The 223,804-nt window shown below is 43.8% G+C and overlaps 8 protein-coding genes, 1 long non-coding RNA gene and 1 other non-coding gene across 19 annotated transcripts in view; 3 read left to right on the forward strand and 7 right to left on the reverse strand.

The window, feature by feature from the left end:
* Positions 1 to 29,685, reverse strand: part of NT5DC3 (5'-nucleotidase domain containing 3) — a 67,183-nt gene extending 37,498 nt beyond the window's left edge. For both annotated transcript variants that reach the window (XM_040637382.1, XM_008705767.2), the window contains exons 1-4: positions 29,478 to 29,685; positions 10,025 to 10,209; positions 1,431 to 1,505; positions 701 to 756 (exon numbers count right to left, since the gene is read on the reverse strand). In XM_040637382.1, the coding sequence (XP_040493316.1) occupies positions 701 to 756; positions 1,431 to 1,505; positions 10,025 to 10,209; positions 29,478 to 29,685 (524 nt within the window). The remainder of the gene's footprint in view (positions 1 to 700; positions 757 to 1,430; positions 1,506 to 10,024; positions 10,210 to 29,477) is intronic.
* Positions 29,686 to 31,319: 1,634 nt separating this feature from the next.
* Positions 31,320 to 53,604, reverse strand: LOC121104416 (putative tetratricopeptide repeat protein 41; the record flags this gene model as incomplete). Its single annotated transcript, XM_040637387.1, has 3 exons — positions 31,320 to 32,013; positions 32,107 to 32,236; positions 53,439 to 53,604. Coding segments are annotated over 3 exons (957 nt in total), but the record flags the coding sequence as incomplete, so codon positions are not given.
* LOC121104495 lies at positions 32,339 to 32,446 on the forward strand. The gene has a single exon (XR_005836820.1). It is a non-coding gene; the product is annotated as a U6 spliceosomal RNA (small nuclear RNA).
* A 5,666-nt stretch (positions 53,605 to 59,270) lies between the features above and the next one.
* Positions 59,271 to 62,866, reverse strand: LOC121104363 (putative tetratricopeptide repeat protein 41). The gene is made up of 2 exons (XM_040637075.1): positions 62,677 to 62,866; positions 59,271 to 59,422 (listed from the first exon to the last, which is right to left on the reverse strand). Exons 1-2 carry the CDS (start codon positions 62,828 to 62,830, stop codon positions 59,271 to 59,273), a joined length of 306 nt encoding a protein of 101 aa, XP_040493009.1. The 5' UTR covers positions 62,831 to 62,866.
* Positions 62,867 to 69,564: 6,698 nt separating this feature from the next.
* Positions 69,565 to 118,628, reverse strand: LOC103676488 (calmodulin-1-like). Of its 4 annotated transcripts, XM_040637384.1 has the most exons (7): positions 107,007 to 107,468; positions 106,160 to 106,340; positions 91,351 to 91,792; positions 88,383 to 88,622; positions 82,042 to 82,240; positions 81,019 to 81,197; positions 70,755 to 70,923 (listed from the first exon to the last, which is right to left on the reverse strand). In XM_040637384.1, the coding sequence occupies exons 3-7, from the start codon at positions 91,736 to 91,738 to the stop codon at positions 70,904 to 70,906; spliced, it is 1,026 nt and encodes a 341-aa protein (XP_040493318.1). In that variant the 5' UTR covers positions 91,739 to 91,792; positions 106,160 to 106,340; positions 107,007 to 107,468; the 3' UTR covers positions 70,755 to 70,903. The 4 variants fall into 4 exon arrangements, with proteins under 4 accessions (XP_040493320.1, XP_040493318.1, XP_040493317.1 ...); XM_040637383.1 differs by lacking the exon at positions 70,755 to 70,923 and having other exon boundaries at positions 80,048 to 81,197; XM_040637385.1 differs by lacking the exons at positions 70,755 to 70,923; positions 81,019 to 81,197; positions 82,042 to 82,240; positions 88,383 to 88,622; positions 107,007 to 107,468 and adding exons at positions 109,502 to 109,734; positions 118,396 to 118,628 and having other exon boundaries at positions 91,657 to 91,792.
* Positions 118,629 to 118,762: 134 nt separating this feature from the next.
* HSP90B1 (heat shock protein 90 beta family member 1) lies at positions 118,763 to 136,415 on the forward strand. Its single transcript, XM_008705688.2, has 18 exons — positions 118,763 to 118,946; positions 119,931 to 120,033; positions 120,874 to 121,015; positions 121,542 to 121,658; positions 122,723 to 123,054; positions 127,277 to 127,388; positions 127,604 to 127,723; positions 128,482 to 128,598; positions 130,641 to 130,778; positions 130,863 to 130,940; positions 131,065 to 131,130; positions 131,612 to 131,881; positions 132,105 to 132,350; positions 133,130 to 133,266; positions 134,869 to 134,947; positions 135,039 to 135,194; positions 135,460 to 135,582; positions 136,123 to 136,415. Exons 1-18 carry the CDS (start codon positions 118,898 to 118,900, stop codon positions 136,150 to 136,152), a joined length of 2,415 nt encoding a protein of 804 aa, XP_008703910.1. The 5' UTR covers positions 118,763 to 118,897; the 3' UTR covers positions 136,153 to 136,415.
* LOC103676490 lies at positions 134,161 to 135,127 on the reverse strand. The gene is made up of 2 exons (XR_572147.2): positions 135,001 to 135,127; positions 134,161 to 134,571 (listed from the first exon to the last, which is right to left on the reverse strand). It is a non-coding gene; the product is annotated as an uncharacterized LOC103676490 (long non-coding RNA).
* A 2,240-nt stretch (positions 136,416 to 138,655) lies between the features above and the next one.
* On the reverse strand, positions 138,656 to 147,227 carry CUNH12orf73 (chromosome unknown C12orf73 homolog). Of its 2 annotated transcripts, none has more exons than XM_008705685.2 (3): positions 146,307 to 147,227; positions 145,937 to 146,054; positions 138,656 to 139,128 (listed from the first exon to the last, which is right to left on the reverse strand). In XM_008705685.2, exons 2-3 carry the CDS (start codon positions 146,042 to 146,044, stop codon positions 139,033 to 139,035), a joined length of 204 nt encoding a protein of 67 aa, XP_008703907.1. In that variant the 5' UTR covers positions 146,045 to 146,054; positions 146,307 to 147,227; the 3' UTR covers positions 138,656 to 139,032. The 2 variants fall into 2 exon arrangements, with proteins under 2 accessions (XP_008703907.1, XP_008703906.1); XM_008705684.2 differs by having other exon boundaries at positions 146,432 to 147,222.
* Positions 147,228 to 153,309: 6,082 nt separating this feature from the next.
* Positions 153,310 to 174,374, forward strand: TDG (thymine DNA glycosylase). Of its 2 annotated transcripts, none has more exons than XM_040637388.1 (10): positions 153,310 to 153,545; positions 162,771 to 162,913; positions 164,972 to 165,213; positions 166,841 to 166,910; positions 168,046 to 168,181; positions 168,376 to 168,458; positions 168,538 to 168,632; positions 171,274 to 171,445; positions 171,868 to 172,011; positions 172,416 to 174,374. In XM_040637388.1, exons 1-10 carry the CDS (start codon positions 153,523 to 153,525, stop codon positions 172,544 to 172,546), a joined length of 1,239 nt encoding a protein of 412 aa, XP_040493322.1. In that variant the 5' UTR covers positions 153,310 to 153,522; the 3' UTR covers positions 172,547 to 174,374. The 2 variants fall into 2 exon arrangements, with proteins under 2 accessions (XP_040493322.1, XP_040493323.1); XM_040637389.1 differs by having other exon boundaries at positions 153,312 to 153,545; positions 171,868 to 171,993.
* Positions 174,375 to 174,493: 119 nt separating this feature from the next.
* GLT8D2 (glycosyltransferase 8 domain containing 2) lies at positions 174,494 to 218,034 on the reverse strand. 4 transcript variants are annotated; one of them, XM_008705679.2, is made up of 14 exons: positions 217,888 to 218,034; positions 214,386 to 214,519; positions 213,899 to 214,262; positions 213,461 to 213,622; positions 209,769 to 210,275; positions 198,222 to 198,268; positions 196,017 to 196,109; positions 189,066 to 189,237; positions 183,696 to 183,813; positions 182,390 to 182,474; positions 181,661 to 181,773; positions 179,389 to 179,555; positions 178,073 to 178,185; positions 174,494 to 175,100 (listed from the first exon to the last, which is right to left on the reverse strand). In XM_008705679.2, exons 6-14 carry the CDS (start codon positions 198,238 to 198,240, stop codon positions 174,928 to 174,930), a joined length of 1,053 nt encoding a protein of 350 aa, XP_008703901.1. In that variant the 5' UTR covers positions 198,241 to 198,268; positions 209,769 to 210,275; positions 213,461 to 213,622; positions 213,899 to 214,262; positions 214,386 to 214,519; positions 217,888 to 218,034; the 3' UTR covers positions 174,494 to 174,927. The 4 variants fall into 4 exon arrangements, with proteins under 4 accessions (XP_008703901.1, XP_040493325.1, XP_008703902.1 ...); XM_040637391.1 differs by having other exon boundaries at positions 214,386 to 214,495; positions 217,888 to 218,027; XM_008705680.2 differs by lacking the exon at positions 213,899 to 214,262.
* Between the last annotated feature and the right edge of the window lie 5,770 nt (positions 218,035 to 223,804).

A 223,804-nucleotide genomic window follows, 5' to 3' on the forward strand; every position in this document is an offset into this window, starting at 1 on the left:
GCTCTCGGCACTATCTCTTCGGAACTGTGCGCGTGTTTAACTTGGATAAAAAACATTAATTTTAATAAAGAGTTTGTGAGGGAAGAACGTAAGACAGGCACCTTTTTTTTTTAAAGTACAAGGACCATACTCCTAAATCCTCCCCCAAATTCAAGAATTAGAAAAGGCAAAAGCCTTCATTTTCAAAGTGACAGATTTTGGACTCAGTGCTTCTACTAATTCTAATAAATGGGGGGCAGGTCTTAATATCCAAACTACTCAGTTGCTGTGGTAGGAACAAGAACCCGCTGCTTCACCCCAGCATCCCTACCCCTACCCAAAACCTCGGCTCTAGGACCCCCACTCAGCTGGCAGATGGGCACCCCTAGAGAGCCCATCCTTCTCCAAAATTCCCCCCCCCAAAGCACCCCCTAATGGTCTAAACACCATCATCACCCTGGTCACCATGGACTGTAATCACTGGTTTATTTACGTGCCTTCCAACTTACACTCCGAGCTCCTCGGGGCATCCTTGAAAGCCAAGCCCTTCGGATCTGGATGATAACAGGCCCCAATAAATGTTCTTGAATGAATGAGTGAATAAATCATAAATACACACACTACAACCCTCTTCATCACCAAGCAGTCAATGGGTCTTAGATGTCTAACCCAAAGTCACTTGGTTACTATGAGTGAATAATTCACCTCCTCTTACTCTTACCTGTAGACGGTTCCCAACTGGATGTAATGAAAAGCATCAATCTTCATCAATACTGCCTTCAAAAACATAAACACATGTGTGGGTGAATACTGCACAGCAAGCTGCACATTGAAGAACTGCAGGTGTCATTACAAACCCTATCAACACCAGGCTGACACGGAGAAGCAGCACACTGTATGTGTCTGACAGGCTTGCTTGTTGGTTAAAGCACTGTGGGGGCGCCTGGGGGGGCTTAGTCGGTTAAGCATCTGCCTTAGACTCAGGTCATGATCTCAGGGTCCTGGGACTGAGTCCCATGTCAGGCTCCCTGCTCAGTGGAGAGTCTGCTTCTCCCTCTGCCCTTCCCCCACCCCCCACTCCTGCTCACCCTCTCTCGCTCACTTGCTCTAATAAATAAAATCTTCAGGAAAAAAAAAAAGCAAAAAGCACTGTGCAGTCTGTTAAGGAAAGGACTGATCTGCAAAAACAATATGACAACTGGCTCCTCCTCAAAACACCAAAAACGACTTCTAGAAATAAAGAGTCCTTCCAAATAGCTAAATGCATTCATTTTTTTCTAATACAGTCTTTTGCAAAAGACTTTACCCAAAGATGTTTTTTAATAATTCAGTTCTGCAGCCCCAAGGAACGGAATTTAAAATCAATTTCTGTGTCCAGCAAAGAAAAGCACCAAGAGTACGTTATTCCCAAACACCATTAAACTGCAGAAAAACGTGGCGATGAGACCTACCCGCTGCACGTCATAATGAAGTCCACGAATTGCAAAATTTGGGTCATACTCATACTTCCTGATTTCCATCGGGTACTAAGAAAGAAGAAAGGAATCAGTTTTAGCGAACAATGTTCTAAGTTCAACAGTGTCCAGATTTGGTCCCTTCACAAAAGCTGAAGTGGCTGACGCACTTTGGTGGGAAGATGGGGTCAGGACAGACCACAGCTTGGCCCTCTGCTTCTGGACAAAGGACCTCTTGGTCACAGAGCCCTCCCTCCACCCCACTCCTGTTCATCCGCCCAAGCACAGGTAAGGCCTCACCCCCGACCCCAGATTCTTTCGTCTGAACTCCCCCCGCCCATCCCTTCCCTCTGCCCCTGGACCCCTAGATCCCCTAGGAGCCCAGAAAAACATCTGCTTCCACCTCCAAGACTTCACCTCCTCCTACTGTATTTAAGGCGGTGGATGAAGAACTGGAACGTCCCCTCTATGAGAAGCACGACTTTTTCCGACACGTTATCAACCACCCATTCAGCTCCTATCTGAGCACCTCAATGTATCAGCCCCCTGCACGGCCCCACTGCCAGGTTTCACGAAGAGACCAAGCTGAAAACTTTTCAAAGGGGGGCCCCCTCCATATAGCTTGCACTGCTTGTCTCATCCAGACAGTGGGCCGCTGCTCGCTCCCCAAGGGCTGGAAGGACCTCCCTGTTGTCAGGTACGGCCTCCCTCCCCCTCTGGCCTCCCTCCCCCTCTGGCCGAGAGGGCCCTTTCTCAGCATGTGGTAGCCAGCACATGCTCCAACACTCTGACTCAGAACGTGCATGACTTCTGGAGGCAGCTAGGCTCCCCTTGTAATTCCTATTAGCAAACCACTCCTCAAACTGCAAAAATCTGTTCTTATCTGCTAGACCAGGCATCCAAGCCCTTCCCTCCCTCCCCAAATCTCAGAATTAGAACACCAGCTACCCCCTGGCAGCACCAAGGTACTGAGCACAGAGTCTGCTGCTACGGCACACAGGCCCTCCCGTTCCCATTTTACAGACGGGGCACCAGAGGCACTGAGAGAAACAGTGTGGCCAGGCCACACAGCTGGGGTGTGGTGGGGCAGGGAATCAGGCTCGGCCCCTTACCCTGCTCTCCCCACTCCCCCTGCCCTTGGAGTATAGACCTGTAGGACAGAAGAGTATTCCTGAATCTAGAGAGGCTGTGGCACCAGGATCTTCCTTCCAAACACCATGTAAACTGCGTAAGTAAAAATCTAGATCGCTAAAGGCACCTCGGTCAGTTAAGCTCAGGTTTCAGCTCAGGTCATGATCTTGGGGTTGTGAGATCGAGCCCCACGCTGGGCTCCGTGCTGGGTGTGGAGCCTGCTTAAGGTTCTCTCCCTCTCCTTCTGCCCCTCCCCCACTTAAAAAAAAACCCTGACAGCTATCAAGATGCGCAGTACTTTGCATGACAGTACTAACTTCTCACGGCCAGGGTCACGCTTGTGTGGGAACACTTCCTGCTCCCACCAGGCAGAACGGCACGCAGCACGTGTTCAGGCTGCATAGAGCGCTGACTCAAATGTCACATCCGAGCTCGTTTATCTAACACCTGCCACGGATGCCAAGAAATCACCAAATGCTATTTCCACTCAGGGGCGTTTCCAAGAATTCTGAACACTGTGTACGGTTCTGCATTTTCATGAACAGACTTCACACACACGTCCCCAGAACCCCGCACACGGCACCTCGGTCCCACCTCCCGAAGCAAGGCCGAGGGTCTGCACACCTGTGATGGGCGGGACTTGGGGGGGATACTTAAATGTTCCTGAGAGGGGTGCTTTTACTGAACCACGGGCTGCACACTGTTCGGACACTTTCTGTGTCTTTATTCTATGTACTCCTCCCTGTCCCAGCACGGAGGAGGCAGGGCATCTCACGTCCCCTTGACTGTTGGATAAACAGTACTTGAATCCAGGTCCACCCCAACCCCCTGCAATCAACTCTGAACAATCCCAGAGCCACCATACTAGCGGCTCCTCTCCCCCCGGGAGGGCGGGACCTGCCGCCTCAGAGGGCCCAGTGAGTTTGTTCAGGGGATTCATGGTGAGGAGGGCAGGGCTGGCTGCTGTAGCTGAGAGACAGCGTGGGAATAAGAGAGTGCACACCCTCTGAACTCGGACTGCCAGAAAGTCTGGCGGCTCCTTCTTTGAACGGCCTATCCGGACTCCCCGGCAGGACACAGACGGCACAGTGAGACACGGCCACGCACCTACCCATGGGCCCCAGAGCTGTGTGGTCTGGGGAAGCCACTCCTGATAGACACACAGCGTTTTCCCAGGGGTCCAGGGACTATGGCAGACGTGGAGAATGGACATCTTTGTCATCACAAAGAATAGGCCCCAGGGTTGCAGGACCGGGCATCGAATCCCAGTCCTACTATGTGCTAGCTGGGTGACCTTGGCAAAGTCGCTGTCTCTCTGAGCATCGGTTTTCTCATCTCCAAAGTAAATGCAACTCCTGATCTCAGGGTTGTAAGTTCGAGCCCCACGTTGGTGTACCCATTATTTAAAATAAAATCTTCAGGGGCGCCTGGGTGGCACAGCGATTAAGCGTCTGCCTTCGGCTCGGGGCGTGATCCCGGCATTATGGGATCGAGCCCCACATCAGGCTCTTCGGCTATGAGCCTGCTTCTTCCTCTCCCACTCCCCCTGCTTGTGTTCCCTCTCTCGCTGGCTGTCTCTGTCCTGTCGAATAAATAAATAAATAAAATCTTTTAAAAAAAATAAATAAAAATAAAAAAATAAAATCTTCAAAAAATTAAAAAAAAAAAAAAGGATGCATGCGGGCAGCGGGGCAGTCTCTGGCACATAGCAAGTGCACAATGACATGGAGCTGTGTTGCTGGACTGGGAACTGGGGGGCCTGGACTTTTAGACCCATTCTTCTAGCCTTTGTTACTCTCCCAGGGGACTTCAGTCCACTCACTTAACCCCTCCAGGCCTCTTCCTTTGTATGGAAAATGATATGGTTGGACTGGGGTGATTTCTATGTTCCACTCTTGCCCCTAAATTATGTTTCCCTATACAACCAATTGAGTCAAAACTGTCCTCATGGTGGGTCCCTTTCCAACACAGACAGAGAGACAGACACACAGAAACACACACACACACTCAGGCACACACGCGCACACACGCGTGCAGGCACACGTACAGGTGTGCGGCATCCATCTCCGGGAATAACCATCAAGGGTCCTCTCCCGTCGAGGAAGCCAGAGCTGCTCCCATCAGCCAGGAGGTTACACTCCTCTCCAGGGGCCCATGGCTAGATTTTCTGGACTCATCAGAGTTGATAAACTTTCCACCAGCCTGAAAAACATGACTCACTCCATGTGTCATGAAGATTACTGGTGTCTCTAAAAGCAGAACAAAGAGTATGAAAAGATAAAAGACCTGCACTGGGGATTTTTATTAAAAATCTTACTTAGGCCCAGTCTAGTTTCCTTCACTACCTGGATTTGTTCTCATTCCAAACACAATCCGAGCAGGCTAGTGTGTGGGGACGAAGGAAGAGCAAGGTGCTACAGAAATGTCCCTCACAGCTCCAAGCAGAGCTCACAGCGTGAAGAACCTGGGAGCTCCCGGTGCGGGGGTCACTCCTTCTGCTCTGCGGCAGGCCAGCATGCCCCCTTTCTGGCAAGTTACAGAGCTCTCGAGACAGCTAGTAACCTCAACATCACAACACTGCCCATGAGTTCCTGAGGTCCAGACGCCTAGAAATAGATGCTTTTCAGAGGTCTCAGGTTGATATTTTAAGTAGCCTAAATTATGAGTCTTACCAGAGGCAGGGCAGAAGCGCACAGCAACAAAGTTCTCTAAAGTCTTCCCAAAATGTGAAGTGAGGGCAGGGCGCCCTGCATCTGACTGGTGATTTGACACCAAGCACAACACTCTCACTTAACTGTGTACTTTGTGCCAGGGCCCGGGAATACGGCAGTGAACAGAACGGACAGCCTCTGCCCCTAAGGAGTTTACACTCTACCATGGGGACGTGGACCACAGACAAACACCCAGCAGAATGCCTCCCGGTGGTAAGCACTACAGAGCAAATGCAGTGTGAGAGCTCAGAGATCTGGGGTGGGGGGAGGGGGTGGAGATGAGGAGCCAGGCCTCAGACTGCCTGGGGCCAGGAGGGATGTTCCAAAGCCAAGGAAATGCACGTGCCGAGGCCCAAGGCAGGAGTGGGTGGCAGTTCAAGGAGCAGCGAGAACACCAGTGTGGCTGCAGCAGAGGTGAGGGCAGGTGGGGAGGAAACGGGGGGCCTGGGAGCACCGGAAGGCCTTCTCTGTCGTTCCAAGTGTGCTGGGAGGGCTCGAGGGCATTTTGGGTCCTGGAGCCACATGGTCGGAAGGTGATGGTGCCTGGACCAGAGCGGTGGCCGTGGGGAAGAAGGGGATAGAGTTAGGACACGTTCTGAATTGAGTGAAAAGAGAGCTCACAGCTGCCCAGTGACCTCCTCCCAAAGAGGAGAGCATGGAAAGGGGAAGCATAACTTCACGCTGCAGAGACCCTAGACACAGACATCAGGCACAGGATCAAGGCCAATGCCATCAGTGGGAAGTCATGCAGACAACATGCACCCTTGACATGACGTGGTGAGAACCCCCAGTCTAACCACAGGAAAAATGTCAGACAAATCCCAAGAGAGGGCATCCTAAAAAGATACCTGACTGGTACTCCTCACAAGTGTCAAGGTCATCACAAACCAGGGAATTGTGAGAAACTGCCAAAGCGAGTCTAAGGAGAAGTGACAACTAAATGTAACGCAGCATCCTGGACGGGACCCTGGAACAGGAGAACGTCGGGTAAAAACTACGGGAATCTGAATCCAGTACGGACATTAGTTAATAAAGATGGACCAATGTGGTTCTTTTGGAAGAATAAATGGACCATAGTAACATCAACTGGGCACAAGAGGGGAAACCAGGCATGGGATACAGACACAGGAATTCTCCGTATTCGCTTCGCAACTTGTCCGTAAGCCTAAAACCCTCCAAAAATTAACAATTTATTTTCACCAAGAAGACGAGAGCGCGAGAACCCATAGCGTTTGCGGACAGATCAGACATGGCATACAGGAGAACGGGATGGGTCACGGCTGATGCTGGGCTCTGGATTTGGAAAACCGGCGAACGTCAACGCCACTGAATGATGAGGGCATGGATCCAGGCGGTGAAATCAAGAACTCTTAACACCCCCTTTATATGTCTTGGTGCACCCATGAAAGAGAAATGCAGATACAATCATTAACCTATATTTTATTCTATTTTTGTAAAAACTTATTTTTCTAAAAAAAAAGCGTAATTAAGAAGGGGCTAGAACTTTTGCGTTTGTTTTTTGGGAAGCCGCGCAATTGCAAACTTACTATTCTATTACTGTACCTCTCAAAAGCAGATGTCTTCCCATCTCTACAAGTACATTTAGTCTTTGGCAGGAAAAATGGCACCAAATTAAATGCATCTTGGAAGAATTATTTTGTTTCATCAGAGCAAGAGAAAAATCTGCATAAGCATAATTGACTCTATTAATATGCCTGATATAATTAGTGTTATGACTGATCTCTTTTATCAAAGCAACAAACAGACATAATGGGAGTGAAATTTCAGTGATCTTAAATCCAGAAGCTTTTCTAATCAGAATGACTGCACCTTCTTTTCCCCACCTATGTCATCTCTCTTTTCCCCCAAATTTCATACATTTTTTTATCTTCACAAATTTTTTACCTTCATGAATATTTTATTTTCATATGAACAAAAGGGTGGAAATGAAAGGTGTTATTAACCCCACAAGGGACAACAAGGAATAAAGGAGAGAACATTTATGCCTTGGAAACAGATTTAAGTTCAAATCCTAGTTCTGCCTCCTACTGATCTCGTGGCTTTGAGTACTCTCTCATTTCCATTAGCCTCAGTGTCCTCACCTATAAAACAAAGACTATTTGTAGGGTCGTCACGCGTCTGAGAGAAAAATGCTAGTCACAGCTAACATTTAGTGAGTGTTCTCTACCTGCCAGACACTTTAGATATATTAACTCATTTCATTATGACCATGACATTGTGAGCAAAGTACTGTTACTGTGCCCATTTCACAGACGAGGAAACTGAGGCTCAGAGAAATGAGGTGAGTTTCTCAAGATTCCCTGAGAAGTTAGTAGTGAAATTCAGGATTTGGACACCAGCAGTCAGGCTCTAGAATCTGGGCTTTCAGCATCTAGCAGAAAATCAACAGGGCTGTTAATAAAAAGACCTTCATTTTATAAGTGATACCAAAGTAACAGCAAAGGCCACAGATGACCGAGGACTAGAATGTCAGCACCCCTTCAGTTCCATCTCCTGGTGGGGTGGGGGAGAGACGGTGCAGGCTGGCAGACAAGGCAGCAAGGGCAGGACTGCCTCATTCTTATTCTGCTTTCACTCCCACAGTGAAGGGCAAAGAGAGTCTCTTGAACAAATAGAGAAGTGCAGCTGGATGGCAAGTGGCTACATGGGTCTACAAGTGGTAAAGTGGCCATAACTAAAGAAAGCTGGCTGCTGGCTGCTGGCTTAGTGGCAAAAGGGAAGGTTATTTTTGGCAAATGCCATTTCTGCATTTTGAACGAGTAGAAACTGAGTTGCTTATTAAATCCACTGATAACCAAAAGCTGAGGGGATCAGGAAATATACTGCATCAAATGGCGAGGATCCAAAACTAATGGAAACTTTGGTAGCATTAATAAAGGTATGGAATCCAGAACCAGGGAGGTGATAATCGCCCTCTATTCCACACTAGTCAGACCCCACCAGCAGTAATCTCTTCAGTTCAGGGCCTCACATATGAGAGGGATAAACCAGAGCACACACACAAAGAATGGTAACTAAGATGATAAAAGACCAGAAAGGAGGCCAAATGAGAATGGTTGAAAAACCACAAACAATCGGCCTGGGAAAAGAGACGTCTTGGACAGCACAAAGGCTAGACTACACGACATGTAGCCCAGTAGTATAAAACATTATTCTCATGGGTAAGTCAGGGATAAAACATTAGTTCTCCCAGACCTACCTATCTGCCCGCCCCCAGCCCACCTCTGCGGACAAACTCCTTCTGAACCGTCTCTGCTGAACCGTCACCTTCTTTGTTGTTTTCCCAATTCCCTCTACACATCCCTGACTCTTCGTTCAGACGTGTGGAGAGGCCTCCAGCAGGTGGCCACATAATTCCTGTGCTCACACGACTGACTCCACCGGGGACCATGTGGGGACTACACCGTTGGTACCCGGGTGCTACTCACCCTCTTGCTCCCTGCTTCTACGACAGGGCCTGGCACGAGGGGGGGACTTCGGAAAAGCTGAAGGAATGTGTGAAGGAAGAAATGACAAGAGACGAGACGGATGGTGAAAGCTGTAGGAGGGCCAGCTGTCCCACCCCAGTCGGAAGGGCCTCCCTCCTGCAGTAACGCTCTCTGGCCTGAGACAGACATTGAGCTGCACCTCTCGGGATACTGTGGGCTCTCAAAGGGCACCAGTGCAGGCGACCTCTGAGGCGGCGTCTCACCCTGGCTCCTGAAACGTGAACTCAAACTTCAGTATGGGAAGGCACATAGGTTCTGCGTGTTTCTTTCTTCCTTCCTTACCATAAGCCTTTAACAATACCATGCAATAGAAGACATTCAAATGTCCTTTAGGTAAGAACAACTCAAGTCAGGGATGAGGGTAAAATGCTGCCTATCATTGGAAGGATTTCTTCTACCCAGAACTCAACAGGCTGCCAAGCTCATCAGCTCCAGGAGAAACTGTATCCCTGAGCAGTGAGAAATGAGAGCACAAAGCCTGTAACCCCGTCACCACAAACGCGTAACTTGAGAGTCTTTTGTCAAAGAGACATCTAAAGATTTTTTTAAAAAAACAACTATCTTCCAGGGGCGCTTGGGTGGCTCAGTCAGTTACGCGTCTGCCTTTGGCTCACGTCATGATCTTGGGGTCCTGGGCTCAAGCCCCAGCAGGGAGGGAGTCTGCTTCCCCCTCTCCCTCTGCCGCTCCCCCTGCTTATGCTCGCTCGATCTCTCTCTCTCAAATAAATAAATAAAATCTTAAAAAAAAAAAAAAAAACTATCTTCCAGTACAAAGTTCCACTTATGTGAGTTAAACAAGTTCCAGAAATCTATTATACGGCAAGCACCTATAGCATACAATACTGTATTACCAAAAATCTGCTGAGAGGGTAGATCTTATGTTAAGTGTTCTTACCACAAACACACACACACACACACACACACACACACAAATAATAATAATGGGGCAGGTAGAAACTTCAAGAGGTGACAGTTTATACACTTATCTCCAGACTCATCAAATTATATCCATTAAGTATGTACAGCTTTCTGTATGTCAACCATACCTCAAAAAAGAGTAGTTAAAAAAAAAAAATCTTCCAGATAGAATCATCTGGAATGGAACAAAATCTACCCGTTCATTTCACAACACTTTACTAAGTGACGTCTGTGTGCCAGGCACAAGGCCAGGTCTGCTCAACGCTGTTCTTCAATGTCTGAGGGAAGGAGGAGGAAGACCACAATGTCCCCGTGCTCTTACCCGGTGTTCATTGATGAGAAGGTCCCGAGCAGCATTAAAGATCAGCGTGTGGAGGTGCTTTGAATAAAACACCAAAGTGTAATCATAATCGAAGCCATAGATTTCAATGTCCGACAGGCTCATCTCGTTGTTTGAGAAAATGGCATCTGGATTCAACAAGTTGTTCATAATTGAAGGAACCAAGTCTAGAAGTAAAGAAAAAAATATATTTTACCCTGTGATTAATAAGGGTGAGGATGATTCCTAGGAGTCACCAAAGTGCAAGCATGATGAGCTTTACCTTGACAACCTGACGCTGAGTGAGAGCAGCCAGCCACAAAGGCCTACACGTGGTATGAGGCCATTTGTCTGAAACGTCCAGAGTAGACAAATCCATAGAGGCAGAAGGCATATTAGTGGTTGCCAGGGGCTGGGGGTGTGGGGAGAAACGGAGAGACGGCTAAATGCGTATAGAATCTCCCCTTGGGGTGATGACAATGTTCTCAAATTGGTGATGAGTGCCAGCTGAACGGCTGTTGTGAATATACTGAACGCCACTGAATGGGAGACCTTAAGTGGGTGAATGGTACCGTATGTAAATAGTATCTCAATAAAACTTACTAAAAAAGAATCTTTGCTTCAATGCCACAAAATGATGTGTTTGGTTTAAAAAATAATACATGCTAGTTACAGATTTCAGAAATTGAGAAACATAGATAATTACACTTAAGTATCACACAACATCGCCTCACCCAGAAAAACAACATTAACATACTGGCTGCAATATTGTTTATGTAAGTTTTACACAGCTGGCCTCACGGTGTATACCCAGCTTCCTGAGCTCTCCGGAGCCGTGTCATGTTCTATCATGACGGCATTCTCCTACCACCACAGACAGGTGCAGGAGTGAAATCGATCACCACTACATCACCCTTCCGATTCCTCGGCGCGCTGCCCAAAGAATCACAGCATTTTCAGGAAGGTATAAAAGAAGTCTGAAGACACCATCTTTGCAGTCTTTTTTTTTTTTTTTTTTTACTTTCGTGGAATACAGTGAAGAATTCATAATTTTTCATTTCCCACCCACAATGACAAAAAGAATAAAACTACAGAGGGAGACATTTCCCAGTTATTAGAGGAGCCAGAAGATGACTGCAAAGGACAGGCAGCAGCCCCTGGAGCCTAATGAGGCTGGGCGAACGGATCACAGAGGAGAAGTCTCAGACTGTGGGTCTTCAGCCACCACACCCTCGATGAAATCAGCATTAGAGACTGTACAGTATATTTCCAAAGACGAAAAGGAAATATGATATTTGCATTCAGTTAGTCCTCACAGCAAGAACCTCATCGGGCAACATCTTATGACAAGAACACTGACCACTCTATTTTACTAAAAGCATATGTGACTGTATTAATTCATCTTTTATGATGTTTGTGCACTAAAATTTATTTGAAACAGCCCATAAGTGCAAATGCTAAAAGCAGGTGACTTTTAGGGAGATGAGTAAAAAATATCTAACACATGCACACAAAAATCAAACCGTCCATATCTGACTACTCTCTCAAGACGAAGGACCACCTCCGGGCCCCACTACAGGAGTTAACATTTATTAAGCACCTACCACGCGCTACATGCTATCATAGCACTTTACAGCCTCTCATTTCATCCTTACAGCAGTCTTAGGATGCAAATACTCTATTATCCCAGTTTGATATACGAGGACATCTGGGACAACACCGAAATTACATCATTTGCTGAAGTACACACAACTACTAAATGGCAGAGCTGAGATTGAAACCTGGCAAGTCCAGAACCCGTGCTCTGAACTCTCCTCCCCAAGACTGTAGGACTCAACAGGCACCTGAGAAGGGTGCATCTTACCCTCAGCAAAATGAAGTCAACCCTTCATCATTTCGGCGCTCGCCAGACAGCCAACGCTGCTTTTCCCTTCCCCTCTGCTCACTTCTTTTGGCTAGGAATGGCCCAGGTGACCCACTTCCATTCTAAGGGGCCACGTGAAATACTCAAAAGGTACTGCTTTCACAGGTGACAGCCCCAATCAGGAGCTATGTCAGCCACAACGAGGTGTTCTGAGCATTTGAGAAGGCACCTTGCAGCTTTAAGGCTTAGATCCCTTTGAGAACTGAACGAAAGCCATAGAATCCTCTCCCCAGAAAAATGCCCTTCCAGATTTTGCAGGCAATTTCAGGGCGACTGACCCCCTGAAGCCCATTCACAGTCATCAGGTAAGTTGCTGTAGCACACTAACTTAAAACTAAGCCTTTCCATCCCCACACAGAATGCCCAGGCCAGCGAAGACAAATGTATGAATAAATGAATGACTTTATAAATGCATGCACGTATTTCTCTCCCCTCCCACCAGACAACCTAGATAGGGCTGAGCGTGCTGAAAATCCAAACAGTTAAGATGCACCAACAATTCCATTTCATTAGTTCTCTTTGGTCAACATCAGTGAGATGATTACTTTGGCATTTTTTTTCTTTTGCAAATAAGACACATGGGAGGACAGTAAACAAGACAGTAGCATTTTTAAAAACTTGAAGGCAGATAGTTCACCAGACTCGTTCTGGGGAAGGGAGAGGCTAGTAGCTCCAAGCCATTTGGCATCTGCCACCAGGCCTCCCGGCCTTACATAATCCATGGGCCCCTGTGGAGATGCTATTTTCTGCATATGACCACACGGCATCCTCCTCCAGATGAAGTAAGGGAAGCAGGACTGCTTACAGAGTGACCAACAGCTCTGCTTTCACAAACGCTCTTTTCAGGGGAAGCTTGAACAGCCTGTTGAAATCAGAAGTGTATGTTTAGGAATAGTGTTGGCAATAGTCTCCCTCCCTTTCTACACCCTGAGAAGAGTCTGCAAAGTCCTCAAGGAACGCTGCTATGATGGAAAATGGCTAACAGCCCATCTCCGATGGCTGCCCGGGAATCCCCTGCTGGGGTGAAAGCCCAAGGTGTATTAATCACATGAACATCACCACTGAAAAGCTGGGATGTTTAATGTGTCATCACTCAAAATAAACACGAGGAGCATGGGAAGCTTAAAAGGGATTTCAATGCTCCATAAAACCACTTCAAAAAAGTGCTGAGAACAAACACGAATAATTACAAGGCAAAAGGAAAGAATGCCAAACACTCACAAAAAGACAAACAGTCTGTCTAAACTGTAGACGCTAACGTATAAATGGAAGAAGGGCCCCTGACTGATCAGTTATGCACTTCTTCCCCAAGCAGAAACAAGAGTGGGTACCGATTTAGAAAGTGAATTCCTTTTGTACCTAATGGATGATGACAGCAAGACTATACGGTTAGCACAGAGAAATGGAGAGCCAGCTGTCTTACTCTGGCCAAAGCTCTGACGAGAGCCTGGTCCCAACGCAGCCACCCGGGCTAGAACACGAAGAGCAGCTCTCAGAGTCGCCCGAGGCCCCCGCAGACTTCGAGCGAACGAGCGAGAATGTGGTGATAGCTGTCTACAGTAAGCACGAGACTTCGGTGCTGCTGGTCACCACAGCATAACGTAGCCGAAGCGGACTAACACGTACTCCTCCTCCAGCAGGCTGCGGGGCTCTGGGAGATCGCTGCTCCCCGACGTCCAGACTCCATGGCCTCAGTGAGGTTCCATTCCTGACGCCAGGAGGAGAGCACATGACCCAGGCCTGGCCAACAAGAGCACCTGAATTCCCTCGCCAACATTAATTCGTTTAGAGAAGGCTCAGGGGCCCCTCTGGCCAATCATCATCACACTCGCCCTGCAGCCAAAACGAACCAAGGAGTCCAGTCAGGAAATGTCTGGATTTGTAAGGGAACTTCATGGAAGAGGCCTTCTTTTCTTCCAAACTTGGATCTAAAAGGTTATAAAACTGGAGATGTGAGGGGCCATCTCTAAGAACCTTTAAAAAGGCCAGTATGGAAGAAAGCAAGGGCACGAGACAGAGAAGCCACCCAGTGACATACTTGGATCAACGTATATTTGAAGCTAATACTCCCTATTGAGTTTTTAATGACACAAGCCCATAAAATTTCTTCCTAAAAAAATGTTCTTTGCTTAAGTTAAACCAGGTTGAGCTGGATGTTCTATTGCTTGCAGCCAAAAAGGTCCTAGTAACTAAAAGTTCATTTCAAGCATATTCAGCCACTCAAAATTCTTACTGCCTACAAATTTTAATGGTCTAACCTGGCATTAAAGGCATTCTTCATTTATACTTTAAACCATCTTTCCGGGTCACCTGGGTGGCTCAGCCAGTTAAGCATCTGCCTTCAGCTCAGGCCATGATCTCAAGGGCCCGGGATCGAGCCCCTCATTGAGCTCCCTGCTCAGGGGGGAGTCTGCTTCTCTCTCTGTCTCTCCCCTTCCCCTGCTTGCGCTCTCTCTCCCTCTCAAATAAAATCTTTAAAAAAATAAACCATCTTTCCAATCTTAAATTCTCTTTCATATGCCCTACTTTCAGCAAGATGGGTACTCTACTTACTACTCTCTATTCTCCAGAATATGCTATAGTTGAGTACCATCTTGAATTAAATTCACATAGAATACTCAAGTCTCCCTTTGTCTAACTACATAAACACTGTTAGCTATATGAAAAGAAGGTCAGGGAAAATTTCCCTTTCTACTATGCTGCAAAACAAACACCATGTGAATCAAAGAACTAAATTTTTTTTAAATATTAAAAAGTTGGCAAAACTATATAGATTATTATTTATCTCATCACTCCAAATGTGAAAGCAACGACAATAAATCACAAATGGAAAACATCAACAGACTTACAATACAAAAATTTTTTTAAAGAGACAGGGGGTAGAGAGGGGCAGAAGGAGAGGGAGAGAATCTTAAGCAGGCTCCACACCCAGCACAGAGCCCCTTGCCGGGCTCGATCTCACAACCCCAAGATCATGACCTAAGCCAAAATCAAGAGTCGGAAGCTCAACTGACTAAGCCGCCCAGGCGCCCCTACAATATAAAAACTTTAAACATCTGTGTATCAAAAATATCAAAAACAATAATCTGAGGGGAAAGGTTATATTAGACAGAAGTTTAAAGCTAAAAACCAAAGGACCAATATCCTAAATATAAAAAAAAAATCCAAAATCCAAAAAATATAAAGGATATATCTCATAAGAGAGAAACTTAAATGGCTAACAACTGTAAATGTTTAACCATTGTAATCACAAAAAAATTAAAACAATTAGACAGTTCACTCTCTCTGAAAGATGAATTACAAATGGTTTTACTGTATTTCATTCACTTTTTTTTAGTGTTACTTGGCTAAGGATTAAAAGATGCCGTTCTTCTCCCATCAGATTGCAGTAGTGATTATGTTGCTTTTGTTACTTGTGTGTATTCTTGGGGGGGGGGGCCTTTCCATTCTTGTTTTGTTTTTAATATTAGAACACAGAGTTGGTGCTGGTACTGAGACTGGACGGCCTCACTCCTTGGTATTTCGGAGAAGTCAGTTCAAACTTTCTAGAAAGCAGGTTGGCAATAAGTACCAAGAGTCTTCTTAAAATATTCATACCCTTTGACCTAGTAATTCTCCTTCTAGGAATCAATGCTAAGGAAATGTTCAGAAATGTGGATAAAGATTTATATACTAAGATTTCATTACAGTGATATTAATAAAGGAAAACCTGGGGGGAAATTATGCTCCACATAGAAGGCCAACCATACATCTGAAATACCCGAACTCAAGAACTCAAAACACATTAATGAGAATATGATCGAACAGAAAAGCGGAAATGCACCTGAAAATCCTTGAAGTTCAATTTCTGGGTAATGCAAACCACAATCCCAGAGACATAGAGATGATATTTTTCTCTAATTAATTAGGATTTTTCTTTTTGGTATATGCTCTAGATTTCAAACTGTTCTCCCAGGAAAAAAAGAACATTCAGATCTGATATATATATAGGCACCTGCATGGTTCAGTTGGTTAAGCATCGACTCTTGATTTCAGCTCTGGTCATGACCTCAGGGTTGTGAGACTGAGCCCCACAGCTATCTCCAAGCTCAGCAGGCAATGTGCCTGAGATTCTCTCTCCCTCTCCCTCTGCCCTTCCCCCCATTCGTGCGTGCACTCTTTCTAAAATAAATAAATAAATCTTTTTTTAAAATGTGTGTGTAAAGAGAGAGAGACTGAAAATATACGAAAAAAAGGTATAGGGATTTTTTGTGTCTAAGTTGAAACCACACTTACATGACCTTCACTGCCTCCACCACAAGTGAGCTCAAAGTTCTGTGCCCAAATTGTAAAGATTTAACTCCTCAACTGTAATTGCCAAGTATGATAAGGAAAAGACAATCACCTTAGATGATTTTCTCTTAGCAAACTTCACCAGTTACAACTTCCTTCTGTCAAGCAAGTCTTGGACAAAGACAGTCAGTTCTATTGACATCTGTCTGAAAACTGTGAATTTGTCCTAATGCAATCGATGTGATTTGACCATAATACAAATTTCATGTTAACATTTAGAATGTTATATTTAGTGCCAACAAACGTGATGAGTAGTTACAGTAAGGGAAATAAGAGTAGAGCAAAGAGTGTGACTTGAGATAGCTGATTCAAAGGAGTGCTACTATTAGACCTTAGAGATTTGAATCCAACTATTTTTAGCCAGAAAATATTTTCTCCAGTATCCCCAGTTTACTTCTGTACTCTAATAGATACAGAGACAAAACCAAGTGACCAAGGTATCTTTTTCACTATGAAGGTGAACATTATGGGGTTACCTACCCAGCACAACCCAACCTTTAGATAAGAAATGACCCTTCCCCACCTCTAAACACACAAATGCTGCGTTCTTCTAGGACCCTGCACCACCCCCCTCCAGCCTCAGTTGGTGGTCCAGGCTAGAGCACCAGATTCACCCTGGGCCACACTGTTCCCACCCCTGCAGTACGAACTTGCCTCAAGCCAGGCTAACCCAGAGCCCTTCCCTTATTTCTTTGTCTTTACTAGATAGCTTTATTGAGGTACGATGATGTATAAGAAATCACACATAAAGTATGCAGTTTGATGAGTTCCGACACATGTATTCACCTACGAAGCCATCACCCCAATAAAGATAATAAGTGTATCTAACATTCCCAAACATTTCCTCACGCCCCTCTGAATTCCACCCACCCTCTCCCCTCCACCCCTGACCATCCCCAGGTAACTGCTGTTCTACTTTTGATCAGATTTGTTTGCATTTTCTAGAGTTTTCTATAAATGAGATCACATGGCACATAGTATTTTGGTAAACTGGTTTTCCCCAGGAACTTTTTCAGTAAGTACTTCCTGCACACCTACTATGTGCCAGGCACAGAGAACTGTGCAGGGGTTATAAGTGAGTAAATAATAAAGCACTAGCTTTGTACTGAACGACAGCACAGGCAGCAGGGGAGGCAAGAAATGGCATGATGACAAGTGGAGAAGAAACTCAGCACACTTGCCCTCTCCAGGGGAGGTGGCAATTCAGAAGTCACTTTTATTGTATCTATAAATCTAAAAAGCAGCTTTCATTTTTCCTTTACTTTAGACATTTTGCATCATCTCCAGGGAAAAAGCAATCCATGACAAATACAATTACTCATCTGAATAATTAACAATGCATATGACATTTACACTACTCCTACCAAAAGTTAAAATCACATGTTATTCTGTAAATAATATCTGTAATTTTGACTGCTCTGTAGAAATCCATCCTGCTTCCTAAAGTTCCAAAAATAAAACCACATGTGACTACATTTGAAATACAATTACATATAATAATGGTTTAATGACAACCTAATCTGAAGTCATTTAATAAAAAAACTTAGGAGCGCTTGGCGGCTCAGTCATTAGAGCATGCGACTCTCTAGCTCGGGGTCATGAGTTCAAGCCCCACATTGAGTGTGGAGCCTACTTAAAGAAACAAAAACAAAACTTAACTGCTCAAAAGAAAAGTACATTTGTTTCATGGGAGAAACTTCTTAGAAAAATAAAATTTAGCCATATCAAAAGATCAACTACTAGGCAAGCTATCAAGAATCTTCATTAAAGTATGGAAGAAGTAGGAAAGGAATAATTGTCAATGTCTTCCACATACCATCCACCCTGGGTACTTCTTGTTATCTTGATTAACCGTCAGAACTCTCTAAAGTAAACACTGCTACCCCCCGTTTGCAGATAAGAACAAGGCTGCAAAGTTAAGTGAGTCCAAGTGGCACGGTTATCAAACAACACAATGTAGGTCGAATGCTTGGCAGAGCACTTGGCACACAGCAGGTGCTTCATAAATGTCAGTCCCCCCTCCTTTTCTCATCCATTCAACTAATAGTTTTCCTAGATTGGCATAAACCAGGAAACCACATCCTCAGACTCTTTCATGGGATCTCTGAGGGTAGAACTATTTTTACAAGAATGCTTACACATGACAGGCAGAATACTGTGGATTAGGACATCCACATTCCCAATCCCTAGACTGTATGAATATGTTACCTTTACATGGCAGAGGGGAATTAAGGTTGCAGACTTTAAATAGCTGACTTTAAAACAGAGATGAGTTTATCCAGGGGGGCCCTACGCACAAGGGCTAAGTGTAAAAAAGGAAGGCAGGAGATTCAGCCTCAGAGTGATGTGATGTAAAAAAGGCTCCAACTTCATTTTTAAATTGCTGGCTTTGGGAGCGCCTGGGTGGCGCAGTGGTTAAGCGTCTGCCTTCGGCTCAGGGCGTGATCCCGGCGTTCTGGGATCGAGCCCCACATCAGGCTCCTCTGCTGGGAGCCTGCTTCTTCCTCTCCCCCTGCTTGTGTTCCCTCTCTCTCTGGCTGTCTCTGTCTGTCAAATAAATAAATAAATAAATAGTCTTTAAAAAAATAAATAAATAAAATAAATAAATAAATTGCTGGCTTTGAAAATGAAAGGGGCCATGAACCAAAGAATGCAGGAAGCTTCTAGAAACTGGAAAAGGCAAGAAAACATTCTCCACTAGAGCTTCCAGAAAGGCACAGAATCCTGCCAACGCCCTGATGTTACCCCGGCAAGAACCATCTCAGACTTGTGACCTCCAAAACTGTAACTGATCTGTGCAGTTTTATTTATTTTTTATTTTTTTATTTTTTTAAGATTTTATTTATTTATTTGACAGAGATAGAGACAGCCAGCGAGAGAGGGAACACAAGCAGGGGGAGTGGGAGAGGAAGAAGCAGGCTCATAGCGGAGGAGCCTGATATGGGGCTCGATCCCATAACGCCGGGATCACGCCCTGAGCCGAAGGCAGACGCTTAACCGCTGTGCCACCCAGGCGCCCCGATCTGTGCAGTTTTAAATCACTACATTTGCAGTAATTTGTCAAAATAGCAATAAGAATTTAATAGAGTATTTGCCTCTTTCACTCTTATTCTCTCACCAATTTACATTGGAGTTTTCCAGAGGCTACATGATGTCTGACAACTCAATGGTGTGAATGCAGAATCAAATCTGAGACTCCAGCCATCTCCTGTGAATCAAGACATTGCAGAAATTTGCAAAAGCATGAAACCATGATGTTCTTCTAAAGTTCTTTTATTTTAGAAAATAGTGACCTAAGAAGTGTGTCATTTATGCTAGCAGGTAACAGATTGTTATTTTAAATGAGTGGGGAATACCTATGTTTTAAGTCTTTCATTTTTAAATTTCGAATACAGTCACTATTGGTGTGAACTATACAAAAAGAAAAACTTTGGGATATTCGAGAATTTTAAGTGTGTAAAAGAGTCCTGAGAGCAAAACGCCGGAAAACTGCTGCTCCAGCTACGCCTGTCTTGCTCACTGTTACAGTTACCCACACATAGAAGATACTCAAAAAATACTGTTAATAAATAAAATGGATACTCAAACAACATTCTGATACTGACAGTAATCGTGTTTCTCAAGTAGGTTTTCCTGCTCAAAAGAGAACAAAAGAAACATTCCAGATGAGCCCAATATAATCACCAGAGTTACATCTTGAAGAGCTACAGCTCTAAATACAAACTAAAATTTTATTCAGGTTTATATATCAGTATCTTATAAATACACTTACTATAAAACAATTCCTCAAAACCCTAGTAACTGAAAAAGAGGAGTTTGTCAAAGTTAACGACCAACCCACAGAAGTACAAAAATTTCCTACCCAGCTGATTAATCAGCTAGCCTCTCTTTCTCACTTGACTAAAACATGCAGTAACTTAAAAAATAAAAGAAAAAGAAAATACTACCTTTTTTCTCCTAAGCACTTGCTAACAACGTATGACAGGCACACAAAGAAGTTCTGGAGGAAAGTCGTGGGTGGCTCAGTCGATTAAGTGTGTGCCTCCGGCTCAGGTCGTGATCTCGGAGTCCTGGGATCAAGCCCCACATCAGGCTCCCAGCTCAGTGGAGGGAGGGGGAGTCTGCTTCTCCCTCTCTCTCTGCCCACCTCCCTTGTGCTCTCTCTCTCTCTCTTTCTCACTCCCTCTCTCTGTCAAATAAATAAATAAAATCTTCAAAAACAGAATTGGAGGGGAGGCTTTTTTTCCTTCTTTTTCCCTTCATCTAAAACATATCTTGTCAATACAGGAAATGACAAAGTCAGGACCTCATTGAAAGGGAACTGCACACAGATTAACCCAGCCCTGGATTCTAGGTGTTCCAACAGAAGTACCAGGCTCAGCAGGGCAGGGCAGGTGGCATCCCTCGCTCTGAACCTGTCAGACCACAAGCAGCTTCCTGTCCTCAGTACCAAACAGTTCGCTTTCAAAGGGGTATCAACAAACAAGACTGAATGCAAAGGCGAGCTTCCAAAGTAATGAAGTCAAAGGGGAGGGGCAGTGATGATGCATGATCACCATTTAAACAGCTATCATATGGGAAAGGAATTAGAATTACTCCCTGTGACTCAAGCCATCCAAAATAAAATTGGCAGCCCTGTGCTCATATGGCAAACTCCAGCAGGTGCCAGAGGGCCACTAATAAGAGCCATGGAAAAAGGGATTCCTTCTTCCCAGCAAAGGACTGAATTTTATGACTTCCAAGGGGTCCTCTGGTTCTCTCCCTATTTTAGGAATTTCTTTCCTACCTGGAAATGTGAAAATTATTATGTGGCATGTCTCTCCCTGAAATCTTTTTGCTACTTTTTCCTATGGCCACAGGATCATCCATATCACACACCTAAACAAAAGAAGACATGTAAAGAACACGTCTTGAGATTTTTAAGACACACAGAAAGGTATAAAGATAAATGCAAAGGACACCTACATCCCCACCATCCAGTTTAGGAAATAAACCTCATAATGCTTCGCCTGCATTCTCCTCCCACCAAGAGGTGACCACTACCCTGACTTTGGTGTGTCTCCTTCTCCTACATTTTAGACTTTTAGCACAAACATAAGTATCCCTACAAGTGATCGATAGTATCTTTCATGTGTTTTCAAACCTTTGAAAATTGGTACACATCTGCTCTGTTTGTTGTCTTTACACACACACACACACACACACACACACATTCAGTATTGTTTTCGAGAGAGTCATCCATGTTGACAGACAGGCAGAGCTGTTATTCAGGAGACAACATACATTTTCTGCAAAGATTCTGAGCTGTGCCCATGGACCATACATTCTGTTGCAACTACTCAACTTTGGCGTCATAGCACAAAAGGAGCCCCACAAAACATGGAAATGAATGGGTGTGGCTATGTTCCAATAAAATTTAATATACAAAAACAGCAAGCAAGATCTGGCCCATGAACTATAGTTTGCAGCTCTCCCTACAGTAAACATTATTTTCTTTCAATGTCATTTCAGTATTTGTCTGATATTAACACCTGTTGGGTTTCTTTGGTTAGCACTGGCCCAAAATCTCTTCTCATTCTGTTAATTCCAACCTTTCTACATCTTCGTTTTGGGTGTGGATCTCTTACAACAGCGTCCGGCTAGATTTTGCCTTATATCTGAACTGACACTCTGTCTTTTAATCTGAGTTTTCATGATTACTGATATATCTGGGATTATTTCCACCACCACATTTTATATTTCCTGCTTTTTCTCTGTTTCTTTTACCTCCCCTCTCCTACTCTTTTGACTGATTCCTATATTGTCAATATTCATTTGGACTTCCTCACATGGCTACCAATATCTTTGCTCTCCATTTGCGCCCAGGTTGACGGTCTAGCCATACAGGGAGAGTTTACATTGGCTTCTATCAAGAATCCCAGGACATTATCACCTTGGGACCACTTTTAGTTAACTTTGCACTTTGAGATAACCAGACCAGGCAAGCAGACTAAATTCAAACCCAAACCTATGTGAGAACTAGTCTGTGATTACAAGGTCACAGGGAGACTTCCACAACCTTCCCCTCCGCCTCTCCTGTCCACGGAAAAATGTAGAGCAGAGACCAAGACAGACAAGTTACCCTATTGTTTTCCTGCATGGAAGGCAGCTCTCTGTGGGTCTGGATTTGTAAGAGATTCGGAGAGAGACACAGAGACAAAAACAGACAGACAGGGAGCAGACAGACAGGGAAACAGAGACACAGAGACACAGAGTGCGTGTGTCTGTGTCCCTCCCAGCAGGCACAGCCAATAAAACCCAACAAATGCTCCCGGGTTGGTAACACCTTCAGGGCTGCTCACCATCCTTCATTTTTAGTCCCTGCCATTTCACTTCAGTTTTTCAAAGCTCAGCTACACAAAGAATGTTCTTTGTCATTTTTTCAGCACGTATGCATTCTATACAAAAAAGATTTTTAAACTATCCATCTAGTCTACCAGATTGCTGGAAACCAAAATCCAGAAGAACAACTCTAAAATACAGAAGATATGTGTGCTTTCACATTTCCTCAAGAGCTCAACAAAAGACTGGTTTCTAAGCCCAGGAAAAATACAGATTCCTGGGCCCTTGCCCCACACCTGATGACTCAGAATCCCCAGGGTCAGGGCCTCAGAGTCTCCATGTTAAAACAAGCTCCCCAGGTGATTCTGATGTGCCTCACAGTTGCAGAACTATGGAAATTTTTAAAATTCTACTTTCCTTCAAAAGCTGGCAACATAATTATCATTTAATCTCCTTTTTACATTTTATCTCCTTTTGCTTCCTCTTTATGCTACTATCCAGGATGCCCTAATGAAAGAGGACAATGAATTCTGGATTTCAACCCCCCACTCTTTGCTGGTAGATCACCCGGCCACCTTCACAACAGTTACAGAAAACCTCAATCATTCAAACAAAAGTCAGGCCAAAAACATGCCCTTGTTCCAGTCAGACTTCCTGATCTTATATGCAAATTTTAATTCAGAAAACAATCCCTGCTGAGTTCCGTCTCCATCAGCATCCCACCCATGGCGTCCTTCACACCCTCATCAGATAACAGAGGATTCAATGAGCAGTAGGCTCACCAGATGGAGCCGAGATGTTCCAGAAACCCCCTGAAACCATTCACAAAATAGTCCAGTGTGCTTGTGTTGTGTAATTGTCAAATCTGCATATTTTTCTAAAGACAGAATACACAGCTTTCTCCAGACTGTCAGAGACCCATTATTCTATATCCCTGTTACAAAGAAGCATAAGGTTGTACAATTAAGCATCTTTGGGTATTATTAATACACATATACTCTTGTTATACATATTGTTTGAACCTCCCAACTATAGTCCTCAGAACCTCTATTGTGAGCTATTATCTCAAAAAAGGGGTTCCACAGTCAAACTTATTTGGGGAGTGCTACACCTATACCTACTTTTTGGAGATTCATGCATTTTAAAGACTCTGATAAGCCTACCAGTAAAAAAGCTTTTTTAATACATATATTTTCAGGGGCGCCTGGGTGGCGCAGTCGTTAAGCATCTGCCTTCGGCTCAGGGCGTGATGCAGGCGTTATGGGATCGAGCCCCACGTCAGGCTCCTCCGCTAGGAGCCTGCTTCTTCCTCTCCCACTCCCCCTGCTTGTGTTCCCTCTCTCGCTGGCTGTCTCTCTCTCTGTCGAATAAATAAATAAAATCTTTAAAAAAAAAATACATATATTTTCAACATTTCCTTAACCACATCTCTCAGAAGAGGGTGGAACACAGTGTGAGAAACACTAGTCTCATCTTAAAATTACCTCATTATTATTAAGGCATTTCCTTAACCCGCTGCAGTTCCTTGAGGGAAGGGTTTGCATTTTATGTGTATTCTCCATAAACTAAGCTTATATCACTGTCCTACACACAGTCCTTGCTAAATACATAATTTTTGAATAAGAATTAAATGCTCTCAACCGAGAACTCTGAATAAATCCTTCAACACCCTGTAAAAGCTTCTAACACTTCACACTAATCCCCATACTTCTTTCCACACGTTAATACACTGCACAGCCCCAGCTAAGCAGCCAAACGTGCTAAACAGACCAGGCTATGAGATGATGTTGGGGGGGGGGGATGCACTAGGCATCCGAATGCATGGCTGGAGCACCGCCCCCACCCTTGGACGAGCAGCAATGCTTCCGTTCTGTACCTAACAGGGCAGATTCTCTGACGAGCACACACCGCAGGCCAAGGATTAAGATCAAAGAAGATGCATACGACGTGCAACATAACCAGTGATAACGGACCATATGCAATGATATTCACCCCTTTAAATTATAACCGCATGGTGATTTCTTAGAATTCCCATCTTAGGACAAGGTTTCTTTTCTTTTTTTTTTTTTTAAGATTTTATTTATTTATTCGATAGAGATAGAGACAGCCAGCGAGAGAGGGAACACAAGCAGGGGGAGTGGGAGAGGAAGAAGCAGGCTCCTAGCAGAGAAGCCTGATGTGGGGCTCGATCCCAGAACGCCGGGATCACGCCCTGAGCCGAAGGCAGACGCTTAACGACTGCGCCACCCTGGCGCCCCTAGGACAAGGTCTCTTAAACTTGGCATTAGTGACATTTGGGTCTGGATTATTCTTTGTTGTGAGGAGGCTGGTCTGTGCATTACAGACTGTCTAGCAGCATCCCTGACCTCCACACGTTAGAGGTCAGCTGCACCCCCCGGCCCCCAGGTGTGACAATCAAACAGGTCTCCAGACGTTGCCAAAGACCCCCCCCTTCCCCGACTTCAGTTGAGAACAACGGTTCTACAGGAAATTTTTGCTAGAGGTTATAAACCAATATTTCTTTTCCTAAAATATGTGAAGACTCTTCCCTTTGAGCTGAGTTGGACACAGAATGCATAAATATGGTACTTCCAAAAATCTCAAGTTAAAAAAAAAAGGAAGACATTCCAAAGGAAGACATTCCAAATGAGGGACGTTCTACAAAGTACGTGACCACGTCTCCTCAAAATTGTCAAGGTAATCGAAAACAGGGACACTCAGAGACACCGTCACAGCCAAGAGGAGCCCGAGGAGACACAAGGACTAAATGTAGGGTGCTATTCTGGGTGCGATCCTAGAGCAGAAAGGACATTAGGTTAAAAACTAGTGAAATCTGAATCAAATATGGATTTTAGTTAACAATGACACATATGGACCAATGTATTGATATTGGTTCACTAACAGTGACAAATGTGCCCCAGTCATAGAAGAGGTTAACTATAGGGGAAACGGGGATAAAGTTTAGAGAAATGTAAATCTAAATCTAAAATTGATCTAAAAAATAAAGTTTATTAAAAAAAAATTTTTTTTTTAATGGAGTTGGGGCACCTGGGCGGCTCAGTGCATTAAGTGTCCATCTTGATTTCAGCTCAGGTTATGATCTCGGGGTCATGAGATTAAGTCTCGTGTCAGGCTCCCTGCTGAGCATGGAGCCTGCTTGGGATTCTCTCTCTCCCTCTGCCCCTCCACCTTCACCCCACTCATGCATGCTCTCTCTCACTCTTAAAAAAAAAAAAAAAAAAAAACCTTAAAAAAATAAATAAAATAGAAATGGAGGGAAAAAAAAAAAAAAAGAAGTGCAGGAGAGAAAGGATAAAACAAGGAGTAAAAATCACCTCTTCCCTGAGCAGGCTTATTTCTGAGAAACCCTTCAAAGGGAAGACACCTGAGCAGATTGTTTGGATTAGGCAAGAGATCCAATGACCAGAAAGCAATAACCAGAAAATGAGAAAAAACAATTCTTTTTCTCCTCTTGTAAGCTGAAAAAAAATAAAATAAAACTATATGCTTTTGTCTGATTATCAATATTTTTTCTGACCTCTCATTCCTACAGACAGTTCAAGTATCAGTCCTAGCAAGTATTTTTCTGCATCCCCTGCACACCTGAGCAGCTAACCGCCCCGGTGCCAAACCCCCTGGCGTCTATTGTTTATTTCCCCCAAGCTGGCTGTCACTTACCTGTTACCAGTCTCCCCAACCATGTGACAGTGGTCCCACACTTGGTGTAGGCAGGGACTCACCCACTGTGGGCCCCTCACTCTCAGACCTGCCCATCTGTGAATCAACAGCCTTTAAGTCCACGGCTAGGTGCTTAATAAATTCTTGGTGAGTGAACTCACGCAAGCGGGGCATGTATATACTCTTACAGTCTTTGGCTAAGGGCCGATAGGGATGGTGCAGCCCCAGACAGGGTGAAAAAGGAAAAGTCAAGTGAAAGTCCCTGTGTTCTCAGGGGCGAGACAGGGACCACGTGGATATGGGCTGGGGCACACCGCATACCTGATTCACAGACCCGTAACACCTGAAAAGGCTTACACAATATTTAGTCCAGTGGCCTCATTCTACGGAGAGAGACACCAAAGCTAGAGAGATCAGGTGGCGTGGTAGAGGCCACACAGCTAGTCTGGCACTCCCCTAAGCTGAAGGGGACCTAGTCCCTAGAGCTAACTAACCCACATCCACCCCTCACTAAGCGTTTGTCTGAAACTGGAAGTTATTTAGTAACTAATAATAATAGCTACTAACTACTGGGCATTTGCTGGGTGCCAAGCCCGTGCTGAAAATCCTGACATCATCCCTGGGCTACTATGAGAAGACTGAGGTCACAGAGGAAAGTAACCTGCATCTAAGATCACAAAAGTAATTAGGTCTGAAAAAATCTCCTCTGAGCTCTCATACTCCAAAATTTCACTCTGATTATCATACCCCAAAACCCAAACTCGGGCCCAATGCTCATCTTTCTCACCCAACACTTCAACTGTCTCATTCACCTTCTACACACCTTACATGGATGGACTCTCTCATTCCCCACCAAACCTACAATGAGGTACTTACCAGCATCCCATCTTACAGATGATGAAACTGAAGCTTCACGAAGAATGGAGACAATACTGCCTGTAGTTCCTTATAAAACTAAACGTACAATTACCATTCAACCAAACAATGGCATTTAGAGAAATGAAAACATATGTTCACACAAAAACCAATACACAAACAGTTACAGCAGATTTATAATAGTCAAAAACTGGGAGCAACCCAGATATTCTTCCGGGAATAAAGTATAGTTAAATGGTTCATCATGGTTAAAAAAAAAAAAAATGGTTTAACTGTGGTACATGCACTCCATGGGTCACTACCCAGCAATAAAAAACACACTATGGATGGATACAATATACACAACCACCTGGACAACTCTCCAGAGAATTATGATCAGTTTAAAAAGCCAATTCCAAAAGGTCACATACTCTGTGACTCCTTCTATAGGACGCTTTTGAAATGGAGAACAGATGATACCCCACAGAATAGAGAAAGCATCGGGAGGGAAGTGGGTATGGCTATAAAGATACTATGAGAGATCCTGGTAAAGAACTGTTCTGTATCTTGACTGCAGAGCTGGATTCTTAAACCTACATGTGATAAAATTGTATAGAACTAAATAGGCAAACACAAGTAAAGCAGAAAGAGAGGACTCTGAATAAGATCTGTGAAATGTATCAGTATCAATATACTGCTCGAGATACTGTATCATTGTTTGGCAAAATGTTACCACTGGGAGAAACTAGGTAAAGGGTATCCCAGATGGCCCTGTATTAATTTTTACAACTGTATGTAAACATACAATTATCTCCATTAAAAATTTCAATATTAAAAAAAGTCTTGCCAGGTGCCTGGGTGGCTCAGTCAGTTGAGTGTCTGCCTTTGGCTCAGGTCCTGATCCCAGAGTCCTGGGATCAAGCCCCACATCTGGCTCCCTGCTCAGCGGTGAGCCTGCTTTTCCCTCTTCCTCTGCCATGCTCATGCATGTGCTCTCTCAAATAAATCTTTTTTAAAAAAATGTTTTTTAAGTCTTGCAAGTCTTAAAGCTGAGCTAGATGATCTATATTTCTTTCATCAAGATCTGCAATTTCCAGCATCTGCAAAGCTAGTCTTCTTTCCACCATACCACACAACCACTTCAAAAAATGGTGCAAATTTTAACTCTCAGCAAAGGAAAACTAAGAAGCCCTATTTCACACAAGTCTGCATTGCTAGCCTCTTTGAGTTCCCTCAGAAAATTATTCCAGTCGGTGAAAAGAAGCCCCTTGCTTTGTTTCATTAAAATGACTTCTGGCCAGAAGACTGAAAATGTGATCCTACCAAATGTTCTCTCCCACCAAATACTCTTCTTATCTCCACTTGCTACCTCCATCCCACCTCACTCCCAACCACAGTACAAATATTTCAATTCTAAATATTTCTTGAAAGAAACAGCACCAGTGACTTATCACCGGCCCTTCACACCAGTTCCCAAATGGTCAGCTGCTACAGGAAGATAGGGCAGCACAGGAAATAGGACAGAGGGTTAGGGGCTGAGACAGACCCCAGGTCAAGGTGTGACCTTGGCCAGGTTCCTTAAACTTAAGTCTCACTTTTCCTATCTATAGGATGGGGATGTGGCACATTCCCTGTAGGCATGAGAAGAATTCAAGGAGACAATCGATGTGCCTGGCGCTAGTATTCAGGCCTCTTTCTGCCTCTGCCCATTTCCCTTACTAACAACAGAATCAAGCTGATTTTATGTGCACCTGGCAACCAAGGAGTCACTCCCTGGAATCCCCTCCTCACTTAGGTTAGTAGATAACCCAGAACACTCTCAACTCGGGATCTCTTCTATTTCAGACATAGAAAAAGAAAAAAAAGAAAGAAAGAAAAAAGAAACCTCACAAGAAAAAAAAACAAAACAAAAAAAGGAAAATCAACTCTGGCCACTGCCACCTGCCTAGCAGCTCAGCTCCAGAGGAACTCGCCGCCTGCCGGACTCCGGCTGTTACTATTATTACTGTTTGTTACTAACAATACCCAACGGCGCGTGGGGGTGACTGTCTCCCAAGCGATGCCCATGGAGACCAAAGCGCTTCCGATGCAAATTTCTGGTTAAAAATCGCAAGAATTTATAAAACTGCTTTCCCGACAGGAGAAAGGCAAGAGTTGTAAAGTTTTTGGAGGCGCATTTTTCCGCGTTTCCCGGAATCGCACTGCAGAGATGTCGCCGCAGCTGGGGTTGAGGGCGGCCGACGGTCACGATTAGAGTGCCCTGGAGGTCAGCAGCGGGACCGGCGCGAGTCGGAGGGTGCCCGCTGACCCGCTGACTGGAGGTTCTGGGGGCGCCGCCGCACTCACCGTCCGTGCTCCTCTTCGCCTCCCGGTAGCGCTCCCACAGGTAGCCTTTCATGTCCGGGGCCGTCCCAGGTGCTGTGCACAAGGGCCGTGCGGGGCCCGCACGCTGCCGCCCCCGGGCCGCACTCCCGCGACCGCCCAGCAGGGCCGCCGCCGCTCTCGCCCCGGCCCCACGGGCCACCGCCGCCGCCGCCGCCGCCGCCGTGGCCATGCTTGCCGCCGCCCTGCTGCGAGTGGCAACCGGAGCAGGACACCAGTGCTGTGCCCGCGCTCAGCCTGCTGGCGGGCGGCTCCCTGCGTCGGAGCACGTGGCGGCGGCGCGGCCCGCCCCTTTGGCCGCCGCGGGGGCGGGGCCACCGTGGGGGCGGGGTCTGGTGCTGTCCGGCAGGGGCGGGGCCTGGGGCGGGGCCCAGTCTTGCCGGGCAGGGGGCGGGCCGGAGAGGGATTCTGCCTGGCAGGGGGCGGGACGGGGTCCTGCCTGGCAGGGGGCGGGGGCGGGTCTGGGAAGTCCCTGATTCCCGGGTTGGATCTTTGCGGGGCCTCCCGTGAGGGGGCAACTGGGTCGAGGTCCCACATGTGGCCTGATGTGTTTGAAGGTCATCTTCTTCCCCCGCCCCCGCCTACTGCAGAGCCTAAAAGGCCAGTGCCCCTCCAGGGATTCCTGGCTCGAGAAGGAGGCCCTCAGGACACCGCCACCCTGTTCTTGCTCCGGCTCCTGCCTACGCTCACAGGGGCGGTGCACCTGTCTGCCCTCAGATCTGCGAGGCTGCACCTGTGCATTGTGGTTCCACCAAAAACATATAAACAGTAACCCCCGCATGCGACATTTCTGTGTGGCTGAGGCAGTCTTGGCTGCTGCAGGCAAGACTGACGCGGTCCGCCCAGAACCCGGCTGAGAATCACTGAACTCAGGGGACTTCCCAAGCTGTTGGTTACTGTGGTTACCGATGAGTAGGGTGTTCAGTGGAGTACAGGGAATAACTCTCAAGGCTGGCACACTGCCTGGGAGACCACACCAACGTGTGTGAAATAGGGCACGATTGAAGACCACCCAGGCATTCTCGCACGCTTAAGTTGTTGGCTGGAGGGGTCGGAAGAGGCTTTCTGGAACAAGGTGGCCTCTGAGTTTGGCCGTTACAGAGAACAACTGCTGTTCATTAAAGGCTTGCTGTGTGCATTATCTCATGCAATCCTCTCAGCAATCTTGAGAAGCAGGCGCTGGGATTTCTGCCATTTTATAACTAATGAAACTGAGGCTAAGAGAGGTGAAATAATTTTCCTGAAGTCACACAGCTGAGCCCATTCTTCCATTTGGCTTCCTAACATAGTATGTAGGATTTAGTTGGGTGATAAGGTAGCCAATAAGTAATCCTGAACAGTTAATGGGTAACAAATCACTGGTGAGAGACAATTGAAATGTTTAAAATAGATATCGAATCCATGGACTCTGGGACATTAAACTTACTTTTTGGTTTTGGTTTATTCCAATTTATCTTTTCTTATTTGTGTTTCATAAAAGAAGTTTTGGTGATAGCAATTATAAAATTTGTTTACATGGAAAATCAATTCATAAATCCAAAATGAACTATAGCAACATAACTGTAACCCAATTAGAACTATATTAACACTGGCTTCAGCACATTTTTAGATATGGAACCCTGTGAGAGCAACTTTCTTCTACCTACCACACAAATGTGAATCACTTCAAAATTGTTCTTTTTAGCTACAATCTGTTACAACATTTTAAAGAGCTAAAAAATCAAAACCCTAGACTTTATCATCACCTCTAAGAGTTATAAGAGAAGATACCTCATCAAGGAGTTCTAAATAAGGACAGCTAGAAAGAAATTACAGACACAAAAAAGCCCATGGTAATTTTTATACTTTATTAGTATCATTTGAGGTCTTCAACAATTTGGTTTCAAACTGAGGTCGTCCCTCAAAAAAACTCTTCTGGGAAATTGAACTGTAATCTGGGCTATGAAAAAGCCACTTTTCTGATACGAAGAAGGGATTATTTGTACTAAGAGATCCTATTACCAAGGGATGCGGGTAAATTGTGGTGATTTGGCCTTTTTCACTCTTGCCTTTAGCTGACAAAATCCTTTGCCGTGAAAGCTTGACTACACCATCCATTTTACCCAAAGATAAGATCTTAGAGGAATAATCTTGCTTTTTCAGTGAAGCTTCTTTCTCTGGGCCATTCCATAGCTCAACATTATTTTGTGTCTTCCGTGGGGTCTTCTCAATAGAAACAGAAATAATGGGTCTCAAGACCTTTTTCCCTTTCCCAGAGGCACATTTGGATTTATCTGAAATTGTGTGAGATGCCAAGTCCATGCTTTTAGCTCTCTGTAGCTTATCTGCATTCATGCATATTACAGAGCTCACTGTATTAGCACTCTGAGCACTGTGGTAGTTTAATTTAAGCAAGTGTTCCCATAACGAGGTGCCATTCCTAGAACCCTCAGAATGCTGCCGGCTCTTGCCTTGAGGCCAACATCTCCTACTCCTGATCCACTCAATTTCCCTCAGAAGCCTGCAAAAGATCAAAAATTGTCAAGAGGTCACATATCTAAGGTGAACAGCCTTAGAAGCATGTTTCTTTTTGAGACACAGAACAGAAACTCACTGCAAGATTCCATGGATTGATGAATGAGAAGATCCCAGGTAGGTCGCCCTTAAATCAAGTGATCTGTACAAATAGGCCACTGCTTCAGTCATGACGTGGTGACCAGAGTCACTTATCAATAACTGACCTGCTGGATATGTGAAAATACAAATATTAGAATTTTTATAAATTACTCCTAGTTTCACATATTTAAAAGGGAAGGGTGAAAAAAATTTATAAAAGATGGCATTGGGCGCTCACTTTGGCAGCATATATATCAAAATCGGAGTGATACAGAGAAGATTTAGCATGGCCCCTACACAAGGATGACATGCAAATTCATGAAGCATTCCATATTTTTAAAAAGTGGCATTGGAGTATCATCTATTGTAGCATTCCTGCCAAAAACATTCAACCTACATCTAATTATAAGGAAACAATCAGATACAAATTGAAGGACTCTGAGGCGGGGAGGGTAGAGCAGAACCCCACCTAGACTCTTCAAAAATGTCAATGCCATGAAAGATAAAACAAGCCTACTTAGAGGTTCTAGGCTAAGAGGAAGACAAATACAATGGAAGATCTTACACAGGTTTCTGGATCAAAAAACAAACAACTGTAGAAAGGGGGGGTAATCAGAAGGGGGAATGAAGCATGAGAGACTATGGACTCTGAAAAACAAACCAAGGGCCTCAGAGGGGAGGGGGTGGGGGAATGGGATAGACTGGTGATGGGTAGTAAGGAGGGCACGTATTGCATGGTGCACTGGGTGTTATACACAACTAATGAATCATCGAGCCTTACATCGGAAACCAGGGATGTACTGTATGGTGACTAACATAATATAATAAAAAAATCATTAAAAAAATAAATAATAAATAAAAAAATAAAGGCAACACATGCTGAAAAAAAAAAACAACTGTAAGGAACATTTACTAGAACACTCGGGGACATTGGAATATAAACTGCACATTAGATAAATTGCCTTATGCCATGGTTAAAGTTTCTAGGTTTGATTGTTGTATTGCAGTCATGTAGGGGAATGTCCTTGTACTTGGAAAACACAAGCTGAAGTATTTACAGATGTAAGTGTCGTATCAGCAGTTAATGTTCAAATAGTTCAGAAAAAAAATATATGGTGTGTGTGTGTATGAAAGAATGCAAACGTGGTCAAAATGTAACTGGTGAATATAGGTGAAGGGTCTATAGGTGTTCATTATACAATGCCAGGTGCCACTGTCAATAATTTAATATAATTCTCTAAAAGGTGTTAAAAGTAAAAATATATACATATGTATTTTATAATCTAATTTGCTAGTGATACTCATTTACTCAGTTTACCCACTTACAAAGCTGCTCTTAAGGAGCTGAATTTATACCCCTGGCTATCAACATAATGGAAGGCCAGGGCATATAGGGCGTCACTCTGGATATGTGGCAAAGAGCCTGCCAACAATGTCAGCGTGAAAACCACTGGCAGATGGCCCAGCCAGCGTCCATATATTAATAATAATAACAACAACCATAAATTATGTGAGTGATTGTCATCTGTCAGGCCTGTGTAATCCTGTAAGGCATAAACTATCATCACTTGCCTTTTTTTTCCCTCTCATTTAGGTTTTTAATAGGACACACATCCACATGGTTCAAAATGAAAATGTATAAAGATATGAAGTAAAAAATTGTCTCTCTCATCTCGGTCCCCATCTGTGCAGCTTTCTCCTAAAACATGTGTCCTTCCAGAGAATTTATGGTGCATATCCATTGTCTTTTCAAGAGAAGAAAACTGACAGAAGTTAAGCAACTTGCTATCCAGGGTCTGCCTCATCCCCAAACCCGTGTCCCCGACTGCTATACTAAACCACCCCTTCCTTCATACTGGAATGTTCTTCTTCTGAGGACCAGCTGTGGCTTCTGCTTGCAGAAATGTTCTCTCTCTGTATCTCTGCTTCATGAGTCATAACCCAGGTCTCAAAATCTGGTAGGCAGTTGTAGCTCTTGGCTCTGTTTGGCCATCTGTGGCTATTTTGCTTCTTTTTAAATTATTTTCATAACTCCCTATGATGTTCCCAGCTGGCCCAATCTAGCACAGCAGAATGCACTTGTGAATTACTCTGCTCAGGATGGCCACACTGCATTGGCCTGAACTGGCCTTACAAGGTAAAGGGGAGAAGAAGCAAGCCAGAAGGTCTCCTGTGGTGGCTGAGCAGGAACTCATTCTTAGAGATCCTCTGGATGCCAATAGCCAGACCCCACAGAATGTTCATTCTGCCCCAGGCCCTTTAAGAGGCTCTAACTTGTCACACAGACCGCTGTCCTCAGCCCAATTTCAGGCTTCTGTTCCTCAGACTCCCTCTTGGCCACACATCTTGGCTCCCCAGGCCCGTTTACCCTCAGGATCCATTCTGGACCTGTATCTATAGATTTGACCTCAGACACGATCTAATTACTTCTTTCTGGCAACAAGCATTGTAGGTGCCAGAAAAGGACATCCTTGCCTCAGGCCCAGCCGCGGTCCACCCCATCCTCCCTTGGGGTCAGTACCAGCCTGGTCAGTCCTCCCAATCCAGTGAAGAAGACAGACCAGGATGGGTTCACTAAAATTGGAGAGAAATTACTGAACCTCTTGTCACTTCAACTCCTCATTCTGGGGGGGAAGGGAACCTAACATTAATTGGGCATTGTTGGTTGTTCTGCATACCACATCTCATTAAATCCTCAGAATAACCCTACAGACAGACATTATTTTCCCCTTTCGGCCAGTAAGACAATTGAGACTCAGAGAGGTTATGTCCAAAAAACAGCAGAACTGGGATTCAAAGCCAGTTTGCTGGGATCCAAGCACTTCCATAACTTCTAGAAGTGGGTAAAAGAAAACACCATTCTCCCTGTTGCATCGGTTCCCTATTAGATTTTTCCAAAAAATATAGGTCAGAAGGAACCATCAGTCATCTTTTCTATTTTGTACTTGTGGACAGAATGTGAATCAGAGGTGGGAATAGGGGGGACAGTCCCACCCACTACCTTGAAAATCTGTTCTCAGATTTTAAGTGGTAAGTTTTCCTAGTCCTCCCCCATGCACACACTTTTTTACTGCTTAATATTTTTTTTAAAAAAAAGGGTGTCTTTACTATTTCCTCTGGAAAAAGAAAGCAAGATATTTTATCTGAAGACAATCCTCAGTCCTTTTAAGTATTCTTCTAAAGTACAACCTTGTCTAGTCTTTATTCTACTGAAATTTAAGCCTGTTCCTCATGCTTACTCTAATATGTGCTGTCACCTAATAAGCGGGATTTTGCAAGGCCAGGCCAGTGTTTGCTTTCTCCTCAGCCCATATTTGCAGTGCAGGTGGTTGTCACCAGGTGACAAGGAAGATCTCAGGTGTTGGTGGTGGTTCTCAGGAAGTCTCCCTGAATGGCTCTGTGGACCCTGCCCAACAGTGAACTCCCTTCCCTCCCCACCCCCCACCCCCCCACACCCCATTCCCCCACCCCACCAACCCCACCCCCACCCCCACCCTGCTGTGTTGGGAGTAAATGGCTAAGAAGTGGAGACAATCACTATCTCTATTCTCCGCCCAGAAGACGTGCCGCAAATGTGTAATGAGGAAGGAGGATTATGCAATATCTAGAAGTTCTTTGTTGAAAGCCTTTTTTTGTTCGATAAGTATGCCAAGGCTAAAGTTTCTTTGTCAGAAGCCCTTCAGTTTGAGAAACTAAGCTTGTTTTCTCATTCTTTTCAATAAATGTGGCCTTCAAACGTATTAGGGAGGGAGAAAGTCATCATTGTCTCAAATAAAGTAAAAAGTTGCCATTGGATGTCTCCATGGCCCTTCAATTTCTGCCCAAAACAAAATAATAAAAGAGGGTGGGTGTGCATTTGGGGGTGGAGGGGTCCTACGCCCCACCCCTCGCCACTGAGACCACTGACGAGTCTTCTCACAGGGACCTCGCCCGTCCGCCTCAGTACTGCATGAGTTCATTCCACCCATTCGAGGGCCTGTGCAGAGCCCACCTTTGGGTAGATGGAACAAATTCATTGTTCTCTCCTTCACAGGCTTTTGTCCCTACCACTCCACCAAAACTGAAGGTTCCCTGTGACCTCTGTGTTGCAGTGGTCTGCTCTCAACCTGGTGGTCAGCTGTCAGGTCTCTCCTATCTCAGCTTCTATGACTTCACTGATTCTCAGCTTACCTCTAGAGCCCTTCCTCAGCTTTGGTACAACTCTTTACTCTGCCCACCCTTTAAATACTGGCATTCTTCCAAGTCTTATCTCCTGCCATCGTCTTGACTTATATTCTTCTTAGCTCTTTCAACCATTCTACGAGGTTGAGTTACCAAGCATATGCCAGAGACTTCAAAATATGTTTCTCCAGCTCGGTCTTCTAGCTCCTAAGCCCCAGACTCATATATTCCACTGCCTACTGAATGTCTCCATGTGGATAAGAGATTCAAACTCAACATGCCCTGAATTAGCTCATCATGGCTCCCACCCTAATTCTCAGCCTGTGCTTCCTATCTTGGAATGGCAACAACCTCATCTACCAAGATGCAATGACCTACGGGATAGCCATAAACTGGGGAATACCTTTGTTCCTTCCTTCACCTCTCACATCCAATCAATTCTCAAATACAACTCTTTCTCCCCATTTCTACTGTCCTTTACTAACATAAGAGACTCTCCAGTTTCCTCTCACCAATCCCATCCTCTATTCAGCCATGAGAATATTATATCTAAAATACAAATCTGTTCATGACCCTTCATGCTGGAAATCTTACAGCAGCTCCCCTGACAAACCCTTTAATATGGTAGATAGGATTTTTCCATGCCGCGAACCTTGCTTTGTTCATGTGGATCCACCTTGATTGAAATGCTCTTCCTCACCTTCTTTGCCAGATAAGCACCTGTCAGGACTCATAGCCAAGTCACTTTCTCTGGAAAGTCTTACTTGTTGCTTCTTTTATGTGCTTCCCCATACCTTCTACCAACGTCTGTCACAGCACATATCACATTGATGTCAGTTAATTTTTTTTTAAAGATTTTATTTATTTATTTGACAAAGATAGAGACAGCCAGCGAGAGAGGGAACACAAGCAGGGGGAGTGGGAGAGGAAGAAGCAGGCTCATAGCAGAAGAGCCTGATGTGGGGCTCGATCCCATAATGCCGGGATCACGCCCTGAGCCGAAGGCAGACGCTTAACCGCTGTGCCACCCAGGCACCCCTGATGTCAGTTAATTTTATGTGCTTATCTTCCCAACAAGGCTACAACCTCCAAGAGCTCACAAACAGTAAAGAGAGCATGGGATTTAGGGTCAGAGGACAGGGCTCCAAGTCTTCAGTCTACAACTTACTAGCTGCAAGGTTCAGAATGTCAATAGGTCTTTCTGAGCCTCGATGATTTTATTATCTAATCAATAGGATTCTCTGATCAATTGTACCAGGGTAAGTATATAACATATCTGCTATTTTCTCAGCTTTAAAATTAGCTGAGTAATCTCTAGAGTCCTTTCCAGGTTAAAACGTGTTCTGAGCAGGGCACCTGGGTGGCTCAGTCGGTTAGTGTCTGACTCTTGATTTCAACCCAGGTCATGATCTCAGGGTTGGGAGGTTTTCTCTCTCCCTCTCCCTCTGCCTCTCCCCACCCACCCCGGCTTGTATGCTCTCTCTCTACAAAAAAAGTAATCTAAACTTGTGAGGGCTATTTGACATTCTCCTGCAACCAAAAGTATCTACAAATTTATAATCCATTAAAGATGATGAAACCTGGGGCACGTGGGTGGCTCAGTCAGTTAAGCATCTGCCTTCTGCTGAGGTCATGATCTCAGAGTCCTGGGATCAAGCCCCAGGTCAGATTCTGTGCTCAGCAGGAAGTCTGCTTCTCCTTCTCCCTCTGACCCTCCCACTACTCATTCTCTCTATCTCAAATAAATAAAATCTTTAAAAATAAATTAATTAAAATAAATAAATAGATAAAAATGATGAAATCTACACAAGTAGAAAGGAAGCCCTGTTAACAGACATGCCTCAGACTGCTGGATTCACCAGGGCCCTCTAATTCCTCTGTAAAACATGCTAGCTGATGCCCAGGACACACTCAGTGCCTGCAGCTAGTAGGCTCATCTCTGCTGTGCTGACAGCCTTCCGCTCCTCACTATTGGGTTCTAGCGTGACCAAGAGTCAACTGGGTTGTTAGTCTCATTTTGGTAACTAAATTAAGTACGGTACAAACTGATGAGATATTTAATGTGAAATGAAGGAGAGTTGTTTTCTCTGAAAAACAGGCTGAATGCTTTGGAATTCTTTGAAATTCCAGGGCAAGGCAACAGTAGAAGCATGAGGGAAGAAAGAGGTAGCAATCTAGAAGGATCCAGCACAGACTGCATCACTATTGTCTAAGGTCTCACCTTACAGAAGCCAAAACTGGAAATTGTGGGTGATGCATTTTGAGAAAGATGACATCTAATTGCAATCAGAGGATCCAATTATTTAAAAAAAAAAAAAAACAGTCTGTCTATATCACTTGCCTGACCTTTTGGATTAAGGGACCTACTGCTGTAGTGAAAAGGACCATGGCTGAGCCGAGCATTTAAAAATCATATGAAGAGAGAGGACTGACTCACCCTACTGAAAGTCACCCACTAGAGCTTTTGTTTAATTTCTTCCTTCTAAATTTGACTGCGATGGTTGGCATTTCTTTTTTAAAAGAATCCCAGGGAGAGGGAAGTAACATAAAGTTCATCTACCATACTTCTTCCAAAATAAACAATTCAGTACAGAACACTCAGCTTGATATAATGGAATATGAAAAGCCACGTTCCCACTGAAATCATTTCTCAAAAGGCGGATTTAAAGCACTTATCAGAGAAGGAGAACAGGAGGGTGGCTCTGTGTCAGAAGTAGCTTGGGGGGCGCCTGGGGGGCGCAGTTAGGAAGCGTCTGGCTTTGGCTCAGGGCGTGATCCCGGTGTTCTGGGATCGAGCCCCACATCAGGCTCCTCCGCTGGGAGCCTGCTTCTTCCTCTCCCACTCCCCCTGCTTGTGTTCCCTCTCTCGCTGGCTGTCTCTATCTCTGTCAAATAAATAAATAAATAAAATCTTAAAAAAAAAGAAGTAGCTTGGGACACAAATCACAAAAATCCTCTTTTCAAAGTCAGGATTAGTATTAAAATCTCTAGAATTAACCAGATTAGTAGGCTCAGATTTGTTTTGAAACTGGATTGAAATTGAGGGGAGACAAGCTGTAAAGGATAAATGATGCAGAAAGATTTCAGTTTTGAATAAGTGTCTCACAAAACTATAATCAGAAGAAGAAACAAAATGTAGAATGTATTGCTCCTCACAAACCCATCATCTTAATATGTGTTTACTCTAACTTCATGCATAAAAACGCTATAATTAAAATCTGAATTATCCTTGCTGGAAGCCCACTATCTTCCAGCTTGCAAGATTACACTGGATTTTACACGTTGATCAAATGGAATAATAAAAGACTAAGAAGGTGCCAAAAAACTTTCAAGCTAGTAATTTATCGTTGTTCATCTATAATCTAAACCAAAATATGGAAAGTCTACTAAAGACGATTGTTTTCAATAGGTTAAAATGCAATTGGGGTCATTTCTTTCAATGTTGTTGGCCGGGAGCACAGTGACTGCTTTTGCTGGATGCTCGGGGAACTGTGTAAATACCTGAACAGAACCTGTTGATGCCCTTCCACACCCTTCCTGCAGTGCCAGAGCACTTCCTATGGCTAGCACTCTTTCTCATGCTTTGACAAGGCCACTGTCCCCTGGGAGTTCATAGTCTGTTTGAGAGGTCAAAATACTCACACTGGAAAGAAATAGAAAATGAATGTCAAAAAAGGATCCTTTTGGGGGTGCCTGGGTGGCTCAGTGGTTATGCATCAGACTCTTGACTTTGGCTCAGGTCATGATCTCAGGGTCGTGAGATTAAGCCTCGCATAGGGCTCTGAGCTGGGCATGGAGCCTGCTTAAGATTCTTTCTCTCTTTCTGACCCCCCCCTCCCAACTTAAAAAGAAAAAAAAAACGGATCCTTTGAGGTTCTTAATGACTCTGGCTCACTGAATTATTCTGGCATGGCATATTGTGTTAGAAATCTCTCATGAAGGCTACATTAAAGGGATGATGACCCCAGGTCTCCCACAGTCCCTCTGCTTTGCAAAAACCTCGCACTGGCTTCCAACTGCTCATACAGTGACATCCCAAATCCTTGACCAGGCCTTGGGGACTGTGATCGGCCCAACACCTCTCTGACATCCTCCTCGGGCACCCTCTTCCTATCATTGCTCTCTGCATTCTAGCTACATTGGCCTTTTTAGCTCCTTCCAGCTCTGCAAATTCTGTTCCCAGTGCCTGGATGACTCTCCCCCACCCTACCCCTCTTTACTTAGCAAGTGATTTCTCATCCTTCAGATTCAGTATCAGCATCACTTCCAGAGAAGCATCCCCAATGTATCCCCTCCCTCCAACAGATCAAGGTCCTGTTAGTGGTTGTATTTTGCCATGAGAGCATTTTCCACAGTTAGAGTGAAGCTCCTGTGGACCCAGTTGTCTAAGCACCGTGTCCATAGGACTACACAGCTACACTGTTTTGTATTTAGTTGTCTGACAGCCATCTGCCTCAGTGTGAGCTCAGTAATGGCAGGGTTGGTCTCTCTCCGTCCAGCTCACTGCTATAGCTCCAGGAACTAACACACAGATTGTCACCTAAGATTCTCCAACTGACCAAACTCTACTCAGGCTCTTCGAGCTCTTTTTCAACTAGGTCTCACTTCGGGCTTCCATGTTCATCTCTGCATTGCCCAGGTTCATCCAGAATCCTGCTAAGTCAATTTAGCCACCCTCAATGTCTGATCACCCTGGACGTTGGGTTCCTCATTCCCCATCACACCCCAGATGAGGCCCGCCTTCAGCAAGAACCCTGTTAGGTTCATTGAGCCAGAGTTTCTTACCCCTTATGTTTCCTCTCAGTAATTTTCTATCCACTGACCCCCTCCCTGCTCCTTAGCTATACATTCCCACTTGCCCATGCTGTGTTCAGAGTTGAGCCCACTTCTGTACTGAGGTCCCTTTTCCCCTATTGCAACAGTCCTAAATAAAATCTGTTTTTACTGCTTTAGGGTGCAGTAAATACTTGTTAAATGAATGAATGATAACACAAGTAATTAACATTTAAAATGCCCTTGGGGCACCTGGGTGGCACAGCTGGTTAAGCGTCTGAGTCTTAGTTTCAGCTCAGGTCATGGTCTCAGGATCATGAGATCGAGCCCCGTGTCTGGCTCCCTGCTCAGCAGGGAGTCCACTAAGATTCTCTCTCTCCCTCTTCCTCTGCCCCCTCCCAAGTAAATAAATCTTTAAAAATAAAATACCTTTAATAATCAGTGCTTGCTTTCCAAATGGGGAAGGGGAAATCTGAATTAGCAAAGGCCTTTACTCCATCACACACCCATTCACTCAGCAAACACATACTGGGCAACTACTAGGGCCCTCCACTGTTCTAAGAGTTAGGTATACACTGTAAGGAAGACGGATCAAATCTCTTCTTTTTAGGAAGGGAGGCAAATTTAAAAAACAAACAAACAAGCAAATAAATACATAACTGTAGTCATACTAAGTACCATGAAGAAAAATAGAGCTGGGTGAGTGGATGTGAAGAGGTAATGAGCATCGGGGTTGATTTACCAAAGATGGTGGAGGCCTGAGGCAGGCCACCCCAAGAAGAGCCACTTTGAAATGAAGATTATTTTGAACTCAAGGCAGTGGAGACCATGCAGTCTCCAGAGAAACTTCTGCCCTTCCCTCAACTACACAGAAGAATCTAAACAGGGGTCGTACCCAGAATAAGGGTTGTTAGCAGAGACTTTTATCCGAGTGACCCTTGGGCACAGCAGGGCAACCACCCAATTACCAAACACTTCTCTTTACTGTCCCTGTGAATTGTCTTCCTTTCCGCCAAAGTCCCAGTTCTCCTTAGTTCAGGGTGACATATATACCTCATTTTGCCTGTCTTTGGAATGTCTATGTCTGTGTGGATTCCCCAATTGTGAGCTATTAAATCTGATTTTCTCCTGTTAATTTGTCTTGTGTCGACTTGATTCTTAGTCCAGCTACAAGGACCTCTGAGGGGACAGGGAATTTGCTTCACTCTGAACTTGTAGACAGACTTTAGACAGTCTTAATGAGCTCTAGATAATTGTAAATAGTTTCTAAAACAATCTCCTAAGGAGAATGAGCCCATGAGAGAATCACGGGCCCCCCAGTCTTCTTCAGACTTAACCTTCAGACGCACAAGCACATGCCGCCGCCTCCCACCACTGCCTGCTCTCCTGCTTCTTCACATCCTGTCCCACCCTTTCTCATGGCTCCTCATGACAGCCCCCAATTTTTCCCCTCCACATCTTTCTTTATTCCTACGTTGGTTCATGCAGGTCTTCTGCCTAGAAGTGCCCCCTCCTCTGCCAGCTCACACCCTCCACTTCCTTTTTTTTTTTTTAAGATTTTATTTATCTATTTGACAGAGAGAGAGAGACAGCCAGGGAGAAAGGGAACACAAGCAGGGGGAGTGGGAGAGGAAGAAGCAGGCTCCCAGCGGAGAAGCCCGATGCTGGGCTCGATCCCAGAACGCTGGGATCATGCCCTAAGCCGAAGGCTTAACCGCTGTGCCACCCAGGCGCCCCACACCCTCCACTTCCTTAAGGGTTCCTCCCCAGAGGTTTTCCCTGAAAAACCTCCCGCGACTGATCATTGTCTTCCTTTACGTTTAAGCGCGAACTACTAACTCTGTAGAGGGCCTCAAAGAACTCAACCCCCTTATTTTATAGATAGGGCCAGAGACGGACCTAGGCCAGAGAGCCTGTGACTTGCTGGGACCCCAAGCCTGATTGTAGCCACGCTAGAACTCAAACCCAGTTCAGCCTCCTCCAGCCAGGCCATGTTCTAAACCTTCCACATGTTACATCTTTTATTAGAGGCTTGTTTTGCCTCCTAACAAAGTAAGCATTTAGTGAAAGGTGAAAGTTGTCTTCTGCTTTCGTATCTCGGGTACACTGAGGACAGTCCTTCGAGCACAGGGAACCTTGTTTCCACCTGTTTGTCTGTTACTGCATCCAGAAAAGACCGAGACAGATTGTTCCCAAATTTAGAAGGTATGCGTAGGATGATCTGAATTGAAATACAGGCCATATGGCATTCATAAAATTTATGTTGAAGGACCTAAGGGACAACTTCGAAGTGATAGGCAGCCCACTGCAGAGCACCCAAGGAACTGGCCCCACAAGGGAGACAAGCTGGAGACAAAGGGAACAAACAGTTTCATACAGGAGCCTCCAGTCCATAGTCACAAGGACAGATGCAAGCAACGACTTGTGTTAGCCACCACTTGGACCTGCTCATCCGCGAGGACAGCTCCGGGCTGAGTGAGTGCTCCCAGGAGGATGGGGGACAGTAGGAGGCTTGTTTATCTTTATAGGGTGCATAATTCTCCCAAAGCACCCCAGATCTACAAACTAGTCGGGCAAGATAAAACATCCTTACAATTCCATCCTGCACTGCAATATATAAAGCGATTAAAATAAATGTGTGCTGAATAAATAACTGGTAATTGCCAGTATATCATGGTTCTTCTTCTTCTCAATGCAAAATTACTTAGCGTCGAAGGAGTGCTCTGATGACTGACATTAGGTAACACTTTTACTACAGAGGGCCTAAGGCTTGGTTTACAACGGCAAATAGTGAGGAGTCGGGAGTATATGTGGCTCTGGCTTGCTTCTTACTTTATGGAGTCCACTCAAGCACATTCCATTCAGATGGACATTCTCCGTTAAAGGTAGGCAAAGGGGATCCGGATATACTACCCCAAAGCATGCCACATTCCTAATGACATAAGAATTATTTTGAGCTTAAGGCATTTGAGTTCTTGAAATCCTGTATGTGCCTAAAAGCAGAGTCCCCCAAAAGGACTCAAGCATTATAAATTCCCTCCCCAAGGCAACTCACATCTTCTCTCCAGGACATAAGAAACTGGCACCACACTTAGAAATTGTTACAAACTACACATCATTTATTCTCCTAAGGGTGCATTTATCTTTCCAAAAAATAATTTGCTTTTCCCTTAAGAGCCCTTATCCTTTCTCTCCTTCCCTTTCCCCTGCTGAGTCAGGTACATAGACCCCAAGTCCTAACCACCCCTTGGAGTTACTCGTTGCTGAGTGCTCCCACGTGTAAGTGGAATGCACGCGCTCATGAACTTCTTACCTGAGAGTAAATGAGTGTGTTATATTCCGGCATAGACCAGACACCAAGTCTGGTAACAAACTCGTAATACAAAGCAATCCGATTAAGTGTATGGTTCCTTTTATATAGATTTGCATCTGTATTTTCTGGTTGCAAACAAAATCCTTCATGCACTCAGCCTAGAAACCTCTATTACTGAAAAAATATTGTACACACACACACACACACACACACACACGAACGCACTCCTAAATCTATGGACTGAAAATAGTCTTTCTCTGCAGATAGCAAGTATTAAAGCCTTCTTCCTCCTTAGCAAATGACCAGGCTGAAAGCAGTCGTGTTTTATTGCAAAACAGACAACAGACATGCACGCTGGGGAAAGTGGCTGATTAACTCACGGTTCCCTGATCTTGGCACTTTGACATTTGGCCTGGATCATTCTTTGCTGTTGGGGGCTGTCCTGAGCACGGTAGGTGTTTAGCAGCACCCGAGGCCTCCACCCACTAAATGACAGTAGTGCTCCCTGCGCCCCCTCCCCACCCCCCCAACCTTCCTCCCCCCATGACAGTCTAGGTTTCTCCAGACTTCTATCCCGAGAGATAAAATCACACTGGGCTGAAAACCTGTTTAGGTGGAAGTTGGCCATGCCTGTGGCAATGAGATTTTCTGACCCCTGACAGTATTCCAAAATTTTTCTAGTCACGGCACTTGAGATGTCTGGTCTAATCGACTGGAAGAAATAAAGCAGCCCAAGGGCTGAGAGGTCTCTACCTGGCACACTGAGAACTCACTCACTGGAGGCACCTCCCCCCCCCCACCAGCTGCAGCCGGCCTCCAGCCTGCTGTCCGAGCATTATTTGCAGCCCCCAATTCAACTCTCCAATCTCCTCAATTCCCAAGTTTGGCAGCGACACTCCAGGCAAAGGACAGAACTCACCGTGTGGCCCCTATCTGCAGAACAAGCTAATGGGGTCCTGGGCCAAATAAGTAGTGAGGCAGGGAAGGACAGGCCCGGTCACTCTGGTCCCTGACTATAGCAGAGCCTGGCGAGGAGGACCCCTCTCTCATGAGGTCTGGCAGACTGCCCGTCAAATGTGAATCAATTCCACCTGACCGGGGCATATGTTTCTTTATCTCTGTGAACTGTCACTAGGCCCTTCCTCCACTGTAACCTCACGGGCTGCACGGAAGCACATTCCTCTAGGCCTTGCAAGAATCATTAACCTTGTCCCTGTTTTCTTTTCCCAGCACTCACTACAGGAACCAAGGAGGGAAGCTACCTGATAACGCTTGTTTTCAGACACGAAGCCAACAGGGAACCCTCTGAGACCGTTGGATGGAGCCCAGATGTCCCCATAGCACAATATCTCAGAAGTTGAGCCTTTCCTTGCGAAGTTTTGAGGCCCATCCGGTCTCTACCCCAACCCCCACATACCTTGTTAGCCTCACATAAACTGTCCCTAGGCTCAGCAAAGACAAGGCAGATTTGAGACCGATACCTTCCTTTCCATCCGGCTGCCCTTCAGATAAGAAAGCTTTCTCTGCTCCTAACCCGGTGGCTCAGACTGGCTAACTGGGCATCAGACCCACGAAACTGACTTTAGGGTTCAGTAACAGCAGTGCGAGTGAAGAAGAAACTCAGCATTCACCAGAAACCGCAGGCAATAATAACATTCTGGTGGAAGAAACTCAAAGAAAGGATCGGAACTTCTCCCATGAAGGGAAGCAAAACGGTAATAACAGAAACAACAAGTAGCAAGAGGAGGGAATGCGCCCAACCCCTCCCTTCCTAGGCAGGTTTAAGAGCAAATTTTTTTGTCAGTTTTTAATTTTCATTTCATTTTAAGTTTTTCATTTTTATCTTTAATCAGAAAGTGCCTTCAAATCTCCGGGCCAGGTCTGAGGCACTGCGTCCTACGTGCTGTATGTAAAATCAAAGGTGGGCCCATGCAAAGAGCCGCTTGTGATTTTCGGCCACGTGTTAACTTTAGCATCACAGGAATAAGCTCGAACAGGCTATTCCTATACAAACAGTGTCTTAAAACAGAATCGGGAGGAAGAAGGGAACCTACCCTAACAGGAGAGGGGTGTGGTTGGGCATGGTACCCCACCTACAAGAGTGAGAGCTGGGATGGAAAGACTTCTAGAAGATCTCTTTCTGGGGCCCCTGGGTGGCTCAGTCAGTTAAGTGTCTGCCTTCGGCTCAGGTCTTGATCTCAGAGTCCTGGGATCCAGGCCTGCCTCAGGCTCCTCACGCAGTGGGGAGCCTGCTTCTCCCTCTTCCTCTGCCCCTCCCCCTGTTGTGCTCTCTCTCTGTCTCTCTCTCAAAAAAATGAAATCCTGAAAAAAGAAAAGATCTTTTTCTGTTATGGACCGTTTGTGCCCACCCCCAAAATCCTTATGTTGAAGTTCTAACCCCCAAATGACGGTATTTGGAGATGAGGCCCTTGGGAGGTGATCAGGTCATGTGGGTGAATCCCTCAGGAATGGGATTAGTGCCCTCATAAAAGAAGTGCCCTTCCTTCCACCACGTGAGGACACAGTGAGAAAACAGCTGTCTATGGACCAGCATGCAGGCTCTCACCAGACACCAAGTCTACTAGAGCCTGGATCTTAGACTCCCCAGGCTCCAGAACTTTGAGAAATACATCTCTGTTGTTCGGGCCTGCCAGTCTATGGCATTCTGTTCTAGCAGCCCAAGGAGACTAAGACACGCTCCTAATGAGGGGAGGTAAACAAGTTGAAAGTCTGTGGGACAGGAGCCGCCTGCTTCAAAAATGAAGACATTTTAGACTGAGGAGTTAAGATGGCGGAGGAGTAGGAGACACCGTTTTCAGCCGGTCCTCCGAGTCGAGCTGGATAGGTACCAGACCAGCCTAAACAACCACGGAACCAGCCTGAGACGCAGGAAGACGCATCTGGATCTCTACAAATGAACATCTCCAGCGCTGAGTATTGAGGTACGAAGCGGGGAGCCATGAAACTGTGCACAGATATCGAAGATAAACGGAAGGGGAGGGAGCCCGGCAGCGTTTCGGCGCCGGAAGCGGTAGCCACTTGCAGGAGAGCAGGCTCGCGCGACGGCACCCGCAAAACAGCAGACAGAGACCGTGAGCCGGTGCGCCGACGCCACCAGGCATCTCGCTAGAACACCGGAATCCCGGTGCGCTCACTGGATCCAGACTGAGACCGGAGATCCGGGAGCGGGACGGGCGGCTGGCGGCTGGCGGCATTAGAAACACAGGACAGGAGACAGCGCCGGCCCTGGAAGTGAGGGCTGGGACGCCGGGTGTGGGGCGCACATCCCGGGACGCTGCAGGGTTGAGCAGCACCAACAGAAACAGAGTTAAAGTGGCCAGAACATTAGTAGAGAACGGGCCGCAATCCCTCTGTTCTGTGACAGAGGCTGAAATTTGGCCGCTGCTGCTCTGACTCTCAGAAGAGGCACAGCAAACCGCCAGGGAAAGCCGCCAGAGAACAAAAGCCTGGAAATACCGGCTCAGAGAGTGCCCATCCCCATCCTCCCTCGCAGGGGACACGGAGACTCTACCCAAACAGGGTTGCCTGAGTATTGGCGCGGCAGGCCCCTCCCCCAGAACACAGAAGGCAGGCTGAAAAATCAAGAAGCCCACAACCCGGGCGCCTGGGTGGCGCAGTCATTGAGCGCCTGCCTTCGGCTTAGGGCGTGATCCCGGCGTTCCGGAAAGGAGTCCCTCATCGGGCTCCTCCGCTGGGAGCCTGCTTCTTCCTCTCCCACTCCCCTGCTTCTGTTCCCTCTCTCGCTGGTTGGCTGCCACATAAATAAATAAATAAAATCTTTAAAGAAGAAGCCCACATCCCTAAGATCCCTATAAAACAAGGGGCACGGCCTGGGACCCAGTCAATAATTTGGGCTCTGGAAACCCCGCAACCTCTCTTCATCAGAATGACAAGAAGGAGAAGCCCCCCCCAGCAAAGAAAAGACAGTGATTCTGTGGCCTCTGCCACAGAAATAATGGATATGGATGTAACCAAATTATCAGAAATGGAATTCAGAGTAACGATGGTCAAAATGATGAGTAGAATTGAAAAAACTATTAACGAAAAGGTTACTGAGAATATAGAATCCCTAAGGACAGAAATGAGAGCGAATCTGACAGAAATTAAAAATTCTATGAGCCAAATGCAGGCAAAACTAGAGGCTCTGACGGCCAGGGTCGCAGAAGCAGAGGAACGGGTTAGTGAATTGGAGGATGGGTTAATAGAGGAAAAAATGAAAATAGAAGATGGTCTTAAAAAAATCCACGCCCACGAATGTAGGTTACGGGAGATTACTGACTCAATGAAACGATCCAATGTTAGAATCATCGGCATCCCCGAGGGGGTGGAGAAAAACAGAGGTCTAGAAGAGATATTTGAACAAATTGTAGCTGAAAACTTCCCTAATCTAGCAAGGGAAACAAACATTCGTGTCCAAGAGGCAGAGAGGACCCCTCCCAAGCTCAACCACGACAAACCTACGCCACGTCACGTCATAGTGCAATTCGCAAATATTAGATGCAAGGATACAGTATTGAAAGCGGCCAGGGCAAAGAAATTTCTCACGTACCAAGGCAAAAGCATCAGAATTACGTCAGACCTGTCTACACAGACCTGGAATGAGAGAAAGGGTTGGGGGAGCATATTTAAAGCTCTTTCAGAGAAAAACATGCAGCCAAGGATCCTTTATCCAGCAAGGCTGTCATTCAGAATTGATGGAGAAATAAAGACATTTCAGAATCGCCAGTCACTAACCAATTTTGTAACCACGAAACCAGCCCTACAGGAGATATTACGGGGGGTTCTATAAAAGTAAAAAGGCCCCAAGAGTGATACAGAACAGAAAGTCACAGCCAATACAAACAAAGACTTTACTGGCAACATGGCAACATTAAAATCATATCTCTCAGTAATCAGTCTTAATGTAAATGGTTTGAACCATCCCATAAAACGCCACAGGGTTGCAGATTGGATAAAAAGAAATGACCCATCCATTTGCTGTCTACAAGAGACTCATTTCGAACCCAAAGATGCATTCAGACTGAGAGTAAGGGGATGGAGTACCATCTTTCACGCAAATGGACCTCAAAAGAAAGCTGGGGTAGCAATTCTCATATCAGATAAATTGGATTTTAAACTACAGACTATAGTTAGAGATGCAGAAGGGCACTATATTATTCTTAAGGGAAGTATTCAACAAGTGGATATGACAATTATAAATATATATGCCCCCAACAGGGGAGCAGCAAGATACACAAGCCAACTCTTAACCAGAATAAAGAGACATATAAATAAAAATACATTAATAGTAGGGGACCTCAACACTCCACTCTCAGAAATAGACAGAACACCCTGGCAAAAACTAAGCAAAGAATCAAAGGCTTTGAATGCCATACTCGACGAGTTGGACCTCATAGATATATATAGAACACTACACCCCAGAACCAAAGAATACTCATTCTATTCTAATGCCCATGGAACATTCTCAAGAATAGACCATGTTCTGGGACACAAAACAGGTCTCAACCGATACCAAAAGATTGAAATTATCCCCTGCATATTCTCAGACCACAACGCTCTGAAATTGGAACTCAACCACAAGGAAAAATTTGGAAGAAACTCAAACACTTGGAGACTAAGAACCATCCTGCTCAGGAATGACTCGATAAACCAGGAAATCAAAAATCAAATTAAACAATTTATGGAGACCAATGAGAATGAAAATACAACAGTCCAAAACCTATGGGATACTGCAAAGGCAGTCCTAAGGGGGAAATACATAGCCATCCAAGCCTCACTCAAAAGAATAGAAAAATCTAAAATGCAGTTTTTATATTCTCACCTCAAGAAGCTGGAACAGCAACAGAGGGACAGGCCTAATCCACGCACGAGGAAGCAGTTGACCAAAATTAGAGCTGAAATCAATCAAGCAGAAACCAGAAGTACAGTAGAGCAGATCAACAGGACTAGAAGCTGGTTCTTTGAGAGAATCAATAAAATTGACAGACCACTGGCAAGACTTATCCAAAAGAAAAGAGAAAGGACCCAGATTATTAAAATTATGAATGAAAAAGGAGAGGTCACGACGAACACCATTGAAATTGGAAGGATTATTAGAAATTTTTATCAACAGCTATATGCCAATAAACTAAGCAATCTGGAAGAGATGGAATCCTTCCTGGAAACCTATAAACTACCAAGATTGAAACCGGAAGAAATTGATTCCTTAAACAGGCCAATTAATTATGAAGAAATTGAGTCAGTGATAAACAACCTTCCAAATAACAAAACTCCAGGCCCGGACGGTTTTCCTGGGGAATTCTACCAAACATTCAAAGAAGAAATAATACCTATTCTCCTAAAGCTATTTCAAAAAATAGAAACAGAAGGAAAGCTACCAAACTCATTCTATGAGGCCAATATTACCTTGATCCCCAAACCAGGCAAAGACCCCCTCAAAAAGGAGAATTACAGACCGATTTCCCTAATGAATATGGACGCCAAAATCCTCAACAAGATACTTGCTAATAGAATCCAACAGTACATTAAAAGGATTATCCATCACGATCAAGTGGGATTCATACCTGGGATGCAAGCGTGGTTCAATATTCGCAAATCAATCAGCGTGATACATCATATCAACAAGAAAAGACTCAGGAACCATATGATCCTCTCAATCGATGCCGAAAAAGCATTTGACAAAATACAGCATCCTTTCCTGATTAAAACCCTTCAGAGTGTAGGAATAGAAGGTACATTTCTCAATCTCATAAAAGCCATCTATGAAAAGCCTACTGCAAATATTATTCTCAATGGGGAAAAGCTGGAAGCCTTTCCCTTAAGATCAGGAACTCGACAAGGATGCCCACTCTCGCCACTATTATTCAACATAGTACTAGAAGTCCTTGCAACAGCAATCAGACGACAAAAAGGGATCAAAGGTATTCAAATTGGCAAAGAAGAAGTCAAAATGTCTCTCTTTGCAGATGACATGATACTCTATATGGAAAACCCAAAAGAAGCCACTCCCAAACTATTAGAAGTTATAGAGCAATTCAGTAACGTGGCGGGATACAAAATCAATGCTCAGAAATCAGTTGCATTTCTATACACGAATAACGAGACCGAAGAAAGAGAAATTAGGGAATCCATCCCATTTACAATAGCACCAAAAACCATACGTTACCTTGGAATTAACTTAACCAGAGACGTAAAGGACCTATATTCTAGAAACTATAAATCACTCTTGAAAGACATTGAGGAAGACATAAAAAGATGGAAAGATATTCCATGCTCATGGATTGGAAGAATTAACATAGTTAAAATGTCCATGCTACCCAGAGCAATCTACACTTTCAATGCTATCCCGATCAAAATACCGAGGACATTTTTCAAAGAACTGGAACAAATAGTCCTTAAATTTGTATGGAAACAGAAAAGGCCCCGAATCTCCAAGGAACTGTTGAAAAGGAAAAACAAAGCTGGGGGCATCACAATGCCGGATTTCGAGCTGTACTACAAAGCTGTGATCACAAAGACAGCATGGTACTGGCACAAAAACAGACACATAGACCAATGGAACAGAATAGAGAGCCCAGAAATGGACCCTCGGCTCTTTGGGCAACTAATATTTGATAAAGCAGGAAAAAACATCCGGTGGGAAAAAGACAGTCTCTTCAATAAATGGTGCTGGGAAAATTGGACAGCTACATGCAAAAGAATGAAACTTGACCACTCTCTCACACCATACACAAAAATAAACTCCAAATGGATGAAAGACCTCGATGTGAGACAGGAATCCATCAAAATTCTAGAGGAGAACATAGGCAGCAACCTCTACGACATCGGCCAAAGCAACCTTTTTCATGACACATCCCCAAAGGCAAGAGAAACAAAAGATAAAATGAATTTATGGGACTTCATCAAGATTAAAAGTTTCTGCACAGCCAAGGAAACAGTCAGAAAAACTAAGAGGCAGCCCACGGAATGGGAGAATATATTTGCAAATGACACTACAGATAAAGGACTGGTATCCAAGATCTACAAAGAACTTCTCAAACTCAATACACGAGAAACAAATAAACAAATCAAAAAATGGGCAGAAGATATGAACAGACACTTTTCCAATGAAGACATACAAATGGCTAACAGACACATGAAAAAATGTTCAAAATCATTAGCCATCAAGGAAATTCAAATCAAAACCACACTGAGATACCACCTTACGCCAGTTAGAATGGCAAAAATAGACAAGGCAAGAAACAACAATTGTTGGAGAGGATGTGGAGAAAGGGGATCCCTCCTACATTGTTGGTGGGAATGCAAGTTGGTACAGCCACTCTGGAAAACAGTGTGGAGGTCCCTTAAAAAGTTAAAAATTGAGCTACCCTATGATCCAGCCATTGCACTACTGGGTATTTACCCCAAAGATACAGACGTAGTGAAGAGAAGGGCCATATGCACCCCAATGTTCATAGCAGCAATGTCCACAATAGCTAAATCGTGGAAGGAGCCGAGATGCCCTTCAACAGATGACTGGATTAAGAAGTTGTGGTCCATATATACAATGGAATATTACTCAGCTATCAGAAAGAATGAGTTCTCAACATTTGCTACAACATGGACGGCACTGGAGGAGATAATGCTAAGTGAAATAAGTCAAGCAGAGAAAGACAACTATCATATGATTTCTCTCATCTATGGAACATAAGAACTAGGATGATCAGTAGGGGAAGAAAGGGATAAAGAAAGGGGGGGTAATCAGAAGGGGGAATGAAACATGAGAGACTATGGACTATGAGAAACAAACTGAGGACTTCAGAGGGGAGGGGGGTGGGGGAATGGGATAAGCTGGGGATGGGTAGTAAGGAGGGCACGTATTGCATGGTGCACTGGGTGTTATACACAACTAATGAATCATCGAGCCTTACATCGGAAACCGGGGATGTACTGTATGGTGACTAACATAATATAATAAAAAATCATTAAAAAAAAAAAAAATGAAGACATTTTAAAATATAACCAAGGTATGCAGGTCAAAGGGAAAAGTCACCCACTTCTAATAGAAACACATCAGCAATTACCTAATTTACACAAGGTGTCACTGAGGCTAATGCTTAGCTGCTTCCTGACGAGTGAGGAGTTGGCGAAAGTCCCCGCATTTTCCTTTATTTGTATCACTTGTTTATAATATTCAATTGCTTGCTTCCTTTGGAATCTAGAAGAGAGAAATTTAATTAAAGTTTTGCATCAAAGAAGCACTGCATTCATTCATTCAACAAACATTCAGGGCTGGGGCTCAGGATGAGTAAGACCAATCATTGCCCTCGGAGAACTTCTCAAGGTTGGAGCAGAGGCTGAAGAGTGAAACAAAGGACCAGCCACTCATGAAGGGCACTGCTTGTGAACCGAAGGGCTTTGGACTTGAATAGTGCCGTTTTCATTAAGAGAATGATGGGATCCAACGTGCACCTTAAAAAATGCTCCTGGCTGGAAGTGTGGAGGGGAAGCTGAAGCAGGTGGGGCTACAGGCAGGGAGGCCAGTTAGTCCATGGGAAGCACGAGGGTCTGAGCTGATGCCGCGGGCCTGGATGAGACAGGAGACCTGCTAAGGCTGGGCGCCACACTGAATGTTGTGGCCCTGGTGCTGGGATCACCGGGTTATTGTCGTGCTCGCAGTAGAGTGACGTGGTTAGGAGCGTGAGCTCTCAAGTCAGGCAGCCCTGGTAGTGGTTAGTGAGGCCCAGACTCCCTGGGTGCTGATCCTGGCTCTACCACTTAAAAGCTGGGCAAGCATTCTAATCTCCTGAACCTCAGCTTTCTCACGTTCAAAATGAGAATAACAAATTGTTTTGAGGATTCAGTGAGAAAAAGGCATGTAATGTCTTTAGCATAGTGACTGATCATAAATATAATTAAGATGACACCATGCTGTCCACACTGGGTGAAACAGGAGAAGGAAGATGCATTTCATCAGGAAGAGGGGGTGAATGGGTTCAGTCTTGAGAATGTAGACTCGGAAATGCCCAAATACTTTGGAATACTCCAGTGGAGACGTCCAATAGATGACAGAGGTCTGAGAGGGAAGGACATGGAGACGAGAAGCCAGCACCTCAGGGCTGAAGCCCTAGGCACAGGTGAGGCTGGGGTGCTAAGACTGAGACCAGTATCCAAGCACAACATCCATGAACTGAACCCAAGACAGTGCCACCATTTGGACAAGAGTCGGGGCGGGGGAGGAAAGCCACAGAAGAAACTGAGCAGGGATCGTCGGAAAAGAGAGCCAGGAGGGAGGGTATCTCAGGAACCAGGAGAGCGTTGCTTTGGGAAGGGAGTCATCAACACCATTCTTCAGCAGAAGGCCAACAAGATCAAAAAGTACCAAGGGACACATTTAACATGTTCCTGATGACTTTCGCTGGAGTAGACAAAATGGAGCTGGGTAGCGGTAGAAGTTAAATGATAGGAAATGGGGAGGGAGGAAGAAGCCTGACCTTGCCGAGGTGGCCGATGAATGCATACAAAGTCAAGATGGCTTTCATTTTACTGAGAACATACTACTGTTCCTCTCAAGACAGTTTATTCGTTCCTCTCTGTCCCGTTTCTTTTTAATTTGACCTCATTTATCCAGCCCTATCATCCCATGCCACAGGCCCTCAGGATCCCACGCATCATTTCTGTAGTGCATGGCAGCTGTCACCAGGGCCCCCAGCCACAAAGACAAAGGGTCTACACCTGTCTGAGAGGTGAGTCGAGCTGCACAGCAAAATAGCTCCTGGTGTTAACTACTGTTAAAAAAGATGTGGTCACCTAAGGGCAACCTTCAACAAGGAGAAAGACCTTCTGCTGTTTCAGAAGGTTGACTGTTGCCAGTGACGGCTGGGCAAAAGGCATCCAAGTATGGTCAGGTCGTCTGCCACAGAGGCCATCCCTGTGGAATGGACGAGCAATATTAAGTGTCTGTGATTCACACCCCACCAGCTCTGGATTTGCAGTGGGGCAGCCCGGGCAGCACAGATGACTCAGACAGTAAGCTACGTGTTTAGATTTTTCTTTCACGAGGCAATGGTTCTACTGTCACGCTTTTTGCTTCTGCAAAGAAGAGTCCTGTCTCTGTTCTCCATGCTGGTGTTAAGAGGAACAGAAGGAGGCTTATCTTGTATCCAGTGTCTAAAAAATTACCCTGTGGGGAGCAAAATAGTAATACTAAGAACTCAATTTAATGAACTCTTTCGGTACGTGCCAGGCATTCTGCTAATCACTTTCCAAACAGGATCGCTTAGTCCTCACAACCATCCTGTGAGCAAGGTACTATCCCCACTTCCATTTTACCAATGAAGAAATGAATGAGATAGCAAGATGTTAAGTTCTTACTGTTACTAATTTGAACCCAGGCACTCAGACCCCAAAGCCCGACACTTCCCCACTACTATATGGCACCTATAATGTACCCGTACACATTCCCTTATTTGGGCTACTTTTTTACAGGTAAATACTCTGAGAATGGCTAAATATGGATTTGCACTTAAGTGTTAGAAATTAGCAACATCGGGGCGCCTGGGCAGCGCAGTCGTTAAGCGTCTGCCTTCGGCTCAGGGCGTGATCCTGGCGTTCCGGGATCGAGTCCCACATCGGGCTCCTTGGCTGGGAGCCTGCTTCTTCCTCTCCCTCTCCCCTGCTGTGTTCCCTCTCTCACTGGCTGTCTCTCTGTCACATAAATAAATATAATCTTTAAAAAAAAAATTAGCAACATCATATCCTCCTGGGAGCAAATGCAGGAAGAGGTTACCTTCCTGGGGAGAGGTAAGAGGGAAATTATCTCCAGGCAAGTGGAAAGCTGAAAGTGAAAAGCAAGACAGGGAACAGAGAGCCGAGGGACAGAAACTACAAAAACAAAACTTCACAACTTCATAACTTAACCTTTCGGTCAGCTGACTCGGCTGGGAAAGGGTATAAGCCAGAGCCAAAGGAAGGGTGTGGTGTGTTTGTCTCTCTGGACTCACAAAGACCCTTCTCTCCTCCAACCTGTCAAGAGAAGTGGTCATACCCTGCAGATGCTAACACTGATGGCATCCACAAGATAATACCTACACCCCTCTCCTAAACACAGAAACCGACAAAGATCTCCCCTTGACCAAACCCTGCTCAGGCTTTTCTCACTCTTTCTCAAGTAGGCCTCAACTTTTAGACTTCTGTGTTCATCTCTGCATTGTCCCATCTTAGCAAGACTCCTGCTAAGTCAGTTTAAGGAGACCCCCACCCCTGATGTCTGATCGCCCTCAATATCAGACTGGGTTCCTCATTCCCCATCATACTCCAGGTGAGGTGTGATCCCCCTGGCCTGCCTTCAGCAAGAATCCTGTTAGGTCCATTGAGCCAGAATCCCCTCCCCTCAACGCTTCCTCTCGGTAATTTTCCATCCACCGACACCCCTCTGCCTAACTTCTGTTTGTATTTGGGGTTGGGTCCAATCTCTCTTCCCCTCTGCGAACTCCTACTGTAGGACCTGAGTGAAGTTCGCCTTACCCTTAACAACTGTTGTTGAGACAGAGAAAACGAAGGGACCCTGTGAAAGAAGTTGCTTTTTCCTTAACTTTTTTCTGGCTTCTACTCTTGCTAGGACCTGCACCCCACACCCCACTCCACACATGCTACATAATGCAAATAGCCTATGTCCTCCTTGTAAGGGTCAAGGAATTAATGATTTCTCTAGAACAGATAACATCTAAGAAAAGACCAGGTGAGAAATGACTGGATGAAGCCATCACACGTGTATTCCAGACCACCAGTACCAAACATCTCAATGCCAAGGCCCCCTGCCTCCAAGAAATAACACCTGAGCCCTCATCTTGGTTCTAACCAGTTCCTGGATGCCTAAGGAGACATGTACACCACAATACCACCCTCCATAAAAACCCCCAGACCGAAAGCAAAAATGAGACTCATGATTTTCCTTTCCGAGTCTCCTGGACGCTCTGTCTGTATCTCCCGCATACACACACCTCTCACTCTCTCTATATGTATCTTCAATAAACTGTGCTGTCACCTCCTGCTGGCTCGTGTTCAATTTCCATCCTGCCTGAAGCCAAGGACCTCTTGGCTGGTCCTGCAGGACCCCCTCTGGGTCCCTGGCCCTGGCCTGTCTACATCATTATGAATAATTTTTTCTCTAACAGCTTTAACAATGCTTTGTGGGGGAAGCTGAAGAAAGCCCCCAACATCGCAGGAGAGCAAGGGGACTTGCTGACCAGGGAGAGAAGAGTTAGCAGGAAAGCAGAGAGGGAATGTCCGAGACACCGCAGGCTCTGGCCTGGGGCTGCAGGAGGCAGACGGATGGATGTGGCCCCACAGACAGTGGAGCTGAGGTCTGCAGAGAGGCGGGAAGTGAATACAGCTGACCTTTGAACAATGCGGGGTTAGGGCACTGCCCCCTGTGCAGTTGAAAATCCGGTATCTTTTGACTCCCCCGAGACTTAACTACTAATAGCCTACTGTTGACCGGAAGGGTTACTGATAACATAAGCAGTCAATTAGCACAGATCTGTATGCTCTATGTGTTACATACTGTACTCTTACAATAAAGTAAGCTAGGGAAAGAAAATGTTAGGAAGAAAATCATATGGAAGAGAAAAGTGCATTTATAGTCCTGTACTGTATTTATGGAAACAAGTCCATATACAAGGGGGGCCACGCAGTGCAAACCTGTGTGGTTCAAGGGTCAGTTGTCCATCTTCCTCACGAGGCCTGGGAATGATGCAGAAAAACACAACGACATCATACTCCTTTGTACTTTTCCTGCTGCCAAAACCTCTACGCACTTTGTGGGCTAAGAGCTCCTTTCAAATACATTACAGTCAGTCTCCTGACACATAGGGACACAATTCTCAGGCACGGTGAGCCCCTCAGGTTTCTGAACAAGGCTACAGCCAAAGAAGTGAGACACCCCTGATGGCTCAACCCCAGACCTCCCTGCCACTGGTGTTTTGCGGGGGGAAAGAAGACACACTATTTGAAATATTTTATAAAAACTTGCCTTGGGGCACCTGGGTGGCTCAGTCGGTTGAGCATCTGACTCTTGGTTTTGGCTCAGGTCATGAGCTCAGGGTTGCGCTTGAGATTCTCTCTCTCTGCCCCTCCCCACCCCACTCATGTGCGCGCTCTCTCTCTCTCTCTCTCTCTCGCTCTCTCTCAAATAAATAGTTTTTAATATTTTTTTAAAAAACTTGCCTTTCACTATCTTCTGATAGAAAAAATTGTAAATCTGCTAAAAATTCCATAATTTCTCCAACTAGGATGCTTTTCTCGCCAAATAAACTTCTCCTGATATTTAAGCATTCTTGAAATCTCATTTTTGCAAGAGAAGTGTTTCCAGCCACAAATCTGAAAATAAAACGCATGTGTGTATTTACTGGGCATGACAATGTTGGCTACTTCATTGTGCTATCAAAAGTAATTCTTATAAACACCCTTTGTTTTATACAGGAAGATACAGAACAGCAGAGCAGTTTATAATGGTAGAGATTCAAAATCTTCAAAGTGATATAATAAGGAACATGTGAAGAAACTAGGCACTATTCCCAGGACAGTTGACATTCGGGCTGGCGGCATGTTGTGGGGCCGTCCCGTGTACTGTATCCTGTCTAGCATCATCCTGGCCTCTACCCACTAGATGTCAATAACAACCCCTCCAGTCATAACAATCTAAAATGCCTCCGGACCCTGCCCAAGGCCCCCTGATGGGCAGAATCACCCCTGGCTGAGAAGCACTGAAGCAGAGGATGGAAATGCTAACATTTGGCATGCCTTCACCTAGTCAGTCAGGTGGGAAATGGATTAACAAGTGGGGGTTAAGAACATCGATCTTAACAATAAAAGCTAGTACAGAAAACAATAATTTTTCAAGAAAAAACACGTGTTTACATCAGAACACCTTCGGTGTATTTCATGGTAGCCCGATCCCGGGGGTTGTTGTCCAGTAAGCTGGAAATTTCAGCAGCACATTCCAAAATGTGATTTTCTTTTAAGTACTTCTCAGTTGCTGACTTTGCCAGGTTGTTCAGCACTCTGCCTGCAGGGAATACATGTTGGCAAAGAAGATGATGCTTACGGTTTTTTGTTCTGCGAAAGAGTTAAGATGTCAACAGGCAGAGCACTTAATATCATTGCTTCATCACCGCCAATAGCCAGGTTTTCTCTTAATAAATCAGTGACTGGCCTGCATTGCATGGGGATTGGTTTTCATACAATGATTTTGTGTGCACAGCAATTACGAAGGCCAAAGAGCTAAGACAATGGATTGAAACTGAATTCTGAGACTGCTGTGCAAATGAATAGATCGGAAATTAAGTAAGAGTGTGGATGTTGTAAAACCAGTCGTCACTGTGGTAACCGAGTCCTACCGAAGGCTGCCAGTACAGCCTTGCAATAAGAAATAATAAAATAATACAGCCTTACAATAAGAAGCACATGAATAAGCCCCATAAACCCAATTAATAATTAATGAGCTATCCCTAGATCCATACCGCCTTGGGAATGTACCCGCTGCAAAGGCCCACCGTTTTGCTCCTTTATTGAGAGTTCTCTATTCTGACACTAATACAGACTCCTAAAATGCTGAAAAGTGTCTTCTAAGCCATACTCTGTTAGGAAGAGAAAAAGCCATAACAATGTTCCCAGAAGGTGTTAGAACACCACTGGTAGCAGGAAAGAACAGCAGATTTCACTTCCTGCGCTATGAATTCAGTCTAAGTATAAAGAATTACCATGACATTGTCAAGAAGCATCTTTCCCATCATCGCTGGTATCTCATTCACTGCCCTGTGCCCACTGCACTCCACCCCACCTCCATTCAGGACCTCACGTCTTACACTCGGGCATCAGACATGTACCTGGTCTCCCTATGTCCCCTCTTACCCACCATGTAGTCCATGCAACAAAAGTAATCTCAAAATAGAAATCAAATGACATCATGCCTACCCTAACTCCCTGTAGTAGCTTCCTTTCACTGAGAATAAAATCCAAATGCTAACCCAAGGCCCTAAATAATTTGGGTCCAGCTGCCTCCTGCCCTTTGCTCAGGGAGGCTCTTTCCATCGCTAACACAGGCCGAGTCCCTCCCACCTCAGGGCCCTGCACAGGCTGTTCCCTCTTCCAGGACCATATGTCTCAGCCAGACAGGCCTGTGGACCTTTCAGAAGTGGACCCTCCCCCAGCTTACGCTCTATCCACATGTCGTTTGTATCTTTCATTGCATTTATTCTAACCTGCGATTATTGTGTGTTATGTGTTGCCTCCTTCAGAGGACAGAGTTGGTGACTGTCCTGTCCAGCAGAGCACCTGGCACACAGCAGGTGCTCAGGAAACAGTTCTTGCATGTGTCAGCTCTGGCCAGCCTGGAATCCTCACCCCTCCCCCTTCATCTGCTTGCTTGGGCCCTGAATCCCGGCCTGACTCTGGTCAGATGCTGGAACTACAGGGGGTTCCCACCAAAGTTGCCGCTAAGGATGCTGGTCTACCCCAAGCATCCTTTGCCCGCAGGACCCCACCCCTCCTGCTGATTTGGACTCCTTAGGGAGCCACATTTGTCTGCACCAAGCCAAGGTCTGCTCAACTCCTCGGAGCTCTGCACTTTAGACTGCCCAGTTGGCTTTGGAAGGCCAGTCCCAGAACCCACCTGAGTGTCCCTGGTTCCCACCCTGGTTTCCTCTGCTCACCAAGGTCCCAGCATACCTGTGACCAGCTCTGCCTGCATTAGGGTACGTTAGAAGCTATAATCTGTATATCGAGGACTACAGCTTCATAAATGTCAATGTTAGACGAGATTCTGTACGGTGAAGAGTTATTGCAGATAGGCTTTAGGGCCTGATCTGTCCAGCTCGGACTCCTAGCTCCAGACCTGCTGGCTGTGAGAGCTGACGTAGTTTAAGTTATTCTATCTCTCTGACCTTCAGTTTCCTCGTCTGTAAAATGGGGGTAGCAATACATACCACATGAGGTGCATTCAAGGATAAAAGGTCTTGAGCATAAAGAGCCTTATGCATAGCAAGCATTCCACGAACAAGAACTATTACTATAAACATGGACTTACACATGAGATCTAGCGAGGGGTATGTAGCTTGCCCAAGGTGACCTTTGATCTTCTAGCCATGGTGGTAGATTGCAGAAACAGCAGCAGCCCCCCTTCCCAATCTGTACCCCATTCCCCTCAGCACTGCCACTCCGCACCTCCTCCCATCAAGTGGAGTGTCTTGCTCTCCCTTTGAATGAAGCCTGGTGACTCGCTTTGACCAGGTGAATGCCGCAGAAGAGGGTGGTGCCTCCACTCAGGCTTGTGCCCCCCCCCTTTTGGAATCCTGCGAGCCGCCAAGCGAACAGGCCCTGGCCATCCTCCTGGAGGATGAGACACGTGTGGGCATGATAATGTTGGCTATGTCATTGTGCTATCAAAAGTCATTCTTATAAACATCCTTTGTTTTATATAGGAAGATATATATATCTTGTCACCTCAGCCAGACATCTAAGGGAAGCCCTCGTAGACCAGCCAGCGCCGATGGCCCTGCCAGCAGATCTCGGACACTGGCACGAGCCCAGCCTTAATCTGCTGAGCCCACCCTGGACCTGTGGAATCCCCCAGGCAACCCACAAGCCTGTGGGCAATAGTAAGTAGCTGCTGTTCAAATGGCTGCCTTTCGGGCTGGCTTGTTATACCACAAAAGTGAATTAACGGAGCCATTGAAATATGGTATAAGCCTAGAATCCTTTAGTCGAAACTGACTGTAAATCAGTGGGACAGAAATGCTTAAATTCTTTGTCTCTGCTCTATCAGTGGTACCACAGAGCCTCAGGCATCAAATGCGGGAGAATGCAAGGAGCGGGCTCCCGGGAGCACGGGACTGCACGCCAGGCGGCATCCTGCGTGCGCCACGGTCTCCTACGAACACCTGCCGTCTCACACGTGCACAACACATACTCCTCTCATCCCTCCCTTCTGCACACGAAAAACGTGACCCAGAAAGGTCGAGTCATTGGTCTAAAGGCAAAGAGCCGGGGAGTGGAGAGGTGAGATTTAAACCCAGAACAGCAGGCTTCAGGGTCATGTGCACGGCCCCTGCCTTGCTCACGGCCTCCCTTTCTAACGCGTGTCTCCATCCGCCTTCAACAGCCCCAAAGGCTGCACTGTCGCAAGAGGAGCACTTACTGGTCAACCCTCACATGCCCACCACAAAACTCCCAGCCACCTCCCCTTTCTTGGTGGCTGGGATGAGCCCAGGAGCCCGACTCCGAAACACAAAGGGTTACCCACTCCACACCTGTCTGCCATACCTTTCTGCTTCACGAAGTCCTGGCTGTCTTTTATGGCGCTGGGTGAGAACTCCATCAGGTTGGACCACGCTTTCTGGAAATAGTGGAAGCCCTCCTCAGTCATCCCTATTTCAAGGTAGAGTTCTCCAGTAGTGTTCTGTACTTCGAGAAGCATCCCTGTCAAGGACTGACTCTGCACAAAGTGAAAAGGACACCACTGCTGAGGGAACACAGGAGCCGGACGGCCACCCAGGAAAGGCCATTTCATAAGGTACTTGCAGAAGATGGCATGCTTTATGTCATTTCTTCTCTTAGGGAATTGAAGTTTTCATAAAATGATGTGAAATATTTATTGGGAAACGTGGTAAACTAAAAATAAGTTTGGGGATATGTTTTCAGAGGTTGTTATCGTTTGCAGCAATAAATATTTTGGGGGCACCTGAGGGGCTCAGTCGGGGTGAAGCATCTGCCTTCAACTCCGGTCATGATCCTGGGGTCCAGGGATCCAGCCCCACATCGGGGAGCCTGCTCAGCGAGGAGCCTGCTTCCCCCTCTCCCTCTGCAGCTCCCCTCACCAGCTCATTCTCTCCCTCTCAGATGAATAAATAAAATCTTTTAAAAATAATAATAGTAAATAAATATTTTTGAAGGTAAGAATAACATGACAATGTGTTGCATATATTAAAGTTCCCAGGGGAGGGTATTATCTAGAATTCAAATGAACACCTAAAAAGACTATCTATGTGGCCCTTGAATTCAAAAGTGACCAGACATCTGTTAATATTACGTTTGGCACATTTTTGCTTGGCGACTTGAATTTAAATTCCCTTTACTGGTTCAGCATTATTTGGTTCAGGGGCACAGAAACTTCACTACTTTAAATCACTCTTCTACCAAAACTGTTTCAACACATAAGAATCTACCAGTTGGTTATAATCTTTTAAATGTCCAGTGCAAGAAATGAGAGTTAATGACACATTATCTTACTACTACCACCTCATTTCAAAAAAAATGTAATATTAATAATATGAATGTGAGTAATAAAGCCCTGTTCAAATGAACAATCGTCCTCATTGACTCTGTAATACTTTCTGCTATACCACAGTGTGAGCCCAGGAAAGGACCGACCGAGCCTGGCTGTGTGGCACGAATTCTTTCTGCTCTGCACCTGCTGAAAGTGCTCACCCATGCCCACTGGCCTTCTGCGGCTTGACACAAGAGCTTCCCAATAGGTGTCTTGGAAACAGGTGACCTCTACTCAGAGATACGGATCTCCTCAGCCCTGGAGGCAGCCAGGTGTAGTAAGGAATCCCTGGGGCAGAGGCCTGCAGCTCTTTCTTGCCTTCCTCATGTGTATCTTTAAAAGTGCCCCCTTCTCAGCAGCTATCCTAGATCTCATCCTTACTGATCACTCTTCCTATCCACCACTTCAAAGATGGCCTCCATGCTGACTATATTGACAAACCTGAAAGATCTACCCTCAGATATTGGTTCAGATCATGACTGGCTGCAGGTAACAGAAAACCCAAATTAAAAGTGGCTTGATTTCTTTCTCCTGCCTACCTCAGAGGAAAAGATGCCCAACCTCCTTTTCAAGGACCCACTCCTCCCTGAACTCTCAGAGTCCTGTCCCCCGCACAGAGTTCCCACTGGCATCTCCAATCTGCCCATCTCCCTGGCTCCTTTCCTGCTCCACACAAACACACATATCCTGGATCAAACCTCACCTGAAGCTGATAATATCCTGACTTTTCATCTTTCTCCTATTACTGACAAGCTTCTCAAACTAGTATCAATATGTGCTCGTTCTCCATTTCCTTATCACACACTCGCCTCTTAAAGCCCTGCAGTTCGGCTCCTCCCATATCCACCCCCTTCCATCTCTGGGGTTACCACTGACCTCCACTCACCAGACCTAGGGGCCTTCTTTTGGTCTTCATTTGTCTAGCCCCCTCAGCAGCACTCCTTCCTTGGCTCTGGGGAAACCATGATCCCCCAACCCTCCTCCAATCCCTCACTCCTTCACAAGCTCTTCTTTCCTTGTCTCCTTTTAGGTATAAATAACTTCCCAGGAACAAATTCCTATCGTCCCTCAGAGGCCTTTTTTCACTGCGTGTTTCAGCATTCACATGTAAGTAGATGTCCCCCACCACGTCTCTCTCCAGATTTCCAACCCTACCTCTCCTCCAGCTGGCTGGAGACTCCACTGGGATCTTTCCCCAACTGCAAACTCAGTGGTTGAAACATTTAAAATTTAACATCTTCCTCTCCAAATCAGCTTCCTCTCTGGATTTCTCCATGCCTGTGAACCAGACTCAAGTCCTCGGAGTCTCCTTGAGTCCTCCCCATGTCCTGGCCACGTTTCCAGTCAGACTGAGTAGGGCAGGACCCTCAGGGAGGGGGACAGCTCCCCAGCATCCGCCAGGTCACCGGGTCCTGCCACCCTTGAGTCTCACTGCCCCCGTTGCCAGAAGTACTCATCGGCAAATGCGGTGGTATGTTGTCAACCTTCCTCCTTCTGAAAACAGGTCTTTCATTCTCCTCTAATTCCAGACCATCTACTTCTTGAGGGCAGACTAAGCACCTGCTGTGCATGACTTCAACGGATATTTACAGAAACGCTACGAAATAGGGATTATTGCTCCTCTATCGCAGGTGGGGAAACGAGGCTCCTTGAGGTTCTATAAATCACCCAAGCCAACATGGCTAGCAAGGAGACCCAGACCTATCTCCAAAGCTCTGCTCTGTACGTTTCTTTAATAAGTGAGTTTCTGACACATAACCAGAGGCCCCTTCGCAAAAGTATCGCTTGGTTTTCCAGCTGCCTGCCCCACCGATATGAAACTGGAGCGGGGACAGCAATGAGACCTACTTTTTCAACAGACGTACCAATTAAATGAGCTTCTCAACCAGAGCACCCCTGACATTTGGGGCAGGCTAGCTCTGTGCTGCATGGGTCTAGCGGAGGGAGGGGGTGTCCTACACATGCCAGATGTGTAGCGAGCAGTTCACCTTGCTTCTACCCACCTGACGCCCGGGGCAACACCCCCTCCCAAGCTGTGACAACCGAAAATGGCTCCGGTGTTGCCCAATATGCCCTGGGGGACAAAACTGCCCCCCAGTTGAAAACCACTGCCCTAAAATTCTTAAATGACCTAAGCTGAAGAAATTACGACTGGTACATATACAGAACACACACATCACTAATAACAAGATCTTTCCCCTGGAGAATGTTAGGCACCTATTTCAAAGAAGTTGTTATTGCCAAAATAGTTTTAGAACTTCTCTTTTGGAAGTGCCTTCAGAGCTTAAAGAAAATTCTTTCAACAGTCTCCATGGTGGCTAGTCCCAAAGCACTGCTGCAAAAATATTTTGAGAACAGAATCATAAGATTGATGCCTCCCAAAGCAGTGCTCTGAAGAGGGAAATTTTCTTTGACTGTCCAAGCTCTGACAAGCCTCCTGGGAAGCTGTCTTATCCTTTCATGACCAGGTACCTGACGGCCTCTGCTTCATCGCTGTTGTGTATGTTGCCAGCGACTTCCAGCTAGACGGGGAGCTCCCTGGGGCCAGAAACTGTGCCTGCCTCACTCACTGCTACCATCCCAACTCCTGGCACAGTGCTCGGGGGAGGCAAGGCCCTCAGTGTCAGCCGAGTGGATGAACGACTGAATGACTAAGTGAATGATTGGAACCAGGCACTCAGTGATTACCTAATAAAATAACTGGTACTCTCCAGACAGACACCTGGTGAACATCTGGACCTCATGGGGAAAAAAAATGGGGGGCTAGGGGAAATTCCACAGTGACAGCAAGATAGCAGAGAATCACTGGACTCCACTCCCAGGAAGATGAAAGAGTGGCCAAGATAGCTTAAATCGAGCTGTCTTGTTATGTCTAACCGAGGCCTCAGGGACTTTTTAAACCACAGACAGAAATAACAAAATAGCTACCCGTTCTTAAGGTCCCACTGTGGGCCACACAGTGCCTGAAGTGCTTTGTGTACTCTCTTATGTGACCCTGTTAGAACCCCTTGAGACAGATCCTTGGATCCTCAACGGAGTCAGAGAGGTTAAAATTCTCACCGAGGTCACAGAGCCGTGAGTGCCAAAGCACTTTAAATCTGGGTCAGCCCGAACACACCCCACGGTCTATTCACTACTCTGTGCTGCCTTCTTAGGACATGAAGTATTTGCAAATTCAGATTGATTCACTGATTCACTTATTAGGCACCTGTAGGTTGTAACAGGCTGCGGAGGATACAGAAATTGGTAAATAAGTATGGTCTCCACCATGAGGAGACTTGCCATGTTAAGTCTTATTAATCTCTTTAAATAGAATTCTTTCTTTTAAGGTGTGTGTTGGTGGAGGCAGAGGCAGTGTTTTATAAAAATGTGAAGATCTTTGTTTTAAAATATAAACAGCTTTGTCTTGGGTTATACTATCTTTGGTCTACAAATGCTACTGAAATCAGTGAAAATTTATAATTTTTAAAGGCCAGTTAAATGTCCTCATACACACAGTTATAGTTATATATTATGAGGAAAACTTGCATTGTATTCAACAAAGCCAAAACTTAATATTTCAGAAAAAGTAAATCCATATAGAGACAAGATAATCAACCTTCCCCAACATTTTTGTGAAAATTATAACCAATTAAAACCATAACCAAGTCCTTAACCTGTCGTTTATTAGTTCATTTCAACCCACTACTCTATTCCTTTTTTTTTTTTTTTTTTTTTGCTTTATCAACGTTCTTTTTTTCCCCAAAATTGCACCTCTTGGTATTCATTCCTTCAAAACTGGTTCCCATCTGTCTACTACTTGTTGGCACTAACTAAGGTTTGGGGTATGGGTTAAAGTCAGCTTCCTCTCTGATTAACATAATTAATTTATTATTTGTTATTTATTATTAATTCCTCCCTTTGTGGGTGAAATGATAAAGGAACAAAGGTAAATGATATCTGAAAATATCTAACATGAAAGCAATAGCATTTGAAGGATTTTAAGTGATTCCCCGCTGCACCTGCATTAACGTGTTCTCGACACTCAAGAATAACTCTTCTGCTTCGCTGGTCTTGCCCATAAGCTTCAGAAATTTCGCAATAAAGAACATTAATCGGCATCTGTCAATGGTCGTAACCTCAAAAAGCCTGCATTCCAGCACTAGATTGGAAAGAAAGGTAAATAATCCTAAATAAAGCATATCTGGAAAGGAACAAAACGTACCCATCACTCACTCTTGATACAGGAGTTATAAATACATTGCCCTCATTTCAGTATTTCTCTCTCAAGGGATTAGCACTTTGCTTTTATTGGCGCTTACATACGTTACCAAGTATTTCAAACAATGACCTGAAAAATCACTCTAATGCTTTTAAATAATCTTGATACGTAAGTGCTGAAAACCAGAGTCAAAGGAGCATTTCTATAGCACAGTCCACATATTGCTGTAATTTGTATTTGGGGGTGATTTTCAGGCAAGAATAAAAAGATGTTTAAATTACTTACACAATTCTGCCCTCTGTTGCAACTATCTTGAATTACTTGCTTTACAAGAAGGAACAAAATGGTAAAAGAACCAAATAAGGAACATGCCCTGTGTGTGTGTGTGTGTGTGTGTGTGTGTGAGTATGTGTGTTTTATACCCTATTACACACAAATGAAAATATATAAATTTTTGAACTTGAAGAACCAATTAAATGGTTCTACATGGTACTACGAAGTCATCGTTTCCAGAATTTTCCCCAGCATTCCAGCATCTGAACTTCTACATTTGACCATTGTTTCATTTCAAAGTATTGCATCTAACGTATTTGACACAAACAAATCCCGTGTTCTTCATCTGTTCCATTGCCCCTGTCAGTAGGCCACCCAGACACTGAATACACTCCTGCTTTCTTTCTGCCAATTTTTCCGGGGATCACCCTTTGCGCACAGAATAAATATTGAGCATCTACTGTCTGTCAGGCAGCATTCTAGGCTCTCGTCACCAAGCATAGCAGATGAGGCTGTAGCTCTCAGCACGGGACAATGAGGCCAAGAGGCTTTGAACCATAGCTATAGGGCTTCAAGTCCAAGAGCAAAAACCAAATGAAAGCCAAGGGAAAGAGAGCGCCAAAGAGAGTCCAAGACTCTCATCCACACTGGCCATCCAAGCAAAGAGACCTAAGGTGGGCATAAGAACTGAGGGGTCAGGGACCTGGGTGGCTCAGTTAAACATCTGCCTTTGGCTCAAGTCATGATCCTGGGGTCCTGGGATTGAGCCCCACAAGGGGCTCTCTGCTCAGCGGGGAGCCTGCTTCTCCCTCCCCCTCTGCTGCTCCCCCTGCTTGTGTTCTCCTGCTCTCTCTCAAATAAATAAATAAAATCTAAAAAAAAGAAAAAAAAAACTGAGGGGTCAATCCAAGCAACAAAGGAATCTAAGAACTAGAAGTAGCTGCTTAGAGCAGACAGGCCGAGGGTGGTCTCGACAAAGAACTGAGAGATGGGCCCCTGATTGGGGGGAGGGGCAGGGGGAGGAGTTGCAAATTCCACAAGGATTATTGGGTCCGGATTCCTGTCAAGGGCTCACGCTGGAATGGACAATGTCCATTCACTATGTTTAATACTCAATTCAACAATCTCATGTGCTCAGGAAAACTTCACTCATGAATCCTTCCTGCCACTGACCACATCCCTCATGTTCATTCACTTAGCACCAACATATAGTTTGAACAGACAAGAAAATAATTTTTCTTATTATAAAGCGAGGATGTGTGCATTACAGAAAAATTGAAAAATACGGAGAAGTACAAAGAAAAATAAAAACCACTCATCATTGCCTCAAAGATCATCTGCATTAACATATTGCTGTATGTTCCTCTGACTTTTGCATGTACCCACATTCATTTCTTTTAATAAAATTGGGATCATCCTATATAATGCTTATTTTTTTTAAGTTAATGGTCTTTTTATTGGAAGGAAAAAAAAAAAGACTAGCATTTACAACGTGGAATGGCCGTGAACTGCAATTTCTCGAACAGCAGCGTTGACGGTTGTGCTGAGGTCCGCGGCCACAGACTACTCTGCTGGCTCCAAGTCATGCTTCGGAAAGTTTTAGAAACAGTCCGCAGATGCTCCCTTGATAAAGGTTTCTTTCTAAACATTCGTGTGAATGGTGACAGCCTGACACCCATTTTGCTCTAGTACAACACGGACAATGCTAAACCAACACACACAGCATGCCACGAGGGCGCGTGTCATTGTCACCAGAGGTGGGGGCACACGGAAGTACGAGCAGGATGTCCTGCTAAGGGGAGGCTACACTTAGACAGTTTATCCTCCACCCATTTTTCTGCACAGCATCCTGAGGTAAACCAATTTTAAATGTTTTCAGTAAACCAGCTATGGCAATTTTTGCTAACAAATTGAACTAGAACCCATTTGAATGGGGTTAAAATTCGTTTTTTCATTTTGTGTTTTTAATAGAAATGCTTGACAGTGCTCCATCATCAAGCCGCATGCATGAAAAACTGGCCAGCCCAGTGCACTCGTCACTAGCGAATGGGACTGCAAGGAGTCCACTTAATGCTTCCTTATCTCAAGGTAGCACAAGTGTTTCTGTCATAAAACTGATGCGTAGTGTGGTCTTCAGGGGACGGGAACACCAACACATACATGTAGATTTCGTGCACGTGAACGGAAGGTATTTTGACATTCAGTTTTGCTATACAGAAACAGAACGAGTAAATGAACTTTTTTTTTTTTTTTTGCAAGGGGTAAGTAAAAGATGCAATTTGATTCTTCTGGGGAGGGGGGAAAGGAGTTGAAAGTAGGTCTTCATTCTGTAGTCATCATCTGTACGAATTCTTCATAGCTGACTTGTCCAACTCCATCAGTTGCTGCTTCTCTGATCATTTCATCTCCTTCTTCATTTGTTTTTCTCCTAAGTTGGTCACGAGTGATGTAGCCTGCCGCACGGATGTAACCAGTGCCATCCTTGCCAAAGACTCGGAATGCCTCGCGAATTTCTTCTTCGCTGTCTGTGCCTTTCATTTTTCTCGCCACCATAGTCAGAACTTCTGGGAAGTCAGTGGTGCCATTACCATCAGCATCCACCTCGCTGATCATATCCTGCAATGCGGCTCCTGTTGGGCTCTGACCCAGTGACCTCGTGACAGTTCCAAGTTCCTTTGTTGTGATGGTGCCATCACCATCTTTGTCAAACAGGGAGAAAGCCTCCGTGAATTCTGCAGTCTGTTCGTCAGTCAGCTGATCAGCCATGGTGCTAATCAAGGGAGGAAGCACAGAGGAAGTATGGGCGGGTGGGGGGCTGCAGGAGCACAGGGGCTGTGTGGGCAGGGGTGTCCCCTCAGCGTTGTGACCCCACCACCAACCTACTGAGTAAGGGCGCCCTGCCACCAGGCTCCCAGCACCACTCCGCGTTATGCTTAATACCTGCTTTTTCACTTCCATATTCAACAAATATTTATGTGTCAGCACTGTGCTAGATATCGAATATATACTGAACACAATATTCATGGTTCCTGCCCTCGTGGAGCTTATAGCCTATAGAAAAATATATTGTATTACAAATATTTTTCCATATCTTTAAAAATTGAGAACACATGTACTTACCATTGGACTGTATTTTATTTTACAAATTAAATGTTATTTAGTGAGAATCTTTGGCAGAAATCTTTTTAAACATCCCTGATTATTTTCTTAGAGCAACTGTTAAATTGAGCAAGCCATAGGATATTAATATTTCTAAGACTTTGAATATATATTGCCAAATTGCTCCCCAGAAAGATTGTCCCAATATAAACTCTTACTGTAGCAGGTAAAAGTACCTATTTCTTCACACCTTTACCAACATTATTATTGTTTTTTATTTTTATGTTATTTTATTTTTTTAGATTTTTTTTATTTTTAAGTAATTTCTACACCCAACGTGGGGCTCAAACTTCCAACCCTGAAAGCAAGAGTCACATGCTCTACCAAATGAACCAGCTAGATGCCCCCATTACTGTTTTTAAAATTCACTACAAAAAAAAGTCATTGCCCATCTGGTATCTGAAAAATAGTATCTTGTTTTAATTTCCATTTCTTTGGTTACTAGTGAAACAGAATATTATAATGTATTTATTAAAAACATCTAATGTGCCATCTACTGCAAGATGCACCCCCATTTCAGAAATGTTAGGTTTGGGGTGAGCCTACTTCTTAGAGCCAATGAAATCCAGCATTTATTCTTAAGTGAACTCATTCCTTCAACAACCACTTCCAAGGCGCTTAGTACCTGCTGTGGGCCAGGCACTGTCCTGAGTGCAGAAGATAAAGGATGAGCCCAAACAGATCTGGGCCCCGCCAGCTAGGCTGTCAGAATGGTGGGGAAGATAGATTATCACAGAATCATACAAATGAATATAAATTCAAACTATGAAAAGAACCATGAAAGAGTTGGTGATATGAACTATGGAAGGTTTCTCCATAGAAATGACATTGAGCTCAGTTTAAAAAAGAGTAGAAGGTATGGAGGCAAAATGAGGGAGAGACAGTGTGGGAATTATGGGCAGAGGAAGAGCATGTGCAAAGGCTCTGGGCAAGAAAAAGCAAGGTGCTTAGAGGACTCAAAGTTGGGGACTGAAGAGCAGACAGAGTGAGGTGTTTGGTTCCAGATCAGGGTGGAGACAGAGGAAGGGGCCATTCAGCAGCCACACCATGCCTGGTGCTGCTGCAGGCACTGGGAATATAGCAATGAACATGAGAGGCAGAGTCCTTCTTTCATGGAGCTTACATTCCAGCAGGTGGGAGAGTCAGAGACAGAGCAGCAGGGAACAGAGATAGCCAGGAGAGGAGAGGAGAGGAGAGGAGAGGAGAGGAGAGGAGGAGAGGAGGAGGGAGGAGGGGAGGGAGAGGGGGAGGGGAGGGGGAGGGAGAGGGGGAGGGAGGGGGAGGAGGGGGAGAGGAGGGGAGGGAGGAGGGAGGAGGGAGGGGGAGGGGGAGGGGGGGAGGGAGGAGGAAGAAAAGAGAGAAAGAGAGGGGAGGGGAGGAGGGGAGGGGGAGGGGGAGAGAGAGGAGGGGGAGAGGAGGAGGGGGAGGGGGAGGAGGGAGGGGAGGGGAGGGAGGGAGAGAGGGGAGAGGAGGGGGAGGGGGAGGAGGGAGGGAGGAGGAGGGGAGGAGGGGGAGGGGAGGGGAGGGGAGGGGAGGAAGAAAGAGAGAAAGAAACTAGACAAAATCAGGTAGCCAGAATGTACTCGAAGGACAGAAAGAAAGCCAAAGCGGTTTCCATCTAGAGGACAAGAGGAAGAATCTTGTAAGATGATGCTACTTAGGCTTGTAGGGGTCAGATTATACAAAGGATGGTAAATTAAGCTGAAGAGTTCAGATTTTAGTATAAGGGCGACAGCAAGTCTCTGGAATCTTAATCTGGAAAGTGATGTGATCTGGTTTACATTCTTAACAGCTCATTCTGGCTATTAAACAGACAATGGACTTTATTGGAACAAAAATGAAAGTAGGAAGACCAGTTAGGAGGCTGTGACGATGGGCCAGGTGAGAGGTGATGGTGGTGGGGCTCACTAGAGTGATGCCAGTGACAAGGTGAGGTTAAGATATTCCCTCTCACCACTCCTATTCAACTTAACACTGGGAGTCCTAGCTAGTGCAATAAGACAAGAAAAGGGAATAAAAGATATACATATTGGGAAGGAAGAAATAAAACTGTTTCTGTTAACAAATGATAGGCTTATCTATGTAAAAAATCCCAAAGAATCAACAAAAAAACTCCTAGAACTAATAAGCAATTATAACAAGGTTACAGGATACAAGGTCAATATACAAAAGCCAATTGCTTTCCTATACAGTGGCAATGAACAATCGGAATTGGAAATTTAAAACACAATACCATTTATAATAGCACCCCAGAAATGAGAAGCTTAGGTATGAATCTAACAGAATACACACTTGATCTATGTGCAGAAAACCATAAAACTCTGATGAAAGATATCAAAGAACATCTAAGTAAACTGAGAGAGGTTCTGTGTTGGTGGACTGGAAAACTCAACATTGTTAAGATGCTTGACCTATAGAGTCACTGCAATCCCAATAAAAATCTTCCGGAGATGTCCAACAGATCTTTGTCAAAGTAGCAAAGACAGCTCAATGGAGAAAGTCTTATTAGATAAGTTGTTCCGGAACAACTGAACATTCATATGCAAAAAAATGAATCTAGACATTACACCTTTCACAAAACAGTCAAAATGGATCGTAGCCCTAAATATAAAATGAAATACTATAAAAGTTTTAGAGGGAAACAGAAAAACCTAAGTGATCTTGGTTTTGGTGATGATTTATTAAATACAACATAAAAAGCACAACCCACGAAAGAAAATACTAAGTTAGACGTTATTAAAATTAAAAACTTGTGGGGCGCCTGGGTGGCCCAGTCGTTAAGTGTCTGCCTTCGGCTCAGGGCGTGATCCCAGGGTTCTGGGATTGAGCCCCGCATCGGGCTCCCTGCTCCACTGGGAGCCTGCTTCTTCCTCTCCCACTCCCCCTGCTTGTGTTCCCTCTCCCCCCGCTTGTGTTCCCTCTCTTGCTGGCTGTCTCTCTGTCAAATAAATAAATAAAATATTTAAAAAAAATTTTTTTAATTGTGCTCTATGAAAGATACCATTAAGAGAATGGAAAGACAAGCCACAGATTGGGAGAAAATATTTGTAAAATATACATCTGATAAAGGACTTCTATCCAAAATGTACAAAGAACTCTAAAAATTCAACAATGCGATATGTAAAGATATTCAATATTATTTGTCATTAGGGAATTGCAAATTAACACAAGAAGATACCACTGCAACCTGTTAGAATGGCTAATATAAAAAAAAAAAACTAGCAATACCAAATGCCAGTGAAGACAGAGAACAACAGAAACTTTCATGCATTGTTGGCGGGAATGCAAAATGGTACGGTCCCGTTGGAAGGCAGCTTGGCAGTTTCTTAACAAAGTTAAATAAACATGGTCTTTCCACACATTCCGGCAATCATGCTTCTAGGTATTTACCCAGCTGATTTTAAAACTTGTGTGCAAATGTTTACAGCAGCTTTACTCATAATCATCAAAAGCTGGAAGTAACCAAAATGTCCTTCAGTAAACAAGGAGATACACTGTGGCATATTCATACACTGGAATATTCTTCAGCAATAAAGAGAAATGAAATATCAAGCTATAAAAAGATATGGAGGCAGCTTAAATTCGTATTACTGATCTTCGCAACCGCATGCAGCAGCTCTGACAGCTTGGAGAAGGGCAGTGGTGGTGGAGGTGGACAAGTGGACAAGTTTGGGAAAAATTTAGGAAGTAAAAAACATCAGGACTCAGTGATGAAATGTATTTGGGGAGGGGATATAGGACAGAAAAGTGTCAAGGGTTACTCCAATGAGGTAAATTGAGAGACGGTTCCTGGAAGAGAACCTGATTTGGGGGGTATGCTTGTGAGTTCAGTTTTAGAGGCGCTGGGTCTCAGGAGCTTTGGAGACATCATCCAAGTGGACAGTTAAGTTGGCAGTTGATATATGGATCTTTGGCTTGGAGGATAAATGCGGTTAGAGACATAAACGTGGGAATCGTGTGCACATGGACAATCACTGAAGCCACGAACAGAGGTAATGTGCTTAGGGTGAAATTAGGCATGAGAAGAAAAGAACCTTAAGAAACTCACTTAGAAGTCAGGTAGAAGAAGGGGAACTAACAAAAGAGACAGAAAGGGGGGCACCTGCATGACTCAGTCAGTTAAGCATCTGTCTTTGGCTCAGGTCAGGATTTCAGGGTCCTGGGATCGAGCCCAGTGCCAGGAGCCTGCTTCTCCCTCTCCCTCTGCTTCTCCTCCCTGCCCCCTCCCCCGAGCTTGTGCTCTCTCTCTCTTTTGCTCACTCTCTCTCTCTCAAATAAATAAGTAAAATCTTTCTTAAAAAGAGAGAGACAGAAAGAGAGGAGCCAGATAGATGGAAGATGAAACGGGAATGTGTGTCGGCAGAGTCAAGAGACCAAAATGTTCGGAAGAGAAGGGCACCATCAAAAATATCCATGGATGCTAAGAAGGGAAGTCAGACAAGAACTGAAGATGTTCTTTGGATGGCCTGCTCATGATCTTGCCTATTTTTATTGATGTGCTCATTATTTTATTTAAGAGCAGTTTACTTATTAAAAATATCAATTCTTGGCCAGCCATGTATGTTACAAATATTTTTCCCAGTTATCACTAGTCTTATAGCTATGTTTCTAATTTTCTGAGCCGTGTTATGTTTTTACATGTAGTAATCTCACATGTTTAGACAGATTTATCAGTTATTTTCTTTGTGATTTATTCTTTTGCTTTCTTGCTTAGACTCATCGACATTTTCTTATAGTTTTTTAATATAAAATCTCATTTCTTTACATTTAACTCTAATCATTCTGGAATTTATTTTGGTGTAATGGTTCAGGTAACTTAACTTTACCAAACAGTGATCCGTTATCACAGCACTATTTATTCCACGATCCTCCTTATCTGAAAAGCTTCTATCACTTATTTATTTATTTATTTGTTTATTTATTTATGCGGGGGAGTGAGCATGAGCCAGGGGAGGGGCAGAGGGAGAAATGGGCTCCCCATCAAGCAGGGACTCAATCCCAGGACCCCGGGGATCATGACCTGGGCCGAAAGTAGACGCTTAACCAACTGAGCCCCTCAGGTGCCCCTAATTTTTTATCTTTATACCTGAGTCTGTACCTGAGCTTTCTACTTCGCTCCACTGAGCTATTTTTGCTCCCAGTAGTATTTTTTAAATTATTATAGCTTCATAACATGTTCAAATAAGTTGATATTCAAATTGCTCTCATTATTTTAAACTCTTACTCTCAAATTTTCTCCAAGAACTTTAAAATCATTTTGAAAATTTAGAAATGTTTTAATCCCACTGAGATTTCAATTAGAATTGTTTTATATATATAAGTCAATTGTGGAAGAACTGATAGGTTTATAACCTTGAATTGTCCCATCCAGGAATATGGTATGTCTCCCTATATAGTAAAATTTTATTTTCTATAATTCTGAAACTGTTTTATGAAATAAAGAGCCTACACATTTCTTGTTACATTTATTCTTAGATATGTCATATTTTCTGTAGCCATTGAAAATTGCATTTTTCGTTCTTTTAATTTTTCTGTAGAGCTATTTTTAAAATTGTTTTTAATAGGGGCACCTGGGTGGCTCAGTCAGTTAAGCATCTGCCTTTGGCTCAGATCATGATCCTGGGATCCTGGGATCGAGCCCTGAGTTGGGCTCCCTGCTCAGCAGGGAGACTGCTTCTCCCTCTCCCTCTGTTGCTCCCCCTGCTTGTTCTCTCTCTCTTCCTCTCTCTCCAAATAAATAAAATCTTTTTTTAAAACTTTAAAAATAAAATTGTTTTTATTAAACCATTTTGTTCCATTTATCTAAAATATTTAGAAGCTTTCAAAGGTATCAAGGGCAAAACATCATATGTTAGTCATGAAAAGCTGACATCATCCCATTTACTACAGCCTTCAGACAAGATCCTGTACTGTAATGCGTTTACCCTTTGCTCTAGTTAGAAAGGCTGCCCCTTGAAAGCAAAATGATTCTCCCCAACCTACCACATCTGCCACCTGGAGGGTAGCCAGCCATCTGTCAAGATGGAGCCATGCTGGGACCCATCCTTCTGCCACATCTGTTTTTAGTCTGTTTCTTCTGGTGTTTGACTTTGTCTAAAATGCAACTGCAGCCAGCAATGGATTTTCTCCACTTTGATGTGACCCAGGACTACCACCCAAACCAAGCTTATCATGTCACAGATAATCTATAAAAATTGACCCGACCGTCAAAGTTGTCCTGTAGGCTCAAAGACCTCCCTACTGGCCATCAGTCGGGGATGTAACTTGCCTAGATGCATCCCACCAGGAGGGGCAGAACCCAGGGGCAAGTGGGCAGGAAGCACCTGCGGAGAAGCGATTTCCAGACTCAGAACCCTGCATCTTTTCCACCAATCTAACAAGTTAGGGCGCTGGTTCTCGTCACAGCCACGAGGGGGAGCCAAACCACAGAGTCCGGCGGCAGGTGCCCTAAGCCGGGCGGGGCGTGCGTTCGGTCCTGAGCTGGAACCACAGCCTCCCGGAGCAGGAGGAGACATCACACACTCCTCCACTCCCCCGTCCGGCTGATGAGCCTGCCCACTCTCCCCTGTATCTATACTGGATTTGCTCAGTTCTTCGGGTTCGTCACTCTCCCTCTGGACTCAGGGTCCTCAAACATGCTGTCCCCTCGGCCCTTTGTCCCACGAGCTCTCATCTTCCAAGTCTCAAATCAGGTGTCACTTATTCAAGGCGGCTTCCGCTGTTCCGAAGACGAGGCCACGCCTCCTGCTCCAAGTTCCGTGCCACCACGGTGTCCCGCTCCTTCAGGCTGAACTTCTCGGTAGTGTCTGTTTTACACTCCCCGGAAAGCTCCACCAAGGCAGGAACCCCGTCTGTCCTGCGGGCTGCGGCACCCCTGGCATCTAGCACCAGGCTCACTGCAACCCAGGCACTCAGCAAACACGGCTGGATTGATTCAGAGCCTTAGCCCGTAATCACGGCCAGCCCACCTGCCCAGACCTCTTTATTAGAGGGGAGGGCGGGGCTGAATTGGCAAGCAACCCCTCAGACTGCCGACGATAAAACAGGACTTCTCAAAAACCCCTTTGAAAGAACATTCCAGTTTAAGGGCCTTGCCTCCAGCAGCACCCTAGGAGGACCGATTGTCTCAGGGCTGTGTGTGGCTACCAACCACAGCAGGAAAAACAATGTTGGGGGGGGGGGGCAGCCAACCAGACCACTGGAATGCTCCCTGGGACTATTATACAGGATTCCTGCTATAATTACTTTTTTTTTTTAAGATTTTATTTATTTATGTGACAGAGAGACAGCCAGCGAGAGAGGGAACACAGCAGGGGAGTGGGAGAGGAAGAAGCAGGATCCCAGCAGAGGAGCCCGATGTGGGACTCGATCCCACAACGCCGAGATCACACCCTGAGCCGAAGGCAGACGCTCAACGATTGCGCTACCCAGGCGCCCCTCCTGCTATAATTAAACCCGTTCCAATGAATCTTCTATTGCTTTGGTGACAAGTCATTGGTCTTGTGACTTCTACATTCAGCAATCCAAAAGGGGAGAAAGTGAACTTACACAGTCCCGGGGGAACTTCAGGAAGCCCCTCAAATGGCCATGGGCTGACTCTGCCAGCCAAGGTAGAGATAAGACACGAAGGCGGACAGCAGCAACGTACAGGGTGACTTGATCACAGCTTTGCTTTATGAAGACTGAGAAGACAGAGGGCATGAGGGCCTGGAGGGCAGGACAGACAGGATGTGAGGGGCTGGATGGAAGTAAAATCTGCAGGATTGGGCTGGGACGGGACATGAGGGGTGAGGAGGACGGAAGGTGTCGAAGGCACTGATGGGGGCCAGGACTCCCTGCTAAGGAGCCCCCAGCACCCAGAGTGAGCAGACACTAACCAGCAGATGATCATACGAACGGCATGTTTGCAGAATCACCAGAGAGCCCTACTGATGTCTCCAGCCTAATTCAAAGGGACACATTCTGAACTAAGCTCCTTTACATCCAGAAAATCCTCACACACTGAAATGTTAGGTGATTTCCTCCCACTGTCAACCCCCAGCCCCCAGCCCTTTCCATCACCATAACAACCACGTTGTGACAAGCAGCATGGCATCATCAGGAAGGACTCTCACCCCCACCCCAGAGAGCTCGTCTTCTGTGGGTTAGCTGCCAGCTTCCTATGACACATAGTGCTCCCCCCGCACCATCTCCCGCCCCCCACCTCCTTCCCACGCCCTACATCCCGAAGCACCGATGCAATTCCAGATGCATCCTGGCTTTATTCAACACACCAGAATCCTCAGAGTATCGCTTGGGTCCTTCCACATGGAGGATTAGTGGATTGGAGAAATTCCAAAATTACATAATTCATACGTGGTAGTAAGAATACACATGCCTCGGGGGCTCAGTCAGTGAAGCATCTGACTCTTGATTTTGGCTCAGGTCACAATCTCAGGGTCAAGAGACTGAGCCCGGCATCAGGCCCCATGTTCAGCATGAAGTCTGCTTGAGATTCTCTCTCCTTCACCCTCTGTCCCTCCCTCTACTCGTGCATGTGCTCGTTCGCTCTCTCTAAGTAAATAAATAAATAAAATATCTTAAAAAAAAAAATACAGGTAAAGGCTATGTGGTTAAGGACCAAAAGGGACGCAGGAACGACATGGCCCAAATCCATCCCTAACTCTCTGGGACATCCTGGGCAACTTACTGCACCTCTCTGAGACTCAGTTTCCTTAGTTTCAACCAAAGTATTAGTCGTATAACAGAGATTTTATTAGAATTAAACAAAATATATATCACGTATTTAACTTAGAGCCTGGCACACGGCAAATGCTCAGAACCTGTTCTTATAATCACTAGATGGTAAAACCATGGGAGCGAGGATTCAGTTTTGAACTAGTTTTGAAGGAGTTGGCCTCGTTCACCGATACGTCAGCAGCGCCCAGTGAGTCCATGGCCCGGGGAAGGTGCACCGTTACTATTTGTTGAAAGACTGAATGAACATTATTACAGTTTAAGAAGCCAGGAAATATAGGGAGAAAGAGAGACAGGCAAGGCGGCCTACTATGGAGAACAAAGGGAAGAAATTTGACCAGAGTGCTGTCCGAATCCAGGCCATTAGGCAGCATGTCCAAGGACAGCTGTCCCAACTCGGACTGGGCCATGCTTGACAGTAACTGCGTGTTTCCAGGACTGAGTGAGGGGTCCCGGGGGGGAGCGAGGGGCACCGTGAGCAGACAGAGAGAGCACAGAAAGAGGCACAAGTGCGGAGGGAACACGTGAAATGATTCGGGGTTTGCATCTGTTTCATTTGAACTGTCAGCTGGTCGTTCGGGAAAGCTGTCGATGAGGCAGCAATACCGCCCATAGCCTTCGGGAGTTGGGGCACACATGCAGATGCTCCGAAAGGAGGTCAAGGCTGGAACCGCAGATGAAGGAAGAAGATGCTCGGAGTGAGGCTGAGGCCATGAGAAAACAGAGGAAGAATGCGAAGGACAGAGCCTCGGAAACCAGCCACAGCAAGAGAGAAAGAGGAGCCATCTCAAAGCAAACGCTTTTTCTCCATTTCCTAGCTTCAGAAATTGTTGGCTTACTTTGTGGGTAGGAGTACTCAGAGAGGTCTGCTGGAAGGACCAGAACTATGTGGGGAAACAGGAGAACAGTAACTCTTGGCCACGTGACATCCCAGCAAAATGGACTACTGAACCATAGCGACTCACTGTACCTGAGAGTGTATGCCTCTTCCTCACTTTATGGCACTTCTCGGCTTTAATCCTGGCCACCGTGAATAAATAGGCCCCAGCCGCATCATAGCCGACTTCTGATAACACGTTCCAGTAGTGGATGAGGTGCAGCTTTGTCCAGAAGCTTGGGTTTTGGATCTTTGATATAAAGTCTATGATACTTGCAACACAATGTATTAATGTAAGTCATGTTAGTATTTCGTATCTGGAAGGAAGCTATTCTTCTATTTGCCCCATTCCACCAGCCTATTTCCATCAGACTTTGGTAGGTCACCAGATAAATGTGAGCTTGTCCCTCTTAAGCAGTCAAAGCCATTGCCACTCATCTGTCCAGGAGGCTGCCTCCTCCAGGCAGTCTTCCCAAATCTACCAGGCAGAGCGAGCCCCTCCCTCTCCCAAGCTTGCCGGCTCTGTGTCTTTGCTGTGGTGAAGCACTGACCCCATGTGTAGCTCTTCTCTGGCTCCACATGTCCCCTGCTAGATAGAGCTACATCTCATTCATGCCCGCACTCCCAGGCCCTACGAGAGCTGGGATTCAGAGTGAGTCAATGATACATGTTTGCCAAAGGGTGCATAAGAGGACAAGAAGGAAGGCGGGGGGACACAGAGGAGTAGAGAGGACGGAAAAGAATGAAAGGAAAGGGAGGAAATTCGGAGGGTCTAGCAGGAGAATATGGCCAGTCCTTTATCCTAGCCCATCCACAAGTCCTCCTGGTCTCCGGAATCCTCTTAACTTTGAGAGGAATCCCTGTGGAGTCAAGAAGGGAAGGGAAGGGAATACTCTAAGAACCAGATGATCAAATGGAGCAAGGCTGGGAATCCGTCAGCCACAGAAGGGGATGCCAAGTGAGGGGCCCATCCTTAGGAATGAACAGGTGGTTGACCGAGTAAGTGAATGAACGTGGCCTGCTTAAGGGAAACGTGGGTGTGGGTGTGTCAGCACAGTGCTTAGCAAAGGAAGAAGGAAATCTGCTCGAACCCCGCATAGAAAGGACGAGCCTTACCTGGGGCTTGAGAGGAAGCTGCACAGGTCGCCCCAGGAGCCGCTCATTTTCATGTGCCAGGGCAGCTCCTCGTACACCCTCCAGAAAGCCGTCTGCCGCTGGAAGTATCGGACCAAGACTCGGTGGAAATATGCTTTCCTGTGATTTGTTGGGTTCTGAAAGGTATATGGACTGCTTTCTCTGACAGGAGTGAGCACACCTATTGAAAAATCGATTGCAGTAGAATGCATCCGACTTTGTAGCACATGAAAACATTACAGCAGATAACAGCTCTGTGGCCATAATCAGATACAATAAACAGGCAGCTTGGAAAAAAACCCTGAAATGTTAAAAATGTATCTTCTTATAAATCCGTCCGGATTTACCAAAGAATTAGTTACAGTTACGATCAGTGACCCAGATTTTGAAAAGCTAGGGAGCACGCTCATTTTTCATGTTGTCTTCCCCTCCCCCCAAGAAATATGTGTCACCTACTTTTTTCTATTTTAAATATACATCATGGTTGCCACCTAAATAAGCACTTTCAAATATGTGACGACATGCATTTTGGAGAAGTTAGTCTGCACCTGGGTCTCAAATAGGCCCAGGGGAAGCTGAGCCAACTAATGACAAATTGGAGGCCACAGCCAAGATTACTATAGTTCCACCACCAGAGAGGTGATTCCAACACATCATACTACCCAGAAATGAGCTCCTTGAAAACAAAAGGGTTTTGTTGCATTAAAAGCTAAGAGATACCTATCCTTGAAAGGTAAAATAGAAGTATTTTAAATTTTCTGCTTGACGCTTTTTCTCACAAGATCAATCACTCTGCTGGATGGCCCCCCAAGGCCAGCTCTCCACAAGAGCCACAATAGAAGGGGAGCCCATTGTTCAAATAACCATTCTGCATTTCCATTGACATGATTTCCAGGTTACGCGTTTGGAGAGACTTCATGCCAGCTGGTGGCATGTGCAGTGCTTCAGAAACCCATGGGAAGACCTGCTGGGCATGGCAAGGGCACTTTTGTGAGCTGCAAATACAGAAGGGGATTAGGGAATGAGAGAGAAAGGGAACTGGGGCAAACACTACCCTGCATCCAAGATTTAGAGTATTAATCACAATGCTTAAAGTGCATAAAACACTGTCATAGAAAACGGACTTCATCTTTTTTCAAAATAACCTTGTGACATATGAAAGGATATGAAAATCTGTGATTTTCACATGTAATTTTACATGTCAGCTTACTGGACTAAGGGATGCCCAGACACCTGGTTGCGTATTATTTTAGGGTGTGTCTGTGAGGGTGTTTCTGGAAGAGATTCGCATTTGAAACAGGTAGACTGAGTAAAGATCGTCCTCACCAATGCAGATGGACATCATCCAATCTGCTGAGGGCCAGGACAGAAAAAAGGCAGAGGAAGGCGAATTTTCTCTCTGCTGGAGCTGGAATCTCTGACTTCTTAGAGATTCTGGTTCTCAGACCTTTAGAATCAGACTAGAATTTACAGCACGGGCTCCCCTGGTTCTCGGGCCTTGGACTTGGACTGGAATTCTACCAACAGCTTCCCTGGGCCTCCAGCTTATAGACAGTAAGATCCTGGGGCTTCCCAATCTCCATAATCATGTAAGCCAAACCCTCACAATCTTTTTATAGAGATATACATATAGAGAGATACATAGAAATATATAGAGATAGAGATCAAATCCTATTGGTCCTGTTTCTCTGGAGAACCCTGGCTAATACAATCCCCATATGACAAACAAAGCTACTTAAAATCAGAGGGACCATGGGGCTGGCCAGAGCCCTGATTGAAGAAGCAGGATTCAAACCTTCTGACTCAATTCCAGTGCTCCTCCAATTGCAGGAGTTGTAAGGAATGGCCTGACTGCAGCATCATCTGTACATATGAAGTTCAGCACAATTCTCACAGACAGACTTATTGGTTGACATTTCTATAGTGTCTTTCTCTCTCATGACAGGTTAGATGATTCTGTGTGGACAAACGACCCCAAAATCTCAGTGGCTTAAAACAGCAAAGGTTTATCATGCCATCACAGGGTGGCTGGACCTCCAAATTCAGGTCTGCTCACTCTGGGACTGAGAGACCAGCCGCCATCTTGAACATTGCCAGGAGCCACGTACAACCATTGGACAGAACTGGTCACAAGGTGCCACCCAATAAAGGGAACAGGAAGTGCTTCTCATGGTGGGTGGAGGGGTTGGAAATATTGGCAATTGGCCAATATGGACATGGACACCACACTGGTTATCATTGTGCCAGATGCACAGATATAAAGTACTTTACATTAAGCATACTTAGCATTTTTAATACCCTTGAGGTATTATCCCCATTTTGGAGGTGAGAAACTGAATCTTAGAAAGTTAAGCACCTTTCACAAGATCATGCCAGTTCTGTCAGATTCCAAAGTCCTTGCTCTTAACAAGAAATTGTTTATAAAAGAAGCCATGGTGGTTGCCCATAGGAAAGAAGATAGACTCTTTGCCAAACAACATACTGGCCTGGGAGTGAGGTAATGAGTGAGTGAAAAGAGGCTGCTTCCCTACCATGACCACAGTGTCACCTGTGGGTAGCTCATACCTCCTATCCTGTGCTCAGCCCTCCAGATCCTGATTCCACTGCAGGCAAACACTAGACACCGACATTCAGTATCGGATCTCAAAACAATGGATATGGAGGCTTCTAGAAACAGCAGGGCCAAAAAAACCAACTGCCAAGAACAGCTGTGCATTCATTCAGCAAACACCTATTGAACGTAACTGGAGTAGGGCCCAGGGAATTCAGACCTGCTTGAAAGTGTCTGATGAAATGGAAGAATCCTTAGGCCAACAGAATTCAAGACCACTAGTTGATTTGCATGGGTTATTTTGGGAAAGATGGTAGATAAAAGGCCACAGAGGAGACGATGAGTCAAATAAAGGGAGAATTCATAATGGCTAATATTTCTTAAGAATTTACTACGGGCCAGGCCTGCTCTCAGTACTTGTAATTACATGAATTAGTCATTGAATGCTTACTAGTAATAATGCTCTGAGGTTGGTTCACTTATTATTTTACGAAAGAGGGACCTGGGTACAGAGTGGTGAAATGATGTAGCCAAGATCTTCAGCTAGGAAGTGGGAAAGCCAAGGCTCACCCCCAATTTAGCATCAGGACCCCATTTTTACTGGTTATGCTATGCTGACTCCTTCTGCTCCACAATTGCTGCAAAATGAGCTTCACAGCCTGGGTTTTTGGAGCATTGATACGGTGAAGCATTCTAAGAAGAAAAGGAAGGGGCTCTTTCCAGGAAGGGCTCCCTGAGATCGTGAGGAAGGATGGAGTTTGGGGGTGGAAACTCGCATGGCTCAGGTCTCCTAGAAAACACCTATTCCCCCTTTGGACACCAGCACCATCGTGACACCTCAAGGTCTGGCTGCCATGGGACAAATGTACAGGGACCTCAGCATGAGGCCTTGTTTTTCTCATGGTGAGCCTCGCAGGGGCAGTTGGGAGGTACCCACATCAGTACGCACAAACCAGAAGAGCCTCTCTGGGGGTGACTCCAGCCAACAGATGGGTGAGCCCACAGGACACTGCTCAGAGACTCCCACAGATACACAGAGCAGGCGAGGACTTTCTAGGAGGCCGGTGGGAAGCAGATTGACATGACCTAGCCTAGTCGGAGGATGTTCTGTGTACACAAGAAATAAAGGAAATAATGTATAAGAAGTGGCTGGCCCATCAGGGAAATTCAAATCAAAACCACAGTGAGATACCACCTTACGCCAGTTAGAATGGCAAAAATTGACAAGGCAGGAAACAACAAATGTTGGAGAGGACGTGGAGAAAGGGGATCCCTCTTACACTGTTGGTGGGAATGCAAGTTGGTACAGCCACTTTGGAAAACAGTATGGAGGTCCCTTAAAAAGTTAAAAATTAAGCTACCCTGTGATCCAGCAATTGCACTACTGGGTGTTTACCCCAAAGATACAGACGTAGTGAAGAGAAGGGCCATATGCACCCCAATGTTCATAGCAGCATTGTCCACAATAGCTAAATTGTGGAAGGAGCCGAGATGCCCTTCAACAGATGACTGGATTAAGAAGATGTGGTCCATATATACAATGGAATATTATTCAGCCTTCAGAAAGAACGATTACACAATATTTGCAGCAACATGGACAGGACTGGAGGAGATTATGCTAAGTGAAATAAGTCAAGCAGAGAAAGACAATTATCATATGGTTTCATTCATTAATGGAACATAAGAAATCGCAGGGAGATCGGTAGGAGGAGGAAGGGAAGAATGAAGAGGGGGTAAACAGAAGGGGGAATGAACCATGAGAGTCTGTGGACTCTGGGAAACAAACTGAGGGCTTCAGAGGGGAGGGGGGGTGGGGGATTGGGCTAGGCCGGTGATGGGTATTAAGGAGGGCACATATTGCATGGTGCACTGGGTATTATATGCAAATAATGAATCACAGAACATTGCATCAAAAACTGGGGATGTACTGTATGGTGACTAATATAACAAAATAAAAATTATAAAAAAAAAAGAAGAAGAAGAAGTGGCTGGCCCAGTGAGAGCACTAAATAAAAAGTGACCGTGATGGCCAGGGGTGACAAGTTATGATAATGATTTAGAAGCACTAGAAGCGCATCTCCCAGCTTTTCGGCTCTCCTCCCTAATTGCCCTTTTCCTTTTCAGCCCCACTAATATGCATACACGCACACACGCACACATGGGCACCCACACACAAAGTACGCAAGACCAAAGAATCCTCAGCTTTCATAGCAGAAGGGGAGAGCGGCTGCTCTATCACAGGCCAGGGATCAAAGCATGCCTCTAGACTAGCCCATGTTTGATAGGAGTAACTTAAGTTACAAATTGAATACAATACTAAACAGAGTATTAATCTCAAAGGAAAGGAGCAGGCATGCACACGCATGTGACTAAGAGACTAGTTTGCCCCCAAATGATGGATACGACATTTGGACAAAATATGTCAAAAGACAGCCCTTTACCGAAAATATCATTGCAGACTTGAGTCCTATAGGCCTACCTTTGGGATCTTTTTTCTCCTTGCAGTATGTGCTTGCTTCCCATGCTCAGGCCACATGGAAGTGAATTATTACGATTACAATTCCCCGTGCCTCCAGGAAAGATGCATTCACATCTTGACTCTACAGCGTGAAAAGTTGGTTGTGTTTTGTTTTTTTTTCTGACAGTAGTGAGCATTGCCAGCAGTGCTTTATTTTGGGGCTCACAGTGCAGAGAAGGGGTACAGCCTATACCCAGAATTTTAACAGCCACACCATGGCCCTTTCGTTCCTGCACCTCCAAGAGTATTACTGTTATTTGGGAAAATGAAGAGACGGAGTGCATCGCAAACCATCAGAGGCCAAGAGAACAGAAGAGCTGACATCACCCCGAGGAACATCTTCATTCCCCGCCCTGCTCTCTTTGCCACATTATGTAACTTCAGAGGTGGTGGGAATGATGACAATGTAGGAGGGAAACAGTGGAAAAGATTTATCTTTTTAAAAAGGAAAGTGAAAGAGGACATAGTAAACTTAAAAGGGAATTTGCGCAGAGCTGAGAATCTCTGCAGAGGCTGTGATTTAAAGGTATTTTTAAGTCCTCACACCTGAAGTTCTCTGTATGAATAGAGCGCTCTGCCTCTAGGTCAAGTGTCTGTGATTGCCATCGTGTCTCAGATTCGGATCTGCTGTCCTTTCAGAAGGAGACAGAATTAGATTTGAGAATTAGGGCAGAGACTGCTAATGCCTACCCAATAACCACGTCCCTCATCTTTGTTACTGACAGACGCCCACCATAGTTTAGGGTAGCAACGCATCTGTTGAAACTTCCATTCGCCAACTTCCCTTGTATCTGGAGACATAGTGGAAATGTTGGTGGAAACCTGGGAAAGCTCCTTAAAAGGAAATGCAAGCCCTTCTTCTTCTCTTCATCCTTCCTGTTGCCCAAAGTGTAATGGCTGGAGCTCCAACAGCCATGTTGCTTCCAGCAGTCATGAACATGAGGTGACCTTGAGCAGGCAAGCTAGCGTGTGGATTAGGGACACGGAAGGAATGGGGTCCCAGATGACTATGTGGAGCCAATAGGGCAGCCTACCTCCAGAAAGTTCTCATGCGAGAGAATAAACCCTGGGATGGAAGCCATTGATGTCAGGTCTCTGTTACTCACAACTAGGTACAAGTATTACTTCATATCACCATGTGTATATGTGTTTATAGATTCACTTCTACTTGAGAAGTGCCAGCTACAAGCTTTCCCTTGTATGCAAACTTCCCTTTTCTTAACTAGCAGGTACTCACATAGATGCAAGCCTTACCAAGAAGCTTGTGCTCCACAGCACTCCGCAGAGACTGGTGCCTGAAGTACAGGAGGCCATTGGGCTTCTCCTGGACCCACTGTCTGGTGGCGTTGCGGAAGGCCGCCCAGTGCAACATGGTCACTTTGTAATGATCCCTGTAGCCCAGCATGTCCAGAATCTGGAATATCTCACCCTCAGTCAGCCCGCAATGTGAGATGCTCAGTAAGCACAGGGCATCGGCCACCCAGCCATCCAGCGCTGTGGGGAAACATAATGACAACGATGACAAAAAGAAGAGTTCTCATCTGCCAGGCATCATTCTAAATGTTTTATATGACTAACAACTTGTTTCTTTTAATCATCCTATTAAACTCCTACCTAACTCCCCCTATCTTACAAATAAAACGAATAAAGCACGGAGAGGTTAAATAACTTGCCCAGATCACATAGAAATAAGTGCAGAACGGGGATTTGAGCCCAGACAACCTGGCTTCAGAGCCCAGACTTTCAGGCATTAAGTTATCATCTACATTGTCCCAACTAATACATCCATGTGAGCTATGGTTCCGAACTGGCAAGCTGGCCAATTACTATACTACTGAGCAGTCTTTACTGAGATTCGCAAACATCAAATTTGCATTTACGGGTATGAATGGTTTTTCCATATGGTTGCTAACTTGCCACACACTCACAGACACCACTTGAGGCGGCAATACACATTACTCACCTGACCCTTAGATTTTTTCAGCCAGAGTTGGATTTCCCACTGGCTTTATGGTCAACCAACTCAAAAGAGACCCTTAAGACTACTGAGAGAAATGACAGGGTCTGTCCTTCTAAATGGACTTCCTATGCTGGGATTGGGGATGAACCCCAAACACCTACAATCTTTAAGCAGCGGCAGCCGCTCAGCCCCAGCTGTGCAAGCTTCCCCTGAGGTTGGCCCGCGTTTGACCAAGTTCTTCTTGGACCTGTGGCTGAGTGCCCTGGACTTGAGGAGGGGTCAGTGGGCAGTGCTAGGAGGAGGAAGGTCAGCCAGGGAAAGGAGCAGTCCCTCGGGAGAAGAGGGCCTGGGCTTTCCTGCACAATGCTGGACAAGCAGGGATAGCCATGGGCACAGCCATGGGTCACTTTGCCTGCATGACCCTTCTCAGGACACAGAGACCTTTTTTCCACCTCCTTGCAGGTGGCGGGGGGGGGAATACACTAAATTTGAAATTAATTTTATTTGCAAAAATGCAAACTCAAGAGCAAAAAATGGGACAGGACAATATGTTGTCATGCCAACCCATGTGTCTCTCAGTCCAAGCATTTTCTGCTTCTTTCCCCACCCCCACGTCCCCATCCCTGCTCCATTCTAAATTCATCATCCTTCAGAGAAGGTTATTGTAGCAGAGACTCAAGTTTCAAAGGAGACTTTTGAAGCTCATAGCAGAGATAACGGCTTTGAGAACAAACTTTTCTTCTCAAAAGACTGACTATTGAATATCAAAAGACAAACTCCTGACCAACTCATGGAATAAATTTTGTAACCACAAACAACAGACTCAGACAGTCACAGGATGAGCTAAGGAAGACTGAACCGAGAAAGGTGGAGGAGACAGTGAGGAAAGAGAGCAATGGAGTTGCTCAGGGGGGTTTCTGTGAAGGGGCCTGTACCCTCCCCTGAACCCAGGCTGTGGGCAGGGAGAGAGGACCCACCAGATGGACGCACGTGGGGACCCAACAGTACAGACAGCCTGTACTCTGCTTCCCATCGGGAGCCTGGAAGTCAGCAGCTCTGCAGATCTCCCGATGCCCTCAGAACTAGACAGCAGAAATTGCTATGGGGAGACCTACAGAGCCAGGAGCTCTGAGGGAGCAGTGAGCAACCAGCGTTCTCTGTCAGGAATGTTGAGTACCCACAAGACTATAGGCTCCAGAAGGATGCAGACGTTAGTAGAGGAGAGGGGCCTTCTTCACGTTAAGATGAGGGAAAGTGGGGGCTGATGGCAGCATAGAGTGAATAACCCAAGAACAGAGGGGAACACAGGCATCCTAGAGGATTCCAACGCTGGAGGAACGTCAGTATCTGTGGACCATCTGGGGCCATGACCACCTCAGTGGAAGACAGCAGGGACAGATGACAACCAAGGACACCCAGCACCAAGGCCCTCAGATTTAAGCTCAACCCAAAAGAGACACAGGAAGGACACAAATCCTTGAGTTGACTGAAAAACACCCTGAATTGTCTGAAAACAAGCTAAATTGATGGAATTAACCTAGATTAACTGAATTAGGTTTCTGCCATCCCTTGGACTGTAGGCTCGAAAGAATTAAGTTATAGAAATAATAAAGGCCAGGGGTGCCTGGGTGGCTCAGTCAATTAGGCATCCGACTCTTGGTTTTGGCTCAGGTCATAAACTCAGTCCTGAGATGGAGCCCCGCGTGGGACTCTGGGCTCAGCACAGTCTGCTTGTCCCTCTCCCTTCGCTACCTCCCTCTCTCCCTCTCTCCCTCATTCTCTGTCTTGCTCATAAATAAAATCTTAAAAAAAAAAAAAAAAAAGAAAGAATAAAGGCCCATTTCTTAGACTCCTGAAAAATGTGCTTAATACAGTTCTCTTTACAGTCAACACAGAGCTTCCTACACAGTGTTGTTGGATTTAGCAAATAAAAATACAGAGCATGCAGTTAAATTTGAATTTCAGATAAACAACAAATTAACTTTTGGTATAAGTATAGCCCGTGCAATAATTTGGGATGTACTTCTAATGAAATTATTTATCTGTAATTTAACTAATTTTTAGTATAAATATGTCCCATGCAATAACTGAGGCAGACTTTTACTAAAAGATTATTTGTTCTTTATCTGAAATTACAATTTAACTGGGCATCCTGTATTTTCTCTGACAACCTCATCCTTAGACCCTCCTCCACTGGGTGGTCCACCATGGATCTTTCTCCCCGTGGGCTCCAGCTGGTTGTCAATACTGGCCAAGGCCTACCTTCTCCTGAGGCCACTGTGTCTGAATTGGCCCTCTTTGGTATAAAAGTCCAGCTATAGTCTTCAATCCAGCGTTTCAGAATCAATTCCCAGAGCTCCTGGATGGAGGCCACCTCCAAGTACTCCTTCAGACACTGATACTCGTCTCGGTAGATTCGACATTCTCTCAGTTCATTTGCTAGGATTGTGAGTTTTAAAGGATTCAGGTTTGTTTTTTTCCTCAAAGTGGGTTTGCTCTGCCGGAGGGGGTCTTTGTTGGGAATGAAGAGATACTGTCTAAAGATGTTTAGTTTCACTTCTTCGTCTCCTACGTTCAGGAGCTCCACCGTCCTCACATCCGGGCGGGCACAGAGTGACTTGTAGGACAGGCTGGAGGAGACGGTGCTCATGATAAATCTGCACTGAGGAGGCAGTAAGCATGGCAGCCAAGAGAAATCTTTTGCCTGATGGAGAAAGTCAAAGACATTTGAAATCTTTAAAGACTTAAAAACTCCTTCGCTGATGGTTTTTAAACTTAGAGCAGCTGGAATAGAGGGAGTAAGTACAGGGTAAGGGCTGGGGTTAAGGTGAGGACAGTAAGTTGGATAGTAAATGATATGGTGATAAGAAAATACCCACTCTCACCCCACAGAACTGTATTTGACTGACTCATCCATCTGTTATGAATTTGATAGTACAAATGCGACCTCTAAAAAGAGATTCCTACAAGCAAGTCATCCGACAAATCGTAGGCTTCTGAAGAATGACCTACAATGACGACCAAAGAAAACCTGAGAGTGCAAACTAAACCATTTGATTTAAAAAGAGAACACTGTTTTATGCTGAAGAATCGTTGCTTTATACCACAATACTATCATAAGTTAAATGGCTTTATTTGGGAATAAAATAAACACCTAATCAGATCTTTCTTGATGCCTTTAAAAGCTTCCCACCCCTGGCAACCATTATAATAGTAATAAGAGCAACTATCAAACAATGACCGCTTACTCTGAGCCAGGCACTGTGCTGGATGTCTTCAGGTACTAACTGCATTAGTTAGATATTTGTATTTTTTCTGTCTTCTGATAGTTTGCCATCTCTCAGGGGCCTTACAGATCCAGGTGAGACTGCTCCTCCCAAGACAAGTTAATTCCTGGGGGTGGTGGACAACTTGCCTGGAACGTGGGCGTCACCTGCAGACTGGCCAATCCAGGACCACATCCCAACCCACCTTATCTGCCTCTCACTCACCAATCCAATATTTCCCTGACCTACATCATCCCAGGGCCAGTGACCAGACAACCAGGGACAGTCCCTATGCCACAAAGCCTGCCAGAATTGTACAAACTAGCCAATCCTGAATGGTTTACTCTGCCTTTCCCATGGGAACCCCCAAAAAGGCTTTGGCCTGGGTCTTCTCCTGGCTCCTGTCTTCTGCCTCCTGGCTACCCGGATACTTCCCCCAGGGCCCTATATGACATGGCGTGTCTCCCCTTGGGAAATATAAGTCATAATTTCTTCTTTCAATGGCACTGGCTTCTTCATGTTGTCACTCAGTCATTCTCCTATAAATCAAATCCCAGGTATAATTTTATTACACCAACTCACTGAGTCCTCCTAACAACCCTCTAGAAAGACAGAGGAGGGGACTGCAAAACAGAGGGGCTAGATGTTGTATCTAATTCGTTCCGATAGTAAGCAGCAGAGCTGGGATTGAAACCAAGGGTCTGGCTCCCCAGGCAGGCTCCTAACCCCTGCACTGCACTGGTGCAGGTCACAGCCTGGACTGTCCCTCCTCCTCCCACAGGGCTCTGGAGCCCTTCTTCCAGGGAGCATCCTCCCAAGGCCGAGTCCCTTCATTAGAGGCTCTCACGACCCTACATACTGATCCTTGGCAGCCCTTGTCACAGTTGCAATTTTATGCTTATTTGTGGAATCGCACCATTAACTTCTGCCATCCCCTGCTAGAATAAAGGTCCCATTTGCTTGCAGGGACCATGTTCAACTCTGCTTACAGTGCATTTCCCATAGTGAGTGGTCAATAATTACTCATTGAATTGATGGTGGTTGCTGTGTATTAAATTAAAAAGCAGATTACAAAACAATATGGTGTGTAACTTCATTTACATAAGCGTCGATGAGTGTGTATAGACATCCACAGACAAAAGGCTATACTCCAAAATGTTGACCAGTGATGAGACTGCGAGTATACTGAATTCTCTGCAGTCTTCTTCTTTATCATATTCTCTATGAGAAACATAGATTACTTACGTAATTTACAATTCCATGTGTTTTTAAGTTTTAGAGAGAATGCTTCACAGAGTAATGACTGATACTCGGGTATGTGTTAGAGGTTCCACGGATCCAGTATCACCTCAAACAGGATAAAAACTAACGAGCAACCAACTTGGTATGTGCAAAATCAGTGTAGATGAGGCAGATCAAAATACACAACATGAAGAAAATACCAGGGGCCCAATAAATGCTTGGTAAAAGTATAAAATGGGGGGGGGGGAGAACGAGGCAGGAGTAAAGGCCACAGGTTCTAGAACCAGACCTCCCACATCTGAATTCCAAGTCCCCCACCATCTTCAGATGTCCGGTAAGCCACCTAACATCTCCACACTCCGTCCCCTCTGTGTAAACAGAAATGATGATCACAGTCTCTCTTTCATAGGGTTCTTCTGAGAATTCTATATGTTGATATTTCCAAAGTTCCTAGAAGGGTGCCTGACCCACTGGAGGTATCACTACAGAAATATTTGTTCAAGAAAACAGAGAGCAGTGACCGTAAGCAATGCTGGCTAGAGATACTCAGTGCAATGGAAAGATGTTACGTACGTTCTAAATTATGGGGTTTTCTTTTTATAAAACAGCAATAAAATAAGCATGATTTCAAAAAGAGATTACCTTCTGTCCTGAAATCCCATAAATGCCAATCAACTCTTCGATTCCATCTAGGACAAGTATACATGGCTTTAAACTGATGGAAGCAATGAAGACTTCCACAAGAAGTGAAAAGACCAAGACATTTGAGTCTTCGTTAAGAATATCAGTTTCAAGCTGAGTACCTGGAGCATAGGAATTTGCTCAAATTAGGCGAAAATGTTTCCATCACTGCTAGAATATGTTAATGGGATGGGGAGGCGGAAGGGGTTGGGAACAATGAGTGCTATTCACAGCTGTACAGCTGACACATATAGGTATATGTGTGATTAGCAGCCTAAAAATATTCAACCCAAAAGGGATAATGGTATTTACCACCAGATGTCTCCTATACATTTTCAGGATTTTATATAAAAAAATATTTTGTATGATCCAAAGCATTACTCTCGTTCTCCAAAATGCAAAAATAGATCATGTTACGAAGAGTTGGATGGGGAGAAAGAGAAGCCAGACTACATGGTCTGCGAAGTTTCTACAGCTCTGTAATGTCAGGGGGCTCTTTAGGGGCCACAGCCACCACCCTGGGGGGTCCAGCAATGCACGCATGCGTCATCTTCCCCCAGTGCCTAGGCTCTTCGCTCCTTGCCCACATTAAACCTGACGTAACCAATCCTAAATTACTCTACCCACAATGGCGGACCCCAGACTTTGGATTCTGGAAATTATCAGGGAGAATTAGGTACTGAACCAGCAAAGGGTATAGGATGTAATAGAGGACCAACTTTTAGGCTCTGATTAAGTGACATAGTAGTAGCAACCCAAAATTGTAATCAGCTACCTAATATTCTTTTTTTTTTTTTTAAGATTCATTTATTTTAGAGAAAGAGAGAGAGAGAATGTATGTGCGGGGGATGGGGGGAGCGGAGCAGAGGGAGAGAGAGAATCTTGAGCAGGTTCTGTGCCCAGCACGGAGCCCGACACAGGGCTCGAGCTCATGATCCTGAGATCACAACCTGAGCCGAAACCACTCAACCAACTGAGCCACCCAGGCACTGCCCCTCAACTACCTAAAATTCTAAGGGCATTTTACTACATACAACTTTGATCTTGCTTTTATTTTTCAAAGGCAACATTTCCCATAGAAATTTAGGCATATTAGAATCTAGAAAATCAAGTTATGCAAAGAAGCTTTAATAGATTTAGTCTCTCAGATGCATTAAGATTCTGTTAGAAGCATTCAGAGTAATTATGTTTAACAACTACTTCCTGGCTGCCTGTTACGTGCAAGGTGCTGTGCTAGCCGCCCAGAGGAAATAAAATGATCTAGAATATAAAGTCAAGGAGTTAAGGGAAGTGAAAATGGGTTCTGTACACAAATAATCACCTTTGAAGGCAGAATATGAGTCTGAAGGTTACTGGAGTTTGATGCAGAACCGTCACAATAAGGAAAAGCTTCGCGCAGAAGACATTTGAGATGAGCCTTGGAGAATGCACAAGCAGAGATGAGGGCAAGGGTAGAGCAAGCAAGACAAGGCATAGGTGAAGGTCTGGAGGTGGGAAAGTACATGAACACTCAAAAAACAGGAAGCTGATGAGAGCAGTGGAACTCAACAGGGGAGGCCCGGGGATTCTAGACATCCTACAACACAGGACAGTCACGCACAAGGAAGGTGTGTCCTGGGGTCTACCTGACTTTCAAATGTCCTGTCAGTCACAGAACACTTACTTACACTTTACTCATTACCTTACTAATTACCTCACCTAGAAACCAACTCCATTTTCCTAGGAACGTAAAGTAATTTGCAGAGATTTAAAACACATAGAATTTTCGAGGAATACAACTACCATATAAAGCAATGGAAGATTATATATTGCTTCATCTGAAATGATACCACGATTTGTTCACCACTTCAGAAAATCACAACCCTCACGGGAATATTGCTCACGATGCTTGAACCTTGACTATAACACACCTGTGCCCGTCTGCACTGACAGCTATCGCTTCCATGGTCATTCTCCATAGAGAGGCACACACCTGCCTACTCCACTGTGGCCTCCGTTGGAATCATGTCTGAGCGTTTACATATTGAAAAACATGTTATTTTATAATAAATTACTTTATCTTTCTCTTTTACATAGTAGTAGAGGGTAGTGGGGGTCTTCTTACTATTGAGGTAGAGATTACATATACTATTACATTAATTCCAGGCATACAACATGATTCGATATTTGTATACACTACAAAATGATCACCACCATAAGTCTAGTTACCATCCAGCACCACACGGGTACAAAAACATTTCTTTCAGGGCTCCTGGCTGGCTCAGTTGTAGAGTATGTGACTCTTAATTTCAGGGTTGTGAGTTCAAATCCCATGTTGGGCATGGAGCCTACTTAAAATTTTTTTAAAAAAGAATTTTAAAAAATTTTTTCTTGTGATAAGAACTTTCAAGATGTACTCTTACCCGCTTTCAAATACATAATACGGTATTATTAACTATAGTCACCATGCTATACATAACATCCCCAGGACTTATTTATTTTACAACTGGACATATTGATTTTTAAAGATATCTTTATATTAGCAAATGACCATAAAATAAATGACTTGAAGGTTATATATGAATGTGAGACATAAAGGAGGAGAAGGAATCAAAAAAGATAGGGGCACCTCTCTGGCTCAGTCAGCGGAGTGTGCAACTCTTGGTCTCAGGGTCGTGAGTTCAAGTCCCACATTGGGTGTAGAGATTATTTAGAAAAAATAAAATTCAAAAAAAGATGGTTTGTGCTTGTGTCACACAATAAAATATTTTTCAAGAATGGAAAGAGAACAGTTAATCTTGGTGCTTCATCCTTTTAGGTTTTTGGGTGTTTTTGGTTTTTTTTTCCAAATCTTTAAAGTATGGGCAATATCGAGACTTTGAGCCTTAAGTAACCAAAGTTTAGAGCAGGAGGGATTCTGGAAAACATGTAGTCTAGTCCAAACCCTCATTTTGTAGGTGAGGAAACAGGCCTAGGAAGGTGAAGAAACTTGAACACAGATCAGTGGGAGCTTTAAAAACACCGATTTTGCTAATAGCTTTCCTGCAAACAACACGTCATCATTTAAAGATTACTGCTTTTGAGTTTCCAAGCTGTGTAGGTCACCGCGGGTGCGTACGATTCATCAGCAGTCATATGCGGAAGGCATGTGCTGCTCTCCTCCTGCATGAAGCTGACACAGAGGCTAAGTGACAAAACGGTGGTGAATGAACCTCAGAAAATACACACAGGCTGACAATCATAAAGCATAGTATTACTCAGAATAGTCAGCAAAAAAATAATTCCAGGCAAAAAAAAAAAAAAAAAAAAACCCTCAAGGAAGATACTTCTAAATACACAAAGGAAAGCACTGGTTCAGTGTTTTTAAAATCCCATTTGGGGTGATTTGAATTATTTTTCCTCAAAATAATATTGAAGATAGTCAGAATTACCAGGAGTGGAAAACGATCCTAAACATGTCTCTTTATTCTGTTAGAGCCGAACTGTCTCTACTCAATGACAGTGGCCTATTGCCTAATTTAAATGGTAACATCTCAAGTGTTCAAAGGCCTGGTCAGAATAGGTAAATTTATGGGGAGAGAAAAAAAAGTCAATGGATACAATTTCAAAATACTTTGTAACAAAGTGACTTAGTGATTGACTGATTTTTTTCAGTTTTGGGCAGTGTTATCTCTTGCCATTCAATAAGGATTTATTGAGAACCTTCTATATCAGTCAGGCTCTGGGTCAAGCACTGAATGTGACAATGTCTAATAACACAGACATTGCTCAAAGACATATGTTATTTTTGATGTTGTTTATATGCATGAGTATAATGTGTTTATTATTTTTAAGCTAAGCTTTTTCTCTTGTTTGGAAAAAGAAACTTTTCTGTGCCGTAGACATGGCTCCCTGCACTCCCAGGACTATAAAGGGGTACAGTAACACATATAATGACAGGACCATGTATAAGTCCTGGGAGACCAGGACAAGCAGCTTACTAGTCTTTGCAGGGAGACACCAACATAAACTAGAATACAATGGGACTAGGGCTATCCTTGCCAATTGGTCAAAGTTGGAGGTGAGGGAGAGAGTTACCCATCAGGCTCTCTGATTGAGAGGGTGCTCTTTATTATTTTTTTTAAAGATTTTATTTTTAAGTAATCCCTGCACCCAGCATGGGGCTTGAACCCATGACCCTGAGATCAAGAATCACATGTTCCACTGGCTGAGCCAGCCAGGCCCCCCAAGAGCATGTTCTTTAGAATAGGGCTTAAGGGATGAGAAGGATTTCAACTGACCTGAGAAAAGGGAGGGGCCTTCCAGTAGAAGCAAACAGAAGCAGACAGACAAGGAGGGACAGAAGTGACTGGCTGCCCCAGGGAGACCAAACCCATGGTGCAAAGGGTCAGAGACACTGGTGAAGTCAGCCCGGCCTAGGGCACAAGGCTTGGCAAGCCCTGCCAGCAAGTCCTGTTAGCATCTCTGCCCACTCCACATCACTGATTTGAGTGCAGACTCTCCTGGGAACTGATGCTAGGAGAGGACCCCGATGGAAATCATTCAAAAGAGCAGAATGTCCCTCTGTTGGTTCAAGGAGGCAAGACAGGACAGTAATGAGGACGAGGGGCCTGGAGCTTGGCAGGGACCTGAGTCTGAACCCCTGCTCTGCCCACACGTAGCTGTGTGAGCCAGCCATTCTGAGCCCGCCTCTTTATCTGGGGCGAGAATGCTGGATGCCGCCAGCATTAAACAAGATGCTGATAAAGCCCTTAGCACAGAGCGCGACACTCAGAAAGCCAGTTCAGTAAATGGAACTCACTGTTCTTCAAGCTGCCACGGGCTATGGGGGTAACAGGGTGAGGAAACATGTAAATAAGAAAGTCAGTGGCTTTCCCCTGACCTTCTGTGAAGCGTGCCACAGAAAGAACATCAGCGGCCTGCAAGGCAGGAGAGGGGCGTGGGAGTGGGGAGAGCGGACTCCAGGCAGTTCTCTCTGCAAGATCCCTCTATCCAGGCAGGCAGCGGTGAGGGCAGAGGAGCAGAAATGTGAGCTTTGCAGGGGGCGTTCTGGTGTCCCTTCTAGAGAGGATGCCACAGGAGCTGGAGCTGAGGCGGCCACCGGGACCCGCTCTGCAAAAGGAGCCGCAATGTGCTCCAAGCACTTGACCTCACGGCCGGCTGTGTTCACAGCGGCAGCTCCTCCCCTTCTGCCCACATCCCCCTCACCCAGGCGAAACCCAGCTTCCTGGCTCGGGCGGCCAAGCTGAGAGCCGGCTTCCCCTCAGCCTCGACCTCTCCCGCATTGCGGCCTCCTCCCTGAGTCTAGCTAACGAATAGAACTGTTTCCCTGAGCAGTCCCCCGCTCTCTGCCTCCTTCTGCAGCTCAGTGAGGAATAATAATAATGACTGCAACAACAATCACAGGAACAGCAACAGTGCCAGGGACTCTTCTAAGTTCTTTACCTGCAGTATCTCTTACTCCTCACACAGCTTTGTGTACATACCATTAGTCCCACCCCCATTTTACAGATGAGAAATTGGGGCCCACATTGCTTAGGCAAACTGCCCAAGAGCACACAGCTAGTAAGTAGCAGAGCCAGGCTGGGAGACGCAGGTGGGCCAAGTGCAGAACCACAGCCCCTCCCATGGGCCTCGTGCTTTTAATGAAGTGGGGGGTGTTCTTTCAGGGACACAAGGTGTCGCCTGAGTGTCTGCGATTCATAGGCTGTTCCTGAATTGATTCTACTTTGTCAACCTGTTTGTTTTGAAGACAGCAGCTGTTTTTATCAGGAGCTTTCAGTATCTAAAAACACACTCATTAAAATCACAATTCACTTTGGGAATAAAATCGTAATTGGGCAGGTTCGGTTGAGCTCACCTCCTCAGCCTGGCCGGACTGAACTCCCTTGGGGCTGTGGCTGAGTAGGATCAGTGGTTGTCATCTAGAACCAGTCACACCTGCTGCTACTGATTTTGATTTTACCCACTTTACACACCCTGAGAAATGCAACCACAGAGAACGCATGCCCACGTGTTCGCCCTATTTACTCACAGACACTCGCATGTGTGAGCATACACGCACACACATGCACGCGCGTGCACACACACATACAGGAGCTCAAATATCTGCCCCATCATATAGAGATAATACACGTTCATCAAAACTGATTCTAAGCCCCACATACCCACTCAATACCCAAACGCACGCTTGGGTACAAGCCTCATGTGAGAAGGATGAGTTCCCAAAAGCAGGCAGAGCCGGACACAAATACAAATACAAATGCAAGTGCGCAGCAGACACCCAATAATAATAATAGCTGATACTTATCAGTGCTTACTCTATGCCAAGCACTGGACTAAGCGTCTTTATTTTTTATTCTTTACCTTGATCTTCTCAACTACCTAAAAGACATTTCTTTTATTATCCACATTTTACAAACGGGAACACAGAGCCACAGAGAGTTAAAGTAACTCACCGAAGCTCACACGGCTAATAAGTAGAAGTCGGGCTCCCCAACTGCTCCTAGAACACAGGTAGATCCCACATAATTGTTCTCATTCCCTGCAGACACCTTGCATCTTAACTATCTCTCATCCAAAGCAGAACTCTTTTGATTCCCCTCAAAACCTGCTGTCCCCACCCCACTGGTAATGTCCCGTCTCAGTACACAGCCCCACCATCTGTCTAGCTTCCCAAAGCTGTCCTCTACTCCTCCTGTCCTTCAAGCCCCACATTCAATTCCTCAGCAGATGCTCAGTCCAGCGAAAGCCCTCCACCTCCTCAGCTACTGCTGTCCCCAAGCCCCCGTCATCGCGTGCTTGGACCACTGCAGTAGTCTCTAACAAGCCTCCATACTTGCTCCCTACATCCATTTTCCATACATCAGACTGCCTTTCATCTTTTCAAAATATCAATCAAATCTCATCACCCCCCCACCCCAGTTAAGATCCTCCACTGGCCTCCCACTGGACTCAACAGAATCTGAACCTAACATTCCGTGCAACAAAGCCCAGACCCTAAGTGGCCTGGCCTTCACCTCCTGCCCCATCCGGTAGGGCTCCCCGTGCCAGCCACATGGGCCTGCTTTCCCTTTCTAACTCACCTTTGTTTCTGGCTTAGGACCTGTATTACCTTAACTGTTCTCTCCACCTGGAACATTCTAATCTCCACACGGCTAGCTCCTCCTTGTCTGTGAGATCTCCACAGAGTATAGCAGAGATATACTTTTGTCCTGCAAAAGTCCATGCTCCCCCTTCTGGGGTGGGGTTAGCTTTCTGTCCCCACTTGACTCCTAGTGTGGCCATGTGGGCCCACAATGGCCAAGTTCTTGCCAAAAGAGTGGCAGTGGAAGCGATCTGAATCATTGCCAGGCCAAGGCATTGAAGGAACAGGTGTGTGTCTTTCCCCTCTTTTTCCCCCTCCTCTAGCCAGAGGCAGAGGACCCTAAGACCCTAGGGGATGACAAAGCCTCAAGATGGAAAAGGCCTATGTCCCCCAATCACCACATGGAGGAAAGCCACTTGTTACCTAACTAGGAACCCCTTACTGGATTTTTCCGTGAGTGAGAAATAGACTTCATTCAAGAAGCCACTGAAACAGGACTTAGTTGTCACCACAGCTAGAGTTATTCTAATACAGAGACACAGCCCCGGGCCACTCCACCCAACTAGCACCCTGTCACCTTATCACATCACTCTGCATGGCGTTTATCACTATTTGTTTCTTGTTTGTTTGTTACCTGCCTTTCTCAACTAGAACATCATATCTGTGGGAGCCCTGACCTTATTTGCCTGAGGTGGACATCCCCAGAACCCAGGGAAGTGCCTGGCACAGAATAAGCAACCAATAAATACTCCGTAATGAGGGACTGAATGAGCGCGTGAGTATGTGCTCAAGAAATAGCTACGGAATCCAACAGGAGGAGCAAGAGTTGCGAGGCACAGCCTGCCCTGGAGGCCTTGCGCTTGCTTCCCTGGACTGGAATGCTCTCTGCTTGGCTCCCTCCTCCAGGTATGTATTCAAACATCCCTTTCTCAGCGAGGCTTCCCCAGACCACACTTTTCAAATCCTAACAGTTCTGACAACACCGCACACTGCCTCCCTTCTTACTCTGTTTTATTTTTCTTCATAGAATCTACAATCCAATGTTCTATATTATGCTTTTAGTTGGTGAACTCTGTCTCCCTCGTCCTAATAACATAAAAACACCACGAGGGTAAGGACTTTTGTTCATTTTGGTCACTCTTGCCTCCCCACTATTTAGTCCCCTGGCACATAAAGGTACTCAAGTAATGTTTGGTAAAAGAAGGAAGTAAGAAAAGAAAGAAGGAAATTGAGTTCTATGAGGGGAAGAGGTGGGTGGATTATGTAAAGGAGACAATGCAGGGTTTACATTGAAACAAGATGAAAACAGCTATAGCAACAGCAGATAGAATATCTAATCTCTAATAAAATTTGCCAAAGTTAAAGGCTTGATTCCAGTACCATAGTTTTTGTACTGTAATTCTGTGATGAAGTAATGTATCACGGACATGATGTCACTGCTTTCACAAGTGCTGCCCACAAAATGAGGAATCATCAACATGCTGGGATGTTTCTTTTTGAAATAATTCACCCAGCTGGCGATCAGAGTAGACTTCCCACAACCACGTTCTCCAGACAAGAGCAAAATAGACTTGTAAACTGGAAGAGGATTTATTCTGAAAAAATAAAGGGGTAAAATGTAGTCAAGAATACTTACAAAGGAAGGGTAGGAGGGAGGGAAGGAGGAGGGAGAAAATTTTTTCTTGCAATCTCTCTCTAAGAGATATGAAATGCTAGTCTCAACTTTGGCCTCAGTTGGCTCCAAGAAAGTTATTTGCCCTCTGGACTTTAGCTGTCCTATGTAAAATTAGAACAGTAGAGAGATGGTAACCTTGGAAGGCCCTTCCAGCTACACAGATCCTAGGGTTGTCCAATATTAACCTGGGGTTCATCAAGGGGTCGGCCTGCCCAAAGGCCCAGGGAGGAAGACTCTACCACTCCAGTCTATGGCCCTTGTATCTGTCCTGCTGATCCCTTCCTGATGTCACAGCCACCATTGCCAGACTGGTCCTCCATATAACATTGTATCAGGAAAAAATAAAAAATAGAAGTGCTCATATGCCAGGGATTCCCATGAATCCTGATTACCATGACACTGGAAATTGCCACGATTGTTAGTAACTCACCAAGACGCAGCCTGGTCCTCTACCGGGTGTTTTAGCTCCTAGTTCTGCAGAAACGTGATTTCTCTGAACTGGCGTGAGCACAGCTGTTTAACTTTTGTAGTGAAGAACTTCCAGATATGCAGAGGATTCCCTGGTCCGCTGGTATCACTACATACAGACTCTAACCCCGTTCCTTACACACTTGTGATTTAATAAATCTGTGCCTCGTGACTTTTTATGGATGGAAGTTCTATGGAGGCAGTTACCAGCCTCACCTTACTCGTTACTAGCTTGTGACTGGCACAGTAACTGATCATAAATTGTTGCATGAGTGAATCAAATCAAATAAATAAGCCTGACATTTGGGTTCGGCAAAGCCAGAGGATCAGTCTGAAGATCCATTAAAATAGGAACCCTGAAGCAGGTTAGAGTTATTAAGCAGAAATTACTCCATAAGAAATCTACCTCCATTATTATGAATTAGGAGTGTGTTACTGCTTTCATTACTTCGCCATCAAATTTGAATGACAGAATCTGATTTTGTGTCCTACCTCCACCTTTGCCCTCTTTAGTCTCTCCTCAGCCAAGCAGCCAGAGTGAGCTTGTCAAAATCAGTGACATATGTCACTGCTCTGTGGTAAAAGTAGTAAAAAGCTCAATTCCTTACGTGTGAGACCAGACAAGACTTACACCCTCCCCCCATCCATTACATGCCCGTCCTCATTCCCTACCGCTCTCCCTACAGCCCTGACTTCCTTCCAGCTTCCTGGCCTCCCTGCCATTCCTCCAGCCTCAGGACCTCTGCACTTGCTGTTCCCTCTGTCTGGAATGCTTGTCCAATCCATATTTGCACAGCTTGCTCCCTCACCTGCTTCCAGTAGTTAGCCAAATGCCACCCTCTACTAGATAGCCTATTCCCTTTCAAGGTTTTATATTTTGCTCCATAGCACTAATGGCGTCAAACCTATTACATGGTTTCCGTATTTGCCTTGTTTGTTGCCTAGCTCCATAACGTAAGCTCTGTGGAGGTAGGGGGTTTTGTCTCTTTGTTCACTGCTATATCCCCTGAGTCTAGAACACTCCCTGGTACTTAGCAGGTAAAACCGACAAAGGAAAAATACAAATGTAATACGTCTACATAATTAGGCTAGGGTCTGAATGATTTCTTCTTAAGAACAAACAGAAAATGAAAACACTGCAAAGCAATCTGTGGCTATTGTTCTAGATGGTCAGTTGTTAAGACAATGCTTTGAAACGTCAAAAGAATACCCCTTTCTGTTACCTGTACATGTGATTCAGGAAATTACAATACAAAGCATTGTTTTCAAATGGCAAAGTCCTGTTTCCACATACCTAATTTCAAAGGATTTGTTTCATTATTGTATTTAATTGGGCGCAGTTGGACTCGTTTCGTTGCAATAAAAATCATCAAAGGTCTCATCTACTCTGAAATAGTCAAAATTATAACCTACATGAGATATAATTCACATACTGAAAACTCACCATTTTACAGTGAACAACTCGGTGGTTTTCACTGTATTCACACGGTTGTACAACTATCACCACTAATTCCAAACCATTTTCAGCACCCCCTAAAGAACCTCCAGACCCACTAGGAGTCATTTCCTGTTTCTCCTCTTCTCTCATACCCACGCAGCCACTAACCTACTTTCTATCTCAATGGATTTGCCTATTCAAACCTAAGATTTTTTTAACACATGACCTATATATTTAAACCCCTGTTAAGTTTTAAAAGTCTTGCCTGAGCTCCATGTTGTATTAACCAAATAACTTGTCTTCCTCTTGGCACGAGTTCCCGGAACCACAAAAATGTTGGTAGCTCTACCCCTCAGTGGGCTAAAATGGCGGGTGCAGAGACTGGGGCAAAGGTGATGGAGATGTGGAGGTGGAGGGGCTGAACCATCCCCGCCGCTATGGTGGGTTTCTTTCAAAATACAAAACTCACAGAATAAAGGTGATCTGTGGTAAGAGGAGGAGGATGAGGGCGGAAGAAAGAAAACTATCTCAAGAATCTCCCTATTTCTACAGATGAGACAGAGAGGGACACTGTAGACAACCCCAGTCCTACTTCCCACCCCAGCCTCTTCCTGCCTGGAGATGGTGAACAGAGTATGCCACCAGCCCGGGTGGGGAGAGATAGAGGGAGAGATAGAGGTTTTAATGTGGAGGACACTGGATAAAACAATGAGGGAGTGCACACGTTGGGTAAGATAACTCAGTTCCAGACACAAACACAAATAATAATGTGGCCCAGAGTAGGCATTCAGTAAGTGTTAGCTGAATATCTTAATGTAATTAATAATGAGCTGATGATGTATGTGGAAGCACTTTGTAAAACCTACAACACTGTACAGATGCATTATTCATATTTCCTGATCTAATTTCTTCCCCTTAAAGTCACTCCATCATTGTCAGGAATTACTTAGACCAACTTAGATCGGGGTGGGGGAAGGTAAGCTCTGCCCTCCTCCTTGAGGAGACCAGAAGAAAGGAAGTGAAATAGCCAGGAAAACTTTGCAAATGCAGAGAGATATCTGATAAGGAAATTCTAAGCCAAGGGTAACTTTTCAGGGGCCTCTCTTGCAGGAAAGGATGGGCATAGAAAAGGGGAGGTGGGGGAAGACAGCTGAAATTTGAGGGATCACATTCACTCAAGACAGGCTGTTTTGCTCAAGTCTAATGAAAAGCCTGGCGATTTCTTGACATCTTACCTGAGAAGAGAGTCTAAACTGGAGCCTGCTGCAGCACCGTTAAAATCAAATCCCGCATCCTTTAAGGCAAATCTCTCCAAGATTTCGAAGGTTCTGTTTGATTCCTTAGAAATAACGAACACTTGCTTGCACTTCTCAGTAAACTCTTCATGATAGAAACGTTCAAAGTTGTGCTTATAGTCTTTAGAGACAAAAAGATAAGTTTTAGTACCTTAGATACCTTAGGTATCTCCCCTTCTGTATCCATATCACCTTCTTTCTATGTTGGTACCATATTTCACAGCCCAGGATGTGGTCTAATGAAAGCAAATAGGCAAGGAACTTAATCTTCCTAAAGCTATTTGTATATGAAATCCTACTTGGGAGCCCAACTTATTTCTTGACCTCAAAATAACAAGGGTAAAAAAAAAAAATCAAAAACTGGATTTGCTACATACATGCCCTCATCTTTTTAGATTGTTATCTAAGTATGACGTTACCTAATTCAATCTTGTGGCAAATGTATATATGTCTATCCATGGCAGGGGCTGGGAGAACGGTGTATTTTTGGACAAGATGCCCTAATACAGTGACGACCACTGGGCAACCCCCTTAAACTCTCTGGTAAAATAAGGGGCAGGGCCAGACACTTGGATCTCTGAGAGATTCCTTCTAGTTTCAATTTACTGTAATTCTAAACTCATAGTTTAATTAAAGTCAGGGTGCTCTGGACTGCCAAAATGCCCTTCTGTCTCTGGAGACACTTATATCCCCCCAAGGTTTTGTTTTTGCTTTTAATGGAGGGAGGCTGTGATGCCAGAAAATGAACACCAGGTAGGCTAACCTGGTAGGTTCCCAAGATACTCACCTTGTACCTCCACAGTTAACTGGGTTGCCCTCTGGTTCCGGTGAGAGCCAAACAGACAGGGAGGACCTACGGTCTGGCCAAAGTCAGCTTCAAATTTCAAGATCTTAGACAGAACTGGGAATGATCCCACAGTCTAATGGGTCTCTTGAGGTAAACCTGAACCTCACCCACTAATCTCGAGTATCTTCAAGGACCGCAGAAGTGTCTCTAAGAGTTAAGAGTATGAACCAATAGCTCTACATTGCCTTACAATAACCACCAGCTTCCCAACTGGCCTTTTGTTACCTGCCCCCTACCCCCATCAGATTTTGGGTGATTAAAGGGTATCAAAGATACAAAAGAAAAATAATACAGCACTTCTTTCTAAAGCCTTTTTTTAAAAATAATTCATCCATACTGTAACTTCTAATTCACACATTTAGTCCACATACTATACATTCAAAACTAAAGTCTAAAGCAAGATAATTTTTCAATAATAACTAAAATCAAAGGTTAAGGAGACTACGATGGAGAAATAGCCTGTGTGTAACCCAAATACACAGACAGACTCAATTCTTGAGCACATTAGGAAATATTAATCTATATATGCAGTTCAGATTGAGATTAGTCAAAGAATATCACTATTAACCATATTTCAAGCTTTAGCCAAATGCATATATTCTTCCAGGACTCATTTATTGTTAGTCGTTCTCATCAGCTATTTACTCTGTGCCCAGTATGCATCAGGCACTGTTTTTAGGTATTTTACACACAATATTACTCTCAAGGTGGTTAATAGTAATTCATTATGTAGAAGAAGAAACCAAGGTGTACTAATATTGTCATTTGCTCAAGGTCACACACAACTAGGAACTGAGAAATTTGAGATCGTGTGTGTCCTTAGACATTCTAAAACTCCAAGCTTGTAGTAAATATTCAGGATATTTTTTGACACTCAACATCCATTCACTATAGTTTCCGTAACAGCCCCAGGTTATCATCCGGGACCCCTCCCTGTTCCAACTCTCAATTCATGTTATTCCAGTGGGTCTGACTTCACCTCCAGCCCCAGAGGAGGCATATGACCCAGGATTAGCCCCTCAGAGCATCATATTCTCTTGGCACCAGCGATTAAGTCGGATACAAGCATATGGTCCCAGTCAGGCTAATCGGAGACAGAAAGACTCAATGCTACGTGGACTTTGAGCCACTTCTGCTGGACTTGAACGTGGAGCTACTCCAGCCATCTTCCTTCCATGATGGAGGAGCCAAGGAATTGAGGCAATATCAGGACAGCAGAGCCGTGCTGAGAAACAGCAAGAAACCAGGGCAGGTAACATCGTTTGAGCCACTGGTTGAAGCCTGAGCTGAACCAGACCTAATCCTAGGCTTTAAAGTTACATAAGCTAACAAATTCCCTTTTTGTTAAAGCCAATTTGAGTCACCTGCAACCCAAAGAGTTATGATTGACACAATATTCTTTTCTAGGACTCCAAAATGATTTGGCTTGTAGGCAGAGTTGATCAGCACCGGTGAGATTTCACCACCCGCCTCCCTCCCCACCAACACTGCATTCGAATGAGTTGAGGTGAGTCAGCTCTGTCCCATTCAGTTCACCACAGATCCACCTGCTTCGTATCAGAAGGACTATTGCCTTCCTGGCCCCTGAAAGCATTGGGGAACGCACCACCTGCCGTCACTTTGCAATTTCACATTAATTGGGCCCTTACAATAGTAATTCATAACCTTTTTTGGGTCATCGAAACTTCTGAGGATCTGATCAAAGACACAGGCCATCTTTCTACCCCCCCAACACATGTATGCATGTAAACATACTATTTTTCATATTTTATATCACTTTAGGGGCATCAAGGACCCCTCCCAAATCTGTCTAGGTGAAAAATCTCTGCCAGACTCTAATATTGCTCTGTCTTTTCTTTCTGTGTGTCCTCAAGACACTACTTTCAAAAATAAATGTAATCACTTCATTTAGAGGCAGAATGGCAAGCTGTACTTCTCGGACCGTAACGTGTATGCAACTCACATGGTCATCTTATTAAAATGTAAACTCTTATTCAGTAGACCTGGACTGCTTTCCTAATAAGCTCCTAGGTGATGCCAAGGTTGCCGGTCCACAGATTACTGAGTAGTAAGGATGAATGATGTTTAGCCGTATCCCCGACCTCCAACCACTAAGGTGCCAGGAGCATTCCCCCCCAACTCTGACACCAAAATGACTTCAGACGAGGCCAAATGTCCCTTGGGGGGACTGCCAGATATTTTAGGTCTTCTCCAAGCTCCTGGACTTCCTAAATAATCTTCCATGACCCTTTATTTGCTCTTATTTCCAGTTTAAAAAATCTTCAAATGGAGAAATGCATGTTACAGATATATGGTCACAATTTTAAATGCTTAGGGAACATTTGCAATTTTCAAAAGGCCTCTTACAAGGAAGACATGCAAAACATATTAACTTTATGTTAAAAATAGACTTAGCTATCTCCATAGTTACTCACCCATATTTTCTATCATTAAAGTGGCTGGGTAAAGTTGTTCTATCACAATTGACCAGTCCTTGAAAACCAGCTCACCCAACTCAGGGAGATCTTTATAAAATCGGACAGGGAGTCCTTTGCTAATAATCTTGGCCTTAAGCTTTCCGATCCTTAATTTTTCTTCGTCATTCAGAGAGCCTGAAGACAGCCTCTCCTTTTCTTCACCTAAAGTCTTCAGCAGCGTGGTTCCGGTCCTAAAGTAAAAATACTGAAATTGAGACTCATTCAGAAATGCTGCTTGGATGATCTCAAACTCCGTCAAACTGTAGTTGGGATTCTCCAGGACCCAAGGATAACCATTTTTTGCAGCAACATAGAGATTCTGCTCTACTGTGGATAAACTTGACAAGTCAGTTGCTTTGGAGAATACTAAAGGCACGTGGTCAGGGAGAAAGTCCCCGTATGTCTGACCCAGCATGCAGATGAAAAAGGGAAAGCAGCTGTTCACGTAGTCGAGACAGAGCTTCAGATACTGGGAGTGGAGACAAGAATGCTGTCTAAACAGGTTGGAGGATAAGGGCGGCGGGTCCATCAACGCTGACCACCTCAGGTCTACAGCTTTGAAATATGTGCCCCGGGAACTGCAGAGTTCATTAAGCTGAGGAAAGATGTAGTTTGCCAAAAAGTCTCTCTCTTCTTGAAAATCATTCAGAGTTGAGCAGATGTAAGGCTGAATGGGTTTCTGGAACTTTAAAACAAACTGGGCATACCTGTCTACATTTGCCTTCTGGCTTATTTCACTTTGCTCAGGGGATGACATCGTGCTTAAAATATAACCATTTTCATTCTGGCATAGCTGCCGACCTCCACTGCATCTAAGACTTCCTCCTAATGATGTTAGCTACAAACACTTCGAAAACATTCCCCAAAATGGTTTCTTTCTTATTGACATGTGAAGGTGAGAGGTGCCAACCAACGGACAGATCAGAGTTGAAAATCTAGTTTAAGACTGAAAAACAAAAAAAAAATTCATTTTAGGATTAAAGGAAGTTCACATTTCCCCTCTTCTCCCCCAAAGCTTTTGCTGAACAGCTGAGAACCACGAGGTGAGCAAGCACTAGACACAAGGCTCTCCCCTTTTCCCAGCCCACCGTTCCACCTTCCCAGTATTCCTTCCACCCACTGCTACTTCTGCCCCCTATAAATTTGGAAATCATGCAAGGGGACTTCCTGAGAGTGTGAAAAGGAAGACAAACCCAGAGAAGGATCCTCATGTATCTAGAAGCAGAATTAGCCAAGACCCATGACCAAGACCAGAAGCAAGAATGAATAGGTATGAAGTTGAGGTCAGGATAATAAGAAGATATCAAAGTGTCACAAGGTCCAAGACCAGTAATGCACCTGGCATCTGAGAGACACAAGGAAGTTGGGATCTAAGACCTTCAAAGAATTCTGTGATTTTTTTTTTTTTTTTTTTATCTTAAGTTGAGCAGACTCATACAAATTCCATCCACCTACATGAGCCGGGAATTCAATTCCACTGAGCTAATGATGAAACACACACCCTCCAATGCTGATGTAGATATGCTTGCACCTTGCTCAGAAGCAAAAAAAATTAAATGAAAATGACCCCTTTTATGAGCTTTTTCTTAATGCAACTCATTTCCTTACCAAGCATTGCTTTTTTGGTTACATTTTTTGCCTCCACCTAAGGAGAAACATCATGTTACCGTGTATAGGGCAATTTTTCATCACAAATACCTGACAAGTATAATGCAGTACCTTTTTAAAAAGTGTTAACCCTTTGACTTTTAAGTGTCACAATAGTTTAATAATAGATCATATTGCCACCCTACTTTACAGACAAAGAAACAAAAGTTCAAACAGGATAAGCTACATGTCCAAAATCACTTGGCTCGTGAGTGGAGAGCCAGGATCTAAACACAGGTTAGCCTGACTCCATTATAGTGTCTCTACATTATAGAGATAATGAAATTCCTTAAATCAATGGGTGGAAATACCAATCTAATAAATGATATTGTAATAAACAGGTGGTAATTTGAAAAAAAATTAGTTTAATCTGTGCTCACACACTACTGCACCGAAAAAAAAAATCTAAAAAAAAAAAAAAATGACAGAATAGGTATCATGGATGTTTTATTAACAGAATTCTCTCCCGCCATGTAGGAGGCTAGAATTGGATTATCAGCCCTTGCAAATATCTATCTTCTCCTAGTCCCATGCAATCAGAGGTCATTTCTATTTTGGTCTCTACCATGTCCTCAACACTTAGTATAATGACTGGCTAAGAGTGGGTGATAAGTAAATATTTGTTGAATGAAAAAATTTAATGTAATTTTTAAATGAAAAGAAAATATAATTAAATATTTATCAAACCTGGAGAGGACTTCCAAAACTTATAAGCTGTAGAAGAAATCACAAAACATGGACAGATATGGTTACATTTTGAAAAAACTTAAAAGGCAACCAATGAACTGTAAAAACTACTTGCCACAAATAAATCTATCTTTATTCTAAAAAAATACTGGCATCCTAGTAGACATATAAGCAAAAGATACAAACAGATAAAAAGAAAAACAATACAAGAATACATAAAAAATCTCATGCAACCTTTCTAGAATTCAAAAAAAAAATTTTAAAGCAATGGTAGAGATTTTTAACACCTGTTTGTAGCCATGATAGAGTAATAGGGACTAGATTTATCTATCCTCTTCAGAAAATTAGAAAACTGGACAAAATATATTAAATAGCTTTTTTCAGATTTAGACATCAGACAGGATGGGAGTGTGAATCCTGAGAGAGAAGTGAGCTAGAGAAGTTTATCAGAAAAAGAAGACTTCAGAACAAAGAGTACTACTAGGAATAAAGAGTGACATTACATAATGATAAAGCAGTCAGTCCACCAAGAAGCAGAGCAATCCTCAGAGTGTATGCACCTAACAACAAGAGCTCCAAAATAAACAAAGCAAAAACTGGCAGAAATGAAAGGAGAAACAGACAAACCCTTAATATAGAGATTTCAGCATTCCCGTTCATATATTATGTATTTTTTTTAAAGATTTTATTTATTTATTTATTTGACAGAGAGACAGCCAGCGAGAGAGGGAACACAAGCAGGGGGAGTGGGAGAGGAAGAAGCAGGCTCATAGCGGAGGAGCCTGATGTGGGGCTCGATCCCATAACACCGGGATCACGCCCTGAGCCGAAGGCAGACGCTTAACCGCTGTGCCACCCAGGCGCCCCATATATTATGTATTTTGTGCTACAACTGCAGAGTTGAGCAGTTGAGGCTATGAGCAGGCTTTGACTACAAAGCCTGAAATATTTTCTATCTGGCCCTTTAAATGATGTTCACTGACCACCATTCTGGGCCATAAAGGCTCCCTGTTCCTCGGCCCCTCCCTCCCCCGCTCATGCTCCTGCACGCTCTCTCTCAAATAAATAAAAATCTTTTTTTAAAAAGCCTTTTAAAAAGATAAAATAAAATAAAAAATAATAATCTCCACACCTTGCTCTACAACTGCTAATAATGAGCGTTCCCAGGTTTTGCAGAAATACGAGATTGAGGCAGGGGAGGGGAGAGCAGAAGGAACCTAAATGGAAGGAGTTCTTTTTGAGTGGATGGAAAATATAGAAAAGGCATGACTTTAAATTTTTAAAACAATTTAAGACAAAAAAAATTTTAACTAGAAACTTCATTATTACCATAAGTGCAAAACCCTTATCATATGCCACAAATAGATAGTAGCCATAAAAATAAATGCACTAAAAAGCAAACCGTGTGAAAAAATTCTAGATACACTTCTTTTACTGAATAGATTAACATGTACTTATAAGAGAGACATGTAAGACAAACTTGTACCAAACTAACTTTCTCTTGGCCTAATCAAAAAGACTGAAGCAGAATTGAAAAGTCCAACATCTGCGCCAGGGAATCAAAGTTATTTAATATCTGCCCCTGGCCCATCTGATAGCAGTAAGGGGCATCAGAGTGAGTATACTCCCGGAGGTTGAACACGGGTGTTGGAGTCATATAACTCTGACACTAGTTCCTGCACCTGTACATCTGGAAATGACAACCACACCCATGTGACAGGATTAAATGAGACTTTGCATAATAAGCACCTAATTGTGCTAAAACTTTGTTTTAACACTGCTAAAATGGACTTCTCATAAAGAAATATCCTTCCCAACAGATTTCTTAAGCAAATTATTGCTGCTTAATGTATTTATGACCTACAAGGTCCACATTAAGCCCTCAATGTTTGCTATTCCTATTGTTGTAAACGTTAGTATTACCTTTACCGCAAATGTTCGCCTTCGTATTTTGTGATAAAGCAGCCTCAACAGCATTACTCCATGTATCACTGTACTTTGTAACTAAAAGTTATGAGAATATCTATTAACTAGTCAAAAATTCCTCTGAACTTTTAAAGAAATTTCTCTCAATATTTTAAGGCTTAGAAATTTCTATATTCAAATGCCATACCCCCTGCTCCCCACCCACAATGACCGCAGGTTCTAACTTTGGTAATTTTACCCTTGACAGCCCCAGATTCTTTTAAGTTTCTTAAAATGTCAATGGTGGGACTGCAAATTGGTACAACTATTTTTTAATTGACCTATTTTTCTAAGGCAGACTCTGGGGAGATATTTGTTTTTAATTAATAGAAAATAAAATAGAAACTATAAGACTACAGATGAATTTAATTTAAAACAGGTTTAAGAGCACCTGGGTGGCTCAGTCAGTTATGTGTCCAACTATGATCTTGGCTCAGGTCTTATTCTCACCATCATGAGTCCAAGCCCTGTACTGGGCTCCACGTTGGGTGGAGAGCCTACTTAAAAAGGGCAGCNGGGGGGGGGGTGTCCTGGGTGGCTCAGTCAGTTAAGCAACTGCCTTTAGCTCAGGTCATGATCCCAGGGTCCTGGGATGGAGCCCCGCTTAGGGCTCCCTGCTCAGTGGAGAGCCTGCATGTCCCTCTCCCTCCGCTGCTCCCCCTGCTTGTGCACTCTCACATGCTCTCTCGCTCTGTCAAATAAATAAAATCTTTAAAAAAAAAAAAAAAAAGGTTTAAACTTTCTAATTGCATAAGAAAGTTACAGCACCCAGAGATTTTATTAGCAAATTCAGGTAAACATTTTATAAATCCAAAGTCAATTCTCAAGCAAGATAATTTAGTGTGAGTTGGGACAGGGTATAGGGAAAAGATCACAAATATTCCAAAATCACAGCTAAAACTAGTCAAAAATGAGATATAATGTAAACTACCATTACATTAAATATTTAGAAACACATTCATTGTTCTATAGCCAAAATAATACAAGTTCTACAGTTGGAAACATTAAACATTACATAACGAAAAACCACTCAAAAGTTAACATAAGAAAATAATTATGGCTGTTTAATGTCTTAGCTAAAATCTTTTTTTTTTTTTTTTTCCCGAAACCTTCAAATAGGACAAAGGAGTTCGGTGCCGGCTGTGCGGAGACACATCCCCTGGTACAATCTACTATGCCGGACAACGTGAGGCAGACAACCTTTCCGCCAGAACAGCTAGAGAAGCTAGGTAAGATACTTGAGAGCTTGTTTAAAGGCATCAGGATTTGAGGAGACAAGATTCCAGAAAGAAAGGAAGCTTTGAGAAGTGAGCCCTACATTCTCTGTTGCTTTTCCCTTCAAAGTACTTGCTGATTCTTATGCCACACAGAGCCTATATTCTTGGAAGAAAGCGCAATACTGATAAGCGGCCGCCTCATTGTACCAGCGCTAGAAAGACAAAAATTGGATTCCAGGGCTCAGCAGGCAGGAGGCTTGGTAAACACCCTAGGCTTTCTGTTGTATTTTCTGGATGCCCAATCTGCAAAGGTTTCCTGCATCCCTCGTGTGTCCTCACAGGTGCTCTCATTTTCTTCTAAGCTGGATTTTTTTTTTTTTTTTTTTTTTTAAGTAAGCTCCATGCCCAGTGTGGAGCTCAATGTGAGGCTTAAACTCATAACCCTGAGATCAAGACCTGAGCTGAAATCAAGATGTCGGCCACTTAACCAACTGAGCCACCTAGATGAAGTCTTTTAAACTTCCACTTCTGTGTGCTTTTGGCAAGTTTAGAGCAAGTCTGTTGGTGTTTATATATTTATCTTATAGTCAATAATTTACCAGATTTTCATACTCATTATAATGTTTTCTCCCTAACTAGAGTCTTTCGGGTTTCCAGGATACACAGTTATTTCACCAATAAGGAGGAATTCCAAAATAAAATTAATGTCAATTACTTCCTATTCTTATCTTAGACCCTCCAAAACAGTGTGGGACCATACTGACAAAAACAGGCATGTCTGTCTGGTTCCTGATTCCTACTGAAACAGGTTTTAGTGTTTTGCTGTTCAAAATGATAGTTGCTTTCAGTTTTTTTTTTTATCAAGGTATAATTTACATATAACAAAATCTACTCTTCTTTAAGTGTAGAGTTTTACCGCCATGTGATTTAACCACCACCAAAATCAAAATCAAAAGCACTTCCATCACTCCAAAAAGTCCCTTCCGCAGTCTTCTGCACTCATTCTCTTACATCTTTGCTTCACTTCAGATAAGATATAGCACTTATGCAACTCCGCCATTAATATCTGCTCAAGCTCCGCAGAGACCATATCTATAATCCTCACCCCTGTGCAGCCAGCACCTTGCATAACACCTGGCACATACCAAATCAACACTTGCTGGATAAATAAATGAATGAATGAATAAACCAATCAACCAACCAACAAACCCACCTTGGTGCTCACCCCCATTCCTGAAGCTCCCTAATTCCAACTGCTTTCCTGCCTTACTCTCCCTGGTCTGCACTCCCCCTGCCTCCTCACTGCTGGACTACGCCTGTCCACCAGGTGAGCTATCTATTGCCCATAATGCCACCCCTTCGCCGGTATGGTTTTCTCTTCCAAGAAGAGACTTACCAACAACAACAAAGGTAGTTGTTTCCAGTAGTGTCCATAGACATACAGTGTCAAAGGGAAAAACTAGAATTAGGAAGCAAGGGAATCAGATCCAAAGGTAGGGAGTTTAGTAACAGCCTGGAGTGTTAAGTTCCAGAGGAACTAGACCAAGATGGGAAGTGAGAATAAATAATGGGTAAAAGGTCAGAAGAGGTGGGCACCCCAGGTGAGAAAAAGCAAGGCTGGGGTCTAATAAGCTGCCCTTTCCCTGCACAGGGCGCAAAGACAGGGATCCTGTCTTAAAGGGGCAGAGCCAAGCCTTCATAAATTCCCACCACCATCTGATGAAACGTCTACTCACAAGCAATGTATCTATTTTGGAGGACATGTCTCATTCTCAGTTCCCTCCAGGTGCAACACGAACTAGCCACCGCTGACTCCTTAAGATGGAATTTGCAATTTCAGAACTGGTTGCTTACTTGTTCAGAGCTAGAGAAAGAGGTGAAGGAGTTGTGAAACGCAGAAAAGTGAAAGAACTCATCTTTTCTAAAAGCAAAAAATAAATAGAAGTTAAAATATACAAAAATGCAATTATTTGAGATTTCTGAATGTAATTCTCACCCTAGCACACTTAAAAAAAAAAAAAGGTACAAGCACAAAAGCATTAAAAAAAAAAAAAAAGCTTTGTAAGGTATCCTTTGCTTACTAGTAACAAATGTTGGTAATTTGAGCAGATGTAAATAAGTCACCACCACAATGTGTAAACACCAACCACAGAATTAAGATTGGCAAACCTAAATAGGGGAAGTTGCGAAAAGATTATGATAGCCTGTCACTGAAAAGCTTGTTTTCAGGAATTCGAATGAACATCTGAAAACAAATTAAAAGTTCCATTTTCCTGGAGGAAGCAACAAGGTAGGGAGTGTTGTTGGACACAAAGTCGGAGTTGGGGTGGGGAGAGAAGTATGTAAAGACTAGGTTAAATAGACACAGAAAATATTTCCAGAGGCGCAAGCTTAGGGTGAGGGACTTCCCTCGCCGGAAAGACACCTGGTCCTTTGTGTCTCTAAATGCTGAGTAGGTATTTCTATGAAGTTACAAAGCCGCGCACCCTCCCGTTCGCAGCCCCAAAGGTTTTGCTTTCAAATATCTGCAGGTGTCTCCTCTTGCACCGGGTAAACGAGGTTTTGGGGGTTTTTTTTCGTTTTCTGTGCTAGAGCGAACTTTACCAACACGTTCTCCACCTAACAATAGGGATTCTAAGGCAGCCGGCGGGTCACCGCCTCTGAACTTGAAGAGTTGAGGGCATCAAAGTTGCTCTCAATTTCCCTCACGGGAAAAAAAAGAAAGAAGCCCCACTATCCTCTCCTGCAAACCAGACCAGGGAGGCCGCAGGTTCCGGCCACTGAACACTGAGAGGCAGCGGGGGCTGCGGCAGCCCCCCAAACGACGCACGAGAAGCCAGATTCCTGTTTACCAGCCGGAGGCGGAGCCCAGACTCATAGAGGCCGACCCCCCGAACACAAGGCGGCCGCGGCCAAGGTGTCGGAGCTTTCCAGGCCTGTTTCTACAGGCTGTGTACCCTGGAGAATCCTGGAATAAATAAAGACCTTTACTACAATCAGAAGAAGACGTAAATTCTAAAACACGCAGCGCGTAATTCACGCAAAGACACTTTGGGAAATGCGGCAGGGCTAAACTACGCAGCTGGTTCACAAGCCAAAGACTACGATTCCCAGCATTCAATACAGTGTACCCCCTGTTACGTTGCATGCCGGGAACTGTAGTTTCTCACCACCTCCATCTAAAAAGTACTCCGGGGATTTTCAACATCTCACGTGTTTCTCTTCTCGGGGATGCACTACCAAAGAGAAAGCTGACTGCGAAAAGGCGCGCGGGAATCATTCCCAACGTGACCCCAAGCGTAGACGGGGAAAGCGAAGAACCGTTGCCATGACTACCGTTTCTCCTGGTCACGGAATAAACGCATTCAAGGATCCGGAAGTGGTTCTTCTGCGACCTCTCCAAAACGAGGGATGTGTTCTGTGCTGACGTTCATTGGGCCGTTTCCCCGAGAGGCCAAAGCTACCCAGGCAAAGGGGCGGTTCCGTGTGAGAGGGGCCCGCGGAGCCATTTGATTGGAGAAGAGAGGCTACGGCTGACCAATCGGAGGGAGCCACGCTTCGGGCATCGGGCACCGCACCTGGACAGCTCCGATTGGTACACTGCGGTCCCCCCCACGAGTCCCCATTGGGTAGAGGGGGTGCGTGGTGCGGCACCATTGGTGGGTTCGTGTTTCCCGTCCCCCGCCCTCGAGAGGCTGGGGTGAAAAGCGGCCCGACCTGTTTGGGGGGTAGTGGGCGGACCGCGCGGCTTGAGGTGTGAGCGTCTGAGCCCCGTGGTGGGGGGTGGAGGCGGCTCCTGCGATCAAAAGGGACTTGAGACTCTCACCGGCCGCGCGCCATGAGGGCCCTGTGGGTGCTGGGCCTCTGCTGCGTCCTGCTGACCTTCGGTGAGTGATCCCAGAAAACCGGGCGCCCCCGGACGCCCCCACTCCTCAAGCGCGGCCTCTTCTCGAAGGTTCTGGGGGCGTTGAGCCTGGGAGGGGGATTACGGGGCCTCCGTTGAGCCGAGGGGAATCCATCCCCTTTCCTCGAAAGAGGCTCAGGGGAGTTCGCACACTATACTTTCTGTGGAAAAGAAAAACGAGAACCGAGAACATTTAAATCCCTTGCAGATCTCCTAGTATTCGCGCTTAGAGGTCTCGACCAACTTGGGGTGGGGCGCCTCTCGGGCTCCGGGTCCCCCGGGAGCCTGCGGGTGCCCATTCCGGAGGACTTTCGCCAGACGCAGGATCCTTTGGCCCTCTGAGCTTGGGGACCCCCGCATCCAGTCTGCGAGTCAGAACGCGGGTTTCCTTTCTTAGGTGCTGGACTGCGGAGTGTGGGGCCCTGAGTCAGAAGAAAGGCAGCGTCAGCGTGTTAGCTTCACTTTTGCTCGAGCTTCTTAACATCTCAAAATCTCTTTACTTCTCTTCCCTCGCTCAGTTGGGCCCGATTTCAGTTCCTCTCGCCAGTGGTTGCACAAATTCTATTTGTATTCCGACCTGCGATATTGAAGGTCTTAAGTTTCGGCATGGTCAGTTGGGAGGCCTTGCCTCGGCCTGCACGCAACACGTGTGACTGTAGAAGGGACCTGGTATCAATCTGCTAAACTTTATTTATAAAGCATCCGAGGGCCGCTCTTCGATCGAACGTGGTGGCAGCCTCCGCGTTTCAGAATCTACTGGAGGACTCAGTATCTGAACTTAAATAAGAAATCTACCAAGTTGGGTTTACACTGGGTCTTTAAACTAATGGATCCATTCTTCCAATCCCACCTCCCATATTTACCACCTGAATTTTGCAACCCCTACTCTTGCCCCGTTTGATTGTATCTTCTAAGAAGTACTGGAAGCAACGATGGTTTAAGAGTTTTCTGGTGTCAAATCTTTCAGGGTCAGTCCGAGCTGATGATGAAGTTGATGTGGATGGTACAGTGGAAGAGGATCTGGGGAAAAGTAGAGAAGGCTCAAGGACAGATGATGAAGTAGTACAGAGGTTTGTGTTCTTTGACTCTACACAGCTTAGCCCTTACGAACAGTAGAATATAGTGGCGTGTTATCTTTTCTTCAAAGGTCCAGATGACATGTAACACCCCAAATTTAAATATCCAAGAAATGGTCAAAGAAAGTGTTAGGGCTATCATGTTCATCCCTAAGTATCTCCAAACTTGCCCCTAGGAATGACTGGTCAGAATGGGTTGAATTTCTTTTGAAAACTATTTGGATAACTAGATGGCAGAATATAAGCTCTGTGACTTTCCTAAGACCGGTTGGTTTTATATTCAGTAAGTGTGTAAACTTAGCAAATTTTGTTTTAAGTAATCTCTGCCCCCAGTGTGGGGCTTGAACTCCTGACCCCTCACACCGAGTCACATGTTCTACTGATTGACCAACCAAGTGCCCCTAAACTTCGTAATTTAAAAAAAGATTTCCCTCAGTTGAGCAATGTTTTCAAATTTGGCCCCTTGGGACTTAAATTGACAATTTTGTAGACCACTAGAGGCCAAAGCTTCCCAGGCAAAGAGGCAGTACCACGTTCGAGGGAACATATAAATAAGTATGACCTTGCTTTTTATTTTTAGTAGAGGAAAGTCAGGTTTATTTCTCTGACAGTTTTAAGAACTGAGTGTTAGAACTCAGTGCTAATGTGGTAAAGTTTTACTGTGGCAAAATAATAGAAATAGTGGATTAGTAATATTTTATAATAGGTTTCCATTTTACCCTTTTAACCCTTAAGACAGTCTCGTGAGACCACTGTGCTTTCACCACATATCCTGTGTTTTTGGAGGGAACTAAGTAAGCAATGCAGTAGTTGATCAACTTTTTTTTTTCTTAGAGAGGAAGAGGCTATTCAGTTGGATGGATTAAATGCATCCCAAATAAGAGAACTTAGAGAGAAATCAGAAAAATTTGCCTTCCAAGCTGAAGTTAATAGAATGATGAAACTTATCATTAATTCATTGTATAAAAATAAAGAGGTAAGCAACATGTGGTTTGGGCAATACTATTTTCTCTCTGTGCAATAGCATACTTGTTTACCTTCATAATAAATTTATGTAGGAATTTCACGTAAGTAGTTATTAGCACAGTTTATATACCCAGTATGTATAAAAATTGCTTCTAGATACCTGTGGGGGTGGTGGATAGACATTTTCCTTTTGTCCTTTCCGTTCCAAATATGTTTATAGTCTGCCAAATAGTGTTGAGGACAGTCACAGAAACTAAGCCCTTTGTGTTACAGACATAAAGATCACTAGTATGAGACTGGAGTGTTACTACTCTTACCAGTTCAGGTATCCCTTGCAGTTGCTAAAGTCCTATGTGTAAAGAGCTGTACCTTCCTTTACCAAGAGAGTAAAGTCACTCCCGTACCATAAGTTTTATTTTTTAAACAAGTGCTTTTTCAGAGTACAGAAGAGAACTAAAACGAGTTTGACATTAAATTTGCTGTTTTATATATCTTGAGGCTAATTAAAGTGTATGTTAAATCTGGCTTCCATTTAGATTTTCTTGAGAGAACTGATTTCAAATGCTTCTGATGCTTTAGATAAGATAAGGTTAATATCACTGACTGATGAAAATGCTCTTGCTGGAAATGAGGAACTAACTGTCAAAATTAAGGTAAGCTTAAAAGAGCTTTCTTTTTCTTCTAAAACAAAAAGAATCCTTAAGAGATAGGGAATCTCTATCAGTCAAGATAGGCCAGGTTATGCTGCAGTAACAAATAACCCCTAAGCCTAGGGTCTTAAATTGGGGTTTAGCAAAATACAGCCTGTGGGCCGAATCCAACCTACTTTTTTTTATAAATAAAGTTTTATTGAAACACAGCCATGCCTGTTCATGTGTTAGCTATGACTGCCTTTGTCCTACATGGTGGGTTTGAGTAGTTGTGACAGAGACCATATGGCCCACACACCTAAAATATTTACTCTCTGGCCCTGTTTCAGAAAAAGTTTGCTAACCCCAGGATTAAATTATCAACCACAGGCCACTGTGGCCTTTGCTTCGCATCATCCTCACTCCAGGACACAGGCTGATTGAGTAGCCACCATGTGGAGTGTAGTTTGTTGCCATGGTACAGAGAGCTTGGAGGGTCTCCCATCCTTTAAAGCCTCTGGCCTGAAAGCTACATTCCTGACTCCCACTTGCAGCTTATTGGCCAGAACCAGTCACATGGCCTTAATAACCAAAAATGAAGGAAGCGTATTCCTGCTATGTTTCCGGAAGACAGAGAGCTGAGAATATTTATTGGAGAACATTGATCACCACAGATTCCAAATATAGAAGTCATTCAAGTTGTGAACCTTTTTATTTTCTATGAAAGGAATAGGCACAACCTAAAATTTTATTTTTCTTAAATTTTTTTCTTCAAAAATAATTTGTTTTGTTTAGGTCTATCCCTGCGCTTTGATGTTTGGACCAGTCTGTCTTCTTTATATTGATACTTTCTCAAATACACTGAACTTAAGATTTTTCTCTATAAAGAAAGGTGCTTGCCTGTAAGGTGCACATTTTCTGAAAAGGCCATGAGATACTAAATGGTGGAAAATGAACCCAGTTTAGTTTTCTGTATTGGAATTGAGGTGGCCCAGAGCTGGTAGTTTCTGAATATATAGCTCAGGATTTACTTGTCATACTGTGAGTATTAAGCAAATAAAACTATCCTGTTCTTGTCTTGCTTTCAGTGTGACAAGGAGAAGAATCTGTTACATGTCACAGACACTGGTGTAGGAATGACCCGGGAAGAGTTGGTTAAAAACCTTGGTACCATAGCCAAATCTGGAACAAGCGAGTTTTTAAACAAAATGACCGAGGCGCAAGAAGATGGCCAGTCAACTTCTGAATTGATTGGTCAGTTTGGTGTCGGCTTCTATTCTGCCTTCCTTGTAGCAGATAAGGTTATTGTCACGTCAAAACACAACAACGATACCCAGCACATCTGGGAATCTGACTCCAATGAATTTTCTGTAATTGCTGACCCAAGAGGAAACACTCTAGGACGGGGAACAACAATTACGTGAGTATTACTGATTCCTGATAAGAAGTATCCGTCCTAGCGAGGATCTTGACTCTGAGCAAACCACTTATTCTGGGCTTTCATTCCTTGCCTATAAAATTGACCTGTTCTCATCACTTGAGGAAATATTTTGAGGACCTCCTAAGGGCCAGACACACAGAGTTATAATGGCCGCTATACATAGAGGGCAAAAAGTCAGAAGGGTTGGCTCTTCTAGGGGAGAAAGCAAATTGGAGGCCTCACGAAGTGGGTGGATGCAAGATTTCCAGGGAAGCAAGAGCTGGGAAAGAAGTGTCAGATCTGTGGAGGATTGTGGCTCCAAAGGCATGGAGGCACAGCACGTTCACAGGATTCAAGAAATTCGTCTTGGTTGGTGGCAAATCACGATAGAATTTTTTATTAGCTTTTTTAAGGTTTTCTGAAGATGAATATGGAGGGTGGCAGGACTGGATGAGAGGAGACTCTCAGGGTGGCCATTGCAAATACTCAAGTAAGGTAGTAGCTGGTGCTGGCTGGGGACAAGTTGGAGAGAACAGGACAAATAAAGAACTTGAAGAAAGTTAATAAAAGTTCTTCAGAAGAAGATGTCTCCTCTGAGGATGGTTGGAAATTGTTGAATTCAAACTGGAATTTGGTTTAAGCCGGTGAATGTTACTTGTATAGACGAGGCACATCGCCTGCCCAAGGGCTCGTGGTGGTCATAGCGCTGTGAAGTAGACGACAGCTTTTTGCCTTTTTGTTCCCCCAACAAATAGAACAAGATACTAACATTTGCTTAATACTTAGGGAATGATAAGTAAATCCTGAGCTGTATGAAGCTACCAGCTTCAGGCCACAACAAAGAAATCCCATTTCAGAGGTCGTTTGGCTTGCTCCTTGCCATGTGAAAATGTGCCTACAGCCTCAACTCTATTTCTTCGTTCAGTTTTAAGTTTTCTGAACATAAGAATTTTTAAGTATTCAGAATATAAGAAAGCATAGATTTATCATTTTGACCAGTGTTCTTCACCCCAGAAGGTGAATAGTTCTGTCTTCATTTTCATAAATGTTCCTTTAACAAAGACTAATTAGATGAGTGCATTTTAGTACTTTTACTAACATTTCCCAATTTATCTTTCTCTGCCTTCGTTATTGACAGTCCTATCTCCTGCTCTCAATAGGAAGCATCACTAATAGTTACCCCAGTGCCCTCTCTGTTAGGTGTTAAAGGAACATAGGTAAGTCTCCTCTCTTAACTATAGTGAGATAGAAAACAACGTCCCAAGAGGGCTGATGTCTCAGGGTGCTGAGAGACAGGTGAGCTTGTCTAGATGGGTGCTGCGTGGAAGCAAACATGTATTTGCTCGACTGTTCCATTCCTGCAGCCTAACACTTGACTGACAGATGTTATTGGAGTGAATGAATAAGGTAATCAGGACAGCTTTGTGCAGGTAGCATGAACAGCTGATAAGTGAGTGTGAAACCTCACAAGTGCTCTCCCTGAGCAAAATTGCCATTTTTCTTTAAGTCCTTCTACCCCAGCATTTATTCAGCAGATAATCGTTTAAGTGCCTATCACCTGCTAGGGTTAGGACTCCAGTGGAGAGTAAGACCAATGCGGTCGCTGCTTCCATGTGGCTTATTCTGGTAAAGAAGAAAAACATGAAATAATTTCAGAGTGGCAACTGCCTGAAAGGAAGCTAGAGGACGCTTCCCTTATCAGAAGGACTTTCTGAAATCGTGGTAAGTTAGGTTCAGCTCTTCTAGGCACAGTGTGTTGGAATAGCCAAAGGAAAGAGGAAAGAGAAGGCAAGAAAGTGATGAGGTCAAGGTCCCACCTTATATATATGATTTCATCTAATATTTGACCAATAAAACAAGCTATCAAACAATTTAGTTCCTACCTTCTCCTCCTGTTCCCACCCCTAAATTAGGCCCTACTATACTCTTATGAGAGATCTTGTGAGAATTCGATGGGATCATGAAATTAGCATCCAGTAAATGCTAACTAGTACAATGGCTTCTGTCCTTCCTACCGTGAGAGAGGTATTCTGCATTTTTCCCTAAAGCTGGTCGCTACTTCTGATCTGCTGCCTGCCTCCTCCTACCTCCTCAGAGGCTAAGCATAAATTAATTCCAACCCCATCTTTTAAAGTCAGTCTTTCCCACACACTCCCTCTTTCCCATCAAAATGTAAACATGTTCAAGTCTCAGTGGGGAAGGAGGAGAGACAGGTGGTGCTGCACCACCCCCCCCCACAGTCAGGCATTTATGACTTTATCCACCACCTTTCCATTGAAATAAGTCACCAGTAATTCTTGTTGCTAAATCCAGTGGATCCTGGGTTTTTTAATTGACATTGCTCCCAGCAATAGATTTCCTTTTTTCCTTAGTTTTCCTCTTGTGTTTCCTACATAATTTGCTATCTACGTGACACCATCCGCTTCATACCTAGTTTCCATGACCCTGCATATCTTTTTGTTTCCTTTGCCTGTTGTTTAAATTTTGACAGTATCTCTCTTTCAAAGGTAACTTTCAGCCTTTTCTCATTATTTTTGTGTTCCTTGTGCAGTCTTCCTACCGTGATGGATTCAGCTTCCAGTTCTTGCTCAGAGTTCTCAAATCTCTATTCTTAGTCTGGATCAGGAGTCAGCTGCCTTTTTCCTAAGTGGCCAGCTAGTAAATATTTCAAGCGTTTGGACAGTGGGATCTGTCATATGTCACAACTCTGATGTTCTCGCTTGAAAGTGACCATAGACAATACACGATGAGGTTGTGTCCCAATAAAACTTCTTACAGGTGCCAGCCATGGTTTGCCAGTCCTTGGCCTAGATCTCCCTACTGGGCTCTGCACTCATATATCCAGTGGCTTTTAAATACCTCTTAAGATGTAACCAGCTTGAACTTGGATCCACAACTGAACTTTCCTCCAACCCCACATCACCAAGATACGTGCTCTGAAACCAGAGACTTGTCCACTTCATTAGGCTGTGTCGTCATGTACTGTCTACCTCTTGGTAATGCTACTAGACTGTAAGCTTTTCGAGCGGGAAGGGACCCACGATACAGCATTGGCTCCACTTATTTATTGGGAGCACAAACCTCAAGACATGGGCTCCCCACTGTGTTTGAGGGTATGTTATGATGTGTTGTTTTTCATGAGTAGAGGCGGGGTTTGCAGAAGGACAATAAGGAAGAAGAAGAAACAATGCTGCAATTTTCAATATTAGAATTAGCTAAGCCACTGTTGTCCAGTAGAACTCTGGAAATATTCTTCCTCTGCACTGTCCAGGGGGGCAGCTACTAGCCACATTTGTCTATTGAATACCTAGAATATGGCAGTGCAACTAACAAACTAACTTTAAATTTTATTTACATAAGTAAAATGTGGGGCGCCTGGGTGGCTCAGTCAGTTGAGCATCTGCTTTTGGCTCAGGTCATGATCTCCAGGTCCTGGGATCAGCCCTGCATCGGGCTTCCCACTGCTTCTCTCTCTCTCTCTCCCCGCCCACCACTGCTCCTTCTCTCTCTCTCTCTCAAATAAATAAATAAAATGTGACTGGCAGCTACTGTTTTGGACAGTGGAGATATGAACAATAAGATTAATTTTATAGCTTTTTTAAGGAACATATTTTTATTAAGCGTTTGGTCTCTGTAGAAGAGACTTCTTTTTTTTTTAGGTTTTATTTTTAAGTAATCTCTACACCCAACATGGGACTCGAACTCACAACCCCGAGATCAAGAGTCACACACACCTCCAGCTGAGCCAGCCAGGTGCCCCTGGGTTTGCCATCTATGATCATCATTTGATTTCTGGAGTAACTTTCAGAGTGCATGTCATTCCATTTTTCTCCAGAATGTTTCAGTGCCTTCTTACCTTGAGCTAACTCAACATTTCAGTTCTTCAAATAAAAAAACTAAACACACACACACACACACAAAACTAAACAAAAAACCCAACATAATTCAGAAGGTTAGAACATTTGCACTGTTTACTTGGAACTAAGGATATTTTCCACTCGAGGGACGCAAGGAAGATTCTTCCCTCTACCGTACTCATGTTTGGTATATTTAGCTCACAACCTGTCACTGGTGGTAAGAGTTTTTAACATGAAAAATGGGCCATCCTGGATTATGCCGAACTGCTGGGCGTTAGCTTTGTCTGGAAGGTATTTAGGTGAATTTATAATAAAATCTTTTAAAGCAAGCATGTCTTTCTATAAATGTCTTATTTTCCTTTCAGACTTGTTTTGAAAGAAGAAGCATCTGATTACCTTGAATTGGACACAATTAAAAATCTCGTCAAGAAATATTCACAGTTTATAAACTTCCCTATTTATGTGTGGAGCAGCAAGGTAAATCTATGTTGATAAACTTTGTATATGTTATGTGGGCACATATTTAAATATTCAACACTTAAAAAAACAGGTTCAGTGGTTCTTTCAGTGTAGGATACTCAGGGTTTTCTTATTGAAGGACCTATTTTTTGAGCTGTAATTGCATTTCATATTCTCTAAATGAAATCAGAATTACTAAATAAAAGAATTTAATTGTAATTCTACTTCAACAGACTGAAACTGTTGAGGAGCCCATGGAGGAAGAAGAAGCAGCAAAAGAAGAAAAAGAAGATTCTGATGATGAAGCTGCAGTGGAAGAAGAAGAAGAGGAAAAGAAACCAAAAACCAAGAAAGTAAGTCTGGTTCATCTCCACACTAAAATATTGTTTAGGGCATGTTCAAGAAAACACAGAACCCCCAGTGTGCACAGGCTGGTCAGAGTTAAGTTTCCATTCTTCGAGGTCTTTTTTTCTCCAGATCTTAAGGCCATAGGCCTAACTAAGTTTATTTGCTAGTACGTATGTTTTCTGCCTGTGAGAAGTTTTAAGTAGCAAACACAGGTCATTTTTGTGCAGTTCTCTGAGTTCTATATATTGCCCAGGACTGGTGGCTTATCATGTCCTAAATTTTAAGATCTTAAAAATCTTTCTACATCTTTTGTCATCTAGATGTGAACCATAATATTAGCTCTCTGGCCTGTTCAGGTAGCAGAGTAGATGGAAGTAATGGTGGTAGGTTTGAGGAATATTCATTGTAAGACATTAGATTGCTGTAGGTCATGAAGTAGGAATAATTAATGTTCTGTCCTTCTAACCTCAAAACAAATATTTTCAAGAAGTAACATTTTAGCTAGTTAATAATGGAAAAAAACCTTTAATTGGCATTCTGTCAGTTATAATGGTAACCGGTTGCCTTCTTTTTGCATTACAGATCAGCCTTAAATGTTGAGAGAAATACTTTTAGATTTTTGATCCCATTGGCAGGAGCCTTAGTAGATTAGAAGTGTCTTGGTGGTTCCCCACATTAATTTGAACTGTCTTAAAGTTATGGTTCCCACTAGTGTTACTGTTGGTGAATGCTGTGGCTGACTAATCATATACCGTAACTTCAGGTTGAAAAAACTGTCTGGGATTGGGAACTAATGAATGACATCAAACCAATATGGCAGAGACCATCAAAAGAAGTAGAAGATGATGAATACAAAGCTTTCTACAAATCATTTTCAAAGGTAAATATTATTTTAGAATAATGTGATGAACATTACTAAATCAAGAATGTTTTTAGATTGTTTTGTTAACTATTTCAACACAATTGGTTTCCTTTTTAATTTTATGTTATATATTACGTATGCATTTTAAGAACTTACTCTGAGAAGTAGCCTATAGGCTTCACCAGATTGTCAAGGGGTCTGTGTTACAAAAAAGATTAACAACTATCTACATAGGTAGGTGGATGATTTCCATAAAACATAATATCTTGTATTGAATGGCTTTTAAGATTATTGGCTTTTTTTCCATTCAAGAATGAATGCCTTTAATTTTTAAAATTTTTTTATTTGATAGCTGACATACAATGTTACATTAGTTTCAGATGTACAGCACTGATTCAGTGTCTCTGTACTCTCCTGTGCTCCCCACAAGTGTAGCTACCATCTGTCACCAGACAACGCTCTTACGGTATCACTGACGATTCCCTGTGCTGTACCGTTTATTCCTATGACTTACTGATTCCATAACTGGAAGCCTGTATCTCCTACTCCCCTTCACCTGTTTTGTCCATCCCCTACCCTCCTCTCTGGCAACCTTCTGTATTTATAGGTCTGATACAGCTTTAGGTTTGTTGACTCATTTGGCTTTTAACATAACCTTTAAGGAGCCTGTGTACAACCTCAAACATTTATTGTGAGGTCATATGCTTAGGAATAATTATTAAATCTTTGTTTCCTTACCTATTTCCTTTTACTGATCCCTTTTAACTGTAGAATCCAAAACTAGCATTGATTAAGGTTGTTTCAAGTAAATATTTCCCCATACAGCATTTTGTACAAAATAAAATATTTAGCATGGCTAGATAAAACTTGATTTTCTATGGTCATGTTTGTTCTTTAATCTTTATTCCATCTTCTGGTTTGTTTCTTAACCTTTTGTTAACATCAACCATGCCTTAAGTTTTACCTCTTAAAACTGTCCCCTTGGTTCCGCCTCCACTTTTATTCCCATGAACAGCCTTAGTGTATACAAATGTAATATACTTTCCTCTAGGGCAGCTGTATTAGAAATGTAACGGGAGCTACAGATGTGATGCTAAGTTTTTTAGAAGGCACATTCTTAAAAGTTGAAACAGGGTGCCTGGGTGACTCAGTCAGTTAGTTAAGCATCTGTCTTCAGCTCAGGTCACGATCTCAAGATCAAGCCCCATGTTGGGCTCCCTGCTCAGCAGGGAGTCTGCTTCTCCCTCTCCCTCTGCCCCCCACTTGTGCTCGCTCACGCGTGCGTTCCCTATCTCTCTCAAATAAGTAAAATCCTTAAAAGTTGAAACAGGTATAGTTAATTTTAATGTTTTATGTTTTACGTAAATTTTATATTTCATTTAACCCAACATACCCAAAATATTTTTATTTCAACATGTTGTCGTTATTTTAAAAATTAATGACACATTTTGGTGTTTTTTTTGCTGTTTGTTTTCTTGTACTGTATCTTCAAAGTCTGGTTGTCTGTGTTTACGCTTACCCATACATCTCAATTTGGATTAGCCACATTGCAAGTGCTTAGGACCCACTTGTGGGTACAGTAATGGATAATGCAGATCTAGGCAATTTGTTTTTATGATTTATTTACATACCTCATTATAGCCACTGCTATCGTCCATATCCCAATGAAAGAAATCTGTTCCTGAGAACTGTTTGTGGTTGAACAGTATACTCATGAAGCATTGTATGTTGTCATTTAGACAAGATGATTTTTCTGCCCTGTTCTCTGACACGTGTAGAACCTAGACAATCCATTCTTCCCCGAGTTTAGGAGATCCAGTGATGTTACTGACGATCATCAGGGATCATCAGCAAAATCCCATGTCTAGCCAGTTAGAATAGCAGTCTTAACCATTTCTTCTTTCCTCTATTCCCTCCTCCCCACCTCTGCCTTTTGTTGGTAAGGGAACTTTTTTGTTAAATAAATGCTTAACTGAATGTGTACCACATAATAAATCACTTAGCCTTTGCACGGCCTTTTTCCGGTGCCTTTCGAACGACTAAACGCAATCTTTCCACAGGAAAGTGATGACCCCATGGCTTATATCCACTTTACTGCTGAAGGGGAAGTTACCTTCAAGTCAATTTTATTCGTACCTACATCTGCTCCACGTGGTCTGTTTGACGAATATGGATCTAAGAAGAGTGATTACATTAAGGTGAGTTTTTAAATTGTAAAAACTGAGTTTAGAATTGGAAAGTTTAATTTCCAGAAAGTGACTTTTTTTTTTGTCTCTGCTTAGCTCTACGTGCGCCGAGTATTCATCACAGATGACTTCCATGATATGATGCCCAAGTACCTTAACTTTGTCAAGGGTGTTGTAAGTATCTAAAGATAATGAGGAGGGGTCATTAAAAACGAGGGATGGAAATGGTTTTTTGGTTTGTTGGTTTGGTTTTTTTCCAGTTTCTGTTGCTCACTAACTTTTCTTTTGCCGTCTGAAGGTGGACTCAGATGACCTCCCCTTGAACGTTTCCCGGGAAACTCTTCAGCAGCATAAACTGCTTAAGGTGAGTGTCTCTGGGAAGAGACTGGCTGCTTTGCACTTTCGGCTTCAGAGGACAGGCTCCACTAGTGGGGTCACCAGATACTGACCCTAGTCCTTGGCTCTTTAGCTGAAGAACTTAATTTTACTCTGGAATTATTATCAAATCCTCAGAATCTGATTGTTTTTCCTGTGATATCTTATGAAAGTTTCAAACTGATAGAAAAGTTGAAAGAATTCTATAATAAACAACTATATAAACCCACTCTCTGGTCCAAAGGTAGACTATAAACGTTAAAGTGATCTTGTGACTATTTCCACTGACAACTTAGTTTCTGCAAAGTCTGACATAGGATTGCTCACCGTTCCCTGTCTCTTGATAAATGGCAATGACAATGCCCTGTTTTTGTATCTTTCACCAATACTTCTCTGCTGTCTTAAATATGGTAGGTTCTCAAAAGTTTGAGATGACATTCTCTAATAAGTTAATTCTTTAATTTTATTAGGTGATTAGAAAGAAGCTTGTTCGTAAAACTCTGGACATGATCAAGAAGATTGCTGATGAGAAGTACAATGATACTTTTTGGAAAGAATTTGGTACCAACATCAAGCTTGGTGTGATTGAAGACCACTCAAATCGAACACGTCTTGCTAAACTTCTTAGATTCCAGTCTTCTCATCATGCAAGTGACATTACCAGTCTAGACCAATATGTGGAAAGAATGAAGGAGAAACAAGACAAAATCTACTTCATGGCTGGGTCCAGCAGAAAAGAGGTGAGATGAACTCCCAACTGTCAGGCATCCTGGTATATAGCCAGTTCTTGGGGGAAAAAATTGTAATGGTGAACTGGAGTCATTATGAGGCCTGGTCCATCACTGACAGAAAAGTCCTATTCTCTGCACCTTTTATTTCTCCACCTGTAAAATGTAGCTGCTAGAGTGAGCACGTATACCAAGGCTAGACTTGGAAACTTTATCACTTCCCTTCATTTCATAGGCTGAATCTTCTCCATTTGTGGAGCGACTTCTGAAAAAGGGCTATGAAGTGATTTATCTCACAGAACCTGTGGACGAATACTGCATTCAAGCTCTTCCTGAGTTTGATGGCAAAAGGTTCCAGAATGTTGCCAAAGAAGGTGTGAAATTTGATGAAAGTGAGAAAACGAAGGAGAATCGTGAAGCAATTGAGAAAGAATTTGAGCCTCTGCTCAATTGGATGAAAGATAAAGCTCTCAAGGACAAGGTATTCTTCTGGAAATTAGAACTTGTGAAATTTTAGCATGTGCATCTTTTAAAAAAAAAAAAAAACTTATGTCAACAAATTAAACTTTACATCTGGTTACATTGTAACCATTAAAAGTTATACAGAACAGTGTTTAATATTGTTGTTAAATTTTGGTGAGGATGAGCTTAAAGTTTCTAAACTAGAGGGGCACCTGGCTGGCTCAGTTGGTGCAGTGTATGACTCTTGATCCTCTTGGTCATGAGTTAGAGCCCCTTGTTGGGCGTGGAGCCTGCTCTTTTTTTTTTTTTTTTTTTTGAGAGGGAGAGGGAGCGCACAAGCAGGGGGAGGAGCAGAGGGAGCTCGATCTCACCACCAAGATCGTGACCTGAGCCAAAGTCAAGAATTGGACACTTAACACTGAGCCACCCAGGCACCCCTACTTTAAAAGAAAAAATTGTATAAACTACAAAGAATTAAAAGGATAATAGTGGTTATTCTGTATGTGGGTAATGTTCTTTGTTTCTTTGTAACTGAAACTTTTCTGTAGTTTAATAGTAGTTTAATACTGCTTTTGTAATAACTCAAATTTTTACTGGTGAAATTTGTCTTCTGTGCTTAAAAGGAGTTTATTTTTGACCGAAAAATTCAGATTATTAAATGACAAGAGTCTTCTAAGAATCTGAATAAGAGGTATTTTTATGACCTGCCTCTGTTTATGATCTTACGTGATGAATCCTTAGTTACTGAATGACCTTAACGGTTGGTATTTAAGTGTATCTCCCTTTTGGTTTCTTAAGATTGAAAAGGCTGTGGTGTCTCAGCGTCTGACAGAGTCCCCGTGTGCTCTCGTGGCCAGCCAGTATGGATGGTCTGGCAACATGGAGCGGATCATGAAAGCTCAAGCCTACCAAACAGGCAAAGACATCTCTACCAAGTAAGCATCCTTGGGAAGGGCCCTGGCAAGGTGTTGGTTCTTGTCCAAAGCCTTCCTTTAGCAGATGATGGCAGCTTCTGTGGAAAGAACTGATGTGGGTTTAGTGTCCAGCACTACTGCCGTGTATTAGATGACACAAGCTTACAGAGGGATTGCTCGGACATTAGACTGATAAAGGAGAGGTGTTGGGCTCATGATTTATTTTACAGTATTTTTATACACAAATGGAAATTTTCTTAATCTGTGACATACGTTGTTTTTATTTTTGCACTCAGTTATATGCTTGGCCTGGTATCTGGGCTTCTTAGACATTTTTAGATACTAATAGTTCAGAAGATGTTAACGACAATGATGTTTGTCAAATGAGTTCAGTCCTTTTTAACTGTCATCCCCCCCTTTCGCAAATAGTATGCCCCACAAAATAAAGGGGTAAAGGACCCATGAGGTAACAAGTTTATGAACTAAAGGGCTAAGTACTGGAGGTACACTGGGTCTTCAGTATCCTTTACTTCCAGGGAATATATAGGTCAAATTTATGCTTTAATGTCAGAGCAACGGTCTTGAAAATGACTTCTTCCCTGCTTTCATTCTCCCTTCTCCTGCCTGGAATGTCTTTTTTATTTGCTCCCTGATCATCGTACATTTCCCCAAGGCCTAGTTTAGGATTCTTCTCACAAGTGTAGTCTCAGTTGTCACAATTCCAAAACTCTGTATTTTTTTATATAAAGTGTATTTCATATTTAGCGAGACTCCCAACATAAAATGTTTCCACTGTAAAATGTTAAAATGGCATCTTGCTTACATGTCTTGCCCCCCTCAAGATTTAATAGATGATAAAATTGAGGTGGAAAACAGGTTTCTGCTTATATCCCAGTAGTAGCCATTATATAAATGTCCATTTGTTTCAGTCATTTATTAACAGGAAGTTACCTTCCATTCAACGAACACGCATGTACTGTGTCTATACTTGGTGGTCTAAGTAGACATCACTACTGTCGTTCTGACATTCAGACCAGTCAGGATAACAGATGAAGTCGTAATCTTCTAAACTCTGCATCTATAACAGGTATACCAATAGGGATAGATGTAGTTCCTCTCTCTCCTCAGCTATAGGAAGGAGAACAGTTACAACTGATAGCAGAAAACCAGACATTACGAAAGGTAGATTTAGAATGCACCGAGAACTGAGCTCCGATAAAAGAAACATTTTGTCCTGGAATCCTATTGGTGAAGGCATCATGGAGAAGGTAGTAATTGACCACGCAGAGGCTGCCTAGATGTTTCAGAACTCTGTGGGAGACTGAGCTGCAGTTAAGAAAGTGAGAATAAATTCAGAGGGGATGAAGACGACCGTAAATCAGTTCATCCACTAACAAAGCTCTAGGCGCTTGAGATGCGTTTGTAAGTAGTTCCCTTCATTGCGCTCTTCCATCGCACCTTGCCCCTCCCTATTTAAAAGGCAAAGCACGGTGTAGCGATATAAATGTTTTGGTTTTTTTTTTCCCCAAGCGTTCTCTGTAATTTGAAAAATGTGTAGGATGTGGGAAATGCATGGACCCTGAAATTTGATGTTTCTTCATGTTCATTTTTACCCCTTACCAGTTATTATGCCAGCCAGAAAAAAACATTTGAAATTAATCCCAGACATCCCCTAATCAAAGACATGCTTCGACGGGTTAAGGTGAGTAATATTGCAGCCCTACTCCTTTGGCTTTCAGTTGGAATACTTCGTACCTTTTAATATTAATCAGATGTCCCCTCTTCCATCCCAGGAAGATGAAGATGACAAAACTGTTTCAGATCTTGCTGTGGTCTTGTTTGAAACGGCAACACTGCGGTCAGGATATCTGTTACCAGACACTAAAGCATATGGAGATCGAATAGAAAGAATGCTTCGCCTCAGTTTAAACATTGACCCTGATGCAAAGGTTTGAAATAATTTACAGAATGTTTGAATTCCCCAGTGTCACACACTGCTAGAATTAATAAGAAATTCCCCTTTTATATCCTTTATTATTTTTTTAATCTGTCTCCCTTTGTTAGCTTGACTGTTAACTCTAATTAGCAGATGTACTCTGCAGTTCTGGATAAAACAGGAGTGAAGTTAATTACAATGTTATACATTTAAATGAACAAAGTGAAAATAGACCCAAGGTATTGGATCCATTAATGAGCTCATGAATATTGTCTTAGGTGGAAGAAGAACCCGAAGAAGAACCTGAAGAAACAACAGAGGACACCACAGAAGACACAGAGCAAGACGAAGAAGACGAAATGGATGCAGGAACAGACGAAGAAGAACAAGAAACAGTAAAGGTATAGCAAGTCGAGAACGGGGCTTGCATTTTAATTCTTGGAAAATTAGGCAAACTTTTATTTTTAGTTCTGGCATTTGTGGACTGCATAGCTTCCAGAAGTCAGACTTCAGGAAATCCGCCAAAAAAATAGGCATGTAATATCAAATTCAAAGGCTGGAGCAAGTCCTTTTTTTCTCTAAATGAAGTGTGCACTTTCATCTTCCCATTCCTTTTGTTCCTCTGTGCTAGCCATCCATTCTCGAGATCTTGTTAAATAGATGGTTTCTTAAGCCCATAAGGGGTGCCGCCTGCCTCTGCCTTACCATATAGCAGCAGTAGGCCAGTTTTAAATTCTTGATTATTTCTGTTCAGGGGCCATTGGTCTTACTGTTGAGTTCTAAATTATTTTGCCAATTAATAGGTGAGGTTCTAGCCTACCTCTGAAATAGTGGAACTGTGCTGGGCCTGTTTCAGTTGTTTTTTCCACACATGAATCTTCTGTGAGTTAAGATTTTTTTCTACTGGTTTTTAATATCTTCTGATTTTTCTCTTTTCACAGAAATCTACAGCTGAAAAAGATGAATTATAAATTATACTCTCACCATTTGGATCCTGTGTGGAGAGGGAATGTGAAATTTAAGTCATTTCTTTTGGGAGAGACTTGTTTTGGATGCTCCCCCCAGCCCCTTCTCCCCTGCACTGTAAAATGTTGGGATTTCGGGTCACAGAAAGAAGTGGGTTTTTTAGTTGAATTTTTTTTAACATTCCTCATGAATGTAAATTTGTACTATTTAACTGACTATTCTTGGTGTAAAATCTTGTCGTGTATAAAAATAAAAAAGATCCCAAATACTCAGCGTCTTGCTTGTCTTCATAATGATTGTACATACTTGGCTGATTTTTTTAATCCTGTGTTTTGGATTTTTTTCCCCCTTACAAAAGTAATTTGTACATATCACAGAAGTGTTTTTTAGATCTATTATTTTTAAAAAGTCACCTATATAGAGAAAAGACAATGTTCCTTACTAAAGAATTCCAAATAATATATGCATATACTCCCTCTTCCAGGAGGTGGGGCTTAATTCTTTCCTTTTTGAAAGTGAGCTAGATTTAGTGGCTGTCCTCTAGAGTATGAAAAGGGGGAAATAGTAACTTTGTAGCAGAGAAACCTGGCAGACACTACCTTAACCTAGTGGTCAAGGTTAATATCCCCAGTGATGTCCTGTATCCCTGATAGGATATGGTAACAAGAGTACTGCCATCTCTACCAAACAAGGCAAAGACAAGACCAAGACAAACCCCGTAGCACAGGAACAGTACTCTTCAAAAGCTTCAAGGTCAAAACCAAGGATAGAAAGAGATTGAAGGAGATATGGCAACTAGGCACCTAATTGCCTGGGTTAAACTGATAAAATTTAGTCTGGAGTATAGTTCATGGTTCTTTGGCTTTGACCTGCGGACCAGCATTTGTGGAAACAGAGGGGACATGGGGGCTCTACTATCTTTGCAGTTTTCCTGTAAATCTAGAGTTACTCCAAAATAAGGCTGTCTTTCAAAACACCCATAATCCCACAACAGGTTAACTGCAGATACTGATGATCCTCAGCAAGCAATCACTTCTTTTGAAATGTATTATTTATGGAAGAAACAGGTTCTCTAAATTCACAAATGGTGGTCTATTTCTTAAATGGCTAGGGAGAGAAAACCTGAGTTGTATATTCAGAGATCACATGTGTAAGAGAAAACTTTACGGAAACCAATTTTATGTACTATAAATTGTTACTAGGGACTAGATTTTCCCGATAATTTAGGACCCTTTCCTGGGCTTCTTTTATTTCTGTTTGTTGTTATGTGTCCTACTTCTCCCCCAAGCTATTTTTCTAGGCTTAGTTTGCAATAATCACTTTGAAAGCTAATTTACTTGAATGTATGTCTTTTTAAAAACCTGTTTCTTTTCCTTTGTAAGAAATAAAATGGGAGGGGCGCCTGGGTGGCTTAGTCATTAAGCGTCTGCCTTCGGCTTGGGGCGTGATCCGGGCGTTCTGGGATCGAGCCCCACATCAGGCTCCTCCACTAAGAGCCTGCTTCTTCCTCTCCCACTCCCCGTTTGTGTTCCCTCTCTCGCTGGCTGTTTCTCTGTCAAATAAATAAAATCTTTAAAAAAAGAAAGAAAACGGGAGCTCAGTCATAGGGAAACATGCTGTGTTAAGACATAGCTTCCTTTCATGATACAACGCTGTATTAGCTATTTTTCATAATATGTGTTTCCAATTTTTTGGCCATCATAAATTACCATTTATAAAGACGGTTGTATAGAAATTAAAGCCATCGAATTGCATTAAATTAATAGCATCTGAAACTTGCTCCTCAGCGTTCTCCAGTTGCAAATTCTGCGTGTACACTGTTTCAAGCAGGAAGCTTAGAAAGCATCCTACTCAGTTTTGGGTAAAAACAAGCGGCTATGTCATAAACACCTTGCACAACCCTGTTTGACCTAATTTAATGACCAAACACCTTGCAACTGGTCTATTTTGGGTTGTTTTTTACCCACAGCTTTATTAAGGAATAATCTAGTACTCTTAATTTTTGGCTCTCCATCCCTGGAATTCCTGGCTTACATCATTTCAATCTTTGATCTGATGTCACACTGTGCTCTCCCCGTCTGTCTTTACATGGCGTTTGCCTCTTATAAAGACACCAGTCAGATTAGATTAGTGACCCACCCTAATGACCCCATCTTAACTTCATTACATTTGCAGGACTCCTATTTCCAAATAAGGTCACATTAACAGGTACTGGAGGTTAGGACTTCAACATCTTTGGGGAGAGGACACAATTTACCCCGTAACAAAACTCATTTAAGCTTTTCAGTTATTTTAAAATATATTTTATAAGAATAACTACATGGTAATATGGTTTCTCGAATTTGGGGATAAAGAACTTGTGACAGTCCAAGTGACATTTGTTATAATTTTGTGAAGTACACAATTCCAAAAGAACTTCAAACTTTAAATATTTCAACTCAATTCAGTTTAGTACAAATAGCATTTTCCAATTTTAGAGAAATATTAACTTCACACCATAAGCTTTCATTGCCAATGACACTTTTATTATAGCTAATTTATAATTCCCATCTGCCATGATAGTCAAGCTTATTCAGAGAAATAAACCAGAACTATAAGGGCAGGAAACACTGTAAATATTCTTTCTCACATGATATTCAAGACAGTATCTATTCAACCACATTCAAAAAGCTGATGATACAAACTTTGGCAGTTTTCAAGAGACACTGGTCAATCCATATTTAATCTCAGTGCGTCAGTTAACATCTGGGCACCTCCTCCTGCAGTGAGCATTGCACTAGGTGCTTAAAGACAACTGGTCTGACTCAATAAACATTAAAAATATAAATTTAATACTTAGAATATTATTCACGGAGTTCTTGGCAGAGTTGAGTATTTTGAGGTTTCTATTGCTGAGAAATTTGAGGTTCATGTTGTCTCTTTTTCAGTCCCCAAAGCTCCGTTTTGAGTTCTCCAGGCTTTGGTGGAATTTCAGGTATTGTCTATCAGAAAAACAAAACAACATAGATGCCAGTGCTTTCTTAGACTGTACTTCAGTGTGACCTGAAAGTAAAAACTAAAAAAAAACAGAAGTCCCTGTGCACTCAATGGTAAATCCTTATAGTGAGAGCCTATGGCCCATCTCAGTCCGTTTCTAACCCATAGCTTACATGACTCTATTATCCAAGCTGCGCCTCTAGCATTTCAGGACTCACAGAGGGAGAGTTTCTATCAATATTAACTGACAGATCACAGATCTTAATAAAGCTTTCCACAATCTGAAATTCATTCCTGCACTATTCACTGAGTCTCTACCATGTGCCTGGCACAGGAAACAAGTACTGGGAATCAATTCATTTTGAATAGATTTCAAATCAAGTCGTTACTGTTCAAAAACAGTAAGTGCCTGGGGTGCCTGGGAGGCTCAGTCGGTTAAGCATCTGCCTTCAGCTCAGGTCATGATCCCAGAGACTTGGGATCCAACCCCACTATCCTTATGATGGAATATTATTCCGTCCTAAAAGGAAATGAAGTACAGATATATTTGACAACATGGGACGAACCTTGAAAACATGCAAAGTGAAAGAAAGTAGTCACAAAAGACCACATATTGTATGATTCCACTTAAATGAACCTGTGTACAAGGAGGCTGTGTGGACCTATGTTTCCATTTCTCTTGGGTACAAACCAAGATGTGGAATCGCTAAGTCCTATGACTCTACGTTGAACTGTTTGAGGAACGGCCAGACTGGTTTCCAAAGCAGCTGTCCCATTTTACATCCCTAGCAGCATTGTATGAGGGTCCCAATTTCTCTGCAGCCTCACTGACGCTTGTCATGAGCTGTTTTTAATTATAGTCATTATAGTGGTGATGAAATGGCATCTTGTTGTGGTTTTGATGTGCATTTCTCTGATGGTTAATGATGCTGAGCATTTTGTCGGGTGCTTATTGTCTGAAAAGCTCCCTTTTACACAAAGACATGAAGGAGGATGAGAAAACCAGCCGTGCAGGTATCTAGGAGTGTTTCAGGCAGAAACCACAAATGCAGAGGACCTAAGGCAGAAATGTGCCCTTATGTGCAAGGAAGAGCAAGGTGGTCAGCACAGCTGGTATAAAGTAGTCAACAAGAGGTTAGGAAGGGACTAGGAAGTATATAATCCCTGGAGAGTTGTTTTTTTTTTTAAAGATTTTATTTATTTATTTGACAAAGAGAGAGACAGCCAGCGAGAGAGGGAACACAAGCAGGGGGAGTGGGAGAGGAAGAAGCAGGCTCCTAGCAGAGGAGCCTGATGTGGGGCTCGATCCCAGGACTCTGGGATCACGCCCTGAGCCGAAGGCAGACGCTTAACCGCTGTGCCACCCAGGCGCCCCAATCCCTGGAGAGTTCTGAGAAGAATGACATGACCTGACTCAAGCATAAAAAGACAGTGGCTTCGTCAAGAAAAGCCTGCAGGAGAGCAAGGCTGGAAGGCAGAAACACAGAAACTGAGGTGAGACATGGGCTGACAGTGGCTTGAACTGGGTAATGGATGTGGTGAAAAGCAGTGAGATTCTGGATATAGTTTTCAGATCAGCCAGTGGGAGTTGCTGTTGTGTGCAGTATGAGAGAGGAGTTAAAGAAGACTCCTAGGCTTTGGCCTGAACAACAGGAACGATGGAGTCACCAACCACTGTGACAGGCAAGACTTCAAGAAGAGCAGGTCTGCTGGAGGAAGGCCAGCTCAGTTTCGAACATGCCCACTGCACATCCGAGTGGAACTGTTCATAATGATTCAGAGGCGTATCTGTTCCTATCAGCTCTCAGCTTACGCACTGCGGTCCTGAGGAAAGCGACCTCGTCGCAATTTCCTCCCTATTTCTTACAACCCTATGGAATGCCCCTCATTATAAAAGGCAGGCAAAAAACGGTGCTGGATGAATAAATCAACAGACTTTCGCTCAGGACCCTTAGAAGCTCCTAAGATTGGAGAAATAAAAGCTTTACTCAGATTACTTTATATAAAACTGCAAGATAACTCTGGCATAATTTCACTCACTTCAGAAAGCTTCTATAGCTTTTCAATGCCTGAAGTTCAAACACCTTGATCTGGTTCATTTTATTCTTTCGTCTAACAACTAGTTAATCCTAAAGAAATAAAATAGTTCAGGAAAGAATGTGGGGTTTGGGGCCAGGGTCATAGGAGAGGTAGGCAGCTAAGAGATGTGCTTCACAGCACAACTCTCATTTTGAAGTGAAAATGACTTTCTAAAAAAATCAGTGATGGAAACCAGAATAAAAGCCAGAGTAACTTGTCAATTTCCTGTCTTAAAACTAGTCCTAGGATTTTGACATTCCAATCCCTTTAGTGTAAGAATGAATGTAGCTTGTTTCATATTCATTAAACTGTGGAAACTAAGTAATTTAGAAATATCTTTTCCCCCCAGGGTCACAAAAGGAAATTATATGAAGTCACAAAGCCCTATAAAATATAGCATACTGTACTATACCTGAAACTAACATAACACTGTGTGTTAACTAACTGGAATTAAAAACTTTAAAAAATAAAAAATAAAATACAATAATAGCATGTTTCAAATTTCTATAAAGTATATACAACTACACACACACACACACACACACACACACACACACGGACACATCTGGAGTAACCTGAATCGCCAATACAGTACAAAGCTAAAATGACAATTCAACCTGTTTTTTTTAAGATTTATTTATTTATCTATTTGAGAGAGAGAGTGAGTGAGAGAGTGAGCTCAAGCCCACAGAGGGAAAGACAGAGAACTGAGCCACCCAGGCGCCCAGACATTTCAACTCTTATTAAAAGAAATGAGTAAGGGACAGGCGGGGCTAGGTAGGGAGAGATAGATAGGGGCCTGCCTATGTGATCAGGCTCACAGAAATCCCCAAAATGTGGAGGTGTAAGGAAACCAGAGATAAGGGAATACTACAGACCACCCTGCCGTAGGTATCCAAGGGGGAGTCTTATTTATGACAGTCTCCTGTGGTCAACAGAAAATAACTAGACCCTAAAAAGAAGTAAGTCATTAAAGATGTTATCACTAGTCCTTAATCAATGGTGCTGCCAGTAGAGAAGTCAGAAAGATTTAAGTTCCCTCCTTAGCCTTCCATAAAAGAGCAACCCTAAAAGCCCTCAGTGGCAACCCTGTTGGGCCCCTCTCGCTCCTGAGAGCTTTTTATTTTCTGTACTCTTGCTTAATAAAAACTCTTATCGCTTTACTCACTCTCCTTTGTCCGCGAGATTCATTCTTCGACTCTGTGAGACAAGAACCTACCTCTCCCGCTTCAGAAAAATAGCACTTTTATTTACTAAATATATAATCGATTTTTTAAAAGACTAATAAGTTTTCTGACATCAAAAGTTAACAATGTCAGTAGAGGTTCTAAATAGCAATTTGTGTGTATGTGGGTATGTCTGGAGACAACCAAAAATGAACACTTTAAAATGAGTCCTGGGGCGCCTGCGTGGCTCAGTCAGTTAAGCATCTGCTTTCGTCTCAGGTCATGATCCCAGGGTCCTGGGACCGAGTCCAGTCTCAGGCTCCTTGCTCAGTGGGGAAACTGCTTCCCCCTCTGCCTCCTGTTCGCCGTTCGTGCTCTCTCTCTCTCTGACAAATAAATAAATAAAATATTTAAATAAAATAAAATGAATCCTAATGATGTGGGAAAAAAAGGCAAAAGAAAAGTTAAATTTCCTTACTACCTACAGCCCACTGACAAGTCCTTGAAACAGGCCGAGTGACATTCCTCTAGGGACTCAGCTGCCTTGACGTTACCGCCTTGCTAAGGGCAAAAGGCAATCTTAGCCCAACCCCCAGGATCCTGTAAGTCTACTTTAACATACAAAAATTCCTTCGGAAACTTCATCTCTACCCACCCGCCTGCACCCCCGCACCCCCGCCAAGATACATGTTAGCAATCATCCCCCAAGCATATGTCCCACCTGTATACGTCTGAGGAGTCTCATGACTGAGTTTTTACTAAGTAATAAATGACCTTTCCCTGACAATAGCTAGCCCCCTTAGGATCCTGGAAACCTTGTTTCCAAAATACCTAGGAGGCTACACTATCCCTATCCCCCTCCCAACTTGATAGTACATAATGGACCACTCCTCGTGACCCCAATGCAGCTCTTCCTGCCCACGGGTCCTGTCTCCAAGCTTTAATAAAACCACCTTTTTGCACCAAAGACGTCACAAGAATTCTTTCTTGGCCATCAGCTCCAAACCCTAACGTCTTTCCTCATCATTGAGACTGCATTTTTTTGACTATGCCTTCAATAATAAGTAGATTATAAATTAAGGAAAACAGAATCAGTAAAAGTAATGCAAGAGTAAATGGAAATGCCAAGGGAAGCTCGAGCACACTTTGTATTCCAGGACAGGACACTTGCCTTGAGTCCCTGCCTCCATTCCTATCCTGAGCAGCTGAGCTGGACAACTAGGAAAAGCATCCTTAATGCCGCTCCCTTACGACAGCACTGACCACACATTCTAGGCAGCCATCGGGGTCTCCTCCGCCCTGGACTCCACCCAGACCTTCTAGCTGTAAAGACTGAAAGACTCCAACAAAGGCCAGCGGTTGTTACAACAGTGTCAGTCATTGCTAGAACAATACCAACAGACGCAGGAAAAGAACACAAATTCCTTAAATGTTAGTAAAGTATCCAGCATCCTACACGTAACTGGCCAGCCCTGGCCTTCAGGTCCCTACAGAGGTACCCCACTGCTGATGCCACTGCCCAATCAGGACGAAGTGGCCTGCGACCCTTCAGTACAGTCCTTCCAGAGATGCTGGCTTCATGCTGCCTCTTCCCAAGGTCGAAGCAGCTGCTGGTAACAACCTTGCATGTTCCTACTTATAATGAGATGGGTGAATCGAAGGTCAATTTCCCAGGGGCAAATCATAGGCATTCCTTCCTTTGTAACGCCTGCTTGATGTCTTTTCCGCTGGAGCTAATGACCTAACTGCATTTCTGTGGAAGGTTCTTACCCCTTTCTGTCTCCACTAGGTATCCCTGATACTTTCCTAGGCTCAAAAGAGAAGCAGTCCCTGCTGGTAAGAGATACTTCATGGGGCGCCTTGGTGGCGCAGTCGTTAAGCGTCTGCCTTCGGCTCAGGGCGTGATCCCAGCGTTCTGGGATCGAGCCCCGCATCGGGCTTCTCCGCTGGGAGCCTGCTTCTTCCTCTCCCACTCCCCCTGCTTGTGTTCCCTCTCTCGCTGGCTGTCTGTCAAATAAATAAATAAAATCTTTAAAAAAAAAAAAAAAGGGATACTTCAGCATTGTTTGTACGAAAACTAGATACCACCAAAATGTCAATATGGGATTAAATAATATATGGAACATCCGTAGTATAAAATGCTATTCAATGGTCAGAAAGAAAAAAGGCTGTTGATATAAACATGTGTCTATTCATAGAAATGTTAACCAAAACAAACAAGTTACAGAGAAATGTGTATATGAACACCTATTTACGTGGGGAAAGACACCCTCTCCACTCTGTGTGTGTGTGTGTGTGTGTGTGTGTGTGTGTGTGTGTATCTCAACAACAGAAGTCTGCAAGTATACACCAACCAAAAAATGGTAGCCACCTGCGGGGAGCAGACTGGAGACAGTGGGGGAGGGGTAGATTTTCACATCCTACTCTACATGCCGAATTCAATCTGAGTGTTTTACAAGGGTGTTGTACTACCTCATTAACAGGATCAAAAAAGAAAAGCACTAAACAGAAAGCTTGGACTTCAAATCCCCAGGAAGCTATGTGAATCTGGGAAATCACCTTCAGTCTTCAGAATCTCAGTTTCCTTATCTGAAAACAAGAATAAAAACCCCCGAAACTGTAGCTGACAGTTCACTGAAACTAAAAGACAAATGGCTAGTTCTCTGTGTTACCCGTCCAGAGTCAAGGCAGACATGACTGTTCCGTACGCTGTGCTCCAAACCACTCTATTCACACCTGTAGCATACACCTAGCACACGCCTATCATTATTTCCTCTGCATTTCCTTGCCTCCACCTCGGCAAGACCGTAACTCCTCAAAAACACCTCTATTTCCCAGTTCTAATTCAACGAATGCTTAAAATGCTAAACTTAAATTTCTCCCTCCTTGGAATGCCTATATTCCCTCATTCTTCATTTATCAAATATTTATCGAGCATTTACTATGTTCTAAGCTCTTTTCTAGGTGATTGAGATCAAGGGTGAACTACCCAGGCCCAGGCCCTTCATGGAGATTACATTCTGGTGGAGAGGAAACAAAGAAAAATTAAAAAAAAAAAAAAAACCAAAAGGGAAAAAATACTTGCAAATTGTGACAAGTCCTCTAGGGGAGCAAAGGACTGAGTCAGAACAGCACAAGGAGGAATCCTTTAGGAGCTGTCCAAAGGACCCTGACTGCTGGAGGAGATATTTGAGCAGAGACTTGACGTTTTGAAGCAGGAAACCAACCCAAGATCTGGGAGAAAAGCCTTCCAAGATGAGAAAAAGCATGGCATTGACAATGGGACAGGCTTGATGAGTGTGAGAAACAGCAAGGAAACCGGTGTGGCTGCAAGAGTGGGAACGAGGGGTAAATAGTAAAAGATCAAGGCCAGTGGCAGGCAGGGGACTGGCTGTGTAAGACCCGTGTAAGAACAGGCCATGCATTGCTCTAAACGCAATGGAATGCCATCATCAGGTTTTAGGCTCAGGGCAGATGGCCTTCTAATTTTGTTTTAAGATCCTTTCGGCTGCTGGGAGGAGAACGGAGGGATCCAGGAGCCGGGAACGATGGACCCTCCTGCACTCACCAGGTCCGGCCGGTAGTATCTGTGCACCACTTCAGCCCCGGCGCACATGCTCAGGAGGCTGGCAGCGAACATTTTCAGGTAGGTGGCCCAGGACACGCCCGCGGGCATGGTCAGGGGGCTGCACGGGGAGGAAAGGTGGGCAGTGTTATTAGGCCCCCGGGTCAGAACGAAACCGTGCCGGGAAACAGGCCACACAGCAGCGGTGGGACGGGGTCAGGACCCCGGGTTGTCTCCCACCCCGCGCCCCGTGGGCTCATTTAGGATGTAAGGGCGGCGAGAGGCCAAACGCCCCTTCCATGGCCGCGGGCGGCCTTCAGCCTTCATTTTGGGCTCTTGGCGTGGGGGCTGGGCCTGCGCAACTTAAAGGCACCTCTTGGGCAGCAAGCGGAAGACCGACACCCAGTGGCTTCCCCGCGCCTCTTCAAACTCTAGCACGAGAGAAACTGCACACCGCACTCCCCACCGGCCCTAAAGGCGTGCCCCGAGACACCGTACCGCAGAATGCACAGACGTTGGGCAGCGGGTCAGAGGGCGAGCGGAAGTGCGAGCCGGGGTCGCAGCTGACGGCCAGCGGGCGGAACCGAAAGTGCAGGGCCTCGGGGCCCCACCGGACCAGAAAGCCGTGGAGTGTGCCGGCGCCCGAGAGGGCACGTGATCCGGGCCTAGCTGGGACTTCCGGCCGGAGCGCTTGTCTTTTTTTTTTTCTTTCTTTCTTCTTATCCCCGCCTCCTCCAGTTGCTAGTGCTTTCCCAGGCCCGAGCACTTGCGCTCTTCACTCTCCGTATAGTAAGACTTCTCCGGAAGATGTGGAATCTCGGGCTGGAAACTGGCCGGATTCTTGCCTCGTGTGGCCCCTCACACGCCCAAGGAAATTGGCTTGCGTTTACCACCTTTAAGGAGCGGGTGGAGATTGGCACTCCGACCAGGGCGTGTTTAGATGAGCTCACCCTCCAGAGAGTGAAGTTAAAGCGCTCTCCGTTCTGGTGCCGGGCGTCCTTTGAGACCTGAAACAGAGGCACACTCAGACTGCTGTTCCCTACTGGTGCTACTGGAATAAAAGAAAGCTGAAGTCGGCATTGTTAAATCTCTGCGTATTTAGACTGTGCTATGACTATGGTTTGATTTTTGTTGAGAAAAAGTTAACCCAGGACTAAATTCTGAAGGATTACGGATGTATGTATAACATGAATCATGATACGCTTAACTTTTAAACACTTTTATGGAGGTATGTTTGACATTGACATATTTAAAATATACAAATTGATGGTTTGACATGTGAACACCTGTGTAACCATTACTACAGGCAAAATAATAAACATACCCATCATACCCAAAGTTCTCTGTGCCTCTAATTCCTCCCATATTGTCTCCTGGATCAACCACTGATCTGCTTTCTGTCACAACAGATAAATTTGCATTTTCTAGGGGCTCCTGGGTGCCACGGCAGTTAAGCGTCTGCCTTAGGCTCAGGACGTGATCCCGGCGTTATGGGATCGAGCCCCACATCAGGCTTCTCTGCTATGAGCCTGCTTCTTCCTCTCCCACTTCCCCTGCTTGTGTTCCCTCTCTCGCTGGCTGTTTCTATCTCTGTTGAATAAATAAATTTTAAAAATCTTTAAAAAAAAAATTTGCATTTTCTAGAATGTTACGTAAATGGAATCATACCATACAGTATGTACCTACCATCTTGGTCTGGCTTATTTCATGCAGCACAATTATTTTGAGATTCATTCACATGGTTGCACGTATCAATCACTCACTTCTTTTTATTGCTGAGTATAATTATAACACAATTGGTGTATCCACTCACCTTTGGTGGACTTTTTGGTTGTTTCCAGTTTGGGACTTATAGGAATAAAGCTGTTATGAATGGTGAAGTATACTAAAAAGACTCACATACAAGCCTGTGAACATATGTTTCCATTTCTATTGAATACTTTCCTACGAAAATGGCTGCAGCATATAAATAGGTGTATAACTTTTTAAGAAATTGCCAAGCTGTTCTGCAATGTATGTATACAGTTTCACATTCCCACCAGCAGTTTTGAGAGTTCCAGTTCCTCTCCATCCTCTTCCAACACCTGGTCTGGTTAGTCTTTTTAATTTTAGGCACTCTAATTGGTTAGTAATGGTGTCTCATGACTAATGATTTTGGGAATTCTGTTACATGCTTGTATTTTCTTTGGTGAAGTGTCTGTTCAAATCTTTCATCCATGTTTTATTGTTATTATTTTAGTCATCTTCATGTATCATGGATATAAGTCTTTTATCAGATAGATTTGATCTGCAAATATTTTATCCCACAATATAGCTTGTCTTTACTTTTTCTTAATAATCTTTTGAAAAGCAGAAGCTTCGAATTTTAATAAAGTCCAATTTTCAATTTCCTTTTTTATGGATGTTTTTGGTGTGCAGCAAGCCACACACCCATGAAGTTGGCCCGCCTGCCAGTGTCAGAGATGATTTCCCATCCAGCACTCTGGCTCCCTACTTCTTGAGCTCACCACTCAGAAAGCTTCACTTCTACTTAATTTCTGCAATACTCTCTCCTAATTCATGCATTTAAAAACACATGAACGCCACATTAATTCATGTTATGTTAGTTAACATGGGTTTCATGTTAGAAAGGAGCTCTGAGGTAAACTAATTTAAATAGACACCTCAGAAAATTACAACTAACTGCTAATTTGGGATCTTGGTTTGCTTTGTATCTCACCTTCCTGTGTCTGAGAAGTGAAAGCTACATCAGATTTCAAACATTAATCGAATTCTTGGCGTATCAGTTGCAAATGGCAGATGTTGATTAAATTCCATATTAAAGATCAGAGGCTATTTTCTAAAAACAATGCAGAAAATAAGTTAACTTATATTAAGATAATTACACTCTAAGAATATATTTTTTTAAAGATTTTATTTGTTTATTTGACAGAGAGTGAGCAACAGAGAGAGCGAGCACAAGCCAGGGGAGAGGCAGAGGGAGAAGCAGGCTCCCGCTGAGCAGGGAGCACAATGCAGGGCTCTATCCCAGGACCCTGGGATCATGACCTGAGCCAAAGGCAGACACTTAACTGACTGAGCCACCCAGGCGCCCCTTTATTTATTTTTTTAAAGATTTTATTTTTTAGTAATCTCTATACCTGACATGGGGCTCAAACTCACAACCCCGAGATCAAGAGTTCCATGCTCCACCAACAGAGCCAGCCAGGCACCCCAAGATTATTTTTAAATTATACATTCTTATAAACTAAGAAAGTATGTACTTTAAAAAAAAAAATTCTTAAGATGGGGACACTAGGTAGCTCAGTTGGTTGAGCATCTGCCTTCAGCTCAGGTCATGAACCCCGGGTCCTGGGATCAAGTCCTGCGTTGGGCTCCCTGCTCAGCGGGGAGTCTGCTGCTCCTCCTGCTTGTGCTCTCTCTGACAAATAAATAAATAAAATCTTTTAAAAAATAAAATAAAAGTCTTGAGATAGAATACATAACAAGAAATTTCAGGAGAACATCTTTTTTAATTTTTTACTTAAATCAATTTAATTAACATGTAGTGTATTATTACTTTAAAAGGTAGAATTTAGTGATTTATCAATTGCATAGAACACCCAGTGCTCACTACATCAAATGCCCTCCTTAAGGCCCATCACCCAGTTACCCCATTTCCCCACCCACCTCCCCTCCAATAACCCACAGTTTGTTTCCTATGGTTAAGAGTCTCTTATGGTTTGTCTCAGGAGAATATCTTAAAGGCAAGATAAGTACTGCAAAATATTGGCTTAGCACAGCTAAAAAATGGTTTAGATTCCTTAAAAAGCTGTTAAATGACAAACTAGTAAGACTCGATTCCACCATAGAGAAAAACTGTCTTTTCTGTCTTTTGAGTTTTCTGCCATGCACCCAAAACCACATTTTATGCAGTGCCCAACTCCTATTCATAGCGTAGTCTATCAGTAATGCATCCTATGTCTGCGTATCTCGTGTCTCTCCGCTTAGGAGGACATCAGTCATTAGATTTAGGGCCCATCTTAATCCACTATGACTTCATCTTGACTTGATTACATCTGCCATGACCCTATTTTCAAGTAAAACCACATTCACAGATACCAAATGGACATGAGTTGGGAGACACTATTCAACTCAGCACAAGCCCTTATCACCTACTCAAAAACTTAAAAAATATGTAAGTAGAAGTTTAAACATTAACTGCAAAAAGAAATGCTCAAAGGCTTGTAAATTTTAAGAATAAGGGAAGTTGATGCATCAGGGTGGCTCAGTGGGTTGAATGTCTGGCTCTTGATTTCAGCTCAGGTGATGATCTCGAGGACCTGGGATCGAGCTCCGCATCGGGCTCTGCACTCAGTGGAGAGTCTGCCTGAGGATTCTCTCCCTCTGTCCTTCCCCCTGCTTGCTCTCTCTCTCTCTCTCTAAAATAAATAAATATTTTTTAAAAAGATTAAGACAAGTCAATTCTTTTGAAACCTAGAAAATCTTGTATCCTCCCCTAAAATGAATGTTCGTTAAAGGCCCGACACACAGATTTTTTTCTAAATCATTTGCTTGAAACATGTAATTATTCCCCCAGGTGACACCACAAACCCCCCATTCTACAAAATATAGCTTAAACATTAAAGACCTGTATTAAAGGGCTGAGTAGATACAGGAGAGTGTGTGAACCACAGGTCTCCTCATTTACTCCCTATTACTTGGAAGAATAAGCCCTATTATGATGACTTTTCAAACTTTTTCTGGTCGTGGTTCACAGTAAGAAATTCTTTTCTAGGATTGTGATCCTATCTGTACACATGTACCTGTGTATGTGTAAAACAATACTTACCTTTATTATATATGCACACTTTGACACTTTTATTTTGTTGTTATTTCTTCTTAATGCTTAATTTCAGTACCCACTTGTGGACAAAAAGCTGCAGTTTGAAAAACCCTAGTCAGCAGTAAACCTTGTTGAAAATAAGATGAAACTGACTGACAAAACGTTACCTAAGAAGGAAGCAAGCTTACTAGGTTCTTAAAAGGGAGAGGAAGCATTGGGAGGAAGAAGTAAAGAAGATGAAGTGACTTACCCTTCTTTTGTTGTTGTCCTATCATACAAGGTCTCTTTGAAGTAGAGACATATTTGGCAAAGACATTCCTCCTAGGAGAAGGACATTCCTCCTAGGCTTCCCCCAAGCTCTGATAGGCAAGGCTCACAAGCAGAACAAGTTTGTCTGCCAGATTCAGCTTCAGAGGGTGAGAGAGATACTGATAGGATAGGAACCTCTTTGCTGCAATCACTTCACCATTTCCAGGTCTGATGTCTTGCTCCCCAACACCTCTTTCAGTAAACTCTTCCTTTTGCAAGGCAGAAGTGAGCAGAGGCCCCTGGCTTGCTCAGGTAATGAATGGCGCTGGCAGGCCCAGAATACACAACACCCCACACTAACTCCCCATAAGTGAAAACATCCTGAGAAAAGTTTGCAGCTCTTTACACACATTTTTAGTCACCAGAATTCTCTCTCTGAAATAACCAAGGTAAGTCACCTACTTAAAAACTTTTCTGGATTGAGATGCCTGGGTGGCTCGGTTGGTTGTGTCTGACTCTTGATTTCGGCTCAGGTCATCATCTCAGGGTCCTGAGATGGAGCCCCATGTCAGGCTCCGCACTCAGAGGGGAGTCTACTTGATATTCTCTCTCTCCCCCTTGCTCTCTGCCCCCCTCCCCCCGCTCTCTGCCCCTCTCCCCACTCATGGCGCGCACACTCCCATGAGTTCTCTCTCAAATCAATAAATAAAATCTTAAAAGAAACTTTTCTGGATTGTGGTCCTGAGTGGTTAGAAAAACCAGAGAGAGAGCAAGAGAATGGGCTGTCGTTCATTCGTTCATTCAACAAATATTCACTGGATGCCCACCATGTCAGGTTCTGAGTAGTACCTCCTAATTGACAGAGCATCCATAAAAGTTCTGAAGAGTTTAAAAATATTTAAAGTTTCATTTGAGCAATGGCTATAAGACAAATTAATCATACTCCATTTACTCATGAAAGCCCTTTCCAGGGTCCCAGAATGAAGAAGACACATGAAGCACGAAGCCATAGTTGTTCCCAGTCCATGTTACATTAGTGAGAAATAAACATTGGTTGCTGTAAACCAATGAGACTGAAAGAGCCCTTCAACTACCTCTGTTTTGACCAGTCTGTATTTTCTAATTGACTAAAATCTTTTCAGTGTATCTCTTAACTAAGCAAAAGACTCAGTGGGTAACGCATCCCATGTTGGGAACGGAAAGTACCCTTCAAGCAATAGGGAATACCCTGATGCCAGCAAGACCTTGCATGATTTTCCTGAGGACAATGATCGACCTGCACCTAACCACGGACCTTTGCTCTACATTTTCTCTATATAAACCTAGAAGTATTTTCAGCGCTTTGGAGACAGTTTTTGAGATTTAGTCTACTGTCTTCCCGGTGTTGACGTCGCTGACATAAATTGTTTCAGCACCATTCCTCTCTCACTTAGGATTTTGTCAGCGGTATGTGACCAAATCTGGTCCCTTTGGGACTTCCGGAGCCAGGTGCTCTTGCACCTAGTGCCCCGGTAACAAGATTTTGGACTCATTTGTTACCACAGCCTAACTGGGGAAAACTAATACAGCAGCCATGTTTTTCATCATGCAAACTAGAGAAACAGAAAAGCCTATCTCCATTAAGAGTTACTTAGTTTAGTCTTTGTACAAACACAGTGACAACTTGAAAACTAATGAAACAAAAACCAGCTGTACGAGCCATTGAGAAAAAAACCAGAGCGGCTAGTCTGTAAGGTAATAAGGGAGACGTAGTGCTTAAATGGCATCTACCCTACACTTGAAACGTCAATATTTTACATTTACGAATTAAAGCAATGGTTCATGTAAAGCTTTACATTTTACAAAGCAGTTTTACTGTCACCATCATTTTACAAATGAGGATACTGAGGCCCAAGATGGCACAGTGACCTCAACTCCTAGGTTTTCTCACTCCAAAGTCTCTTATTTGCCCCAAATCACAGTTGATAATTGATACCTGATAATTAACGCAAAAACAGTTTTTAATCGGGATAAAATTGAGGTAGACTGGCCTGGATAATTCTGATAAATATAACCGTACCACCCACACAGCACCCCCAAAACACATCACCCTCTCAGCTCCGGATCCGCCCCCTACCGAAGAGTCAGCGCGGACAAAAGCTTACGTCAGCAGAGCGCGCCTCATTCCACCCTTTTTGTCATCCACCCTTCCCGAAAGGCCAAGCGGCGAGCAGAACCAACGAGAGGGAAGCAAACATGATTGGGCTGCCTGCGTCACGTGACGGCCACGAGGCGTGGGATTTGGCTTCGAGGAGACGGAAGTGCCGCGCGAAGGGGGGGGGGTCCGGGCTGGGGGGGTAGGGGTGACTAGAAGCTTGGGGGAGGAGCTTGAACGCCAGCCGCTGTCCCAGTTCTGCCGGCAATCGTGTCCAGTCTCTGGTTATTGTCGTACAGGCGTTAGTACGCCGCTCTACTACGGAGACCAGTCGTTCGCTTGCCCGGCAGGAGCAGCCGCCAGCTCGAGCGGCAACGGGGAATGGAAGCTGAGAACGCCGGCAGGTAAGGCCGGGGCGGAGCGCCGCCCCTCCCCCCCGCGCCCCTCGCGGCGGGGCTGGCCGGCGAGCGCGCGCACGCACGCAGGGGTCTTTAAATGCCGCGGCCCGAGTACAAAGGCCTGGGCCGCGCGTGCGCACCTCCGGCCGGCTCTGGCCATTCCTCACCTGGGCTGCTCGGAAGCGGCGCCTCCGGCACCTGAGCCCTTCTTCCGGCCTTCCCGGCATCCAGCCGGCTTTAAAATGCGTTAGTAAGCTGCTAGCAGTATGCGCTTAACATTTCTTTCCAGTTGTCATTCTTGGCTGCATTTCCCTCCACCTTCCCTTATTCGAAGAGCTGTAAAGATGGAGTACCAGACGTATCACTGCTGGAGTTTTTATTTTAGAGTTAGTAGATTTATTGCGACTTCTTCCCCCATAGGTTTACTAAAGCAGCGTGAGGGACCACAAGGTAGATAACACTGCCGTACTAGAGCTCTTGAATTCTGGACTATGACTAATACTCCCAAGAACTCATCAGTGCTTTCTGGTGATCTTGGGGACGAACTTAAGAATCTACTTGCAATATGATCTACGGGGAGTGTTAGACACGTGCACAGAACATTTGGCAAGAGCAGAGATTCCGCGATTTGAACTCCTGGCAGAAAATTAAATGAAAAAATAATTAGGGTAACAAGACGTTTAAAAAGAAAAAAGTGATGGCTTACATTGGAATAAAATTCTTTTAGACCTAATGAAGAATTTCCTGACTCTCTGTGGCTATATGGGTCCTGAACTTAGACAAGACACTTCGCTTCTCTGGGTCTGTTCGTGTCTGTAAAGTAGGGCATTTCTGGAATACGATTCTGACATGCTGTGAATCTGTGTTATGTAGAAGGGATTAGATCACCAAAATCTTTATAGAGTTTAGGAAAAATATACGTGAAGGGTGGGCTTTATTCTGCCTTTGTGGGTCAAATCCAGACAAAGTACTGCACTTCCTCCCCAGAAGAACTTTGCAGTTAAAAGAATTCACCAGACCTTGTGAAACTCGCTCCTACCTTTGTGATCTTACTTCAGATCAAAATTGAAACCTGGGTGAAGTCTACCATCAAATGAATTACACATTAGAAGACCTTGCTCAGTGTCTCAGCAAAGTCCTAGGTCTCTGGTACAATGTCTATCCAAAAATTGACTTATATTTTGTTTTAACTTCATCCACAGGGTTATCGACCATTTTTAATTTTGACTCAAAGTTTTAACCTCGGGAAATAAAGAGAATTTGGTGTTAGTAGTGTAAGGGCTTTATCCTTGGGGATTCTGAAATGACTGAGGCCCCAGGTAATCCTGAGAAATTGAGTTTTTGTCAGTCTTGACTTTATGCTAATCAAGGAGTAGAATGGAATGCTGGGTATAATGAATTTACTTTTTATTTTGGAAGAGTAATTTCAAAAAATTTGAAGAAATAATTCCATTATTTCTTTTTTTCTTTTAAAAGAGACATTAAAAAAAAAGAAAGAACATAATTGCAGTATCATAACAAATAGTTAAAGGCTAACCAGAGAAGAAGAAAAGTAGGAAGAGGATACTATGTTTCTAATGAGCTCCAGCATGAAAAGGACATTTACCAAAAATGGAAAGTAGGATGTCAAATCAAAAATGACTGGAAAAGTGTGATATGGACCACTGAAAATAAACACTGGAATGAGTAACCCTCAAATGAAATCAGTCTTTGTAGAAATGTTAAAGAGACCAAGAACTTTTTTAGTTAGGTATTGACAACAAGGGCAAGAAAGATTTAGGTTTTCTGCCTACTCCACTGGCATATTAGTAGGTAACAGAAAACAAACACTTGGTTCTGATTTTGATTTTTTTATCTCAATAAAGAAAAATGATTGTAGACCGGAAATGGCAGAATGAATGTCTTTAAAAGACAAGAGCAATGAGGGCATTTAAGAGAACTTTCAACTGCTTTAAGAAATCATATTTCCTGGCCCGGATAAGTTATATTTCAAATGAGAGGTTAGATTACAGCCAATCTTTAAGACGGTAGACAACAGGAGAGGGGCCCAAAGCCTGAAGATAAACACATGGGTTCCTATTTCTTCCAAAGGTGGAGTCTGTCCTCTAATTTATTGACTTTGATCCTAAACAAAATTTTTTCTTCTCAGTGGTTTTTGAACATATTTAAAAGGAGCCAGTGACCACTAAGCTACAGTATAATTTCAGAAAAAAGTAGGACATACTAAGCTAGGTTCATTCCCTTTTGGGTAATGAATGATACTGGACTAGACAGCATCAGGAGGGTGGTGACAGGAGGTACATAAAGTATGTAATCATCTCCCGCTATCTTTATTATTACAGCAAAATGATTACATACCAGGCAGTTTTAAGTGTTTTACGTGTGTTAACTAATTTAATCCTCATAACCAATGAATTAGGTACAACTATTGCCATTTTACAGATGTGCAAACTGGGACAAAGAGGTTAAGGAACTTGAGCTAGTAAATGGCAGAGCTGAAATTCGAATCCAGGCAATGTGGCTGAAAGTCTGCGTCTCTAACAACTGTGCCATATACCACTTCTCTGTGGGCAAGATGAAGATGGACTGATGGCAGTCCAATTAGGTGAATTCAAAACTGGTTAACTGCTGAAAGAATTAAGAGGAGGCTGAAGAGAGGTCTATATTGATGTGTCATGTAGTTCTGCCCCAACTTGTTCTTTAAAATTTGTGAACGACCCAACTCTGGGAGAGGTTTATGGAATTGATAGTTTGAGTCAATCCAGATCAGTCCTAACTGTCTGGAATGGTGAATCATCTTTTACCAAAAGAGCCACAGTCCTGTGCTTAGGTGCAGAAAAATCAGTGATCCAGGGAGAGGTGATAAAAGAGCAGTTTTCGTTGATGATGAACTCCATATGAATCAATAGTATAATGTGGGTGCCAGTAAAGCTAATGTCATGGATTCTGCAGTATGACCCCAGAATGAGGAAGTTGATAGCCCTGCTCCATTTCAAGTTATGATGAGGCTATATCTGGAGTATTTTTATTTTGTTTGATTCTGAGCACCAAAAAAATGACAAAATAGTGAGGAAATTTGAAATCTTACTATATGAAGACTAGTTGGGTGAATTGAGGATCTGGCTTATTCTAATCTTTGTGTTTATAGTTTCTAATAGATCGTGTACAGCAAGTACCCAGTAATGCATGGTGAATCCACACACTTCCACTTGGCAATATTTTTTTTGGTGGTGGTGGTGGTGGGCAGCAAAGCAAGGTTTATTGGGCGATAGTAAAGTGATAGTACAAAGCTCCCGAGGAGGGAGGGGATCTGAGAGGGTTGCCACCAGAATTTCTAAATCTAGCGGTTTTTATGGCTTGGAGGGCTGTTTTAATCAGATTAACCCTCCTGCACCTGTCACCCAATCAGGTTTTTGTCATCTACCTACCACCTGGGAAAGGGTGGAGGCCTTCTTACAGGGTGGTGTAAAATCTCTGTAAGGGTGGTTTCCTCTTGGGGGGGGTGCTGTCCCTGCCTGCCTGCTTTCCAACTATCCTTCATCATTCCCTCCTCTGAAGAGGTAACCCTGGTGGCTCATTAGAGCTCTTCTAAGGTCCCCTCGGGGCCAACAGCCAACTTTTGCAGTTTTTTCCCAAATATGTGGGCTTTAAGAATGATCTCGGCCTTGGGAGAACCGGGGGAGATAGCTGCGAATTTAATGAGAGCCTCTCTCAATCTAAGAGCTGCCTTTTTCCCATTTAAAACCAGGAAGGCGAAGTCCATCAGGTGGCCATGTCTCATCCTGCAACATGTACTGTGGCCATGCCCCAATGAAAATGAGTTGCCTTTGTTCAGGTAAAACCAGAAAGGCATCCAAGTAAATGATATTGAGTGATTTTACAAGTCTGATAGTCTTCCTATAGCCTAAAATGCCAGGAAGGGACTCTAAAGGAATGAGGGTCTGGTCAGGGAACTACCCATCTACAAGAGAGGAAAAGGCGTCCCTTACTTCGGTTTCTTATAGTTGATCAGGGAGACTTGGGAAGAGACAAAAAAGTATCCCCCACCTCAGTTCCTTCTCATCTTTTCCTGATGTGTGGCCCTAGGTACTCATCAGCTGACAGCCAGAGCCCCTGTCCTCTCTGCAAGAGTACTCGTGCTTACCTAGGCTTGGTCCTACCTCCAGAGAGCGACCCTGGTTTCCCTACCCTTAAGACTCTCTTAGAAGTCAATGGATACACTAGACTTCTTTTAGTAGAGTTGTTCTGTCTGGCATAATGACATGGAGGGACAAGATGGGGCACCCAGGGAGAGGAAATCCATCTGGAATAACCCCTGTGGAACCGAAAAGTTGGGATATCCCTTAACTCTTAGTTCTTTTGCCCTGCTTGGCCATTCCTTCACATAGATGGTGTAGGCAGTTTAGGGGTGACCTAGTAATGCCCAGGAGAGGAGGAGTCAGCAACAGGAGACTGTTCCTCACCATAACAGGGAATTGTGAGTGAGATCCCTTGGAGGTCACCCAAACCACCCACAAGAGAATGTCCGGGGGACCATCCTGAGCTTTCCCGCTCATTCTCTTAGGGGAGGGATCAGCCCAGAAAAGAGTAGTAGAGGAGTTTCGCTCTGGATGCCGGGATAGGCAAGTAAGGAACCAGGTCCCTGTGAGGGCCTTCTGGTGTCCACCAAAGGGTAGCCTTGGTGAGGCCCTTCAGTTACTGCTAGGTTTTTCCTAGGTCTCTCACATCCGTGATCTGCCCCGAAAGGAGTTCTGAGTCCTTACCAAGCCGACATTCCCAGCTTCTTTTGGGGGATCAGTCAGAAAGGAGCCCAGAAAGCCTGTTACCCAAGACAAGAATGTCAGCTATGCTAATGGCTCTTACATGGCTGACAGGTGCCCATCATTTCAACAAACAAAATGGGGGGAGAGAGGGAGAGAGACTTGCTGCCCACTACCTACAGTTAGTTGTCCTTACTGATGGTGGATATCCCAGAGGAGCCCCATAAATGTTACAGGATTTTTTTCTCCGTCAGTGCCCGTGGTTCTTGGTCAAGCCACCTTGAAGAATGAAGAGGTAGACCAGACAGAGTGGTGGGCAGCAAAGCAAGGTTTATTGAGCAATAGCAAAGTGATAGTACAAAGCTCCCAAAGAGGGAGGGGACCCGAGAGGGTTGCCCTCCACTTCACAATGTTAAATGTAGTCTTTAAATACTTGTGATGGTGTTTGATCATGGTTTATATAACTAGTTCCCTTTAGTTGAGCATTTGGATTATTTAGCATTGATTGTTATTTTGTAATTATTCAGTGTTGTGTATGTTTGTTAAGTGAAAATGATAAAATACTGCTATGGACTGTCCTTTCAAAATTCATACGTTGAAAACTAATCCCCACTGTGATAGTATTTGGAGGTAGGGCCTTTGAGAGGTAATTAAGTCATGAGGGTAGAGCCCTCATGAATGGGATTAGTGCCCTTATAAAAGAGGTCCCAGAGAGATCCCTTTCACCTCTTCCATTCTGTAAGAATATAGTGAGAAGGCAACCGATATGAACCAGGAAGTGGGCCCTCAAGAGACACTAAATCTGCTGGTGCCTTGAGCCTGGACTTTCTAGCTCCCAAACTGTAGTACTAAAGTAAAAAATGTTTATTTTTGTTTTTGTTTAGAGAGAGAGAAAGGGGAGGGACAGAAGGAGAGGGGGAGAGAGAGAGAATCCCAGGCAGGCTCCATGTCCAGTGCAGAGGCCAACACAGGGCTGGATCTCATGACCCTGAGATCACGACCTGAGCTGAAACCAAGAGTCAGGCGCTTAACCAACTGAGCAACCCAGGTGCCCCTAAGAATTGTTTTTTATAAGCCATCCGGTTTATGGTATTTTGTAATAGCGGCCCAAGGGGACTAAGACAAATGTGTTTAGAAAAGAGCAACTTTAATCTTTAAAATACTGGAAAGTGGGGCGCCTGGGTGGCTCAGTGAGTTAAGCAGCTGCCTTTGGCTCAGGTCATGATCCCAGGGTCCTGGGATTGAGCCCCACATCGGACTCCCTGCTCAGCGGGGAGTCTGCTTCTCCCTCTGCCTGCTGCTCCCCCTGCTTGTGCTCGCTCTCTCTGTCAAATAAATAAAATCTTTAAAAAAAAAATAGTGGAAAATAACGAAGGATTAAAGAAGTTGGAGTTCATTGTAGAGAAAATCTGAGTTTTTGAAGTACAGCAAAACCTGAATTCCTCGGTCCACTGTGTGTGTGTGTGTGTTTTGAGAAAGACTGTTGGGAAATAACACAGTTCATCAGGAAAATACACGGTGTATCAATTTCAGATGGCAATAAAAACCAGTGCTTTGAGCACTGATGGTCAAGAGAAGGGGGGTGTGAATGGAGGCTAGGAGAGAGGAGGGGACGTTAGCTGCAAGCAAAGTAGAGGTGGCACAGGACAGTGTGGGGACAAATGGTAGGGAAGGAAGGTGAGCAAGGGAAGTGAGACCATCACTCAAAGATAGTGTATTGCTTAGAATTTACACATCATATTTTTCATAGCTTTAGTTTTCTATTTCTAATTTATTTATTTTCTATTTCTAATTTAACTTATTGTGAAGTACCAGGGATCATTTTTAGAAAGATTAAGGGAGATACTGATGTTATTGATGTTTCTCAATTTCTTTCAAAATTCATCTGTATCTCTAAAGTCAAACTTCAGATTTCTCTCTTCCTTTTCACTTTTTCTTCAGCCAACCGATTTCTAAAATTTTAATTTTCAGATTCTGAGCTTCAGATTTCAGTGACCCCGAAATACGCGAAAGGAGCCACATTTTGGAAATTTATTTTTTAAGGCTCAGAATCCTTTTGTAATGTAGTGTTTTCCTAAATTAAGTATTTTAAGTTTGGGCTTTGTGAAGTGCTCAAAATTGGACACATCTGTGAAGCTCTTGAGAGTGGTAGAAAGAAACAAAGGAGAGGGTGGACGGTTGCTCTCCCAACAGTGTGACAGACTAAGAACAGACATCGTACATTCTTCTGTCCGCTCACTTATTGTGACCATACGGCTCGACTTTTCTACATTCCAACAGAAAGGGGCTGCTGACATCTCAGGAAACTGCCGCTGGCCACAATCAAAGTTACAGTAAATTTTACTAGAATTTCCAAAGGGTCACTAAACAAGATCTCACCATGTAACCTGGCAGTGTCCACCCCCTCTAATTAGAGTATTTATGTCATCAATGCTGAACAACCAGTGTTTTTACAATTTATCAAAAAGAGGTATGAATATTATTTTTTTAAAGATTTTATTTATTTATTCATGAGAGACAGAGGGGCGGGGGGAGGCAGAGGGAGAAGCAGGGCTCGATCCCAGGAATCAGGACTTGAGCCAAAGGCAGACGCTTAACCAGCTGAGCCACCCAGGCGCCCAGAGCTATGAATATTATTAAAGAAAAGGAAGTGGAGGGGGTACATTTTACTTTGCGCTGTGCACGATTTAAGCATTTCTCTTCATTTTTCACATTTCAGCTTCTAGGACTTGTCTACATACTTTCCTGATGTGCAGCCTTAGGTTACAATACTGTTTTGTGTTCTTTCTACTTTAAAGGCTGCATTAAATGTTTTCTGCGCTTTTAAAAATATCAATAAATGTAATTTTGCTGCATAGTATTTTCTCATGTTAATGTACAAGGTTTACTCCATTGCTGTGTCTATTTTTTTACATAATTGAAAACAATGTATCTTAAAAAATAAAACTCTTAAGATATGGTATAATATCTTTCTAATTCTTAACATTTTCTTTAGCAGCTTACCCTTAAAGATAGCTTGAAACCAGAATTTCTCTCCAGTGGTTTGTCCTTGGGGTTTGGCCCCTGTCTGTCTCTGAGCACCCAGCATCGTAGCTCGCCACCCACAGATAGTTTGTTACCCTGTCTGCCTCGGCCATTTAAGCTTATTAAGGCCATTTTATTAAGATATGAATTCTACACTATAAAGTTCACCCATTTAGAGTGCACAGGTTTGCCCTTTTAATCTCTACTTTCTGAGCTTCTGCTTTTCTTTCTCTGTGACTAATAAGTGAGTGGTTCACCACAGATAATGTGACTTTTCTCTCCAAATGGTAAACATACTTACCCATTTTATTTCCTAGTGTTTCCCTTCCCATCGTGTATTTAATGGCATCATTTGGCATCAGCTGTAGCTTGAGTTTCACAAAATATATGTTTACTTCTCTGGCTTTGTGCTAAGGGCAACAGTTTGAGATAGTGGTTTATAGTCATTAAAAGTATTTTCGGCAGTTTTCTGTGAAGGCCTCTGTTTCTTATATTGAACTGAACACTTGGAACAAAGTCTGAAGATGTTCAGAAAAGAGGTTTAAAGTGTTTTTTTCCATAAATTCACAGATATATACAGAATATCCATTTCTAGTCCTAATCTAGTGGCAAAAACCCAACAACAATTTAAAAACAGATCCGATGAATAAATCATTAAGTAGGCAGATAAACCAAAAGAGAACCTTTCGTTAGATTGGAGGGAAGGCAGGAATGGGGAGGTGTTGGTCGGAGGGTATAAAGAGTACCAAGATCTGGGAATCTAACGTACATCGTGGTGATTACAGTTAATGATACTGTACTGTATACTTGAAAGTTGCCAAGAGAGCAGATCTTCAATGTTCTCATTGCAAAAAAGAAATGGTAATTATTTGACGTGATGCAGATATTAGCTAAGACTGTGTTAGTAATCATTTTGCAATATGTGTATCAAATCAACACATTGTATACCTTTACCTTGTACAAAGTTATATGTCAATTGTATATCAGTAAAGCTGGGTGAAAGTTAGATTGGAGGGGATCTTTGCGACAAAAGGATTAAATCTGAAGACAGACACACAAATTGTTTTTATGGATACTTTAATCCTGTATGAGCTGCTGTGTCTTTTAAGTGTCTCTGCTATAAAATTCCCATGATCTCATTTCAGAGAAAGCAGAGGCTGACTTGACAGGACTGGTAAGTTTTATTGATGACACGTCTTGTCATTAAACAGTGGGAGAGTTAATTAATGTTTGGTTAGTAGGCACAAAGTAAAAATCGGGTGAATGTGTGCACATGGGGGCAGATATTCCTTCTCCCTTTGCCCCTTATTGTCAGCTCCAGATATGACAGGCTGGTTACAAAGTGTTTGGATCCTGAAGTTTTGTTGTTTTTTTTTTCACAGCTGATTGTTTAAACTTCTGGTTGGGTAACTTTATTGTCCTATTTTATATTTAATTGTTCTTTCAGCTGTTCCCTTCCGCAAGCTCAAGCTTTTTATACATTCCCGTTTCAACAAATGATGGCGGACGCTCCCGCAGTGGTGGTGCCGAGCGAGCAGGCAGTGCCGGCAGAAGGTGCAGACCCAGCTCCTGCCCAGGAGCCTGTACAAGGTAGTTCTCGTCAGGATGGCTTAGAACATCAGCTGTTGGATTAGCCAACTTATGTAGAAAAGGGTGTCATGACGAATTTTAGTTTTATTTTAGTATTAAAATTTTTAACCACTTTTTAAGTATGTGCCAGGCACTGTGATAGGTTTAGGGGAATGAAAGAACATGGATCCTGTCCTCAAATATCTCATAATCTAGTAGGAGAAAATAATAAGTAAACACATGTTATATACTTGAGCACACAAGGGTGAAGAGCAGCACAGGGTGCTGTGAGAGCTCATAGGGTTGGCACCTAACTCAGACCGAGGCTCAGAGGCAGCTTCTCAGAGCTCTGGAAGTCAAGGGTGAGGAGACTTTATCCCCATGAAGAATGGGATGGGGAAATTCCAGACTTAGGGAACAGTGTCTGCAAAAGCACAATGTGAAGAAGCATGACCATTGAAAAGTAGTGGTTCTGTGTCACTGGCATCTGGTGTATAGCCAAAAATAGTAAGTGATGCGGCCTGCGACCTGAAGGATGTATATTCTGTCCTGGAGGCGGTAGGGGGCTGTTGAGAGAATGTAAGTGAAAGGTGACTTACATAGACTGGCATTCTAAAAGTCAGCCTAAAATATTGTAGAGGATAGATTGGATGGTAAGGAACGAGGCAGAATTTGGAGGCAAAAAGTGGGTTCGAGACTAAATTATCTGGGGATGAAGTGAGGAGGACCTGAGGGGTTGGAGAGAAGGTAATGGTTTTCTCCAGGGTAGCATTATTTTTTGAGAAATGGGCTCAGAGTTTCAACTTATGATTCCAGAAACACCTCTGACTCCATTGCATTAGAGATACCCCTGCCCTTGACTCTCCTATTGCCACAGAGTTAGATCCCTTGGCATAGGAAGTGGCTAAATCAGAGCAAGGTAGAGAGAGGAAGGACAGGAGGCTGGGTTAGGGAACCGCCAAATAGTAGTAGAATGGGGGAGGGGCCCAAGAAATTAAGAGAGATGTTAAAGAATGAAGGGTAAGAGAACCAAGCTTTCCTGTGGGTAACTTTAGGTCAGTGGTTCTTGCCCAAGCATCCCCCATGCCCACCCTGCAAGGGACATTGGGCATTGTCTGGAGACAGCTTTGATTGTCATGATTGGCAGGGTGCTACTGGCATCTATTGGGTAGAGGCCAAGGTTGCTGTTAAACATTCTATTATGTACCGGACAAGCTCCCCAAAACCAACCCAAAACTTATTCAACGTAAAATGTTAGTAGTGCCGAGATTGAGAAGCTCTGCTTTAGGTCCTAAGATAGATCCCTGCTCTTGCCTTCTAAAACTACTTTCATCCCAGAGATTTCATCCTCAGCACCTCTAAATTCACCTCTGTGGCTGTGTGTGGAAGAGAATGTACACTCATACTCTCTAAAACAAGCCCACAGCCATTTGAGGCTTTCTGTTGCTGGAAATTGTGGGGAAGTTGAGTTAAAATGTTTCTCTTCCTCCCTGTTTTTCTACTTATTTTTTCATTTGTTTATTGAACTATTTATGTATTTACATTTAAAATTCCTATAAAATAGTCTAGATGCTTTGTATCCCTGGGGAGGCCACGGTGACGGGTAGGAGTGTGTAGAACATCAGTCTGTGGTTATTATGGACGTTTCATCCCAGGAACAGCTAGCAGAGGAAGGAGGGTGGGGCGTGGGGCCACATGAACCCAGTCCCAGGGTGAAGGAAGGGGGGGGTGCAGAGGACCCTGAAGTTGGGAGATAGAAGAGAAAGGTAGATGGGGCGCCTGGGTGGCACAGCAGTTAAGCGTCTGCCTTCGGCTCAGGGCATGATCCCGGCGTTATGGGATCGAGCCCCACATCAGGCTCCTCCGCTAGGAGCCTGCTTCTTCCTCTCCCACCCCCTGCCTGTGTTCCCTCTCTCGCTGGCTGTCTCTCTCTCTGTCAAATAAATAAATAAAATCTTTAAAAAAAAAAAGAGAAAGGTAGAGTGTTGACAGGGTGGCTTTTCTGGGGAAGGTGCCTCACGTTCGTCACTTAAATTTTTCTGCATCTGCATCTACATCCTGGAAATTACTGTGTTTCAGAGACTCCAAAAGGAAGGAAAAGAAAACCAAGAGCAACAGAACCAAAAAAACCAGTAGAACCCAAAAAGCCTGCTGAGGCCAAAAAATCTGGCAAGTCCACAAAAGCAAAAGAAAAGCAAGAAAAAATTACAGACACATTTAAAGTGAAAAGAAAGGTAGACCGTTTTAATGGTGTTTCAGAAGCTGAACTTCTAACCAAGACCCTCCCGGACATTTTGACCTTCAATCTGGACATTGTGATTGTAAGGATTTTTGTCCTTGTTTGGTTTTGTAAATAGCATTGGTGGATTAACTTGACTATTCTTGCAAATAGCATTTTGTTGAAAAGAACCATTTCTTAGAATCCTTCTGGTAGTAAATGGTGTCTCCTTCATGAGGTTGTATTATATGGGTGTGTTTGAGAGGACGGGCTCCGGAGTGGGGCTGTCTGGTTTCAGATCCTGCCATATGGGTCTGATCTTGGACAAGCCTTAACCTTCCTAATCACCACTTTCCTTATTGGTGAAGCAGGGGTGATGATAGTACCTCCCCACAGAGTTGCAGTTAGATCACATAATCCACGTGGCTCTCTTAGATTGTGTGACACCTGTGAGTTCTCCGTAAATGAGAATACTGATTTTGAGCTTTGGTTTTTGTCAGTCATGTCAGAAACAGCAGCGTGCAAACAGCTTAGCTGATGGGGACTAAGCTGCTCGCTGGGAGTGGAGAAGCTGACTGCGGCTGGGCCTAGACTCCGTTGACCGGCTGCTCCAGGACCTCTCTTCCCAGCCCAGTTGGGTGGGTGTGGGGGCCTGGGGATATGAGGGAGTCAAACTGGTCTTTATTTTTATTTTTTATTTTTTTTAATTTTTTTTTTAGATTTTATTTATTTATTTGACAGAGATAGAGACAGCCAGCGAGAGAGGGAACACAAGCAGGGGGAGTGGGAGAGGAAGAAGCAGGCTCATAGCGGAGGAGCCTGATGTGGGGCTCGATCCCACAACGCTGGGATCACGCCCTGAGCCGAAGGCAGATGCTTAACCGCTGAGCCACCCAGGCGCCCCTATTTTTTAAATTTATTTTATTATTTTTTCTTTGTATTGAAGTATAGTTGAGAGAGTGTTACATAGTTTCAGGTGTACAACATAGAGATTTGACAGGTTTATACATTACACCATGCTTGTGGCAAGTGTAGCCATCGGTCACCATACACCATTACCGCACATTGACTGTGCTCCCTATGCTATACCTCCCACTCCCCTTCACCCATTTTGCCCATCTCCCTACCTTTAGCCACCACCAGTTTGCTCTCTGTGTTTGTGGCTCTGTTTCTGCTTCCCCCCCCCGCCAAGACTGGTTTTTTGTTTTGTTTTGTTTTGGTTCTTTTGGTCATTTTTCTTAGAGAGAGAGAGTGCACAGGCAAGAGCAAGTGGTGGTTGGGGGGGAGGGGCAGAGGGAAAGGGACAGAGAGAATCCCAAGCAGGCTCCACACCCAGGGCGGAGCCTGACATGGGTCTCCATCTCAAAGACCCTGAGATCATGACCTCAGCCAAAACCAAGAGTTGGACGCTTAACCAACTGAACCACCCAGGCACCACCAGAGTGGTTTTTAAAAACAACAGCAACACTTTTAAAAGGGAATGTTTTTCCTCAAAGTAGAATACTCTGGGGGTACCTGGGTGGCTCAGTAGGTATGGAGCTTACTTGGAAAAAAAAAAAAAAGGAATGCTTTGTTCAGATCAAGACTAGGTACTTGATAAACAATATTACTTATGATGCTCGATTAAGTTTTTATTTTAATAAATTTAGTTTTGTCCACCACTCCTCCACAGACGCCCTAAGGCTTAAACCCTACTTTTTAAGACTTAACTGTATAAACATTTTTTGTAGATTGGTATAAACCCAGGACTAATGGCAGCTTACAAAGGGCATCATTACCCTGGACCTGGAAACCACTTTTGTGAGTAATTACTTTTTTTAAATTAGCTTACTTTCAAACTAGGAATCTTTGTTAATAGTTTGGGGTTTTTTTTAACCAAATTGTATTTTTTAAAAGAGAGATTGTACAAATACCTACATGTTTTCTGTGTATGCATACACAAAAATAAAAGTTTTGAAACTTTTTGGTGTTTTTTGTTCACATTTTGGTGTAAGAGTGGAGGGGCAAGAAAAGCAGTATTTCCCCTTTTGTTTTGCTAATAGTTTTATAGTAGTTTTACTACATTTTTTAATGAATTTTCTTTTTTACTTGATATCTACGGTACCTTATTGTGCCCGTGCAGGCAGAATACTGACCTTTCCAGATTTCCACTGATCCTATTTCCCAGGAGAGATGAAATGCATTGATCATTGGCAATCAAGTTGTAATAGTTAAGGAATATGAAGATACTTCATATCTAGCAGAAAGTAGTATTAAAGAGCCTCATACTTGTAGAACGGGCTTTAAAACCAAGTATAACTACTGTTATCTTCCGTGTAAGTCCACTTACCTCACACCACCCAATAGAAAAAGGCATGCAGTAGGCCCTCAGGAAATACTAGTCCATTATCTAAGAGTAACATTAAAAACATTTAGGGCAAAAAAATATAGTAATGGGTTTTTGGAACTAAGGACATACTGTCTCCATTATTTTAAAAAAAAATTTTCTGGAAAAGCTGGAACTTTACATTTATTCCATTGTCAGGGCATTTGAATATTCCAGGTCTCTTGGTGTATGTTTATCTGTTCAAGTTATTCCAGGGGCAGGTGGTGGTGTTACCAGTTACTAGAAAGGAAAACAAACAGTTTTGAAGTTTGCTACACTGACTAGCTGTGTCTTTCCGATAGCCATTTACCATAACTGCCCTGTGAAAAGGAGATCAAAATAGTAGTTAATATCGCATAGATAGTTACGATCATTAAATGAGGTAATCCATGCAGAGGGCTTCACACATAGTAATTGCTTGGTACGGTATTTGACCCGTAATTTTTTAAATATCCTAAATATATTTTCTTTTTTTTTGTACTTTCAGGATAAAATGTAACTACCATATCGATTTCATGGGGCGAAAGCCTTTGATCTATATGGAAATAAACTGAACTCTCATTTTCACAGGGAAGTGTCTGTTTATGTCAGGCCTGAGCGAGGTCCAGCTGAACCATATGGATGATCACACTTTACCAGGGAAGTATGGTATTGGATTTACCAATATGGTGGAAAGGACAACTCCAGGCAGCAAAGATCTTTCCAGGTAATTACATTTATTTTCATAGGTTGGAACCTGACCGTGCAGGTGCCTCATATCCCCCAGGAATACTCTATGTACCTAGTTCAAGCTGAGCTTAACAAATACATGACTCGATCTTTTATTCACAGCTGTCTGAGTTTAGCATATTATAAATATTGCCTTACTTATATTTTGACTACTTTTTAATTCAATTTTAGTAAAGAATTTCGTGAAGGAGGACGTATTCTAGTGCAGAAATTACAGAAATATCAGCCACGAATAGCAGTGTTTAATGGAAAATGTAAGATTTACTTTTAAATTTTATCTATTTTCTTTGCTAACATTATGGGCAGTGTAAATATGTTTGTATTTCATTTTAGGTATTTATGAAATTTTTAGTAAAGAAGTTTTTGGAGTTAAGGTTAAAAACTTAGAGTTTGGACTTCAACCCCATAAGATCCCAGACACAGAAACTGTAAGTCCTTAAAATTACCTTTGTACATCAGCTAAATATGAATTTTTTTCTAGCTAGCTTCCCTTTTTTATTTGTCCTAGCCATTGTAGTTGATGCTATTAAACACACACACACACACACACACACACACACACACACACTGGATTTTGTTGAGTAATAGTTCTATCAATTCAAACTAATAGTTGCACGTTAACTCAGGTACCGTTATTAAAAAAAAAAAAGAAACATTTGTCAGATAAAATGTCTTACTGATGCTATTTGGTTAAAATATTGGAAGGAGCTAGCTAACATACATTCAAAATGTATTTGATGGCAAATTCTTACCAAATTCAAGTAGGTTAGCCCTTATTCAGTATGAAAGAAATATGTAAGTGCAGACATGCTCCTGATTAGTACAACTGCCCCTCACCCCCTGCTTGTGTAGTTTAGCCCAAGTTCATTTTAGAGCCGTATACACAGCGCAGTTGCAGGCAGACGTGCAGCCAGTCTGACCGGCACGTGGTGCTGTGTGCTGGGGCCTCGTACACGAAGGCATCGTGATGTAACAGTGGGTTCAGACTCTGTCATTTCTGCGAAGCTTCTGCAGACATTTGGTTCAAATCGTGCTTCTTAAATATAGTTTTAAGTTTTGTTTGCAGCTTTTTAAAAAAACAACATACATGCACAGACCCATGTGTTCGAGACAGTATTTTAAATGATGGAGAAGCCAGTGCGCCGACAGGTTTTTGTGGAGACCTCAGAATAAAGTTTCTGCCACTTCCATACATTTGAACTTCTCCTTTAAATTCCTTTTGTTTTTAACTTGTTATAAAGATGTGATCGATAAAGTAGGTGGTAGCCCTGGTCTTTCTTGAAACCGAGGCCTACCCTTGTCTACCTCAGTGAAATTGTACAGCTAAGTTCATTGCTTTCTATAAATTACTGCATTATTGTCCCTTAAGAGCCAGATGAGGCTCGAGTACATCTCTTGGATATATGTGGCCGTAATAGTGCAATACTAAGTGAACTTGAATCATATCCCGACAGGCGGTTTTAGCTCTTATACCGAGCTGGGATTACTTGTCTCTTTTAAAATTTATTCTTTGTTATGAAGTATTCATAGCTATTGATGATGTTAGTGATTCAGCTTTGAAACAAAAAACTACTTTTCCAAATTTCTGGATTTTTTTTTTTTTTTTTAAGATTTTATTTCCTTGAGAGAGAGTGAGTGAGCGGGGCGGGGGCGGAGGGGGGCAGAGTCGGACTCCCCGCTGAGCAGGGAGCCCAATTTGGAGCTCAATCCCAGGACTCCAGGATCATGACCTGAGCCAAAGTCAGACGCTTAACTGACTGAGCCACCCAGCAGCCCTCCTGGATCATTTTATTTTATTTCATTTATTTATTTTTAAAAGATCTTATTTATTTATTTCAGAGAGAGGAGAGAGAGAGAAAGAGAGAATGAGAGACCACATAAGCATGAGCAGGGGGAGGGGCAGAGGGAGAAGCACACTCCCCGCTGAGCAGGGAGTCCAATGCGGGACTCGATCTCAGGACCCCGAGATCATGACCTGAGCCCAAGGCAGATGCTTAACCCAACTGAGCCACCCAGGCGCCCCTGTCTGGATCATTTTAATTGAAGAATATCTTGGGATGGGAAAATGTGCTATTACAAGACCTGGTAGCATTTGCACCTACATATCTTTATGAGTCAGGAGTTTCTAAATGCTTTCTAAACAAAACAGAATAAATAATTTGTTTTCTGTAATGTTACGGAGGCCTGTATAAAAATTGCAAGAAATTGCAACTGGAAATTCCATAGTCCAGCAGCCTCACTCTTTGATATATATGTGATACCTGTTACATATTTTGTATTCTGTGAAGGACAGTTTTTCCAGTATCCCAAATGGTAAATGCAATGTCTTTCTCCTTAGTCATTCCACTTCTAGGAATTTATCCAGCGGATATGCTCACACATATTCAAAATTAAATGTGCACAAGGTTTTTCACTACAGCTTATAATAATAAAAGACTGAAACGACCTAAATGCCCACAGCTGGGCCTTGGTTAAATCAATATGCAAGTACTACACAGCTATAGAAAAGAATGTCTTTTTACTCTAGTAGAGTTACCTGGTACAGAATTATCTCTGAATACGCTGTTAAGTCAAAAAGCAAGGTGTAGAACAGGGAATAGAGAGCATGTTACCATTTGCGGGTTTTTTAAAAAAGGGTGCGGGAGAGTACATGTGTTAGACACGTTTGATTGTATATTCATAGTGTACCTCTGGAACCAGCAGCTTTGATTGCCCTGGAAGAGAACTAGGTGGATAGAGACAGCATTGGGAGGGGAGACTCCGTTGTGTACTTCTGTGCCCTTTTGTACCTTGAGAATTGTGAACCATGTGTTTACTGTTAAAAAGACAAGATTGTTAATTGATAAATGAATACGGGGCGGACGCTTCATCATTTTTGGTTCATTGACTTTGTAATAAGTAAATTTTACAAATTTGAACTCAAACACAACTACTTTTGTTGAGTTTGCATATATTAATATGTGATAAGCATCGTTATTAACCCAGAAAAAGATAAACTTTTTCATCTCTGTGTGAATAGATTCAGTAGACTTATAAGATTTGTGTAACCATAAAATTTTATAATTCTAGCTCTGCTACGTTATGCCATCATCCAGTGCGAGATGTGCTCAGTTTCCTCGAGCCCAGGACAAGGTTCATTACTACATTAAGCTGAAAGACTTGAGAGATCAGCTGAAAGGCATTGAACGCAACACAGACGTTCAAGAGGTGCAATATACGTTTGATCTGCAGCTAGCCCAAGGTGCGTTCCCATTTTCACCCCGTGCATTCATTTCACTGATCTGTTCATTACAGAAAGCGTGTGGTGGCTTTAAAAGCAGGAGAAAAGAAAAGGTGTATGTGCAGCCAGTGTGCTCTGACAATAGACATTAGTCAGTGTTAAAAATCTCCTTTCACTAAAGTCGTCCATCTGTTGTGGGTCCTTCTGCAGATGTCGGGGACACAAGAAACATCGTAGCCCACCTGAAATTAAATCTAATAGGCTTTTACAGTTCCTGTGAGTTAATTTAGTATATGTTACCAATAGTTTAAAAGATGGTAGGAAAAGATGCATCTCAGTATACGTGAACTCGAATAAGATTTGTTCATGATGACTTCTGAATAAAGCTATTTTCCAAACCGTTGTACAAAATCCATTTTAAATCCCTTTTACTCTCCTCGCAGAGGATGCAAAGAAGATGGCTGTTAAGGAAGAAAAGTACGACCCGGGTTATGAAGCAGCGTACGGCGGTGCTTATGCAGAGAACCCGTGCAGCGGCGACCCGTGCAGCTTCTCTTCCAGGGGGCTGAGTATGTTCCCCTCCGTGTGTGCGTTCCTTTCAAACGCTTGCTCTTGTCAGGACGGGGGAAAGGGGTGGGTTTTTTTTTAAGAGAATGCGTTATTGAAGTTCAGGAACGGGGCTGTGAAAATCTTTCCAGTGGCCGATAGTGGAAGCGTGGTGGTGATCTGATGTTCACCACACGCGCCTGTGCGGCTCTTTTTCTCTAAGTCACCGTGCCGTCCTAATCGCGTTCTCTCCGTGAATAACAGTTGAGGGTTTCTCAGTCCTGCGTCTGCCGAGAGAAGAGACATTTATCACCGTAGTCAAGAACCTTGTGTAACTGTTTCAATAGCAGTTCCCCTTCCCTGGACTGCTCAGACCTCCAGACTGAACCCTGTAACGTTTTTAGGGAGAATAAACTAACGCTAACATTCTTTTCCCCCCTGGCAGCTGACAGTGGAGAATCAGCTTTCGGTGACATTCCAAACGGGCAGTGGATGACCCAGTCGTTTACAGACCAGATTCCTTCCTTTAATGATCATTGTGGGACGCAAGAGCAGGAAGAAGGACACCACGCTTAAGAGTGGGGTTTCTCAGCTCTGCCTGAACACTGCAGTTTTAATGCAGTTGTCAAGGAGTGGCGCTCAGTCTGCTAACTGAGGCATCTTAGTCGTATTTTACTCTGTGATATAATGACAGTACGGTTGTGCGGTAGAATCAGCCGTGTGAGCCTAAGCGAGTCGGGAAGGAAAAGTGGGGGTTTTGCGTATGAGTTTTTGTATTTGAATTAACCATCATTCCAGCTTTTTATAAACTCTACTTTGTTTACAAAGAAATTGATTTCCTTTTGGGAGTCACTTTTAATCTGTAATTTTAAAATGAAACAGTCTGAATATTTATACTTGATTATTAACTGTGCATCAACCGAGATACACGTTATTTCTTCTATGCCTAAAGGGCATGCTAATAATAATTACCGTTGGTAAAGAGGCGGATGTGTTCGTTTTTGTGTATGAAGTTGACCCACAGTGGAGCCTCATTTGGTAGTTCTTAGCGGTGTCTGATGGGCTCCCTGAGTCGTATTCACACTCGCACCCTCTTGCCTCACCAATGGGGAATGTTTGTGAGAGATGCCAGCAGTGGAAATGTAAAGTGTGGCCTTCCGGCAGCAAGGCTAGCCTGGCCTTATCTGACGGGGCACCGAGGCCTGGCTTTGGCCTCCTCACCCCGGGTGTTGATCCCCGAGTATAGGTAGAAACTGTTGTGCTGGGATGGTAAGTTCCAGAGAATGCAGTAGACCTTTTTAAGTTTGTTACTTCTGTGTTTTACTTGAGAGACGTACATTTGATAGGGAAGGAACGGAATTTTTCTTACAATGTCTATCACCATTCTAATTTTATCCTCCTTGACTTTAAGGGTATAACGTGAAAAGTGGTGAGAAATGAACTCTTAGGCTGAACAGCAACATGTGATAGGTGTCTGATAATCTTATTTAAATTGGTGCTTTATGTACATGAGATGTACATGAGATGTATTGAGATAATTTTTCTTGCTAAGTATATCTAATCAGTAATTTAAAAAAATCTCTGCATCCTTGCTGTCTGTTACTGTGGACTAAGTGAGCCTCATGGCGGGGTTAGTTTGAAGTAACGTACCGTTGTGATGTTCTAATGCCTTTTCCATGGTGCTATAAAGAGTCTAGACTACTAGGCCTGGTGGATAGGAAAGCCGGGTATTCAGAAATGCCGTTTGCAATTACTCCTGGTCACTTCTGAATATCCTGGTTTCATACATACCCAGGGAGCATGCTGTTTTTCAATATGAAAATATTTATGAGGTGGTTTTTTTTTTTTCCTAAGAGATTATACGGTCTGTTCTCTATATAATAAGAGAAACAAATTCTTGTGAATCTTAACATGCTTTGTAGCTGTGGCCGTGATGGATTTTATGTTTTCCTTAGTCTAGGCCAAGCTGTGTAAGAGTTGCTCAGCCCATGTTACTTAACTCACGTACTGTACTGCTGTTGACAGGGATGTTTTATGCGGGTGCTTCGAAGTGCCTTGCATCAGGGATTAGGGACAACTGAATTATTTTTTCATGGGACTATGTAAAGCATGCAAGTAGGAATTGCTTTGGTATAATGATTGTAGCCTCACAATGGATTTTTTTTAAAATTTGAGTGGAGAAAATACCCTTTAAATTATGATGGACGCTCATTAGAGAATGGGTTTGAGGATTTTCCAAGCATACAATAATGGTGTTTTTCATTACATATGAAAGATGAGTAGTAAATGTTGATATACCCTATTCATGACAATATGAGACTTTTTCATTACATAATACTGAAAAAGTTTTTAAATTCACTTGAAAGTCTGATGGTTTTTACAATAAATATATTAAGAATGATTATCCTAAGTTGCAAGTTTTTCTTCAGCAGGAGTGACTGGTATTCTTTCCCCCTTTACACGTGAGGTCAGTCTACCCTGTATTATGTTTAACGTGTAGAATAATATATACACTGAAAATCATTAGAAAATCTGCAAATATTTTATTTTTTCAGACATTCACGTTTTCAATGTAATATATTGTTTTACAAAAGACAAGACTGGCAACCTGTTAAAAAATACCTACATGTGAAAAAACACATTTAGGAATTTTTAAAAATTGTGAACGCAAGTTGCATTCAGAGCTAAGCAAATTGCTGAAACTGAGCGGGTTTATTTCCTTCCAACAATACAGCTCACGCACGTCATCGTGATTTCCGTGTATCCCCCCCGCCCCCGTACTTCAGGAGTCCATGCCTGCGCGACCCAGGGTACTGTTTGCACACAGTAGTCTTTGTGGTTTACATCGTGGGTCATATGTATCGAAGGTACTATTCATAAAGAACAATGAAATAGTAGGCCTACAAATGCACAATCCCACATTTTTATGCAGGACATACTTAAAATGTCAAGTCATATCAGCTGTTGTGGTGATTGAGTTTAAATATCCCTGCAGGGTCAGGAACAAACCAGCTTTCCCACAAGTCGTTGTGAACACTAGGGAAGTCCCAAGGTTTATGTCTTCCATTCCAGTGGAGTAATTTTGCTTCCTGCAGAAAATGCTCCGAATATCTGGTATCTGGATTCCAGCCTTCGTGGTGTTTAGAAGAAAATAATAGGCTTGTTAGAAAGTAAAATTTTTATATTGAAAATTGAACACAAGTCCATTATTTTAAAAATTAAGCAAATCAAAGAGTACATAAGGAAGAATTTACCACCTACCCTAGATCTCCAAAATAACCAGTTAAAGAGCTTTTCATGAAATCCTTCCAGTAATACTCTTCCTGTGTGCGAGTGTGTGTGTGTGTGTGTGTGTGTGTGTGTGTGTGCGTGCGAGTGTGTGTGTGTGTAGTACAGCACGTGTGGAATTACGGAATTATTTTTAATGACTACATAGGATGGATATGTAATTATTAGTGAGTTCCTTATTAAGGCTGTCTAGGTTGTCTGTCCCTTCACTGAGAGAAGTGAACACCGAACAGTCTCCTGTGCACGTCTGTGCGTGTCTACAGATCTGTCAGGTGAAGTCTTGTAGGCGGAATCAGAGTGAAGTGTGCGTGCCTTGACGTTTTTGATAAGAGGTTGCCACACTGTCCCCAGAAGAACTTGTATCCGTTTCCCTCCAACTAAGAGTTTATAGTTCTCCTTTCTGTACATTTTCCCTCCTTAGTATGGCAACATCTTCCTGTAACGATCTTGTTTTTACCATGTGAAATGTGATGAAGAAGATTCACTTTCTAACACAAAGCTGTGTCCATTTGTTTTTTTGTTAAGATTTTATTTATTTATTTGACAGAGAGAGACAGCCAGCGAGAGAGGGAGCACAAGCAGGGGGAGTGGGAGAGGAAGAAGCGGGCTCCCAGCGGAGGAGCCTGATGTGGGGCTCGATCCCAGGACTCTGGGATCACGCTCTGAGCCGAAGGCAGACGCTTAACAACTGAGCCACCCAGGCGCCCCAAACTGTCTCCATTTGAATATTATTCCCCTCATAAGGAGTCACTTAGAGATGGCGCGTTTACCCTAATCCTGCCATTGCTCAGAGGATTTTTAAGAGTATCTCTTCCAGAAGTACACTAAGATCTTGTGTATGTAATGTAATCTTTTTTTTTTTTTTAGTATCCTCTATGGTGTTAAATTTTCTATGAAAGAGAATTTGATATATTTTTTTTAAACTGAAAATCCCTTAATGAAGAGAAGGTGAATAGCTGGAGTTGTGTGTTAGTCCAGCTTAATATATGATGCAAGAAAAAAAACCCCATCTTCTATTATTCATAAACATAGCTGTGAAGGTGTCTCAGAAGAGGAGCTAGGTGTTTCAGGCTATGGTAACATAATTGGAATAATTATCAACTTCCAAAGACTCTGTACAAAGGAAATGCTCATTTGGGAAGAAGCACCTTAGAGTCTCCTCTCAGTGGGATGTCATCTGTCTGCTCCATGATCGGAGGACTCCCTACGGGCTTGGAGTTTGCTTTTAGCTAAATATATATCATACATTTTAAAAAAAGGCTACCTGCTTAGACCCAAACTTAATACCCATTAGTGTTATATTGCTTTCTGCTTCCAAAACACTCTAAAAACGGAATCATTTTTCAAATGATTTCTGTGTAGATTTACTTTGCAGACTTCCCTGATTCCAAAACCTTCAGCACAGATGTGGTCCCTGTTCTACAAAGAAAAATGATTTCCCGTAGGAAGATTCTGTCCCTTCCTGCGTACCAGTTAGATACTTCCTAAAATGTGACTGAGACTCTGTTCAAGATCATGGAATGTTGTAACCTTATCAATCTAAGCTCTGCATAACTATTCCTACACAACCTTTTTTATAGACCTACAACTTGGATGAGATTTCCTGCACATTGATTACATGGAGACATTGATATTTGACCTAACAGGGAACACAGCATTATTATAAATTAAACCAGATGGAACACTAGTGTCCTTAACTTCCCTGTGTTGCTCCCACGTGCGTACAGGTGCTCAGGAAAATCAAGGAAGATTCTGGTAATGAGACAGAAGCAAATCTACACAGAATCATTAAGAGACAGGAGCCCAGCTTCGATAGTTTTATGTGTCCCTTCTTTTAAAAGGGAGAGTAAGGGACATACCACCCTGCAGGTGGTTCTGAGAATTAGAAATGAGATTCACCTTTGTCACCAGAACTAGCTCAGTTCTTGACAGTGTGGAAGGTACCTAGTAAATATACATCCATAAGCCATTGTCTCCAATTCTAAAATAATGCCCAAATGTCTGAAAACAAGAGGATTTTTAATAACCTTTTTGGTAGCAAAACCTAGATCCCACTCAGGGTATTGCATAACATAAATGTATGCATCACATTACCCTTTTAAAATGCCAAACCTTTCCCAGTTCTAAACAGGTCTGGCCCGTGCTTTTGGCTAAGGGATTGTGGCCATGTGTTTGAATGAACGTGACTAGCTTCTGCACCAGGCTCTGTGATAAGCAATTTACATGTATTAGGTAAATTATTCCTTATAAAAACTTTATAAGGTTCTATCAGCTTCCATTTACAAATGGAGAACTAAGGCACAGGAAGGGTGACTAATTTGCCCAACATAGGCAACAGCAGAGTGGGGGTTGCAGGCCATGTCCTAGAGCCTGCACTCCTGCAGTGAAGGGTGAATAAAAGACTCCCGTGGTACACAGTCAGGAAACAACTTTTTAAAAGAGAAGTTACAAGCCATCTAAATGCATCGTAAACCATTACGCTACGTCGTGTGGTTTTGCCCACTGCAGGCTACTGCAGGAGGGCCAAGAGGCAAGTGAAGAAGTTCTGACAGTGGAAGTCCTATTTTACCAGTAGGTAATGTTCACTGAGCACATACTGTCTGCTGAGCCTGAGGCCACGTGCATCCCATGAATTCCTGGAAATGCACCTCGGGGGCCGTTTTCATCAGCTGCGTTTGTAGGATCCGAGCAAGAACCTCCAAGATCACCTGGAGGACGTGCACGGAGGCAGCTGGTGTGATAGCACACTCTCCGCCCCTCAGTGCCCACTGGTCTGTAAAGTGCACACGTGGGTTGTCTCCCTAAATTACTTACCCAGGTGCCGAATGTGCCACAGGGGGTTGATGGCCGAGTATTTCCCGTGAAACACAATCAGCATTGGGGAGGTGGCCACCCCTCCACCCAGGGAGCTGCTGTAGAGATTTTCCCTAAGAAATGGAATAGAAAAGCAACATTTGGCCTCAAGCCGCACAGACTCGGATAAAGTAGAATCTTCTAATTTTGAAGGATATAAGACAGTCTCCCACTATATAATAAGACTATAGTTTTTCATTTTCCCCCAACCTTTTATTTTGAAAATTGTCAGACTTCTACAAAATTATAAGAATACCATGAATTCCCATATAATTCGTCTAGACTCACAGCATAGCATTTTGCCATTTTAATTTTCAGCCTTTTTAATGGCAAATATGGAAGATCAAATTCCAGTCCTACATTATGTAGAGAAACTATTACAAACTCAAGGTTATGATGGTATTTAAAATATCCAGGTAAAAAAGATGGACAGGAAATACAATGACATGGTAATAGTTGTTGTGTTAGAAGGGTGTTTTTTTTTTCTATTTTAAAACTTCAATAATGAAAAATGATACATTTTTAAAAATTCAACCTTCAAAAACAAAGTTGAGTTTATAAAATAATTCTTTTTTATTTATTTGAGAGACAGAGAGAATGGGGGGGTGACAGAGGGAGAAGCAGACTCCCTGCTGAGCAGGGAGCCCGATGTGGGGCTCATTCCTGGGACTCCAGGATCATGACCTAAGCCGAAGTCACTTGTTTAAGTAACTGAGCCACCCAAGCGCCCCTATAAAATAATTCGTAAAACAAATCTATGTAAGAAGGAGAAACTCGACTGAGATAAATGATTTTCAGTGGAGAAGGTTCACTAGGCTTTTGGGAGAAGACTTAAAATTACATTATTAGGGGCGCCTGGGTGGCTCAGCGGTTAAGCGTCTGCCTTCGGCTCAGGGTGTGATCCTGGCGTTCTGGGATCGAGTCCCACATCAGGCTTCTCTGCTGACAGCCTGCTTCTTCCTCTCCCACTCCCCTGCTTGTGTTCCCTCTCTCGCTTGCTGTCTCTGTCAAATAAATAAATAAAACCTTTTTAAAAATTACATTATTAATTCATTAGAAAACTGTTTGCATAATAAGATTCTGCAGGATCTCGCTTCCGCTGACATACCATCTGAGACTAGATTGTCATCTCTTGTCCCCATTCTTTCTCATCAGTGCCTCTGTAAGAAAATCTGACCTAAGCTGTCTGTGAAACATTTCTAACCTGAGTTATGCATAGAAAATTAACAGATAACTCTGCTGCCAAGCACAGAAAATGTAGAGAGGTTTGCACATACTCCACGTTTTTTTGCATCCATTTCTCCAGTTGTTTGGTGATGCGCTGGTGCTTCCATTCCGTCATGTTGGCCACAATCACCCCCGGATTGAAAGAGCAAGTGCTGGGGCTTATGCCAAGGTCTTTAATAGTCTTCTTCCTGTAGTCCAGATAGCCCATGTATGTATTCTATAAAGGAACAGGAGATGCTTTTGACCAAATCTCTTGTTTCTGGAAAATCATCATTTTCTTGAAGCCACCGTGCAGTATTTCTGGGTTTCCTGCTCTGTCACCAGCCACTTCCTAGCATCCCTGGCTGGTTTTCTCATTTCCCCAACCTCTAAGTCTGAGTGCCCCCAGCCTCGTTTCCAGCACCTGTTCCTCTCTCTAGGATGAACTCCCCCGACAGCCTCATCCAGTCTCATGGCCCGAAATGCTATCCGCATAGCCAGCCCCGACGTCTCTGGATTTCCAGCTCCTGCCACATCTGCCACCTCTGTCTCCGGGAGGCTTAACAAGGCAGCTCCTCTTACATTCAAACACGGATCCCAATCCTGTCCCAAACCTGCTTCCCGACAAGCCGCCCCACCTCAGTTACTAGCAACTCTATTCTTCCAGATACTTAGGCAAAAAACCCAGGGTCGTTAGGTCCTCTGTGGCTCCTCATTCACTTTTCATCCAAATCTGTCAGCAAGTCCTGTTGGTCTCATGTTCCAAACTACACTGTCTGTGCTGCTACCTTCCCGGTCCAGGCCGCCATCACCAGTCACAGGATTTCTGCAAGCTCCTCCTGAACTCTTCCTGCTTCCACCCTTTTCCACTCCACTCTGTCTCTATGTCACTCCTCTGCTCAGAGCCTCTCCAGTGGCTTCCCAGCTCAGAGTAAAAGCCCGAGTTCCTGAGATGGGCTGCCAGGCCCGGCACCATCCACCCTCTTTCTAACATCTGTGCTCACCCCTGTTTCCTCTGCCACACTGCTCTCCTTGTTCCTTCAGTACAAGGAGGACACACTCCTGCCTCAGGACCTTTGAACTTGCCGTGACCTCTCCTTGGAATGTTCTTCCCCTAGATACCTTCCGAGGTGCTTCCCTCAGCTCTTTCAGGTGTATGTCTTCTTTCGGCGACATCACCTCAACAGAGCCTTCTGCTCTGATCACCCCGTTTAAAACACAGCCCGACCCACACCCTGACCCTCTGTTAAATACTTTGTTTACTGACTATCTCTTCCCACTAAAATGTAAACTGCACAAAGGCAGGAATTTTAGTTTTGTTTACTGTCTCACTGGTACTAAAACAGTGTCAGGCCCAGAGGGAGGCTGAACGGATGTGACGTGAGGCAGGACATAGTGTCTCACGCGCACGGGCTGTCCTAACCCGCCTCAGTGTGGCGCTCAAATGTAACAGGGAAATAATGGAAACACTTGTGCACTTGCTGGGCACCAGGCAGTTGTGGGAACTTTGCACGCATTACCTCATTCATTGCATGCAGTCAGTGTCCATGTATTAACTAATTTAATTCTCACAATAACTCTACAAGGGAAGTACTCTTACTACCTCTGTTGGACAACTGAGGGAGAAGACGACTGTCACTGGCCCAGGGTTACAAACCTACTGAGTGATGGAGTCGAGCTTTGGACCAAGTCGGGGGCAGCCTGGAAGCCTACGCCTCCAAGCGTGTCACATCTCTGTTGTCACGCATACAAAATTATTTCCTGGAATTTTTTTTGGAGAACACCATTTGATTCTTAACAGCACCTTGTATTTGAAAGCCATCCTTTTGGCTTCAGAATTCCATACAGGTTCAACTTTCCTCATTTCCTCCAGGATAAGGAGCTCTTTAGCCTTGAGGAAAATCAGTATTCTCCCCTAGTGAAAGGGGGGAAAGCAATGATCACAGCTCTGAAAACAGAACCCAAAGTTCAGGGAGTCTCTTACAGGAAACCCCATCTCGGCCAGGGAGTGCGGTTCCAGCCACCTACAGAACAAGGGTCCGTTCTGGAGCATTACCGCAGGCTGGATTGGGCATCACGCCGTTTCATCGCGGCTCACAAAAACAGAGCAGAACAGGAACCGTTGTGGCCGTGTTTCAGACAAGAACGGGACTTGCAGGGTTAGTTTGCCCCACACTCGGTAGGCACGGAGCTGGGCTGGAACGGGCTGCCAGGGCCCCCGGGCCGTTCTGCCTCCCCGCGGTCCCGGGCGGGGTTCGGCCAGGTTAGATTATTGTGAGCTGTGGGGAAGGGAAGGGATGAGAGCAGCAGGGCGAAGGCAGGACCTCCAAGCAGCGAGCCCACCTGCAGCCCCACAAATCTGTTCATGTCCTGAGCCGAGGGCAAATCGCAGTCACCCGAGAAAGCTGCCGCATGGCCCAGGGCCAACGTGGTGTCATAGAGTTCTTGGATATCACCTGAATTTAGAAACACCAGGAGTTAAAATATTATAGCATTTGTTTTAGAGCTAGATAGAGCCTTAGAACGTCAGACTGTCCCCAATTTTGCTATGGAGGAAAAGTATGTGATCCCAATTTCAAGTGGCCTGGCGAATGACTTAGTAACTAGCTTGTCTCAGTTCAGAAAGCCACTTGATGGTAAGCTCGGATCGGCACTGGGCCGATTTCTTTACGTCTGTTTGCCATGTACCAACACACCTGTGCTCATTTTATTTGCACGTGGGAGACAGAAAGCAACACTGAAACACCCAAACTTAGCTCACTTCTGAGAATGTCATTAGGGAGACTTCATTGCCCTACATCGTAGGGATGCAGAGAAAGGGAAGGCTACTAGGTTATTTATTGCTGACTTTGACAGAGTAGCTTTCAGAAGGTCAGCTGGACTGTCCAGGGAAGTGAGTATCGACCCCCGTTTTCAAACTATTCGCAAACTTGTAACACTACTATTCTCTCCCGACTTGAGTACACAAGTCAAAAGCACTGGGCACCTAGCTCTTTGGAAAACGAAGGAGATAAGTCATTCTACTTATCAGCTACTCCTTTTCCCAGCGTTCTTGGCAGTCCGCGAGTATACCTTGTACAATGACATCATCGTCCAAATAGATGACTTTCTCATGTTGATGGATAAGCAGAGGGAGATAAAATCGAACAAAGTTCAGCTGTTAAAACAACAAAAGAAGCGATGGTGGGGAAGAGGCTTGTGGCTCCGTGTCTTCTAGCGCTGGGGGGGGGTGGCTTTGACCGTGGCCTCAGCTCAACTCCAGGTCCGGAGCAAAATATGCCTCACTGCAGCGTCCCAGTGCCCAGTGATGGGGGCCTGGGGCTGCCACCCGTGCTGGCTGATCAGCGCCCTCCTCCATCCCAACCCTCAGCCACCGAGGCGGTGACGGGACACTTTCACCGCTGTGCACGGCTACTGTGGGAGGCAGAGGCTTCCTTCCCGGTCAGTCTTTCAGGCCACAGACTGCCTGCTCTCCTCTACACTCGTAATTTGCTGTCAACTAAATTAGCCTCATGCACACGCGCACGTGCACACACACACGCACGCACAGATATCCACACGCACGTGCACACACACATGGGCACAGAGGCATCCCAGCCACAAGTTCAGCCGCTTAGCTCCTTGGCCCAGAAAAACTCAGGCAGGCAAGAGCTGAGGGTGGGAGTCATATAGTTTTATCAGCCACACCTCTTAATCCAAAATCCCATCTCAGCTCACAGTCTGATAATAAATAAAAGGAACTGGGAAAAGATTATGTCATCCAAGGGCTTAGAATTCAGTAAATTTTCGAGGATGGATTCCAGTAACAATTATATGTAGAAGGTGGCTGCATTTTCTGTAAACCTGCCATCAGCACTACTCTTTATGCAAAAAAGAGTCCCTTTTGTAAGAACTCTTGCAGTAAAATACCTTAAGGTTCCCAATGCTAGGGAAAATAGTGGGTGTCTCCTGAAAATATCTTAGTTGATCCTATGAGATATATAATCTATCATGCTACTGTTTTTCCTTAGCTTCTGAAATACTCTGGGCTAAATTTAATGTCCAATTGCAGTACACACAACAGCCTGTGGGTTGGGAATATTTTTTCCTGGCCTCACTATTTGGCCCCTACCGCCAACCCCTACAGGCATATTCACACACATAAATCCAACCTACATTTTCTTATGCTTCATTTCTTCCTTAATAGCTTCATTATATTTATGTAAACTATCTTAAATCCTTCTGGAACAGGTGGCTTATAAATTATAAATAAGCAGAGCTTGGTGGAGATCTAACACTGCTTCAAAAATATTCCATCCGCGTCCCAGTGGCTAGTGTTCCACACTGAGTGAGGGTCTCACCAAAGACTGTCCCCAGCATGTGCGTGTTTCCTACTCACAGGCTGGAGCAATTCGGGCCTTGATGAGTCTGGTCTGATCTTCCCTTTGAGGACTATAGGGTTGAATTCCACGATTTTAAAGTTTATTTCTCTTAGCTTAGAATGTTCGATCCATTTTCTAAAGAGATGACAAAAAAAAAAACCCACAAAAATAAAGCTCTAGTATATACCTCCAACCTTTCCTCAATTTGCCTATTGCTTCAGAGTCAATCTGTTGCCTCCTTAGAAAGTTAAAAATAAAATGTGTATAAACTTAGTAGACTTTAGTCTATAAATCCTGATTTCTTTTCCCCCCCAATCTGGTCTGGCTTCAAATCTTTCCTCTCTTTTTCCTTTAATTCGCATAACTCTGGAAAGGAAATGACGCAAAATAGTAATAACCAAATATCTCCCCAGATCCACATAATCTCCACAGGAAACTGGAAGAACAAAAATGTTCCTTCTTTCTCATAAAGCAGCATCTGTGGTTGCTGGTCTATGTTTGCCACGGGCTAACAGATTTATCAAGTTATGAAGCAGGACATTCTGAATCTTCTCGATGGAAGTCATTCTTACTCTGCTGTTTGGACTCCAAGGATGATTTGAAGTTATCCTTATCTCTTTGTCTCTGTCTCTCACTGTTCCCCACCTGTCCTCACTTCCCACCTTCACCTCCTCCCTGTCCCCACCCCCTCCCCTTTTTTGTTCAGTCTTACACAATTTGTGACTATCTTTTATCCAATTAATAATACAATTCTTGGTAGAAATTACCTCAAAATACAAAAAAAAAAAAAAAGCCACACATGGTAGCATTTGTTGTTCAAAAATCAACAAAAGAGTCGACCTTCTGAATAAAATTTAGATCTGCAAAATTTGAACCATAAAAAACAGTCATTTACACAACATTATATGTCAATTCTATCTCAATAAATCCAGAGGTGGGGAGAAGTCATGTCAATAAGATAGACAACCCAACTGAAAAACTGGCAAGAGACTCAAGCATGCACGGGACTTTCTATGTGGCCAAGAAATGTGGGAAAAACAGTGCTCCAACTCATTAGAAATAAAGGGATCTCAAGTTAAACCACAGTGAGATAGCCCTGGACATCCGTCAGAATGGCAAAGTTGGGTACCACGTTGGGTAGCGGATGTTACAAGGGTATGTGTACTTTGTGATGACTCACTAAGCTGTACGCAGGATTTATGCAATTTTCTGTTTTTGTATTATACTTGAGTGAAAAGAGGGGTTTTGGTTTTTAGTAATTTAAAACAGGGAATAGTAGACTGCACAACCCAGAGCTGGGAGACAGTCCCTGCTCAGAGCCCGGGAGGTCATGCCTTCTGTTCGAGTACAAACCCTTACTCAGAACATATTATACATGCTACCCTTTGGGGTTTGGTGATCTGGTTTTCATACCCACAGATAATTACAGGGCTGTTAACAGCAGGCTAAAGCAACAATCTGCAACAATAGATGATAAGAAGAGCGAGAAATGAGACAGAAAATCTAGAACCTATACATAAGCCCTCAAACCCACAGGAGCCAAGGACCATTTAGATTAGGAGTGAGTGTCTTCCATATCCCAGTGCCTCCTAATAGTGGCTAGGACTTAAAAACCTAATTACCAATGTCATCCATAAATACATTCTTGGGGAGCCTGGCTGGCTCAGTTGGAAGAGCGTGCAAATCTTGATCTTGGGGTCATGAGTTTAAGCTCCACGTTGGGTGGAGAGATTACTAAGATAAATAAGCTTAAGAAAAATAAATTCTTTCTTTCTTTTTTAAGATTTTATTCATTTATTTGAGGAAGAGAACAAATGAGAGAGAGAGAGAGAGCATGAATGGGGGGAGGGGCAAAGGCCCAGGGAAAAGCAGGCACCCTGCTGAGCAGGGAGCCCAACAAGGGGCGATTCCAGGCCCCAGGGGCCATGGCCTTCGACTGAGCCACACAGGTGCCCCTTTCCTTTCTTCAATTTTTAAAAATTTTTTAAATTTTTTTTTAAATTTTTTTTTAAGATTTTATTTATTTATTCGACAGAGATAGAGACAGCCATCGAGAGGGAACGCAAGCAGGGGGAGTGGGAGAGGAAGAAGCAGGCTCATAGTGGAGGAGCCTGATGTGGGGCTCAATCCCATTACGCCGGGATCACGCCCTGAGCCGAAGGCAGACGCTTAACCACTGTGCCACCCAGGCGCCCCTTTCCTTTCTTCAATTTTTTTTTAGTCTCCATGCCCAGTGTAGAGCCCAAAGCAGGGCTTAAATTCATAATCCTGAGATCAAGACCTGAGCCTATACCAAGAGTCAGATGCTTAACCGACTGAGACACCCAGGCGCCCCTAGTTCTCCTGCCGAATAATGGAAATAACACTTCAAATGCCTTGAACTTTCCTTCATCACTGCTGTCCCTAATCCCTCCATCCTCCCCAGAGATAGCCACTGTTACACAGATGGAGATCTTTAGGTCTTTTTCTTTATAGAAACACATACATGTACATGTACACATTTATAGTTTGGGTTTTTTTTTTAAGATTTTATTTATTTATTTGATAGAGACAGCACAAGCAGGGGGAGTAGCAGGCAGAGGAAGAAGCAGGGTCCCCACTGAATGGAGAGCCCCACATGGGACTCAATCCCAGGACCCTGGGCTCATGACCTCAGCCAAAGAGAGATGCTTAACCAACTGAATCATCCAGGTGCCCCCCTTTTTAAAAGATTTTATTTTTAAGTAATCTCTACACACAATGTGGGGCTTGAACTCACAACCCTGAGATCAAGGGTCACATGCTCCACCAACTGAGCCAGCCAGGTACCACTGGTTTTTTAATTTTTAAAGCTATAAACCGAATGTCTTTGTCCCCCCCCCCCTCAAATTCATGTGTTGAAACCTAATCCCCAACATGATGACATCTGGAGGTGTGGCCTTCAGAAAGTGATTAGGTCCTGAGGGTGGAGCCCTCGCGAATGGGATTCGTGCCCTTATAGAAGAGACCCCAGTGAACCCCCTTACCCTTCCACCATGGGAGGGCACAGCAAGAATACAGCCCTCTGTGAACCAGGAAGCAGGCCCTTACCGCACGTGGAACCGGCTGCGGCCTAGACCTTGGGCTTTACGGCCTCCAGAACCGTGAGAAATACATTTCTATCTTTATAAGCCACCCAGTCTGGGGCATGCTGTTACAGCCTGAACGGATAAGACACTCATAAAATGGATCATACCATATGAGGCCTACTGCAACGTGCATCTCCTACTTAACAATAGGCCTCGAGGACCTTCTTGGTCAGAATACCCGCATCGCCTTCTTTCTCTTTTAATTACAGTATAGTGATGCAACACTTCCATCCATCACTCGGGGCTCATCACAACAAGTGCTCTGCTTAACCCCCACGCTCCTGTTTCACCCAGCCCCCACCCATCTCCCCTCGGGGAACCAGCGGTTTGTTCTCTATAGTTGAGAGTCTGTTTCTTGGTTTGTCTCTCTTTCTCTCTCTCTCTCTTTTTTCCTTTGCTCATTTTTTTGTTTCTTACATTCCACGTATGAGTGAAACCATGTTATTTGTCTTTCTCTGACTGACTTATTTCACTTAGCGTAAGACCCTCCCGTTCCATCCACGTCATTGCAAATGGCAAGATTTCATTCTTTTTTATGGCTGAATCATACTCCATTATATGCACATAGCATCTCGTCTTTATCCGTTCATCTATCCGTGGACACTTGGGCTGCTCCCTTGATTTGCCTATTGTAAATAAGGCTGCTATAAACGTAGGACTGCATGTATCACTCTGAGTTGGTGTTTTTGTATTTGGGTGGTAAACACCCAGGAGTGCAATGACTGGATTGTAGGGTAGTTCTATTTTTAACTTTTGGAGGAACGTCCATACTGTGCTCCACAGTGGCTCCAGCAGTTCTATGCATATGAAACTTAATTAGACATTGCCATATTGCCCTCTCAAAATGCATTACCAATTTACAAAGTGGACATTGTTTAAATAAGTAATAAGCATGTCCATTTCTTGCACTGGATATTGTTGTCCTATATAATTTTTACCATCTCGATGAGTGAAAAATTATATGTCATTGTCATTTTAATTTGCATTTCCCTGTTAGTAACACAAAATACCTTTTCGTGTTTGTTGACCATTTGTATTTTTTCTTCTGTCAATTGTCTGTTTGTATTCCACACTCATTTTTCTACTAGATGCTTATATGTTTAAAATTTTTTTGTAAGAATTCTTTATATACTTTGGATAGTAATCCTTCATCTATAATACATGTTGAAATATTTTGCCTAGTTCATTGTATGATTAATTTCACTTACAGTATTTTTCATCATTTAAAAGTTTTTAGGGGCGTCTGGGTGGCTCAGTCAGTTAAGTGTCTGCCTTCAGCTCAGGTCTTGATCCCAGGGTTCTAGGATTGAGCCCCGCATCAGGTTCCCTGCTCAGGGGGAGTTTGCTTCTCCGTTTCCCTCTGCCGCTCTCCCTGCTCATGCGCTCGCTCGCTCTCTCTCTCTAAATAAATAAATAAATAAAATCTTTAAAATAAATAAATAAATAAAGTCCTTGTGTGCTAATTCCAACACTTGGGTTCTTTAAAACAAACAAACAAATGAATAAATAAATAAAGTTTTTAAATGTTATACAGTAAAATCTGGCCTTTTTTTTTGCTTATGATTTTTTTTTAAGATTTTATTTATTTACTTGCAAGAGAGGGAACACAAGCAGGGGGAGTGGGGGAGGGATAAGCAGGTTTCCCACCAAGCAGGGAGCCTGATGCGGGCCTCAATCCCAGGGTCCTGGGATCATGACCTGAGCCAAAGGCAGAGGCTTAATGACTGAGCCACCCAGGTGCCCCTGCTTATGATTTTTTGGGCTTACAGTCACTTTCCATAGCAAAATTATATAATTATCCCACATTTTTATAATACTTCAAAATTGTATTTTCTGTTCATTACCTCTAAATCCATTTCCAATTTGTTTTTTTTTAGTATGTTGTGTGACAGGAAACAGATCGCTGTGCAGTTCAAAAATTATAATTAGTGATGATTCCGGGTCATATTAAAATGATATTATATTAATATCCTCCCAGGTAAAGAAATCAGAGAAAAGAGAAACCATTTTAGAAAGAAAGACTTCCACATAACGAGCTTAAGGATTGTAATTCTTTAGTTCAGTAGACAATGGCTTGGGTAGAATGATGCATTGCCCTACGAGATTAATGAGGCTTTGCTGAAACTTCCTTTGCTGGGCAACACATTTGTCAGGTCACCAAGTAAACCTCGAATAATTCAAATGACATTTATCAAACCCAAAACACAGGGAAATCCTTTTAAGGAAAGATAAGAAAGATGAAAAAGTAGAAAACCCCAAAGTCTACAGTGCACAAATTACCGGATTCGAGACAGAGTGTTCCGGAGTCCAACGACATAGAACAGAATGTTGGCGTCAGTGTTGCTGTAGATGCTATTGATGGCAGCCATGGTGGCCCCCATCCTTCCCGCCGCGGCACAAATCACCACAGGAATCTCCTCCTCCATTTCCTCAGGAGGCTCAGAGTCATCGTCTGGAAACATCAAATCCAGTGTCTTAGAACATGAAGGAATTTCATAGTGGGGCCAGTTTAAATTGTCTTCCACACTCCTGGGGCAAGACAGCGTAGTGTAGAAGAGAGAGCCGACTGGTCTCCAACACCCAGTCTCTTCTTCTCTTAGAAAAAGAACATTGGAATTTTAGCTGGCACATAGCCAACCAGGAAAAATATGTTTCTCAGACTCCCTTGCAAGTCTGTGGGAACATGTTCTGACCAATGGGAGGTTAGCGCAGGTATGTGTGTGACTACTGGGTTTGCCTTTGAAAGCAATGTGTTGGCCTCCCCTCTTCCTTACCCCCTTCTCATTGTCTGGGATGGAAACATGATGACAGGACTTAGGGCAGCCATCTTGGACCACAAGATGGAAGCTACCTGTGGAGGACACCAAAACCCCAAGAGAGAAGGAATCTTGATCTGGACGATTCCACACTTCTGGATGAAGTGGGGAATGGACACATCACACTTTCACTTGAGAGAGAAAATAAACTGTTTCCAGTTCAGGCATTATTATTTTGGAGCTCTCTTACAGAAGCCAATCAGACAGCCTAACACAGACACACAGTTGAAAAATATGTGAAGAAATGAATGCCTCATTCTATTCAACGGTTCTCAGCTCCTCAACTCTTTCCTAAATTAGAATATTTACCCTGCCTACACTGCTATAAAATCTACTGCTTGTGATCTTCCTTCTCTTATCCACCCTCCAGTCAAGTTCTAAAAGTCGATAGCAGGGGCGCCTGGATGGCACAGCGGTTAAGCGTCTGCCTTCGGCTCAGGGCGTGATCCGGCGTTCCGGGATCAAGTTCCACATCAGGCTCCTCCGCTAGGAGCCTGCTTCTTCCTCTCCCACTCCCCCTGCTTGTGTTCCCTCTCTCGCTGGCTGTCTCTATCTCTGTCGAATAAATAAATAAAATCTTTAAAAAAAATAAAAAAATAAAAGTTGATAGCAAGAGAAAGGCGGTAAATGCAAGAGCATGACTAATGTACAAGAGGGATAACTGATTGTTCTGGGCCGTGGCTGATATAAACACTGGTGTTGTAACACCATATTCTGGCACCACGTGCAATTTTCCAGGATGAAGGATAATAATTATCAGTAGGTAGAGTGTCCACGATCAGACGGCCTTTTGGTTTTTACTTGAAGCTCGCTCTCTCTTTACAGATACTTTTTGCAAAATACCACTCAGGTGCAGGATAGTTCTAGCTGATATTTAATCCAACAAATACATATTAAACTAACTACCAGGACCTGTGCTTTGTATGACTTAAGGAACATTGAAGGGTCTGCCCCTTCTCCTCCAATATCTCTTCACAGGCTGGCCACCACACTGGACACGTCCTCCGCGAGAATAAGTTTGTTTTCACCGTATCTTTACTGACACGAGGAAATGCTCATAATGCAATGTCAAGGGGGAAAAGAATACAAAATTTTCTCTAGTATGTGGTGCACAAAGTCACCACAGGAATCTCATCTAGCGAATGATCCCCACGTGATATATACAGACATACATATTTTCAAATGGATCTACATCTGTTTATGGAATTATGAGTGATTTCAGCTTCCTTATTTGCATCTCTTATGTTTTCCAAATTCTCTAAAGTAACCATGGTTACTTTTATTTAAAAAAAAAAAAAGAAAGAAAATATTTCTTCAGGGATTATTCCTTTGGACTAACCTGTCATCGTGGGGAGGTTTCCTCACCATGCGGCATGATACCTGCCGGCAGTGAAGTGAACTGGCCCAAATGCAAATCTGACTATGTTTCTCCACTGCTTCCCATCCTCCAGGGGTTCCCGTACGGTAAAGCCACCTCTCCTTTGCCTGGTACACAGGATGCCTCAGGATCCAGCCCCTGCTCGCTTCCCTAGCTCTGACTCCTTCCATTCCAGCAATACTAAACTACTTGTGGTCCCCTGAATACTGCACCAGGCAGGTTGTCCCTGTCCCCAGTGCCTTTGCACACACCATTCCTGATGCCTGGAATGCTCCTTCCATCCTTTCCTGCATGGCTAACTCTGACACCGTCATTCCAGATCAGACCCTTCAGGAAGCCTGCACAAATAAGTTCAACCCCTGTCTGTGCTCACTTTGGCCTTGTTTGTGGCTGGATTTAGCTGCATTGAAATTTTTGTTGTTGTTGTTGTTGTTGTTGCATGTCTTTCCTTTCTCTCCCGTTACCTCGGAGCTCCATGAGGGCCGGGACAGTATCTCATTCATCTCTATCTGCTCACTTGCAGCTAGCATAGTGCCTGGAACACGGTAGATTCTTAATATATTTTGGAGGAATGGATGAATGGATAGATGAATTTATTAAATACCTCTCTTTGAGCACTGACCCCACTGCACACAAAGCATCTATTCATGTGTCTGTCTGCCCCGCTAGACTGTGAGCTCATTATAGTATCCCCGCTGAGTCTGGCACCTAGGAAGCACTTAATAAAAGTTTGCTGGACTTAACTGAACTGAACTGATGTGTAGATCTCACAGAACAGAGCTTTGGAGGAATAATTCCTGGGCTACTCTGAGGCGCCAAGAGAGAGAAGGCTAGAAAGCTGGGGCAGAGCCAGGCTGTCAGGCAACAGGCAGAATAAGGGAGGAGGAAGGTGTCCCCAGGAAGAAGGGCCACCCCAAGCGGTCAAACACCAAGTTTACAGCTCCGCTACAGACTGCCACACTTCTTGGAGCCTCTGCCAGGCTGAGGAGCTGGAAACTAACCTAAGCCAAAAACACTGCTCTCTGCCAAGAAGTCTTCCCTGGATAGAATATGGATGAGGCACACTGGAGAAAGAGGGGGAAAGATTTATCGACCGTAAATTCTTCACTAATGTCTCATCCTTGTGGCTTCTTGGGGAATCATCCACTATATTTGAATCTGTTGTGCCAATAGGTGCCTAAGCCAATTCACCATAAGATTTAGCTGCTTGGTGCCCATAAAATCTCTAGAAAACACTATACTGATGGCAGTATGGACTAGAAATGTACTACATTGCACTAGTCTGTTCCTACAAGCAGCTCTTATCAGACCACGCCCATTCCTAGAAAAAGTGAAATGTCTGCTCTCCCTCGCCAAGTCTCTGAATCCCATTTCAAATTAGGATCATTTCAGCCAAGCATGTAAACTTGTCTCACTTCAAATGGGCCAGGTGTGAATCACCAGCTAATTATCAGGAGATTACATCAAATGTCATTATCAGGAGAACACACAAAACGGCACCGTGCTTTTCGTCAGCATGTGACTTGGCAGGGCTTCTGGATAGTGCCTTATACCACCAGTTCTTTGAATTACTATCTTTGAAAATAGAACAATTAATATGGAATAGGTGGAGCACAGAGGGGTTTTACTGATTCTGTATTCTAGAATGGTCGATAAATGTCATTGTACATTTCTCACAGCCCATGTACAACAGCAGGAGTGAACCTTAATGATGCAGACTGTGGACACTGGGTGATAATGATGTGCCCATGAAGGTTCATCAGTTGTCCCTAATGTACCATCTGGTGGGGGATGTTATTAGTGGGGGAAGCTCTGTGCGTGTGTAGGGGCAGGGGTTATATGGGAAACCTCTGTGCCTTCCACTCAGTTTTGCTGTGAACCTAAAACTGCTCTTTTTCGCACACTTTTGAAAAAAGTTTTATTTATTTATTTGAGAGAGAGAGAGAGAGCACACGAGCAGGGTGAGGGGCACAGGGAGCCCGATGTGGGGACTCGATCCCAGGACTCCAGGATCATGACCTGAGCCGAAGGCAGAGGCTTCACCAACTGAGCCACCCAGGTGCCCCTAAAACTACTCTTTTTAAAAAATAAAGTCTATTAAAAATATGCACTTCTTGAAAAAAATTCCAGCCCCAGTTTCCAATAAACCATGATGATCTTCTTCAGACCTCTCCACTCCCATCCCAAAGGTAGATCTCTGCTACGGGTGTAGTGCGTGCCTCCCAAATCCTTCTTTGTGTTATTCTAGAAGGAAATATACCACTTACGGGTGGTGTTTTCACACCAAAGTGAAATCATACTTTTCACGGTTTTCTGCAACTTAGCGTTTTCCACTTAACACAGACGTCTTTCCATGGCAACACTATATCCTTCTGAATGGTGGTTCATTAACACTGGTTCTTGTTTCTTTAACTCTGAATGGGATAAAAATGTGACACTGGACCCATTCGTGGGCTCCAAACACTTTATCAGTCCAGGGCTAATTAATAAGCCAGGATGTGCATTTCCTTACCGTTGTTCTAACAGCTGTTACCAAAGCTATTCCTTTCTCTCTGTGGAGAAAGGAATTTGTAGTGGGATTCCACTGGCCAAATGTGTTGGTTTATGGGCAGGGATTGAAGGGCGAGGAGGGAAGAACTTGAAGTTCAGACAACTTTTGACCTTGTATGGCTTCCTTTCTCTATTGAGGCATAATTTATCGTTAGGCACTGAATTGCATAAATTCATATGTTGAAGCCCTAACCTCTAGTACCTCAGAATGTGACTGCATTCGAAGACAGAGCCTTTGAAGAGCAACTAAGTGAAAAATGAGGCCATTAGGCTGGGGCCTTAATCCACTATGACTGGTGTCCTTATAAGAAGAGGAAGGGACCCCAGAGATGTGAACACTCAGAAAAGGTCATCTGAGGACACAGGGAGAACTGTGAGCCCAGAAGAGAAGTCGGGAGAAACCAACGCTGCTGACACCTGGATCTTGGACTTCCAGCCTCCAGAGCTGTGAGGAAATAGATTTCTGTTGTTTGGGCCACCCGGTCTGTGGTACTTTGTTAAGGCAGCCCAGGTTGACTGATACAGATTTCCTAAAATTTGGTAATTTTGGAATTTTCTTAAAATTTCCTACTGTAGGTATAGGGTTCCATGATTTTTAGTAAATTGATAGAGTTGCACAACCTTCAATCAACACAATCCTACTTTAGAACATTTCCACCTTCCTGAAAAGTTCCTTAAACTGGGTTGTGGTCAATCCACTCCTGCTCCCAGCCCCAGCAACCATGGCTCTCTTTTCTGTCTCTATAGATTTACCTTTTCTAGAAATTTCTATATATGGAATGTATAATATGCGGGCTTTCAGGTCTGGCCTCTTTCATGTTGTATAATCTCTGTGAGGTTTATCCGCAGGGAGCACATATTACTGTGTTCCTTTGTATTGTTGAAAAGGACTCCGTTGTGTCAATGCATTACATTTTATCTACTCACTAGTTGATTCACATGTGGATTGTTTCCAGTTTGCAGCTACAAAGAATAATGCCCTAGAAACATATGTATACATGTCTTTATGTGGAATCATTCTCTTTTCAGATGCTCTTCATGTTCATTTAGACTAGATTATCCATGTTTTGAACTGTTTTTTTTAATGAATTTTTTTTTTATATTAAGATAAGTCAGCTTTGTGAGAACAGGGACATTGTTTTTTCACTGTTGTATGTTCAATGCCTAAGCTAGCTTAAGAAAAAAAGTGTGAATGAATGCACACAATGTACCAAAATATTAACTGTATTTGTCTTTGGCTGATAGAGCAAAAGGTAATATTTTTCTCTTCTGCATTTGCCATAATGTATGTGTTTGATTAATATAAAAATTAAATTATTTAAAAATAGGGGCATCTGGCTGGCTCAGTTGGAGGAGTGCACGACTCGATCTCAGTGTTGTGAGTTTGAGCCCCACACTGGGTATAAAGATTACTTAAAAATAAAATCTTTATAAATAGTATAATATAATATAATATAATATAATATAATATAATATAATATAATATAATATAATATAATATAATATACATGCTATCAGTGCTTCTTAATTTTTCTGTGGGTTGATTTTGTGTGTTCCGAGGTTGTGAAGGTACCTTTTCAAGCAATTCACCCCTTAGGGGGGAAACCGGGCTCCTCGGCACAGCTTAAAGAGGATATAGGGTCAACACAGGATCTTTTTGAAATTGAGAATTCTGAGGCTACTGCTGCACTGATGGGAATGAACCAGCAGGGAGAAGAGAGAAAAGGCAATTTTCATAATCAAAATTATTGAGAGACTCAAAGGATGGATGTAAAGCAAGCAACCCAAAGTGTAGTCCCAGAACCTAGTGTCACTGGGAGCTCATTAGAAATGCACATTCTCAGGTCTCACCCCAAATCTACTAATTCAGAATTTCTCAGGGTGGGTCCAAGTATTGTGTTTTAACAAACCCTAACTGTGATTCTTATATGTGATAAAGTTTGAGTAGCACTGATCATTCTAGAACATCACTGAAAAGTTGGCCTTGGGTCGATATTCTACAAGCAGGTCCTTGGGACCTGACCAAATTGTGGCTTCTCTCTTAACCCAGCTACTGAAAGGAATCGAAGGAATGTATTTAAACGACAGTCCTAGGTATCTCATCTTGACGGATTATATGCTTGTTTACCTGTCTCATTCTTTTTTTAAAATTCTTTTTATTGTGGTAAAAAACACATGCAACATATCATCTTCACCATTTTTAAGTGCGCAGCTCATTGTATTAAATACATTCACACTGTTGTACAACTCTCGCCACCGTCCATCCCCATAACTCTTATAAAACTTACAAGAGTTTTATAAACTCATCTTATAAAACTACAACTTATATCCATTAAGCAAGAACTCCCGATTCCCCCTCTCCCCCCCAGCCCCTGGCAACTGCCATCATACTTTGTTTCTGGATGATTTTGGCTGTCTGAGTACCTCATCTAAGAAGAATCACACAGTATTTGTCTTTTTGTGACTGGCTTATTTCAGTTAGCATACCTGTTTCATTCCTGAGCACAGTCTCCTTATGAACTTTCTTATACAGGATCCCACAGAGAGTCACAATCAGAAGGAAGAGCAACACCTGATTAACTGAAATAAAAACAGAAACACGTTCGCGTGTAACTTATCAAGCTGAAATTTGAGGACCGTTTAGAAGAGTCATAAGAGCAGATGCCTTCCCTGACACACATAGCAGTGGTGTGGACCTTTCTTTAAGCAGATCGCATGTGCAGTACAGGTTAACCTGGGATGCTGCGGGTGCTCAAGGATACGGAGATGTAGTTTAAGGAGCCTCCAGGGCTGCCCCCGGGCAGTCTGATGGCAGAGGTTGCAACCTTCGTGCCTTATGATGCTGCCTCCAGGGCCACTTCCTGTGCGTGAATACTTCGTTTCAGTTGATAGCCAACATTTATATAATGCTTGTGATGAGCCCGTGCTTCTTATGAGTACACGTTCTCAGCTATTATAACATAGCTGCTGCTCGGTTGATTCAACCATGGGTCAAGGATGACATACAGAAAATTCTTGCCCCGAGTAAGAAGCCAGAAGACCCAAATACTCTTCCAGTTCTAAGCATCCAGGACCATCTGTTCCAGAAGAGTTTCACTTGCCCTTGGGATCTGCTGAGAAGCTGAGTGACATAGGTCAGTGTTTTCCTAAAATGGGGCACATGCCATGTGATTGTACATGAGGGGTTTAGGACCTTCAGGATCATGGCATTGAGTAACATGAAATCACAGCATGAGAAATCAGTTTAATTTCAGGTGCAGGCAGGCAACGAAATCTACCCAGAATTGAATAACATTGTTCTAATCATACATATTTGTATAATCACCTTCTTTTTATAATAGGAGGTAGCTTATTCTAATTACAGTAAGGATATATACTTTCTATTGTAAAGTACACATAATTTTTTAAGTGAGTCAACTTAAAAAGTCATGCATAGGACAGAAGAAACACAACGATGAAAAATTGAGAAGGTGGGGCATGGCTCTACACGGAGCGCAAGTACCTGAAGTCTGGAAAATGTTGGTAGGAGAGGAAGGGGCTAGGATTACAAGTGAGATTCAAATCGTGTTTCTATCACCTCTTAGCTGTGTGGCTTTGGACACATTACTTAACCTCTCTGAGCTCAGTTGGCTCATCAGCTCCATGAGGATTGTAACTGGAATATTAATCATTGTCTCACATGGACGCTTTGAGAGTTAACAAAGGCAATGTAGGCCCAATCAGCACGTTACAATTGTTAATCTGTTATCATTTCCTACTTTTGTGCATCAAGGTATTTACATTTATTGGCCCCATACTGATCTATTTTCTGGCCCCTAGGCCTTTGTCTTCACATTTGCAAAAGGAAGGAGTCAGTCTCCAGGGATGTCTTCCAGAGATACATTCTGAGGCTCAATGATTCTCCAGCGCTGACATCCAGTTCTTTCTGCCTTTCTGGATTATCACATTCAGCCAGAGACAACCGGATATAGACCCAGTTTAAAACCAAACTACAGAGAAATAGAAGATAAGGAACGAAGTCCTGTAGTTTATCAATATGTCTGATTAACATTTACCTGCTCAGCCAGTTTGGGGAAGCAACTCAATGTCTACTACCACCTCTGTTTTTTGTTTTGTTTTGTTTTTAGTATAATATGTCCTATGCAATATTTGGGATATACTGACACCAAAATATCATTCATAGTTAATCTGAAATTCATGTCTGACTGGATATCTTGTCTTTTCATCTGCTACATCAGGCAACTCTCCCCTGAGGCTAACAGTAACACAAGTGGATTACTGTGTTTCCTTCCCAGGTTAGATCTGCTAGATCGGAAATCAAGGGCAAATCCAGGTTTTGACGGGGTCTGAAGATTATATAATTTAAGGTGACTCTTTAAGAACAGGAACACGAAATTACAACTGCTAAATTAAATAGAAGCATTAATATTTATTTAAAATGAGAAAATAAATTATATTTATAAGTTTTATAGAAATGTATGACCCCTCTCAGGACAAATCCATCTCTGGACAAAATACTTCACAACTTTCCACAGGCATCATCCTGAAATGATGATGCCAAGAATTGCCTGTGGGAAAACTACCCATGAAAAATCACAGAGGATTTTTTTTTTAAGCCAAGATCTAGCATCAAAATAGTCCCTTAAAATATCTATTTTTAATAATCCTGATGGCAAAAAGCTGTAATCTTACTTTTCCGTAACAAAGCCATGTGTGTTCACGCAGACAAAAACTGTGACCTGTGGATTGAAGAACAAAAATTTATTTAAAACAGAATCAACCCAAAAGTCATCATACAATGATTAAGGACCATGTCTTTGGTGTTCTGATATGTAGCAAACTGTGGCCTCATTCTTTACTAGAACTCTGGAAACATATTTCTTGAATGTATAGCTCCCCTCTTCCAATTAATTTCTCTGGCTATACAAACAGTACAAAGGGCGCCCAAGGGGTAATCTTTTGTCTTCAGGGTGTTTTGTTTTGTTTTGTTTTTGTTTCTGTTTTTACGTTCTCCAAAAATAGCCCTCTCAGCTCCCCAAGTTAGCAAGTCAGATGGTGCTAACTGAAGAAACGTCACACAGAAGGTCTCCTTGATCTAAAATATCAACCCCATGCATATTTTCTGCTATTATAACTGCATTCCTTGACAATGAAATTTTTACATCCTTAGGGACCCCTTGTGGGAACAGAACTATCCCTTACACTAAATCCAATCATTCATTCCATGAGTATTTTTTGAGATCCTACTAAAAGCCCAGCACTGTGCTATGTACTAGGGATGCACCAATGAACGAATCAGTCCCAGTCCCTATCATCATGGGGCTTTCAATCCTGAGGGCTAACAGATATTAAAATGTAACAAATAGGGGCGCCTGGGTGGCTCAGTCATTAAGCGTCTGCCTTCAGCTCAGGGTGTGATCCCAGGTCCTGGGATGGAGCCCCGCATCGGGCTCCTCCGCTATGAGCCTGCTTCTTCCTCTCCCACTCCCCCTGCTTGTGTTCCCTCTCTCGCTGGCTGTCTCTCTGTCAAATAAATAAATAAAATCTTTAAAAAATAAAATAAAATGTAACAAATAAAATAGTTAGATTATGGTAAGAGATATGAAGGAAACAACAGAGGTCCTAGGATAAAGATCAACAGAGTTGGGGAGTGTTTCAGGAAAAGAAATCAGGAAAAGCCTCACTGATGAGATGGCATTTGATCAGAAGGAAGAGCAGGAGCCAGAGGGGAGAACGCAGAAGGAAACAGCAAAGTGAAAAGGAAAGGAAAACAGCAGGTGCAAAGGCCCTGTGGCGAAAAAGAGCTCTGAGTATTCTAGGTTCAATGCAAGAGGTTCAATGTAGCTGGAATGGAGTGGACTAAAGAAAAGACTGGCCAGGTAAGACTGGAGACAAACTGTGGTGTCTTTAAAAGAGTTTAGATTTTATTTCAAATGCATGCAACTCCCTCCATCAGTTTTTGTCTTCATTAAAGCCCCCAAAGCAATGTTTTCAAACATTCCCACAGAAATTCTGATGGTAAAGGAGAGTAAACACTCAAAGTCATTCATAATGAGCTCTAAAATACAAGTTTCTTGCATTACCTTCAGATTCTTGTAAAGTGTACAAGAATAAGGAAAAATAATGACTCCTTTCATTGTTAGCAGAGGTCCCCTCAGAGCGAAAACTCCTTGTTATCATGAAGTCAAAGTCTTCCATGCATGGATGGGGTGGGCAGGGATGAGAGCAGGGACATGGTAAATGGGTCCAAGTAAATGATGAACTGGAATCTTGGGGTTAGTAGCAGCCCAAGAACAGTATGTGGGGAGGAGAAAGATCCTGTTGCAGGGGCTGCCACTTGCTCATGAGAACTTCTTTCCTTGTGACAGGTGGCCCCCAGGGACTTTTCAAGAACTGGGAGGCCCAATATTCAGTCCACAGTCTTCTGCCATGCTCTGCAGCTTCTACCCCCCACCCTACCTCCACCCTGCTTTCCCCCCAGGATCTAAAGTCATGCATCCATGTGTTCGGGGGAAATCAAGGAAAGGGGGTCCTTGTTGGACATGGAGAACAGTGGACAGAGGCAACTAAGAAAAACTGCTGTGGGCACTTTAAATGTAAGGAACGTAAGCCACTAGGAAGTCATGGGAATTTGGGAGGGGATACTGGATGGGGGAGAGGTGAGTGCATTTTACATGAATCTCCAAATCTATGGCTGCTGGCAGAAATCTTAACCTTTTTTGAGACATAAATCTCAAAAGTCTGCTGAAGCCCATAGACCGCTTTCTAGAATAATGTTTTTTAAAGCTTAAAAAAATGTATTGTATTACAGGGGCGCCTGGGTAGTGCAGTCGTTAAGTGTCTGCCATCGGCTCAGGGCGTGATCCCAGCGTTCTGGGATCGAGCCCCACATCAGGCTCCTCCACTGGAAGCCGGCTTCTTTCTCTCCCACTCCCCCTGCTTGTGTTCCCTCTCTCACTGGCTGTCTCTATCTCTGTCGAATAAATAAATAAAATCTTCTAAAAAAATTTTTTTAAAAATGTATTGTATTACAAAGAAAACCAATTACAGAATTTTAAAGAAAAGGAAGCCATCAACACATTGGAGAAAAAAACTCCAAATTTGTGACATAATATATATACTTCTTTATTAAGTAGCAACTATTAGCAAGTGTAATAGTTACAGTCAGTTTGAGGTAGTGGGGAGCTTTAAAGAAGTGGGAGATCCCTGAACAACTGTAATGTGGCATGAAAATATCTGATTTCTTCAGGGGATGATGGCACAGGTATACAGTAACTTCTGTGATTTGTCGCCTACATTCACAATTGAAAGAAGCCCTTAGTTCCAGGTAGAGGCTAGTGAAAGTGAAGATTTTTTCTATGTGCGCCTAAGGGGCTCAGTGGGTTAAATGACAAGCTCTTGATTTCAGCTCAGGTCATGATCTCAGGGTCGTGGGCTTCTGCTCGGGGGGAGCCTGCTTGAGATTCTCTCTCCCTTTGCCCCTCCTGCTCCACGTCCCCACCCCTGCCCCAGCCTCCACCCCCAACCCCACCTTGCGCATGCTGGTGCGCTCCCTCTCCCTCCCTCTTTAAAAAAAAAAAGAAGAAGTTTTTTCACATCTAAGTACGTGAAATCCTGTAGAATGAATCGATGGACACTTAGGCAGTCTGTGCACCCCGGGTTAAAGGTTAGACCCCCTGGGCTTGGTAAACTCAACTGCCATTTGGATCAAGACAATGTTTTCGCTCTTCTAACATCTAGAAAAACTGCTGCTCTAGGAGGATATGCCAGATTTGTCCTGAGGGTTTTCACAGGCCCAGGTTTACTATGTGACACTCCAGGTGACAGGCAGGTGAGGCCCCAGGCAAACATCAGACAGGCGCAGGCTGACTTTCAGGGGGACTGCCAGAGACAGGAGTGCAAATGGAAAAGAAAGCCCTCCAAGGAAGGCTGGAGGGATGCCAGAGATAGACTTGGGATAAGATTTCCTATTTTGCACTATTGGCCTATTAAAGGTCATCAAAATGGCCACCTTTGCAACTTCATATGGACCGATGTTGAAAAGTCCTCTGCCTCTACATTGAAGATTACAGAAGATAAAGAAGGGGCCAGGATCCAAAACAGAGGGAGACTTTCACTTATTAGTCCTACGGGGCTTATCCTGCACTTATTTAATACCCAACACGACCCTCCGCACCAAACGATTAAAACAGGCCCCAGGTATAAACGGCTGGAACAAACCCAACTGATAGGTTCTAATAAACAGACTCGGCACCTATCGAGTGTTGAATCACATGGAAGTATTATCTATTCAAACAGACAGTTAAGTTCCAGAGAGCCTAAGCATGCACGTGCGCACGCGCACACACACACACACACACACACACACACACACACACACAGATGCTATCCGGCCAACTTTTTACACAGAGCCCTTGGCTTTGCATGAGACAAATTCAGGGCAAATTCTAAGAGGCCTATCAACCAGATATATTCCAGGAACAACATCTTTTAACAGGAGAGGCCAACTGCTTCTTCAGAGAATAAAGAACTGGCCTATGAGTACTGTTTTTCTGCCAAGACATCTGATACATGTTGACAAGGTGATTTCTTGGTGGTCTTCGGGATTTCCATAAATTTCATATGGCCAACTTCCATAATTAGAAAGAGTGCTTCACCCAGAGAAACACAAATTGTGTTTCAGTATACCTGGTGGTTTTGGTTTCTTTTTTTAAAAATAGGCTTCCTTTCTGTGACACAAGTTAGTTATTAAAGGCACAGTATCTGTTCAAAATTTGATGAGTTGAATTTCAAATATTTACACGTAGAATTCACTTTTCTGGTTATATCATTCTGTATATTTTAACACATGCATAAATTCTTGTACTAAGAATTTATTGTATCTTATACAACAAATGGAATAGAGAACAATTCCAACACCTCCGAAGAATTCTCTCGTGCTACCCTTTTGCAAGCAGACCCTGCCCAACACCTAGCCCCTAGAAAACACCGATCTGTTCTCTGTCCCAATAGTTTGGCCATTTCTAGAAGGCCATATAAACGGGATCATGCAGCACACAATCTTTTGAGACCCTCATCTTCACTTAAAAAATGATGTATTTGGGATTCGCACTTGTTATTGAGTGTGTCAATAGCTTTTCCCTTTATCATTGTTTAGTATTCCATTGTGTGGGTGTGCCACAGTTTACCCATTCTCCTACTGAAGGACATCTGAGTTATTTTCTGTGTTCCGTGATTATGAATAAAGCTTCTGTAAACACTTGTTTACAGGTTTCTGTGTGATTTTCAGTTTTCAGTTGTCTGTGTTAAATACTTAGAAATCAGGGGCGCCTGGGTGGCTCAGCCTTTAAGCGTCTGCCTCCGCTCAGCGCGGGATCCCAGGGTTCTGGAATCGAGCCCCGCATCGGGCTCCCTGCTCTGCTGGGAGCCTGCTTCTTCCTCTTCCACTCCCCCTGTTTGTGTTCCCTCTCTCGCTGGCTGTCTCTCTCTCTAATAAATAAATAAAATCTTTAAATTAATTAATTAATTAATACTTAGAAATCAGATTGTGGGGTCATTCGGTAGATGTGTATTTAACTTCATAAGAAACTGCTTATCTAAATAAAGAAAATCTTTTAAAAAAGCCAGGGTGGGAGGGGTGGACACCTGGGTGGCTCAGTTGGTTAAGCATCTGCCTTCAGCTCAGGTCATGATCCCAGGGTCCTGGGATCAAGCCTGCATGGGGCTCCCTGCTCAGCAGGGATTCTGCTTCTCCCTCCCTCTGCTGTTGTGTTCTCACTTGCTCTCTCGCTCTCTCCCTCTCAAATTTAAAAAAAAAAAAAAAATCTTTTAAAAAAGAAAGAAACAAAGAGTGTGGGCATTTAAAAAAAATAAATAACAATTTGTCTTGAAAACCCAAAGTTTATTTTAAAATTAAGTTGATCCCTCCTCATTATGGTCCTTCAAAGGAACTTCTAAACTTGACATTTGACTGGAGGCAGCAGTCAGCAAACAGGGAATACTAACCTTTAGAAACCAGCAGCATGACAGAGAGAGCCTCTGGGAGGCAGCACAAAAGGCTGAGATGTCATAGTGCCCCAGGGCTCCCTCATGAATCCAAGGGTTGTGAGAACTTGTTGGCAGTGATCTTGGGAAACTCTTCCATAGGAAACTCTTTAATTCACTGTAAAGAACCAGCTACAACATCCCTTTTATTTCCCCAGGCTCTAGACTTAGGCTACCTCTGCACTGGCCCCCTCTCCTCTTCCCCTCTCGCACCCGAAAGACAATTGAGTCAAAGCAGCACATTACTTAGGACTCTGGATATTGACTTTGGCTACTTTCATCCACTTATGATTTTAGATGATATGCATTCAGCTGACTCTTTGAGATGATGCAAGCTTAGAATGGTCTCTGGCTACATGTCCCTTTTTCCCCACTCCATGAAGGAAGGCCATCTAGCACCACAAGAGAGAATGAGGGGAAGGGCAAAAGGATCTGAGACTGAGTCCCTGATGCCAGCTCGACCCTGGGAATCCCCATTAGCCAAACCAATCAATTCCCCTTTCTTCCTTAAATTGCTTGAAATGACATTTTCTTGCAAACAAGAGTCCTTATAAATACACTCCCTGTGGCCAGAATCGTGTACACCTGCAGGGAGAGTTTTGCAGGGCTAGAGAATAATTCCAGCTATCATTTATTGCATGTTTAATTTGCACCCAGCCCTATGCTGACCAGGTTCGTCATCTCCTTTCATTCTTACAATACTTTCAGGCAGATATCTCACCATCTCCAGGTTTCAAATGAGAAAATTGTGGCTCAGAGAGGTTCAGTAACTTGCTCAAAATCACACAGCTACTAAATGGCAGAGCAGGGATGTGAAATGAGGGCCCTCTGACTTCAACGCCCATGCTCTTGAAGCGCAAGGAGGTGGAGGGCTTGACAGGCCATTCTGGCTGCCCCAGGACGCAGGGGAGTCGGGCTCCAGGTAAGAGATGACCCTGTGTGTTGATGGAGTGTCAGTCAAGTTTGGTCAGCTTGCCCCTGAGTGCTCGGTGACTGTAACTACTGAGATCATGCCAGAAGCAGAGAGAAAGTGCTGACTAGTTCGAGATGGGGGCTCACCTTTTCCCTGTCCAGCCTGTTGCCAACTTGAAAATCCCTTTAAGACAAAACAAGAGGCTCCAGGAAACTGACAACGGCACGTCTCATTGCAAGGCACAGCAGCGGTGAGCCAAGGAGAGAAATTCCTGAAGCACCCTCTCGGAGGAAACTTTCTGAGCAGCTTTCAGAATATAAGGCAGGAGTGGAGTCCTGGAGAAGCATGGCCTTCCCAAAGAAAGCCTGTTATATTTAATTTTTTGAAAATATGAAATTATAAAGATTTGGCATCCTCTCCCTCTTCACAGCTGCATCTCCTGTCTGATGGTGGCACTTTCTGTGTAAGCTGCTGTAAGTTGCTGTCCTGCTACTTGCAGTCAAAAGCATTCTAATAGATTAAGGAGGTGCTCGAGAAATGTTTGCAGCTCCTAGATACTAGCTCATGATGTGGATTTGGTAGTGGGATCAGACTTGTAAAGAGATAGAAAACCGATAGAGGAAGTCAGGGACACGTGCTGCAGGAAACAGTTGGGGGATGTCCTAAGACCCTATAGAATAAGAGGCAGAGACCTGGGGCCACAAGAAATGGGACTGTTTGGGGCAGAGCCTGGGAGAGCATCTTGTGAGTTAACAGCTCCTGCATGTAAAAAATGCTTTCTTGCCTCTGAGCTTTGGTTCATGCAGTCCTTTCTACCTGGAATGCCCTTTCCCCTTCTCTTTCCCCAGTAAACTGTCACTTGTTCCTTCAAGACTTAATTCAGGCATTACCTCCTTCAGGAAGTCTTACCTGATTACCCTGCCTGAGTACTCCCCTGATCTCCATTCCTATCCCTATCCCTGCACTCAGAACACTGTTCTAGTATCATGGGTATGCCCGTCTTCTCCCCTAAATCATGAGATGACTGGGGACAGGCACTGTGGCTTGCCCACCTCTGTGTGCCTCAATAAATGTGTGTGGAATGAATGATGAGAAAGAGGGGAGAAGAAGAAAGGAAACAAGGCTCTTGTTCTGTTCCTCAATCCCAGGAAGAAAAGGGGCAGCATACCATTACTCAGGAAAAAGGCCAGAAGGAGGGGGCTGTGGATCTAGTCCAGGAATAAAAGCAGACGGCCCTGGTCTTTTTGTTAGCCTTTTTCTGACCATCAATACAAGAAGGCCCAGGAACTGTGTTCCCTGCGCTTTTGTAAGCTTTCTTAGGCTGAGTGACTCCTGTGTGGTGGCTTCTCTGCAGTCATAAATAGCCAAGCCTTTGGCATTGAAGAGCCCATGGGCTTGTCTTCAAGACAGGAAGAAAGATGGAGCCTCGAAGCCAGTGTTGGAGAGAAGGATTCCTTAGGCAAGGCACCACCTTCAAAGAGCAGAGGAAAGAAGGCTGAGGTCCCGGGGTCTGTGACTAGGAAGAAACGAGGAGTTTAGAGAATTGGTCCGGACCTAAGAAATGACCGTTAAGTTTAAAAATGGGTCCCTGAAAACCTTACACAGGGAGCTATTTAACCAGATGCCAAAGGGTTCAGGCCTATGGCCAAATCTGGAAAGAATGCTTTAAGACCTGGCAGTGGCTAAGTGACTTAGCTCTGCCTTGGAAGAAAAGGCAAAAATGGCAAGAACTCCAGAAAAATATTTAAAAAATCAGAGCCCCTAAGTTTTAGTCTACATGCCAACTCTAATCAGTGGGTAGGGGCTTTCGGTATTGCTAAATTGAGACGGAATCTAAAGCTATCACCAGAGTTGGTTAAAGAGAAAGGAAAAGAAAAGAAAAGAAAAGAAAAGAAAAGAAAAGAAAAGAAAAGAAAAGAAAAGAAAAGAAAGAGCTCTGATTGATTAATCCTGTCTGCTATGGGTTTAGGTAAGGAGGAATAGGAAAGAACCTGGAAATCAGAATGAAAGATAAAAGAGGGGGCTCTTTTTTTTTTTTTTTTTTTTTTTTTTTTGAGAGAAGAGAGAGCACAAGCCAGGGAGGAGAGGCAGAGGGAAAAGCAGACTCCCTGCTGAGTAGGAAGGCTCACATGGGGTTCAATCCCAGGACGTGGTGCTCAATCCCAGGACCCCAGGATCATGACTTGAGCCAAAGGCAGACGCTTAAACGACTGAGCCACCCAGGTTCCCAAGAGGGGACTCCTTAAAGATATTATTGAGTGACTTAAATCTGGCAGGCCTGTACCTGAGTGGAAATATCATGGCCTTTGTCATTAAAAAGAGTTGACTTTCAATCCTCGTTCTGTCCCATTTCTTAGCCATGCAAGCCTGGGCAATTTACAAAACCCAATGAGTAAAATGGGGCTGTGCTGCCGATTTAATTAAATAGCCTATAATAATAATAGGTAACATTTACATAGCAATTTCTATGTGACAGGCATTGTTTTATGACCTTTACATGCATTCACTAATTCAATTCTCACAACAACCCATAAAGTTACTATCCCTGATTTACCCATGAGGAAACTTCAAGTTCAGGGAGCGTGACACAATTAACGAGGGCAGAGCTTCCCACCCAGGCAGTCTGGCTCTGAGTTCTCGTTCTTAACCATCTTAATAGACACTGAAGCCAACCACTTTCCACTGCTGATTGCAATCATTATGTGTCAAGCAACTGACATAAGCTCTGTGATTAAACTTCCCTCCATAAGACTTGCACCCTGCAGTTTGCACACGCATGAAACATTTTACAGAGCACTGCGTCTTAAACCATGCGAGCTACGGAGTCATCAACAGGACAAGAGCATGCGTTCACCTGAAGAAAGGAGAAAGAAGGACAAAATCAGGACTCGGGAATTTGGTCTCTCACGAAACATCTCTGACCTTTTTACTTTTTGCTCTAGCACGAATGGTTTACTCAAGATCCACCAAAATACACAGGACAGAGAAGCCTGATGAGGCAGTCTTCGCCTGGAGGACCTGCTCTGCTTTCTCCTGTGTTGGAATGAAGCATTCTTTCACAGAATGGTTGCAGAGCAGGTGCCAACCAACTATGGGCCCTGCATCAAATCCTGCCCATTTCTTCTAAGTCGAGTTTTATTGGAACGTAGCTAGGTTTATTCTTTGACCTTTGGTCTCTGGCTTGTCTCACACTACGACAGCAGATCTGAGTAGGTGCAAAACAGACCATATGGCTTGCACAGCCACCAATCTGGCCCTTTGCACAAAAACTGCTGATCCCAGCTGTCCACTTTAGGCCAGATTTTCTATATATCAATATGGCACAGGTGATCATCTCATGTCCTTAACTAGGAAAGGAAGAACACCACATCCCCTTGGGTGTTTGCTAGGGGAGGTATGAAATACCATGTCTGTAAGAGGAACCAAAATGAAAACAAATGTGGCCAGAATAGGATACAGCAAAGTGTGGGGCGCCTGGGTGGTGCAGTCGTTGGGCGTCTGCCTTCGGCTCAGGGCGTGATCCCGGCGTTATGGGATTGAGCCCCACATCAGGCTCCTCTGCTATGAGCCTGCTTCTTCCTCTCCCACTCCCCCTGCTTGTGTTCCCTCTCTCGCTGGCTGTCTCTATCTCTGTCAAATAAATAAATTAAAAAAAAAAAAGGATACAGCAAAGTGTGCTCTGAGAAAGGCTAATCAACGTTATGTGATAAAACAGTTCTGGGGTCCACCGGGAACTTTGGTGGTTTAACAACCTTAAGCAGATTTCTCTACTGCAGGACTTCTCAGAACCTTTAAAATGCCATTATGCCTTGAGATCTCTCAGAGGGTGATATGGTTCACAGAACATATTTTCCCCATGGGCCTATGTTCTTCAGAACAGTCTTTGTGAAATGCTGAAATAAAGGAAGTATTTAGAATCATGCTCCCTGGGAACTAGAAATGAAAACTATGTGAACTGTGGCTTAATGAGCATGTCTTTCTCTCAGCAAGGAAAGAGAACGAAGAAGAAATAAAAAGAGCCAGGGTGGAAAAAAAAGAAAAAGAAAAAAGAAAAAGAGGGGTTTGAGGAGAAGGAAGGAAGAAAGCAGCTCCCTGGAGAAATAACATGGGAGGAGCTGAGGAACACTTGGAGGACTGGACTATCAGAGGGAACAATGTGCCAAAGGCTGGCCTGCTACCCAACGCAGGATGTGGGGCCACGTCCATCATCACCATGGTCATCGTCGGCACCACCAGGGGCCTCACTACTCTGCAGATCCTGCATTATGTCCTTTAGACCTACAATGTCACTTCATTCCCACTTTACAGATGAGGAAATAGAGGCACAGACAAGTAAGTAGTCAGAGTCAAAGCTTATAAAGGCTGTTAGTGGCAATGCATAGACTGAACTCTGTGATCTGGCCCCAGAGCCCATGTTCTCACCACCACACTGCAGTGCTCTGCTTGTACCTGTATTCGACAGAGGGCTAAGCACAAACAGGATTCCATACAGAAATGCGACACGAAGCCATTTGGAGGAAAAGACAAAACAAACCAAGCAATGTCACTTTGCTAACTGACTACACAGGGAGCCAAACAGCTAGAGACTGCTTCCGCCCCCCCCCCCCAGGACAGCCAGATGTTTAGATAGCATCATGTTTTCTTTCTCTCCCTCTTTTTACTCTTGTGTTAACTATTCCTTCTTAACTCACATCAGAAGTTATCTGTCAGGCTTATCCGAGGTACTACATTTACTCCTGAAGTGAACGTAAGATAGTTTTTGAACATTAAGAAAGCATTTTCAACCCAAACACAACAACTAATATATTTATAAGCATCATTTAGATTTCCACACTACTAATTTTTTTTTCAGGTTCTGAAAACATGAATCACAGCTCAATTAAATCTTTCGTGGCTCAGAAATGTACCTGCATTTAAATACTCGCATTTATCTGACTCATTTATCTAGCTCACCGCTGACTTCCATGCTTAAAGTATGATGAAAATAATAAATCACACTGCTCAGGGGAGTTAAAACCAGGTTGGGAAAAGCAGTCCAGAATGTGAAAAACTTGCACAGAGTATTCTGGATTTGCTACAATGGCAAAAAAAAAGGGGGGGGGGAGAAAAATGGTTGCCTCGGCATGCTACGAACATTGGCTGGGAGCTCCTGAAGGCAAAGTTCATGTGGGACAATCCGCCTCTGACTTGCGTTCTTGAATCTGCGGCAAAGCAGAGGGCTGCTGCAGGCGGGCCAGGGTAGAATGGAAGGGCTGCCACATTGCTTGTCAATTTCTGTTTACCTGGTGAAGGGTGAGGGCAGGGCTTTGGGCTCCTCCGTCCAGAAGAGCTGTAGGGCAGAGCGTTCAACTCCTGGCTGGCCCGGGGCTGCTGCCCTTCACGCGGCTTCGGCTGCTTCTAAGATCCCATTGGAAAGCCCAAAGGGCTGGAGAGCCCCAAGGCCAATATCACATTTCCAAGAGAGTATTCCTCCCCCTGCCTCCAACCCCCCCCCTTTGCTTGCGTTGACTTTGGAGAGGCTCGGGTTTCTTCCACTCCTGCGCGGAGCAGCTGGGAGAGCTGGGAATCAGGCGTTGCGCTGGCTGCCGGGGTGAGGCGGCCCCTGAAACCACTTCCAGATGTGCTTGGCAGGCTGGCTCGCATGGCCAGACTTCCTCTGGCATCCTCCTCCAGCAGTCTGCGTGCAAATCACTTCGAAAACAAGGCAGCTCTGGCAGAAAAGATTCAAAACCGGAGAAAAGCAAATACTTGGCGGTGGCTTTCCACCACATGTGGGGTCTAAGGTGAACCTGTAAAGAGCAGAAGTGGAAAAATGGAGTTCATACTGATTTTCAGAATCTCATCAGAGCCACTAGTTTCTCCTGAAATCCCCCAGTCATTAAAATGCTGTGGTCCCCAAATGAAAGCCCAGCTAACAGCTATGGTCTCATTTTGCCAAGGCAATGATAGCAATAGGAGTTTGAAGATGATGTGTTTTGAGCCTGAGCATGGAAAGGAATCAGGCAGGGAATCAACCCCACCCAGCTCTGAGCTGTTCTGTTTTTGCTATTGATTCTCAGAAACCCAGGAAATGGTGCCAGCACTTTGCCTTGGGACCATGGAATTTATTTCTGCAACCTCTCTCCTTAGTTCCTATAAGGAAATGAGGACCCCTTTGCTCACTGGCTCTTTCTAAAGTGGTGCTTCCCAATAGAAATATAATGTAGGCCACCCCATAATTGTAAATTTCCTAGTAGTCACCTTAAGATAAGTACAAAGACCTAAGATAAGTACCAGCCTGGCCGGTTCAGTCAGAAGAGCGTTCAGGTCGTGAGTTTGAGCTCCACATTGGGTATAGAGATTACTTAAACAAACAAACAAACAAACAAACAAACAAACAAACAAAAGAGAAGGGTCCCTGGGTGGCTCAGTCAGTTAAGGGTCTGCCTTTGGCTTAGGTCATGATCTCAGGATCCTGGGATCGAGCCCTGTATCCGGCTCCCTGCTCAGCAGGGAGTCTGTTTCTCCCTCTCCCTCTGCTCTCCCTGCTTGTGCTTTCTCTTGCTCTCTGTCAAATAAATAAATAAAATCTTTAAAAAGAGAGAGAGAGAATAATCATGTGTCAGGCACTGGGCTGAGCATTAAAAAAAAGGTAAGTACAGGGGCGCCTGGGTGGCACAGCTGTTAAGCTTCTGCCTTCAGCTCAGGGCGTGATCCCGGTGTTCTGGGATCAAGCCCCACATCAGGCTCCTCCGCTGTGAGGCTGCTTCTTCCTCTCCAACTCCCCCTGCTTGTGTTCCCTCTCTCGCTGGCTGTCTCTATGTTTGTCGAATAAATAAATAAAATCTAAAAAAAAAAAAAAAAAAGGTAAGTACAAAGAGGTAAAATTCATTTTAATGATATATTTTATTTAACCCTATACAAAATATGATTTCAATACATAATTAATATAAAATATTACTAACAAGATATTTTACATTCTTTTTTGTGTTAAGTCTGAAGTCTGGTATGTACCTTATACTTGCAGCACATCTCAATTCAAACACTAAATTTCATCTGCAACAATTGATATGTATTTAGATTTCATATAATTTATAGTTTAAAAATTGGGCTCACATACTCAGGTTGTTCCAAGCATTCTTAAAAGCTTGCCAATAACTGAATCAAGCATCAGTTTTTCAACTTAAATTCATTAACACTAAGTAAAATTTAAAAGCCAGTTCCTCGGTTGTACTAGTCACATTTTAAATGCTCGATAGCCAGTGTGCCTAGTGGCTACGGTGTTGAATGGTGCAGCTCTAAAGGGTTTAGCGGGTTTGTTTATTTGTTTTTTTACACTTGAACTTGGAGAGTGGGAGTATCTGGAATAGCTTCCTTTTGTGTAGAACTCTGAACATTGACAAAGCATTTTCACATCTTCTATTTCATTTTCTTCTCATAACATACCTGTTAGGTAAGTTGAACAGAGATGTTGTTCGCTCCAATTTGCAGATCAGCAAACTGAGGTTTTTTTGAGAATGTTGAAGTCCCAAGTTCCCAAAGCAAGTTGGTGATGAAGCCCGGACTGAAATTCCCATTGGCACTTCTCATCTGTTTCTTACTTGAGGCATGCTTCAAATACTAGGATTTTTGGCTACGACTCTAAGGGTGAAACTGCATCCAGGGCTTTTGCATTCTTTACTTGGCTGGCCTTCAGCATCCAGGCACGGTTTGTATGGAGTTACCCACTGCCCTGGCGGTGTTCCCTTACACACCACTATCCTAAAGCAAGTATGCGATCCAGTAAGTACGCCGCTTTTCTTGGGAGCAGGCTTGCCATTATGCTATTCCTCTTTTCTCTTTACTCCCAGAAGGTGTACTCAGTTTTAAAGCACGGCTTTACCCAGTGTGTTAGCTAACAGACATAGTTGTAATGTCTTTCTCTCTGGTTGTGGCAGGCCCATTTGATCCATGTGGGAAGTGAGAAGGTTCAATGAAAGCACTGAGTACTGCACTCTGAGCACTCCTGCTCCAGTCCTCATGGCCCTCACATGAGCAAAAATACAACATTTCCTGTCCTTCTAGAATCACGTGCTGTCAGGAGCAGCGGGACAGTCAGTTAGACATGTCCCAAAGCATGGTGGTGGGAAGCCCTCCAAGCTGACTCCTGCCTACTCCAGTTTCCTCCAAAGACCGGGTTTGCTGCCCCTTGACATCTCTCATCTACTTAGCAGAATGCCTGACCCAGTGTGAAAGCTGGTGACTAAGCAGGTTCAGAGATATGACAACCAAAGTACCCCAGGGGCTGTGGGCCTCCCAACTGAAATAATAATTATGTTATTTTCATAGACTCTGCTTGCTCTTCATATTGGCTTCCATCGGGACCCAAATCCCTCTGCTCAATGCCCTACTGTCTCCAACTTGGGATTCCCTCGCCTTTATTTCTAGTGGGCCACGTTCCAAGGATGCAGGGGGCTTATTAGCTATGACCTAGATTTCCTTATTGTGTGCACAGGCTCTTCCCCAGGGGAGAAATGAGAACAGAAAGAGACGCAGGTTTTAAGGGACACTCCGAGAAGTACAGTGGCTACCAGCATGAGCTCTGGGGACAGACAGACCGACCCAGCTGTTAGCTCAGACATTATACTGAACACATCACTCAAAACCACGCAGCTGTGGTTTCTGCAGCTATAGAGTGGGAAGCCTCCTGGTGAGGGTTCGAAGATATCATGCATGTAAAGCATTCAATAAGGGCTCAATACATGGAAGTTATCAGTGTCATCCCCCTTATCTGCAGGGAGTCTGTTCCCAGACCCGCAGTGGGTGCCTGAAACCATGGATAGCTCCAAAACCCCTTATATACTGTTTTCTTGCTACACATATATACCGATAATAAAGTATAATTTATACATTAGGCAACAATAATGATAAAATAGAACACTTATAACAATATACTGTAATAAAAGCTATGTGCATGTGGTCTCTCTCTCAAAAGACCTCATTGTTCTGTACTCACCCTCCTTCTTGTGAGGATGTGAGATGACAAAATGCCTGTGTGATGAGACGAAGCGGATGAAGCGACATGAGTGACGCAGGCGTGGTGACGTGGTGTTCGGCTACCTCGTCTTCTGACCATCCATCCTCAGAGGGGGGACCGTCCACTTCCCGACTCTGTTGACTGAGGGTAACAGAAACCTCAGAAAGCAAAACTGCAGATAAGGGCGGACCACTGTATTTTTACTGTTGAATGAAAACACCCCTAGTTCAAAGTATGAACTGCGGAAAGGACTCAGAACAGTAAGTTATTTGTAACTTTTTCTTAAAAAGTCCAAAAGAGTGATATGATGTTGCAAACACTGCCTGTAGCCTACGTAATACCCCTCTCTGCTTCTTCCCTTGAAATAGAAACACACTTTCATTTGGGGGCAGCAATGGCCCAGTTACAAATACTCACTTCCTCAGACATCCTGTTCTGTGACTTCCTAAAAAACTGCTGTTTTCCTGGCAAAGAGCCTTTTGGTGCCTTTTGCCATTTCTTCCTGTCTGAAATCCAACTTGATGCCTGGGGGTGGACTATCCCTCTTGCAGCTCTGGGGATGAAAGGACCACACTGTGCTGCTGCATAGGGCCACGCCAGCTATGCACAGATTATGGTGTTGAATTGGTCAGGGTTCTGGAAGGAGATAGATGGCTCACTCCAAAAGGCTAATGGTGGAGACTCTGAGAAGAGGCACTCTTTGAAAAGGTCGGTATTAAGGAAACATAGTTACGAGTGGTGCAGTAAGGTGGTGTTAGCAACTTCAGGGAGGTATGACCACCTGTAAGGCAAGGGAGGCGTTACTAGGACTGGGAAAGTAGCTGAGTGGACAGGGCTACCCAACAGGAGCAGCCTGTGGTGACCCACACGAAAGGGACTAGGGGGCTAATGACCCCAAACTTACCATCTCCTGTTGGTGGTGCCTCCCATTGGCCAAACCCTACTGGAAGTCAGAGGGCAGGGGAGCTCAAATGATGTCCAATCTTTAAGTCAGCCTCTCAGGGCACTGAACAGCTTGAAGAAGAGTAGAGAGTAGATCTGTATAAGCAAATGGAAAATACCCTTGCACAATGTCGGTAGGGTCCCCTGGCGTCATCTGGTTCAGCAGCCCTGCGCATGTTAAGGAGGGCAGAGCAAGAACATAGGAGAAGCCGAAATCCCTGCTGGCACTGGGAGTCACCAGAGCAGCCCTGAACTAAGTGTTCTGAAACATCTAACCACGTGAGGAAAACGAACCTCTTTGGTCAAGTTTCAGTTACATGCCTGAATGCAGTCCTATGGGATTGATACACATCTTATATTTGCAGTATCATTCGCTGACACAGTGTGTATCTGAGTCATTATTATTCTGTGTTTCTTTTTTATTAGTTGAGAGTCAAATGTTCATCATTCCTTCTTACCCAATGGGCCTGCCTTGGCTAAGTGTACTGCTTTGTAGATAAGGTCTTAGATAAAATCTATTAAGGCTCATAAACGGACTGGAAGGAAGGAAGCAGCTTTGTAGAGAAGCAATGAATCACTACGTTGGGTCAGGCTGACAGCCTCTATTATCGCCTGTCCCCACCCCTCAACCCCAGGGTTGGGCTCCAAGGTCACCCATGTGGGGCAGGAAGTATAACTAGAGGAGTCTCAGTTCCCTCTCCTTTTCCTGATGGGGCTCAATGATGGGTCACCTTCTTGTCCCGAGTGGAGGCGCTCTGGGCTCTTCTCTGCTACCCCCTAAGCTGTAGCAATTGTGTCTGCACCTGACTCTCGACCTGGAGGCCCTCTTTCTCACTCAGATGAGTATTTTTCTTCCTTGACTCATGTACCGGTTCCCTGTTCTGGTAACTGGTGTAGGCTTTACCTGGCCTAGAGTCCTGGCCTGCTCTTGCCAGCTGCCCTCACCAAGCCTTGGCCACAGCTCTAGCCAAGACCCACGGCCAGAGCCCTGTGATCTGTGAACAGACCTCTCAGACACCATCTGCTTCTTTCATCTCAGAGCCCTGCCTGCCCCACCTCTCTGCTGTTGAGTCCTGCCCACCTGCTGGCACTCCCCCAAACTCCTTCCCAGACCTCTGCCAATAAGCCCTTGGCCTGAATCCTCAGTTGAGATTAAGGTATCCCTTGGACATGGCAATTTACACACTTGGCTGAAAACACAGGACTGTCTGCCACCTCCCAGCACCAGCCCCTCCCTCTCCGGCTCACTCCTCAGTGGCCTGTAGCTGAGAAAGAAGAGTAGAAACAGTAGTAATATAATGAAGACGACCAAGATGATACAAGTAAAACAGTCTACTACATACTAAGTGCTTACTACCTGCCAGGCATCACACAGTGCAGCATAGCCCTTGCTTTGCGTGGTAACAGAACAAATCTCCATTTTCATGGTTTAGTTCAATGACATCAGGCTCTCAACAGCATAGTTCACAGTTCACATCCATTACCAAAGTGTATTAACTGTGAGTACTTGCCTAAGGACAAACTTTGCTGCGAACTTTTTAGTCCATGAAATTACTGTGCAAATAACGATCCAAATCGTGATCTGTGACCAATCATGTCACTTGTCTGTCAGTCAGCCAGTCATCGGTCACTGGACATTTCTTATTCAGTTTATGTACAAAGCAATGTGGTCCTGTTGCCTCCTTAATTCCCAGTGATATTTACAAAACTCGTGATATTTATAAAAATGGGTAATAGAGAATTGGCCAACAAAGGTAATAGGGTAGCAAAGAAACAAAAAGTGGTAATGATCAGAGTGAAGTTCAAATCAAAGGTGAATGGAGGTAGAGAAGAAAGAGCAGGCCGTGGGATGACACTGCCACTACGCAACTCTAGACACGCAGCCCAAAGAATTTAGTAAAGGTGACTTTATGGACATAAACGCAGAAAGTGGTTGTGCAGAAAAGGATGAAGATGTTCCCGGGTAAGAGATGTGGATAAAAAATTCATCTTAAAGGAACCCTCAAAGATATTTCATGACATTGAAAGTGTAAAGAATAAAACATGGAAAGCTGATTCAAACCTGGAAAGGAGTATGACAACTTGCCAAGGCACAGAGAAGATGCTTACTCTGTACAGTAAGTTATATGACGCGAAGGCAAGCACTGCTCAAACTACTCTTGATAAGTTTTAATTTTTTTAAAGATTTTATCTATTTATTTGAGGTAGAGAGAGGGAGAGAGAGCAGGAGTGGGGGAGCAGAAGGAGAGGGAGGAGCAGACTCCCCGCTGAGCAAGGATCCCCACAATGTGGGGCTCAATCCCAGGACCCCAGTATCATGACCTGAGCTGAAGGCAGATGCTTAACTGACTGAACCATCCGGGTGCCCCATTCCTGATAAGTTTTAAACAAAAAACAAAATTCAAAAAGCCCAAAACATTTCATTCTCAATGTTTCTAATGATTCAAATTACAGTATAGGTCTACTAATTTTCTCATTTCCCTAGGCATTTATTTTATTATTTTTAAAGATTTTATTTATTTATTTGACAGAGAGAGAGCCCAAGCAGGGGGCAGAGGCAGAGGGAGAGGGAGATGTAGGCTCCCTGCCTAGCAAGGGGCCTGATATGGGACTCGATCCCAGGACCCTGAGATCATGACCTGAGCCAAAGGCAGATGCTTCACCGACTAAGCCACCCAAGCGTCCCTTCTCTAGGCATTTAAAACCAATAGTAAGAGTTTTAAATATTTTCACAAAAATGTTTAAAGATCACAGCACAATTATAATTTTTCCCATTGAGATTTAAGATCACTTTGCAACTTATGTGGTCATTTTTAGAGAACTACATTACTGGGGCGCCTGGGTGGCTCAGTCAGTTGGGTGTCTGACTCTTGGTTTTGGTTCAGGTCCTGATCTCATGGGTCATGGGATCAAGCCCCATATCAGGCTCCAAGCTCCAAACTCAAAGGAGGAGTCTGCTTGAAGGTTCTCTCCCTCTGCCCCTTCCCACCCCTCTCAAATAAATAAATAAATCTTAAAAAAAAAAACTACACTACCATGCAAAGCAAGGACTGCCTGTACTTTACATATATTATCTCATTTGGTTTTCAAAACAACATCTAAGAAATAGACACTATTATTATCCCCATCTTATAGACAAAGAATCTGAGGCTCAAAGAGGATAAATAATTTGTCCAAGACCACACAGCTAGTAAATGGCTACACCTACTGAATTCTAAATCCCATGACCTTACCTCTTGCTATGTTGCAAGTCCAGATACATGATGGGTGTTTGGTATGGGCGAGCAGGAGCAAAGGGGAAAAAGTAGTGAGAGACGAAGTTACCTTCTCTAATGGAACCTTGAACGGCTAGAGCCGCACCATCCACCAGAGCTTTCTGTTTTCTATATACACTCATAGACTAGAAATATTTATGTCATTGATAAGCTATATATAGAAACATAATATATTCACCCCTAGTGCACCTGTAAATCCACGTGTACTTCTGAACACGTCTTTTCTTGATCCTTCAGGATCTTGCTCCCTCGAGTGCCAGTTCTCCCTGAGGTGGCCTGGTTGGTTAGCTCAAGCAACTCTCATTTCCGACTTTATTCTTCCTTGCCTGCTTCTCATTATTGAGGCTGAAAACAGACAAAAACAACGTCTTTCCCAGACTTACGTGGCTACCCTTCTGCAAGATGAACCCCAATGTCTGTTCTCTTTTTCTTTCTCTGTAGCAGAACCTTGAATATTAGCTGGGAACACGGCTATTCTAAATGAAAACTGCATGTCCCAGACTTTCTTCAACTAACTGTGGCCTTGTGACTAAATATTGGCTAATGGGATGTAAGCAGAAATAATGTGTATAATTCCGAAATGTGTTCTGGAGAACGGAACATTCCTTTCCCGTACTCTTTCCTGTTGGCTGGAATGTAGATGCAGTAGCTAGAGCTGGAGCAGCCATCTTGGACCATGAGCTGGAAGGAGGAATTCCAATCCACAAAGCCTACGAATTCCTAAGGACTTGGTGAAACACAGCTACCATGCCTCCCGGCTTTGGACTGCTACCTCCAAAATTCATTCATATGGGAGAAATAGAAACTTTTAAAGCCATTGTTGTTTTGGTATTTCTGTGAGTATAGTGAATATAACTTTAATATACCAAATGCCTTAGTTCTGGCCAATGAAACCCAAGGGCAAGTGTGCTGGATGACTTCTAGGCAAGATGCTTTTTCTCCTTGTAAAAGGAGGGTTCTATTTCCCATCCTGGCTGCCTTCCTGCTTTTTCTCTTTGCCATGGTTATGTGAGGACACAATGCCCAGAGCTGCAATAACCTTCTTATGCTCACAAAGGAAAGGCCAAGAGAAATTCAGAGCCACTGACCAGAACCATGATAGCACTGAACTAACCCCAGATTTCTTGTGAAAGATAATGAACAGCCTCATCATTTAGCCACTGTGTTGGATATTCTGCCACTTATAACAGAAAGCATTTCCAAATGACATATTCTTTTGCTATGCATGCTTGTGCCCCCTCCCCATATTCACATGTTGAAACCCTCACCTCCAAGGTGATGACACTAGGAGGTGGGGCCTTTGGTATTTTGGTGTGTAGGTCATGAGAGTGACACCCTCATGAATGGGAGTAGTGCTCTTATAAAAGAGACTCCAGAGAGTCACCCCTTCCACCATATAAGGATACAGCGAGAAGTCAGAAGTCTGCAACCAGCAAGAGGGCCTTCACCAGAACCTGACCATGCTGCACTCTGATCTTAGACTTCCAGCCTTCAGAACTGTGAGAAATAAATTTCTGTTATTTATAAGCCACCCTGTCTGTAGTATTTTTTTTAAAGATTTTATTTTTTTTTAAGTAATCTCTATGCCTTACATGGGGATTGAACCCTGAGACCAAGAGTCACATATTCTACCAACCGAGCCAGCCCCAGTCCATAGTATTTTAACAGCAGCCCAAACTGACTAAGACATCTCTATTGCTCCTTCAGTCTCTCCTTTTCAACTGCATCCTTATTCTGGGCCCGCAGTTATGCCCATCTCGGCCATGCAAAATAACGTACCTTGCCCTGTATCCATTTCTCCCTCCTGCCACTGTGTTTGCTTTCCTTGCATGGGCAAGTCTCTGTAAAAAGTGGACTGACTATACTCATTATCTGCACTTCCTTACTTCATTCTTTATTCGTTATTCATTCTTTGATCTTCTCTGGCTTCCCTCCTCCCACTCGAGTATTTTAATCTAGGCCACTAATAACCTCCTAATTTGCAAATCCAACAGACACTTACTTGTCTTTGTCTTATCTGACCTCTCTATGGCTTTTGGCTTTGATAACCACTTCCGCCTCTGTGAAACTCCCTTCACCTGCGGCTTCTTACCCTCGCCGGTTCCCTTTCGACCTCTCTGGCTGCTCATTCTCCGTTTCCTTCATGAGTGCCTCCTTCTGTTTCTACCTCTTAAATGTTGGCTTCTTCGGGGTGCTCTTCTGCCTCACTCTTCCCTTTCTACACTTTCCTCCTAGGGGGTAACTTCCTAGAGTTTCAAAGATTAAAGGTAGCTTTCTTGAGAATCAGGGACCTATTCTAAACTCCTCATTAAGCAGAGCTGAGCCACAGCTGCTGTGGTAAAATATCATTTCCATTGGATTAAGTACTTTGTCACAGATTGAATTGTGTTCCCCAAAAAGATATGTTGAAATCCTAATGCCCAATACATGTGGATGTGACCTAATTTGAACATAGGGTCTTTGCAGGTGTAATCAAGTTAAGATGAGGTCATTAGGATGTAACTCTGAACTTATAAGCAGAGAAGAGACACAGATACACAGGGACAACATCATGTGATGATGAGGCAGAGTTTGGAGATGCAGCTACAAGCCAAGGAATGCCTAGGACCAGTGGCTACCACTAGAGAGCCAGAAAGAGGCAGGGAAATATCCTCCCCGACAGTTTTCAGAGGGATCATGGCCTTGCTGACACTTTGATTTTGGGTTTCTAGCTTCCAGAACTGTGAGACAACAAATTTCTGTTGTTTCAAGCCACACGGTTTGTGGTATTTTGTTTCAGCAGTTCTAGGAAATGAATACACACTTCCTCCATTGTCCTGCACCTCCTTATCTAAGCAATCAGTTATGACTTGTAATCACCTTTCTCATAATGTTTTGCCTTCATCTTTCCTCCAGTTCAGGGATTTTCAGCCCTTCACATATTGTAGACCAGTTCTGATTTTTTCTAAATTTGAGTATTAACACTGGGTTTACAACTTTCAGTTTTGCCCTTCGTCTTTTGCTATAAGGGCATTAAATACACACACACACACACACACACACACACACACGTAACTACCATCTATTTACAGAATCATTCATAAAAGTTAGGACATCTTAACCCTAAACTCTCAGAAGAAAGTACAGTTCTTATCAAATTAAATATTTTAAGTTCTATGAAAAGCTCATTGCTTTGTCCCAATACTTTCCCAGTACTGTTTTAGATACATAGTTTATAACAGAAATATTTATGTACGTGACAAAGAAAAATATTAATACATAAATATTCATAGACTCCTTTCTTGGTTTCCAGCCATCTTCCCCCTCCTTTCTCAAATTCTCTTTGACCATATTGAAAAATTGGGGTAATTTGTGAGAGGAAAAACTTGAGAAGCAGGAGCTGAAAGAACAGTGAGAATTCCTTTTAAAAAGGTAGAGAATCCCTTCTCCAAGGAAAATTTAGATGGATGAGGAGGTGGAGAGGCAGGCTCAGGATTGAGGGAGTTGGAGGAGAGGGTATGATACAGGCATAGGAGAGAAATTGCAAATGAAAACAGATGAAGAAAAAGGAATTTTAGGAAATTTGCTGTATGTTGTGTGTATTCCCCCTTCGGTACCTTCTTGAGAGTGTGAGGTAGGGATTTAAACTGCTTTCAATTTTTTTTTCTTCTGAAATTATATCTCTTCGAGTGTGATTCTTTATAGGACCAGATAATAAGGCAGCTCAGCCTTAATAGGGTTACATATGACTGTGAGCAAAGGCAGTTACGGTATAGTTGTTAGAGAAAGGGGCTATGGAATCAGAAGCCCTGCCTTTGAATCCTGGACCCAATCTGCTTCTGCTGTGTCCGTGGGAGAATTACTTTACTTCTTTGTGCCTCATTTCCACATCCACGAATGGGAGGTAACAGTACCCACTTTACTGGGTTGTTGGGAGAATCATGAGTTAATACACATAAGGCAATTAGCGTTTGGCAATGAAAGACCCTCAAATGTCAGCTAGTAATAAAACGGAAACCTACAGATAGTTTCCCACCTGCTGAAACAAAAAAACCTTTCGCGGCTAACTGTTGCTAAACTTCTTGGCATGACACCCAACAAAACCTCAAGTGCCTGATGTGCCTGAGCAGGCTTAGCTCCGACCTTCCCTCCGGCGTCCTCAGGTTCGGCCAGGGCGCCGCACTCGCGGCCGCTCGCTTCGAACCTCTACGCGAGCTTTTCTCCCCGTTGCGCTGTAACTGTTCAAAGGGTCTGATTGGCCCGCACATCCTAGATGCTCAATTAAAGTGGCCGTAAAGGAAAACGCTGTACCTTCTCCCGCAAATACCAAACGGGGGGCCCTGGGTGGGGAGGGGAGACTTGGTAGGACTGTCCCTACACCCGAAGGCCCGTTGCCCAGGGTGCCAGGCCCGGACATTACGCCCGGGGGTGAGGGCGGGGCTCCCTTGCCCGGACCCCTCGGTTCTCCGCCGGCCTCCAGCCTCGCCCGGGTCGCTCTGCGAAACACAGGACTTCACCCCAGCGCACAGCTGGAGGCGGGTCCCCACCCTCCCCGAGCGGCGGCGCCGGAGCGGGCGCGGTGCATTGTGGGCAGAGGGCGGGGGTTGGGAAGATGGCGGCTCCCAGCCTCCTCAACTGGAGGCGGGCTTCTCCTTCACGGGGCCGGTCCCCCGCGCCCGGCACGGACAACGGGCCGTGGCCATCCGGGAGCTGATGATCATCTTTGAGGAGGCAACGAGGCATCGCGGACGAGCTGCACGTCTACAACAAGGTAGGCGCGGCGGTGCGGCTCTACGGCCCCGCCTGTGGGAGCCGCGGAGGGGAGGGGAGGCTAGGCGGCGGCCGAGGCCCTGACAGCTGTCACCGCCGGGTCACTGCCTCTTCGGGCGGGCCGCGGGGAGTGCTGCTTGGCCAGGCGGCCGGGGTTCCGCAGTGTCCTGGGTGGCAGCTCCGTCTCCCCAGGGCCTGCGGGGCAGAACCGGGCCCCAAGCGGGGCTGGCCGGCCCTCCGGCAGGCGGTCCCAGACCCCCCCGCCCCAGCCCTGCGGGCGGACGTAGGCGAGACAGAGACCGTTTCCACCCGCCAGGGCCTCTTCCCGAAGTCTTGCCCACCCCGGGGGTTCGAGATCCCACCCCTGTCAAAAACCAAAGCCAACTCCAAACCGGAGCTGCTCCGGGCCATTCTCGTCTTTACCTGCGGTTTTTCCTTAGGAGGAAACGAATCGGGGCGAGGGGAGGGCTGAGGAGGGAAAACGAGAGGCCTGGTACTTTCACCCCAAATACAACCCCGTATCTGGCAGGTGGCAGTCAAGATTTTTACCCCATTGGTAACCCTCTTAACTGGCGGGGAAGTGGTTCGTTGGTCAGACCGGCGCCTGTCTCTCCGTATAGTTGGGTGTGTGTGCTGAAGCTTGGTTGTGCAGCGCTTGGAAAGAGGACTGTCAGCTTGAGCACCGCTACAAATCATAAGTGCCCCTGGCCGGGGAGGCCCTGCCTTTGAGTGCCTTTGGGATAGAAAGGAGGATGGAATTTCATTTCCCCCAACTTGTAAATGCGCCAGCTAGCAAGAGAAAGCTGTTTCCTTGGTGTAAGGTTAATCACTGAATTTCGGGTCTATGTCATGATCAGTGGCTTTCACCAAATAACTTAATCATAGTGGTCATTTTAAGGTTAATAAAATAGTGGCCTAGGAGAAATTTCGTTTTTTCACCCTCTCCTCTTCCTGGCACTCTAATATATAGTTTAAAAGTTATTTGACAATTTGGTATAGTGTAAAAATCCTGGCTTTGTAATAAGTTAGACCTGGTTTGAATTTTGCTCTGCCAGTTCCCCAGGATCAGCGCTAAAGTTACCAAACTTAAATGTCAGATTTCACTTGTTAAATAGAGATGATGATACTCACCACATAGGGTTTTGGTAAGAATTAAATTATACAGATTAGGGTTTTTCAACAGCAGCACTACTGCCACTTTGAACCAGAGAATTATTTGTTGTAAGAGCACGTGCTGTATATTGTAAGGTGTTTGGCAGCATCTCTATTCTCTACCCACTAGTTGCCAGTAGCATCTCTCCCCTCCCTCCAGTTAAACAACTACACATTTTTAGTTTGCTCCTGGGGGCAAAGTCAT

Source organism: Ursus maritimus, unplaced genomic scaffold (genome assembly GCF_017311325.1).
Source record: "Ursus maritimus isolate PB19 unplaced genomic scaffold, ASM1731132v1 scaffold_21, whole genome shotgun sequence".
Taxonomy (NCBI): domain Eukaryota; kingdom Metazoa; phylum Chordata; class Mammalia; order Carnivora; family Ursidae; genus Ursus; species Ursus maritimus.

Coding starts and splice junctions, on each gene's coding strand:
- GLT8D2 (XM_008705680.2), bottom strand. Junction 189,238..196,016: donor TGTGCTCAGGAATGAAACAG/GTATGCTAACTG, acceptor TGATGTTTCCAG/ACGATGACTCTGAGCCTCCT. Junction 181,774..182,389: donor CGATGATGTCATTGTACAAG/GTATACTCGCGG, acceptor TTCTAAATTCAG/GTGATATCCAAGAACTCTAT.
- CUNH12orf73 (XM_008705685.2), bottom strand. CDS start 146,044: ATGCCCGCGGGCGTGTCCTGGGCCACCTACCTGAAAATGTTCGCTGCC. Junction 139,129..145,936: donor GATACTACCGGCCGGACCTG/GTGAGTGCAGGA, acceptor TTTTTCTGATAG/ACAATACCTGAAATTCCACC.
- HSP90B1 (XM_008705688.2), top strand. CDS start 118,898: ATGAGGGCCCTGTGGGTGCTGGGCCTCTGCTGCGTCCTGCTGACCTTC. Junction 127,724..128,481: donor AGAAACCAAAAACCAAGAAA/GTAAGTCTGGTT, acceptor CCGTAACTTCAG/GTTGAAAAAACTGTCTGGGA. Junction 128,599..130,640: donor TCTACAAATCATTTTCAAAG/GTAAATATTATT, acceptor ATCTTTCCACAG/GAAAGTGATGACCCCATGGC.
- LOC121104363 (XM_040637075.1), bottom strand. CDS start 62,830: ATGCTTCTCGAAGTACAGAACACTACTGGAGAACTCTACCTTGAAATA. Junction 59,423..62,676: donor GGACTTCGTGAAGCAGAAAG/GTATGGCAGACA, acceptor TATTCCCTGCAG/GCAGAGTGCTGAACAACCTG.
- TDG (XM_040637388.1), top strand. CDS start 153,523: ATGGAAGCTGAGAACGCCGGCAG. Junction 168,459..168,537: donor AGCAGTGTTTAATGGAAAAT/GTAAGATTTACT, acceptor ATTTCATTTTAG/GTATTTATGAAATTTTTAGT. Junction 168,633..171,273: donor AGATCCCAGACACAGAAACT/GTAAGTCCTTAA, acceptor TTATAATTCTAG/CTCTGCTACGTTATGCCATC.
- LOC103676488 (XM_040637383.1), bottom strand. CDS start 91,738: ATGAGCACCGTCTCCTCCAGCCTGTCCTACAAGTCACTCTGTGCCCGC. Junction 88,623..91,350: donor CACAGTGGCCTCAGGAGAAG/GTAGGCCTTGGC, acceptor GTTTCCCCACAG/CGCTGGATGGCTGGGTGGCC. Junction 81,198..82,041: donor AGCTTCCTCTCAAGCCCCAG/GTAAGGCTCGTC, acceptor TTGTGTTGCAAG/TATCATAGACTTTATATCAA.